The sequence below is a fragment of the Fundulus heteroclitus genome, chromosome 2, assembly GCF_011125445.2.
Source record: "Fundulus heteroclitus isolate FHET01 chromosome 2, MU-UCD_Fhet_4.1, whole genome shotgun sequence".
Lineage (NCBI taxonomy): Eukaryota > Metazoa > Chordata > Actinopteri > Cyprinodontiformes > Fundulidae > Fundulus > Fundulus heteroclitus.
In genome coordinates, this window is record NC_046362.1 from 9,672,156 (window position 1) to 9,960,513 (window position 288,358).

The following is a 288,358-nucleotide window of genomic DNA, read 5'->3' on the forward strand; positions in this document are numbered from 1 at the left end:
GAGGAAGACTTACTTGACCTGTTTTCTACAATGGGCTCACACAGTGTGCCTTTTAAAGAAAATGTACAGGCTTCTTATAGCAAAAAAAATTATTTTAAAGAACCCAAGTTTATAATAGGCTGTTTCCACTCATATTTACAATGCTGTGCCACCACTCACTACCATGGAAAGTATAATTGAACTTTACGGATCAAAGAGGGCGACATATTTTTCCCCAAATGATAAAACCATTAAGTGAAAGCCTGAATTGACAGGACCAGCCCTTGACCATCTTTTGTAATATGTTAGAAGCATTGACCAAAGATAAATAGAGACGTTTTTACACTCCTACACAGGATTTACAGTGCTATAAACTATTGAAATTACATTTACTAAATTATCTGGGCTAACCTACGGATCATACACGAAGTTCAGAGCTGATTTGGACATCATCTTGTTAGGCAGCAGGTTTACGATGGATATAATACTTTTCAGAACTTCCTGTCTCAAACTTGGAGTCTGAGAAAAAGTTTAATGATAGTGGCAGGGGAAACTGATTGACATTGATTTGTCACTTTTAAAAAAAGTATTCTTGTAAAACCACAATAATGGGACAAGGTCTCAGGATACCCAGGGGTTCTTGTAGCTCCCTGGTGATCCTGCAATCTGTTTTTTTTTACCCTTTAGTATTGGTCGTTATTTGTAAATCATTGTTACTGTCAGAATAAAGTAGTGCTTTTATCCTGTGTCGTTCTTTTATTAATCTTGTGGGTCTCTGTCAATGAAACACCTTTAAACTCGACTATAACTGAGTTCAACAGTAACATTCCTGACTGCGCGACATATAGTTGGCTCTGAAAGATTTTCTGCATTGCGTATGGCATTAAAGAGCTGCGGTTGGCATAAAAACGAAGAGCAGCCCAAAGAAACTGTTCAGAACTAAGAGTGTCCCCTCGTTGTGTTAGAAGAGCGATGTACAGGCTGAGAATATTCTCCTTTTCCGACCCTTCCTTATGCAGATCTCAGCTAAAAAGAGGGAAAAACTCAGGGTTTTCCCCAGCAACTCTGCTCGGTTGCAGGGTTGTTTCAGTAGTTTAGCATAATTTGGCTCAGGGTAAAGGCTTCTGAGCTTTCTGTTGCAGAAAAGCCAGGGTATGCAGGAATTTACCCCAGAAATTACCCAGATATCCACCAACCCAGCTTTCTGAAACAGGTCCCTTGTGTGTAAAGGTTATTTGTTTGCCTGATTGCACATTGCTTTATTGCAGTTGTGTGCTAATAGTGTGTTTATTGTGTCTAATAATTCTAAAATTTTAACATGAGTTGAAGATAAATTGAGATTTGGACTGGTATTTTTGTAGTTGGGCGGGCTTTACGTTGTGTTTGGGCTAGACTACCTGTTTCTTAATTTCGTTAGACTTGCAAGGGCATCCAATGAAAATGGATGCCCTTGGATAAATGGAAATTATTAAGATCACTCAATTCAAGCAATCTGCAAACACATGTACAACCTGATCAAAAGTAAGACATGAGCCCTGCAAGGTAACACCTAATCTCCTGTGAAAACATGTCATTTTAGATTTAACCAGGGTTTTATCATTCAGATAAACAGTAGTAGGGGAATAGGTACAACTTAGATTTTCTGCATTGCCTGTGCCTGTTCCACCAGGAACAGTGAGTATGAATATGAGCATAATATTTGTCACTGTACCCAGAGTACCAAAAGAAAAAAGGGCTGCAGGGAGACAGCAGAAAGGCCATTTCTTCTTATACTGGCACAGATTTAAGGAACAGATTGTGATCAAGCTCACAAGGTCCCACACATAAAAATACTTTGTACCTATTATAATAAAGGAAACAATACCTACAAACCATTTCAAAATGCACACTGATCTTGCATGTCTTTTTTCACAAATCACAGTGAAGATGAAATTGATTTACTCTAAATTGGTGCCTTTCATCACAGACAATGCAAAGAATGATAAACAGTTCATTTCTGACATCCATTGTTCCAATGATCAATGGCCTACTTCTCTGAGAGACTGAGCTGCTAATCACACAGATGAAAACACAAAAGATTGTTTCTTTGGTCATTTAGTCTTTTTGATGATTAAAACGTAAAGAAAAAAAAAACAATAGAGAGCCAGAGTGGTTTACTAGTACACTTGAACGTGAAATGTTTGAAGCAAATGTTTCCATAGTAAGCCATTCTGAATTCAATTTTCCTGGATTTTTAAATATAAATTGGGGTATGCATGATTGCTTTTCTTTTTCTCGGTCATAATCGATCTGCAAGCTACTGGTTTGACTTTCAGAGTTTGATGGTGACCTGGAATCATTGGGTGTCCTCTTCATACTTTACAGATCTGTTGGAGTATAAAGTTGCAAGACTTAAATATCAGCGGTGTGGAAGAGGTTTACAAAGAAATTTAATAACATTTTTAAAATGTTTTTACAACCTCAAAAAGATAATGATGTTTACTGAGAATACGACTTTTATAATATAATGTATAAAATATAATATAGCTTTATATTGTATTTGGTCATATTATCTCAAAATTATTTCAGTGACAAAATAATTTCAGTGAAAGGTTTTGGGTATCTTTCCTCATGCATAGTATATATGGAAGGCCCATTCCTTCTGACAAGACAAGTAGTAACTGATTCAGGTTTGTATGCCAACCCGCCTTTAAATCTCTCTGGGACTTAGTTTAAGGGCTTGTAATGGCCCCTTAAAAACACTAACTCTCTTGTCCTTGGGTGTGTTTGTAACTAATATGGTTGTATGATTAGGGTCCTGGAAGGTTAATTTGGACCCAATAATTTACTTCCTGAGTATAATCTTGAGATGTTGCTTCACTATTCCTACACAGTGTTCTGCCCTCACAATGCCATCTATTTTGTGAAGTGCACCAGTACTTCCTGGAGCAAAACAACCAGATTTGATGCGGAAACCCGTGCACTTCACAGTTAGGATGATGTTTTCAAGTTGCAAGCTTTTCCCTTTTTCTCCAAACGGTATGTGTACAGCTATATACTCAATTTAAAGCCAGTGCAATACATTAACCAGAGCCATATAAAGCCACAACCTCATCATTTTAAAAAAAATTTTTGCCACTAAATAATTTGCTCAGCTTTGTACTTTTTTCATGTGTCCTTTGGCATACCTAATAATGAAGCCAGTTATATACATATATGCCAAAGCTGTTTTGATATAGAAAAAATATATATTTCAATTGCATGGTTGACTTCATTACATTAAGACTACATCCAGCTTTAAAGTAGACAGACCACATTGCTTTTATATCACAGTAATTAATTTACAAATACACTACAGTGCCAAAGGTATTCGCTCCCCTGCCTTGACTCACATGAGTTTAAGTGACATCCAATTCCTAATCCATAGGGGTTCAATATGATGTCGTTCAACCCTTTGCCGCTAGATCAGCTTCAACTCTTCTAGGAAGGCTGTCTACATGGTTTAGGGGTGTGTTTATGGGATTTGTTCACCACTCTTCCAGAAGTGCCTTTGTGAGGTCACATACTGATTTTGGACAAGACGGCCTGGCTCTGAGTCTACACTCTAATTCATCCTAACGGTGTTCTATCGGGTTTGGGTCAGGACTCTGTGCAGCCCAGTCAAGTTCATCCACACCAAACTCTGCCATCCATGTCTTTATGGACCTTGCTTCCATGTTGGAAGAGGAAGGGGCCAGCTCCAAATTGTTCCCACAAAATTGGGAGCCTGGATTAATCCAAAATGTCTTGGTATGCCGAAGGATCCAGAGTTCCTTTCACTGGAACTAAGGGGCCAAGCCCAGCTCCTGAAAAAAAAAACCTACACCATAATCCCCCCTCTACCAAACTTTACACTTGGCACAATGCAGTCAGAGAAGTATTGTTCTGCTGGCAGCTGCCAAACCCAGACTTGTCCATGAGATTTCCAGATGGAGAAGTGCCATTCGTCACTCCAGAGAACGCGTCTCCACTGCTCTGGAGTCCAGTGGCGGTGTGCTCTACACCACTGGATCTGACGTTTTGCATTGCACTTGGTTATGTATGGCTTGAAGGCAGCTGCTCGACCATGGAAACCCATTCCATGAAGCTCTCTGCTCTGTTCTTGAGCTAATCTGAAGGCCACATGAAGTTTGGAGGTGTGTAGTGATTGACTCTGCAGAAAGTTGTGCTTAAGCATCCGCTGACCCTGCTCCGTCAGTTTACGTGGCCTACCACTCTGTGGCTGAGTTGCTGTCCTTTCCCAAACATTTCCATTTTCTTATGATACGGCTGACAGTTGACTGTGGAATATTTGGGCACAAGGAAATTTCACTACTGGATTTGTTGCACAGGTGGCATTCTATCACAGTTCTATGCTGGAATTGACTGAGCTCCTGAGAGCGACCTATTCTTTCACAAATGTTTGCAAAAACAGTTGTTTGATTTTATACAACTGTGCCTAAATACTATTTTGCCTTACTGTAGATGCTTACCCAGGCTTATTTTACATAACTGAGCTCTTTTATTATTATTTTGAGATTATAACTTTCAGTGTAATATGTTCAAAACCCAAAGAGGGCTTTGAACATATTACAGGAGACCATAGAGATGGCCTTAGAAAACTGCAGGATGCTGCAAGCCCTCATGGCCCGACAGACTATCACTCATTCTGTGGAAAAGGCAGACTTACTGGACGAGCTTGCCCTTCCACCCTCCACCCCAAAAGAAGTTGAAGTCCTGGACCGAAAACTGGAGTTAGGGTCTGTTTGATGTTAGTATATATATGTTTTTTTGTGGACGCATAGCCTACATAACAAAATATCTTTGCAGATACAATCTAAAGTTGTCTCTGTGTAAATGGGGCCATGGTCACTTGGTCAAATGTAATTGAAAGTGAACCTGAAAAAGGAGAATCACTTTCAGATGGTCAAGGGAAGGGGGTTCAGGGAATCTTGCTGGGACACTCAGAACTGGGTGTTCTTTAAGGAAAATCATACTGAGCACTTCCTATGCTTTGAATTACAAAAAAAGGTAGGTTCTTAATTTCAGGTACACAAATACTTGCTTGCGTATAACTTTGGATTGAACATTTTAATGTTGATAGACAATAAAATGTCTAACTTGAACATGCTTCAGCAAGTTCTTTGCACTACAATGAAACATCTGAAAACACCCATTCCTCATTGTGTTTATAATTATTATCCAGGTTGATTACAATTACTTGCTTTTGTCTCAGTGGGTAATTTTCTCTGCAGTCTAATCAAAACAAAATACTGCAGCAAACTTCATTATCTGCTTTTCCATAAATGACACAAGACTTGCCTTGAGCACTACCTCTTACTCAGTTCTAGCAGTCTAATTAATTTATGAGGAATGGACATTGTTTCTTACCAGATATGCCAAAACCTGGCTTTGCCATAAAAAATAATCAAACCTGCTCAAAGAAATGAGTTGTGTGGGCTAAAGGGAAAAGTCTGATAGCTTATTTTTGTAATAGGAATTTAATTTGAAAACTAATCTCTGTAAAGGAAATATATAAGTTCTGAACTTCAGTCCAAATAAAAAATACAATTTGTCACTATCTATAATGATCCATAAACAAGGATTTTTAAAGTAATGATGGGGCTAATCTCCACGCAATGGGAATGTAATAAAAATATATAACAATGTTCAGAAACTGATAACTGTACCCATTACTACTTCCCTGTTTCCTTTAAATAAAAAATTTTAACAGACACTATTATCCCAGTGTTAAGACCTTGACAGAGAAGGATTGTGGAAGATAAAAAAAAACCTCATACCTTAACTCATAGATTCCTAAGATTGGCCTATTGTAAAGTTAGGAACAAAAGGTCAGGTTCTCTCAATCAAAGGTCAAAAGATTACCAGGCTAAATAAATCAAGTAATTAGTTAAGATTACTAGGGATCTTAAACTTTTTATAGCATTTACTGAAGCAGTAAATACTAAAGCTTTCTTTATACCACCTGTCATGTGTTTTGGCATGTGAGACCCTTAAGCAGATAACAGCTATGGACATCAGAGACATCAGACATTCATGTGGTTTCATAACAATGAACTAATGACTATTTCTTCCAGGTTCAGGTCAGTCTAGGTTGGTACTGAGGAGGGGAGGTATGTAGCCACTTACCAGGGGAGCAATGCAAGGTAAGTTATGATGATGATGATGATGATGATGGAAAAGCTTTACTGTTGTGCAGATGATGAAAATTTCAAGTGAGTTAACAAGCAGAAGCTGAGGTTGGCAGGTTGTGGTGAGTGGTGCAGATTGGTAATGATCCTTGTGTCATGTTCCCATGGGAAGATGGAAATTACATTTGAGCATAGGAGGGTGGACAGGCAGATGAGTGATGGTGCTGGACTTAAGATGATTTCAGACAGTGGATCCTGAAATGAGTTCCCCTGTGAACCCAGGAAGAAGGAGGCAGCATGAATGAGTACAACAGTCCATGGACTGAATTCTGGTTTCCTACAAGGAGGGCAACTAGAGGTACATGATTTGCCTAAGGTTATTGAACAACATGGTGGAAAGAGACCTGTTAACACTTCACTGATAACATAAAGTGGACACCGACCCTGGTTCACTTTTCTTGAGTGCAGGTGAATGTGAATCTGTATAGGTTTGGCTCATGGTTCTAGAGAAGGTGAAGTTATGGCCTTCCTATCCAACATCACATGGGGCTCCAAATAAGCTACTATCCATTTTTTTTCTGGCTCATTTATGTAGGTAGTTGGGAGTGGGGTTGGAAAAAATTTATACATTTTTCTAAGGCCTGGAGTTCATCCCCACAAGCTAGTTCATCCTTTAGTTTATCAATAAGATAATTAAAAAGAGCACCTTTAAAGGAACAAGTAATAATGACACCTAGTGGTTAAAATCGGAACAACACATACACAATGCCTTTCACGGAGACCCACCATTTACCCAAAGGTCCTACGGCTGTGAATCGCCACAAAACTTTTACACAAAAATAATGTTGTACTCTGTTCTATTTCTGGTCCGCTTCTCTTACTGACTTTCATGTTAGCAGGCTGCAGGTCTTTTACCAAATATCAAATACTGAGCTCTGTTTTGGGAACACTGGTAACTCATGTGATTGGCTCATGAACCAAGAAGTAAACACACAGGCTACACACTGCACCAAAGTAGTTCTGAGCCGCACCTCTAGGTTGAAAGGAGAAAAACATGGTTAAGAAATTGTTGATGGAGAGGACCGATTGTTTACAGGGAACGTTACTTCCATCCCAGGTGACAAATGAGAATGATTTTGGTGGATTTTACAGTGAATATCTTACTTATAGCTCCTTAGGAGCTGGTGAATTCTATCTCGATTTTGTACTCAGTGTACAAAATCAATGGTCATCTCTGCCACTCATTTATTTTGTTGATTTAGGCACCATATTTTTTGGCAGACTGTTTCTCACTAATTCTTTGGGCGAGGTTGAAACATAAATAAAAGAAGGAATAATATTTTATTTTGCTATTGCCTCTGCCCCCTTGAGTGCTCTGTCCTGAAGGGGACCAGTGACAGGAGAATTTACTTGCATCATTTGGAAGCAAGTCACTTTAACTCGATTTGCCTGTCAGTCTCTCTTTTACAAAAATATCATGATATTTAACCGTCATAAAATCTGGTGTCAAGAATCCCTATTTTGGCAAAAGGGTGCAATTCTGCCTGCTGCACCCTGAACCTTTCCAGCACCTTCCTTATTCCGCCCAGCTCTGTCTCCACGCCACTAATCATCCACACCTGTTCAGCCTTCAATCAGCATGGACTCTTTCCACCTGCCAGCCTCTCTATAAAAGCCTCCCTCAGTCAGCTCCTCACTGCCAGTCTGTCTTCAGTCATCTTGTTGTGCTATATTACCGCCATGAAAAATAATTGATGTCAGATTTAATTCTGACCACACAGCCACACAGGAGAGAGAGGTACAAAGGACGGCCCTCTCTCTCAGCAGGGTGCTTCTGTAAACACCCCCCAGATAAAAAGGGTCAGAGTGCTTCTGACTAGTGATGGGCAAATGAAGCCTCATGAGGCAATGAAGCTTTCCAACACTTTGCTTTGGAAAAAGGTTCTTTACTCGATGCTTCATTCATCACTCACTAGTGACATTTGCTAGTGAAACTGTAACAGCCTTGTCACTTGGTTGAATCACACTTCCAAAAATTTGCAAATGCAATATTGTCACAAAGTTTTCATCAAACTCATGTTTAGTAAGAGGAGAATCAATTAAATCATATTTAATTGTCATGTTTTAATTACTAAAATGATTTGTAGCCAATCTATTCCTTTACCATCAGTGGTTGTATTGGGTTTTCTTTTATGTCATGGACTTATTTGACAATGAAGATATGTGTTACTTTAGTGTATTAGGAATTGAGTGATTGCTGGGGCAGACTCTGTATGCTTTGAGCTTGAAACTTGATTCCTAAAAAACAGAAATTGTTTAAAATCATCCCTTCCTGGGAGTTCTAGTTCTGGTTCTTAAAATTAAATTACACATAGACTTTGCCTCTTCCAATGGCGTTTAGTCTGCTGTTGATGTGTAATTCTGATGTATCTCCTGGTTAAACAAAAGAAAATTCAGAAATTTCTGGATTTTAGGTTTAATTGTTGTTAATTAGGAACAGGACTTTTTTTTCTCGTTTGAGGTTTTCGACGGTTTCTTCATCGGCAGATGAACTCACCCATGAAGCAACAGGGATCATCGTGCTTTTATTTTGAAAAATTATACGCAAAATGAAGCAAATTAAGCTTGTATTAGGCATGTGTTCCCCTTAAGGGTACACTTACATGTCAGTATTTTGACCCTCATGCTTCTTAAACATTTAGCAGTGCAAATCTTACTGCTGTGGAGCAGCTAAAAATAAATGTACTTGCTATGGCATAGATTGCATCCTAAGTGTTGCAGTTGCAATAATGTTACATTTGGCAGACTGTATCATTAAATAATTAACAGTACTATCCAAATATTCCAGCTCTATTTTTCTGGTGATGGTAAGCTCCAGGCCGCAAAAAAATTTGATCTTGAGGCCTCATTAGTAATTGCAAAAGCTGCCATTACTTCTACTTTAAAACCATAAACTGATCTTATTGGGTTTCTAAGAATTTAACAACAAACACAGCGTTAATTTCTATATATAAAGGCAATGAGAATAATAAGTTTTCAGTCTTCTCAAAGCCTGAAGAAGAGGCATTGCTGTTTTCCAGTAGTGCTGTGCTTCTGGAAGTAGTAATCTGAATCATTTTGCTGATAATGTGAGATAGTGGAAAAACGCCAGACCTGTAACAATACCTGTGTTACTATTCTGTGTCCTTCAGCTCAACTCGTTGTACGGCCATTAACCATCTTTCAATTATATTCAAGGGTATGGTTCATTGAAGCTGTAGTAGTTTTAGGTCAGTTAGGTTTACCAAAATTATTCATATTTCTTGAATGCCAGATACATGAAAGAGAGAGGTGGGTTAGAATAGTTTTCTAATTTCAAATTCAGAAGTTGCATACATTTCCTTTGCATTTGGTTTGCCTTTTAATCTGTTTTACCTCAATCAAATGATTTGGGAAACCTTACACAAACCATTCATAATAGTTTGCTGGAATTTTAGCTAATTCCTGCTAATGAAACTAGTGTAACTGAGATAGCTTTGTAGCCTGCCTTGTTCACACACATTTTCAGCTCTTTTCACAAATCTACAGGATTTAGATCAAGGTCTTGTGATAACCGCTCCAAGACATTGGCACTTTTGTCTAACCCATATATGGTAGCTCCCCCTAGTCTCCTCCTGGCCATCGTTGGATCATTTGCCAACAAACTGGAAGAGATCCATGTGAGGATCGCCTCACGTAGGACGGACAGTTGTGTAGCGATCTTAAAAATAGCTTTAACGGTGTAATGACATTTCATATAAAATCTAGTATTACTGATGTAAATGGTGTTGGAGTATTGGATGTGCCAGTAGCTTTAAAAAAAACCTTCATCTTCTTTACACAGTTTACTACATGCTGCTCTAGTGTTTTTTTTTTTTTTTTTGTTTTTTTTTTCTTACTTCAGTCTGAATCCTTCTGGTGTCAGTATTATTTAACTTATTTTATGGTGTAGAGTAGTCGGGCATCTTTGGTACCTGGGCTTCTGTATCTGTGACTCACTCACAATGGCTTCACAAACGTTATTGTCATATTAGTTCAATCTTAGCTGTGTGGCTGTGTGTTCTGTTGTAGCATTGCCAAGCTGCACTTTAACTGTTCCTTAAAGAGCCCCAAGCTCTCTGTTTGTATCTTAGCTCCAGAGATCATAGAATCTAAGTTGCTTGAGTTGCTCTTTAGTGTGTCAAGAAGGAGGACCTCATGTAAATTCACCCCAGGAGTTCTAGGTTTGAACAGTCGGATGTGTCACAGATCCTGTCAGAACAAGAAAACAGGATAGGAACAGCTTCTTCCTGCCTGACTTCCTGTATGGTTCTGGAAAGCTGATTCTGAATCCCTGCATGTTGTTGCCACTGTAGAACAGTGTTAGACACAAAGAAAGCAAGGCCAAGAACAGAACTTGGATCTGTAAAAAAATAATGCAGTACACATAGATCATATTTTAACACGACAAATAAAAATGAAATATATAAATATTAGTTATGCAAAGCAAACTGTTGAAGTTTCAAGCATATAAGAAAAATAAGTTGTACCATGGAACTTTTCTAAATCATCCCAAGACAAAAAAACAGAAATATACAAACAAATTTACACGCAAGGATTGTTGGCCAAGACATTTTTTAATCTTAAAAATGTATGACTATAATTTAGGTCATTACATCCATGAAGTGTCTAGCCATAAATTTACAACACATAAAATCTTAGTTGAAAGCTGCATTAACACAACTACCAAGTAAGAGGATGGAGAAGAACACCTCCAGTTTTTAACCCTGCTAACTTAACTAAGTTAAAAGTTACATCGGTGCTGAGATGTTTAGCATCGCTAATCGCCTTTGGCTTATTCAGAAGATTTTGGCTCTCATATTTGGCTTTTATTGCAGATGCTCAAACACTCACTCATAAAAACTTAACTGAGCAAATTCAGTTGAATAGCTGAAACTAATGAAGCCTAAAGGGGGCTCAGCAGCAGTTTAGATGTCTTTAAGTTGTATATGTAATTTGTAACAGCATGTAAACGGAGGGGAAAAGCAGTTGTCTACATTAGAGGAATACACATCTTAATAATTCACAAGTACAAGCAGTTTATTTATGTTTAGTTGAATCAATTGTAAATGCTTTTATTTCTCAGAGATGGATAATCCTCTAATTAAGTTGGACTGAATTTAATTTAATCTTTAGATTTTAATGCTAGAAAATCATAAAAAAATATTAAATAGATAAATAACAATGGGCCACAGTTTTCATATCAAATAGGCAATTTAAAAAAGATGCTTTGGAAGTAACCAGCACCAAATTATTTGCTGAATAGACCTAGAGAAGAAAATTTACCAAACAACCCTTTCTAAACAATGGGAAGGTGTGTCTAAAAGTGAAAGATGAAAACACATCCACATGTGTTTTTTCTTACATCTATATATACAGTACATGAAAGGTAATGAGGGTTACTGAAATGGAATAACCAAGCCTGACTTGTAACATTTTTGATTAGTCTAGATGAGAACTGGACCTGTGACTCAATGCTCTCAGACCTTTTGTGTTTTAAAATAAAAAGTTTTGTCACATGTTTGACAGTAGCAATTTAGAGATAGATCAATTAAGCCATTAACTCCAGCTGTTATTCAATTTATTTTTGTCTTGGATCACCATTAAATTATTTACTGATGTCAGAAATTGGTATTCTGGAAATAATGTTGCCAGCTTTTGGCTGCACACTCAACTGGCTTGTGATTGGTTCCTTCTTTTCAAGCTTTTCTTACATATTTCTAAATTTCAGAATGAAGGAATGTTACTAGATACTATTGAACGCAACTGTAAAGTAAAATTATATATGCCACTAAACATAAACTGTAACATCAGGCAACATCTTAAATATACACATGTATCTTTGGTCAGCTGTGCAGACAGTTGCAAATGGCTTCCACAATTGTCTGCATATTCCACATGAACGCCTGCAAATGAAATCCATGTCATGAGCAGTTGATTGAAAGAGAGGCCTTGAAGTAAATTTAGCTTTCTTCATATGTAGCACTCTTTTTCTTCAGATCCAAATGGTGGAAAATGTGAGATAGAAAACAGTGTTTCTTTTCCTTGAACTCTACTGAGTCAACAGAGTGGTGAGTGGCTTCTATTGTGTTTGTGCAGCTTGCAGAAAACAACCTGCTGAAGCTGCTTTTGTGTTTCTCTTGAAATCTCAGCAGTGGTTTTATTTTCTCTTGTGTAAATGCTCGCGTTGAGTACAAGAGGTTTATTTAGATAGCACTTCTTGTACCCTAGAAGAAAAGAAGTCACAATGGAGCAAGTGCTATTATTTACAAGGTGTTGTTTGAGCCTAAGTCATTACCTGTATGGATGGCTTGATGTAAATATTGTCATTTCAACTTTCCTCTAAGTAGTCGATATTTTTTAACCATATCCTTTCAGCTTACTGTGCTGAATTTGAGTACTTGTATGAGAATCAGCTTTATTCAAGTTTGTGCACACAAACAAGGTATTTGACTTTGGTTTGACTTTGCTCTCAACATTTGCTCTCGACATTTTAAATATAAATATATATTTAAAAAATAAAAAATATATATATATATATATATATATACGGTGTTTTTACAAAAGAGGAGGTTTAATTAGTGGAATTATTCGTGGTATCAATCTGGGGACTCAGGGACATGCCTAGCAACTGTCTCTGTGGTTGCTTGTTTTTGCAAATAGGGCTCTGTGGTGGCAACCTGTAGGAAAAAGTTATGTAGGCAGATATTTTAACATCATTTTCTTGACCCAAGACCTGGGTTGGAGAGAAGGCCACTCACTCCTCTCTGCAGACCTAATTGATCATTACATTTTGGACCTGTACCTGTTTTGTGGATGAGCCAAACCACACAGTGATGGACAAACAGACGACGGACTGAATAATGGCGGTGTAGAAGATGACCAGAAGCTCCTGTGGCAGGCTCTACTTCTGCGGTTGCTGCCAGGAAGTACAGTTTCTACTGAGTCTTCTTCCTTCTGTGTCTATGTGTAAGGACAATCTCAGGTTCCAAGAAAGGTTGGTTTCAAGAACCAGAATTGATCTATATCAGACACAATGTTTAAATTTTTGAAAGTTGAAACTTGAAATTTTCAAAAACTTACAACACAGCAATAGGTTTGATTCCTTCCAACTTTCATGTCAATACTCACCTCCATGCAGGTGATCACAACATCTCCCCTGTTAACCAGGCCAAAGATGATCCTACTGACTCCCCCTTGCAAAGGGGTCGACCAGTTTCAGTTTAATTTGCATGTTCTCTAAGCCAGAACAATGCCTTTTTAGGCAATAATATAAAGCTTGAAACTCCACACTACTCCAGACATTTGAATTGAGAAAGCTTTCTGGATGGGAAGCGCAACGTCTTCAAACTCCGGAAAAATGTCCTGTTGTTTTGTTTTTAACTTTTTTTAGAATGATCATGACTTGGATGAATGATTATCTTCACCAGCACAGTGTAAGGGGTATTCTAAAGGGTTTTACAGTTTTCTCCACTGTTTTGAGCAGGTTAAGCTCCAGTTTGAACTGACCGCACTAATTGTGCAGGTCTGATAGGGTGTGTCTGCGTGGGAGTGGGTGTTGGGACACCACACTCTCTTTATTACTCTGTCCGTAGCACCAAGAGCAGTATAACAAGCTACCATTACAGCTGTTGTTGCTTTAGTTTTCATTCATAAAACGTTAAATTCTGGGACATTTCCAGGGACATTTTAACCGGGGACAAATCATCCAATACAAGGACTGTCCCCGTTAATCTGGGACATGTGGTCACTCTAGGAGCATTACAGTAGGTGGGGCAAAGATAGAGGGAACGTCTGGAGTGCGTATTATTAGTTGTCAGGTTTGACATGGGCACCATCACTGATACACAAACGGGTAGAATCATGATAAACAGGGGTAAATCTGACCTGTAAACTGTAATATTATCTTTTTAAACTAAGAAATAAGATAAAAGTTTTGTCTTCTGTTTTGTTGAACAGTATTGCAGAACTTGTGCTGACAAAATGTTATGCAAAAAAATTATAACTGATCCCTCAGTTACTTATTAATTAAAAGGAAATGGTGATTCCATCAAGTTTCAGATTGTGAGGGCTGCAGCCTGCCCCCTTTGGGCTCCCAGCTCTGATCTCCGAGTCTCAGGCCACCGCCTCTCGCATGTTGCTATACCGACTCCATACAACATAACACACACCTCATAATCCAAACATTTACTATCCCACACAGAAAATACACAAGCATTGACCTGATGGACTAGGGAACTGATAACAGGTCTTGTCTCCTCCCTGAGTGCAGCTGCCCCCATTTTTTGTGGGAGATAAGTCAGAGGTAATTTTAGAACCCAAGCAGAAATGTTTCCATTCACACAAGACAACCATTTCTTTAATGATAATTGATATTGTTTTTAATAAAAGAAAAAGTTTAATAGCGGAAGTTCTCCATTAATTAAAAATTGTTTTACATTCTGGGTGTCTGGAGAGATTATGTGACAGCTACTTGTGACTTGCGTTGCATTCAGAAACACAAACATTGCTTAGAACTTCTTCTTTTTTTTTTTACTGTAGCTTCCAAACTGCCATTTGTACATGCAATTCACTCTTTTAAACTTCTGTTTCAGCACTACCCTAGGCCAAAAATTGCAGAGCAGTGGAAGCGGCAGGTCAGTGACACAGCCTCAAACTATTCATGACAGAGAGGATGATATCAAGAAGTGGCCTTATATAACATACAAAGACATTTTTAACTATTTTGTGTTGTCACTTGGTGCGGATGGCTCTGTAATGTGAATGTACAGAGGCGTACCTACACAATGGAAAAGTTGGCATGGTGTTAATAAATAGCAACATCGATGACCTGGTATTCATTAAGGCTGATGTCCACTCAAGCCAAACCAAGTCCGACGTTCACTCTGCATAGATCCTGACTACATCAGCCAACACTACTCACACTAATGAGGCGGCTGGAGTGCTCCTGTGTTGGGGGTCCAAAGGAAGTCCTTTAGTGACGCAGGGATCTTATGGAAGGTAAGCTAATGAATCGTCTGATTCAAAATCATACTAGCTGTTGCCTCATTGTGATTGGATTACTGGTCAGTTATTTTTACAAAGATAGCAGTGCTAAATGTTTGGGATTGAACTGATGTTATGATTGGATATCAAAACGTTCAAACGACCGCCTACTTCCTAATGTTTAGGCTTGAAGTTTGAAATTGTACCACTCTGATGTAGTCTCAAAGCTCTTGCTGCAAGCTTGTCACGTTAAAATGTAAGTTTGCTTTAGAATGAAGCTGTAACTTTATTTCTATTTTATTTGTTCGGGTATCAGTGTTAAAGAGCTAGGGAGTGAAGGATGTAGGGCGCCTCGCATCCACAGCTCTTGTACACAGTCAATGATTGAAATACTCCTGCTCCACGTAAACCTTTCTTTTATACCAGTTATTATGACAACCTCTAACTGTACCAACGATCTCGGTCTTCTTCGAAAGTCATAATGACAAGTGATTGTACAAAGTCTTGTTGCATTAGCCGATTTTCAGGTAGCTAGCCAGTAACAGGAAGTGACTGACCAGAAGACTTGCACAAAAAAACATCAACTCACTGTATCCATATTTCCATTGAAAATAAGGTGGATAGAAGAGCTAAATTGTGACAATACTACCCTTCCTCCTATGGACCAACGTGGATATTACACATTTTTCAGTAAGACTGGGTTGTCCACAGTCAATGCAGCCATCTAACAGGACATTCTAGCACATTTCACGCCTCCCTTTACAGACAAGCTGTGTGGAGATGCTGACTTTATTTTCTAGCAGGACTTGGCACCTGCCCACACTGCCAAAGGTACCAAAAACTGGTTCAGTGACCGTAGTGTTCCTGTTCTTGATTGGCCAGCAAACACTCCTGAACTGAACCCCATAGAAAATCTCTGGGCTGTTGTCAAAAGAAAAAGATGAGAGACACTAGACCCAACAAGGCAGATGATCTGATGGCAGCTATCAAATAAATTTGAGCTTCCATTACACCTATGCAGCACCTCAGGCTGATCGCCTCTATAAGACGATGCACTGATGCAGTAATTAATGCAACAGGAGGCCCAACCAAGTATTGAGTGCATAGAAATGGACATACTTTTCAGAAGTTGTAGAATGGTCTTTATTGATTGGTCTATGATGATCTAATTTTCAGACACTGAATTTTGGGTCTTCTTAATAATAATCAAAATTGCAAGGTATTAAAGCATACACTATTTTACTCTATGTGTAATGAATAAAATAATTGTTTCACTTTCTGAAATGACTTCAAAAATAACACACTTTTATGCATTATTAATTTTTTTTTAGATGCACCTGTAGGAGTTACACTTTGCAAATTGTGCATTCAAGGAAAACGTATTTAATGTTGTGAGATCCATGTGCATATGATAAAGCTTTTTGCTGTTTGCACACAAAACCCATGTGCTGTGAAAGCTAGTGACCCATTATTTTTGAAACAATATGTAAGTTAAGCGATATTCTTTATTGATATGGCTTTAAAAGAAATAACTATCTAGAAATCTATAGTTATGCAAAATGTTAAAGTCTAAAAATACATTTTGTAATGCCTTGCATTTTATAAGACAGCTGAGGCGTATCCAGGGCTTTCCTCTATTCTCTTTTGCTTGTGACTCTTTTTTGAATACTTGAACACTGACGAAAGCTGGGAGATTCAGTCTCACTGAAAGAGTGAAGAATCATCTGTGGGCTCCTGCAGTGAGACTATTGAAAAAGTCAAAACAGTTTAGATTTGTAATATCTCTGCAGCTATGTGCTGCTTCACCATTGTTTCATTGTTCATCCTTGAGGCTCTGTGAAAAGAAAGTCATTTCTGAGGCATTCAGCTGGTTTTCTGACATCTACTCTATTTTACTTCACAGGATTAGTGTCTTGGAGAACAGCTGGATGGATCATAGTCCTTTTTTGTTGTTAAGTCTTTCTTAACATTTCATTCTTAGAACTTTAGAATTCCAAATAAGCCTTTTAAAACTACCCTACTGCAGTTATTCCCTCTGTAGAAAATTTGTATATGTCACAAGAAACGTCTCCTCAGGATTATTTTAATAATTTTAGATGCATGCAAATGAAAAAAGTTGAGTGCACTGCTGCTCGTAATGATTACACTACTCTGATTCATTTTAGTTAATGAATGAGGGGGCTTTTTTGAGTTTTAGAAATCAATTATCAATAGAACTCATCAGTGACTGAAGCACTTTCATTTAACTTTTCAGAGATTGAATAAACTAACCTAAAATTATCTATGCATCATTTATTTTCAGTGGTAAGAGATCATTCTGAAAGAAGGTAAGACAATTCAATCAATGTCACCCGAGCTAGGTAGATCTATTACATGGGGGAGTGGTTGCCTAGTGGTTAGAGCAGCGTGCTTGAGCTCTGAGAAGGATGCAAGTACCTGGTTTGATCCCCACAGCCTGCACTCTGGGTCCCTGAGTATGACCCTTAACCCCTGATTGCTCCCCAGACACCACACAGTGGCAGCCCACTGCTCCCCAAGGGGATGGGTTCAATTATTATTATTAAATACTAGTACAGTTTTATACTCCTAATTAAAAACAAAAAAGGCTTTTAAGAAAAGTTACTCCTAAGCAAAATAATAAAAACAGTGTTTATATATGGTCTTTTCCATTGTTGGACCACAATTGTGGGATAACCTGAACCTGGACATAAGAGAGGCTCATTCACTGCCCACTTTTAAAACTCACCTTAAAACCTTCTTTGTCTTTTACCACTAGCGAGACCTAATTTTCATTTTTAATTGGTTTAATTGTTTCTTTTAAGCGTTTACATGCATTATCTTTTTATTTATTTTATATAATAAGTTAATGTATGTGTTTTAGTTAGTAGCAATGTACAGCACTTTGTTTCAGCTGTTGGCTGTTTTTAAGTGCTTTATAAAATAAAGATGGTATGGTATGGTGTATATATATATATATATATATATATATATATATATATATATATATATATATATAAACGTCCTCGGCATTTCAGACAGAGAAATGCAGAGGTTTGCTGCAGACAGAGCTCCTCTGCAGGAGCAAGCAGGTACCTGGTGATACAAAAGACTTGCTGCTTGCTGCAGAGGTGACAGGCAGGATAGCTGATGAGGCTTAGTGTGAGTCCAAGGACCAGGCTTGGGACATACATGGTAGTCCGAACAGGGTAGACATATCCAGGGGCACAGCAAAGCTTGTGGTACATACAGTCGTGGTCCAGAAATTTGAAGAAATTTGAAGCTTTGGTAGATGTCTGTAATCTGGTAAACCAGATTGAAACAAAACAGGATCGTGACATATACATCTCAATGAGAGGCTGTAGGGTGACCTGACATGAGCTGAAAATGCATAAAAAACATTCAAACATCTCCCAGCTGAAAGTAGACAAGTAAGGCACATTTTTCCCAGACTGATGCCAGAGACTGCTAGATGTCTATAAGACGAATGTCACTGAAGTTATTTTAACCAAAGAGTATAAGACTATCTATCTGGGGTTAGGGTATCAAATCTTTTTTCTGAAATTCTTTTATTTCATTAATATTGGTGAACTGAATTCTTAAATCTCCAAAAAAATTAAATAGAATAAAGAAGTCTGAAAGCAAATGCTGAATGTTTTGCATGAGAATCAATGGCTTAATTACTCATATTACATGGCCCAACATCGCTGATTGAGCTCCAACAAAATGCTATCAGTTTGGGAAATCATGATCAAACTTTACTATTACAGAGATGAAATGATAGCAGGCCTCAATGAAAACAATACTCAGGTAGACAAAAAAACATAATATCAGAAGGCAGATGGTGAAAATAATGAAAAATGAAACCCATACTCACCTGCAGATATCTTGGAACAATGCTGACAAATGGCAGCAGCAGCTCGGCTGTGCTGTTTTCATCAGATCACATCGTCTATCTCACAGCAGCACCTGTCTCAGCTACCCCATCAAATTGCAGCAGCCCGCTGTCCTTGAGGCGAGCAGGCAGCAGCCAAATTATTTTCAGACTGGTTACTTCAAGGTGAAACAGCAACTGAGGTCTCAATTATTTCTCCGTGGCATATTCAGGACTCGAGCGAGAGAATTGGAAATGGAACAGCATTATGGAACGAAATGGGGCCCTTACCTCCTCGGCTATTTAACTTGACAATAATTGCCCAGATCACCTTGGTAATACATCTGCCTAGAAACAATATGCTGTCCTATAAAGTGAGCAAAATTGATCTATTCCGGATAGACATCTGCCAGCAGGGAGTTCGTTTTAGCAGGTGGTTAAAAACAGATAGCTTTACAGGCAGACAGTTGTTTTTTTGTTTGTTTTGTTTTTTACTGGCAGCTCAAGACTCTTTCGTGGGGTCTTTAAATACATAAAAAGGCTAGATTGAGACACCTGCAGAGCTTTGCCGGTGGTGACATATGGCTCAGGTCTAAATCGGACTCAACAAATCGCCTTCTTGGACGGTGTCCTGGTACATGTTTGATAGCCAAGAGATGAGCCAAAACAATCAAACAGTAGTTAAGCGGTCAATGTGATCTGAATGAAAGGAGTGGACGGGGGATCAGGCAGTGGTTTCTTTCTTTGCAGTGGTTGGAGACGTGTTTATTAAGTATGCAGAATTCTCTACCCTTTGAGCCCCTTTGATGCTTAAGGCATAAACCCTGAAGCGAGCACCATCACAGAAACACTTACATGAATTCAAAAAGTTTTCTGAAACAAATGGCTGCAAATATATGCAAAAATACACAATGCAGGTATATAAAATCATATGATTTTATGGAGATATTTCTCTTGAATGTTTCACTTTTTGTCAGGTTACAACAACAAACAGTAGTTGCTTTTATGACAGTTTAAGTGAAGTGAGAAATGCATTTGTATTCAGCCACACTCAGTCAAAAAAGCAATTAAAACTGAAATATTTTATATATCTCTATCAGCTTTGCATTTCTTGGTCAATAAGACTGGATGGGGAAAGTAAAAAGCAATGTGTTACTGAAAATTAATTTTAAGGCAACTGTAGATTCCCAGTTAGATTTAGCTCTGGGCTTTGACTGGGCCATTCTAACACAACCTTGCTTTGATCCAAACCATTCCATTGTAGCTCTTATTGTATTGTATGCTCATGTTTTTTGTCCAATCTGGAAGATGAACCCCCATCCTATTTTCAGCCTTTTGCAGGTTTTCTTTCAGGATTGCACTTTATTTATCTACGGCAATTTTCACATTTACCCTTGCCAGTTTTCCTCCCCCCACAGCAGAAAAGCATTCCCACATCTTGATACTGCTGCCACCATGGGTGCACTATGGGGAAAGTATGTGCAGGTCATGCAAGCCAAAAAACAATATTCTGGCCTCATCTAAGCAGAACACTTCAAACCAATGTTTTAGTTTACTTTCTTCTTGCCACTCTACCATCAAGGCATGTTTTGTGGCTAGCAGAACCAATACTTTTCCTATCAATAGACTCTCCGACTTGGGTTGTGGATCTCTGCAGCCCTTACAAAGTCATTATGGGCCTTTTGGCTGCTTCTCTGATCAATACTCTTCTTGCCGGGCCTGACAGTTTAGGTGGTTAAACAGGTTTGCAGTTGTGCCATACCCTTTCCATTTTCAGAAATGGGTTGATCAGTGCTCCAACAGATGTTTAAAGTTTGGGATGTTGTTTAATAACTAAACCCTTCTTCCCAACTTTCTCTATGCTGTGTTCTTTGCTCTTCAAAATTCTGTTTGTTCGCTAATATTTCCTACCAAACCCGGGAGGCCTTCACAGATCAGCTGGATTTAAACTGAGATAAATTGCACACAGATAGCCTCCATTTATTAATCAGGCAACTTCTGCAGGTATTTGGTAGTGCTGAATTGTATCCGAGGTATTGGAGTAAAGAGGGATGAACAAAAAAAGCACAGCTCATTTTCCAGTTTTTATTTGTAAAAAAATATTTAAAAACATTGTGTCATTCCATTTCCACTGTTTTAATATTTTCTGTTGGTCATCCTGGAATAAAACTTGTTGGCAGCAAGATAAAATGGAAAGATGGGACAAGCATGTCACAAAGGACTGTTGCAGCAAGAAGTTGTTCTACAAAGTGTACTAGCTTCAAACCTGTTATAACCAGAAGTCTGTTTAGATAAAATAAGAGTTACTTTATTGTTCCGTAATGTCAAAATTTGGATGTAACAGTGGCAAGACACAGACAGTTACACACAATTATTAGCAAAAAAATAAATAAAAAATAAGACAAAAGAGCAAACTAATCTAATCTAAAAATTTGCTCTAAAGAAACACCAAGAATAGAAGATAGCTCAGGATATTTATTTATTTTTTGTTTTGTAATTGTAGATGTGTGGAACAACAGTCTTTATTCAAGCTGTGTCACATCGCTGTGTTATAAACCTGGCCCGCTGCGCTCTGCCTCATACAGTGGCCCCTTTAACCTTTTTATTCTGTTAGTGGGAGTCTGCCGCAGTATAAACTGCCATGTCCAGTTTGTGAAACAAAGCTTGAAAGAGAAATTCACTCAATAGCCCCCCAGAAACCAAATACTGCTGCTCACTCCTGAACAAGAGGACGCTTTCGCTTTGATTCTTACTTTTACAGAAACGTTAGAGGGTTCCATTTGTAAGCAAAGTGCTATATAGAATCTGAGAATCATAATCATAATCCCACTTTAAACCACAATACTGCATAATAAATATACATAATAATGATGGATTCTCATGTGTTTGTGAATGTACACATACTGCAAGAATTTAACTTACAGGCAAGGTTACCTAAAAACTATTGAGTTACCTTATTCTTAAAGGTGGCATGCAGTAGTGGAGCAACTTCTCATGCTCCCAAGGTAAACCCCCTTTTAATATATGTTATGTTGGTCCCAAGGCCAACTCTGTCTATTTTTCTTGTATGTATTTTTGTAATTTAACCTTTGTTATTCAACTTTTAATACCTTTATTGATTCTGTAATTGGGCTTGGGACAAGAATATATATATTTTTTATTCTAACACATGTCTTACCATGGGTTGAAATGGCAATAAATTGATTGAACTTGAGAGCATTGTGGATCAAGGTTGTGAATGCCTCCTGAAGCCCAATTTACTTGACAGACATTTAAGAAGGGATTGAAACACCTATCTTTAGAGAAAGTGGGAGGGGCTAAAACTTCACAGTGACACGTAGAGCTATTTTCGGCTAAACTGTAATTTAAACCATCATATTTCTCATTTTATTTCAAGGAAAGGTTATAGAGCACCTTTGCAGAGAGGCCTGAACACCCAGTGTAATTAGAGCCCTTTGAAGGTCAGTCTGAGTACATCTGACATGTTTCAATCTAGTAACTCAATACTTGACTTCTTCATCTTTTTTGCATGCCGGTGCATAAAGAAAATTGCTTGACATGACTAAAGCAGCAAAACACATTACAAAAAATTCTAACTACCTACTACTTTACAGTAAAGCCTTATTGATATATTTGTAATACACTGACTTGTGACCAAACACGGCTCAAATTGGGGAGGCAGTGAGTTGCACAGCACATCTGTTTTTTTTCCTAATAAACAAAGTGTTTTTCACCATTAACGATGAGACACACAGTGAAACATATACTGTTCCTGATGTTTGAGAGAGAGGTCTACAGAGAGCAACTGAAACACTAGCCTCAGTGTTCGCAATTAAATCTAGAGTCCAGTTAAAAAGCAGGAAATCAGGTTTTCTGTAAAGTTTGTCAGCACAACTAAAGGGAACTAAATCAAGATATGTTTCATAGAAAATTGTCAATGAGCCATGTTAAACCTTCAGTGTGCTAACTTTAGAGTAGTAATTTAGCAAACAGTTCAGCATGAAAACATCATTACCCAGAACAAAACCTTTGTTTATGGAAGAGTGTAGTGGTATGTGCCATTTCAGATAGAAAAAGACATGTCAGAACTTCATTAGCTTTTTTTTAACTTATTTGCTGTACCAAAACCTCCCTTTTTCATTACAGATAAAAAACATAGCAGCACATACACATGCATGTACATACTGCTCAACTGAAGTTTATATATTTATACATAATGTCTGTATGCTGTAAGCGGTTGAAATTTAAGTCAAATCCCAGTTTTTGCACATAATCTTAGCCATTGAAGATGATTTTGATTTTGGTGCAGCATATTGAAGCTGACCTAAAGATATTCCAGCTAGTACAAAATATCTGCAACCATGAAGAAAAATGGAGACTGCAGCATTAAGAGAGGCATTTGTCAGTGTAATACTGATGAAATGTGGGGGCTTCTTGTACTCCAATTTGAAGCTACAAACCTTTCATGCATATCCATTATATTATGGATTATTTGGATAATTAATTTAAATGAGGTTTCGGTCTGCGGGCCAGGCCTCTGCAAATGCCTGATTCCAAATGTATTGATTAAATATAGTAGTCAAAATAATCTCGATCAGGATTAAAATAACACTCATATTTGCATATTTCCCTCTGGGATTATTAAAGTATTTCTGATTCTGAACTGCTTAAATCTTAACTATTTTTTAGCTATTTAATCCTAACAATTTAATATTATTGTCATTACTTTTCATCTTGTGAAGTGTAAGATAACCTTTTATTTATAAAAGCCCTGCTATTGACTTACTCTGACATGCTGATATTGTTGATTTATTTTAATTAAGAGGCCACTGACTGGCTCTGTTTTGCTTTTATAAACAGATTTTTAGATTTTTGTTTTCCCACAGGTTAATTGTATTTATTACATTATTCATACATTTAAAATGACTTAATACAGTAATCAGGACCAAGTGACGTGGAATGAAGCTGTATATGGTAATAAGAACTGACTACTTCACCTTTATGCAAGAAAATAAACATTAACAGTACTCTAGCTATTTTTGTGTTTTTTATATAATAAATGACAGAGAAAAGATCGTAACACACATAAAACAGTTGAATATACCTTTGTACAAATGTAAGTACATCCAGTTTTTGGAACCTAAGAATAGTTAAAGAAGTTATAAGTAAGACAAGTCAACCTAAATAATTCCCGTTCGTTCCCTGTAAGCAATTGCTGCTCTCCATCAACAATGTCTTAGTCAAGATGTTCTCCTTTCAAACCTAGAGGTACGAACGACTTCAGTTCAGAGTGTAGCCCGTGTTTACTTCCTGGTTCCTCAGCCAATCATATGAGAGTTTCTAGGGTTCCCAAAACAGAGGTCAGCATTTGGTATTTTATTTTGGCAAAAGAGCAGCAGCCAGCAAACATAGAAGCCCGAAAGAGAAGCAGACCAGAAATAGAACAGAATACAATATCAAATACCTGTCCTGTGGAAGTAAAAATTCAGATTCAATGGACCGTTGAGTAAATAGTAGGTGTCCATGAAAGGTAAAGTGTAAGTGTCATTATTACTTATTGTTCCTTTAATAAAACAGAATGCATTGTTTGTACTTTTATCAAGGGTTTGAATGTGACGCGCTTCCTAGAAAACTGGGTTCCAACACTTTTTCTATTCAAGTTTGTTCAAATTTCATACTGTCCCAGACTCATCTTTGCAGAGCTCTCTTTCATTATTTTCCATTTTAAATTATAATATGAAGTCATGTCAGATATTTCTACGTTGATCAGGCTTTCAATTGCAAAACAAACTGGAAGGAATGACACAAGGATTAAAAGGAAAGTAACATAAAAGGGATGGAAGGAGGACAGGAAGGAGGGTAAAAAGAAGGGAGGATGGACAAGGATAGAAAGATATAAAAACAAAAAGATGAAAAGAGGGAAATAAGGATGACACAAGTAAAGTACAATAGGAATCAAGGTAGGACACAGGAATGGAAGCACAAAAAAACTACCTTATAGAAGGAAATAATTAAAGAAGAACAAGAAAGAAGGGAAATAATGAAAGGAGTAAGGAAAGATGGAAGGGTGCAAATAAGCCAAAATGACATGGGGACGACAAAAAGAAAGTAAAGAAGGAATTACATGAGAGAGAGAGGAAGAAAGGAACAAAAACACATGGAATGAAGGACACAAGTAAGCGTATGAGGCAGGAAGGACACAAGGAAGAACTCAAAGTAGGAAGGATGTAAGGAAGGTCTAATTTCTGGAGAAAGAAACGTTGGATGTCGCCTTTGCTGAGTGACAATTTATTGCCTCAAGCAACGCTTCTCTTCTTCTCTGCTTGTTTGTTTTCCTGTCACAAGATACACGAGCATCATGGGGAACAGCGAGACAGAAAAAGAATAAGAATGTCAAATGTTCCCATGGAGTTCTAACCAAGCTGGCCAGAAATGGGATGAATCATCGAACCCAAGTATCAGGAGGAATGTTTCATAATGCTGGGCTGTTCAGGAAGAATTTGTAATCAATTCCTATTTTTTTTTTTTTTTTTTTTTTTACAGAATAGTAAAATTTTCTTGTGTTTAGCCAAGAAATATTCCAGAAAAAAATCTTATTTAATGCAAAAAGCTAGTTTCTCTGATTTTGTTAGGTGAATTGTTAATACTTCGTAAACATATTCTAAAGATTATGATCTGTTTCTAATGGTGGGTAATTCATTTAATGAGAAAAAGCAATTGAACTGGAATTTTCCTTGAAAACATGTAATTTGGAGCTAAAACATATGTTAAAAAACCTTGCTCTTTGCATTTAATGAGGCATTCAGTCACAGAACTCAAATATCACTGGGAATTGCTTGATTCTCAGAAGCTGCACCTGGTTGTTGAATTAGGCTTTAGCTTGATTGCAAAGTTAGTATTAATTCTCTTTAAATATTTTCCACATTTTGTCATATTATGACCAGAAACTTGAATATAGTTTTGGGGCACTTTATGTATATATATATAAAAAAGTGCATAGTTGTGAAACTGAGGGACAATGAAACTTAATGGCTTTTTGTTTTTAACAACGTTCTGAAATTGCACCCCTTTATCTCTGATACCCGGGCTTCCTACACATTTGTTACTGCCCAGACTCAACATTTTGTATGGGGAGACGAAATGCTTCTTACACTTTTCAAATTCTTGTTTGTATTTCAATGCACTACTTCATGCAGATCTGTTATTTAGAATCTCAATAAAATGCAGTCAGATTTGAATTTATAATGGGACAAAATGCAAAGAAAACTTTAGCAAGGCACTATAGTCACATGTTATCCTGCTATATTTAAAAAGGATTTTAATGTAGCAAGTGGCATATTTTGAAATGAGGACTTAATTTATGCTGCTGTTCAACAAGGACCCCACATTGACCGTTTTTTTTTTTTTATATTCTTCACATAAACATTTTGGAAATCAAAACAAGAACCACATTTTTAAAAAAGTCCATAGATTGTTTAATACAACATACCATATTCTCAACAATTCAACATCAACAAAATTTTGTTAATTGAAAAAAAATCTGCATATTACCTTTATTGCACAGAACAATTTGAATGTATTTTCCATAGACTTCTTTTTTAGTATATTTTTATTTTGTAAAAAGTTGGCTCGGACTATACATGGTTGATATAGCCCAGGGTCAAAATGAAAAAGAAAGGAATAACAAAATAAAAAAATTAAATAAAAATGAAATCCCAGATCATCCGGGACTAAAAAAAAGGCTTGATACAGTAGCCACACTTTGAACAAATAGCATTCATATTCAGCAAGAGGGAGAACCGTGAGCCACATCCAGTGTTATTTTTTTTTCCTTTATGCAAAACTGATTACATCAAAGCTGCTTCAGATTGCTCCATGGGTGAAACCATCTGTGTCAGTCAAGCCATCTGCATATCCCGTCTTTACTTCCAGCCATCACTATGACATTATCTGTAATGTCATCAGCCATAGATATCCTGACACACATTTGTGAAGCCCGGCTGTCCATAGTGTAACTTAAAAAGTTAAGGCTTCAACCCTTAGATTTACTATGCAGTGCTGACTTGGGAGCACAAGATGTTCAAGTTCTTCCACTCCCTAACGATGCAGAATGCACGTTTCTGGGGAGAAGCAAACCTGTAAGTGATCCAGAAGGTAATGATTCCTTTAATGGGAGAAAAAGGGGGCACTTTCATGACTAAATCAGCAAATTATTAAAACAAAACAACAAACAAACAAACAAATAATTAGAAAAAACAAACTCCAGAGAAGTAACCAACAATGACAGAAATATTCTACAGCTTCAGGAGCACATTGTGTTCCAAAACAGGAGCACCACAAAAAAGTATTTCTTATTTCTTGGAATCATGTAAAGCACAAAAAATACTATTCTGCAGCCATAGTTGAGTGCTTTTCGTAAAAATTATCGACACAAATGGTATGCCAGCAATATCAGAATTGTTTAATTTACCCAGCTGACCTGTAATGAGGAAAACCTGGATTAGAAACACTATAAAATAAACTGGAATGCATCTCTCAAATCTCTTAGGTGACGTCACCCAGACCTTCAATAAGAGACAAGGTTCAGTCTCCAGGACCAACAATTTACGGGTCAACCAGAGCGCCTCAGGGGTAAACAAGGTCATTTTTTTGACTGCAGAATAGTTGTTGCATCCATTGTTAGATTAATTATCAATGAAAAGTTCAGTTTACTTTTTTTTACAGTTTAGTTTGGGTCTTATGATATTGAAGAAAAAGGACTGCAGAGAACTATCAAAGTTTACCATCTATGAATTAAATTAATTTCAAAAGAGAAAATTAGGTGCCCGAATTTATTCTCCTTTCCATCTGCTAACATCGCACTTCTAAAACGCAACTACTCTAAATAAGATTTAGCAGTTTTTAGTGTGCAGCACTAAAAAGAAATAGCAATACAATTACACTGTTATAAACCAAGGTGTTAATAAAAATAAAAATCCCACCGTTCATTGCAATTTCTTGGCTTCGGATTAACAACTGTCACATTTTAAATTTGTTTTTTGTTGGTTTTTTTGTTGTTTTTTTTACAGTTTTTGTTATCAAGAATTTCTTGTTTTATATTTGCAACAAAGCATTCTCCGGCATTGTGTCACAAATACAGAAAGAAGATGGAAAAAGACTGTTGGAAATCGTATTACCATTTTAAACAAACATGTACTGGAATGTAATCTGCTTGCATGTATGTAGGTATGTATGCATGAAGCACTTTTATGATCTGTTTGTATGTATGGGCTCATTAACTTAACATTCATACGACTGCACAGAAAACAAGAAATTAAATGAAAAAAAAGAAAATATCAGTGATCCAAATATGATCTGGCCCCATATTCTGGCTGTTTGGAGTGCTTCTTTCTTCTTTTATGGGTTATTAGTCCTAATTATTTTCCAGAGGAATATGATCTTTGTATAACAAATCTGACTTTCAAATAATGCCCCTTCTGGCTTTGTAGAAACCACTGTATCACTGGGTGTGGTTACATTCCCTCTTCTTTTTTTTTTTTTTTTCTCGTTTTAAGTCAGGAACAGGCCTCCTGCCAAGTCCACCAGTTAGAGAAAAAAGCATTAATCTATGTTAATGGGCCATGAGCCACAGGTTTGCAAGGGATAAAAAGAAAATGTCTTCTTTTCTATTTTGTCTTGTGCTGATGTCCAAAATTGATAAATGTCACCATTTTTAAATCATTTTCATGTTGAACTTACGAGGAGCATCTACTGTGGTGCTGCTCATGCCAGCGTCCGATTTCCGTGGCACATACTCGATCTCGATGTTGTGCTTTGTGTTGCCTTTCCCTCTGCTCCAGAGGAACAGCAGTACCAGGCAAAACAGGACAACACCAAGAAAAGAGATGAAACCCATTGTGGTTGCAATAATTAGTGTCTTTATGTCAAATGGGAACGGAACATTGGCTTTTGTACCATTAGCACCAGTCTCAGTTGGTTGGTTTGATATGAAAGCAAAAGTCTTGTTGGGTTGGTGTGGCCAGTCCGGTGAATAACTATGAATGTGTAGGTGAGCAAAAGATGAGTCATTTCCGCCCGCATTGCTGGCTATACACTCATAGGTACCGTTATCTTGAATCTGGGCATAGCGCACCTCAAGGGTGCCATCTGGCAACACGGAGAGCCTTCCAATTGTTTTGGAGGTGATAAACCTTTTCTGAGGAGAACGCCACATAATCACTGGAGCAGGATCTCCATCTGCTTGGCAAGCAAAATGGACAATGGCTCCTTCATCAACAAATTTCTGCTGGGCTTTACGATCCTTAATCCTGGACTTGCGACACGTAAAGTAGTTGGACTGCAGAACATCCGGGAAGTCTTTAAACTCTTTGCCTTGGACAAACTCGGGAGAGGCGCACGTTGGCTGCTGCTTGTTGAAGTTCAGTCTCCATCGCCTTCGAAAAACCCACAAGAGTCGGCAGTCACAGGCCAGGGGATTATCATACAAGGCCAGGGTTTCTAGGTTTCCAACTGAATGGAAAGCAGACTCCTCCAACGTAGTGAGAGAGTTTCCAGATACATTAAGTATTTTTAGGTAGTTCAGACCTCGGAAAGAGTAGGGCTCAATCATCGCGAGTCTCCCTCCAACTAGATGAAACTCCTGTAGACGCAGAAGGTCGTGCAATTTATTTCCCTCTATGGTATGGATGGGATTGTATGAAAGATTAAGAAATCGCAAATAAACCAGATGCTGCAGGGCTACATAAGGGATTGTGGTCAGGTTGGTGTTGGCAATGGTCAGAGAGGTGAGATTTAATCCATACAAACAATTGGTGGTCATGGTATCCAAGTATGGCCAATTTGCTATTTCTAGCACTTTTAGCCGATAGAGCCGTTTAAAAGAATAATCCCGTATGGAATTGATGTTGAGGTGACGCAGCCTGAGAGTGATCAAACTGTGAAGGTGGGTAAAAGCTTCTGTTGGCACAGAAGACAAGTTGCACTTCTCAAGACTCAGGTGCTCAAGGCTGTTAAGGCCATGAAAAGCACGATGAGCGATGAAGACCAGATCATTATCACCAACCTCCAAAGAGCGAAGGTTGTACAAATCCTGGAACATATAGTCCAACAGGATGACAATTTTGTTCTCACTTATGTCCAGCTCCGTGAGATTGCTTAGGCCTGTGAATACACCCAGCTGGATCAGCTTCAGCTTGTTGCTACGCAACCCCAATGTCCGCAAGCCATAAAGGTTATTGAATGCTCCAGGTTCAATTGTGGAGATAGTGTTTTCACTGAGCTCCAGGTGTTCCAGGTTAGGGAAGTTGGCAAACTCGTCTGGGTTAATCGTTCTGATGCGGTTCTTGCTGAGGTCCAGCAGTCTCGTTTCTGCAGGAATGCCCTCAGGAACTGTCATGAGCTTCTTACGATGGCACATCACTGAGCGCTCTGGAACATTACACTCACAGCGGGACGGACAACCTGTGGTGGAACCAGAAAGCACGGTGCCCAGCATCAGGATCAGAATGGGCTGCCAGCAAGCCACCAGGTAGCTGTGCCCAGTCGCTTCCCTGGCCACCATCTTATCGGTTACCTGGGTAGAAGCAGAGACATGGCAAATAGTTTGTTAGAAAATTAAACATTAATGACCTTAACTTATCAACTTGATTAGGATTGATGGTAGTTAATTCTAATAATGGAATACAACCACAGGAGTTTATACATTTTAAATTCACAATGGTTTGAACACAAGTTTGATTCATTAGTCTTAACTTTTTTAGGCATTTAGTTTATACAAAAATCATAGGAGCTAAAACAATGCCCTTCTCCTGTGACTCCAGTGCAGAGAATAGGACAGATAGTATGACATCTATTACAATATTTATGAGCAGGGGTAAGATGAATACAGGTTACAGTGAATCGACAGTTTTAGATTCTGTACCTCGCACTAGCTTCAAAAGGTATTTTTAAATGCACCTAGATGCTGTTAAAAGCAAAGTCCTCTGCAGAAGTCATGGTGACATAAAAGAGAAAGTCATGATTTTAGCAAGAGATTCAAATGTGTAACCATTCTGAGAATCTACATTCAACTTGCTGTAGTGGACTGCTCAGCGCTTCTTCCACAGATCACCTTTCAGAAACTCAATCAGTTAATACTATCCCTTTGACAGGAAGTAATAAGGCACAGCTTCAGATGGCATTAACTGCAATGTTTTGTAATCCGGATCATGCTGGGTCACAATAAAATCTGCCCAGCATTTTAGTACCTTGCTCTGGTAACATTATGTCTCTTTAACAATTATGTCCACCATATATTGTTGCTGTCAAAACACCAAGGGAAGGACCAGGACAGTCAAGAGGTCTCACTCCAAGTTTGATGGTGGCAAGTGTGATGTATGTGCCGTGGATGACACGAGCTCAAGCAGTCTTTTGGGATAAAATAAAGACCATGCACCACTAGGGAACTGGATAAAACTAAGCTTCAACGGCAATCCAAAAAGTCAGAATTAATTTTAATATATGTAATTAGTGGGAATACAGTGTCTACAACAGTTATAATCCATTATTCTTGGACAATTTGCAGACAAATTTAAATATCAGGGTTAGGCTAAGATTCGATGTTTAAGGGGTTTGGCATTAATATATGTTTACTATATGTTCCAGGATTTGCACAAGTCAAACAGGTCAAAAGCTAACTAAGGATATTGCACACTTCTGTGCTTTGAGAGATTTAGTGGACTATTATAAATGTTTCAGATAGAGATTGCAGGGGGGAAAAAATACACTTAAAAATAGCTGGCAGTTAATTACGGGCTGACATGTTAATGCCAGGCGGGTAACAACTGATAACTTTTCCCTCAGTGCATCACCAGACAGCTGGGCATCAGTATAACAAGGAAAAATGAGTGGGATGGGGCGAATGCTGTGGCTTTCAAAGCTAAATTTCATTTAAATTTGTCTGAGGTCAAAGTTCAGATGGGGGATTTAATGAAACCATCTGTAAGCAAGTGATGTCAAAACACCCAGAGGGGGTTGTCGTGCTGGGCTTCATTCAGCCCCAAGCCATATGGGATAAGTCTTATTCCTTAACTACATCTATTGAGTTAGTGCTGAGTGCAGGGAACACAGAGATAGAGAGGCGGGAGCATGTGTGTGGCATGTTAAGACACCTAAGTTGCAGTGACCACGGGTTTGGCCTTATCTGTTGACCTCTATTATGTGGCATTTACATAGTGGGCATCAGCAAATTACATAGTATTACTGCCACTTCCATTACCCATGATGCTGTAATGCAACCTGGAAAATTACCAAATCATAATCCCTTGTTGGTAAAGTTTCATAGTGTAAATTAAGCAGGCTATGTACAGCAGTCTGGCCTTTTAATATGTCCTCAAAGGGAAGTCAGATGACAAATAATTAAAAGATCCAAAAATGGATCAAGAGGTCAAAAGTAAAAGCAAAACTAGAACAAAGCCAGATTAAACAGGACTGATGCAGGTGAAAGAACACTAACGTCAACTTTGAGTTGATTTGATAGGGAATGGCAGAAAACCAAGGCCTATCGCTCAAGCAGTAAATAACTTAATACAACACAGGTGTGATGATTAGCAAATTAGGTCGAGGTGTGTGCGCAGAGTGGACAAAGACAAACAGAGACTATCCAGGAAACAGACTACGGAAACATCCAATTAAACCACAGGGACAAACAAGGCCTAGATAAAGCCAGACATAGAACCATAACTTCAAATTGATGCAAAACCAGAACATCAAAAAGCATGGACACTTTTTGTGTCTAAGGATTTCTTATTTCCTGGCAAGACTAGGTGGGAAGAAAAATATTGCTCATAGCCTCAGCAGCAAAATTTAGGAAAATATAGACAGACACATTAAGATGAAATATAATCTCCACTGGTAGACATTAGCAGCACAGTATTGTTAATGATCTGGTGTTATCATTCCCTCACAGGCATGCAGCCTGAATGCAGCTCCTCATTGCAATCAGCAAGCTCCCAGAGAATTACATTAATTGAGGTGGAGTGAGAGGAGGGCGCTTCTTGAGAGAATGAATATGTTGGAGAAATAAGACTACTGTGCTTAATAAATATGGGTCCATTGGTCCAAGACCAATAACTAGATGAAGGAATGGTGGGAGCAATGTTTTTGTGCCATCTTAAGGATGTTGCTTCATAGTGGAGACAGATGTTACCCTATGCCTCTATTACAACAGAGTGGCATTGCTACAATCATAATGAAACAGCTTCTACTCGGACAAGTGATTCCTTTAACTTTGTAGAAAATAATACTGTGAGGGATAACAGAACAGTTGTCTTTTCTGAGCTGCTACAATTGGGTATGAACTGGTATGAAGGTATATTGAGGTTTGAAAGAGTTCTGGTTTCCAGGGCACTTTAATTTTCAATTATGCCCTTTCCACGATTTAAGGTCTGTTAATGAGAAGCCAGATAAATTATTGGGAGGACCAGAGTTTTTTCTGCCTGTATAGATCACGGTAATTCAGAACTGCCACTCAGCTGACTGCACACTGCACTTTAGCTGGCTGAAAGAAGGCGAACAGTGTTATTCGCATACAGAAGAGAAAAATCGATCTATTTGGTAATATTGTCAAAGGGTTAGAGAAAAAACACACAAAAAATATTGGCACTCCACATATCAATACTATTAAGGTACTGATAATAAGCTAGAGTTGGAACAGTTTATTGGAATGGTCAGTGCTGTAGGCACTTGAATCCTTTCATTAAAATTGTATCTGTCTTAAAAATTTCAACTTAAATTTATTGATTTTTTTAATAAAAAATCTCTATTCTTGTAGCTACTAATTAAAAGGATATATTTTTAATCTATAATTTTTTATTATTTTTTTATATTTTTAATTTGTCGCTTTTCTGTTTCGGATAAAAGCAGTAAACAATGTTGTACATTTTGTTTTAAATTTCTCTGTTAATACCGTACTGTCGTAGCATTTTTTCCCCCACAAGGTAGAATCTTCACATCATTCCTAGCAGGAAATAATGAAAGATCATTGAAGAAATTTACTTGCAATGTCTTAAAATGAAAAAAAATCTTGATGTAAAATTAAAGTTTTTGAACCTAGTAACTATAGTAAAAAAAAAACTATGTCAGACCTCAAGTTACAATAACATAGGGCAGCCATGGGGGTGTGGGGACGGACGGACTACAAAACCATAAATAAACAAAAGCAGTACCTCAAGAAAAGAGAACAAACTGCAAAAGGAAGTGCATGTCTTCTAAATCATGAACCAGTTTCATTGTCTGGCACGCACCATCATCCAACATTTGAGTTGGATGATGGTGCGTGTTAAACAGACTTCATGTTTACACATATTGTATGTTGCTGACTTGTTCTTTGCTCATTTCTCTGTCTCTGTTAAATTCATCACAATAGGCATCGCGGAACACAAGCAGGGGGAAGACACATCCATCGTCCAAAGCTTTGGTTTACCTGTAACAAGACATCACTCCCAAGCCCTTTTAAATACCATTGTTAAATACCTGTAAGCTGCTGGGAAATCCATGAGATGATGCTGACGTTATCTGTAGTACAAAGTGTTAAAAGCCTTTAAAGCTTCTTCCTTGGCAAACTGCTTAGTCAGCTGCCAGGCTAATCCCCGATGGCCAAATGCAGGAGTGGATTTTTATTTACCCGGCTATATAATGCGACTTTGACGGTCTTTCCTAGAACATTGGTAGTAAATGTGCAACCTCATTCTTATACCCTCTTTAGGGAGGAAAGAAAACAATGCCGGCCATCAGTTTTCATTATTTAAAATAAACCAGTCTATATGATGATGACAAGAAGTTAGAAGCACATATTTAAATCATTAATTAAATATTGATCAGACCACTTTGGTTCGTAAAGTAAGCAGGATCCTCCAGTTACAGAAAATAAATACACAGTAGCAGCCACAATTTGTCTTAATTCATCTTAACCATTAGTCTCTGACCTTTAGCTTCCTAAATAAGATTACTTTCACGGTACTCAAGTGTTGGCTAGCTGAATTTTCAGGAGCAAGGATACCCTTCTGTCATTGAAAGAGCTAAGCTGCCTACCAGGATTGGCGGCTAGATGTGGACCTATGAAATGGCAGGGCTTAAAAGTAAGCCGGCTGCAGACAGATGGACAGAATAGCCCTAATCCAGGTAAAGAAGCTGGTTGATGCAACAAGGTGCAGAATTCCAACAGTGCACAGCTGCTGTTCTGACAAAACTCTGCTCTGAAGCCTGTTGACAAGTCCCTCCTGAACTTTACCTAACACTAGGGTCATTTATTGTTACTGTGCACGTGCTCTGGCCACTAATGTCTCATTTTACCCCACATAGATGGAAATATATTTATGCAAAAAGTGTGAAGAAAACATCTAAAACTGTAATTAAAGTTCATACTGACAACTTCTGAAGTTGTTCACTTGGAATACATTGAATTTGGAGTCCCTGACACCTTCTGATTTAAGGAAGAAAGAGGTGTTGAAGTCACACATGAGCACATTTATCTATTTATATGTTACAAATGCGTTTAATGTGAGCAAGTGAAGAGGCGGCACCACAGGTGATGTTGCATCCATTTAGGGCTGATCGAAGTCACCTTTCTGGTTGAGATGCACAGAAAAATCGTTGAGTTGAATTGGCTCAACTGCTTGAAAATTTAAAAAAAGTTGGGAATATTTTAGTGATCACGGTAACAGCATTTTTCAGTTTACACTGTGAAGAAGACTCAAAGTTATCTTCTTAAGGTATAAGTGAGGTGCTTAAAATAAAATAAAAACACAACACCTGTAAGAAGCTATACAAAAAAAGAAACTGTATTCAATTTTAGAAGTGTGTTGGTTGTTCATTTAGAACAGTGCTTGTGATTTCTCTTCCTCATCGTTTTTGTAATTTTGCATAATTGGACCATCAGAATGCATCTGTTTGTCTACAAAGAGAAGACATATGCCACATGATGTCAAAATCCCTGTATAATATTTTGGCAGATTTCTAAAAAATTAAATTCACCTGGAGACAATGTCAGCACGGCAGAGTAAGACTTAACCTATTACAGCAAAGATGCTGTGTTTTATAATTTTTAATTCATTTACTTATGGAGAATCTGCTGTATTTGGAAAAGTTGTCATTATTCTACACACAGAGACTGATGTTAACTGGTAATGTCTTAACATGTAAATGTATTAATCACGGATATTCTAAACACAGTTTAAAATGACAAATTTTAGTTCTAAATTAGTAAAACCATGTTTTACACTGACTCCTCTCTCTGACACATGATTTAACGTTGCCTTTAAATAATTAATGACCACTTAAGCCAGGAGGGCTGGGAAGAAAAATGATGCATATATATTTCTTTTTTAAAGATGAATGATAGAAAATAATTTCCTCCTAAAGCTATGCTGAACTGGCAATAACATTTTAGTTCAACAAATGTCTGTGTCCTATCCATAGCTTCATTATTTAAAAATATTATTTTAAATAATAGACACCAAACGTGCCCTGTATTGTCTACTTATTAACAATATAAGAGTTTTATTATTGTTTTTTTTTTAAACCATTGTAAATTATCGCTTGACATATTTAATAAGGATGCATGTGCTAAAAAGGTCTACCACCTACACTGTTAATTTTCCACATTTTTGCAGTTTCTACAACAAGCTCACGTAAGGCCAGAGCACACATACTATTAGGTGTAACTGAATTAATTAAAAAAACATGTTAATAACAGGTCACAGTAAAGGAAAAGGTAGCAAAATACAAGGGAAATTTTATTTAGCCGGTTTTGTGTGTGTGTATAACTGTTCTCAAGCGGCAGCACCGCAGCTGTAGCTGTAGTTGAGAATCATAATTTTTATGGATTTCCCACTGAGAAGAATGCAGCTGTCGAAGCAAATTTCTAAAAACTAAACTAGTCTTCACAACATTTATACATGTTCAAAGTGGTATAAGAAGGAGCCCAGGAGAAAAACAAACAAAAACCAAAAAAAAAAAAACACTGCAATCTTACACCTACTGAAAGAGTAGACATGTGATTTGCTCATTTTAACAGTTGCAACACATTTAGAGCCTTCAGCTGCAGATACTTTGCCGAGCTCCCCTGTAGTGAAATGCTCCTTTTTCACAGAGGCTGTGAGAACGATGCATCACAGGCCCATCACTCACACACATAAACACACGCCCGAATGCAGCGAAATATCTGCTTGGTGTGTACTCTGATGTTTCGCACCCCCACAATGAGCCCTGATCTTCGGGATTGGGGACAAGCAGCTGACTGAGCCTCTAAGGGCTGAGGTAGTTAGACATGGAGCTTGCTCTGAACACCGCAGGAAATTCCAAGCCTCGGAGCCCCAATGGCCACGAATAGAAAACTGACGCAGATCTTCGCCAGTAAACGTAGGAGAGACAGTGGCTCCTGAAGGTCAAAGGGCATGAGTGTTTTTGGTTGTGTGGGCTTTGTGTTATGTCAGAAGATTAAAAAGTTAATAGTCATAAAAATTCCAGGAGGTGCTTTTTGAAAGTCTGCAATGAGGCCAGAGAGAAGGTTTCTTTTTTTTTTTTTAAATCAGCATCTCTGGTCATGTTGCCTACTTAAATTTTCCGATCACAAACACTTTGCTGAGGATCAAAATTGCCTTACCAGTGAAATAAAGCAAGCAAATGTAATACAGTAGAGGTTTAAACTTTGTTATGAAGTCAATATGTAAAACCTGATTAGAACTGTAGGGACACGCCACTTAAATGGTCCTTAAGGTGATTATATCTAGCTATTGCCAAAAAATAAATGTATGGTAATCATGTATTACTTTTGTAGATGTTGGTCTTATCTGCAACCAGCATGGTTTTCCTTACAAAAATCAGTCATAGTGAAATTGACATTGCAATTACATGACACTTATAAAGGATCAAATCATAAAGTATAACAAAGAAGTTGCGGTATCATAAAGGGAAATGTGAAATAAGCAAAGATTTTATAACACAATGTTTCACACCTTATGACGCGTAAGGTGAATCTTAGCTTTTCTGAAATGAAATTCTTTCAGGTCCATTCATTCTTAATACAAGCCCCTCATTTTCTGGCACAAAGCTCCCAGATAGACAAAACACTAAAACACTTACTAATTCTAATCTTATTTTTTTTAAAGCAATTCAACCGTTTTTGACATCACTCCTTTGATAAGCAGACATTAAAACATATAGTTGTGTAAATATTAGTGATGCATTCCTAAATCGACTATTAGCTGGAAATCAACTGGAAGCTTTCAGTTTAACTGGTGCTGACCAGGCGACCGATCAGTTGGAAACTGCAAATCAGATATTTTTCTGGTCAGTAAAACACCAAACCTAAGCACTACCAGGTCACGCTAAACATAACCCTATTGGATGAGGAAGTTAATAAAGCAGTAAGAAGCTATTTAAAAGAAAAATCTATTTTCTGCTGAGGTTTGCTGGCTGTTCATTCAGACTGCTAAAACACACAGTTTTGGCAGATGTTGAACATTGCACTCCTTCACCATGTTCTTTTACAGTTTTGATAATTTAATCCCATCCCTTTCAGATACAACAATAAAACATCTACCGTCGGATGTCTCTTTGGATGTCTCTTGGGAACATTTAATCAAATTTGCAGCAGCGAGCTGACCCAGAGGCGACATTAGATAGCAAGAATGTGGGATGTACTAGCCCAAATATTCCTGGGCTTTGAGCTTTCAGTGAATGAACATGTGGGATTTAGAGGAGTTATCAGTCTTTTGGGAATGTTCAAGTTAATGTGAGCACAGGCATAGGGTATAAACGCAAAGACAGTTAGCAATACTAACCGTGTTGCTAATCACTAGTACTAAATGCAAAAGATTGCCCAAAACACCAGCTCCAAATAATTTTGTTTCTGTGTTGAATAGGCAAAACCCTGTTTTAGAGCAACTGCTCTCACACACACATGGTGGGCTGGTGCTGCAGCACCTGAATAATTAATACATAATTCATGATTGCTCATGACAGAGAAGGTAAGAAGAAATACCTTGAAATTCCTAAAGACAGAGCAAGAAATTTGTATCATGTCAAAGCCTTACAAAAACACAAGAAAATAATCTCTTGGTGTCAACCAATCAGAATTTTACAAAAATAATATCCGGAATATTAACAGCTTTGATGTTTTCATCCCCTCTTATATGCATCCACTTCAGAATTCTAGATTCAGTTACCAAATATATTCCAAATACCACTGTAGAATTGGTGGTACTAAAAGGTACTCTATCTTTGATTCTCCTAACAATTAAAATTTTCATTTTCAATGCTCTCCTGAGGAAGAATAATTATTGATGATAAAGTAAATTTTTGCAGGGTGAAGGCTTTCAATTATATTTCTGTACTGAGAAAAATGTTTATCTCCATAACAGAAACCACCTAGCGATTGAAGAAGAGGCAGGGCTCTAAAAGCTTGTATAAAATTCAACATAAGCACAAAATGCATGGTTGTCATATATATATATATATATATATATATATATATATATATATATATATATATATATATATATATATGGTGATGATTGGTGAATCAACAAATGGATGGATGGATGGATGGATGGATGGACATCAAGACAGAAATAACCCTTTTTAATTATTATACAGATAAATACTGTATACCAACATTTATTCACGTTTAGCTTAACTCTAAAGTCCTCAACATAATAGTTTCTCTGAATGCATGAATTGAGTGCACAGATCATTCTCCAAGCATCTGTGTGGGCTCTTTTGCTTCTGGTAGGACTGCTTTCCTGTCTTTTGGAATAAACTGTGACTCGTTCATACATGTCTGCAGGATACAGCTTTAATAGCAGTGACTACACCGCACTAGTTCCTCAATTAGGGGGAGTCAACATGGACATATGCCTGAGTTTTTGAATAAATAATTAAAGCTATATCTTATCGGCTGCTTGGACATGTGATGGGCACAGTGTGAAAAGGCTCAGGGCCATATTGACTTTAATTGTGAGTGGCATTTAAAGGCTTTCCTCCCAGTGTGGCAGAGAAAATGTCCACTTTGCTTAGCTGAGGGTCGGGCTCACAGCAAGGCCTTTTTAGAAGGAAATGAGCTGTAATTAGTTGATAAAGAGTCAACCCCGGATGCGGAGAATACCACGCCACTGCACAGGGATCAGTGACCAGAGGATACTGTTGTTAACATGCCATAAAGGAGAATAGATTTCTGGAGCAAACACACAGACCAAGGGAGCTTTGACAAAACAAAAATAGTTTGCAACGTTTATTATTGCAAGTCAGGGTTTATTTATGGGAAACATTAGAGGTATACATTTACTTTACACAACTCTTGAGTATGACATTGTAACTTTTTAATATTGGTAATTATCACAATTATAAATATAAAATGGTTTTAAGGATTTTTTTTGTATTTCTGAAGACATTTTTTTTTCCTAGGACTTTAGCAAATTTTTACTTGACCGTCTGTCTTTAAAAGAATGTCATTTGTTTGAACCCTAATCTCTGGCCTGTGAGTTATTCAGGTTTCTGAACCATGGATGGTTACCCATAATTTAGTAAAGAGCTAGTTGATTTAAAATGATCTTGAAGATCTTTAAGCCTTTTGTTCGCCATCTTTCCATCATCCTCTGTGTTTAAAAACACATTATACAATAAGCTGTGATTGTCACGTATAAAAGGTCAGCAATAATCATAGTAAACATTTTTTCAATCAAGACTCCTTTGAAAGAATAAAGAAATAATACGTGAAAAAGAAATAGAGATGCACAGAAAAACAGTCTGGGGTGGGGGACAAGGTGCAACATAATAGGATTTTCTGCTTGATCATGAAAGCTGGTTGGGAAAATAACTTTTTTTCCAATCTGAAATGTACCTAAGTATCAATTACATCACATTGAACCCTCTTCCTTGCAGGAGATTTTACTGAGAGTAGAAAACTAAAAGCTGCCTGTTTCCGTTGTCAGTGAGGTCTTCAAATGGTGAAATCAGTTCAAATCAAAGAGTAATAAGTAGAAGCACTTTGCATCCATCCATCCATCCATCCATCCATCCATCCATCCATCCATCCATCCATCCATCCATCCATCCATCCATCACTCCATCCATCCATCCATCCATCCATCCATCACTCCATCCATCACTCCATCCAACAGATGATGGATTTGGGGTATGTTAAAGGTTCATTTGCCATTTCACACACATGCAGTTTCGATCATTTCTTCGTACAGACAGTTTACAGAATGAACTTTGTAATCATCTGTCTGTGCTTTGAATATATTACTGCTTTGTTTACAATTTTTTGTTGTTTACCAAAGACGGAAGTTTTTGTTCTGTTTTTTTTGTTTGCTTGTTACTTTTGTGGGGGGGGGGGGGCATTTGATAACTGCACATGTCATAGTGGTTCTATTCTGAATAAAGCCAGGTGCATACAACCGCGGATTAATTGATTGTGTACAATCCGATTACATAATCCGAACACATTGTAATCAGATCGTGAAATTTTGTGCATGTAAACATAGCTGCTATCTGGATAAAAAAAAAACTATTTGCAAACCTGTATCTGGAACAAATATGATGATGCAATCAACTGCCACAACATTAGAAACACTGACAGATCAGGTATATGTGAGCCACTATACCTTTCTAATGACTATGTATGTCTGGTTAACAGTTGCTTCTTCTGTTAACAATGCAACCACGGTATGCCACAGAGAGCCAGGGCTGTTAACCAGTACTATACAAATACCAACCCTTATTCTAATTGGCCACTTGATGCATAAAAAGAAAGTCTGCATCCAAATAATGTATTCTTAATCAGTTGTTATATTCAATGTTATGCCATTTCACAATTAATTTGTCTGATCTGTTGGTCTCAGATGGACTCACAACTTTCAGAAATGCTATACAAAATGAAAGCTTCAAAATCCACAGGTGCTGCTAAATATAGATAATGGGCCATCGCTTATTTTGTCTCTTACACAGCAGAGTGAGGAAAGGTAAAATCTGCAGCTGGTCTGAAGGGTATCACTGAGTCACTCTCTTTTCCTGTGGGCAGGGGTTTGGCTCTTGTTTCAGTGAGTGCTGACCCAGACTTTCATCTGTTGGCTTTCAGAGCTAATGAGAGTAGGCCCCAAACATTTGCAATTCATAAAAGCTCTGCTCCTCCTTGAGCACGAGCTATCAGAGACTTAGGATCCATGTTCCCACTTAGACAAATCAGCTGATTGTTTATGCAAAGAAAATGGCGCCTGTTGAGTCATACAACGGACGGTACATGGGCGGACACTACGGTTTACTTGCCGTTAATAAGACATATCCTAATGAAATAGGCTTGAGGCATAGTAATGCAAAATAAATTAAAAATAAAAAGATTACAGTTAATTATATAGGAAGCTCTGACATGTAGGTTGCCTGTGCAACTTTAGATCCATTTCTTTTCCGATTCTGCAATGCAGCATATTGTATTAATATATTCTATGAGCCTTATATATATTATGTCAAAATTGAGAACTTTCAATTTTTACACCTCCACAATCCCCATAGTGTTAAGCGTGACTGGCTGTGGCTCCAGTGTTGAGATAGAGGCGTTTAATCCATGTCCATTGAGAGATTGCCCAGAAAGATGAAGCCTCAATTAGCGAGATAAAACCCCACATAATGACATGTACACACAGCCTAGGAAATGAGGTTTAAGCAGAAACAAAAAGGGAGGAAAACCAACAAAAACTCTCATCTTTAAGATGGGCAAGATTGTCTTGGAAGACTCTTGAAGTGAAGAATGCTAAGTGGACGGAGAAAAGAGGCAGTTCACTCCTACAGCTCCAGCAAGGCGGCATTGTCTAGCTGTCTAGCTATCTAAGCAATCCACCTGCTCCAAATTCTCTAGTAAGAAGCTTAGAGAAAAATGCTGACCTTCATATAATCAAAGATTATGCACAGGCAAACAACAACAGTTTTGGAGTGCTTAAACATCAGAACCCAGGGGAGTTCCGAGCAATTAAAGGCAAAATTACGTGTCTAAGCTGTCCTTGCATCATATCTTTTATTGCCTGCTGTGTGTGCGCGTGCCTGCGTGTTGTGTGTGTGTGTGTGTGTGTGTGTGTGTGTGTGTGTGTGTATAGTAAGAACAGATATTGAGCTATGTGCCTCTCAGATATTCAGAGTGGTACTGAAGGACAGATGACATGCTTTAAGAAAGAGAATCGAAATATTTCACATGCTAGGTGGGAATCAATGATACGGTGAAACTGCACAGCAATATCAGGTGGCTTTAAAGAATGTCTTGTGGTTCCTACAATTCTAATTTGTCTTCAGCTAACTTGGAATCTGAAAACAAACTTATTTTTGGCAGACTAAGCTAATGACTACTTAAAAAGCTTAAAAAAAATAAACAATGCTAATTTATGTAACACAAAACAACCTAAATCGCAAAAACTGCATTATCGTTTGAGCAAATACTGGAATATATTTTACAACGTTTCACTTTTGAATCATTCAGTTATAGTATAGACACCGCTAGTATGGATGGGACATTAAATATGAATTGTATTTGTTTTCCAGAAGGCTAAAAATGGCTCATTATCACGTCTTTCAGCAGGATAATGATCCAAATCCTATGACCTAATCAACAAAAAAATGACACAACCAGAAACTAAATCAACTTTACTCCCAGATATTTAATGTCTTTATTGGCATGGTATGCCCAAAACCCTAACCCTACAACAATAAGAATAAAAATCAAGGAGAGAGGAGAAAACATGTCATATCATGGTCAGGGCCTGATTTCCTTTACTTAGGAAGGAGGACTGGTCTTAATTGGTGACAACATGAATTCTGCTAGGATGTTCAGTCATCGGTTTGTGACAGTAAGATCGGGAACACTTGGTTTAGCTCATCCAAATCCAAAATGGTGGTTTTGTAGTGGCCTTTCAAACCCCAGACTTAAAATAAATGAAGACGCTTGAAAACCCTCCTGAATTAAAACAATTGTTCAAAGAAGACTTGGGCAAAATTCCTCCACGGATGTAAAACACTGCCACCTAAATAAATACAGTGTCTTTTTTCTCTGTTTTTCAGCAAATACCGGTTCTGTTGTTGATGCTTACAGAACACGACTCTTATTTTTAGAGCTGGCCTTCAGGATGAAGTAGCAGGAACAGTGGATCAACAAACAAACTCCCTCCTACCTGTGAGTGCTGAAACACTGTTGGAATTACTTAATGAGTAATGGTTACAGCTAGAAAAAAATCAAACATAAGACATTTCATGGATTCTGCTGCTGTGCTACATTCATTTGCCTGTTTAGTTTCCAATATATCTGACAATCTAATACTTTTAGAACCGTTCTATGAAAGATTACACTTATTGTCTTGTAGACTAACTGATTCTTAGACAAATAAAAGCTATACAGACTCATTCATGACTATTTCTTGCTGCACTGATTTCCTCTACACTCACAAGAATCGTGAAGTGACGGTGACATATACAGTCAAAATGCTGTTGTTATTATCCATCCACTGAGCCTAGTCTGAGGCAAATGGACAATCCGAATCAAATCAAATAAGCATCACATATTTCTTTCTTACCACATTCTTGCTCATTATCGTGAAAATGGCACAAATAAACACTAGCAAGTATAAAACAGCTGAGCTATTATTCTGTGATCTATGTACATGCCACATATTCAGGACCTGTTTGAGGGGGGGACTGTATTAACTAGAGATATTATCTTGTGTTTTCTTGCAGGGTGTAAAACCACATTTGCCAATTTAGAGACATTTTATCTAATGTCTTACACAGGGAAAAATGCAACTCGTTTTCTGTGCAGGGCCTTTTATTGTGAAGAAATGAATGTGTTTTTCATTATTTCTTTCTAACTTTGGCTCATTGTGTCACCTTTCGAACTTTTGCCCGACACCACACTTTTTAGTCCCCCGCTGACTCAGTTGTGAAGAGTTAAATTGCTTGACCCATCCTCTCACCCCTCACCGGCCTTCCACAGACCCGATCTCTTTCCCCTCCCAATTCCCACAGGCTCACAAACTACTTTGCACTTCAGTGGCCGAGCGTCACACGCCAGCACTCCACAAGGTCAAATGCCATTTCATTTCCTCATCTTTGATGGCTGCCCAGCTGTTTCATCAGCCTCACCCTCTGAGTCAACCACACGCTACCTTCGTCACTTGCCAGTTAAGCTGTCCTGACCGATCCCCCTCAGATTTAGAGGACGTGACGGAGTACACCACTGTGAATAAATATGTCTGTTCGGAGCTAACACAAAATATCAGTTTATACCTTTAAATAAAGCACTGCCCAGTGTCCCTTGATAAGCTCTAATTGGTAATTGTCAAGAAAAATCTTTTTTTTTTCTTTTTTTCCAGAATCATTAGCTACATCAAAACTAAGAATTCCCACCGTTTCCGTTCCACCGTTGCATCAAACAACATGTACTGTGATCCATCTCCTGTTTCCATTGACTAATAATCCCGGAAAGTTTAGACACATGCAGTGATCTATCATTTGATGCAGAAATGCGGATCTATAAAAGGACCTGCTGGACATCAATTTTTTAGGTGTTGTAGTCCTTAGAAGCACAACATCTGTCAAAAGTGGAATTGGCAGACTAGACCATAGAAAAGGAAACCAGAAAAAGCTGGGAAATGCCTTGTTAGTGCATCTCTAAATCTAACAAATAGTTTGTTGTGGTTATAATGTTACCTATAAAATGTATTTATTGTGATTCATAATTTTGAATGAAGGAATAACTATGAATAAAATAATCAACGGAAAAGTGTCAATGATGAATAGATAGCTTGCCAAAAAAAAAACTTCCTTTCTAGTAATCTGGCAAGATACATTAAATGGTATTACTGTAATATGGCCCTTTTAATTTTGTCTGTCAATTAAATCAATTATGAAATGGTTACTAATATGGGAGTACAGAGGTGGCGTTTCTGCTAATTTCACTCTAGGCCTAGCTCATGTTTACCTTTCATTGAAATATTGCAGCGTTTTGAAGTGTAGCAAATGAACATCGTATTAAGCCACCCAGTCTGGTCGATAACCTGTAATCTGACCTCTTGTTCCCTCCCGACATGTTCGTTTCACTCTCTCTGTTTCTCTGTCTGTCTGTCTGTCTGTCTGTCTGTCTGTCTCTCTACTATGTGTATGTGTGTGTGTGTGTGTGTGTGTGTGTGTGTGTGTGGGGGAGGGGGGGTAGCTGGAAACAAGAAAAAAAGGCTAGACAGGAGGAGATAGGGAGTTAGCTCTTAGGGAAGTTAAGCCGAGAGATGGTGGATGGAGGGATGGCACCAAAGAGATGGAGGAAGATAGCTTTTAGAGAACTAAAAGCCCCTGCCCCTTTTACCTCAACACAAGGCCCCTGTTGTCTAGAATCACATGATGAATGGGAGCTGACTTTGAATGGATGAAAAGCAACTTCTCTGATCTAACAAAAATGGAAGGGATAATGGGCCTGAAGCATGCTAAAATGTTTGAATAATTTGAGAACACGTTAATCCAAGTATCATGGTAAGTAGCCCTGCTGTTGTTTTGCCAGCATTTAAAATGTGTTGTCCGTGTTCTTACTGTATTTTAATTGGATTAGTGGCTCTTAACAGAACTTTTTAAGGGCTGTGAAAGAGCATAAGCAAGAACATTAGTTCACAAACATGCTCAGAAACCAATCAGCACAATTTATGAAAAAGATGGATTAGAATTTAGATTAACCAAAAATACTATTAGAAAAATTGGTTACACCCATAGGTGTAAACAAATCAGAGAAGTTAGGTCTGTTTCATAAAGGGTTATCATTTAGCTATCAATAAATTACTTAATCTGGTGAGGTATTCCTTGCGTACTAAATGTATTTTTAAATGTATTAAAAATACATTTTTCAGTTTTTGTCAAGATATCTATACGACATTTTAATTGTGATTAATTTTACGTGTGTTTAATACTCTTATTTTGAAGAAAGGAGGTGGTTAACCTTTAACAGCTAACAATGCTAATGTTGACATCTGCTGCATAGCTTCTTATCAGTGCTAAACACAATGGGTATTTTTTAATGACTGTGTTTCATCATCTCCAGTTCAAAATTTTAAATACTTACACTGAATAATCATGAACTAGACAATTCAGGATATTTTATTACAATTTAAGATTAAAAACGTGATCTTATTTTTACAAAAGACAAAAAGGGGATATTTTCACTGCTTTTTTGCATTACATCAATATTAGACTTAGACTATCATAAAATAATGATATATGGACTAGTCAGTTTTAGGTTAATTGATTACAATTTGATGGCAGGTTCTTTATAACATCTTTCAGGGACCTTTACTTCCAATGATGTCAAACTGTAGCACAAGTGCCACTGGTGAAATTACTCAAAACTGTGGTGCTATAAAGAGGAATATATTTATATTACAGCATATATAAAACATTATTACAAAATCTCTCACTATAAACTGAAGCAGACAACAGTCCAACAAGAACAAGTTCAAGTGGCTACTTATTTACCCTTCAATTCAAAACATGGATCCAAATCCAAAGGAGACCTGCCCAATAATATTACTTCTGAAATAGCTGTGATCAGAGACCAGCTAACAACTATTTACAATACTAACAGCTGTGCATTTTTTATGTTGTGTATTCAGCTACTAAATAAAAATGTACATTAGTTTATAGTCACAGGCTGCCACTCTGGATCCCTGAGCAAAACCCTTAAACCCAGATTGCTCCCCAGGCGCCACACATTGGCAGCCCACTGCTCCCCAGGGGGGTGAGTTAAATCCAGAGAACACATTTCATTGGAATGTATGTTTCAATGACACATTAAAATTAAAGTTATTAGACCCATGTACAAAAAAAAGAAAACTAACAGGAAAAAAACAGTAGTGGTGTAAATAAACAGTTACTAGCTGTAGCTATTGATATGTTTTAAACATGTAGTGTTTGTTTAGGATTTAAATGTTTGGATTAGTGAGAAAGTCCCGACTTTCTTAAAAGTTTGACTGAATGGGGCTCTCTGGGTTTTCAACTTGGAACCAAAAAAAAACAAAAAACGTTCTGATTAAAAACTGAATGCATAAGAAATCTCCAATGGCTATAAATAAAGTGCCAATCAAAAAGTCAAAGTCATGCTGTGTTGCTGTTTCAAAATGCCTCAGTATGATGTTACTTGGAAACGTTAATACTTACTAAAGCATATGAAATAAAGTTTGAGAAACCACTGCTTTACTGCATTTGTTAAAAAGAAAAAAAAATTCCACTCTTAGTCGTCGTCCCCAACAAATACTGCTAAAATCTCCTCTCGTGTTCATGAAGCCATATCATACATCATCTCATGCTGAACGTATTGTCACAATCAAACAGTTTCTATATGAGCCAGGAACTTATTAATACTTAATGCTTTCAGTGACTGAAACTCACCTGCAGCAGATTTGCCATAAAATACAGCTCTACCTCTAGGCAGAGCCCCTTGTTAGCGTACTAGACAGAGGAAAGGGAGCCGAAAGCACTTGCACTGCACCTAAACGCTGAACTCTGTGAATTCTGATTCTCTGTGGAGTATTTTATCCACCATTACAACGGCTGGGCGGTGCTCGAACTGAATTCTTGCTCCCACTTATGGAAAAGATCATGTGCTCCATTCGAGTGGGGGGTACGTAAGTGGAGCTGCTCCTGTCCCACAATTGTGTTTGCAATCTCTACTGAATAGCGCTGTTTGACATCATGAGTTCAGCAGAAAAGATGCAGCGTCTCGTGATTTTTGCCACACGACCCCCAGTTACTGCAGAGCAATTTATAGTCTTTTGTTAAAAATGCTTGCACAAAAATCTAATGAAGCAATAACCATCTTTATCGAAACATAGAAAATAAGTAAGGGCGCTCTAAGTGACCCAAAACATATTTAGTTAAGCCCACATACTGTACGGTATGTTCAACACATGGCTACAAGCTGTAAATGACTGAAAGTACAGAATGTGTTTTAGCCTGGCAAAGCTAACTTGGGTGACTTCCACCGAAGTGCTCTGGCTCCATCGCCCTTTCAAAGCTGCCAGTCAAATGCCTTCAACTGCCTCAGTCGATATGATTTGCAGCCCCCCTAGCAGATTAGCAGGGTGACATTAACTCAAGTCGTTTAAAAGATGGACGAGTGAGTCTTCCTGGCAACAGAAGTGCCAGAATAGGCACTCGTTAGTCCCCATGCAGTGAACACAAATGCTTTCTCCAGGAAGCTGCGAAAACCCCCTGTCAGCACAATAACATTTTGCCGACTCCTGACCCATCGGCTTGTCCTGTACCTTTTTAAAATGATGCATCCTCTAAACATCTGAAAGTGGTTGAACTAAAATTGCTCCTTCAGTTAATTCCATCCAGCTGAAAACAGGAGCTGCATGAATACTTGATAACACAACCAGAACTGTGAAAATCAGATTTTAAACATGCAGATAACCATATCTGTATGGTTTAAGGGCACCCTAGTCCTTTTTTGATTGCTGCTATGAAGAAAACATAGGGGAGGTAATAAGGGGTTCAGTATATTGACTACAGCGGACGCTTTGACATGAACTCGGTAACTTGTGGATCAAAGAAACAGCCTTCCAGCTGAAGGACGCCCACTCCATCTACTGAGCAGAAGCCATTCCACACTGCATATCTGGGGTGATAAACATGTCTCTGCAGTGGAATTAGTTAATGTCCAAGTGTGCAGGCAAGGCTCTGCTGCAATGCTGACAGGAAGAGTCTGCTTCTGTCCTAATTCACCAATCAACACGTTCCAGAGATGCTGTAGCGATTGAATTCACGTGTTGTGCATGTTTTCTCCACATAATATGTTGTCTAATCTTCTCTTTGTCAGTTATTGCGGGATCTAATGCAGAAAGTAAAAAAAATGTTTCCAGAGTGTGACTGTTAGAGGGGTTTTGGCGATGAAAAGGCAGGTGTCGTTATATTATTAGAGCTTTATTGCTATGTCTACAAGGATGCATGCATTTGCTGACTCAACAAAAATCCCTGAGATTATATATTCCTGGACATTGCTTTAGGCAGATATTTCATCCTTCCTTTTTAAAGAAAAAAGAAGAAAGAACTGCATCTAAAAGGCCTGTGGGATTTTATTAATGACAAAAAAGGTTTTGAGCATGGCTGAAGCTGTGCTAGGTTGGAGATTTACCCAAAAACAACCACAGCTCCTTTTTCTCTTTAACAGGTAGACGACTAACTGATAGTCAGGCGACACTAATCCCCCTCCCACCACTCCCTGCACAAGGAACTAGTGTTATGGTTTGCCACAGTTTTCTGCACTTAACAACATCTGCGTGCAGAACGTTTCTTGATTCTGCTTCCTGTATCACTCTTCCTCATCAATTACGACTTGTCAGTCTAATGTAGGCTCACCACATGTGGAGTAAACCTCTCGCTTTAGAGTCTGGCTGTGATCCATACAACAGCACCAAAGATGTGTTCTTGTGCTTTCTCAGGTCTTTCTCAGGTCTTGTAGTAGGAAATAATCCAGAATGTGTTAATGACATGGTTTGACACCTAGCTTCAACATTATTCTAACATATAAAACTAAGACAATGTTCAGCTCAGGAAGCAGCATCAAACTTTATGGGCTTTTTTTTTTGAGTAGAGATGGTTATCATCTGCGAATAGTGTTGTATCCCATGGATTAGAAGTTTTTCAGTTTGATCTGTTACAAAATCCTAATATATATATATATATATATATATATATATATATATATATATATATATATAGTGTTAGTTTGAGTTGTTTTGAACAACTAAAATCAGCTAAATTGGGGGGTCTGTCTGAGAAGCTGTTTGTCTTCCACCTTCAAAGGGACATACAATACAACATTTTTACTGCAGTTAAGAGAACTAATGACACTATTAACTTTACACAGCTTCGCTTCTTCAAAAGAATCCTAATTAGATAGGTCTGAACTATCCTTTTAAGGAATTCCAAGTGGAGATATGTCTTAGCTCTACCTAAAGTCCAGCTTCTGATTATATCTTGTGCTCTTTTTGTGATTTAGTATACATGTTGCAGCCGCAGTCTCAATTGGTATAAATCACTTATGTTAATGTGTTTGACATTAAAGGTTTAAGGGAAATGAAATTTTAATTACACTATTGATTTCTGATGATATATTGACAGCCACCATGATAGTACCAAAGGCCAAGTGAAGGGCAAACCAGCAGCAGGGTGGCGTTCCATCACAGCACTGCCGTTTCAATTAGACTCACTTGGCAAAAACAGATAATGCAAAAAGAACTATGACTTCTGCTTAGCATTGAACAGAAGCTTCTGGACTCAATTGGCCGTACCATTACAAGAACTGTTTTACAGAAATAATATATTTTGCATTTCAATGAATAACCCTGAAGACAATTTGGCAAAATCCAAAATATAACTATTATATATTATTTATAACATAAGTATAAAACAAGAAGTTAGGGTGATGTACTGTAATATGCAGAGCCACTTGCTTTATGAAACGAAAGAATAATGGGGTGTTTCAGGTAGCATTACGTTTAGTAGGAATAAGAGAAATGGATGTGGCTCTTTATATGCTGCCAGAGACTTGTTTGCATCTCTAAAAGGAAACGCACTGCTACAACCGCACAAATCGGCTAAAATCACAGACCTCTTTGTTGACGACAATCACAGCCGCCCTTCCTCCTTAATTCACTTGACATCCGCCAAGGACAACGGCAAACAAGACCTTCCCTGTCCCTCGCATCAAACGACCACTATGATCCCACTGCAGGGCCTCTCATGCAGATGCCGTCCAGCCTCGGGCATCGCCGAACCAAGACACTGGCATTAAGCGGAACGGCATCTGACTCCTGTTAAAAACAACATAATTGGCGTCCCGTGTGAGAACTCGCACCTCTGTGTCACCGTAACATCATGTAGGTAGAGTGGCCTCACAACTGGGAGCTAATAAACACCTTGTCGCTGCAGTAGGTGTCAGCTTTGCACCCCAGATGAGAGCGTCTCCAGGAGACATGAGAACATGTCATAAGCCGGCATTAGCCCACTCGCTAATAACACTGCTGGTCATTTTGCGTGGCAGCGAGAAAAAGAGAGCCTGTGATCAGTCACCGCGCTCTAACGTTACCGTCCACACCACCGCCACCCACTCTGTCTCGCCTGCTCCGGTCTGCTGTCAAATCTACGCTCAAGCTGATTTCTTCCATGAATTATTAATGCAGCGCGCACTCTGAGGCTGCTCCCATTGTTTTCCTTCTCTGTTCTCCCTCTATATGATTGGATTACTAATGCACTAATATCTAAGCATACCTACCCGAAACACCTTGTGAGGAGCGTGATTTTCCTGCCATAGCTGATGTTCTGTATTAAACCAGCCACTGTGTAGAGGTTTTGGGTTATTGCAAGCATTGATCAACGGGCCGTAATTCAATGTGGGATGTCGACAGCAGGGCAATGCTGTAGGATAAGACAGGCCTTTGCAATATGCCACCACCTACTGCGGGGCAAAAAGGTGAATCGTATTGATGGCACTGGATAGCCAAGGTCAGCTGCTGCACATTAATTTAATGAAGGCACCCGGAGGGCCGATCGCATCGCACACTCAAGAAATCCGAGGGAAAACTTAAAACCAGGTGACAATGAAACCACCAGCAGCAGATTAGAGAAAACAATCAGTTTGATGGGGTCACTTGAAAGTCGCTATGGGTCCTCAGTAAACACAAACATAGCACAAAACAGTCACTTTTATGGGCATCACATGGGGGGGGGGGGGGGGGGGATTGCCACACCCTTGCCCCTGTCTCCATGTGATACCTCAAAGGGTATCATCTATCTATTATATTGGATTTTGGGTTCTGATAAAGCTAGAGAGGCTGCTGCTCCTGCTCCTCTATCTGCCTGTTCACTCCCTCCAGTTATTTATAACATATAAAGCTACAGCACTTTATGAATAACCGCAGGCACAGCCTTACACAGCCTTTAATACTGAGCTGCACAGGGTTATTTGTGCATTGCATACTTTTTTTTCTCCTTTTACACATAATATACACTCAAAAGAGACAGACTGAAAAATGAGAAATTCAGGAGCCACTATATATATATATATATATATATATATATATATATATATATATATATATATATATATATATATATATATATATATATATAGTCCTGTCAACGCTGCCTTTAAAAACAAACAACAGACAGACGGGAGTGTGTGCACCATAAACGAGCAAGTTTCTTCCTGTGTCCCATATTGTCGCAGCCGAAGCTATATATAGACCCCTGCTAACTGTCATCCCGTTCAAAACAAAGAGTCCCAAGTTAATTCTGGATAGAGGGGAAAGAAGTGAAAGAAAAACCGCCGCATATCTGCAGAATCCTGTTCGCTTTTTATCTTTTTTTTTCTCAGCTGCCCATTTAACAGATCACCATCTTTTGCAGATGGATTAAAAAAAATGGTATTCACGAATGGATCACGACTTGCACACAACGTGAAATGTTATCTCAGCAGGGCCAAAAGCGCTGGCAAATAAGGGCTAGAATAAGGTAAGCTTCTGTAATTGTAACTCTCCACCTATTTCACCCACCCACAGACAAACACACACACACACTCACACACAGAGAGAGAGAGAGAGAGAGAGAGAGAGGGAGAGAGAGAGAGAGAGAGAGACAGAGAGAGTCTACATTCTGTTTCCTTTTCACACTGTCACCCAATTAACAATTAAATTGGACGAAGGCTTTAAGCCTTCATCTTACAGCCAAGGGCAGTGGGGTGGGGGGGGGGGGGGGGGGGCATATACGTAAAATATGTATTGATCATAATCATAAATCTTTAAATGGAATGAAATAAATGTGGATTAATGTTGAAACCTGCAGAGGACGCACCTAAGCAGGCTCCTTATTTTGTTACTGGTCCATTTTTCTCTGTCCTGTCCACAGGAGAGATTCTGCTCTGAGCACCACAGGCTCAGGCTAATATTTTATAGTTATGCTCTTTATTTTCATTTTATTTATTTATTTTATTTTGCCCACTGCACTGAGTTCTGACTTTTTAGAAAGCCTCTGCCTTTCGCATTTAACGATCTTTCCTTCAAAACAGATTTGGCTGCATTATGTACATCCTTGTCTTGCCATACCTATGCCTTGGCCGCGCGCCACATTACACCGCATAGACAGAAACGCAAACACATAAACGCTCACCTACGGACACATTGTAACCTAAACGAATCGGAAGACTTTGGGGGGAAAAAAAGCCTGATCGTTTATTGTTATCTTTACAGATACTCACCTGCGACAGCACTCACAGCTTCCAAGCATGCTTTCGCATCTCTCCGCGACGGCAACTCCCAGCCAACAGCACTCAAATTGAGACGCACTATCTCAAGTCCATCCCCCGCCTTTAAAAGACGGCTTTCATAAAGCAAACTGAGGGGAAGCGCAGACCGACTGATTTCCAACGAATTTCTCCACAGCGACCGCAGCTCTAATGTGTGTTTCAGCTGAAAAAAGATTCCCCCCCACCCCTCCCCAAATACAAGCCGATCCTCTCTCGGTGACGGTTGTGGCGGTGATGATGATGGGACTCCTCACTTGAGCGCCCCAAACTCGTCCGACGATGTGCTGGGAACCCAAAAAAAAAAAAAAGGCAGGAATGCTGATGGCAGGTAGACGGGTTGGCGACTCCTACGCGCGGCTCCTCTGTAAGCAGGCGGGCGCACGGCTCCTTGATGCGGTCTCTCTTCAGCCACTCCGCTCTGAGCAGCGCTGTGTTTGTGCGTGTGCGTATGTGTGTGTGTGTGTGTGTGTGTGTGTGTGTGTGTGTGTGACTGACTGTCGTCAGAGGCAGAAGCAATCCGCCTTGTTGGAAAGGAGGGTTGGAGATGATCAGCGGAACGCACTCCCGGCCCGGGATCCAACTCAAAGCGCGCGTGCCTATTCGTGCCTGCGTGCGTGAGTGGACGTGTGTGGTTCACACTGGTTGGTTCGTGTTGGTGTGTCGGAGTCTGAGGAGCCCTCCTTCATTTGCTGCTAGATTTTTTTTTTTTCAGTGCCTTGATTTATTTGTCAAGCTCTGCGGATTTGTTCAAGGTGCTATCCGCATTTTTACGCATAAAAGTAAAAGTGCAACAAAATAACACGGCTTATCTTTGAAAAATACTGAAGCAGGTTTGAACACGGTATTAAAACGAATCTTCTAACTGAGGTTGAATTAGGGTGGTAGATGTGTCGGTGAGACACTCGTAGTACCTCGTTTGAGGGCCTGATGGCGCTGTGGACTTCAGATACAGCGGCCATACAACCCTTTCCAAGAGGCGGGCCCTGCAGAGTGTTGTCTAACACATCTGATCCTTTATCTATCCCCCTGCGAGTGTAAAAAACGGGGTCTCAGGCACCGTCGGGCCAGAGATTGCAGAGGAGTGTTTAAGGAAAAGAGAGTAAATATTTCACACGGTTAAGCTCCTATTTCTGCCACCCTTCTGTAATGTGCTCTGAAGTGACAGGCGAGCACATCAGCGCTCTGTAAGTGTCATAATAGGGGACGTTCAATGTCACCGGATGGCTCTAAATCCGCAAGATGTGAATTTAAATACGCTTTAACATTGTTACGCAGACTCTGAATGCTGAATGACAGAGTTTCCTTTGTAATCTCTGCCCATGGTGCTCATTGATTAGAGGAGGTTAGTACGGGGGAAAATAATGAGTGGAGTCCTTGTGCCGATCTGTTAACACAACCCACTGCTTAACAATAAAAGTGTCCGATTCTGAAGGAAAGGGCTGCTGCTGCTGATAAAGAGTAGAAGTAATGCTCTTTGTGGAAAAGATGGACAGTAAGTAAGATTCTGTGCATGAATGCATGACAAAATAAACAAAACCTTTAACGCAAATAAATATAATAAGAAATGCACTGATTTGGGGTTTTGCTGCCAATTTCTATTGTCTGTTTTTTGTAACCTCTGTCCCGCAGAAAAAGAATGTAGCCGATAACCATTTGTTTTTTTTCACGAGGACCCAGTATTCTTGAATGTTTTTCGGGTAAACTAATGTCAGGTTCACGTGGCAGGATAATTACCCCCTTCCGACAATCTTTCGGATGCCTCGATTATCGGAGTGGCTCTTAAGACAGTCTTAGGAGCGATTCTTGCGCTGTGTGGTGTGTTAAAGCTAGTTGGTAATCCTGTTCAGAAACACTTTTTGTTATATTGTGTGAAATGGTCCTTCCATCCTGAGTGTAGTCAATACATTATGTATTCAGAAAAACGGAGGGGAAAATAGATCTCTGTGAGAGCTGCAGGCCTGTAAAACTCTGCCTGCTGTTTGGTCCGAATGGCAAAGATCTGTTAGTGGATTGGTTCTGCCCTGACCCCACTCTGTCCCTCGAGTTCCGGGGGAATCACCTTATCTATCCGTTGTCCCACACGCCAATCATTGTGACGTGCTCACATAACAGCAGTGTCATTCCTTGTTAGTTTGCCCTTGCTGGCTGCGCATGCGGACTTCTGGTGTTTTTGTATATGTTAGCTTGGCAGTTAGTTTCGGTGTTAGCCGTTCATTGTAGCTCCGCTGCTCTCAACGTATACTTTGAAAATGGTTGAGAGTCACAAGAAGCAAATCGCGTACAAGTTTATGAGAAAAAGAAGAAGAAGGTTTCAGTAGAAAGAAATTTGTGTGGATTTGGGAGATTTTTCTACGCAATTGCCCCGAGGAGTGGAAGAGCAGGATATGTCAGTCTTGCGCATGCGCAGTTATTCAAAAAGGGACATTTCCGGAAAAATCCCAGACTCTCTCTTTAAGTGTGGCTTATTTGCTCGGAAGCACTTCGGGACTGCTCTGGCCTCTTGTTGGGGATATTAAACATGTTGGATTGCCTTGTCCCGTTATCCTATCATGCGAGGTGTTACCCTTGAGGACAAACGAGAACGCCGACCAGTTGAATGTGACATGTAGCCTATCAGAAAGAGATTCCACACTAAAACAACATTGTTCAAAGGCATAGAGGCAATAGCTGATTAATAACTCTGCAAAACATTTTCTTGAACTTTCTGGTAATGCCAACTGCTTTAAAATAGGAAATATTTATTCTGAGTTAATGTCAGACAGTGTGAAAAATGGTATTGCCTCTTTTCTTACACTATATAATGTCTGGTTTCAGCTGCAGAATAAAGGCGACATGAATATCAGACAGTGTTTTGAAGGATCTCTGTTCAGTGTAGAATAAGCAAGCTCAGGTTTGATCAGTCCAAGTGTTTCAGAGTTACAACTAGAGAGGATCAAATCTAGTCAAGTCTCGCTTTGAACATTGTAAAGACCCCCTAAACAGCAGACAAAACCTTTGTAACAACAGTTGTGGTATTCATTGTTATCAAATTGTTCATCTCTTCTCTGACACTGTGTCACTATTTATCTTTCTAGTGAATACCCCAAAAGCTGCCATATAGATATTTTAAAGGTGATGGGAAGTTAAAAATAATGGTAATAAGGGTAAGTCACAACTACAAACCAACCAAGACATGGTAGTCCACCAGGGCTGACAGGCTGGGCAAAGAGTCAACGAGCATGGTAAATCTGGAGCAGCAGCAGAGATCCACAGTTCAGGTGGGAGAGTCCATATGATAGAACAACTATTGGCTGTGTACTCCTCAAATCAAGCCTTTTTTGGTATACATAAACCCATTGCTAACAGAAAGCCATAAATTAGCACCATTTGCAGTTTCCCACATGCAATAAAGGGGACAAAGGAGATGTGGAAGAAGGTCCTCTAGTCAGATGAGGCAAAAATTAGACTCACTGGCCTTTGCAAAACACCATGTATGCCTGAAACCTAACGCAGCACATCACACTGGAGATTGGACATCACAACATTGGAACCTATGGCAGTGGCATCATCATGCTGTGGGGAGGCTTTTCTTCAGCAGGGTCAGGGAAGCTGGTCAGCATTGATGGGAAGATTGATGGAGCTTAAACCAAGGCATAGCTGGAAGACGGAGGTTCAGTTTCCAGCAGGAAAACCCCAAATATACAGGCCAGAGTTCCAAATGAATGGTCCAGTCAAAGTCTAGACCTTAATTCAGTTCCCAACCCATGGCACCCATCCATACAGTCTGACTGAGCTTATGCTGTTTGGTAGATAAGAATAGGTGAGCTTGTTTCATCTCTAGATGTAAAGAGTGCAGTAAAAAGGGATTCTACAAATGAATGGCTCAGGGGACTAGAAATGAAATGCATACCACAGATTACACACGCAAATCCTTAAAAATCTTTTAAAACGATATATCCTCTTATTTTTCCACATCACATATAGCTGCTGAATTTTTAAATCAAATAAAATCAGAATAAGACACATATAAGCTTGTGATTATAGCATAAAAATTGTCAAGGGTTGTGAGTACCTTCGTAAGGCCTTCTTATTATTATTTGCATATTTTATCTACATGTTCCCTAATAACTCTCAACAAATGAGGAACATTTATTAAATGTTAGACCACAAGTGTTAAAATGTGTTTCAGTCCTCCTTGTATCCTAAAACCTTTCTCCAAAGACCCTCAGGACAACCCGAGTCATTCAGGCATCACCGCTACATGTGAATGTCATCAGCATCAGTTCACGCATGGCCAAGGCAACCTTGCACCCTTGCACCCCTGGCCGTGAAACCACTCCTTAGGGGAGAGATGAAGTGAGGGCCGAGCTGGCCGTTTTTCTTTCCAGATCAGCACACTAGAACTGACCATATCAAAACTTAGCTGCAACAAAAAAAGAAAAAACAAATAAAAACCTCAACCACTTCTTCAGGCTTCTGCTCGTGACTGCAACACTGAGAATAAATGGTTGAAAAAAACAAACAAAAAAACAACCTTTGAATTATCACGTTTGGCAACATGTTTCATCTGAGCATGCATGTCACCCAGCAGCTGCTCTATAATCCTTTTTCATCATCAGAATATTTGCAGTGCTGGTAAAAAATTTGCTTAAAGTGGTGGTAGATGAGAGCACCATTCAGAGGAGTAAGATTATAGGAGAGAAAATTAGCTTTGGCAGGATCTACTTCATGGGAGGCTGGAGAGAGGCTGGGTTCACGGTCCTTATCCCTGCCTGCCTCATTGCCATTCACTCCATCCTGCTAAAAGCTCCAAACAACATCAGAGGTAACAATGGATACCTGTGATGCCATGGGCTCTGAGAGCATCCCATCAATAATGAATTTCTTTTGTTCCTCAACTGTGCCACACATGCTCGGCCATAATCTTTTACTGTATTGGGAGTAATGGGGCTCCATCACGTGGACACTCGTGATGCTGGGAGACAAAAGTTATTTAATTAGAAAGCAAAATCACAGATTTCTTGCTAGAAATTAAAAAGAAAAATCTATTTTCTGTTGTATTCCTACTTTTAGAAAAGGTTAAGTGTACAAAACTAGAGAAATGACAGATCAAGAGAGAAGACTAGGTTGTTATAAAACATAAATAAAAACTAGATTCATAAGCGCATTCCAACCGTTTTGTGTATGATCATTACTTTTATTGGACCAGTCACTAATTTAGATTTTTGCACAGTTAGTAAAATTTTAGACTCAGATAACATCTCTAATTAGATATTCTTGTCCATGTTTAGTATACAGAACAGCCTGAAGCACATGGCAAGATATACTTGACAGATGATAATGGCAAAGAGGCTGAGAAATCTGTTCACAGAACAACTTCCATTTTCTGCTACTGACAGAAAGATGGAGAACAATTTTACAACCATACCTGCATTGGGGAGCAACAAAAGTGCAAAATTGTATACAGACTATGCCATTGAATAATTGCATAAATGTTCCACTACATAACTCAAACTGGAAAAATAAATAATATACTGTAGTATTGGGGTAATTAAATATAGAATAAATAATCAAACCTGTTATCTAAAATAAAATCTGTCAGCTTTGATCATTAAGGTTCATTAGTGTGGGCTACTGCTTACCTGCTATGCCATTCTGGAGGACCGTTCAGAATATTAGTAGTTATTATTATTATTATTATTATTATTTTTATTATTATTATTATTATTATTATTATTATTATTATTATTATTATTATTATTATTATTATCTAACTGGTGACATAATTATTATCTGATCAATCAAAAAATAAGGCCAGGTTTCCTGTCGCGTCAGTTCCTTGAAGGACCACACGAGCTAAAGTGAAACAAGATAAGTGTTGGCATAATTTACCAAAATACTAGTCACAACATTTTTTGGTCCACTTTGACATTTGCTCTGCATTTAATTCTACAAGAGAAGCACATCCGTGTGGTATAAATTGCATCTTTGAATTGTGACCCTCTTGCTGCAGGCTGCTAAAAGCTATTTAGCTGGAGTTTCGATCATTTATGCTACGGTATCAGATGTAGACAGCTTTGAAGCTTCATATGTTGTCTGAAGACAGTGTAATCCACGACCATGAGCTACAGATGTGAAGGTGAGTGCGTTAAGCTTTAAGCTATGTTTTGTCTGGATTTGAGGATTCTAAATGGCCTGTTGGGCTAACAAGCTTGACCTGAAAGGCACCCGGTTACAAAAACTATAAGGAAGCATTTTTAAGTCATTTGTGTGTGTGTGTGTGTGTGTGTGTGTGTGTGTGTGTGTGTGTGTGTGTGTGTGTGTGTCTGTGTGTGTGCGCGCATACGCTTGTGTGTGGATGCATTTTGGGTACCTGGTTGAGAAAAGACAGAAAAAAAGACATGTCTTGAAAAAGTATATTATAGTATACTTAAACTACTTATAGTAAAACAAGATGCAAATTATTTCCAAACAGTGTGAGAATACAGGATGCTCAGTAGCTTCCTAGTTGCACCAAACTAAATGGCCATTACACAGCTTTAGTCCTGCATTTTAAACTTCTGCAGTTCCAAAGCTAAAATAGTTCAATTTTGAAGTATTTTTAGTAACACTAAACAAAGAAACATAGATCCCAAAACATTGCAAAAATCTCCTGCCATCTAATTCTTGTTAGCTGAACATATTGCTACAGTCCTAATACCTTGTCGAAAAGCAAACAAAGCGTGCCTCTAAGTAAATAGATTATTGCACCAAAATACCACAGAAAGATGTTGTGGTTGAAAATGGATTTTAGAAATACAAATACTAAACTTTTAAAACTGTATCACTTTTTGACAAAAGGCTTTCATTTTTTTCTAGTGTAAAACTCCAGATGACCTAATTATATTGTATTCCACTTTAATTCCAAGGTGGAGAATCAGCAGTAGAGCTGCTTTCTATTCTGTTAATCTCAACAGACAAATATAGGCAGATGCAGATTTATGGGTGTGCAACAGGGAAACTAGATCCAGCCTTGTTGCTAGGCTATCTTTGTAGCCAGTAAAAATATTGGAGAGCAGAATTCTCTTGTGGCTGAAAAAAAAAGAATGCTTTTTCAACTTAGACTGCACTATTTTAAGGAAAATCAAACAAGGTGAGGGATTCCTCCTTGTGTTGCGAACCTCTGCTCAATAAATCTGTTCTATTTAAGAATTGTAGAAGAGAGAGGATTCAGCAGAAAGACTGCTCTTATATCCTTTGGGAGACACGACACAATAGCCAAATATTTTATTTTTTTTCACATGCTGAGGAAGCAAGTTTTGCGGATTAGTACAGTCTTTAAAATATTGCAATATATTCAAAGTCCAAAATCAAAGCAGTAATATATGCTGTTGATCCAAAAAGACAAACAAACAAACAACGGAAGCCCAGAACAAAACTGTATGCGTATCATCTTTTTCAGTACTTTAGTCACTCTGCTGAGGAGTAGTTGACAACCCATCATCCTGCAGAAGCGCTTCTGACAGCAGGTAAACCCAGTCATCCCACTCTTGTCTAAAAGAGAGGTTGTTCTAAACCCGACCTGCTTGGTCATATCAATAATATGACAGTTCTCCAGGAACCATAGGTTTCAAAAATATCCTTGCCTCAAAAATATCAAAGGCGACTGACCCTGGCACAGAAATATAAGAGTGTTGATTTTCGAAGTGCACAGACAGCCTGTCAGTAATGTATGGCATCAATGACTGCCTGCCAGCAAAACTGCTCAGTTTTGCATTAATGTGTTTATGTCACATGACCAAAGCTGTTAGGTCATCCTACATCGTCCCAAAAGAGATTGAGACGTTTGGAAGTTGCAAGTGTCACATTAAGGTCTGCTGTAAATTTATTTCTAGGTTAGATTAGCACAGAGCTTGCAAATGCATCCCCTGCTCTGGCACAGCAAAACCAATCAGTCTTTCTTTGCTCTGCCCTTTGGGATCTTCTTAGCACTCGCTCCCTAAAAGCCAGTATGCTACTATTTTTTAACCACTTTAATGTAGCATGCCTATCTTTCTGACCTTTAAACTGATTATACTTCACAGGAAAAGGTACTTCCTTCCTGTCTGAAACCAGGCAGCATACTTGGTGTTTACTTTTGCACTCTTTTTCATTCTCTGCATTTGTAGGGACATCAGTATACAAGCACTTTAAAATGTCAACAGTGTGACAGTATGTATGTATGTATGTATGTGTGTGCGTTTGCACGGATGCCTGTGTGTGTGCAAAATTTAAATCCAAAGAAAATGGAGAACGCTTAGCCAGGATTGGGAGTTGCAGTTTAGAAAAATGTTACCATTACCCGTTCTGTGCTTTAAAAAGCTTTTAAAAGGTTTTGCTTAAAACAATCTATAATTACATTTACGTTTTTTTACATAATGTTGGGATTTCTTAGTTTGGGGTTCGGTAAAGTTGATATCTTTAATACTTCCCTGAGATGTAGTAGAAATATGTCAGGAAAAAAAATATATATATGTCAGATGGTCTTGTAAATCTGTGTAATATTTGGTACATATAATTTTGTTGATCCCTGCTAAGAGCAGCTGAGATGCTCGTCGTTAAACTTTACAATGGTTAAAGCCAAGCTTTAAGATTTGTAAGCAGGAGAATAATTATTTCTGTGGGTACACATACAGTAAACCGGAACAATACCTAAATATGTTATGAAGCAGAGTAAATATGTTAGCATCAGTGTAGGGTTTCAGCTTTTCAAACTGGTCCACATGAAAACATCACCAATAGAAGCAAGATGTATTTTCTTGGCAAGATGCCAACAAAACTGGATACTGCACTGTTTAAAGCATCATTGTTGAGTGAGGTAAATGTGACACAACCACAGTACTTGTGTACTTGTAATACTGATGAAATAACTATTATAGTTTTGTAACACTACTATGTAATGGTGTCCCGATACCGATACTGGTATCGTGCCCGATACCAGCATCAAGTACTCATTCTCGTACTTGTAAAAGCAACCCGATACTCCGAACTGATACCAATTTTCCTTCTGGGCAGGGCTATGCTGCAACTCAAAGGCTAGATACCACTCTAAATCAGGTAGTGGTGCTATACACCAAGAGGAAGGAGAGAAGATAACTGAAGCTCTAACCAAATTCATCGCCTTGAATTGTAGCTCAGCCTTAGCAGACGTCTTATCAGACAATCGTATAACACCCGCTATATATGGAATGTATATACTGCACAAAATAATCATTTGTAGGTTATGTAGCTTTACCAGCTGATGATCGGCCAAATGTGGTGAAGACATCAAGTTCAGTTTGCCATGAAACAGCCCCAAACAACGATAAAATGCACACATACACTGACTCACTCATTGTCACTCACTCTCCCTCTTGCAGTCACTCATTTCTACTGGCATAGTTGCTGCTATGTGAAATGACTGCTGCAGTGGAAGTGGTAAAGCTGCAGATCTGGCAAGGCTGAAGGGAAAATGGACCTTCAATAGGCTTTGAATGGCTGGACTCCTGAATAAGCATTGTAATATGGGTTTGCAAGAAATAGCTATATGTGCAAGGAATTGGGATTGGCATAACTGACATTTGATTTCAGACACTGACAGGAGGCTAGCAGACAGACTATGAGCACAATGTTCACAGAAATCAAAACAAAAAGGATTTCAGAGTGAAGCGCTCAGAACCCAAAACGCCTAAATAGCAGCCAGCTGGACTTCCTGTTTCACCTCCCATCCAAAAGGCTTCTTAACGATCATAGCTACAACTTTTTCATCAGAACAATTATTAAAAAAAATTATATTACATCCACAGAACGTCTAGAGTGGGGCAGAATAAAAGTATTAATCATATGAAAAATAAATATGACATATATAAATAATTGTTTTATACATTTTGATGGGTCCAACATATATAAACATTTACTTCTGGTTTTGATGCCAAAGTTGACACGAAATGATTCTACACAAATAGCAATAGTGGGTTGAAGTCACATGTGACGGAGCTCAGTTGTTGTCAGATCATAGTAGGTCCGTGATACTTCTGAGAAATGGCTTCTTCTGGGTGTTACATTTCTCAGATTCAAGCAGACCAAAAAAAGAAGCAAAACGAGGGTAAACACCGGTCAACCTATTTGAGCGTTGGTGCCAAGTTGAGGAAGCAAAGGGGCTCAGAAGCCATGCTGAAATTGGCTCTCTTTTTTTGGAGAGGTAATTTAAATGTTTGCCAATGCTAACCTTCATGCTAATGCTAATGCTACTGGACCTGGCAGCTGGCTGGCAAAAGTTGAAGGTTGAAATGAGAGCAGGTGAGCTTTGCACCTACAGGCCAGGAGAAGTTAAACTTATAGCCATCTCCCTTAAGTTTTGATCATGTGTCTGGGAGTTTCTGTTTTTCAGTGATTGTATTAACATCTTTTGTCACAACACCATTGTTGAAACTTTTGTAACATTACAGCTAAAAAACATGATTGAAATTCATTAAGATTTTATCAACACAAAGTTGTGCTCAACTGTGGAAAAGATGGAAGGATATATGGTTTAAAAAAAATCGGGAAAAATATCAGAAGAATTTGCGGACTCAACACTATTTACAGTGGGTACGGAAAGTATTCAGACCCTTTTGCAATTTTCACCCTGTTTCATTGCAGCCATTTGCTGAAATAAAAAAAGTTCATTTTCTTTCTCATTTATGTACACTCACCACCCCATCTTGACAGAAAAAAAAAGAAATGTAGAAATGTTTGCAAATTTATTAAAAAAGAACAACTGAAATATCACATGGTCATAAGTATTCAGACCCTTTGCTCTGATACTCATATTTAACTCACATGCAGTCCATTTCTTCTGATCATCCTTGAGATGGTTCTATTCCTTCATTGGAGTCCAGCTGTGTTTAATTAAACTGATTGGACTTGATTTAGAAAGGCACACACTTGTCTTTATAAGACCTTACAGCTCACAGTGCATGTCAGAGCAAATGAGAATCATCAGGTTGAAGGAACTGCCCGAGGAGCTCAGAGACAGAATTGTGGCAAGGCACAGATCTGGCCATGGTTACAAAATAATTTCTTCAGCACTCACGGTTCCTAAGAGCACAGTGGCCTCCATAATCCTTAAATGGAAGAAGTTTGGGACGACCAGAACTCTTCCTAGACCTGGCCATCCAGCCAAACTGAGCAGTCATGGGAGAAGAGCCTTGGTGAGAGAGGTAAAGAAGAAGCCAAAGATCACTTTGACTGAGCTTCACAGATGCAGTAGGGAGATGGGAGAAAAGTCCACAAAGTCAACTAACACTGCAGCCCTCCACCAGTCTGGGCTTTATGGCAGAGTGGCCCGACGAAAGCCTCTTCTCAGTGCAAGACATATGAAAGCCCATATAGAGTTTGCCAAAAAACACATGAAGGACTCCCAGACTATGAGAAATAAAATTATCTGGTCTGATGAGATGAAGATTGAACTTTTTGGCATTAACTCTAAGCCTGGCATTAAACAGTGCTTATCATCTGCCCAATACAAACCCAACAGCGAAGCATGGTGGTGGCAGCATCCTGCTATGGGGGTGTTTTCAGCTGCAGGGACAGGACGACCGGTTGCAATTGAAGGAAAGATGAATGTGGCCAAGTACAGAGATATCCTGGAAGAAAACCTCGTCCAGAGTGCTCAGGACCTCAGACTGGGCCGAAGGTTCACCTTCCAACAAGACAATGACCCTAAGCACACAGCTAAAATAACAAAGGAGTGGCTTCTGAACAACTTTGTGACCATTCTTGGCTGGCCCAGCAAGAGCCCTGACCTAAACCCAAATGAGCATCTCTGGAGAGACCTTAAAATGGCTGTCCCCAACATTCTCCATCCAACCTTATGGAACTGGAGAGGATCTGCAAGGAAGAATGACAGAGGATCCTCAAATCCCCAGGTGTCCCCAGGTGTGAAAAACTTGTTGCATTATTCCCAAGAAGACTCGTGGCTGTACTAGCTCAAAAAGGTGCTTCTACTCAACATTGAGCAGAGGGTTTGAATACGTATGACCATATGTGATATTTCAGTTTTTCGTGTTGAGTGTACATTAATGAGAAATAAAATGAATACATTTTTTAATTCAGCAAATGGCTACAATGAAACAAAGAGTGAAAAATTTAAAGGGGTCTAAATATTATTCTTATCCACTGTATGACCATCTTACCACATATGACTGCAGCAAGAATTTTGAGGAAATTGTGTTCCAGTTTGGTCTAAACAAAATCTTTGCAATTCTTCTTTGCCAAATCTGTTAAAAGATTTAAATAGTATAGTGAGCTTGTGAACATATGCTTGCCACAGATGAAATAGGGTTCCTGGATTTTGATTGTGCCTTTCTAACATATAATCAAGCTTAGCTCTAAACCCTTTCATTGTTGCTCTGGCTGTATGTTTAGGTTTGTTGTCAGGCTGGAAGCGCTATCTCAGTCTCATGTTTTTCCAGCCTTTGACAGACTTTATTCCAGGATTGCTCTGTATTCATCAGCTTCCATTACCCCATCTGACCAGCTTCCCTGTCTCTGCTGAAGAAATGGATCCGTAGAGCCTATTGCCACCACCGGCATGTTTCCCCATGAGGATGGGGTGTCCAAGATGATATGCAGTGTTAGCTTTCTTCTCAACAGTGATCACAGTGCATTAGGTTTTATTTAGGAGTGTTGGAGTAATGGGGGTAATTATGCCCTTCAAATTTATTTATAAACAATTTCAAAAACTTTATAATTTTGTTTCCAATACAACACTACACAATTCTTTGCTTGGTCTATGACAAAAATCCCAATAAAATACATTTCAGCTTGTGAATGTCATGTAAATAAAACTTCAGTGGGTGTGAATACTGTTGAAAGGCCATGCTCTTTCAAGGTCTACATAACTTTTTTTTCCCCTACAGCTGAGAGGATGATTGCAAAACCATCCTCTTATTATGCCTAAATTACTTTATTTTAAAAGTGGAGTGGTTTAGTATGCTCATCTAGAAGCTACAATGTTCTTTTGTCTTTAGTTCATTTGAATATAGTAGGATATCTTATCCATCACTGCTGTGGTTCTAATTTTTATTCAACCTCTCCTTTAACCCCTGTCGCTACACAAGGCACAGCCTGAATGCCGTGGAAGCATAAAAGCCTTTAAGTGAAGGTCTTAAATGTGGAGGTGTTTGCGCAGAGCAGAACTCTTCCCCACTGCTTCTGCGCTTCAGTCATTTTAATTTTTTCCCCACTAAAGTTAAACTCAGACAGAAAAATTACATGAATGTGGGTAAGAATGACAAAACGATCGGTCAATGCGTCCTTTATCAGAGTTCACATGTTTAATTTGTATAATTTATAAACGTTTTGACCAGGAATGAACCAACCTTTAGCCAGTTCTCCTGTATGTTTATAACAGTAGTTACCAGATTTCTGTAGCCTTGGACAAGCAAACACTTCTGATGAAACAATCTGATGTCACAATCAAAATCAAAATAATTTAATTTGAAGCAAGCTTATTATAATATAAAAAAATGAAAACATTGCTAAACTTTAGATTTGGAGAGGCCTTATTGGGACCAAGTCCATCAAACTTGACTTACTTTTCTTTTACCAAGTGGTTGTAGAAACCACAAATTGGCTTTAGTGGTTAAATAATAATAATAATAAACTATTTGCTCTGCAGTTCTCTCTCTCTCTCTTTCATTTAACCTCAGCTCAGTGCAAGGAAGATTGCAAAGAAAAATGATGCTCCTATGCCACTGGCACACCCTGCTTTGGGCAGACTATCATTCCCATTAAACTAATAAGAGTTAGCTTCTTATCTCACAATGTCTTGGCAAAGTCACTTCCACCCTTGAACAAAACACAAGTCTTTTAATACTGGGGCTTAATCTATCACCAAGGCCCAAATGAGACTGAATAATCCTCTCCAATTTGCCTTCTTGTATTCGACATTATGCTTGATTTTCCCCTACAAATTTTTGTTTTGTTTTTTTCTCTTTGAAGACAATGACGCTGTCCTTCAGTTTGACAAGCAAGCAGGATGAAAAGGTTTTGTGCCTTGTCACATAAAACAGCTTACAGTGTAGCAAACCACTACCAAAACATTTTTTACTCTAATCTCTCCTAGATTGCCCTCTATTTAGCTCCATTTATCTTCCTATCAACTCTGAACAGCTTCATTGTCCCTAGTAAAGAACTGTGTATCCACAGCTTGTGGCAATTGTGTAAAATAAATTTTCGCCATACGTTCTCTTCGGATCAGAGTACCTCTTTCCACATGTATAGTGAGTATCCTAAGTGGCTTGTTGTAAATCTAAAGGACATATCTTATAGCTTTCTTCCAACAATGTCTTTCTTCTTGCCAGTCCTCTACTAAGGTCAGATGAGGGAGGCTCACAGCAAATAGTTATCCTGTCAAGTGATTATCCCACCTGAGCAGTGTTTTTCGGCAGCTCCTCAAGATTTACCAATGTCTTCTCAGTATCTTCTCTGAAGAAAGCTCTGGTTTGTCAGATTAGGTGGAGGGCCACCTTTCGGTAGGTTTCTTAATGGGCATTCCATTGTTGTAAACACTGAACAATGCTCTGTGAAATGTTCATCCATCCATCCATTTTGTGACTCGCTTATCACTCATGGGGTCACGAGGGGTTGCTTGTGCCTATCTCCAGCATTCAATGGGCGAGAGGCAGGGTACACCCAGGACAGGTCGCTTGTCTGTTGCAGGGCGTGAGATGTTCAAAACTTGTGAAATTGTATCAAAACCAAACCCTGCTTTAACCTTGATTAATCTTTTAATCAAGTATGGATTAAAATATATATAAAAAATATATTGTGTTTTGCTGCCAAAGGGATTTTAAAATAAATAGGTAGGTGAGTAGTCAACACTTTTGCCTTGCAGCAAGTAGAGTAGCCAGACATTTGAGTCATGAAAGAGTAGCCATACTTCTTAATAATATAACTTAAATAAAGGTAAAACATACAGTGCAGAAAAAAACACTCCTAAAAGTAAATGTTGTTGAAAAAGTTGCTCAAGTAAATTTTATTGAGTAAACATAAACTACCCACCTCTGATTGCAGGGAAAGTGGAGACACACAGGCCAAGCAACAATGCGCACAACCTCACTTCCAAAGGAAATTCAGAATGATTAATAACATAACATTCATTTATTTGGACTGTGGGAGGAAGCTGGATAAATGGTAAATGGCTTGTACTTGTATAGCGCTTTATCTAGTCCCATTCATGCACACATTCACACCATGACGGTGGTGAGCCTTGTCAGTAGCCACAGCTGCTGACAGAGGCGAGGCTGCCACACATCGATGCCACCAGGCCCTCTGACCACTGCCAGTGGGCAGTTCAGCTGAAGTGTCTTGTCTAGACTGAGACAGTCGAACCGGCAACCCTACAATTCCGAGACAAAATCCCTAACCTCTGCACCACTGCCACCAAGGAGATGTCATACATGCATGGATGTCATGGTGCCGCTTTGCCTGCTGCACCATGGACATATTCAGGGCACTTTTCACCCTCCATACACCCCCATCTCCTCAGTAATCATCTACACCTGTCAGCCACTAATCAAGCCAGTACTCAGCACACCTGTCATCCTTCCTATTTAAGCTCCCTTCATTCAGCTCTTTCTTGTTGGTTTGTCTGCTCATTCTGCTCCTTACTTCTCACCTCACCTTTTCCTTGTCCAGCCTGAGTTCCCTTCGTCTCTGCCTGCCTGCTGTTGCTCTGGTCTCCAAGTATTCACTCTGCCGTGCTGCTGGTCCTGCTACCTCCGTGCTCCGGCTCCGTCCTGCTTGCCAGTTCCTGCCATCAACATCCTCTGGCTCCAGGCCGGTTCAGTCTCTCTGGTCTCCTGCTTCCACTGCTCATCATCATCAAATAAACTTTTAAAAACATATCTCTGTCTGTGGTTGTGTTCGGGTTCACCTTCGAATCATGACAACGGGTGAACATGCAAACTCAATGCAGAAAGACTCCAGGCTGGGATCTAAACCCAGGGCCTCCTTGCTGTGAGTAACTTCACTGAATAATGAACAGACTTGTTGTGCACCCAAGAGACACACATCTACACTTTGTGTTTAACTGCGACTTCCTATTTTGTTGTTGTCAGTTTTGTTGTTTTAATGTCATTTTTTTGCTGCTGAGCTCATTGAGCCTTTTGGAGCTCAACTGAACATACAGTAAACAATAGATATCATCATTGGAAGCACTTTGCACTGTCACTGTTCTAACACACTATATTGTGAGAGGTATTAGGGCACAACACCAAATCAACAGATTTGGATTCACTCTAACACCCTCACCTCCAAACAAAAACACAAAACAACAAACAAATAACAACAACAAAACACGGATGAAGATGTTTACAGAATAGATCAAGTTGCTTTTGCTGAATGAGGGTATGAGTCAATAAATCTGACCCTGCAGATTAAAAACAGGATGTCATGACAAAATAGCTTTGGTAATACAGTGTAGATACATTAATTGCTGTGAGTATTGGTTTTATGTAAAAAATATTTTACTAAAAAGTGTCTCTTCTGGCAAAGTCTGTGATTCTGTTTGTTTGTTTGTTTGTTTTTTTGTATATTGTTTGTTGATGTTTCAGAATATTATAATTTGTTCATAATTTAAAAACATTTTCGTCTGGTTATATAATTTTTAAATATCAAATCAGATGTTATGATTAGTTACTCAGTACTTTAGTAGCCAACTTATTGAATACCTTTTTCCTCAAGTAATTTCTTGGTTGGCTACTTTTTGCTTTCACTTAAGTAAAATATGTTTAAGTTGTGCTACTCCTAGTTGAATACAACTTTGTACTGTTCTACCCACCTCTGTGTGTGATTGACTGAAAATGTGTCCAGGTTGTACCCCGCCTTTTGCTCAATGACCGCAGGAGATGAGCACCAGCCCTTTATTTTATTAATTAATAACAATAAGGAAAACAAATCTGTGACTGAGTATTTAATATCAGCAATAAATCAATTCCAATAGTCTGTTTTATATAAATGTACCTTATTTCTTATGATTCAGAAAAAATAATCATGTTCATGCCTTTCTTGGGAATATCTAAAACACACATACATTTAGTGATCATCCACTGCAGAGGCTCCTTTATTCTGTTGAAAGAGCCATTTGGGATTTCATTTTGCCAACAAGACAAATGTTTTCCCCTGTAGACAGGTTATTATGAGTAGCGCTTTGGCCTCACACTCCTGCAGATATTCCGCTCAAGGCCTCTGTAACAATGGTCCCATTTTTATTTATTTTTTTCAAATACGGGGTACCATCCATTGCCAGCGCTTCTCGCCTGTCATCTTGGTGCACAGACAATGGCTTCCTGACAACAGAGCTTCTTGTAAAAGATGTCGCCTCCGCGCTGCCTCTGCGCAACACACAAGTACACGGGAACGTCCCAACAAACGTGTGGACCCCATGAACACAGAAACACACACGCACACAAATCTAATCTGAACCTGAATCAAATCCCATCCCTTTGTTTTTCAGACCGCAGTGGAGGAAAATGGTATTGGGAGTAATGTACACTGGTAATCATTTCTTCACTGCAATTTTGGGGTAACTCCCTCCCTCCCTCCCACTCCTCACTGGCATCACACCATCAAAAGGAGAGCAAGATTTCAATCACTTTATAGCTGCCACCACGGCTTTGGCAAATTGTTGACAGCTAAATCCATGTTGATCCTTTGAGTGATTGCACACCGCAAAAAGCCTAATCTCATTTTCTCCTCAGCTCCCGAGTGCCTGCAAATGAACAGACATTGAAGTGTAGGTCTTCGATGTACTTCTGGCTATTTGAAAGAAGATTGCATTTTAAAGCTGAGGTGTTTTTTGAGTTACAGCCAATTTTAATTTGGAAAAAAAAAGCACTTGGGATGAGAATGTTATCTTATAAAATATATAATATTAGAATTGCTGTTTCTGTACAGAAGGCTGAAACAGATGTCAATTGTGTAAAATCGATTACGGTTGATATTTAGAGAAAAAAGGTGGTTCATGCTACTTTGAATATACTGTATATGGCTAAATTAATATGCTGAAATAATTTACTTAACTAAAAATGCCAAACTCTCCCTCCAAAAATTAAAAGCTTTCTGGTTAATTTAAACAGGCTGTCACCCCACCAGGGCCTTTTAATGGCAACGTTTCACCCAGATGAATTTTTGTTTTGTTAATGATGAAAAAGCAGTGGAAATGTTGGGGCAACACTGTAGAAAAATGGCCCCTGAAAGAAGTGTGGACCATATAAAAAGGGTTCAATCTCAAAAACTCACAGAGAAAGAAATAGCAATTAGAAGGATTTTATTGACACAATATTTTAAGTCTTTGGCGCTCAGACCTCGGCAGGAACATTAATGCTGAATTATACTTTAATATGCATAAGTAGATGTATGAGAACAGGGATGTTCCCCCCCCAGGTCTGAAACTGCTGGTGGAGTGGAGATAAAAGAAGTTTGTTCAGTCCATATGATGATCTGTTTAAGATAGATGTCCAACTTGATAAACACAGGTTTGCATGAACTGTCCATGATGAGCAAGCTTGAAGCGACTGTGGAGAGGAAAAACTCCCCTTTGGGAAGAAACCTCTGGCAGAACCGGGCCCAACATGGTGGTCTTCTGCCGGACCAATAACAGGCGATAGGGAGTGATGAAGACTGAAGGGAGAAAACACTCTGATGGGTTGAGGATGGAGGAACGTCTTGGAAGCTAGATGAACTCAGCTACGATGGTGGAGAAGGGGTTGGGGGTGGGTTGAATTGGACATCTGATTCGAAATCTGACATGCAATCCGTTTGCGCTTGCTGGTTAGCAGGCTGAGACGTGGATTTGAAGTTGCTTTTAAAATGAGCGCGGGATGCTGATTGGCTTCATGGGTGTGTGGTTCGTAGCTGATTTGCTCACATCAGAGGCGGATCGGACTCTGAATGGAGGCAGGCGATGAGTTTCTTCGATGGAACTTGCGCTTCAGCTTCATTTCCAAGAAGAAGTTGAAGAATCAACTTCAACGCCCCATCCAGACCTGTCATCACCTTTTGGTGCTTTCATATAATTTAGGAGAGCATTTTAGAGCCATGGGCTACTTAATCAAATGTACCTTGTTTATTGATAATCAGCACATGTGGCCACCTCAACAAAAGTTTAAATTTTGGTAGTTTATTTTAATACACTATGCAGCACCAAGTCAGAAATAAATAAGCAATGATCTCAAAGAAGGATTTGCTGTTTCCCATCAGCCTCATTGAAAGCCATGTCCTAACAATTTGAGGTTCATCATTCCACAAAGAGAAGGATTATTCACAAAAGGAGCACATCTAACAATTTTTGCAAGAGAGGGCATCCCAGAGAGTTAACCTCAAACAACACATCCATGTCTCAATTAACATGTTCATGGCACTGGAATTTTAAAAAGGTTCTACAAAAAAGGATTGCTTGCAAACATTGCTAGAAGAAATCCTCCTCTCCTTAAAAAATAAGGGAGCAAGGTCCTCTGAATGAACCTCAAGACCTTCAGAAAAACTTGTTTTGGACCGATAGCGCAAAGGTAGAAATGTTTGGACATAATGCACATTGCTACCTTTGGTGGAAACAAAACCTGGGACACTATATTAGTACAAACACATCATACCACCTGTTAAGCACAGGGGCAGAGGGGTGATGATTTATTTATGTTTTTCTGTAGGCACAGGAACTGGGTATTTGCAGCCATTAAGTACTCTGTATACCAAAGCAAACTACAGTCAAGTGTGAGGCCATCGGACAAAAGAAGTTTGTTGAATACTGGCTCTTAAGCAGAACAATGATCTCCAATATAGCAATAAATCCACAACAGAATGGGAAAACCTTCATGAATTGAGGCAATGTTGTAAAGAAAAGTAAATAAAAATTCTTCTCCAACACTATGTGATCGTGACTGCTGTTTAAAATTGCTTCTACGAGCTAATGAAGCTCAGGTTGTACTTGGAGTAAAGAGGTCATAAAAAGTCACAAATATCCTGATCAGTTTAGTCATTTAGCCTAAAGGATAAAATATGATAGCAACACCAATGCCTAAATTGATTTATGAATTAGCAGAGCTCAGTGTCAGCACAAAGATTTTAACCTAGAAATCAGGTTAAAATGCCTGCTATTTCTCTGAACAACTTTCAGTTTTTACATGAACAGTGGGCAAATGTCAGCAAAGAACTTATTGTTGAATTTTTCATATTGCTCTTTTGTAATTGTAGGAACATTAAAAAAACGTACAACATCAAAATTCCAGAATCAATTTAATTTTAATATTCCCAAAGCTTGATGTTGTCCAAAATATGAACCTTAATTTAACAGTGTTGTTAATGGAGAGATACAAAGGCTACATCCACATTAAGCCAAATACTGTATCTACACAGAAAGGTTTGAGAATAAAGATAAAACCATACCAAGCCTGATTAACTGTCATCATAGGCGTTTTAATACCTATGCCACGGCAGTGAGTGGCGTGGTAATGCTGAGACAGCAGTAAAAAACAAAGAAGGAAGAAGAGCATGGGAAAAACAACAAGAAGAGAGAAAAGAGGCATTTGTGGGGCCCAATGGCAAGATGGTCCCTCACAAACACAACAGATGAGCAAAATTGAACAGAGTCCATGTTGTTGTTGTTTGTGTAACGCATGAATTTTAAGGGAGAGATGAGGTCTACGTTGGCTCGCAAGCGCAAACACGGCAGTTTGTAGCCAGTTATGCAAAAAGGGTGTCCAGACAAAGCCACCGCAGGGAGCAGCTTCAGACTTTCCAACTCTTGGAGATGCTTTCAAATGTTGTCGGTTTTCGCAGCTGCTTCGTCTGGACAGGACCCCAATCAGACAAAAAAAAAAAATTGTTGAATACGTTTTAACCTGTCTTTGTGTGGACAGGGTCAAGTTTGCTTCCCCATTTGCACTTAAGTCGGGTCAGCAGGTTGTGGTGCTGATTGCCCCAGGGTTGTTTCCGTTTAGACCGTTAAGCACATTTTGAGAAGCCTGTCCCAAGCTCTGAAAATGGTCTTGGCAAAGCCAACTTTAATCTGCCAATAGTATACATACCCATATTTGGGGAAATTCAAATGTCATCAGATAAACAACAATTCATATTAGAGCCAGGTCTTAGTGTGGGTGGAAGCATCAGATTGTTTAGTAAAATAAAAATGTACTCATCATAGCTACCTTTAGTCGGAGTACTCAATAAGCAAAGATCATTTCGTTCAGCAATGCCTGTAGATGAAGTGCAGTTTCCAGAGGAATATTAGAAAACTGTTACCTAAGTGTTGTCACTTTGGTTAATGTCAATATTGTTAAATGTACAGTCATATTCATTTAATAATAATAAGCATTCTGATGAGGCTTATTTGTCAGATTAAACTTACCTCTTGAAAATAACAACCTTTAAGGTGCTATTTAACTTACTTTTTGTTAAGCCCACATTTCTGTAAAAAAACAAACAAACAACAACAAAAAAGGACATGTGTTTTTTATTGGGCTGAATTGATATTTTAATGTGAAATGTGTTTTCATTAGCTGTCAGAGGAAAATAGTTATAATTAATAGAAATAAAGGCCTGCAAACAATTATTTTCACTTAATGAATTGAGAAATAAATTGATTGATGTAGTCTTCAATAGGTTCTAAAATATTTTACATTTGAACTCACTTAGCTTTTGTGAAAACAAGCGCAGAGTGGGTGAAACTTTAAATACCCAAAATACATATAAAACTTCATATGTTGTCTAAGCGCTATCTAGTGTATACAATAAGTTAAAATCAATTTAGTTTGCTGATATCAGACAAATGTAAATTCCTAGAGAAACCCAGCGCCCCAGGCCTTTTTTCCTCCCAGTGCTGGCCTTAATGCTGCTCATGCATTTAATGGTGTCACCAAAATACATGAGTCATGAAAAAGGATATTAGCTGATGCACGTAAGCTGCAAAGCTTAAAAAATGCACATAAAAAGTTTTTTTTTTTTCACAGAAAGACCAAGCTGCAAAGCTACATCTTCGATAAACATTTTATGGTATTCCGCACCATGATAACATTTCTTTCAAGCAACCCCTGTTTGACGTGTCACTTAAATAGTATCAAAGCATCAACAGCCCTGTTAAAACAGTCATAGACATCCAACTAGAGACAATTTTGAATTACTTTTGAATAAGTAAGATATTTTCCCTAAATTATACTGCAGCTGCAAAAAAATAAATAAACTATTTAGCTAGATTACATTGGTACTCCTGTGTGACTCTGTGAAGTGTGTTACACACATTTCCTAAACCCATTTATCAGTCAAATGTATCATCTCACTACCTTGTATGCTCTAAAAAGATTGTGGATGTACTAATGTATAAATATCATAGTTTATTTCTACATAACTGCATAACTGAAACAGAAGGGCCTGTCACATTTGGTATTGTACCAAATAAAGGCTTCACAGCCCACCCCCCATTGACAAACTATCTACAACACACTAAGAATTTTTTTTCATCTGTTGTACATTAGAGCTCCACCGAGGCATCAAAAACCCATTACATTTTAGAGCATCATCTGTTTTCTTTGCCCAATATTTTCATGCTAAATAAATGACAGATAGTCTTGTTCTTCAATGCAGCTTAAAGTCCAAATGCCAAAGCTCGCTCAAATCTAATTTCTCGTATTTGATATCTCCTTTGAAAAAATGGGCCAAAAATAAGGACACATTCCAGACGAGAACCATTAACCCTAATGCGATGACTTGTCCCATGTCCCACCGCTTCCCACAAGCGTCATACTTCCCATAAGGAAATATGATCCTGCCTTAAAAGATAAAGAACATTACATTTTAGATACATAAAATGTAAAAATATTTGAAATATAAAATATAATTAAATCATTATTGGCCTTTCCTTTTTTAATGCTGGTAAGTAATTTTAAAAGCAGCATATGACAACAAAAACGTTTGTAGCCTCAGATCTCTTGAAAACAGGAAGTGAGTACCTTGTTCAGTATGCAAAATAATCTGTTTAAACATTGGTCATATCATTAGATAATCATGAAAAAGTATTTAGTTTTTCAGTAATTCCATTAAAAAAGGGAAACTTGTGTATTATATTCATTCATTACACACAGACTGATATATTTAAAATCTTTATTTATTTTAATTTTGATGATTATAATTGACAACTAATGAAAATCCCAAATTCAGTATCTCGGAAAATGTGAATATTACTTAAATCCAATACAAAACTTAGATGGGGCTCCTTTTCCCTGGATTTCTGCAGCAATGCGACGTGGCATGGAGTCAATCAGTCTATGGCACTGCTCAGATGTTATGAGAGCCCAGGTTGCTCTGATAGTGGCCTTTGGTAAATTTACGAATGTTCTCTCAAAGTGAGTACATTTAACTATAATAATTATCTTAAGCTGTAAAGTTTTATTCTCCTCCATGTCCGAGCTAAATGAATGATCACTTGATGGCAGCAATACTTTGATTGTTTACATCTATTTTGTCTTCCTTTCCATCTCAACTCGAATAGCAACAGACTGAAGATACTTTTTTGGGCAAAACAACATGATTTTATGAGAGAACTGACAGCAGGCAGATTCATAGAGTTATGTAAAAGAGAGAATAATGTTTTGACAACCACATTACTGCAGTGTAAAAAAAGTCTGCTGCAAATCAAATATGTGGACATCGCTGCATGGCTCACTAATGTAAGGTAGGGGTATTCTTTTGACTCATATTGTTGGTGGGAACCTGCTGACGCATGCCTGTGCATTTCAAAGTAAAAATGCAGAAATGACAAGTGCACAAATGGTTCCAGAACTGTAGGTTTTTGGAGTCGAAATTTTGTCATAAGGAGTCAGCTCTTATTGTGAATTATAGGCAGACCAGTCTTAAAACAGAGCATTTTTTACATCTCTCAGAAGGGGGCCAGTCTTGTTATGTTTCCAAACTACTTTTTTCAGGCAACAGTTCTCTTGACTCTTATGTGTTAATGTTTTTCCCGGTGCGTGAGACAAATCATTAACATATTCACTTTACAATCTCATATTGGAGCCGGAGACTGTGGTATCACTATTTTTGTGTTTAGTTTTCATTGTCTAATGCATCTATATCAGCATTACACACGTGATGTAATACTTTTTTGGCAAATTTCATGTACTTTCTTGGCTGGCTTGTTCCCGTTTTTTCAATTCATGCTCTTTTACATATTTCTTGATTTCCGTCATGGGAATGAATGTAACTATCAGGTGACAGAAGTTAAAACAATAATCAGTGAAGAGGTCTTGTAAAAATAATGATATATGCCCATTCATTTCTTCAATTATACATGAGCTACAATATCTGGGCTGTGTTTTCATCACTATTTGCTGGGTAGTTCTTCAAAATCTCGACTGTTTCATCTGACCTTGCTAGACTTGCACCAGCTGCTATCTGAGTTTTGCACTGTGCCACATGGCGTGTGACTTATTAATCACAAAGTTTTAAATGAAAAACAAAATCCACAGCTCTGTCTTGTTTGATTTACAACAACGCTCATTCCAGCATAGGCAACCTACTGCGACTGAAAGCCTGTCTGAGAAGCACACAAACAAAGCTGCTTCTGTCAACATTTGCTGGAAATGTTTCAGATGTGAGGCGGATTGGATTTTTAGCACTTGGAGAAAAATGGTTGTTTTATTGATTGCCCTCAGGGAATTATTTGTTTACTCTTTTGTTGTTTTGAATAACTTGAGATCTTCAAAGGCACCCTGATTGGAATTTGGAATCCCACCACTTATAGACAAATATGTCTGCACCCCTGTTTAGATGTGTAAAATGTCTTAAATCAAATAAACTAGGATCCGCTTACACTGAAAAAGGTAGAAAACAACTTTAGTATAAGTACACTAGTTTGGTGGGGAACAAATTGTTGTTATTTTTAACAAAATCACATTTAGCAAAATTATTGGACCCATTAGCAGTCAATACTGTACAACCCCTCTTGTCTCTATGATCATACAGAAGTATTAGCAGAAATATTTCTCTACAGAGAGATGCATTACTATTAGACCTTTCTAATAATTCCAAATTAAAACGTTTTTGACGTAATTCAGTTACATGGATTTAACTTTGTCTTTGCAACTGCAATACAATATTTATTTTAAGGCATTTTACTTTGACAGGGGAGCCAACACATTTCTTCTCATTCTTGTGTTCTTCATCTGAATGCATGTCCAAATGTAGACCAGAGGGGATGATGTACAACAGAATAAATCATCACCAGGAGACCCAATACACTTTCAAGGCTTTCTCATTTCTTCCCATTTGTAAACCAGAACTGGAAACTACTTATATTCGTTAAATGCATTTTTCTCACTTTGCTATTTCATTTAGATTTTCTTTTCTGGCATCTGCTACTAGTTCACATCATTGATGATGTCTACAATTAATATTCCGTTGACCTCAAATTCACAAATGTATCCTTTTAAATTCCCAGGAATAAAACAGCCACATTAAGAAGTAATTACATCTTCAGAGTGGAAAATAAAAATAAGCACTGGACAAAACATATGAACAAGGGATAATTATAAACACTTCAAGCCTGTTTGCAAAGCATGTCAGTCTGTAGAGTCAAGAGTGTGAGGAGGACAGTGAAGGGTGAGATGGTCTTTTAGGTAAGATGGCGCATTACCGTGCAGACAGTGAGTGAGCAGGGAGATTTTGTAGGTGATCCGGGCCAGTGAAGTGTACAGAGACTGAGGGTGATGTGCTTGTGTTTATGGACTCTCATCAGGATCCTGGCAGTGCTTTTCAGAACATACTGTAATTTTTGTGTACTCTTGCCAGGGATACCATTGAGAAGTGTGTTGTCCATTCTGGATGAGACAAAGGAATGGATTAGCTTTTTTGGAGGTGAAACAATGACATTTTACAGAAATCAAAAATATAAAAAATAACAGTAGCGGTGACTGTACAGGAAAGAGAAATGTTCTGACCATAAAAAGCAATACTGTGTATTTTTTGTAGTCGAATTTGGTGTGCAGTACCAATTTGAATTACTTCAGTTTTTGAGCTGTTTATATGATGGAGATCATGTTGCCTTTATCTCCTCCAAAGTGGTTACAAGCATGGGAAAAGAGAAGAATGGAAAAAGTGGGGAGATTGAGGATAGTGAAGATCGAGCGGATGGGGTCTCAAATGCATTGAAGGGGTCTCAGAACTTATCTTTGGGGAAAATAATCATGAATATGACTCTTAAGATGAAATACTACCAGTTTTATGTTTATATTTTTCAGATTTTGAAAAGAAATCTACCGCTTAAGCATGATCGCACAGTCCAGAAAAAAGAAGCTCCATTGAAATAACTGTGCTCAGAGACTCCCATGACATATGCAGGGATATGCTACAAATGCCGGGATGTGTCAGGTATCTGGTTTGGTGCAGCACCTAACGACACATGGCCGCTGCAGTTGGTATGTGTTACTAGGTGAGCAGGAATGTGTAGTTATGTGATGTTATAAAGGTCCATCACATGAAGTATGAACCAAAATGACAACAAAGTCATTAGGCTACATGGTCACTTATAATAAAACAACACAAATTCAAAGCAGTTCAGCACCACGGATAGCGACCGCATCGTCTTGACACCCACGTTAACTTTCAACTCAGAGCTTATATCTGAAGCTATAAAGTTTAGTAAAACTGGCACAGTGGCCCACATGATCACAAACATAATTTCAATATGCAGTCTGTGCCATCAGTTGCAAGGCATCTACAGGGTTACTCACCACTATTTGAAGCCTTGTGCTCCTCAAACTCTTCCACATTTGCTCTCCCATTCTCTATGGACAACATGGCAAGTTCACTCAGTTTCCAGTCCCACTGTGCTGCTCAAGTGTTTTTAAATGAGTTTCAACTTGGAGAATGACTGCTCAGCGGTTGCAACGGTGATGGGAAGAGTCAAAAATAAAAGAAGGACCTCAACGAAGTTACTGCTAGGTGGTTGACAAGGAGCATTTTTGACAGATCCGCAACAGACTTTTGCTTTGTTATCTGGTCCCTGAAAGAGGTTCTAAAACAAAGCAGCTTGCCAGGGAAGCTAGGAGCGATGTCCCAACGCTAGAGCTCACTAAGCCGCTGGGCAACTTGATGTAACTCCTCATCTCTGCTTGCAGCAGTGTGCTGGGTTGAATTGCTTCAAACATATCCACAGTTCTATTTAAGCTGGTGAATCTTTGGGACAGCTGCTAGATGATAATATCAAGAAATGCAATAAAAACATTCACCCAAAAGTTGCTCTTAGCCTCAGTGAGGCAGCTGTCTCCCATCAGGGCCCCTTAGGATCAGACCCCTCGGGATGCCGGGCCGACGGCGTGCTGACCTCCCAGCCCACCCTAAATCCCCACCCCTGCTCAAAGGACAGCTCAGGCAAAGTCACAGGAGAAAGGTCCAAATTATCCTTTAAAATGACAGCTGGCTGCTGCCACTACCAGAGCTCCATGCTCTCTGGAGGTATTAGTATCCAGTTGGAAAGGCTTTATTGAGAACAAAAACTGTTTGGCAGATGCAAGTTCTCTGTAAGGTACATATTGTCCAGATCCTTATCCTGGATATGCATTGTCTGGAACAAATTTCCGTCCAAAAGTCTCCTGTTGGCAGTACTACTCCATGTTTGAGTGCACTGCATCCATCAGCCATGTAAGACTCCAATTAAAGGTGGACTATGTCTGACCAACAGTTATAATTTAAATAAATTTAGTTCAGTTTATTTATATAGCTCCAATTCACAACATGTGCCATCCTGAAGCTTTACAAAACAAACAGACCCAGTTGATATACAGAAATATGGAAGCAGGACATACAATCCATATCTCCATTATATGATAATAGAGGCTAATTGAGTTTAGAATGCCAAATGCTAAAATGCTTTATTTCTAAGGAAGTTCAGCCAGTTGCATCATCTCATCATTTTACAGCTGGTCCTCATTCTGGTCATGCATATGACGACAGTAAAAAGAATGTAAAAAGTAAAAAGAATGCCATCAAAACTTCCTCCTATATTAAATGGGGCTTCTTTTAAAAAAAATACAAACACAAAAGTCTTTTAAAGTATGGTTGAACCCTAAGTTAGCTGCCAATAAACAGGCAGTGTGGAAGATCTGTAAGCACAAATACCATGCGCGATTAGCGGCTGAGGATACAATACCCGGTGGACTACTGATGAGCTGACATTAAAGACAGCACTCTTTGAAGTTGAACACTTAGTCGGTCTCCTTTGTTTCCCACTGAGTAAATGATTGAGGAGACATTTTGATTCCTTTTTGGTAGGTAGAAGCTGTGCATACATTTGTTCATGTACAGCCTTTGTGGCAATGGAGCTGATCGTATCCATTTTATTTAATTACAATTTAATCTCATGTAATTATTCAGTGAATGTGTAAATATATAAAATCTAAATCAGACAAACTAATAAATAGTACATATAATTAATAAATACAAGTCAGCTGTAAGTTGCATAAAATTTGAATATTACAGGATGACAATAGGTTTTGTTTTCTTTGGAGATGTACTTATGACTAAATGGTGGTGTATCTCTATGGCGTGTTACTCAATTTTGTCACATGATATTTGACATTCTGAAATTTCAGCGTTAGGGTTGTATTTACTTTGTATTTCTAAATAGATAAATGCTAAGGGCTTTATAATTTTCACTTTATTCATGCTGGGGGTGGCACCTCATAAAAATAATTGTATAGTACAAATCCTTATTTCACATTTCACTTGTTGGTACTAGATAAATGTGAAGGTTTACTTAAACAAAAAGCTAAAGTAAAATACAATTATTTTTGCCTGGAAAATTGTTCTTAAAAAATATTTGATTAATCATAAAACTAGTAAACAGATTATTCAGCAAAAATATTTGAGTGTGGCTGTGCTTGTTTGTTCAATACCTTGGGGAAAAAAATGCAAGGTTTCCCTTAATGATCTACTCTCGTTATTAGCATCCTGTTCGCTTAATAATAGTCAAAAGTCCTAAGCAGAAGAATGAACATCAGGTGTCACAAATGCTACTTTTTTGTTCAAGCTGTCTTTCAGAGCACAGATACAGCCATATTACAAAAGCAATTTCACAGAAGCATGGATATCAGCAAAGCAAACAGGAAACAGCCAATAGCAAATAAATCCATTTAACCTCTCTGACCCATCTACCATGTAGAAGCAAGTTCCAAATTCATAAATGTTTGGATGTATACACAAAGCTAAGCAAGCAAACTGAGACTAGGCTGAATATGAAATGTGTTACATTCAGGCGGCAGCATTGTGCCAACTGAACTGCATTGTTTCCATTCTGCATGGAGGCATTTATCAGGTAGGGAAATGTTCACGTTCTATAGAGTGCCATTATTTGTTTTGGTGTGACGGACGTTTCTTGGTGTGTGGCTCAGGGTAACATGCCAGTCCTGTTGTACTGCTTGTCTGTGTTTACAGTGCTTGTGTGCATGAGTGAATAGGGATGGTTGATTGCATTGAGTTCATTATTAGCAGCTTGATTTTGTTTGTTGTTTTTTTTTTTTTTTTCCTTTTTTTGGTGGGGGGTACTAAAATGACTGCCAAGTCTGTAAGAAACAACAAGGTCTGATGGCAGAAAGAAACAACCTTTTTACTTACTTGCGCTAATTGAGTAGTAATTAATCAACTCCGCAGCCACTTGATTAGCCAGAAGCGATACAGGAAACTTCCCAATGATCCCCATTCTTGCTGTTTAGAGGGCCACATTTGGTTCAATACCAGAGAAGAGGAGAATTATACCTGGTAATGCAAACTAGTGGGGATAAGAGTATCACTAACCACTTAATGATGTGCTGGAAAAACAAATTTCTAGTGAGCAAACCCTCTCAAGTTACTCATTAGAGTAGCCTGTAATTAAATGCATCAGCATTAAGAGCAAGTGCACACTCTGCTGGGCTGATTCACCTTCTTACACCTGGTTCCATCTCCAATTGATCTGATTTGCAAATATATATATATATATATATATATATATATATAGATATATAGATATATATAGATATAGATATATATATATATATATATATATAGATATATAGATATATACATATACATACATATATATACACACACACACACATACATCTATATATATATATACATATATAGATAGATAGATAGATAGATAGATAGATAGATAGATAGATAGATAGATAGATAGATAGATAGATAGATAGATAGATAGATAGATAGATAGATATACAAAACCTCTCCTGCTTGTGCTCTCTTGTCTGTATGCCGCTTAAGTCTCCTAGAGCCTTTTTCTGCGAATCATCCAAATCAAAAACAGTGGATCTGGTCAGCTGGTCGCTCAACACAATTGATAAAACTTTCTCAAAGAGAAGACTAGGCGCATGGGAGCCCAGCTGTCCACATGCACCAGGATACACCCTGGATTCCTGGGGAAGTTGGAAGATGGTGCGTCTGTCTATTTTGTCCATGGAGGACGTGGAAGGCAAGGCAAGGCAAGGCAAATTTCTCTGTACAGCACATTTCAGTACAAGGACAATGCAAAGTTCTTTATATGATTAAAACATCGGAAAACAAAAACAGAATAAAAGCAATGAAACAGAATAAAAGATGTGTACATAATGGGATGTATAATAATAGGATTTCTGCTTATTGGAGCTGGTGGTTACTTGTATATACTTTCTGCCCTTGGTGAGGCTGCTGAGATTGTGTGATGGATTAACCCAAGCTGTGATCACCCAGACTCAAATGCCTTGTGAGCAAAACCACAAGCTGGATGTGATCCTTGCACAGCATTGCATATCTTAGGGAAGTTCTCGCTCGTTTTACGGTGGAAATACCAACAAATTCGGCTGTTTAGGACTTGCCACTGAGATGTACCTGCAAAGATTTTGAAGGCTGACAGAAATGTCACAGTCAGCCTGACACAAAACAATCTCCTTGTTATTGAATTTGGCTCCCCAAGCTGGGCCTGGAGGCTGGCTTTATCTCACAATCTCCTGGATGTTATGCAAGCAAGATGCTCTATCCCCCGTCCACACCCGTTCATGACACCTGTGACCTGCAACAAGTGCTCCACTGAACTGCTGATAACATACCATCTAGAAGTCTGGCTGGAGGGGGCTACTGGGCAATCATGGCCCTACACTGATGCACACGTACACATGAAACATGCCAATAGTCACCCTCCTCTGACTCCGCTGTGTGCGTCTTGCCTATGATGTTGCGTGTATGTTGCTGTTTTGTACTGAGGTTTCTGTATCTGCATCCTCCTACTGTCCCCACTAAGTAGGGTGTGAGAAATGCAGCCCCTTGAAAAAAGACAGCAAGGCCTTAGTGACCTTTCTCCTATGTATGTCTTTCTCTTGATGGGTTGTACTGAAAGATTGTTTTCCCCATGGGGGAGAATCAAGCAATTCAATTAAATTCAATACATACATACATACATACATACATACATACATACATACATACATATGCATACATGCGCTGGTCATATACTTAGAATATCACTAGATTATCCTTAGAATATCATAAAAAAGTTATTTTTTTAGTAATTATATATATGTAATTATATATATATATATATATATATATATATATATATATATATATATATATATATATATATATATATATATATATATATATTCATTCATTACACACAGGCTGATTTATTTCAATTGTTTAAAGCAAATTAGAAAACTTGAATATTGGGTAAAGGTCCCATACTGAAGACACCTGGTGCCACACTCTAATTAGCTAATTAACTCAAAACACCTGTAGAGGCCTTTAAATGGTCTCTCAGTCTAGTTCTATAGGCGACACAATCATGGGGAAATACTGCTGAATGGGCAGTTGTCCAAAAGACGACCATTGACACTTTGCACAAGGATGGCAAAATACAAAAGGTCTATGCTAAAGAGGCTGGCTGTTCACAGAGCTCTGTGACCAAGCACATTGATAGAGAGGCGAAGGGAAGGAAAGGATGTGGTAGAGAAAACTGTACAAGCAACAGGGATGACCGCACCCAGGAGAGGATTATGAAACAAAACTCATTCAAAAATGTGGGGATATTCACAAATAGTAGACTGCAGCTGGAATCAGTGCTTCAAGAACCACCACGCACATACGTATGCAAGACATGGGTTTCAGCTGTCGCATTCCTTGTATCAAGCCACTCTTGAACAAGAGACACTGTCAGAAGCCTCTCGCCTGTGCTAAAGACATAAAGGACTGGATTGTTGCTGTGTAGTCCAAAGTTATGTTCTCAGATGAAAGTAAATTTTGCAATTCCTTTGGAAATCAAGGTCCCAGAGTCTGGAGGAAGAGATGAGAGGCACAGAATCCATGTTGCTTCAGGTCCAGTGTAAAGTTTCCACAGTCAGTGATGGTTTGGGGTGCTGCGTCCTCTGCTGGTGTTGGTCCACTGTATTTTTGGAGGTCCATGTTCAATGCAGCCATCTACCAGCTCCATGTTTTAGAGCACTTCATGCTCCCTGCTGCTGACCAACTTTATGGAGAGGCAGATTTCAGTTTCCAACAGTACTTTGCACCTGCACACAGTGCCAAAGCTACCAGTACCTGGTTTAAGGACCATAGTATCCCTGTTTTTAATTGGCCAGCAAACCTGCCCCTTACCTTAACCCCTAGAAAATCTATTGGTTATTGTGAAGGGGAAGATGCGATACGCCAGACCTAACAATTCAGAAGAGCTGAAAGCCACACCTATATAACACCTGAGCAGTGCCATGGACTGGTCGCAGCATTGCTGCAGTAATCCAGGGACAAGGAGCCCCAACTAATTATTCAGTGCTGTACATGCTCACTTTTCATGTTCATACTTTTCAGTAGGCCAACATTTCTGCAAATCCTTTTTTTATTGGTCTTAAGTAATATTAAGTAATACATTTAGCGATTTTTAAGTAATCAAATTTTGTGAGATACTGAATTTGGGTTTTTATTGGTTGTCAGTTATAATCATGAAAATAAAAAGCAATAAATATATATGAAACACGGAAACACATTCTTCATGTTTTGATATAATTGAATATTATGCATTTAAACACGGGCTAAATGAATGCTGATTCAAGAAATTACTGAATGTATAGTGGCTTGCAAAAGTATTGAAATGCCCTGAACATTTCCATATTTGATCTGGTGGTCTGATGGTGTGGAAATGCTTATCTTCAGTAGGGATGGTGAAGTTGGTTGGTCTTGATAGGAGGATGAATGGAGCTCATTTCAAAAAAAGCCCTGGAAGAAAACCTGTCAGAGGTTACAAATGTTTGTGACTGGGGTAAAGGTTCAATTTCCTGGAAGGACAGCCATCTTAAACTTACAGTCAGATTTACAACAGAACGGCTTAGATCCACAGATATTCATGTTTTAGAAAGGTCCAATTCAGACAAAAATTAAATTGAGAGTCTATAGAATGTCTTGAAAACTGATCTCCACAGTCCTGTCAATCTGAGTGGGGTCAAGGTAAGATTTTAATGTTTAGATGATCAAAGATTGTGGAAATGTACTTGTAGCTGCAGTCACCAAATTAGCTGTAAACAATTATGAAAACCATGCATTCTTTTCCTTTCACTTCACAAAAGCTGTGTTTCCATCCAATTCTCACGCAAATTTTGAGTGAACTTTTAAAATTTCACAAAAAAGAAAATACAAATCAGTCGTGTTTCCATCTACTGGTTTGTAGCGTATTAACCAGGTGATACAAAGTGTGAGGTTAAAATATTTGTGTTATACTGAGGTTACACTGTACTATGGCAGAACCATTTTGACAAATTTGTTTCCATCCCTTTTTTAGTACATTTACACTTTTTTGAAAAAGTAAAAAAAGAAACAACAAGTGAGCGTAAAAGGTTTCTTGGCAATATTTAGTAAGTCAATTCAAATTTTGCCATTTCCAGGTGTGGGGGAGAAGGAAAGAGAACAACTAATGGAAATTATAGGGGACACACTGAGTAAATAACACAAGAATACAGTGTCTGAAGCAAAAGGATTGTAACATATAAACACAGGCAAACACCATAGGCAATGATGGCAATAACCCGTATGTGCCAATTGTTTGACTTTTTTCAGTGTTGAAATATTCTAAAGGCTTAACTCCAGATGCTTTCAAACATGAAAGTGTTTTTACCATGAGAGCACCTTCCCCATATTAACCATGTATTGCCTCAGAAGAGCTATTATTAAAGTAGCAGGGGTTTTCTCCTGAATGGGAACATCCCTGTGGTGCTACGTTTCCATTACAAAATTATGACTGACCATCATAAATGAGATGATGATACAGGATTAATCAAAGAATAGAAAAAAGGAACCATGTCACCACAGAATTCTTTTTACTTCAACAACTTGGCCTGTGGTACTGGGTATAAATCCAAAATTGTTCCTCTATGCTATTACACATTCACTGGTGAGCTTTTCATTCTATGTGAAAATAGAAAAATAAATGGATGCATGGCTCTGTTAAATAAGAAAGGCAGGCCTTCACTGCCAAAATAACATCCAAATCTCTTGCTTTAATGCTGACCCACTTCTCTAAAGACAAGCAGTGCGTCTCGCATGCCAGGCAGAAAAACATGTTAGACTCTTACATCTTCTGATATGTATTTAAAGTTTAAAAGCATGACTACAGTATGTGTACTGTCAAGTTTTACCAGGAAAGTAAAGGACTTTCATTCCTAATAGGCTGTCATTCAAACACTTTGGAGAAATGCTGACATCTTGCCACAATGCATTTATTAAGGCTAGGGACATTTCTCATTTTGTCATTCATAAAAGAGTAAGTCTGTGAGAGTTTGTACTATCAGTCTTAAATATGTAAAAAAAAAAAAAAAAATGAATAATTTTAGAAGTTAGATCTTTACCTTTTCCCGTTTACAGTAAAGAATATACAACAGTAAAGCTGATCAATTGTTTAAATTTCTGTTTCTCACATTAAAGCAACTGTTCCATTGAAGAAGGAACTTGTCACAACACCGATGAGAATCATAACATTAAAGGCAGGACAGACCACTAGCCTACTGATACCAAAGCCAATAAACACCTGCTGCTCTCAGCTGGAGACAAGCCATTGCCACAGGGAAGTTGCAGAATTAAAAGGTCTCCTGAACGATTGATAGGGGAAAGATGGGCTCAGCATAGTGTGTGCAATTACACTCACCGTGTGTCTCTGTATTAGGAAAGGTGTAAAATATTTATTTTAGCTGAAATTGTTTTGTGTTTTTTTACTCTGTGAATCTATTACATCTTCAGGATAGAGGGGGTAAAGCAGAAGACCACAGTGTATGTGAAATCCTATTCCCAGATCAACAGATTTTGTGTACCTTTAAAGAAACCAATTTGGATTAACAATAAGGATTTCAAACAATAGTGTATCTGGTTTATAAAATTGCAAATGTGAATTATTTTGTTAGTTAAAAAAATTGTTAAGAAGAATCCATCCATCCATTTTCTATGGCCACTTTTCTGTGCAGAGCCATAGTGCCTATCTCTAGTGGTCACTAGTCAAGAGCTGGGGTACACCCTGGTTGCCAGTCTGTCACTGGGCAACAGAGAGACAAACAACCATGTGCACAGACGCTCACATCTAAGGAGAACTTACAGTAACCACTTAACCTAACAGTCATCTTTTTGGATGGTGGGGGGAAGCTGGAATACCTGGAGAGAACCTACACATGCACATGGAGATCATGCAAACTTAATGCAGAAAAAACTGGGGTATAAACCCAGGACCTTCTTGCTGCAAGGCAACAGTGCTACCAACAGTGCAGCCGTGCAGCTGCTATCTGTTATTTTGTGTCTGTTAAAGCTCCAGTGTGTAAGTTTTACACACTGGCGCACAATCTAGTGGTGCACTAAATGAGTTACAAAGGACCTCGCTATTAAGCGTATAATAACTACTACAGAAGCTGAGGACAATAAAAAATGTCAACATGTCCTCCGTGCATTTGGTACCAAGCTACTGCTAATAGCTAATAGCTACGGACATTGTGTGAAATAGTTTTTGGCAATGTTGCCAGGTTCGCTTGTGTTTTTCTAAAGTTGCGTATAAATTCCCTAAGTTGCGGTTTTCAGGGCTTGTTTCTGAATGTGAAATCGCTTATTTCGACTGTAAAATTAGCGACTATTAACATAAGTAGAGGCAAGCGGGACACTGTGAACTGGCTATCACTACAACCCTCTGCGTACAGGCATACTCCCTAAGAGGGAGAAAAAACAAACAAACTAGTCCTCTCTTTGGGAGGACAGAGTAGTTGCTGGACTACATTGCCCTGTTTCTAACATAACAGCAAAATAAACTTCACTTTTATATTGAATTAACTTACCTGCTGTCCAGCAGAAAGCCTGCAACCACCTCAGCCGTTTTGAATCCCCACTCCCTAATGAATTATCTCCATCTGGTAATAGCTGTGCTGATATAGACTCTCGTTTTTCCTAGTTATTACTACTTTTTCTTTTCTTAGTTACTTTCTCTTCCCTCTCGCTGTACAAAGAGTTTGGATGGTTCTCCATTTCAACAGAAAACAGCAAAAAGAATAATATACGGTCATCTTTGCTTGTTAATACTCCTCCTCCACTGATAGCACATCTTCATATAGAAGACAGATAGGGAAAACATGTATGGCTGACAAGTTCGTCCCTTTCGGCTGCTGAAATCAGAAATAGCAGGGCAACACTGCGTCTCCCAGTGGGTGCACCACCACCTATGTATTTATAAACTACTAAATTCTAAGCTATGAGAACACTGTCATTTTCTGATGTGATGTTATTAGACTTTGCCAGAATATGCATTTATAAAAGCAATACTTGATTTTTGCTAATTAAAAGCCAAATTAGTTACACACTACCCCTTTAAGAAATTGATACAAATGATATTATCACCTTGGTGATCTGTACTAGTTTTATAACTCAAAAAGTGAAGCAAAATGTTGCTTGGCTGACTAGGCAAATTATGAATTTTACAACGCATATATAATGTTATAGTTCATACATAAAAGACAAAAGGTAGTTGCTTCTGAAGGCAATTGGTTGCACTGGTTTTTATTTAGTAGAATTGGAGTATAGGGAGCTCAGTATAAATACATGCTTTTTCAGATTCGTTGTTAGAAAATTATGAAAAAGATGTATTCTTCTCCTTCCCTTAAATAATCATGCTTTATTTTTGTTTCTGTATCACTGTATACCATACATACAAATACTGATACTTGTGATTATGTGATAAAATGTAAAAAAAAAAAATCAAGAGCTTTGCAAAGTTTTTACCATTCACTGTATGTGTATTTTTGTTATCAACATACTTGCGTTTATATTTGCAAGCCTGCATGGATTTGCTGCTCCTGGAGGAGAACTGTGGTCATTATTAAAATCACAATTGGACATTCCCATAGGTGCTGTTTCTTATTTAGAACTGCACACTTAATTTCCCTCGATAGTAAATTTTCTTTCTTTCCTGCTGGGAAATCTCAAGCCATGAAAATGTATTCTTGTGGAAATAATAAAGTATCTGGAAAAGAGTTGTACCATCAGCTTTTTAAATTTTCAGGGAAAATTGTTGGGAAGGAGTCCTTTCCAGGTGGACGTGGTCAAGCAGTCCTTACAAAGGACTACTTGACCATGTTTAAAAAAAGATCCCGATTCATTATCCGATATTACAATGGCTGTTACTCACCACCGATTTGCTTATGATGTTGTGACCAAATAGCATTCAATCAGGGGTTTTAAGTAAATGGCATTGAACTTTTTCATTTTTGAAGTAGTTTGTTTGTGCAGTATGCTCTCTGCACACAGCGGGATGAAACGTGGCCTGCTTATAAAAAGAATAGGTGGGTGGATTTATTCATAATAACAATGGTTTGAAATTGATAGGCAGACATAAACACTTGTTGAACTGATTGAAGAAAACTCTCTGCTGTGCATGCCAGTGACATTAGAGTTGAAACTGGAAGCTTTTAAAAGCCTGACCATGTAATCTATCCTGATGGTCACCCATTGTGTAATGCAGATGTTTACGCCAGAGGTGCCCGGCTGCATACTGTTCCCCCACTAAAGCCTATAAAATCTGTGCCAATCTCAAAAAGTCACCCTGTAATTACTCTCAGTTTGCCAGACGAAGTAAACTAGCTTTTGCATCGGAGGCAGGCCTACATGCGACCTTGCAGCGGCAGTTGGCATGGCCCCTCGGGTCCTACTTAGTGTTTCCCCTTTTAAGGTTATTGACACAATGCTTTGGTGTGACAGAGCTTTGAGACAAACAGATTGCATAATTGGCTTTGCAAGGAACCCTTTTTGAAGTCCCAAGGGTTCTAATGTAATTCCCATGATAGTACCATTATCTATCATTGCTTTCACCTTCTTACTGTGATATGTTGAAAGCTGCAAATAATCTTGGGCAGAGGGGGAGAGATTAGGAGCTATCCCCAAAGCGTTTGGTCTATGATCCCTTTGATGGGTGCTCTTTTGCAAATGATTCAATGCCCTTGTACTCTGGAAAGATTCCCTGACCAGATTATGAAGACACCTTTGGCTCACACTTGGGTGGGGGGGAAAAAGATGCATCAGCTGCCACAGCCCTTCTGCACCCTGTGACCTGGGTTTCCAGTATCGAGAAACCATTCTTCACGTTGTAAGAAAACAACACCAAACAAATTGGTTCTCAGTAGAGAGTAAATGACTCTGTTGCAATCAATGTTTTTTCCTCACATGCTACACATTAGTTACAGCTGGTTCACGCTTTTTAGCAAGGCTGCATTTCAAGACAGCTTTGTGTTAAAGAAACACCACCTATCCCCCCCATCCCCCCCCCCCCACACACACACACACACACACTCTGAAGAAACATTTCAACATTAAAATAACCTTGATGTGATGTGTACATTGAGGAACTCTTGAAGCTTAGACATTACATTGCAAAATAAAGTTTTTTTTTTAACAAACAGACTTAAATAAGTTTCCAATGTGAGACATTCATATGTAGTTAGCTCCCTTTACTCTGATTCTCTTAAATTCAATGCAGTGCAACTAAAGTTTATTAGAGGGCTGTCTGCACTAGTTTTATACTACTTTCGACTGAAATGTTTGCAATTTTCGTTGTTAAACAGCTTAACCGTGGTCAGAATGGATGAAGAGAATCTGCAAAGGTCAGTTTTCAAGTCGTGACATGGATTCTCAATTGCATTCGGGTTTAAAGTTTGCCATTCCATTGTAGGTCTGGTTGTGTGTTTAGTGTTGCTGTCATGCCGGAAGGCACTTCTTGATGTTCTACTATCAAAGTAGAAATTGTGGATTCTTACCAAACAGATGTGATAGCTGCACCTACACATGCATCCTCGTGCGCTGCCGTATTTGTGTTGGTTCGGCTATGGGCTCAGCTGCTCTTGCTTTTGTCGCATTGGTATGTCTCACCTTAAACCCCAATACTGCAATGTGATTGGCCCAAACCGTTTTTAGTTTGGACACAAACGGTTGAAGCTGGAGCTTATTGTGTGTTTGTGAACACACAAATACCACGAGAATTAATTTTAACGGCAATGTTAAAGGTGAACCTGTGCCTCAGTTTTAAGTATTTTGCAGCCTCTAACAAATTCCCTTTCCTGGGTAAAACGGCATTTTGCTCGATCCATGTATCAGCTGCTGAACCTTTCCCTGCTGAAGTAAAGCATCCACAAAGCATGATGCTGTCAGGATCACAGATTTGTGTGGTTGTGCTTGTTTTTCTTCTCTTGCTACCTGCAGGGTGCGACTGGCAGGCTGCAGCCACAGGCGCGCCACATCTGCACTAATAAAGAGAAGCATAAAATAGCAGGAGTCAGTGGGAAGACGTCAGTGTTTGCTCACCGAGAGTGGTAACCTGACCTGGGGTCTCATTTGTAAAGCTTGTGTATGCACAAAACAGGACCTAAAATATGTGTCTTCACTTTTCTCACAAAAGTTGTGATCTATTGAAAAAAAAAAAAAAAAACTGTCCGGTCCTCATGGCAACTTTTACCCAGGCGCACGCTCACTTTGGAAACGGGGAAATTGGCGACACGGATTTGAAAGTCCCTCCATATCAGATTTGTATGATAGATCATCTTGATCATCAGCATTCGAAATTGCATTGATTCTTGAGCAGGTGATGCTTAAGTATGTGTATGGGACATTTCAAATAAATAAAAAAATGCCCATAAGCCATCTTAAATTTTAAATAAAAGTCTGCACCACATTTTCTCAGGGTTTTCTACCATCACATTCCAGAGTGACGTGTTCCACAGATTAGCAGATTATTGTGACGAGGTGTGCAGCAATCACTGTTGTAAACGGTCAAATATAATTGTGTGTTACCAATACTCGCTAGATGCATTGGAACTGCTGGAATTGAGGAAACACAGTTTCAGGGATTAAATATTTCCTGGCCAATAATAAGGACTGGCCGATATCCCCCTTTAGACTCTGAGCATTGCATTCTACTATAAGATAAAGGGTGGAGTGGCTACACCTTCACCCATGTGCTGAAAGGTAGCTCTACACCCCAGGAGCACAAAAGAGGTGCAGTCACCGCTCTGACTGTTGTTCTGAACACATAGCCACAGGGGAATTTCAACACAACTTAACAATTTATTTTAACAACTTATTAATAACTTATTTTAATCTGGGCATCATATGTGCTTTTACCTCTGATTTTTTCACATTTTATCAACTTCTCTCTGAATTTTTCTCTCCCATTTTTAAAACACTTTGACATTCAGGAGGTGATATTCATTGACCATTTATGGTTGAGCAAGAGCCCTGATGAAAATTAACAACTACATTTCTCCTATTTTAGCTTCCCTTCATTAACCTCCTGTTAAATCAAGAATATAATTTAACATTCTCCTTCTCAGATACAAAGCCCTTAATAATCAAGGTTCATCATATATCAGAGCTCTGATTACCCCGTATGTTCCTAACAGAGCACTTCGCTCTCAGACTGCAGGTCTGCTGCTGGTTCCTAGAGTCTCTAAAAGTAGAATGGGAGGCAGATCCTTTAGCTATCAGGCTCCTCTCCTGTGGAACCAACTCCCAGTTTTGGTCCATGAGGCAGACACCCTGTCTACTTTTAAGACTAATCTTAAAACTTTCCTTTTTGACAAAGCTTATAGTTAGAGTGACTTAGCCTACCCTGAGTTATCTAAATTGTTATTCCACTGTAGGTTTGCCTTCTGGAAGACATTGGGGTCTATTTTCTCACTCTGCTGAGTTCTCGTATTGTTTGTTGTTATTTGAACTTTTAACTTCTTGTTCTCTGTAATTTTTTTCTTGATAGAAGGTACACCTGGTCCACTGTTCTGTTAGCTGCAAAATCATCCAGAGGAGGCAGATCATCTGCCATTACCATATAACATAGAAAGGATTCCTGGATCAATGTGTGCTTCTGTGCTTTTTGATTTCTCTGCTCTGCCTTCTCTAACCCCCAGTTGGTTGAGGCAGATGACTGTTCACACTGAGTCTGGTCCTGCTGCAGGTTTTCCTCCATGTTAAAGGAAATTTTCATCTCTATTGTCGCTGCATGCATGCTCGGTATGAGGGATTGCTGCAAAGCCATGGACAATGCAGACGACTGTCCACTGTGGCTCTACGCTGTTTCCGGAGGAGTGAATGCTGCTTGTCAAGACTTGATGCAATCTGCTGGGTTTCCTTAGATAGGAAACTTTTTGACCAATCTGTCTGCATGATCTGAGTGAATTTGACTTTGTAAAGTGCCTTGAGAGGAAAATTGCGTGCGCATGGTTTTAAAAATTACATTTTTTTTGCGTACGCCATCTTCTTTTTCTTGCCGTACATACACTTTCAGTTAGGATACTGTGCAAAGTTTTATAAATAAGACCCCAGAACCCTAAGACTTGTTCCTTCTGCCTTTCTGTGACTCATGTATGTTCTTTCCTTACAGACTCCAAACATCTGGCTGGAAAATCTTCATCTCGCTCCAGTTCAGTGTCTGTGGAAAGCTTCAAGTAAGCCTTCCAACCTGTTAACCTCAGAACCTCCTGACCCATTCCAGTGCTTGTGAGAAGATCCACAAAGACCCTTCAAGCCTTGGCCTTCCTGGTACTCCTGCCTACTTTCGCTCCAGTCCTGGAAGAGATCTACCACGGTGCCTTACTGAAAGTCTGCCTGCCTGTCCATCCTCCTCTGTTCCACACCTCCAAGAACCATTTAAGAGACATCGCACAAGCTGCCACCCAGACTGTAATCCTTAGCTCTCTGTCTTCAGACTCATCACCCTCCTGGACAAGACCACTAACTCACACAGGCTTCTAAAATCTGTTGTCTAGTCCAATGTGAGCTGTTGGGTGTTAACTGTTTTGTTTTCAGTCCGTAACCATTGCCCTCCCAGTAACCCCGGTTTCCACCATTCATATAATTTAATAAACCTTTTAAAACATCTTTCTACTTCCGTGTTTGCTACCCTGATCAGAGTCAGTTGACAAAAAAAAAACATACCACCAGCGTGTTTCACTGTGCTGATGATGGGCTCAGGGTTCTGTCACAAATAGCACATTTGCCTGTATGCCAGAAAAAAAATATTTTGACTCAAACAAGACTTGTAACAAACTACAAAATTGACTTCTAGCTTTCTTATAGTATCTGCTCAAACAGACCTTATTTGTAGAGTGAATTGTTAACAGTGGTACCATCAGCAGATTAATTCACCTCAGCTATGGATCTCTTTAGCTCCTCCAGATTTACTATGGGAATATTAGCTGCTTCTCTGATTAATTCGCCCAGCCTGACAATTTAGGTGGACAGCCATGTCTTTAAAGGTCAACAGTTATCCCACACTCATTATAATTTAGCTAATTGATCTAAGAGGATGCTGTGAGGTGTTCAAAGCTTGGAATACCTTGTGGAAACCGCCTTACAGCGTCATACATGACCTATCTGCATCAAACGTTTTATTCACCAATGTTGTGTAACAAACTTTTGAGGTCTCCGGGAACTAACTGAATTAATTTACACTCAGGTGGATTCTACTTGCTACAAATGTGAAAAGAAAAATCCTTCACATTTTTAATCATCCACTACTTTGTGTTGGTCTATCACATAAAATCTATCAAAATCCATCAAAGTCTGTGGTTTTAACATGACATATTTGCGAGTCACTGTCGAGAACTTAAAAATGTTTGCTGTGGAAACAGCAAACCTTTCTACCTGATCTGTACGAATAGGAGCTCTAGTAGCTTACACTCACATTCCCAGCTTGCAAGACCCTATCTATGGCTTTAATGGGATATTATTTCATCTGTGTCTTGTATCATTTCAAGCTGCTTTCTCTTCGTCAAACTCCCTAGAACTGTGGCGCTAGGACACCTTTTCTAATTAAACCAATGTGCTGCTCACTGTACATTGCCACGCTTTGTTGCAGGCAGAATAATTGGCGGTATCAATTAGGGTCTAGTCATTGTCTCGCTGTCACACTGGCACACTTCACCACTCTCCAGGGCTGTAAGAACAAAAGATGGGTAGCTTTACCTGAGTAAAAAGATTCAGGCAGTAATTTTCGTACAAATTAAGCTCCTCATTAACAGACACTCAAGTTGTTTGATTCGTTTGATTTTGTTGTGAAAGTTCTTCAGGTTATCAGGGGGCTTCTCCTTGAAATATGGAATGAGTAAAAAGTTCTGATTTCAATTTTGTTGAGTTATCCTTTTGATTGCAATTATTAGAAGTAAACAAATGTAAGGAATACATTACATAGATTTTGTTTACAAAATATTTGCCGACAGGGTTAAAAAAAGCAATTTCCTGATTGCTGTGTCTTCCCTATACATGTACTCTTGACCTTGAGGAGGAATACTGCTGTGATCGTTGTCTCTTTTATTTCCGCCCGTCTAGCATTCTGTGAGAAAATGGGCTGCTGCTCTAAGAGGCAATAAGCAACGCTTGCTGGGCTGAATATTAGCTGTTATTTGTTTGACCCTCTCTGAGTGCGTAAGTGAGTGAGGCACACAGGAAGAAGTGTCTTTTTTTTTTTTGCTCTGTGCATCAAGTTAAAATATTTCTGTCTTTAACTGTGAACATTTTAAAAGTGCAAAAAGTAATCATCCTTTTTTATATACAAGAAAAGGGGCCTGGTCCTACGTAGTCTGCAATTTTGATTCGGTAATTTCCAGGTCTATATAGGTAAAGAAAAAGAAAATGTTTTGTTTTATTTAATTATCCAATTTTCCATTATTTGTCCTTCCTTGTTTGTGTCCTTTCTTAATTTCTTCCATCTTACCCTCCTTCCTTTCAGGAATACCTTTTTCTGTCTTTCCCACTTTCTGTCATTTTTTCCCTTGTTCCCTTCTTCCATTTTTCACATCTCTTATTTCCTTCCTTTCTTTCTTGTGTATTTCCTATCTTATAACCTTTGTCAACATTTTATTCAAACTTCTTTCCCACCTTGTGTCTCCTTCCTTGCGTTTGTCCATCCATCCTGTTGTTACTAAATTTAATAGATTAACTGGGGTACAGCTTTTTTTCCTTGCTGGAAACACAGCTGTAACTTCATGAACTGCTCTATATTTCAGAGCCCCTACCATGGTACATCATATTCTGATTGTTATACTGGAATATGAGCCTGTCTAGACGCTTTGTAGCTGAATGTATAGTAACTAATCTAATCACATCTGTCCGCATGCACCTCACTTCTGGTAACATTACTCAGACATGTTCAAAAAAGTGGAATAAAAGGTAAAGGCTCTCTTCAAATTCAGTTTACTATATTGAAGCAACTTCCACCAAAAGTCATTTCAAGGCACATTGATAAAACACTGGCACAGAGCTGAATTAGATTAAGCCCATGTTATTCCAGTCAACCCCCTTACTTTACCACCTCAATCTGAAATGGATTGTCAACGTGGGCAATAATACTACATTACAAATTATGGTCAGTCAATACCATACTATCCAACAGCTATGACCTGTGTGCTTGCATTAATGGTGCCCTTGGCAAATTAATTTTTTTTCTGACACACCAACCTCCCTGTGAAAAAAAAGCAAACACAAAAAAAACCTTTTAATCATGTGGGGAGAAAGTAGCGCAGGAGTTAGGGAGTTTGTCCTGCAGTTGGCAGGTGGCCGGTTTGATCCCCCACTACAACTGTTTCAGTCGTTGTGTCCTTGGGCAAGACACTTCACCCAATTGCCTACTGATAGGGGTCAGATGTATGGCAGCCCCACTTCTGTCAGTCTGCCCCAGGGCAGCTTGGGCTACTAACATAGCTCACCACTGTTCAGGTGTGAATAATGTGTGAGTGAATGACTGATTGTAGTGCAAAGCGTTTTGGGGCCGTCGAACTAGTTAAAGCACTGTACAAGTACAAGCCATTTACCATGTAACTTATCTGAAATATTGAGAAGTGAAAGATACAAGGTAGGTAGGTGATTTGCAACGTGCATAACACAGAAGGCCCTCAATCCCCATTGACTGCACATGAAAGAAGTTTTTAATTTATTTATTTGCTTATTTATGTTTTTGCCCCGTGGCCATATCAACCACATCAAAAACCTCCACTGATTTGCTTTTATTGAAAATGATACAGGCTGAAAAAAGTAATACATTGCTAAGATATGTGTATTTTATGATATATGATTAAGTTAACCTTTCCTAAACCATCATTTGCTTCTTTTAGGACATAATTTGTTACTTTTTTTTCAGATTAAGATGACAATTAGGCTCCCCTCTATGGACATTTAAAAAATAGCAAATGTCTTGTTATGGTTGAGACGTTCAATGGCCAGTTACAGCCCACTGATCTAGCTAACCAAGTAAGGATGTAAAAAATGTGTTTGGATACTGAGGCTGAACTTTACTGTATCTAGCCAGCCACTTCTTAGAGGTAACCAGAATAAAACTACTTGAATAGAAGTTTTTGTTCTGCTAATTTCCATCCCTGGGACTGCTGGTTGGTTATTTACATCTGCAAGAATGCATGCATCATGTACGACTGCTATGTTTTTTTGTTTTTGACCTGCTCAATGGTGACATCTCTGCATCTAACTGGGAATTCTAGCGTTGCTGGGCTCTTCCACTCTACTGTTCAACAATCAGGTAGAGTTTTGAATTTTGAGGTTGGTGATGAATATCTGTAACAAAAATCTGCATAAGTCCCTGGCAGTAATGTAAGGAGTACAGCCTGATGCCACCTTTCTGCTGGTACAACAATTAGGTACAATGGAGACTAGATGGAGGCTGATGGAGAGCAAATGGTGAACAGGCATTCACACTGATTTCCACAGCTTTGGAGTCAAAGATAGGTGACAGGTGCTGCTTTCTTCCCCAAGTGCTCTTTGATCTATTACATCAGAAGTAGGCTACTATTGAATTGCTATCCTCCCTACAAGACACATTTTCTTTTCTTTATTTCTTTAATTTACAATTTAAAATGGTTATTATCACTTGTGAGTTGTGAATGCCTTTAAAAGCTGTGTCTCAGTCGGTTTCTTTTTCACTCATTTTTTTTTTATGAGAAATTGCCTTAATAAATAATGTAGTTTATTCCACATCTCCCACTTGACAAAAATATACAGAATCTTATTTTCTTACTTCCTAAGCCTTGTTTTGTGAATTTCACATAAAGGTAAATGATATAGTAAAATGCATCAGCCCTAAGTAACAGCAAATCTGCTTATTGACAGATGTTCTTTTGACTGTATTTTTTCCACTCCATGGGTCACTTCTGAAACATTAGATGCACTTTCCCTCCTGATTATAGTTATGCAGCAAACACAGGCAGCTCAAATTCCATCAGTCACACAAATGAATGTCCTTTCAGAATAACAAACGTTTTGTTGAGAGAGCAAATGTGCACTACAGAGCAGCAGTAGCTACGGTGAATATATAAAAGGCAACTAATGCTATTTTCAACAACACACTTAGAAGTGTCAGCATCAGAACGACCTAAATGCACAATTAGAACTAGCGGTGATCAAATATGATCAGGAAATGACGGGCATTTTCTCTTTCAGGCAGAGACATTTTCTACAAGCTGTGGTTAGTCCTTGCCACACTCGCCCACATAGAAACAAACCACGCTCGATTACATGAAGTACAATGTCACCCATGTGTATATATATATATATATATATATATATATATATATATATATATATATATATATATATATATATATATATATATATATATATATATATAGCATGTGACCGGTTTAACACCTAACCACTTACTTTCTGAAAGCAAAATAGAGTGGTGCTTGATTGATTCCAATTTTTAGTGCTGTATATAAAATATCAGAGTTGTACAGATTGCTTAGCAGTATCTCAAGCAAATTTTTTTCTGTATGTGATGAAGACAGTGTTTATTTCCAAACTATGGTTAGAGTAAAACAGAGTTTATACGGATGGATTTGGAAAGGTAAGAAACTGTCAGAAAGATGCAAAAGAGCACTTGGTACTGGTATTCAAAGGTAGGTCTGTGTGGTGAATGTCTTCAAACAGCATCTTTTATTCCATAGTTGCAGTCAAATCTGCCTCACAGATGAAGCCACAGTAACATAGAAACATAGCTGACAAAAACGAAATAAACACAGCCTTAACAAGTATGTACAAAAAATAGTGCAAACTAATGGATAAAGTTATTATTGAGGCTTAAACAATTGCTCAAGAGACTCAGTTAACTCCATTGCAAAGAAAACTGTTAAATCTTTTGTTTATTTCCCCTGACTGCCTACCTTGGAGTTTTCAAGATCAATTCTCAACTTTGGCAACTTTCACACCTATGTTGTACTGTACATCTCCATGTCCTACATTCTTGGTCCCATTTTGTACCCTTAAACAAACCTTTTCCTTCCAATGCATTTAAATCCACTTATTTTACTCCTTAGTCCAGGGTAGAATAGACAATCTTTTTCAGGTTCAGGGGTTGGATCACCTTATCTATTGGTTTTCCCACATGCAGAACATTGTGACATGCTCAAGTAACACCAATGTGTGTGCTCATTTCTTGTTAGTTTTGGCTTGCTGGCTGTGCACTTTTAGTGTTTGTGTATCCAATTAGCTTCAGTGTCAGCCGTTCATTGTAGCTCCACTGCTCTCACCTTATACTTTGAAAATGGCTGAGAGTCACAAGAAGCAAACTGTCTTTCAAGATTATGAGAAGAAGAGGAAGGCCTCAGAAGAAAGAAATAAGACCAGAGAGTATTTGGAAGATTTTTTCACGTGATCTCCCTGAGGTGCGTGTCTTGCACAGTTATTCAAAAAGGGACTTGGGCGTTTCTTACCTATATTTTCGGAAAAATCGTCCACTATACTCCTAAGGTATTTTGATGAGAGAGTGCTTATATGTGCTTATATGTTAAATTTGATTGTATTCAATTATGAATTAATTTATGAAAGTTTTGTATTAAACATTATTTTTATTAATTTTGGTTCTTATCACCTGTTTGAGCCACTCAAATACTTATCAAACATGATTGATCATATCCCTTGGTTAAACCACGGTAAGATACCTCCTGCTAATAGATATGTGTATTAGAATCAAATTACTTAATTTCCTTCCAGTAGACTAGGAGGTGATTATCAAAATAAAATTACTTTATATACTCAATTGTTAAAAGAATGATGAAAATGCCCCCAAGGTATGAATTGTTGATCCCAAATGTTGGCTTCATTTCCTAAACCAAAAATGTCAAGTTCAAAATCATCCAAATTGCACAATGAAGTGAAATGTAGCATACAGCTAAATAGGCAAGTGTTACATTATCTTTGAAACGTGGATCAGTTTGAAGGCAGAACACAGAAAAGAGAGCAAAACATTTCAGAGAGTTATGAATTATGAAGTTATGACTGTAAAAAAAAGAAAACCTCTACAGCAAGGCTGTTGTAAACACAAATCAATCACAATGTTGCTGTTCCCAGGACAGAAGGTAGAGACCCAAAAAGTTTGTTCAATACTTTATCTTAAATATTGCCCTAAACATAGTACGTTGTGGAGGAGTGGTAAAAGACGACAAAAAGGAGGTAGGTTCACACACTTCTTTACTCTACTCCAACAAAGATCAACTGCCAGAAAAACACACACACACACACATATATATATATATATATATATATATATATATATATATATATATATATATATATATATATATATATATATATACCACCGAACAAACATATTTTCAAATTGTTACATCCTCTACACTGAGTGAGCGTGGAGCCCCCTAGTGCTCTGCCACAACGTGACATATTATTTAGTTCCAAATGCCTAACAGCACAAAATGACTCCCGTAGAGAGTCTATGTGGAGGATTCGGTAGTGTCAATAGGTTACCTAATTAGCAGATGAAGCATAATTATTTATGTAAAGGGACTACAAAATAAAATTAATATGCAACTTAGTGTTTTAAAAACTCATCACATCACAAATATGACGAAGTCAGTGATTCAGTTAATCAACAAGAAGCATAATTACAAATTTATGGTCTGTTTTTGTTAAAGTTACAAGTAATGTATATTTAGGTCTTTTAGAATAAAACTGTAGTAATACAAGCTTGCTTTAAATAAACATTGTGTCTGGAAAGCTTGTGGCATTAATCAGGATTACAGAAGAGACAAGACCAAATGAGTTGAGGGCTAAAGGCTCCGACAGAACTGCACCCAGCCAATGCATAGTCAAAACAGCAGATGAATGAAAAACATTAGCATTTAACTCAAATCACTATGAATTCAGCTGCTGTTTGCTGTTTGCTACTCATAAAGGACGTGCATTTGCAATAGTGATGCAAAAATGTCTTCCTAAAATAAATGTGAATGTATTGCTGTAAGGTGTTTATGCTAGTGCTGGAAAAAACAGCTTCTGAGTTACACAATATGAATATGCAAATACGTAAATGACCACCATTAATTTGTAGAAATACTCACAAATTAAAATACTACATATTTAAAATAAATTTATGAAAGACCAAAGTGTGTGAGTGAGGAAGCAACATTATGTGTTTTGAAGAGTAGCATTGTTTTCTATTGACACTGCAAGGTTTGTGGGTTGGTCGGGAGAACCTGCTCAATTTAACAGGCTTAAATCTAAGGCAACCGGACCGTCGTTCAGTTCTTTCTGAAAATGTTTTGACACCTATCCAGGGGTCTTTGTCTATTCTGGCGGCATGCACTTGAGCAACCAGCTGTAGTTGGTTAACAGTGAAAGTAAGATCATTTCCACATGCACAATGTGAAGGAAACTCGAGAAATTTGGACTGAACAGCTTTGTAACCTTTAAAAACCCACTAATCAGTCAGGCTAATCGGGAAAAAAAGGCTTCAATTTGCTAGGGAGCATAAAGATTGGACTCTGGAGCAATGGAAGGAGGTCACATGGTCAGATGAGAGCAGATTTACCCTGTTCCAGAGTGATGGGCACATCAGGGTAAGAACATCATGCCTAGTGCCTACTATAAAACCATGTTGAGCAATGATATGATCTGGGGTTTCAGCAGGTGGTCAGGTCTAGGTTCAGCAGCAGCATGAGCTCAAAAAATGAATATACCTGAATATACTGAATAACTAGGTTATTCCATCAATGGATGTTTTCTTCCCTGATGGCGCAGGCATATTCCAAGATGACAATGCCTGGAATCATCGGGTTCAAATTGTGAAAGAGTGATTCAGGGAGCATGAGACACAATTTTCACACATGGATTGGCCACAACAGAGTCCAGACCTTAACCCCATTGATAATCTTTGACTCTACCATCATCAATGCAAGATCTTTGTGAAAAATCAGTTCAACGCCGGGTGGAAATAAAGGTTGTGATGTTGCAGAAGCTTATTGAAATAATGCCACAGTGAATGTCTGCAGTAATCAAAACTAAAGGCGGTCCAATGAAATATCACAGTGTGAACTCTTTTTTTTTTTTTTTTTTGGCCAGACAGTGTATTTTGCTCTTCCACCACTTCAACGAAAGCCACACATCTTCACCCATATCCAAGTTACATCTGGCTTGAAGCATCCTTTAAAGCATTCTGGTAGACTTTCCTTGATCGACTTTGCAGCTTTATTCTCTGATACAGACACCAAATGTTCCCCTCCACCATTTTAACAACCAAGACCACAATCCCAACAGGCCATTCCGAAGGTGCTCTGTCAACCACAACATCCAGAGCCTTTAAAATCTTAATGTAGCACCCAAGGTGACAGACACAACTTCCCTACTGAATAGGGAGGCTAGATTCAGAAGATCCATCAAGCATTCAACCATATGCTAAATCTGGACCTAGATTTAGCTTTTACGTGAAAGGCCTTCAGAAGATTTTACTTACCTTATAATACTTGTGCAATCAAGATGACTGATATCGTGGAAAAATAATGCTATTCAAAGCACAGTTAAGGTAACAGTGCTTTGAATGATGCTTTTATGAATATTAGGATAAAAAACACAGAGATAGTGACCCATAATCACATGTTAATACGCTTCATCAAACCGACAGCAGACCATGTGTCTATCTATTGCTACTCACAGTGCAAGTATCAGACACCTTGAACAAGGTGCTAAAATCCAACACTGTTTGTTTTGGTATCAAGTCTGATAAAGACACCCGGCAGATTCTGAAAACAAATGGAATTAAATGAAAAGAAAAAAAAAGATTTCAGTACGGGGTTACAAACGATGCTTAATGAAAAGAACTCCTATGCAGACTTGAAATGAGTTGTGAAGTCAAAGGCTTGAGAAATTCAATCCATTAAGGAGATATGGCAGTAGAGTTTTCCACACAATATACCTCTACATTGCGCTCTTTTATACTGTTATTTTATACATATGAAATATAAAAATAATGGTTTTTACTTATGTGCGTCTGGTTCCTTTCAGTAATTTTATAGCTCTTTTATGGGGACTGACACTTTCTATATTGTGCTCCATCCTCTTATTTCTTATCCCTTTAAACCATCAATCTTTGACACGGAATCAGCTCAAATACCATTAAAGCCAACCTTGGATTCTGGTAATATAATCTTTGATAGTGTAGTGCACCAAGTACTGTTGGAAGAGATGACCTTCACATACTGATCCCTTGCAATCAGTGTAAAAGCAGAGTCTCACCAGCATAAACAAGATAAGACTAAAACATCCATGGCAGGAAAATATTGGCAACCATTGAAAAAATAATTCTCTTCAGGCAACCCTACTTCTAAAATCAAATCAAATTAAAATTAGAGATAGACCAATAAATAGGAAATGGAAAACTATCAAAAAAAGTTTTCTGCTGACTTAACAAACATACTGGGCACTGCCAGTTTGCATTGACCACCAACCTCTTGGTTTTCACAGATTTCTTTTTTATTATTAGTAAATACTTCCTGAGGTTTGACCAGCCAGCCCCCCCAATAAAGCCTAACATGCTGCAAACACCCTCCCTTGTCTATTCTTCCACCCAGAACAGCATATATTTCAGCTGTCATCCACCCCCTTCACTTCAGATGACTCCACTTATGAGCCCCTTGTGACCCCTTGTCCTTCTCAGAATCAGAATCAGAAAAACTTAAATAATCCCAGAGGGAAATTATTTAACACTCAATGCTCCAAGAGAGGAACATTCTGCAGAAGACCAAACCGAGGAAGGCTGCAGGTCCAGATGGCATCAACTCCAGGCTTCTGAGGTGCTGTGTGGATGAGCTGTGTGGCATCATGGGGGACATCTTTAACATCAGCCTGAAGCAGAGGAAAGTACCACAGCTGTGGAAAGCCTTCTGTGTCATGCCATTACCCAAAAACTAACATCACTGCTGATGAAGACCCTCCTCGCCCCCTGGTGAGGTCTTCATTGGATCCCCTGGAGTTTTGGAGTTTTTCAACCAGCCTGATGGTGCCATCATCTACTTGCTGCGCCAAGTTCTGGTCCAAGGATTAGTGCATTAAAATTATTTGTTCAAAAGATCCTTTCACTGAATCATAGTTCGTTCGTGCTCTTCCAGCACAAGCAGCATACTGCACGAATGAGGACTTTATCCACTCACACTTCAGCACGGTACAGTACTAGTTAGCAAATCACTGGCTGCCAGTTCTGTGTCACCCACTCTCTCTCTCTAAGCTAACGGCTAATGTTTTCAAGCCACATAAAAACAAACCCGCGCGCCCCTGTCCCCATTATCTTAACAGTGTGTTGCAGTATGAAAAGGTTCACGTCTTGGTTCATTCCGTGCACGGCTCCCTTATGTAGTGTGCTGTGTCACAGCGTGAACTGATCACGTCCTGATTCGCTGTGTCTCTCACTGAGTGAAGTTTCTTCGTACATTCTGTGAGTTATAGCATTTGGAAGTTCCACCTGACCAACATGCTTGCGCTGACCTCAACTGAACTGAGAAATGAACAAATCGGTGATGAAGTTATGTGATTCAGTACATACACAATCGGAATCAGCTTTATCTGCCAGATATGTGTACACATACAAGGAATTTGACTTTGGATTGCAAAATGGTCACAATGTGCTTACTTATACAGCAATAAAAATCTTCAGTATAGAAAACACATATGAACACACCATAACAAGCCGACAATTACTTAAAATCATTCAACACAATACTTTTGTTTTGTGATATTCATTTTTTTTCTTTTTTATAGATGATAAATGAAAAATATGTTTAATGCTGTTCCTCTGTCTTAATAAATCATTGTTCTTAAAGAGAAATCAAAATCATCTGAAATTGAAATTGCTAGGTAAACATTTATAAAAAGTGGAGATAAACATTGGCCACAAAATTATACTTGGTGCAATTCTATTTACTTATTTTTTTAAGTGTCCTGTCTGGCAATGCGGCAATGAGAATTGCTGTCAATTGCCAATAAGAGCCCAACAGATTTTACTTTCTTACTGCTTAGCCTTACTGCTTTCGCTCCACTTCATTTGTATATGCAAGAAGCTTTATTATAATTTATGCAGGGAATATTTCATGTTAAATGGACACTGAAACAAGAAGGGAGAAGAGGAAAAAAAGGAGAAAAGGTGAAAGAGAAAGAGGAGAGAAAATTCTCAGTCTGCTTCTTCACCTGCAAAGAGAGATATAAAAAGAACAGCACAACCTGTCGATAAAGTAGTTCAGGTTCAAACAAGCAACGCCTTCATACCATCACTGAAGAACACACCGCACCATCTAATACAGAATGTATAAAGTGACAGCTGAAGATAATAATTGGGGTTTTCTTTATAGAAGTGAATTCGCAAGCACCCGGATCCAAGCACCTGCAGGTGTTTGTGAGAGTGTACTTGTGTATGTAAGGTTTATCCATGAGAAAAATGCTCAAAAGTGGTCGTGAAGAGCCAAAGACCCGCCCCCCAGAGCACTGAGGCAGACGCCAGGGGAACCAAAACCCCAGATGCCCAGAGGGACCCTCAGAGCAAAGGTGCCCAAGAGGAACCAACACAGGGAATGTGCCTCCCCCATCCAAGGGAAGAGGAGAGACGGCCCGAGGAAACCCCCCAACAGCCACAATGCCGAAGCCCCCGGGAGTCATGGGATGAGCCCGTGGGCTCCACCGGCAGCCAGCTACGCTGGAGCAGACCAGCCATGGGCCTAAAAAACCTGAGGACCCAGGGGCGCCCTGCCCCCCTGCGGGGGCCTCAACCAAGCAACGTGGGGCCAGGCCCCGCGAAGCAGCCGTCAGGAGTGAGCCAGTGCCCGCCTGAGCACCCAGCCCTGGACACCAAGGACCACCAATGCACCAGGGGCCAAGGCGCCAGCCAACGGAGGGAAGCAAGAGGGAGGGGGGATGGGCTCCACACTTAGTGGAGACCTGAGATGTCCCGAGAGAGGGGGCAGTACAAACCTAATCTGACAAATAAACAAACAGAAAACTATGTACACATTCACATTCACTCATTCCCACCCTAGTGCACCCACATGCAAACACTCCTACAAAAAAAATAGAAAAAAGGGGGACGCAGTACACACACTCGCACTCACCACACACATCCTTTATTCCCAGGTCCAGACACTGGTACCCCCAGAGGGGTATCCAGCCCCCATACCCGGAAAGTGAACCCTAAAATCAAGATCTAAATTCTAGTGAGAGCTTGCAGTATTTTTCTCTTTTAGTCCAAGCTGCATGCTTCCTGGCTAACAAAAATGAGCTGAAACAATCATAATAAACCACAGACTGAATAAATGTAGAAATTATGAAAAAATGTAAAAAGGTGAAAATTGGCATCCCATTAATTAAGCAAAACACATCGATGTTCTGTTGTCGGTTCTCTGGAATGAGGTCAATGTAGAAATAATTACAACAGCCATTCTATATTTAAGATTAATGGCAATTGATTTCCCATTTATGGGACTATTAATGCATACATCACAAGCATTAGAAATTAATTCCCTCAGGAAGCCTTCAAATCATCCCCAATAATGCAGCATATATATTACCCGTGCACAAATAGAATAAAAAGTTGTTTTGAAATGATGCATTTAAAGATGAATGCCACTAAGTGCTCAAATAGCTGCTATGCTAATGTCACAGAAGAGCTTATTTGTATTTCCATATGCACGCATTCAACAAAACAGTACAAAAGTACATGACCTGTTTCCATGGTAACTGCCCTTGAAAAAAACCAAGGGTAAAAAAAAATGTTTAGACAAACACATTAAAATAAGGGATTCAGAAACGAAGGTACCTGGGCATTCAGTGCAATCAGTGTTTACCCGACCACCATTGCTTGATTCACTATTTTATGTGGGATGTTGCATACTTAGAACATTTTAGTGGGACACAGCTAGAATACTTGTCAATAATATATAAGTAAACAAAAAATAATGTTTTATTTGCATACTACTAGGACCACCTTTCCCCAAACAAGGAAGAATTAAACAAATTACATTTCTCACTTGCACATGTGCATGCATATGTGTTTTTTCCAGGAGCTACTAGAGTGACAGTCACAGAATCTTTACCACAGAGCTGCATCTTGTAAATGCCTTGCATCACTTCTGTATCCCTATGAAAGCTGACCTTGGATACTTGCTTTGCACTTCTCAAGAAAAGATTAGAGGAAATCTTACACAAACAGACATTTTGCTCTAAGAGATCTGGGTCTACTTTGCCTCGGCATATGAAAAGTAAATTTCCTACCTGCAATATTGACAGAAAAGGAAAAAATACTATGCAAAGGGGAGGGGTGGGGGTAGATGGGTGGGTAGGTGGGAGGGTGTTTTTCAATCTTTTCCTCAGTATCAAAAGTAGGTCAGAATGAGAGGAAAATAAAATTACAAATGTTCAGCTCTGGGGGAAGAAAACAGCCTCTAAAATCAAACTAAACTCTTGGCTCGTGTGACCTTTCGCTAATTACTCCAACTGATTTAATGGAGCCAAAAGGAGCCTTAAATTACTGGACTGTTTTTGGGTTGCTAAATAAATAACACCCCACATTGGCTGGTGTTTAGAATTCTAAAACCACATTTTTTTAGTATTCTAAGGCAGATCTTGGTCTTTAAGAGAAGTGAAAGACACATTTAATATATATCAGTCTCATTTGGATATAACTAACATACTGGAGTATTTTAAAATGTTAACCTGCATCAGTCCATGGACAATATTTGGATAAAACTGAGTAAATGATTGGGAAACAATACATTGACTTTTTTCAAAATTTCATAAACTTTCATCTTTGTTGAAAGGCACTGGGGCCAAACATGATACAAAAATGAAAATGTTCATACTGATTTAAAGTTAAACCAAGCCAGCAATTCACCAGGTTTCATCTTGGTTATGATAGTAAGAGCCACAAGCCTCAAGAGCAAACTACAAGTTGATAAACGAAGGCAACCTGAAATGTAATCACAAAACCTGCAGCATACTTTAGCCAATGTTGATCTGAAAATGCATTCCTGTAAAGAAAAGACTGCAGAAGATTACCGTCCATGGAAAGTGTGCAAAGGAGTCTCATAATGGCTGTCAACCACAAAGCTGTAAGTGTCATGGTTTGGGAATGATTTGATACAGCAGAACATGATCAACTCATCAAAAAATCGACTATGATTTCTACCGTGTATAAGAGGGTGCTTGAAGAAAATATGAGACCATCTGTAAAAAAATAAATAAAATAAAACAAGTGAATCCAGCAAGGATTGCAAAAGAATTAAGATAAAGGAAATTCATTGCCTATGTCTTTCTCTGTTTGAGTTGCTGCACATAAAAAAAGCCCAGAATACTGAGAGTGATAAGTTGAGCAAACGTCTCTAAGGCTGCGTTCACACTGCAGGTCTTGATGCTCAATTCCGATTTTTTGCTTTAATCGAATTGTTTTGACTTGGCCGTTCATACTACTATTAAATGGAGCACTATCAGACTTCTGTCACACAGCAGCGGGCTGTTTATAAAAGTAATGGTGAATGTAATTGTTTCTACAAGTGTTCAATAAAGTTTTGTTAAAACTAAATCGGAAAAAAAAAACAGATACGGCCGGCATCTCTCCTTGTTATTATTAGAAAGCTGTTGCGCAATGGGTGCTGACAATATTAGCAAGACCAAATAATGTAAGAAGAAAACAGGACAGCTATTAAAATTGGTCCTTTATTGAGCACTAGCTGCTATTACTGTGTGTGAATGTGTAGTAAGAGACAGCAGAGTGACGTGATGATGGATAAAATGTGACATGACCGTTCAGACAGCGGACACTTTGAAAAATATCGAATATGGAACCAAATTAGTACCACATATGGAAGTGGCACGCAATGGGTTTTTTGGGGGTGAAAAGATCGGAATTGGGCCGTTCACGCTGCCATGGAAAAGACGGATAAGTGTCCCATATGGGCAAAAAGCCCATATGGGATCGGATTTGGGTCGCATATACCTGCAGTTTTACCATAGCCAAAGTCTCTCATCAAGGCTTCCCTAAAAAAAATCCTCTGCTTAATGCTGATATCAATAAAAAGGGTATAACACTGGCCTTTAGGGAGTAGGAAGCAAGCATACTCTTATTCTGCTAATTTTAAGAAGAATGAAGAAACAAGAACATTTTATTTGTTATTTGTCACTATTTGTTACCACGGCAAAATTTCTCTTTGGCTACTCTGGTTGACATTACAGTTCACATTACACATAATGAAGGCAAAAAAGAAATAAGCAATGAACAAGGGTTACATTTATTTATGTTCGGGAGAGCCACAGATTAGCACTGAACAATCTTTTGAAATTATCCATAATTAACCCAGGACCAGTTCTAACCTTAAAATATGAGATAAACGTATGAAAATTTGAAGTGATTCTTGCTTTTTTCTTTCTTTCTTACATGGGGGTAACCTTGAACATGAAGTGCTCAGAAAAAAGTATTTTGCACATATATTTGGCATAAAGAATAAAACAATGTTATTTTTTTCTTGTTTAGCTGCAACAAAATGCCTTTATTTCCAGAAATAAGTAAAACAAAATTAAACATGGCTCTTTGAACAGTTTCTAATAATGAACTGAATATTTGACTCAGTATTTTTTTTATATTTTACATATACATGACTCACTCACACAGAAGTTTGTGTGTGTGTGTGTGTGTGTGTGTGTGTGTGTGTGTGTGATGCCCTTGTAATTTCTAAAATTGATTTTTTAAAGTTGTGCGTTCAGTATTACTGAGCCAGAATTCACACTGAAAACATTGCATTGTTCAGCTTATTTCAAGTCATATGTAAAAAGTTTCAGTAAACTTAAGATGATCACATTTAGAAAGCGTAAGCAGCACACCAGGTAGGTATGGACATTTAAACAACACATTTTTGACTGAATATTTAAAAGGAATTTCAACAATTTGTCTCTGAGAAGAATTATACGTTGATTCTATAATTCTTGGTATGAAAATAATACATTTTTTAAAAGGAAAAAAGAAAATAAAGAATAAGAACAAACTGTCATTATAGAGAGTCATGATGTAAGGCAGTTGCAATGGGCAGGGATGACCTTCTGTACTAGTCCACACTTCAGCGGAGCTGAAGAACAGCTATATTAATCTCCTGCTTTGTCTGCTAGCTAAGTCTAGGTGAAGAGGCATTGAAAAGTGTTTCTGCATCCGTGCTTAAATGAAAACAAACAAGCAAATACTGGATTCCCAATATTCTTGCTTTGTCCTTGTCAGCACTCCAAACTATTTCTATTTTATTTACCAGTAATATCGTGCTCCAAAATGTTGATCAAAGAAATTAAAAAAAATCTGTAATTCCTGGCTTTCTTTCTCTCTCTCACCAGTCCTATGCTTGACTCTTCCACTGCAACTTATCTGGCATTTGGGGCTTTACTTTAGGCTTTGGAAAGTGAACTCAACTGCTTCGGCACGTAAACACCTAAAACTTTGGAATGGTTGTTCGTCATAACCAATTAAAAAAATAGAAGCCATAGTTTGCCGAGAGAAATATATCTAGAAGAACAATTTCTAAACCAGCATGGTGGAATCTGTAAAATGAAATATGCTTCAAATATGTAATGTTTCAACATAAGACATGTCAGAAGAAGATTTAAGAATATATACCTTGAGCTACCACAGTAAGCTATTAGCTATTCTGCAATCAATTTAAGACAAAACCTTCTGTTCAAACAGAGCGTCTGGTTTCTGCTGTATAAGACAAGGGCACCACAGATAGTATGCACTGAATGAAAGTTTAGCCTGAATACTGGGATGGAGATGAAGAATGGTGGCCTGCTATATTCAATGCCAAAGGCAAAGTCATGAATGAAAAGATAAAGATGTTTTTTTTCTTACCAAAACATTTCTTACAAAGACAAATATATAAGACTATAGAAATATAGAACTTTTCCTTGGTATGTTTAAGGGCAGGGACATGTTGCCCTGCTAACATTATAAAATATTTTGTTTATACGAGGTTACAACCACAAACAGCAATGCATACCTTTTTACTACATTTATTTACTTTCACCGAGGCATTTGTAAAAATCTTTCAACATGTCTTTAAATTGAGCTCAAATAATTTGTATTGTAATATATCCAACATTTGTGACCATAAACTCTTCTGATCAAGAAACTTTTTATACAAAATCCAATCTATAGCTAGCATACTCTTATTCTGCTAATTTCAAGAAGAATGAAGAAACAAGAATATTTTATTTGTTATTTGTTACTGTGTGTTACCACAGTGAAATTTCTCTTTGGCTACTCTGGTTGACATTACAGTTCACATTGCACATAATGAAGGCAAAAAAGAAATAAGCAATGAACAAGGGTTGCATTTTTTTTAATGTTCGGGAGAGTCACAGATTAGCACTGAACAATCTTTTGAAATTATCCATAATTAACCCATGACCAGTTCTAACCTTAAAATAAGAGATAAACTTATGAAGATTTGAAGTGATTCCTTTCTTACATGGGGGTAACCTTGAACATGAAGTGTGAGACATTCACTGAGGAGTTTACTTCTATCAGTTATCGTACTATTCCTCTATTACCAGCTTTAAATTCAGCACATTTGAGCTGGGTAGTTCTGACAAACTGTTATATGCTGTGATCTATCACCCACCCAAGTACAATGAGGATTTAAAAAAATATTTTTCTGATTTATTTTTTGCTCACAATAGGCCCAAAAAATACTGTGCTCTTGTTTCCATGGGGTTTTGTAACATTCATGTGTGTTACCCTGATCAGCCAACGGCAAAAGGCTTTTTAAACCTTATTGACTCTTTTAATCTTACTCAGTCTTTGTCTGGTCCTACAAGTGTGTCTACTTCAACAAAAAAAGCAGACATACTCTCGATCTGGTTTTATCCTTTGGTTTCTCTGTTTATAACTTAGAGATTTGTGATGTTGTATTTCCAAACCATCTGCCTTTATTATTTGAAGTTGCTCTTTCCCCTAAAACCATTAAACCCAGTGCTGCTCAGCGATCTTGTGTTTTGAACTTCTCCTCTGTTGCTCAGTTTTCTGCTGTTCTTTATCCAGAGTTGTGCTCTTCCAGAGTCTTTGTGTGACAAGACTGAGGAGCTTAACTTGTGGTTTCACTCAACCTTTCAAACTGCTTTGGACTCTGTGGCTCCAATGAAGAGGTAGCCTAAAACTAAATCCGAGTCCTGGTCAAGTGACTCAACTCAAAAGCTATCAGGTGTGAGTGCCGTTGAGCTGAACAGAAGTGGACACCGCAGGTGTCATTTCAGATGTTAGAGGACTGTTGGCATCGGTATCAAACAATGAAAAATGGCAAAAGAAAGCACTACACTGAAATCATTCAGCCTACCTGTTACAATCCTCATATTTTATTTAAAACTATTGAATCTGTTCTTAATTATCCACAAGCTAATTGTATTGCACCCTCTCCTGCTGCTTGTGAAAACTTTATTCAATTTTTTTACCAATAAGGTTGCATCACCTAGGGCATTTATCTGACATCCTGTTTGTGACCCACTCTGCTGTTCGAAACTAGTTTGAGTCTTTACTGGAAATCGTTGGTCCTTCAAAGCCTATAGGTTCCCTCGATGTTGTATCTTCACAACTTCTTGAATGAGTTTTTTTTTTTTTTTCATTTTAGGGCCTTTTGTTAAAAACATTGCTAATAGCAGTCTGTCATCAGGTGCTGTCCTTGCAAATTTCAAACATGAAGTTGGCCAACCTATAATAATAAAAAAAACGTCTGTCGATCTTGCAGTTTTGGTACATTATGCGGCAATGTCTAAAGTTCCTTTCGTTTCTAAAATCCTTGAGAAGGTTCTTTATTTGCAATTAATTGCCTTTCTGTAGGAGCCAGATATTTTAGAGGTTTTCCAATCTGTTTTCAAAGCTTTACACAGCACTGAATAAGCACTTTTAAACATTTTCAATTATGTATCTCTAGCTACCGACCCTGGTGATTGCGCTGGTCTTCTGGATTTAGGTTCAACAGTTGCATTTGATACGGTGGATCATAACATTTTAATTTCTCATTTGGAGAAAGAACTAGCACTGAACTGGTTCAGATATTTTCAAGGCAGATCAAGCATTATGTGTTAGCCTTGGGTACCATATATTTCCCTCTGCTTCTCTGCTGTGTGGCGTCCGACAGGACTCAGTTTCAGGGACCCCTTCCTTCTCTCTTTATTTGCTGCCACGTGGGTCCATACTAAGAAAACATGAAATATATTTCCACTGTTACGCAGTCAACACTCATGTAATTTATGTCCCACTAACAAAGACACATGTATTGTGTACTACTTCACTGATACAGTGTCCTAAGGATATATATGCCTGGATGGCTCTCAAAATTCTTAAAACTCAACGATAGTAAAACTGAAGTAAGGTTTTTGGTAGCACAGCGGAAACCCTTGCTGTTGGTTGATTACACTAAGACTACCATCACTAATCCTGGGGTTAAAGTCGACAAGGATGCTCTGATCAGGGTGGTTGCCAGCTCAAGTTTTTTATCATTTAAAGCAATTGGTTAAAATAAAACTAGTTCTCAAAAGCACTTTGAAATTTTAAATAAAGCATTTTTCCCCACTGGCCCTGATTACGGCAGTGCACTTTCTGCTTATATTTCTTCGCTCCAAAGGCTGCAAAACACAGCAGCACATCTGTAAACTCACACAAGTAAATATGAGCAAATTAACCCCAATTTAGCTTCTCCAAAAAAATTCATTTTAAAATTATTTTATTTGTTTTTAAAGCCCTCCGTGGTCTTGCCCCATCCTACCTTTCTGAATTTCTCCATACTTATACACCATCCTCTCCTCTCAGTTCAGCAGATCAGCTGCTCCTCAAACCTCTGAAAACCAAGTGTGAGCTTAGGTAGGACCGTGTCTTTTCAGATACAGCTCCTAAGACTTGGAATAACCTACCAATGCAAATTTGATAGGGCTTCCCAGGCTAACAACGTGGACACCCAAGCATCACAAGGCAGGATGGGAACAGCATTTTTATCTTATCTGATGGTCTGTACTCTGCCTCCACAGACTAATAACCCAGACTCTTGGTCCCGACAAACCACCAGTCTGTTTGTGGTAGTGCATGGAAAAATCACACTCTTTTAAGTGGTAAGAAATACATCTCTCAAAGCATCTTCTCGTTCTCTTACTGTGATAACTCCTGCTAACCGGACAGCCTCCCACTTTGGATCAACCGCAGCTGGGTTTCCACTGATGGACCTTTTCCTTGCTCTCCACATCCAGGCATCTACCTTGATCAGGTGTGTCAGACTACTGAAGTGCTTGACATCCACAAGATCATGTAGCAATGCAGGTGGTCTCCGCTTCTCTGAACCTTGTTTTGGCATTGTGCTAGCTCCCGCTTCAGTTCTTGCCCTTTTGCCCCGGCCCTTGTCACTGCAGCAACAAATGCCTTCTTCTGCAATTTGTTCATGTTTTCTTTTGCTACAGCTGCGAGTTCTTTGGCTGATTTAATTGTCCATTCTCCTACGGGAGATCTTAAAAAAAGAGGGCCATCTTGCCATTCATAACCAGTATCAAGATCTTGGGGACTGCCTCCTCTGGTGATTACATCAACAATGTTCTGGTGACCAGAAATCCACCACCAGTTAGGGATCCTTGTATTGCTTTGTATCTCTCCAAATCTGTTGCCGAAAAAAGTCTGAAAGCCATAATTCTCCCGCTGACTTGCACCAAGGACCGTCTGGCTGTCAGTTAAATGATACCACTGCTCTACAGGAATTTGGCTGTGTTGTTCGAAATACTTTGTTAGCCGTGATGCAAACACTGCTCCACACATTTCCGCCTTGACAGAGTCACCTTTCTGGTCCAAAGGAGTTAGCTTGGCCTTGGATTCCACCAGCCAGATGATTGAGCCTTAGTCTCACTCCCATCTCAGATATAGCACTGCTCCACAAGCATGTTTGCTGCCATCCGAAAATGTTAAAGCGAAGGGACCACTATGACTGATGCAGGGTGGAGTCAGTGCTCTGGTGAACTTTATTTTGCCAAATTGAATATACTCTTCAAAGAACTTAATAGCATCCTCTGTGTGCCGCGTTTTATGGTCAAGCCGCATCCGGCAACCAGTTCCGGTTAGCTATAATAATCTGTGGTTTCCTCTTTATCTATTTTGCCCAGTTTTAACTTCACAGTGGTTTAGAAATAAAGCTGGATTGAATTTGTCCTCATACCAAAAAACATTCAAAAGTTTCCCTTTTTGTATTTTCAAAAATAAAATAATAGTTTCAGGAACCCCAAACTCCATTTTAAAGCAAATATATTCGGAGTTGAATGAAAGTGCAAATCAGGTCTGATCAGGCTAAATATTTTTTACTTTGATTAGAGATGATTAAATACAGTCCAGAAAAAGAAGTTTAGCACTGACTGGAAGCTTTGAACAAGACATCTGACTATGGTTAGCTACTAAAAGTTAGCCCAGATGTAGTATTTTCACAAAGAGTCTGTATCTTATTTGTTACTTATTTGTCACCCCTTTTGCTGGGCAAGAACCCATAATTATCTCGCAGTGAAGGGAATGGTTAAATAGGTTAAAAAATTCCTAACCGTTAAACAGTTCCTGAACAAAGTGGAATCTTTAGGACATGTATACCATCTGTTTGCCAACCAGTTGGGTGGGAAAAAACTGTACAGTGTGTCAAAAAAGAACCTTGAGATTCTATCATCACAAACATGAATATAAGGTTCTCTAATGTATACTGGAACTCTGCTTTGGTCTGATGAGACTAAGATAGAACTTCTCAACAACAAAACTCCAACAGGAGTGGGCATGAAACGAGGGTAGAAAATGTGAAAAGGCATCTTATGCTCACTGATATGTGTGGTGAAGGACCTGCGATGCTGTTGGTCTGTTTCTTCTCCACAGCCCTTGGAAAACCTGTCACAAGGCTTGGCAGAGTGAACTCTTTGAAACAACAGGAGTTGTTGTTGGGGGTTTGCAACTAAACTGAAAAAAATTTAATCGTTGGTTCTACAGCATGATAATGATCTAAACGTATGGTCAGATTAAGACAGAAATGATAACCAGACACAAATTCAACCTTCTTCCATGGCAATCCCAGTCAACAAAGACTAAATTCTGAGTTGCTTGAGGGAAGCAAGCATAGGATAGGATCCAGAAGCTTGTATGATTCATAGAAATTGTGCTTGAAGAAATGGTCAACTCCCTCCTCTCTGTATCCATCAATCTAGTGAATTTTTACTGGAGAAGATTAAATGATGTATTAGCAAAAGAGGATTGTTAAAAGTATTGACAGCAGGGGTACCAATGCTGGGATTTTTCTATACTTTTCAATTTCAACCTCTGCTGCTAGAATAAAATTTTGAATAATTGTAAGGCTGGAACACATCAGCAGGGAAAGTCAGTGAATTTTCATTCAGATTACAGTACAGTACATTTAATATCAACATCAGTTTTATCTGTCATCAGGGAACAGCACGTCGAATACTGTTGTACTTTCAGGTAGGAGAGGAAATCCCATTCTGCTGCTCAGGCTAGCTTCTATGTACCACATCAAAAAGCAATTCATCATTTGCATAAGAACAATGAAAGGACACCTCTCTCCGAGCACTAATGAGAAATGTTCCTGTTCGATCTTGCACTCCATCATGCATACAAAAGCCCCCACAACTTGACCTTTGAATTATGAATACCCTCAGCTCCAAAAGGAAACTGCATCCATGTCAAAAAGATGGGGCTGGAATATGAAGTAAAATGCCCAGGGATACACTAACATCCTATTTGGTTGATGTATGGAAGTCATTGTGAATGCATTCTACTGTTGCAAACAGCAAACGTAACACTCGCTAGCTTTTGTACAAGTTCTTGTGATAAGGTCGTCGTCACCCAGCTCACAGGAAAATACCTACATCATTTCTCCCCACAGCATGTTTGTAACATTGAGAGTGTTTATGCAGGGGTTCACAGTGGTTGCAGTTAAACAGGTGGCCCTATCAAATTTCAGTGTTCTTGGTAGAGACCATCATTCTATATAAGCCTGTTGTGGAATTTATGATTTGCTGAGTAAAGCAATTCATTTTGTTATTTTGGAACATCTAAAATCACTGATTTGTCAAGCCTTAAGTTGTGCTGTCATTCTTTGTCTCATCAGAGAATTTCATCTACTATTGTATTTTCTATTTATTTCACCACAGACACCATCCTCTGTTAGTTTTCAATTACTGGAGATTCCATTAGGGTTCAGGGCAAAAGTTCTCAAGATGTGAAAAGACCATGATAATAGATGTCAAACTGACATCTTTCTTGTAAAGCTGTAGCTAGTTGTTGACATATGACAGTGTGATGTGCTTTAAGTTTGACACCCTTCGTCTATGTTCAAGATTCTTGTTTTGAAGTATAAAAATAAGCAGTTCTTGATCTGCTGCCCTATTGAGTTGACAGAAAACACTTGGTTGTCTACTGTAAGTTCTGAAGAACACCTTGGCCCTTTTTAAATTATTGTTTGTTTTGCAGCATTTTTGGGTGCTCAGTAAGCTTAGTGGACAGTGGTCGATAGTAATGAGCCTGTAGTTAAATCATATTTATACTTTAGGGAAACAGGATGTCATAGATTACTAGTTAGAAGTTCAAAGAAGCCTTGATCAACTAGAAAAGTAAAGAATAAATTAAATAGTTCAGTTACCTTACTTATATTTATTTGTATTTGATTAACTTTTAAAATGTTTTTATTTATCCCCAAATTAAATGTATATAAATTAAAACACACATTTTTCTAACATTTCAGATTAACATTATGTCAAGGGAATAAGAGATTTAAAAGCTTTTAAAAGTCTGTAGTCGGTATGCCAGTAAATGTAGCACACATTGAACAAAGTCAAACAGTAAGATTATGTTCATTACCATTTCTTTTAAATGCTCACCAAAATTCTAAACCCATTATATTTCTCCCAGATCATTTACTGGAATTGTCATCTAAGGCAATCAGATATGACACACATTGAAATCTTATTCTATATCAATTAATCTGCACTACAGTTGAGATCTTGATCTTGCAATAATTCCACCTTAAACCACATTCCTGTCTCCAGTGACAACAAATATCTGCAAACACATAAAGAACAAAAACAGAAATATTGGCCAAGTTAAGCTAAACACTGAATCAGTAAATGCACAGCACTTTATTCAGTAGTGAGCAGGGTAAGCAATGCTATTTTTCCTCCTGGCACCTTATGACAACGCTGAAAATACAATAAAAAAGAGCCTCACTGCCTTGCCTGCGTGTCTCATACATCTTCAGTCATGCGGAAGGCCGTCCGTCAGTTTTACTGCACATTGGCTTCCTCTAAACGCAGCATCGATGACTGATGACCCTAAGTGCAACTAGATAACTACAGCAGGGGATGATAAAAATGTGGGAACACACATCCTAGACAGGAAATTGGCCATTTTTGAGCAATTGGCACAGAGGAGCTGAAGCGATGGCACTTCTTTTAGTGCTCGCTCCCTTAAAGAGCTGGAGAGGTCTGGTTGTCCACTGGGAGATAGTTACAGTCCACTGAACATATTACCAATGTACACAAACCCTGTAGATCTCAATTCTTTCTTCTTAGCCCTCACTTTTATTTGTGTCTGTGACAGGGGCAAACAAAGGACGGGATAAAACTATCAGAAAACATTTCTCAGTCAATATCAGGAGCTAAAACAATGTAACAAGCAGGTGAAAGCAAACCCAATATTCTGTAAAGACATCAGAATTAGTTGTATTAAATCAATGGCCTGGTGAAAGTAGGGTAATGAGGAAAAGTGACTGCCTATAATAAGGGATCACTGAAGATTAATGCTGAGTGGAACATCAAAAGCGACAGACAAGAGTATGGAATTAAGAGGTGACTCACCTGTATTTCACAGTCTGCTGAATTGCCAAGTGGCAGTTTTATTGCATTTCATATCTCTTCTGTTTTTCATCTAATCTATTAATCTTTTTTCCCTTCAATGATTCGTAATTGATGATGATGACAATCTGGAAAACTGTCACTCTCAATGAATGACTTAGTCCCGAGTTTCACAGCTTCATGTGTGGTGACCAGATATCAAGATGACAGACTAAGGGAAAAAAAAGCATCTGAATGAATTATGCATAAAATATAAAAAGCTAGATTCTGATCTGACAATATGTGCTGGTTTGAGTTCATATTATGGCACAGTGTTTCATACGGATGTTGACTTGGTATTTAAGATGCGGGACCTTGTGAATACCTTTGCAGGGGACCTGTAATAATTCTTGAAAGAGTTGTCCTAAAGGGTGCTGAAAAAAACTTACCACAGTTCACAGATGTCTTAATTTAGTGAAAAATGTTTGAAAGATATGTATCACTTTCTCTTCACCTCAAAATTACACACTACTTTGTGATAGTCTATATCACATAAAATGACGAGGTTCAAGGGGAATTAATGCTTTTGCTCCAATGGCTCGCCAACAAAAAAATGGCAACTTCCATGGGTGAGAAATATAACAAAGAATATAAAATTTTTGAATTAATTGTGAGTTTTTAACATATCACAAACAACTTTTTTTCAAGTTAATAGGAAAATTACAACATATTAGGTCAACATGTTCAATTAATCATGGATCCAGGGGAGGTTCTCAGAGTCCAAAGTGAGGGTCCATGTGGTGGAAAGCGTCTGACGTGTTTGAGTGTTGGAGTACTGACAGGTTAAGCTGGAAATCAGAGAAGGTAGAGCCTTGGGGTCGCTGCTTGGAACTGATTGCATCAAAGAGACATTGATATTGGGACGTTTGGGCTCATGAATCCAGTAGCCATCAAAGGTAGTGTGCACTTATAGAAGCTCAAAAGGTAACCTAGAAAGGAGATCGAAAGTAATGGGAAACTCAGGAGCATAGGAAAGCAACAAAGAATCTCATGAAGGCTAGCAGTACCATAGGTTGACACTCAGGCATTGAATAATCAGCATCTACCTCCTCTCATGCTCCAGCTGACGAACTAGATGAAATGGAGGTGTGCTGAAGCACACCTTCTAGCTCTGTCTTCGAGGTAAACCTGCAACTCCAAGGCAGACAGGAAATCGCTCAAATACAACACCCCCAGATCCCTGACACTGGGGAGTTGTTGACATAGGTGAATGGTCTGGATTGATTTAATAAGCATGAAAGGAGGAATGAATACGGAGACTATCAGGGAAGCGGAAATGGACAGCAGTGGGACTCATGATGGATTTGATTTCACATGGACCTATGTATCTGGGAGAGAGTTTTCAGGATATATATTTAGGTGGAACATCACAGGATGAAAGTCAAAGCGTCTGACCTGGAGAGTATTGGGGGGAGGTGTTTTTTAGGGTTAGGGTTCAAAGGTTGATGTGATAAGAGGAAGTAAATATTTATTATTCACAGATATTTAGCCACAAAGCCATCCTTCTTTGAAACAAAGAAAAACCCTTCTGCCAGGGGTGAAGAAGAGTGTTTCTTTCCATGAATTATCTTTCAGGTTTTGTCAGGTTGTAAAGTCAACTGGTGAGGAAGGGAACTTCAGGGAGAAGATCAATGGCAGAGTCGTAAGGTCATAGGGCCTCAATGAGTGGGTTTTATGTTTACTGGAAACCTGTTTCAAGTAGCGGTATTCCTTCAGAACATGAGAAACATCAGGAGGTTTGGCCTCATCTTTTTTCACTAATGGGAGGAGGGGAAGAATGGCCAACTGCAGACAAGAGGAGAGACAATGGTGATCTGGGATTACGCCCTAGCTTCAGACCAGTTTATGTGAATCGTGCAGTTGTAACCAGCTAAAATCAAAGACTAATGGGGCGTTTCAAATGGGGAAAAGAAAGAATGAGATTTGTTCACGATCAAGAAATTGTATGACTAAATAAATTCTTGTTCACATCATAAATCCACCGGAATTAGACACATTTGTGTTCATATTGAGAGTAGAAGGGATAGTCAGCCTGGGTTTTAACCTGAGATTAGTTGGTCTGTCAGTCCCCCCAAGATTACTGAAAGATCTTTCTCTTGGCCATACAAGGCAGGGGGCTTTGTGAAACTGCACAGTTTTGGGGTGCAGATGGTTTCCAGAGAGAGAGAGAGAGAGACAGAGAGAGAGAGAGAGTGAGAGAGAGAGAGAGAGAGAGAGAGAGAGAATAGCAAAACAAACCAAAGAAAATCTGGAGAGAACTTAAACTGAGAAATAAAACTGGGGTAAGGGGGGTACAGAAGAGTGAGTAACTTATCTTAGTCCTCTTCCTATCTTTTTCCCCTCACACAGTTGTCAAATCTGAAAGCCAAAGCAATATGCCCTTTGAAAGAGCTTAGCTCATCTCTTGGAGGTCAATGCATCCTTAATTTTTCTTTCAGGGCATGCAAAAGTTTTCCATTAAGAGCATTGGGTATACCTCTGGAGGTTGCTCCCAATGTGTGAAATTGAATAGAAAATTTAGAAACACATTGCTGACCCTCCTTGGAAGGAGAAGAACAATACATGTTCATGTCTTGATGCGTTGAAGTGAGTTTTTCTAAACACTGATTAGTAGTATTTTGTTGTTCAATCAGAGACAACCTTGTGAGTGTTGATTAAGATAGGTTAGTTAAGGCTCTCTTGGGATCTCCTGCTGCATCAGAGTGGCCTGAATACTCTACCATGCTTTGAGGTGAGCTTCTGAAAGTTTATTGTAATACAGGAATCTGTGAATGTCTAATCTGGAAGGGGATCCTTCAAAGCCTTGGGGGAAATCACTGTGAGAGAGGAGGAGACTGAATACTTCAATTGATTTTTGAGTAAATATTACTGTGGGCAATTTGTTCTGGTCTTGTAGATGAAACTGAAGCTAGGGGAGATTATTAGATTCCTCTGTGAGGATATGTTAGGTGGAGACCTTTCAAATGCTATTTGAATGTTGGAGAATGAACAGGGTACACTGGAAATCTGGAAAGCTTGGGGTTGCGGCTGGGGAAGGTTTACAACAAAGATGCTTCGGTACGAAAAGATTCTTGGCTTTTGAGTCCAGTAGGATTTAAAGGCATAGAGTCCAGGTAGGAGCTAATGTAGCTGATGAAATGCAAATGTGCTGAACCACACTGCTTAGCTCCGCATTCCAGGGAAACCTAAAGCTTCAAGGAAGTGAGGAAACTACAGAAGAACAACAAAACCAGATTCCTGTCACAAACTCTGTAGTTAAAGCTGTCCTTAGGAATCCACATCCTCTACAAACAGTTTTTCTGTTTTCAGTTGTTGAATACAGGCAGATTCTAGCCATTGAAATCTGTTAACCACTGTTTAGCCACTGTTTAACTTAAATGTCATGTAAATGTAGTGAGTTTGGATGGCCTCAGTTTAGGGTATAAAAGTGAAAGGGTAATTCCTTAAGTTGGACTTCTGTGGAGTTTGGTATAAAAACATATTTCCAAGGCATTTTGCCACCATAGGCATTCAGAATACTGAGACAAGGGAATCCTTAGCTGCACAGATGGTGCATCTGCATAAAGTAGCATGAGATCAAGCAATGTTATTATCAGATCATTGCTACCAGATTTGCTTAGCATGTAGCAAAGTTTGTGGTAGTGAGGGTAAAAATGGTAAATGCCTATAGTTGTATAACACTTTTTATCAAGTCTTAGAACTCCAAAGCGATTCACACTACATTCATCTTGATGACCATTCATCCATGTATACGGACATTCACGCGATGACCGTTATAAGATACATTGTAGCCACAGGTGTCCTGGGGCAGACTAACAGAAGCGATGCTGCCATACAATTGATGCCACTGGACTCTGTGATCGTTATGTCCTTCTTGCCCAAGGACATAACGACTGAGATAGACCCAGCAGGGTTTTGAATCAACAAGTTACAGCACAAACACCTACCTCCCGAGCAAGCCACTGCTGCCCCTATGTGCCTATGTGTGGTTGATTTCGTGTTTGATTTTTACTTCCTTGAATCGTGACATAAATGCCACAGGATTTCTGATGCATCCAAAAAATCAGCTGTAGTCTGCCTAAAGTGGAATATACAAGATGCATTTCTAGACTTTTTTTTTACGTAAGGCCATATACAATTGTATGCTATCTAAATGCAAGGCAGGTATAGCATTACTGTTATCTTACACACAGCAACTTTCATGGATGTTAGTAAAGAGTTATCCTATTATTTTTACGCCACAGAAATTAATGATATGCATGAATCTGACCTGCTATTCTGCACCTCTATTTCTACCTCTAAAATGAGATCCCTGTTTTTGCAAGCCCATGTTTCCTGCAGGAGTTAGCAGGTAAGTCAACCCCTCACATCATGTGTGAGCATTTCTTTCAATATGGTAAGACTAATTATACTACCAAAAGAGGGCAATGCTTGCAGCAAATAGCATTTCTTTGAAAGGATTGGTCAGCAACAATACTTGTGACACAAAGTGACACCAACTTGAATGGCAGGATCCCAGCGTCCCCTGTTTAACATTGCCCCAAGCATCACAATGCCCCTTCCAATTTCACTTCTCAGCATCTTTTGTGTGATCCATGAGTGTTGAACCAGTCCAATGGCTCACACGCCTTTTGTTTGCATTTTTGCTGGGGAAGACAGGTCAACGTGAGCATCCTTCCCTTCTTTTAACTCCATACAAAATAAACTGTGAAAGACAGATTTTTTTATCACAGTCAGAATTTCTCTGTTACTTATCTACACAATTGTTCTCTAGAGCCTTGAAAACTACTTGACCAGTATTCTCTTTTTAATATTCTTTTAATTTTAAGGGATTTCTGATTATAGCAGCCTATATACGTCCATGGCAGTTGTTGAAGAAGTGAATTGATGGTTAAGGCTGAACATTGCAAAGAAAACAAAAACACAACTATTCCGAGATTACCTTTAGCCCAGAAATGCTTTAGCCACACTTTGGACCTTGATAACTAGCTTTCCAAAACAGATGGTTCAGTCGTTTTGTACCTTGCAAATTATTAGCACCACAATTTATTTTTAGTACTACTAAAGGCAGCCCCAGTACACTAGCGGTTCCTGTACAGTTTAAAATATGGGGTATAAGATATCCCAGATTCTATCTGTGATGTTTGCAAGTCACATTCCTACACTTGGTATTTTTTTCTGACAACAAATAATTATTGTTAAACCTTAACATTTTCATTTCATCTCTCAGTAGTCATAAATATATGACTAATATGGAGTACGATGTCAACAAACATGTTGCATTTCAGTGAGTTCTGAGATCATTTCAGTATGCTTGTTCTTAAAAACAAAGTCTCATAGTTACCTTAAGAATACGCCCAGGTAGTAATTGGTGGCCTGCTGGCTCCAAAGATGTGCTGGATCTGCTTACTGTGTGGGAAGGGGAAGGCAGAAGGTGTAAGCTTGGTATGTCATATACCTAATCCACATATGCTCGCAGCATTCCCTCTTCAGATGATCACCCACCTGCAAGAACCAACAGGGGACACCTTACTTGCATGTATTACTGCACAAAATAACCACCTAATTCATTTTATTATTAGCTTTTGTGTCTTGTTAGATGCAAGTATTCAATATTACCTGACTATCATTCATTCTTGGGAAAAAGTAAGTCCAAATATTACTTATAAATGTTCATACGTGGATAAATGCTAACAAATACGGATCGATTGTGTCTTGTAACTAAATAAATTTTGTTAACACAAGATGATGAATGAGTCAGTGGATAAAAAGTATAATTTTTTTTACTGTTTTCAAATAATCTTTAATATATCTTTGAAATAATCTTTAATCTGATAGACACACGTTTCACAACTGTGAGAGGAACAGTACATTTTACCATTCTCTCCTACGTACAGGAAGCTGGAAAGTACTCCTCTGAATCAGTTTTGCATAATGCAGCTAAAGAAGGAATTAATAACTTTGGAGGATTTCAGAATGTGATTATATTCTGTTTTTTTAATCTGCAGCTACAACATCATAGTGAGTAGAAAAGCTTTGTAAATAGTTGATTTCAAAACACACATTCCAAAAAGCAACGTGTTGTAATGCGCTGTGCACAGAAAACATGAGAGACTTTCACAACACACCTTTAGTGTTGCAACTGTCAATGTTTGTTAAAAATTAATCAAAGATTGCTGTCCAGTATCTGAGTTTATGTCAGCTCCTTTCTGCTTTCCACCACTTTCTCAGGGAAACAGTGATTTAGCTACATCTTCAATACATCAATGTTTTATCTCCTACTATAAGTTCTGGAATACCTGTGAGAGGGCTTTTGGTTATAACAAATCAATGCCACAAGTTCTTGTTCACAAATGACAAAATCCTTAATAGAAAATACCTTAATACAGCATGTTTTATTGTTACCTTCCACTTAGTCTATGGCACTATTTTTTATTAATATAAATTGCAGTGGTGGGCCATTAGAGCCTGCTGGCTTTAGAAATGTCTGAATCTTGTCCACAAATACTTAAATAACTGCAAATGGCCTTTCCACTTCCTTTAGCTTTTTTCTCTGGTTGTAGCGTTTATATGTGTATTTTCATATTAAAACACTTGACCACTTACATTTTGGGGTCAACAAAATCTGTCTGGATGTCTTCACAATTATTTCTACGAGCTCTGCAGAATAAAGTAAGTGTTGATCAAGCTGTTGCTTCAACCAATCAGACTTTGAGTTTGTGACATCAAGGCCTTCTAGCAAGCGTAGAGTAGCATGACTGTATTCACACCCTTTGCTCGTAAACAACATCTGTAGCAAGCTGAATGAGTGAAAATAAAGTTGCATGGAGTTTGTAGCTGTTTTGTCCACCCACAATGGCTGAAGTAGGAAAATAAATGTATTTGTTAGAAGACTTATTGCCAAAAGCCATTTCCAGGATGGACCTTTCAAGAAAAGCTGAACATAATTAAGTAAGGTCAGGCAACTCTAAAGCTAGTGAGCTGGTCACAACCAGGAAAATTATTTGTCCCTCACTTTCAGTCCACTAACTACGAGCAGTAGCCCTGACTCATGAGCTCCAAGGAACATTGCAAATTGTATTGCTGGGAGTGCTTGTTATTCACCAATGATTGACATGATGTTTGGAGCCACACTGGGCCTGTAAATATGACAAGGCGGCAACGAGACACCAAGCAACAGGGTTTTTTGAAAAATTTGGGGAAACCAGATTGGATCTACTGCAGAGTGAGCAGGTGCACAGTGAAATAGAGCGCCACAACGTAAAGGTGAAAAAAATAGGGAAATCTTACAAAGATTGATGTACTATGTAATTTCTATGGGCAAGCAGAAACTTTCATTTCAGGGACACCATGAAAGGGCTGCATCGAAAAGCAAAGGAAATTATTCTGAGCTTCTTTCTCACATTGCTGAGAGCAATACAGATTTACATTAATACCCGTCCACTAATAAAGTGTTTAGTGGGAAGCCGGGCAAAATTTAAAACCACCTGATCACTGCTGTACCTGAAATGATTAGAGAAGAGATCAGATGGGAAGTTAATAAAACACCATTTGTGTATTATGGTGGATAAAACAACAGACGTGGATAGCTCAAATCTTGCACTGGTCTTGCCTTACAAAATGGGCATGGGTGTAAACAAGGAATATGACAGGGCAGGCAAGACTTTCAGCTTCTATAGTGATAGAAAAGGAGTTCTTGATGGAATTTCAACAGAGTAATTGAACCTTTCTTGTGGAATGACAGGAGAGCAGATTTTGTCTACTAATATTCAGGATTTTTATTGAGTAAAATGCTGATATTCTCCTTGTAGTATGATAATATTATAGTTCTATGGGTTTATTATCAATGTTTTTTTTTGTTTTGTTTTTTACAAGTGTCACAGGTGTAGCTGCAGTAGAAGGAGACTTGTGGACCTCAGATTTGCTTATTTAGTAAAGACATTGAACACTTTTATTTTGAAGGATATTTTATGGCATCAGGATGTTTTGATTCCAAATTTGAAAAGTGCTTGAAAATAAAAAATAAAAATATTTTTGTACATGCATGTTTTTTACTAGTGTCATTTATTGCACAATTGCATATTAAAATGCCCAACTAGGCTTTTACACTTTCATAAATAAATAGATAAAACATGCGATTAATTTGCGATTAATCTCGAGTTAACTACTCAATTTATGTGATTAATCGTGATTAAAATTTTTTAGCGTTTGACAGCACTAATATATATATATATATATATATATATATATATATATATATATATATATATATATATACAAATAAACACACAACACATGACACATCTCAAGGTACTTTAGGAAGTTGATTCAATCAAATTATACAGACAGATTGGTTACAAAGTTTTCTATCCAAAGAAACCCAACAGATTACCTAAATAACAAATAATTAAACTCTGGTTAGAGTCCATCAAGAGTTCTATTTCTAATATTTTCAGCTAAACAGTATGAAATTAAGTAATTAAAACGCATGCATAGGCATGTAGTAAGCAGGAACAAAAAGTAGTATGACATCTCTCAGTCAGCTTCTAGCTGTTAACTGGCTTTGATGAAGATGTTGAAAAAATGGTTAGAGGTTGGTTGATTTAGTGTTATTGGAATTTGTGTAATAAACCATAACTGTCAGGGAAGTAAACACATTTGATCATGGCTGAACTGTGTAAATCACTTGATAATTGAGTTATAATCTGTCAAACATATAACATTGAATAAACTAGGCGAACAGTTTTAAAGAAAGTAACATACATTTTTTAGTATACAAATAATATTAATGTTCCAAAATGTACCTTTTAGTAACATTTTAAAAATCTACAATGGAGTTCAGTGAGCTCCGAAAAGACACCTAATCTTTCACAAATATTTGCAGAAGTAGTTTGCATAGCTAGGTATTAGATTGTATACACCTCTGGCCATGGAAGTGATTGAAACACCTGAATCCAGTGATTTTGATGGATGATCCAATACTTTTAGCAATATAATGTACAGTTGTGTTCGAAATAATAGCAGTGCCTCAACAGCAGCAAGAAAATCACTGGTGTTATTAACATTTCAAACTCTATACCCCAGATAAGTTTCTGGGGGGTAAAATAAAGGTATAGAAAACCAACAAACCCAACAGGACAGCCATGCATACTGTGGATTCTGTGAAATTGAATGATTAACTGAAAAGGGTGTGTTCAAAAAAATAGCAGTGGTGAGTTCAATTAGAGAGGGCATCAATTAGGGAGGGTATTCTGGGAAAAAAGGGTGTTAACAGGTGATCCGTATTTAAGGATCAAGACAACTGGCATGCTGGCTGTGCATTTGTCCTGAAAAAACAAGGAAAATGGGTCGTTCAAAACACTGTTCTGAAGATGAGCGTTTCCTAATAAAAAAATTGATTAAAGAAGGGAAAACATACAAAGAGGTGCAGAAAATCATTGGCTGTTCAGCTAAAATGATCTCAAATGCCCTGAAATGGGAGCAAAAAACTGAAAAACGAGGAAGAAAAAGAAAGACAACCCCTCGAATGGACAGAAGAATAGCCAAACTGGCGAAGACTCAGCCAATGATGGGATCCAAGAGGATCAAGGAAGACCTTCAGTTGACAGTGAGTACTGTGACAATCAGAAGACGTCTTACTGAGGTTAACCTTCCAGCAAGAAGCCCCCGCAAAGTCCCACTGCTGAGAAAAAGACATGTGCAGAAGCGTTTACAATTTGCCAAAGAGCACATTGACTGGCCTGAAAAGAAATGGCATAATATCTTGTGGACAGATGAAAGCAAGATTGTTCTTTTTGGGTCTAAGGGTCACAGGCAGTATGTCAGACGCCCTGCAAACACAGAATTCAAGCCACAGTACTCACTGAAGACCATTAAGCATGGTGGTGCAAGCATCATGATATGGGGATGTTTTTCATACTATGGTGTTGGTCCGATTCACCGCATACAAGGGATCATGGATCAGTTCCAGTACATCAGGATCCTGGAAGAGGTCATGCTGCCATATGCTGAGGAGGAAATGCCTTTGAGGTGGACCTTTCAACAGGATAATGACCCCAAACACACCAGCAAGCGAGCAAAAGCATGGTTCCAGATGAACAAGATTCAACTGATGGAGTGGCCAGCACAATCCCCGGACCTTAATCCCATTGAAAACTTGTGGGCTGACATAAAAAGTGCAGTGCATGAGGCAAAACCAAGAAACGCTGAGGAATTGTGGAATACAGTGCAATTATCCTGGGCTGCAATACCTGTGGAACGATGCCAGAAGTTGGTTGACTCCATGCACCACAGATGTGAAGCAGTCATCAGAAACCGTGGTTTTGCAACAAAATATTAGTTTAGGATACTCAGTTAGGTTCACTTATCAAGAATTTCTTTGTTTGTACAGTACATTTTTGAGTTTCCAAGGAAAGATGGCAACACTGCTATTCTTTTGAACATGCCATTTCTTACTTTATTTGAAATATTATTATTATTATTTAAGTTTTGATGACTTTGCGCAATTGTTTTGCTTTGGAATAGAATGTACTGTGTCCCCAATGTATCTGTGTTCATTAAAGTACTATTTCTTTGAAGAATTTTGACATTTACTCATTTTTCTAAAGGCACTGCTATTATTTCGAACACAACTGTATGTAGATATCAGGGAAACTGTGTTTAGTCTTTTATTACACAAAGGGATAGTGGGGATATTTTGGAGAAAACCCAGGACTGATTTTTAATCCTAGTCTGTCTTACTTAGCGATATCTGCATAATATATTTTTTTATCCTCTTTACAACTTGATTACTCTTATTGGTTTTGCTTCTAAATCAACAACAATTTTGAACAACACTGAAGTCTAAGTTGCAAGCATTGCATTCATACACTGCAAAGTGTCCCAAACAATAAGATGAAGGAGACAATAATACAATGTTGGAGAATCAAAATACGATCCGTACACCTGCGGATAGACAGGATAAAATAACATGATAAATCTGTTTGGCATTAAGAAAGCAATTCTTAGTGCTACACAGCCAGACAGGACACGTTAAAAAAATAAAAACAATAAAAATAAGATCTATACACCTGTGAAAAGACAGGATAACATAAGATGATACGATGATTCTTCATACTCAGTTCAGGATGAGAGGAGACAAGACTTTAGGATGTCTGAAAATACATGTTGAGGTTCTTTAATATCATTAGAGTGGGTCCTTTGACATCTCACAACACCCCTACCTACAGTAGTGCTTCAATGATTTTGAATTGAATTGACATATACTTTATTGTTCGCGAGGCACAATTCGAGAAAGATCTGCATGTCCTCTTTTACGGTATCTTAGACATCATCAGAAACCAAAAGACACACTAACCTATTGCTGTTTCATGGGTTGGCATAAATCGCTGTCAAGTGCAAAACTGCATGTGGTAATACAAAGTACATGGATAAGATTAAAGTAGTTATTGCATTTTGGTAGTTGAATTATATCTGCACTTCCTGCTGCTTGCACCACTAGAGACCAAAAACATCCAGGCCCACACCTGCTTGACCCCCAGTCTTAATGAAGAAGATAAAGGTCTACTCTATTACAGAACACCACAATGATAAACGTTTCCTTGTGTGTGTGTGTGTGTGCGTGCGTGCGTGCGTGCGTGCCTGCCTGCCTGCCCTAAGCAGTCAATGCTGCTCATAAAACTCCCGAGCCTGCAACCATTTCAGTCTCACGCCGAAAGTACAGACACGAATATTGGAACCCTCATCCTTGTACATAAAATGCTCCAAAGAATATTTAGTACTATTTTTCAGTAGTCCTAAATTGCTGGAAGTTGCTATGCTGCTCTTTTAAGAAATGTTTACTGACAAGACAAGCCTTGAGCTGCTCAGATTAGTTCAAGAGGTAACGCTAGGATTTCAGGTCACAAAACTAACACAATAAAAATCAAAAATGCTCCATGGCAACGAATACTGCAAAGTTAGGTAACTTTTTTTTTTACATCTTCCAAATGGAAAAAACTCCTTGCAGTAGATTACAACAGTATTTCAGTCTTCTGGATTTCACATACTTACTTGCTGCCTGTAATAACCACAGGCTTCATTTTCTTCTCTGCTGGGAAGGGATGATCTGCCTTCAGAATTGCAAGAGAACTCTCTGGAGGCTGGGGATGCTGAAGTTAATTTGTTCCTTCATTACATGAAATAAATCCCTAAATAGATGCTGGCGATATTAATAATCTTCGAATTTCCAATAACTTTTTTTCTGTTGCAATATTTTACATTTCACGCTCATAGAACTACCTGATGACACAGTTGATTCATAATTATTGATGCATTACATAAAAATGTAAAATTTATTGCATAAACTTATCATGAAAACTAAGCTCGGAATATCAACAAAGAGTCCAACAGAGCAAATCTAGGAACAGCCAAATGAGTTGGCTTTTATTTATTGTGCATTCTGACAGACACATGGAACTGGATGACACATTTAAATCAGAGGAGGCGCGACTTCCCTTTGATTTCCTGGCTGGAAGAAGTCAGACCTTGGATCCAAGGCAAAGTGTTTGAACATCTGTGCTGTTGTAATTCATCTGCAATGTTATTGGCTGTAAAAGAGATATCTCAGTTTTCCTCGTGATTTGATTGTCTTAGCTCACTTTTAAGGCATCGTATTTGCTTTCAAAGAAAACAGAATTAAAAGGTTATTGAGCATAGTGCATTGAAAAAGTAATTATACCTCTTAAAATGTTTCCCATTTTGGACAGATTACAACCACTGACATCCTTTTATTTTATGTAGAATTTATGTGTTAGACAAAGACCGACTAGCGTATAACTGATAATTCAAGGATTGGTTATACTGACTGTTATAAAGGAAATACAATATTGAGATTTAATGATCCATACAACTTGCCAGGGGTACTATTTTCCAATATAAGCAGAGGATTTAATCACATTTTATGAGTGCTACTTTTAAAGCTCCCGGCGGAATTTGCACAGATGCTCCAAACTTCAAGATGAGCACGAATGTACAACTGGTAATATGAAACAAAAAAAGCAACAACAAAAAGAAACAAACACAAATTAATTGAGGAGTGCTGGATGAAATCTACCAGTTATGTTGAAAAAAAAAATACCATGATTGAAGGAAATTAAAGTTCTGTACTTTGGTTGGCATGAACCTTTTCATGCCGTTATGAAAAGTCAGAAATATATAATTAAGCTGCCATCAAACTGTCTTATCTTACCGTGTCTGATGGCATATTTACCAAATATATGTCAAGTGAGTCAAATTAAAAAGAAATTATGTGAATTTCTGTGGAACATCTAGACCTGTAACATCTCTGAAGTATGGGTGTCACATATGATGTGCTCTTGTTTAGTACAGGGTGTAAGATTCAGTTTTCTCTTGTGCTAGAATCTATTTACAACTATGTTCAAAATAATTTGTGTTTTTGCTGTTGAAATAAAGTGATTCATTTTCAATGTAGCACATACTGTACAATAGGAGAGCTACAAAGTGGCACAGTCGGCAGGACTGTTGTTTCGCTGCAAGAAGGTTCAGGGTTTGAACTCTGGTCTGGGGTCTTTCTGCATGCCGTTTGCATATTCTACCTCTGCATGCGTTGGTTCTCTCCTTATTCTCTGGCTTCCTTCCACAGTCCAAAAACATCACTCTTAGGTTAGGACTGGATCATGTTTGTCGCAGCTGAAAAGTCACTATATAAAGCATTTAGTAAGTTAGTGGGGAATATCTGCACATAACAGATATCAAATGTAAAAATCTTGCCTGGATGTTTTCAGCATTTTGAGTTCATTAAAAACTGTTTTGCCACTGTATGTGTGCGTGTGTGTGTGTGTGTGTGTGTGTGTGTGTGTGTGTGTGTGTGTGTACACACGCGGAGCAGGATTGCTTTCTGTGGCAGAGAAAGAGAAGAGGAAACCTACTCAGTGTGTATAGCCCTTAACCTACATAAAATAATTTAGCTGTGATCAAAGATTTGCAATATTGTACTTAAAAACTGGCCCCGTTAAACTCACAGTAACGGGACAAATTATACTCATAAAGCCTTTAAGATCAGTCTCGTCTCCCCATCCTGGGGCTTTTAATGGAAAAGGGGCTATAATCTAAAAGGGATTAATTTTGTTGAGAAATCGCTGTAATTTCTTTTTTTCTATTTTTAAGGAGCACTTTACCATTTTTTGGAATGAAGGGTAAGTGCTCTATACACAGACTATGAGCACCCCAAAATGGTCAAGTAATTATTAGCAAGGTAGGTTCATCTTTATTATTGCAGACACAATGCTGCAGCAATAGAGTACTACTTTTCCAAAGTCGAAAGCAGCGGCATAAACTTTATGCTACATATGCTCATGTGTCACTTTATTGGGTTCATCTTGTAGTAGTATGGACCTTTTTAGATTTCAGAATTTATTTAATTCACTGTTGGAAAGATTCAACAAGGTCTGAAAAAAATCCTTGCATATTTAGGTCCCAACTGACATGATAGCATCTCACAGTGATGACAGATTTGTTAGGTTCATGTCAAGAATGCAATTCTCCTATTCCACAACATCTCAAAGATGCTCTATTGAACAAAGATATTTAGGCTATGAAGGTAAAGTACAGTGAACTTAATGCCTTATTCAAGAACTGGAGATTATGTGAGCTTTTTGACATATGGCATTATCCTGGTGTAAGTAGTCGTCAGAAGATGGGTTTACTGTTGTCAGATAGGGACGGACATGCTGAGTAACAATCTCCAGACAGGCAATTGAATTTGAATGACACTCTATTGATGTGGCCCAAACTGTTTCAAGAAAACATGGCTTACACTGTTCTACTGCATTTCTTGATATAAATAAGGTTTTATCTCTGCACTCATGTTCATGATGCTGAATATGACCGTACATCTCAATGTCATAACTAACATCAAGGTTTAGCAGGCCAATAAAAAACAGTGTTACTTTGTCCAATTTTGGTGAGTCTTTCCTGCCACTAGCAGCAGATCAGCAGTTTCTGAAATATTCAGACCAGCCCGTCTTACATCAACAACCAACAACCTTTATGTCTCATTCTGACTTTTCTACCATGTCTGGACGCATAAATGCATAAAGTTGCTACAATGTGATTACCTAATTCATAGTCAGTTTTAACCGCCCATTTAACAGGTGTACCTAAAAAGTAGTTGTTGAATGTAAATTACTTTTTTTTTTAGAAAAAGAGTGTAATTTTCAGTCAGGCTAGCTTGTGATCAAATGGAGCATGGTACAGCTTCACATGTGTTGAAAGGCGATGCATTAGCAGAATTTACCTAAGGCAATTTGTCTTCCTACAACAGTAAAAAAGCAAGGCAGATATGCCATAGTGTGAAGGTGAGTCTTTTCTTTGTTGCATTTTGGTTTTGTTGTCAAAATCCACAACTGACATTTTAAAGGTCTATAACTTGATATTATTTCCTGTATTGTGATTTCCTTTTCAAAATGCACACAGAGCTCTTGAAGTGAAACCCGGCCCTGTCCACTCATATTCAAACCTTCTAGCTTTTTTAAGTTTCGGGCAATCCAGCCCTATTGTTTTCCCTCACTTTGAAATCCTTCACAGTGGGCTTCACAAAAAGGATCCTCACCACTTTGTCACACATACAGGACCTCTGGGAATATCGCTCTTCACACCAATGCTTTCCACCGCAGCATGCAGAAGTAGACACCACATGTTATCTGTGAAGTATAGTTGAGACTCAAAAGGCCTCAAGGACACTTGAGTGACATAATTGTGAAGTCAGGGGGGCAAACGCAGGTATTACATTGTAACTTGAAAATCAGCAAGCTCTCCTTGAACAACCTTGGGATAATCACAGCTTAAAGCAGAGGCCCATTTTTTATGCCTCGCAGGAAAATGAATCTAAGAAAACAGCCTTCAGGGGAGATAGAAGAGTCATTGATAAACAGCATCTTGAAATAGCAAAAAAAAATAAAAAGTAAAAAAAGATGAAACTAGCACATGATAGAATATGGGATGGTTATGTAAGACTCCAAGTAGTAAGCTTGACAGAAAAGTATTTTTTGGGGTGAAGATGGGATATAATAAAGGAGATCCAGTTCAGCAAATGTATGCGTAGGTGAATTATGTATCAACAGCAGAAAAAGCTTGTGAGGAAGAAAAAAAAGTAGCAAATTTCGGTGGTGTGCCAGCCTGATTTCACAAATCATCTCCGTGAGCAGAAGTATTTGCTACTGATAGGTGGGGACTTTCATTTTTACCCCCTGTGTTTGTGACAAGATTAGGCTATCTCTCCCTGCGCACATGGATGACTGACTCCTTGGGGTTGCTTGCATTGCTCTTGTAGGCCCTCCCACCATCCCAAGGCAGGAAACATTTCTATTTTCAATGCGATTAGCTCTCACCACAAGCCATCTGACAGGCAAAAGCATCACCCACATGAAACCCCACCACCACTACCCGCACCCCCTGGGCATCTTGCAGAACAGATCATAGCTGCGGTGACTAACAGGGGATCCCAGGGAGTGTACTTTATAGTGGCATTCACACTGGAGACCTCTGCTTCCGCCTCTATGTTATTGTTCCATCATCTTTGTGTGAAAGATTTTTCACAATTTGACTTGATTTGTTTGTCGTCTTGTTGCAGTTCATCTTTTTACTCTCAAACATTGTATGTTCGGTGTTTTTTGTTTTCTACCAATAAATTGTCACCCTGATGACTTTTTCTAAACATTGAAGGGGTATGAAAAATGACACTTTTCTCATAAGCTGGAAGACTGTTTAATATCCCACCAGCGTTGACAAGATACTCGCTGCCCCACATTTGCATTGCCATTTGAGAAATTCTGGTTGAGAGAGGAGGTTTTCTTCCTCCCTGAGCTTGCACAATGGTTTCAAGGTACCTCTTAGCAAGCCACTTAGCTTTAACTGCACTGCTGGGACTAACTATGCAGTATTACTAGTATTGTAGATTTGCAAAGATAGGAAATGTTCACACTAAATATGGCAAGGGGTTATAGGGAAAACAGGGATGAATTAAACATGAGGAAACATACTTGCATCCCACGTTTGCATACTGCAGTTCCATGAATAGAAGATTTAGCATTAACAGTGCTTAACTCCCTCAATCTGTGAAGAGGCTATGCACCTATACTTCCAAAAACAGAAAATCAGGAGTGCGCCATGCTTTAATGTTGGGTCACCGTCCTGCCTGAAACGCAGACCAGCTGGCCCTCAGTTTCCCACAGGTCTTCAACAGATCGCTCGTGCTGTGGGAAGTTCCCTCTTGTTTCAAATGTCATACAATCATCCTGTTCCCCAGGAAAACATTTAATCCCTGGACTATATGATTCCAGACCTGTTACCCTTACATTTGTAGCTATGAAAGTGTTTTAAAAGACTTGTGTTGGCTAATCTGAAGGATATCACAGTACCCTTGTTGGACCCCCTGCAATTGGCCTACAGGGCTAACAGGTCAGTGGATGATGCAGTCAACTTGGGACTGCAGCACGTCCACCAACACCTCGATGCTCCAGGGACACACATGGCCAACAGAAAAAAAAATCATGAAGGAATGCATAGGAAAGCAATGCTGGGATGCTAGTTTTGTGTGCAAGTCAGACAGGCAAATGTGATGTCATTATTGTCATTACCCTGTGAACTTTGGCTTTCTAATTAGAATATTTTGTGGTTTTGGTTTTTGTCACTTATGGCATCCTGTACATTGTTCATTCTTTAGTTTGGTATTACTAGTAATACCCCCAGCTACACCGTTCTATGTTTTTAATGTTTTATGTTTGTACATTTGTTTTACAGACTGTAGTTTTTGCATTTTCAATCATACTACTTTCTTGTGGTCATTTGTCTTAATCTTTCTTTATTGCTCCAGTTTATTTGTTTCTTTATCACCCTGCATTTGAAAGCTCATTGTGTTGGTTTTTATTCTGGTTTTTAATCTTTGATTTATTTCATGTCAATATGTCACAATTATTTAACAATTCAATATGAACCTGTGTGGTTTGGTTCTTTGTGGTTACAGGTATATTATTACCTCCCAACATGGATCAGGGGTGCAGAATTGGTCATCTTCAACCCTTTATTCAATATTAGGACCTTTAGGTTGATCAAGATGGATAGACCATGTTGGTTTTAAAGTTTGCAGTGTGTATTATTATAGAATGTAACCACTTTCAAATATTTTTCTGCTCACAGCAATTTTTGTAGATTGCACCATTTGTTTGTTTAAGAGTGAAAGGTGTTTATCCCATGAAAAAGTTGAAGTGGTCTCTCTCTGGAATTAGAGCTCTTCATTTAGTTCTTATCCCTAAATGTTTAATCAGCAGGATGATATCGGGACAGACCACTCCCTCTGACAAATGTTCTGTTGCTCTTTCTTCGCAAAGCACACCCAATCAGAAAGATTCTGAAATGTTCTAAGTAGCTGTTAAGATGGTTGATTGCTTGATATTCAATAATATTGAAAGAAATTGCAACCTAACAAAAAATGCAGGAAAAGTTTATCTTATAAAGCTCAATTGTACTGAAATGTATCCTAATCTGATGAAAAGGCAGCAGGAAACAAACTGGTATGTATGTGAATCTTTGTTTCAAATCTTTGTTCACTGTATTTTCCTGTCTCAGCCCAGTGTTAATCTATTCCAATAGATAACACACTGCTATGTATTATATTTATATACATCTGAAGTTTGTATACAAACCAAACAGAAAATGTAAATAAACAGTATGACAGTTTAAATGAGTGCTTTCTTGCAAAGTGAAAGTCAAGGGTTGAATCAGAAAAGATTGTTTGGGAAAAGCTTTCCTGTTCAGAAAGAGTTTCCATCCATTGACTGGATGCAGCCTTTTTCTACAGACACAAAGAGAATCCGTCACTGAATGGGGGCTATAATTACTGTCTCTCTTCTCACATTACATCCGCCCATTGCTGCGATTGAACTGCCAGTAAACAATGGCTGCATTCTGATGAAATATGGATATCTGGACCAAACTTTGAGTTAAAGATGTTTCACCGGTCCATCAGTTAGAAATACACTGAATAGTTCCAACACAGAGTTACTCAAGTACTTCTGTCTCTGTATGTTTTATGACTGAACCTTGGAGGCAAAGAGGGGGTGGGTTGAGGTTTTTCACAGTGTTACATGTGTGAATAGTTTTTCTCACTATGATCGTTGTGCTACCATACAATCATATCAGGAGATACAGACTTCTTGATTTATTTTTAGTAAAGCTTCAGTGAATGATTTAAACACATGGTTCTCAAATTGTGGTACAATTACCATGTTCTGCCTTCAGGGGTGCTCAAAATATATTTTGGAATCAATTAGTTCCAAAGTTGAATGCAAATGACTTGACTGTGATGTAGAGCTCTTAAGCACCAACATTGGTCAGGTTGATCCCATTAAGTAACCAAAGTCAATACGTGTATTTGTCTAGATTATGTACATTATACATTCATATGTAGCAACATGGTCACTAAATGAGATGAACATCATCAAAAGTGTACAACATTTTTTTGAGTTCTGAGGCTTGTCTGTGGATTTTTCCAACTGAAAGCCAAAAGATTTTAACTTATGAGTTACAATGGCACAAACAATCAAGAAATGCCAGTGGATGAGTTTATTTTTCTGGTCCTTAAATGTATTGCATAATACACAAAACACCCCCATGTGAGTGTGTGTTTACACCAAGCTAACAAAACTCTTTGTCACGGTATGTTTGTATAAAATAGTAAAATAAATAAATACATCTACCACTTTATGTATTCATTTTGGTTCTCTGTTTACATGGCACTTCTCAGTAATGGTGTATAATGCTTAGCTTGTGGGGAGGGGGGTAGGTTTGAAAAGAGCTTTAGGTAAGTGTTAACTTTCTTTTACCATTGTCCTTCAGTCCACATCCCTGTTTTACTTGAAAGGTATTTTAGCACAACACTTTGCTTTAAATCGGTGTGGTAAAGAGTGTTTAAGTAAAGTCAGCCTTTTGTAAACAATACGTTTATGAAAGTGTTTTATTGGAATCTTTAAAAAAAACAAAAACAACTGCTTGACATGTGTCCTTTCATTTTCCAAAGAAGGTCCCACACATTGTGAATAACAAAGCACTTATAAACAAGATTACATAACACCAATAACAAATATAAAAGACAGAGAATGGATAGATTTCCACCCACACTTTAATACAACAGAATAACTGCATCAATTAGTTTTCCGAATTCCAATATTATTTAATGAAATATAATCATAAAAGTAGTTTTGAGAAAAAGGTGACTTCAAAAAATTAAACTTATTCTATATTCTAGGATTTTTAAATTAAAATGTGTACACATAATACAGCTGGAAAAACAACTGACTAATCTATCAATATTATTTATCAATTAATATATTCCTCATAAAACTAGTGACATGAAATTTACACAAATAACAACCCAGGGAATCCACACAAAAACATACGTAAAACAAATTACTTTCCAAATTAAATTGTGACAAATGACTTAAAATTAAATTGGACATAGTTTGAGTATTAAACACTCTTACTGGAGTACTTAGTAGAAATACTTGTTTTAATGATAACATTAAAGAAATCTTATGTCTTTTACTACTGGAATGTTTAGAGTTTGCTCTTAAAAAAATTAGAACTTTATTAATAACAGTGAAATAAATCCTTTTCACAATAAAGTTCTGGGAAACTTGCTTTGTTGTCTTTTTAATTGTTCCGGCCAGAGCAGGCCCTGAACCGCTTACTCGAAGCTATTAGGGCTACATGAAATTTGAGAAAGTTGATGAGTGTTATAAGGGTCACTTATTCCTGCAAAGTAGCATGTAGCCAGGGCTCATACACACATTAGTATCTGTATTAGCGATGCTTAAAGTTTTCTAGGACTTACAGGAATTGCCAAAAAGTTCTGCAGTTGCTGTTTTCTTTGCTGTTAAGTGAGCCACCAATACCAGATGTGACATCACCGCGATGAACATATCTCCGTCTGTTATTGTTCGCTAACTACGGTTCGATACACGTTTTTCACTGCTATCATGGTTGTCCATAACTCCACTTAATCTATCACTATGATGGCTAGTTAGCACAACATTAAGAATCAAATGTCCAAAATGTGATGGATTTCTAATCAGGCAAATAGTTTAGAAACATTAGTTGATTAAAATATTGTTTTATTTTCCCTTTTGCTCTGGATTGTGAACTGGTTGTGTGAACACAAACCAGTTGTTCTTAGTTGTCTGCTACTTCAACGTAGAAAGACTCGCACAGACAAAAGAGGCAATTATAGAGAAGCAAACAATGAGCCTAACGACTCCATTGTGAGGGTGATCAGTTCCAGGTGAATTTACATGTGAATCTAAGCTCTAATGAGGCCCCGCCAGCAAGTCTATAAAGCTTGGAACTCCACACTACTCTAGACATTTTTAGTTGAGAAAGCTTCCTGGATGGGAAGCGAAAGGTCTTCAGCTTGCTTCAGCTTCAGCTTCAGCTTGCTTCAGCAAGTCCAGTTGTTTTATTTTATAACCTTTTTTTTTAGGAGAGATATTTATTGACATAAATCAGAAACTTTCTTTGGTGCTCGGCCCCGGGCAGAACACATGAAAACTATGAATGTCTATGAGCTTGGATGATCATTTAAGGATTAGGATTAGTGAAGTCTCTCTCCCTCCATAACAGTGAAGTTTATTTTGACGTTACGTTAGAAACAGGGCAGTGTAGTCCGACAACTACTCTGTCCTCCGGGCAGAGACGGCTAGTTTGTTCGTCTTCGTCTCCCTCTCCTTCTCAAGGAATATGTGTGCACACGGAGGGATATTTCAGCCAGTCTGAAGCGCCGCAGCACTAGCGGGTCTCTTTATAACTTGTGTTCGCAAAATCTTCAACTTTTTTGTTCAATTAAAAACTTGATCTGCTAATACCAGGTCTTTCAAGCTCTATGTGAATGATCCTTTGCTTTTGGAGAAGTTTTCTGCTCAATATTGTTTTTCTTTTTTATCAAAAATATTGTAAGGAGCACCTTGGTATACCATGGTTTGTTGCAGAAAAAAAATTAATGGTCTGTAAAACTTATTCAATGAGCCATTTTGTTACATTTATGAAAGAATCTGCTTGTTTTCTTTGTATGTGTAAATTGGGGTGTTAACAATATCTGGTATAAATTTTGTCAATAATCCCATTGAAAAATATTCACTGGTTCATGAATTAGATTAAAAGACAACTAAATAAGTAAGCTGTGTTTGAACATTATGTCAGAAAAAAGCTATTTGCACTACAAGAATAGGGCAGCATTATTTAAGTTCACAAAGTTGTATCTGAGATTACAACGATCTTTTTAGAACACAACCCTTCACCCAGATAAGCTTAATGTAGAGAAACTTTGGCATATTACACAGAACCATGGCATGACAAAACACAATAAAATTATTAGTATGGTAATGGGCTTGTTGTGCAGTCACCAGACCTTGGTACTCTGCAGTTCTTTAGCTGACTACAAACTCCTCTGTACATAAAAGTATTCTAGAATCAAATGTAAAGCCATCTATCAGACACCTAAATCTTGGCTCTGAAATTTGGTTTTCAACAGCATCACAAAAAACTAAGTATTTAGTTGTTGCAATGGTTGAGTCAAGTAAAGACCTCAATCTGAATACAAAGCTGTGGCGGGAGCTAGTGAGCTATGTATACACAGGAGCCTGCAAATCTAAATGAACTGAAGTAAATTTGGAAAATAAATGGGGCAAAAGTACTCAACAGCAATATGGGAGACTGATAAGTCATAAATAAAGCAGGTACTTGAAGTATTTTGGGCTAAATGTTTTTTTTTCTTAACACAACAGAATCATGAGGTATATTTAGTTTCTCCCATGACTGTATTGATCTTCATGGAAACTGTCATTCTAGAATCCGTTTCTGTGAAACCCTTTATCAGCTGGTCAGGTTTTAGGGCTGTAGTCTATGGAGAAATACAGTTTATGTTGAAAGCTTGGCAAGTAAAGCACACTTCCAAGTCCTTTAGTTAAGCTATTAAAAACAAGGTTTCACGACACAATAACTATCACATTCTGCGAGGCTAAACTATTATTAGCGCTATGTTTACATTTTATGTTTAGATTTTACTCCCACTCATACACATATACACAACCCACCCTGACAATACAGTTGATGTACAAAAAGGTTTTATGTGAAAAGTAATGTGAGTTTTATACTAAAATGCTGCCCTGTATAAAGTCCCAAAGGCTGTATTACAAAATGTTACCCTGTTTTCCATCATTAAAGGAACGCTTGGATATTGCCCATTAGCGAAATGATTGTTTGTGCATTTGGACTTGAATCACAATAAGTGCATGCCTATTTTAATCCACTAAGAGCTTAGATAACTATAACAAAATTCAACACCTTATTCAAATTAAATATTCCTCATTTCATCATCAACTTCCTGGACTCCATTATAATTAGTTGTGGAGCTTTAAATAACACTTATGCGCTAAGCGCAAATTCACAGGCCAAATAGACTAACCAAAGTTAACCTCCCATGAGACGACTTAAAGAAACTTTTGACCTGCAAAAGTAATTATGTTCTCCCCGAGTCCTTGTTTTCATGGTTCACAACTTCTGCCCTTACTAGCCTCAAGAAGAATCCTGAACCAATTTTCAGGACTTAATTTGAAAGTAAAATACAATCAGGGTAATTAGAGGAACATACAAAACATACAGTGACTGTCAGACTTAAATAGTCATTGGGGAGAAAGATGCAAAAAACATTGGCTGGCCTGTTTGTGTCTTAATAAACAATAAACATCACTTTTGCTAGAGCTTATATGAGAGGCCTACCAGGACAATTTTCATTAGTGAAAAAAATAATCAGTTACTCATTTGTGTGGCACAGTTAGAGATATATTCTTATTTTGGCCTTTTGTTTCATTTTATATATATTTTTTAAATTGGGATTTGTCAACACATATAGTTGTAGTACCTTAATAAAATCAGCGGTTAATAAACGTAATGCTATTAGATTTAAATCACTGCATTTTCATTATGTACCATCATGATACCATCTTTGCCTTCGTTTATAGGTAATCCATCAGATAATATGCCACACAACCAAATTAAGCCTCAGTGATTTCATGCATAATTCCAGCTCAGGTGACAAACATGGCTAATGAAAAGTTCAGATACAAATATTTTGATACATGATACGTTAACTGATTATTTTACCAGATTAATTTTTTTGTTCCAAATAAATAGTATTCTAGTCATCGTGAGCATTATATATTTTCTATTTTAAAACAATGTATTCAGTACACTATTTACAGCAACTGCATTTTTCAGCATAATTTACTGATTTCTATTTTGTATATTATTAATTACAACGGAAAATTCTTGATTGTTTACTGATTTCATCTAAATCCAAGTGAAATGAGTGAAACATAAATGTATTCCATCTTAGTTGCTGGCAGAATACAATGTACAGTCGTTGATTAAATGACTTATTAAGGATACAGGGTTACAGAATAAAATTGATAATTTCACAACCAAAGAGGTGCTGATTTCCAGGGTTCATGACATGAGCTTGCATATCCAAGAAGAATATAAAACACGCTTTTAAAGTATATAAATAAAAGTAAATGGAAACCAATTGATGAATTTAAATGTGTTATGAACTGGATCATGGCACAGTTATGTTCTTGTAAATTGGTTGTCTAAGGTCATGCTGCAAACCTAAAGGGGAAAAGAGGACCCATACACCACCATTACATGTACGCCATTACATTTCAGAGTAGTGGTCACAAATGTCTGCAGTAAGAATAGTGGGCTAGCAACAAATTAGATTTTCACAGCAATAGACCACAAGGCCACAAATAGAGATGCAATGAAAAAATTGACCCAAATTGGATCATCTTTAGCTCTGCCTAACAGCTTAAAACACAAATATCTAACCTATACTGATCAGTGAACATGCCATATGTAAACACTAGAGATCGACCGATACAGATTATTGACATCAGTCTAATGATTTTCGATACAGGCTGCTGATTTTTGGGGACCAATTTTTGTTCTAATATTGTTTTTTCTTCCTCCATTTATATGATAAAAATGACACAATGATATAAAAATGTTGCATATGTCTCAAGATATGTTTAAACCAGCTAATATTAACAATCAGCTTCAGACTGCAGTTTGAAAAGTACACAGAAAAAACACATCACGACTCTTATGGCAGCGCTTTGCTCACACTTAATGAACGGGTCACAGCAAGAAAAGAAGGAGGAGAAAAAACACTGACCACAGCTGCAATGTATGGACATTATTTTATCTAAAGTCAGATACTGTACGTGTAGGGAAACATGATAGACCGGACATGTTGGTACATGATTCTTCATGGGAACGAACATACGCACAGTAGTGGCAGCTCGCCAGCTGGAGATCAGATGTGGGTTTTTATACAGAGTAACAGACACACACAATATTGGCCAGCCATTGTATCGGTCGACCCCTTAGTAAGTGCTACTAGGTTGCACTTACAACAACACTAAGGTGTGGATGTTGTTACTGCCAGAAGAAGACTCAAAGTTAGCTAATGAGCTTGTTAAAACTGGTCAGAGGAAACACAAAGGGACAAAAGAAATGAGCATAATGAGCATGTTGGTTTTGGGAATGTCATAATTAACAATAAGATTAAAAAACAATTAAATAAAATATTTGCTTTACAGGCCCACAGAGGGGAGTTTGTCTCTGCTTTTTACCCATATCTTTGGGAGCATTGTGCTGCCAACACTGAGTGGAAAACAGGGAGCAATCTGCAATCTTGCCCAGGGAACCTTGACCCTCAGAGTGACAGACTAAGTTTCAAACCACCAACCTTTGGGGCCTCTCCAGGCCATAGACACCCAACTCTCTAATCACTAGGTCAGGGATTCAAACCCCAGTCTCGTTTCAGGGTGACACTGCTGGTGTATTTGTTCTCAGCACACAGACAACAGTCCAACCCAGCCCAAAGAAAGGTAGGTTGCATCACATTATCCTCCTATGTTTACTTTGGTGATATATTCATACAGAAAATAATAGTACATTTTCTTCTTTGTTTTCTTTCTTTCCCTCCATCAGATGTCCCAGTGGTACCAGCACTGCCTGTTACAGCTTCTCCATGGGCTGCTCGCACAGGTCCTGTGAAGGCAGGTGGTCCGTTCAATGTCCTGGACCACTCCATGTGGACACAGTCAATGAGGGATACCATTGACAAACTCATGGAAAAGCATCTTGGGCAAAAAGACTCCCTCACCAAAGTTGATGCAGAGTATGCTGCTGTTGCTCAAGCTGCAACAAGGGGTCTGAACAGCCTCCTGCACCCCAACAATAAACAACACATCTGTCACTATGTGAAGCACCTAGCTAAGATGAAAAACACCACTCCAGAGAAGCTTTTGGAGATCCAACAGCTGTGGCATCATCTCACAGAAGAAAGTGAGACTATAGCTGTTACAGTGGTAACTATCTCACTTGTCACTGTTAAACCGCCCAGCGTAAAACCACTGGATGATGCTCTTTTGACAAAAACAGAAATTGAGAAAATTGTCAAAGACATTGTCCAAAAGCAACAGGACCAGCAACAACCACCGGCAAAAAAAGAACAAGGAACTGTCCAGGTTGTGGCTAACCAAAGCCACGGTTCCGGTGGAATGGATCCGGTGTTAATTTTCTTAATTTTTTTATCAGTCAAAGGTGAATTACTTTTTTTTACTGCTCCAATAAAGTCTACCAGACCCATGCAGCATTGGGCCTGACCGATCCACGAATGTCATTTGCTTGATTTTGCCCGCACACCATTTTTTATGAAGGAGCTGGAAGCTGCTAAGCAGCACTCCAGATCGTCAAAGCAGGTTAGGGAGGAACGGGAAAAATAAATGCTAAAAAGGAACATCCACTAGTTGGCTGTGCAGGTTCTGCCACAGGCCTCTTAAGCAAGGCCCAAACAGTCCACAGGTCCACACCGGGTACCCGGGTTTGGCAGGAAAATATATCTATTGTCCTGCCACGAAATTTATTGTCCAGAGAAATTATATTCTGTCAGTCCTCTTTTTATGATCTTGAGAAGAGGAGATGGGCAGCGGAAAAAGACAGTGATTGCTGGCTGATCAGACAGCGATGGCTTTATGTTCAATGTAGATACTGTAAGCATTCTCTTTTAAAAAACACTGTTCTTCTCATGTTTCACTTTTTTCTGTATTGCTATATGGTAAATTCTTACCTTTTTACCATAAAACTATATATTTTGTGATTTGGAATTATTGTTGTGGCCTTTCAATCAACACTATTGAACTAAAATCAGACTATTTTCTTATAGATGCTATCTCAATGTTTCATATTTGTATATGATTCTTAAAATAGTTAATTCTAAATATACAGAATGTTAAAATGTATTTAGTTTATTTATTTAGCACTACTTCACAGCAAAAAGATGTATATTACCAAAGGAGATTGTCTTTTTGATCCCCACTCCAAATTCAATTCACATTAATTCAACAATTCCAATTCAACACAATGCAATAAAAGAGATAAAATAAAACAATCAGATTTTATTTCAATTACATATTCAAAACTCTGAATCAAACAATAAGTATTTTTTCATTCTGATGTCCTTGAAGTTTCCATCTAAGCATGTTAATATTTCTCCTTTAGCTTGATTAGAATATGATCCATGGCATTGTCTTACATGAACATGAAAAACAAGCCAGCTTTTTTAAAAAGTTCTAACAGGATCGAACCCACGCCGGGCAGCAGGTACCGTTTGGCCGGCTGTCGGCGCTCTACAGTTATTTTCGGCCGGCCCCCGCTCAACAGGCAGGGATAGTCACCTCTATACTAACAAGGGTAACCCAGCAAGGATGACATCAGGGTCTACATAAAGATTTTCATAGTTAGTGATGTATACCATGCTATGTTAATCACTCAGGAAATGCAGTTTAAACTGTTCAAACTGTCAATCCTGTATAATTTTGTCTTTGTTTGAAAAGGGGGAAAAAGGGAAAATCCCTGCATCAGTGCTTAATGCAACTAAAAAGTGACTGCTCACAAAAAAATCATCATCACTATATTTGTCAGCTTCTAAATGTTAGAAAATGAGTTATGTTTTGCAATGCATACCATTACTTTTAATATGGGATTTTGTCTGGTGCAGTATGTGTATGGTATTTGTAGGAGCCTCAGACACTGCATAAAGGTGAATGCTTTGAACGTGAGACCCTGTATATATTTGTGAGATTTTTCTTTTAAAGGAGTAGTGGAAGTAGTTCTTAAATCACTTTGTTATGATAGCAGGTTCCTTTAAGGAAGACTTCCTTTAGAGTTGGCTGATAAGATACAGTTGAATAAAAAATAACAGACCAACTGCTTTTATTTTCCTAGTGTGGCAGTATTTTGGATACCTGGTAGGCAAAAAAGGAATAGTGACAATGACAGACAAGCTATGAATGATTTGTTTATGCTTTCTTATACTTACTAATTATCTGCCACTATTGGCACTAAAACCAGGATTTGTTTCATTGTTGGGCTACACACTATGAGAAAAGCATGCAATTGTGATACTATTGCTGAATAGGGCTATTACAATATAATTTATCATTTTCAGTAAGCATCAACATCTCCACCACTAAAAAGATCAAATCTGTTGTAGACATCAAGGTGAGTTAGACCCTCCAACTCCCCAAATATACAGTTAACATTTAGATTTTCAATGCAAGGTACTTGACACATAACATGCCATGACAAATGTAATCAGTCCATTGCAATTGCAATTTTACAAACACTGTTACCACTACAACAATGGCAATTTGATATATTGTGCAGCACTAATCCGTGGCATCCCTTTGGTACTAAAGTATGAATTTGTTTTTGGTTAGTTTTGGATGTATTTGATCAGCTCTGGTTTTACTACCTTAGCAGTTCATATTAAGTTGTTTATTATTAAGAGGTTTATTCTGAATGAAAAAAAGAACAAATTCTTGTGCACAATATTCATCATCAAAAGAAAAAAAGATATAATTGTAGTGCATATGTCCATGGATAGGGTTATGCAGGACAATCAAGCTGGGCAATATGGACAAAAAAAGATAGCAAAATTTGTATTCAGTATTGAACGATTTTGATCATTCACAAAATAGTTTCAGATTAACAATGCTGTTAAACAATTTGTTGTGATTCAAGCTGATAGAACAAACATATTATTAACTAAGGCCTTTTTTTAAATGACTATAGCTAAACGTATAACTGTTCTACGCATTGTGGGGCATTATGGATGACAAGCAAATTGGGAAAAAAAATTATACTTTCTCAAGTAGCAATATATTGGTGGACAAAACCAATCTGCAATATTATTTATGAGTCTGAATCCCATATTCTTCAGTACAAGCTTGAAATAATATAAATCACTATGGGTTGCAATCTGTTTTCAATATCGCAAAAGTGCTTAAATAATCTGGGCCCCCTGTACTACCTCATAGCCCATAAGTAATATCTATGTCTAATTGGATTTTCAACCCCACCTTCAGCATAGTTATCACTTTTTATTCCACGATAAAATATTTGAGAACCACTTCATTGTTTGAGAACCATTGCATTAGATAAAGTCTTAATATACAAGAGAGCCTATCTCTGTCTTTGGGTGGAATCAGTCAATAAGAGTTCTGTGGAAATGCAGAAAATGTGCCTTGGGAGAGTTTATATCTAGGATAAACTTTATACCTTTTTAATTCATTTAAGCTCATCAATCCCTAAAGCAGAGATGCATGTGCTCAAAATGTTTTGGTCTGCTGGGTGACTTGACGGGGAAACTATGCACAATTCATGCTGACCTGTGGACCTACAGCTCAGTCATGAATATTTACGACCATACCAGGATACCAGGGAGATTCATTATAACACCAGGCCATTATTTCAGTTCTTCCAATGCTTGAACATTGTAATCACTCATGCTCTTAAATTGGAAAACTAATGGAATAGTAATCTTGGGATAAAATGATAATCATACAGTGAGTTTAACCAATTTTGGAAGTAGAAAAGTAAAGAAAAAACACAAAACAGAAAAAAAGACCAAAGACCTTTCAATAACTGTTTATTTGGTTTATTGATTTATTTGTCCTTGTCTCAAATGGGAAAACTCTAAAGGAAAGTTGAAATATTAAGACTGAGTGTTTTGATATTATGAATATGGTGTAACAATTTTGTTTGGAATAAAGGGTTCCTCATTTAAAACAAAAAAACATTACATAAACTCCTTTAATTTAAGCATGCATCTTAGTTGCAGAGCGGGGCACTTGCATGCTGAAGAGGCTGCAAGGTTCTGTGTTCAAATCTGGGTCCCTGAGCAAGACCCTTAGCCCCAGAATGCTCCCCTTGAAAAGATTGTCAAGCAAAACTCATTCATGAGGTTGTGAGAGGTTCACAAGATGTGTGGACTGCAGCTAGAGTTGGTGCCTTGGGAGCCATTACACCATGACATGTCCAAGATGTGGGCTACAGCTGTGCCTTCCCCTTTTTAAAACCTCTTCTGAACCAAAGATCACTTCAGAAGTTTCTTAGCACAGCTAAGGAAAAAAAAAAGAACTGTGCTGTTGCTCATTGGTTAAAGTTCACTTCTGGGGAGCATTTAAATCTTGCATCGTATTATGAGTGGAGAAGCAAGCAATCCAAGTGTTTCTACGTGAACTTTTCGCTTAGGGATGATTTAGGGAGGAATGACATCTGCCAGTGATGGTTCACTGTGTTTTAGGAAGTCCAGAGACAACACAGCCATCTACCATGCAGTCTCAGAGCACTTCAAGTTTCCATCTCCTGATGAGCTTATGGAGATCCTGATATTAGTTGTTTGCTAATATATGATGCTATTGTGAATGTTTTTTTTTATCTAATCATTTGAATACAAATGAAAACTGAACAAATTTAAAAATGGACATGTTTTAATTCTAATCCAAATTTGTTCTCTCCAATAATCCGTTGTACACTTTACCTTTGTCAGCGCACTATTTGATAGCCCACCACAACCTCATAAGGACAGGATGGATAATGGATGGATGGATATTTAGTAGCCCTAACATGCAACATTTGTCACTTTAACCCCTCTTTTGGATTAAAAATCTAACCCAGTATACTGAATCATACCTACAATCATCCTCAATCTATATTTGCCAGAGGACTGGGTAAGCAAAATGGACCCCTTTTAACCCAACACTTTTGAGAGTGCAATAAAACAGAGATACGTTTAAACTTGCATTTTAATATATCATTTTAAAGAGAAAGTTATAAATACATAAAGTTATAAATACATAAATACCCATATATCATGGTGCATTTATTTATTGTTCTGCCCCTTTAATACAATATAACAGCTCATTGTCTGCACCTGAGGGGAAAATTATGTGCAGGTTTTAAGTGAACTAAATGGTAACAGGAGTGGCCAAAGGACAGGAGAGAGAAAAATAGAACAACAGAAATGAGAACAGCAGATGCATCGAAAGGACTTAAGATTTTGTGAAAATGCTGCCAAGAAAAGTTGTGCCTTTATGTGTTTGGGAAAATGAGATAAAGAAAAATGGAGTTGCATTTTAGGGTCTTAAGATTAATGGCAAATGCAAATTTGTGGTTCTGTAAGGCGTCCAGCTACATCTAGCTGGCAAAGACTCAGAAATATAGAGTGTATAATTTTGAAAAGAAAAGATTAAATTGTGCTGACACGTTTTGATGCAGTTTCTTCTAAAAGTTGAAAGACAGATTAAAGATTTTTTTGGTCTGGTCTTTTGACACAGCAGGAGAAAACCACATGAATAGAAAAAAAATGTCTCATGCTTGAACGCAGTTTTGAGGCATGGGGACCCTGACTTGCCGTTAGTCAGATGTAGCTTTAATACTGAACAAAAAAAAAGGCTTCTGCTTTAGAACTGCATGTTCCAAATACTCCTACTGTAATGTTTTGATCTATTAATAACCAAAAAGAATGAATTAAAGTTTTGTTTTGGACCACATTTGATTTTGACTGTACCATTTATTAACTATAACATCGTTTTGCTGTATTATTTTTCCCAAGTTTAATTACTGATCATGCAAGAGTTGGACCCTATTACGAAAATCCCTTCTTAACCAAACCCAAAAGATTAAAAATTATTAAAAAAAAAAAAACATAGGATCCGTGGTGGCAAATTTTTTAAGGATCTAATAAATATTTTTTAAACAACTATCTTGCATTCAAAGTAAAGAAGGTAATTCACTAAGTATGGTTGAGTAAGAAGATTTTGCATTTGTAGATATTTTGATGCATGACATGTATCTAAAAGTGTCATACTCTTTTTGTTCCACATGATCCATTATAATTAATAAAAGAAAAATAGATTTTGGCCTGTTATCGTGAAAAGAGGGAATAGTTATGTTGAATATCTTGTATGTCAGTGCTGTAATGATACATTCAGTTCACAAGATGCATGATGATGTAGCTAATTTTTGGAGAAAGCAAAAATTGTTTTATTTATTTTTTGTGTACACAGGGTGAAGATTTCAAAGGGCTTTTTGTCACATTGAGATTACCTTTCCAAAAAAAAAAAATCTATTAATTCCACATAATAATTTTAGTATTTTCTAATCTTGTTTTCACGCCTGAATAAATCTTTGGCAGTTCTAATGGAAAACTAATAAAAAATACTACTTTGTGTTTTTAATACATATATTGGAATTTTTTTTAATTGAAAACTGTGTTTTAAAGAATACATGTTTCATTGGTGAAACAACTCTTTAGTATAGCTTCAACAGGAAGGCTAGCGGCAGCCACCAGCTCGTTTCCAGTAGCAGCTGACTTTTAGCCCGTCTCGGTATTCCTACAGTGTTTGCAAACGGTGTGTTTATTGTTGGCGACCATTGATTTTAGGTGGCAAAGAGCTGCCTCTTCGGATTATTTATAATTTGGGGAAAGTTCTTTGGTTAGTTCATAACCAGCTAGCCTAACAAGCAGTTTTTACTAACTGACTTGACAAAACAACACATCATCTTGAGAAGTACTTCCTTCCTTCCTTCAAAATAAATTTCTTACCATATATATACTTTATATATGTTATATATCATATATATAAAGATGGACTTCACTTTGACAAAAAATACCCTAGGATTTTGACTTTGGGAGATCTTGTAGGAAAAGGTCTTGTTACAACCTTAACCTGAATATAGTGTGCTTGTGAGGGACATCCTTCTTGCTTTTTGAGTTACCAACACAGATAGCAGGTGGAATAAAACTAACCAAACCACATATAGGACAATCTCCAAAAGTTAATGTAAAATTGAAAACTATGTACAAATTTTTAATTAACCAACCATTGATACAGTAATCAAAATCAGCCTTTTTTCCCTTGACCCACAATGAACAAAATTTTGCAGTTTAAACAAAGTAAAACTGGACTTTTTTCTACCCATCAAATGCATAAATTCTGTAAATATTTTATGTTTAGGGCTTCTAAGGTTTCATTGTTGGTTAAGTTAAAAAAAAAATTCTGAAAATATTTAGATTTATGTAATTGTATTATATAGGCATTAGAATAACATTTTTTATGCAACATTATATTTCTTTAAGGTTTAATATTTTCTTCAAAAATGTCAGATGCGTGTGTTTTTCACACACATATAGGAACAGAATAAAACCCAGGAAATTAAGACAGCAAAATGACTGTGGTGGGATTTAGGACCTCTGTACTTGCATTGCTTTCAGAGACTAACCCTACACTCCCCTCCAGCGCTGCCTTTAGTTAGGGTTACACTCCGAAGCCAAAACTCCTTGCTAAAATAAAGACGTTAGTAGGAAGAGGTAAATCCCAGGCTGAAGAGCCCAAGTTGGGACCAAACAGATACTTTGTGTGAGCTCATTGGTTTCGGCCGCTATGTGGAGTTAACAGTTATAAAGTGGTCAGCTGGGACCTAGATATGGAGTCATGGCATTTCTGGATTTTTTCATATATTTTTTTTTTTTTTTTTTTGCATGTTCTGATTCAACTGCTTGTAGTTTTTACTTTGTTTGTAGTGGTTTTTAAGAGCATTTAGCTAAGATTCCGCCATTTCTGTGGGTACATATGTTTGTTTCACTTTGGGAACTTACAGTAATTGAAGAAGATAAAACAAAATGTTAAATCCCTCCCCTGGTAAAAGGAGTTGGTAACTGTAGAGATGATTGAACTTCAGAGGTGTGTTGAACGGAGGTGATGGAAGTTGATATTTTTCAAAAGAAAATATTTTTCAAAATAAAAATCTCTACTAACTGCAGTTAAAATGGGAGCATTTGCAGTTAACATGAGAATAGACCAGTAAAATTGCTGTGAGCCGTGAGTGACGCAGAGAAAAGCAACTAGGCTGATAAGCCACACTTCAGTCACTCCTCACCTAGCCGATTTCTCCTCCCCATATATCAAATGCTTCTGACGCCACTGCAGGGATATTAAGAAAGGACAGAAATCACATATTCTGAGCAGCTTCTTGTTCATCAGTTGCTTGAATGGGATTAAAGGAGCTGGACAACATGGCAGCACTACTGTCCACAGAACTGCTGCCATACCATTGCTCAAATGAACTTCAATTTTTATAGGTAATTTTCCAGTTGGTGGCAGAAATTAAAATGTATCAAGATAACTGATCATCAAATTTATCAGAACCTTTATGTCAATATAGTAATATTACAGTAATACAATTTCAATTTAGATTGCCATGGTCAATGACAGTATTTTTTGCATTTGAGATGTTCTTACTGTAGAAGATGTAGTCTGAGTCTGTGAAACTTCCATGACCTTTTCCAATGGCCGAACTAGAAAAATCTGGTTGAAATACGTGAATATAATCTTATCACATCTCAGGTGAGGTGTACACAAAGGTCTTAAGTTCTAAGCACAGTTGTCTACACAAGCAGCTGCCCCTCTGAGATCCCCCCTGACCCCCAGCCCTCCATCTCAATAGCCTTATCTGGGATGTGCAACTGATGAACTCCTTGAAGACTGTGAGTTTTGCCTGTGTGGATGAACTGCCGGAGGGACAGGGGGCTTGGTCCATTTCTCTCACACTGGTAGATAAGCACTGTCTGTCAGCTTGATTGACGTTTCAAAGAGGGACTATACTTCCAGGTACTCTCTCAGCTCTTCTCAGGACTGTTTCAAATGCAAACCACACTGACCACAATAAATAACACCACTGCTCTGTTTACTAAAACTGTTTATTAAGAAAGATAGGAATATTAACACAATTAGGCTGTAAAGGCAGAGGGATGACACAGAAATGCTGATATTTCATGCATAACTTGATTGCAGGTATATAACTTTCTGGAAGCTTTGTCAATTGTGTTTTTATCGATTCTGGTTCTCATTCTCCAGTTGACTCTTTTGAAAGCTGCTATAGAAAATTATTCTAATGGGTAAAAAATAACCTAATTAGTTCCAGGAATCACTGAAAACCTAACTGAATAAATTTAATTACCAAATACCCAAAGGGAAATAAAACAAATTTGGATTTTCTTTTTCTTAATTTTTTAACTAAATTATGCTCTTCCTTTTCTGCCATTGTGGTGTTTAAAGTGATTGTATAACTAGCTGATAAACGGTGAGATTTTAACAGTCATCCTAGCTGTTAGCAGCCAACCAATAGACGGCACACAGCTTAATCACTGATGATGGATTTTGACACCCTGATGAGGATCTGGCACTTGGCAAAATGAAATTCTGATGGTACAATATTCTTGATTGGAAATACGTATCATGGTATTTCCCAACATTTTACCTCTTGTGACTAAGAGGTAGACTAAGTTATCTTTGTGGGTAAAAACATACAACTATTTATTTAGCTATCTTACCATCAGTTGGGGACAGGAAGCATTGTACTATTTTGTAGAACCATTGAGGCACTTGCTCTGGCACTTCACCACACTGATTTTATTGTATGTGAGGGATTGATGGAAACCTTTGCATACATTGATACTGTTAAATGAACCATGCCTTTCTGGTGCATAACAGTTGGAGAACAAGCTGAGGCCGTTCCATCAATAACATTATATGATTCAGTCAAAAAGCCCTGATCCAGTATGATTTAAATTCAAAAGAATGACTGAATGGAATATAAAAAGACAAATCATAATAAAGACACAGTGCCACTGGCTTAGAGTAATTATTTTCTGATTTTAATAAATAAAAATATCTTTCACAAACAGACACTCTCTCATACTCCCAGCGCCTGTTTCATAACACCTGGCTTGCGAGTAATGAATCCAACCAGGAATCAGCTCTACAGTGCAATATTAAAAATCTGCCATGCAGCAGATGTGCTTATCACTCTTCTAATAGGGCAGCAAAAATGAGAACCAAAATATATTTTCCATTTCTCAAACAATAAAAAAGTCATCCTTTCACCCAGATGTCTTTACATTGCCTTAGAAATAGAAAAAAAAAATCAAACTGACATTGACATGCTGCAGTAAATAATAACTTGTTACATGTCATGATAATGACAACTAGGACAGTAAAATAGCTAAGAATTTAAAAACAGACAGACTAAAATGAACAAAAAGTAATGGTGGAACACTTTGTGGTAAATAGTAATAGTAAATATAAATACTACATTGGTCATATTAGCAACGTATTCAGCCCACACTTCCTATATCAATGATTTTGTTTCAGCGCATAAGTTGGTCAAAATAGTGAGAGAATTGCAAACTTTGTTAATCTTCTCCCGATACACAATAGGTGTTGTAACCATAAGATTAATACAACTTGAAAGTGGGAGTGACAGCCAAAAAAGTCAAACAGGAGCTAATGTAACTGTGTAAGATACCAACTTTTCTACTTAACATAAGGGACGTTGTGTAGAACCTGCCATGGGAAGTCAGAACTTGCCATGGGATGCTATATTTCTCTCTCTCTCTCTACCAAACTCATGGGGCTTATTGTGGTCTATATGCACACTATATACATAATTTCCCTGAACAAAGTCCAGGGAACATCCCCATGTCAGACATCCAACAAAGACTCTCAGGTATGAAGAACAGGACAGCATCAGGCCCGGATATGATCCCTGCCTACTGGCTGAAGAAGCTGACTTCTATACATGAATGTCTAGCGGCATAAATGAACCAACTGCTGACGAATGGGATCCACCCTGAATGGCTGCCAGAGGGCAGAACAGTCCTGATAATGAAAGACCCCCAGAAGCAACCGGCTCCTACTAACTATTGGCCAATTATCTATTTCTCCACAACATGGAAGCTCCTGTCAGGCATCATAGCGGCTAAGATAAGTGGACACATGGATCAACACATGACAGAGGCCAAGAAAGACATAGGTAAAACACCAGAGGAGCCAAGCACCAGCTGCTGGTTGACAGAACAGTCACCCTGGACTGCAAAAGCAGACAAACAAACCTGTGCACTGCCTGGATTGATTACAAGAAACCATATAATTCAATGCCACACACATGGATCCTGGAATGCCTGAAGCTATACAAGGCCAAGAGCACTTCTGAGAGCCTTCATTGCCTATGTGGTGTTCTGCATAGGCCTGAACCCCCTCAGCCAAATAATCGACAAGTCTGGCTATGGATACTGATGGAGAAATAAGGGGCCACAATCAGCCACCTCCTGTACATGGATGACATAAACCTGTACACTAAGAGTGAGTTAGACATTGAGTCGCTGATCCACACCACCAGCATCTACAGCAGGAACATCGGAATGTCATTTTCAAAAAATCTCTTCCATCTATGTAAACAAACTGTTTTCTATTACTCACAGGATTTTATCCATTTTACAACATCAACAAATTATTTGAAAGCTCGACAATATGGACCTCATTTAGTGTCTTGTTTGAAATATTTTAGGGGCTTTTATGTAAATGTAAATGGACAAAAAAATAATCAGAATATCTTCAGTGAAAACTAAATGCTAGACCGAAGTTGATCAAAGTAATGAAAATTACCTTGCACTTGTGCTCTAGAAAAACAATACAAATAGCATTGCTTTAAATGAAAGTGTTTTACTAGAGTCTGCTCTGAAAAGGTTCAGTGGCTAGCAGGCAACCACACATTGTACTGGTCATTTCCTAGCTAAGAGTGCCTTTGTGTGCAGCACTGCCTGTTCTCAGAACAGCTCCCCTGGGCCATTGCTGTAAACAAGAATATGCTCTTAGGCATGTTGGCAGAAGGATTTAGATGAAGGAAAAGGATGAAAGAAGGAAATGCTACATGGGAGTCAGCTAAAGTTTTGCTGTCCTGTTGTTTACTGTGACACATTTGCACATTAATAATGAGTGGGGTCAACTAAGGGAGAGATGCAGGTGGGGTCCCTTTGCTTTTAGCTCTGAAACATAGTTCAAAATCAAAGAAGCAAACTGAATAGAGTAATTTAGTGGGACCATTTGGAAATAACATAATGGTATTTGGTTTCTGGGAAACACTTTTATTTTATTTTGTAGCATAGCAAATACATTGAAAAGAGTGGTGATGGCTAGCCTGGACATTTAATGTTAACATTTAATCTTGAACTTTTTTTATAATTTTGCATGTTGCAACCATAAACTATTTATTTATTGGGATTTCATGTGATAGACCAACACAAATTGTTTATCAGGGTCACAGTAGTAGATAATCTTAAAGCAGGGTTTAGTTATAAATTTCTATTAAAGGCATTTGACATATAGAGCACTATTCAGTCCATCTTCTTAAACTGGAAGGACAATGATACATCAGTAAACCTGCATGACATGCTTGTCAGCCTGTAACTTACACGAAGGAAACGGTCCACTTCAATAAGAGAATCAGCCAAGAATCCCATGGACTTGAAAAGTGCTGTCAAGAGAGAATGTTCATCCATTCTGAAGGAGTTTTAACTATTTTACAAAGGGAAATGGGCAACAATTACAGACATACTAAAAGACTTGTAGTGTGACATAATGTGAGAAAGTGTAGAGGATGTGAATACTTTTTACAAGGCAATGGAGATGGTTTATGACTGCATTTTCAAAACCATCCTTTTCAACGCTCTGCTTTGTGGTGAGTTGGCAGAATAAAAACTGCTGATGCTGGAAGACTAATTATGCTTCTTTAGAATGCAGACCCTTTGGTGGTGGAGGTGCCTGGAGAGAATATGTCACAGGAACTGTTCAGTGATATGAACAAAAGCAATCACCCCTTGTGTTTCACACTCAAGACAGAATCAGAGTACCCTCAGGACAGATTCAGAGGACTAGAATTCAGGTCAGGACTAATAAACATTGGCTGATCTACAAACTCCTGGATTAACAGTAGAGTCAGCTTCAGTTATTAAATGTAATATTACCATTTTCTATATTTGTGATTAATCACATCATATGCATTATGGGTATTTGTTTTTACTAAGCAAAATAAAAATTAAAAAAAACTGAAAATATTAATAACCATCTCCCTGATAAACTGCAGATATTGTGGGACAAAAATAGTCACAGCTGTGATTACAAACAGACCATCAACAGATTCTCGGGGGTCCACTCTGTCATCACAAGAATAGGCAGTCAGCCCTTCTCTGGCATTTTATGCACACTGTTTGAAAAAGCTGACGCAATTCCCCCTCTGCTGTGATGTCACTGATGCTAACAATCTGGCTTTCATCTTTTTCAGCTTCACTGCCTAAGCAGTTACAGCTGGATGGCTGCTTCATTCTCCCCTTCTCTCTCTAAGCCTGCCTCATTTTGTTCGGCAAGGCAATGTGCCGATTTTTACATATCCTCCGGGCCTGTATAAAAGAAACCTAATTTGACGAAACAATGTCAAATTCTCCAGTGACATGTACCAACCATGAACCTGCTAGATCTGATCAATTATGAAACGAGTAACATCAGTCATTGACTCCCAATACCCGCTTGTCCAAGCAAATTTTCCCAGCTGTCTGTCTAAGTCCTTCCAAATCAAAGCCTTCTTCTATAATCCTTGACACAATCCGTCTTTGCCTCACAAAGGGAAACGGTCTACTCTGACTTTTTTTAACAGATGCAACAGTTTCTCTACAATATAAGGTTTAATTTTACTTCTTACGTGACATTAAGGCCATTTATCATATCATAAAATAATGTATCAATAATACAAATGTGTCTTAACTCGTACAACAGTTCACAAACAAAATAAAATATGCTGGTGTAGGAATGCATCAGATATGACACATGCACAAACATTTGGTACTATATATTTAATTACTCTATTTCTGTCTCTATTTCTGTGTCTTGGATCACACATCACTGGTAAGGATGTAAGGTTGTTATTCAGAATTTTTCACTACAGGGGAGAGAAGCTCTTTATCCTCCCTACTTATCAAAACATATAAAATGAACATGCATAATATTATGACCACCTAACAAATAGAACATAGTAGAATAGAATAATTATTTATTAGTCTGTCAGTGGGGAAATTCAAATGTCTCAGTGGACAAACGGAAAACATAGACTCATTTAGACAAAGTCTATAAAGTAATTTCAATATAAAAGGTATGACAGCTATAGGTTGATATATATTTATGCAAAAACAGACTGCAAAAACATGGAAATGTGTAAAGAATAGCAGAAATGTAGACATTGTATTGTGTTTGTTGGAAGCAGTTATTCTTATTAAGTGTAACAACGGTTGACTTGCAATAATAGAGTCTTGGTCCCCCTTTTGTTGACAAAACAGCCCTGGCCTGTCGAGGCATGAACTTTACCAGACCCCAGAGAGTGTGTTGTGGTATCTGGCAGCAAGATCTGTGTCGCCAACAAATCTAGTGTCTCTCTGGTGTCCTGGGGACTCTGACATGAAAGCATTGTTGGGCCCAGCCATGGGAGGAACTAAAAGGAATGCACTGCACACAAACACCCTAAAAGACAGTTAAAAACTCGGAATCCCAGAATGCAACTATATCAACCCATTTTCATGCACAGCTCCCAGGAAGGAGCAGTCACAGTTGTGATGTCATAGAGCAACCTAACTGTGTCCTTGAATAATCTTTGCTACTTTCTGACCAAAATGGACCAAGAAAGACCCACAAAAGCAGCAGTTTTGGAGATTATCTTAGTTGCTTAGCCATGTTTAAAGAGGTTTTAAAGATGTCAAATGTTTGAGTTGTCCTAATGTATAAAGGCTGTTTATTTTGCAATCTAGGAGCAGTTATCTCAAGGGATCTGGGAAAAACACGAAGCAGTTGCTCAGTAGACTTCATCCATCTAGTAAGAGTGTGTGAAGCTGTGCAAGTGCAAGCCAATATAAAGATTAAAAAGCAAGAAACTGTATTTTAAAATACACAGCCAGCAGGTGTAAAGAAGCAAGCATGGAAGTACTGTAATATGGTGTTGCTTTCAACATTTAAAAGTTGAGCTGCAACATTTTGAAACCAGCTGCAGTAAATAACATCTCACTGCTAACATAAAGACTAGACAATGTGGGTCATTTTCATTCTTTTTATATAAAAAATAGTTTTAAATGAAGCATTTGTCTTTTTATTGAAGTTTGAAATGTTCAGAATTACTTCAGTGGTTCTGATGAAGGCCCTAATAAAGTCTTGAAGTTTGGAAGTTCCAAAATACAACATTTCTGTTATGTCTTTAAATGTTAGAATGTTTCGTGGCTTCCATGCCTTAATCTCTGCTAGACATGCACAATGGACCTCCAAAGCAGTCCTAGAGTCACACTTTGTTGGTATGTAAGTACAAGTGTCATCTACATAGGAATGGAATGCAATGTCATGTTTTTTTAAGAAATAAATTACCCAGCAGGAGTACACATGGAACAAAAAGAACAGGCCTGAGAACTGATCCCAGAGAACACCACAAGTAAAATGAGCAGCTTTATAGTCTGAGCGTAAAAAGGTTGTGGCATAAATGAGATATAAAACATATTTTGTAACTTTTCCTCATTTTAAATTGTCATGCAGTTCTAGTGAGTCAGTAAATAGCACAGCATTATAGTGTCATATTTGAACTTAAGATGATGATTTTCAAAACAGTTATCACTTTGACTGCATGTAAACATTGCTTCTCTTTCTGACAGTGTTACACATCAACTGACCAATATAAGGTGGTCTGAGGTATGCTAGAATGTGTTGTTTGTGGTTAATATCACTTTTATAATTTTGAGTATTTGCAAAAAATTACAGATGAACAAATGTTTAAATGTCCACTTTTCATATAAATATCATACCTGTGTTTTCAGATTAACAAACTATATGTTTTATGCCATATTTATGGCAGATTGACATTGTAAAGTGCCTTGAGATGACATGAGTTGTGAATTGTGGCTAAATGTAAAATTGAATTGATTTGAATATTTCAGACAATACAGTCAGCAGTTACCAAACACAGATAAATCAGTGTAATCAGAATTAATTGGAAATATACCCTACTGTAATGTTGTGGGTCAAATCTACCCATTTTAAAGTAAAAGTAAATTTTAAAAAATCTTTAAAAATAACAAAACATTTGTTTAATGCATTTTTTTCTATGTGAAACTTCTTATAGAATACTTGCCTTAATAATTAACATAAAATTTACAAAATGTGCTATACAAAGAAGACAGTTGGACACTCACGGGGCTGTGTACAGGTAGATCTGTCTCTCACCTTTCTATGGAGGATTGAGATTGGTAGGTGTGGATCTTCAGCTGCAGCTTGTTGGAGCTAATCAGCTGGGGCATAAAAAGAGCTGGAACCAGAGGAAGATGCCAGTTCCACTTTGCTTTGTAGCGCAGTAAGAGGCTTGACTATTTGCTATTGCAAATAACTTCATGTACCTAAACTAATAGGTTCTGTCTTCATATATCCAGATTCCAGTCCTGCAAGGCTCCTAGGTTCTCTTGCTCCTGTTCTGGTGTTCTTCTGCTCCTTGCTCCTCGTCCTGACTCACTCCTTCATTGGCGGTTTTACTGCGATCACTACCCCACTGCCAATCCACCCTTTCCCACCAACGGCCTCCCTCATCTTCTCCTGGGGTGCTAAAGGAGACACAACAGCTTCCATCAGCCATCTGCCAGTCTCAGCCTCTGTGAGTGTGCCCACCCATCCAGGATCGCTCGTCAGTCTTCCACTTTAGGGCTGTGTCTCGCCAATTCATCGTACCCTACCTTCTTACCCCCACTAACAACAATCTCCCCTCATTAGTGTCTGAACACAAAAAACGAGACCCAAAAGACTCGCCAGGCTCCTTTAATTTGTTAAATAAAACTCTCTAAGATCTATCTTGTTGTGTCTGTAATTGTCCTCTGCACTAGAGTCACCAGTAAAATCACGACAACAGGACACACCAAGGACCCTGCTACTGCAGCCAGAAGGATTGAGAGTCAGAAGAGGACTACAACCAATACATCAATGCTTGAGGTAAGTAAAGCCCTAGACACACTGCTTGTGTTCAAACATCAACACTCCAAACAGATTTTTTTTTTCCTGACATACTTGCTGTGTAGCAGGTCCCTCTATGGACACCCAGACTTATAAAGATCGAGTAGTCATGCGAGAGTATGTAAACCGCAAATTCCGCCTGCTCGAACAAGCGCAAAGAAGTTTGCTGTTTTTTTTTTTTTGTTATCTTCTATACTTCTAAGCTCCTACCATGGGCATGGTACCACATACCCATGTTTCATTGACTATTTGTTGAGCTGTGAGTTTCCAAGACAAACCTATATGGCGACGAACCTGGCTGGAAATTCTGCACAGTTTACCTTGCAGCTCAGTTAATTTCTTTTGCATTTTCCCAAAACCAGATGTGTTTTACTTTGCCAATGTGTCCCTCTTCTACTCAGGATAGGGCATCCACTCTTCCTGACATGTGGCCCAGGCCCAAATCAGTGATTTAGGTTGATTTTACTGTAAATATCTTACTTATTGCTCCTTTAAAGGGTAACTTTAACTTAGTTTTAGGTTGGACATTGGACACTTGCGCTCCGTGGCTTCAACAGCCAGCCAGCCAGCAGACAGAGAGCAGCAGCCCCAGATCAGCCTCCCTGTACTGGCTCAAACAGGAGGCAGACGCAGCTGAAGCTGCAGAGCATGAATGTCCACTGTCCAACCTAGGGACTTCCCTCTCTGCCTTCCCTCGCATTGAAAGAAGATCAGCCCTGCTTCTTGTCCATATTACAAGTTAATCATGATGAGCAAAGCTGCCGGTGATCCCGCCTAGATTACAAAGTGGGAAAAATATATAATTGGACCGATCTTGTCCTCCACTGCCTTGGCATGGCAGGTTTTTGGGCTTCACTGAGTCAGCAGCTCAAACTGATAAGGCTCTGGCCTGCTGGCCTCCCTCAATCTCCGGGGACGAGGGGGTGACAATCATCCACCATAAAAGACAGAACCATGGCGTAACTACCAGCATAACTCTCCTCAGTCTGCATGATTCAATTTGGAAAATCGAGTTTGCGGCTGCTCCAATAACCCCCCCCCACCCCACCCCACCACACCCCCCACCACCGACCCACCACCACCACCACCAGCATTCTGAACACAAGCCTCTCCCTTTCCAGTCCTGCATATCCCTGCCCACTTTGAAAGAGTTTTTTAAATTTGTCTGGGGGTGGAAATATGCTTTTACACGGGGGTGAGTTGCACTTTAACTTTTTATTGCATAATCTATAGTGGGTATTTTTCTTGACTGGTCTACCGTGATATCAGGCATCATAACTGTTGAGCCAGATATTGGTGTTTGAGGAGCACTGTTTTATGTAGCTGGCAGATAGGGACTTGTGGAGTGTATTTGTCTTAAACTTTATACTCTCAGTTATGTGTCTTCTTGTGGTCGTGTATAGCAGGGCCTCTCACTCCTTGATAACTCCAAGTTAGATTCAGTTTGTGTTGCTTTCTGAAACGAGTAGTCAACAGCATGCAAACAAAGTTTTGGTTTCCTTGAAATTTTTAGCATTGTATAAGGTTCCTTTCAAAGCACAGCAATAAACTGATTATTCTTTCTGGCCAGTTAGGATCTTTTATAAATTATTGTTTAAGCTTCAGGTACTAAAATAACCCAAAGAAAAGTGTTAAAGTGTGCAACACAATGGCAGTTTTTTTTAATGATCAGTTAGCCTTTAAATATGACTAACCTGGCTTACTAATTAAATCAAGTTAGATCCCAATGTATGGCTGTTGCTGACTATAAGCACGCATGGAAGAAAAAAAAAAGTTTACTCTTGAAAAGGATACATTGCTTGTAAACTGCAGAAAAAAATGATTTCCTGAAAAACAAGAACATTTGTTGGTGTTCTCAAACTTTCATTTATTTTTTTGGCTTTAAGTGTAAATAGGGTTACAAAGGGGATCTGGTATGTCTTGTGTACTGCTCAGTGTATTGTAAAAAAATAATTAAATAGCCAAGACTCCCAGGCTGCTCCACACCAAGTATGTGCACCTTTGTTGATTAAATTTTAATTAGTTCTAGACCCTCTTTACTTGTACACATGCTGACAGAGGGTTCATTATATTCCTATTACAACGCTCTAATTCAATGTCTGAGTTGAGTTATTGATGTCGGTGATTCAAACCGACACAGCATGCAAACACACTGTGACTTCAATAACGAAACTAAATTCATACAAGCGATATAATTATTAGTAACATAAACTAGTTTTTGATGGTCTTTGGCAATTTGTGTCATGTTTTTTTTTCCATTCTCTATCCTTTTTGCAGAAGGCTTTATTCTCTGAGTGTATTAAATTTCCTACTTTCAATGGTATTTAATCATTGCTTCATTTTGCTTTTATGTAATGTGCCCTTCTTTGCCAGTTAATTCCCAAGGTATACACACCATTGTAAAATTGGGGTTTGAAGCAACCTTTATTTCACCAACATGGTTCTTCTGATCTCAACAGGTTGGAGTGCCTAGCAAGAGTCTTAATTTTTTTTGATACAGAAAATGTGGAGGGAACTAAAGACCAAAGAGGCCTTTATTTAAAGGAGGCCTTCAAACCTCAAACATCATCAAAAATTATCAAAATACCATCAGAACCATACAAAAAGCTGTTCAGCAATGATGAGAAGGGTTTGATTATTGATTTTCCTCTGATTATTGAGAGGGGTATTAAAAAAAGGTGAAACCTAAATCAAAACTTTTTTTTTCTCTTATTGTCTGCTAATATTCTTTTAAGATATTCTGTATCATTTAAAAAGGAGACCGCAGTTTTTGGTTGATTCAAAATAAATTTCAATCTGAATCTGCCAGAGGTGTAAACAATTCTGTACTTAACCTTCTTAAAAAGAAATTCCAGTTGGTTTATGTTCTTTAACTGTGTAGTAAATAATAAAGTCTTCCACTTCTACCTGCCTGTCCTCACGGTCCCTTTCCTTTTTAAGGTTTTTTTTCTATTCCACTTTGCAAACCAATGAATATAGCAGCTATAGAAAAACTCTTGCTTTCCTGGATGATATTGACATTTTATTGATTCCTATTTAAAATATAGCGTTTTGAATTCTTCAACAAAAGAATGTGGTCTGTGAGTACAAAGAGCAGTGCTGAGATCAATCCATCAATTCTACAGGAAAGCATAATGTGCTTTTAAAAAAAAGTGCAAAAATTGGATTGATCACTTGGTTTTGGTGACAGGATGATTGATGCAGCTCCATGACATAAGTGAGTAACATGCATGTACAGCCTTAAAAGATCCACAAAAAAGATAACCTGCTGGAGGTGTGTGTGTGTGTGTGTGTGTGTGTGTGTGTGTGTGTGTGTATAAACTGGTTTTCTCATGGACATCATTCTAATGACCGTATCTATGTATAAGGTTAGCCGTCACTAGTCTGTGTAAATCCTTAGGAATTTAAAACAAGTATATCAAGAACAATCACTAATGACCTTCCTTGAAAAGTATTAAACTTTGGGTACCTAACATTTACCATCATAAAGGATCCTGTCGATTTCCTCAAATTTCTCCTTTCCTGTTGTTAAAGGCTAAAATCCAAACTGATGTGTACAACTAATTAACTCCAGGATTAAAAAGGACTCATCTTTGCTGGGACTCGTGCTACTGTTCTCTGAAGGAGAAATGCTGCACTTTCTAGTGGTACCTTTGAGAATGCTCTTTTAAGTTTTTTTTCTTCTTTTTTTTGGCCACAGTAAACTTCAAGGGTTTAGCTTTTCAGGTGCCGTGGCTCTTTATACATGCAAGATTCTTTCAGATGTGCTTTCATCAGTAGTTCCTGAGAAATTACTAAAACCTGTAAGAGGCTTCAGTGGTTATAATTTTGGTGTCCTTAAGCACTAAAAGCGCGATATGCAGCATAACAAAGGTCCTTAAAAGTCTCCCATAGATTAATAGACGTATAAAGTGCCTATATGAGAGTATAATTTAAAAGCTGAAACTCATGATTGTATGAAATTAAAAGAGAACGGGTAAGAAAGGAGAATCATGGAAGCATTCAAGTAGCTTTATGTAAAGACATAAGGAAAGGAGAGGTTGAAAAACCTTTTCAGAGGAAAGGAAGTGTGAGAAAAGATGGAAGGAGGGAGACAGGAGGAACTGCCTGTGCAGTACAGAAAAGACGGAAAGGAAGAGAAGAAATGGAAGGATGGTGAATGTGATGGCACAGAATCTTAAATAAGATGCAATACTCTGCCCCCCACCCCCCCCTTCTTCTCATTATCACTTTGTTCTTGCTATTTTCTCTTCCACAGAATGTGTCAAGTTCGAGACAGGGTGTAGCTGTTGTCAAGCTTATTTGTGTATTTAAGGAATGGTGAAAGGGATGCAGGTATTTTCAGTTGTGTTGGATACACACATATCATAAACATCTATCAGCCAGTCTAATAGAAAAGGTAGAAAGCAAACCGGTAGAAGAAACCCAGCCCAGAGACACCTAATGGAAAAATTGGTTCACTGGTTCTCAGAATTGTATTAATAAAAATGTGCAAAATGAATTTAAGGTTGTTTTACGTGGTGATAGCATTTGTCAACACAAGCTCCTTGGTGAATTAAAATATCACAGTATCACATGTGGTGGATAGAAGAATGCAGCCCTATTCTATGCCATATATAGCAATAGAAAATCTTGGCTGGGTACCTTGTTTAATGGACATTCAGAATATTGTTGTTGAAACTAACCTTTTTTAAACCTTGTGGTACATTGATACTAGTAACTGAACAATTCTTTGTATGAATAAATATGTCAGAAAAGAGTAAGGTAGTAATTTTGTTGTTACAAGGATTATTTAATTTAAAGTGACGGTTCAGATTTTTTCAGTAGACTTCTATTAATGAGTTATGAGGAGTCAATATCCTACCTACAGCAGGTATCTTTAGCATCCTTAGTTTGACAAAACAGATACATTTTCGAGCAAATAGAAAAAAAATAAGATTCTGATTCTGATATGAGTGACATTTTAAAATTTGTTAGAGCACCAACTCATTCAAACAATATAATTATTTGCATTTCAAGGGTAAATAACCCCCAAGTCAACTGTTTTTTGCCAATAAACTGTTAACATGGTCGTCTTATAGTACTGTCTACATAGCCTGCTCATTATTTTTGTTGAAATGCAGCTTTTGTGTCTAAAATCGTCCGTGTGGCGCTCTGAGGGTTAAATGGTGCTCCTGCATTGAATTTCAAATCTGTATTCCTATTGGTCCAAAGGTTTTTGTGATGTAATTTGGAGGAACTGATGTCAATATCTCTGCCGATGTACCTGTAAGACTAACCATTTTAACATTTAGTGAGTAGGTTTAACTATCTGGAATTACCAATATAGATATCTATAACATCATTTTGACTAGTCGTAATGTCACTGTTAGTGACACACCTCAAAAGACTGTGGTGTAATACCAGCGTAACTCTGCTTACTCTCAATGATTCACTATGGAAAATCAAGCGAGCTGCTGCTTTCCCCTGATCTTGAACACAGCCCTGCTACCCCCATCCCCGCTTATCCCTGCCCACTTTGATAAGATTTTTCAAATGTATCTGTGGGTAGCAATATGCTTTAAGTCAATATAAATATACAATGAAGACAGCAATGTCATTTGGTTGGTAACAATGGCCTCCCCATGTGAAACAAATGTACCACTTTGGAACATAAGCATTATTTAATGTTTTGCCTGAGTATGCAATATTTTTTACTTTTTTTTTTTTTTTTTTACTGATAGCTCTTAAGCAACACGGAATGAGCCTAACTTTAGATTGGATTAGCTGTTTTTTTTTTTTTTTTCCATTACTAAAAAATGTGTGCAACTCTGTCTTAGGCACTGTCACACCCAAATTTTCCCACTGTGGGACAATAAAGAAATTTCCTATCTTCTTTTTTGTCTTATTACTGGTCAAAAAAATTAAGGCAGTAGAAAAAAAAAAACTGAAATTATTTTCCTTTAAAATACTATATTTTTTTGTTTGTTTTTACACCAGACTGATTTTGTAGTTTATACGAAAAATGTGTGAACATGAGGAACTACACTCTAAAGAAAACAAAACCTAATTGAATTGCTTCATTTGGAAACAAGTAAATGATTTGAATTTGAATTTTATTTAGTTTATAAGTTGTCAAGTTAAACCATGGTAAATAAATCAAGTTAGGTAAACTTAATAAAAGTGTTTGTTACCAGTTGAAGCAATTAATTTAAGTTGTTTCAACATTCTCTTTTTTAAGTGTATGACATTTTTGAGACCAGTGTGGCTGACTGTCCGTGAGTTCTAAATTTAATCTGAAGACACTAACAGATTTTTATAATATAGGAAAGATGTGGACTGCTGAAAATTTCATCACACAGGTGATGTGGACCAGTAATCACCAGAATGGGCAGAGCGCGCAGCATGAGCTAACGGGGAAACAGGCAGATTTGTGCTGCATGCAGACTGAGGCTACTTTAATCAGAGACTGGAACAGAAGAGTCCAGCTGGCTGAGCACATAGGAACTGGTAGAGTTACACCACATCACACGAGACAAGAAAACATGAGACATTCTGGCAGTGAGTGGATGACTTAGGTAGGTATATGTAAACAGGTTAACAGGTGAGCCGAGTTGACTGTAATTAGTGGCAACAGGTGGAGCTGATGTAGAGCAGAGCGGTGGCTAAGGAGTGGACAGAGCTGATTGGATGATGGCTTTGAGGCGAAGGCTGATACAAGAAAAGTCCAGGAATGTCTAAAATAAAAAAAACAAACTAAAACCTACATCATGACACAAATAGGATTCAGATATTTTGATGTCTGTCTTCCAGTGTATTACCTGTACTTTTGCTAAATCTTTTAACATTTTGATTCCTCTAGGTTTGGCTGCTTGTCCTTGCTCCCCTTCTCACTAATACTTCAATAGTTGATTTCCTATGAGCCGTTCCCTGTCAGTAACACTGAGTTTTATATACTGTCTATAGCCTTGTTGTGTTTGTGTGTGTGTGTGTGTGTGTGTGTGTGTGTGTGTGTGAGAAGAGGGTTATGGGCGGTTAGACAGAGGCATGAAAAGAGCAATATTTTTATACATTGTGTAATTTTGCAGCAATACTGATGTGGATTTGTAAGATTCATGCTGATTCCATGAATTCCTGTGCAACCAGAATGAGAGAAACTCCATCACTTTTAATTAGGAGAGCAGTAGTGTGTATGAGGCCATATGGGGATAGTGCATCTGTTCACTTAGCATAGTGCATATGACATGAGAGCATAATTTCAACTGACATCTTTAATCTCACCCAAGTTTACGAATATTAATACGCAGTGCAAAATGATGAGTTTTGCAGTTATTAGATTTGAAAAATTTGTTCAATACATTAAAATGGATAAACACTTTTTCATACCCAGATTTATTTCTAGGTACATCAAATTAAAGATATGTGCAGAGCTAGTTTTGACTTCTTTTTTTTTCTCCCAGATGCTGTTTGAATTTAGAAATCTTCTCAGTCAAGAAATCTGGTGATTTCTTTATATCCTTTCCTCGTGTTACTGTCACCGTGCTCAATAGCGTCAGAATGATCAACCTCAGTAATAATCCAAAAAAGTAATCCCAAGGGTGATAGAAAAAGGACCACCCATTAAAACAAAAATTGATGTATCAAAACTTGAATGTATTGCATGCATATATTCCGAATAAAGGTTTCAAAAAATTACAAACAAAAATAAAAATAAACATTTCAAGTGGTACTGTATGTGTTAAAGGTTTAGTTTAAAGGTGCCATAACATCACTGTATAAACTATTCCATGTAGTTGATATTGATACAATATGTAACTTTTAAAAAAGAATAAGGTCAGCTTGTTTTTTTATCAGGCCAAATGTCCCTCCACAGTAAAAGTCCTTGACTTTAGTGGAGGGTTCAGAAAACAGCAAATAAGGTTAGGTAAGTTTATTTATATAGCACTTTGAGTAACAAGGCATTCAAAGAGTTGTACATGAACATAAAAACATTACAGACATACATAAGAAAAAAGGAATAAACTAAATAAATCCTTGACTAGAATTTTTTCATACATTAACAAACATACAGAAAGACTTAATTATCTCAATTAATAATAATACATAAGTTAAGTGTATTCTTGGGGATTTCTGATCTAAGTAAATGTTGTCCAACCTTTCCAAAGCTACAAATAAAGCAATTTCTTTTGTGTCATTGTTGTACTGGAACAAGCTAAAAATTCCTAGCTTAGTTTTTTCTATTCATACATTGCTCAACGCTACAACTTAAGGTCTCTGACCTGACCTTTCTAAACCACAGCTAAAATGGGGGAAGTGTTTCTATTCAGGATAAAGTTTCACTGGAAAGAGCTTCATCACTAAAAAATCTATGACTGCTAAAGCTAGAGGTCTCTGATCTGACCTTTCTGACACTACAGCTAAAACTACAGCTAAAACAAAGCAGCATTTAGGATTGCCTTCGACTGTTCTAGTTAAGTTGTTTTACCGAAACATCATTAGTTGAACTTTGTAGTACTGTCTAATATTAATTGTTTTTAGTATTTTTTTTAGTTTCTATTTTCCTATGTTTTATTTTGTTTCTACATTTTATTCCAACTTTCTTTTATAGCATTTTAATCATGTAAAGCACTTTCCATTGTATTTGTACAGAAATGTACTATACAAATAAATGTGCCTTGCTTTGCACAATAAGGGAAGAAGAGGTGGTGTGTGTATGCCTGTGTGTTTTAGTGTAATCATCAGTGTGTGTGTGTGCCCATGTGTGTGTGTGTGTGTGTGTGTGTGTGAACTATCCCAAATAGCAGCCATTAGTCTTTGATAGTGATGGAACATTATCAGACAGTGCTGTAGCTCTGTTCTAGGTCACAGATGTCACAGAGCGTCTTGTCTACATACCATCCAGGGGAAATAAGGATTGCAGGGGAGCCAGTTTGGATAAGAGTGTTTGTTTTGGGCAGGCAGACTCTTGTTTTTCTGTGTGCCTTTTCTGTCGGGTATATCTCAATGGAGCTTCCAAAACAGCCAAAAATGTGGTCTTTCTTCCAGGTTCCAGCATTCTCCAAGAGCGTTCCCATCCTGTCAGCAAGTTCAGAAACCACAGCAGGCCTGCATTTCTGCTTACACAGCATTTCAGTCTGAGTGCTGGTAGAGGACATATCCCTCACATATTTCAGGCAGCCTTGACATGGGCTGAAACAGCTACCGAAGTTTTCACAATTTCTCAATACTCGGGGTAACCACAAGTTACAAAAAGCAGAAGCCCTGTTATCGTAAATCCAATTTTGAACACATTTTCAACATCCTCAATAGAAAAAATGGACACACACACAATTCTCCTCCCACTGTGTGTCCAGCTGCACATGTCCCGCCGGGCACAGGGGGGGGTCTCCTTCGCCCAGTTTTGTCCTTTGATCAATTGCGTTGAGAGTCCAGCTGACCAGATCCATAACAGGGGAGAAGGATAAATGAGAGGAAGAGATTATTCCTGCTTCACCGCGAAGCAGGAATAATTTTTTTTTATTAATATCACATTTTTTCATAAGATTACGGTAGTGTGATTTAAAGCGGTGACGTGTAACTTTTGACAAATTAGAAGCGCTATACCTGGAACTTCCAGGTTTAGTGCCCCTGAAGGCAATGGGCAACACTGCATTGTTGCAAAATAAAACAGTCTCCCTCCATGTTTTGGAATCTGATAGCAGACCACTGTAGCCCAGCACGCTGGGAAGTCATCAAGTTACTTGAAAAGACAAGGTCACATTCACCCCTCTAAATTAAATCCTACATCAGAGAATGAAAAATATGTCTGATCAAGTAAGTATAATTGCTGTTTTGTTTTGTTTTGTTGTTATGGCGGTCTGAGCCCAGACAGGTTATGTGACCTAAAGCAGCTGACATGCCGCAGGGAATACAACCGTCTCATTACATAAGCAAGTTGTTGAGAATGCCCGCATGGTGCGTCAGTATGCACCTAGTGCTGTATATTGACCTGAAAAATCAGTTAATCTATCTCAAATGAAGCTATTACTTGGGTCAAAACGTACACAGTGCAGCTTTAATGCCTGAAATATATTTTTTGTCTCTTTATATGGTGTAAAATGCAAATATTTGCATTCATATTTCTGCTGTAGTTATGACTTGCAAAACCCTGGCTTTGTGCTGAAGTCATTGATGGGATTAACTTCAGCAAAAAAACAAGTGGTTTGAAAGAAAAGGAAATATTAATAAACTTTGAATTTTTGAATTGATTGATAGCATCCTATTTTTGAAGAAGACACTTCATACAATTAAAGTCAACAATTGATTAAATCCCATTAATCTAATACTTTGCAGCATTAATTATTTCCATATATCTGGTGCTATTTAACACATCATAATTCCTCTTAAAGATAGTAAATCCATAGATAATTATACAGCTAATTCATTGCCAAATATATGTGAGAAGATTTTTTTTCATCAAAATAACTGTAAGCTTCAATCAAGTCAACTGAGAGTCTCTTCAAACTGATTTTCAATTAGGCTGATAGTGAAGAAAATGAAAGAAACCATTAAAACTCAATTGAGAGTCTGCTTCAAATGCAAGATTACATCTCACTCCCTTTTTTCCCAGTGATGGCAGAGAACAATTTGATTAACAATTAATTTGTTTTCAAAGCAGAAAATGGCTCTTACAATGCTTGAGTGAAAATTTCAAGGAAGTGATTTGCTCATTCAATATCAGAAGTTATTGTTTAAGTGGAGGACCTATCTCAATTACCAAACCATTCCTGAACCCCAAGATCTGATTTACTCAGACCTCTGTGATGACTGCATTATTAATGTATTTTTTTTTTGTGTTCTCTTACTTGTTGAAATTTCATATTATACATTATCGGACTTAACGTTTAAAGCGCACAGTGGTAGCCTGCATGTATTATATCTAGTATAACCTGTCTAAATACGGAAGTGTTTAATAATTTGTAGATATAAACTGCAAGTGAGTTTTTGTGTATAAAATCATTAGAGAAGACCCATCACTGCTCTGTTTCTTTCTAAACTTTACACTGGGCTGAAACCTTCTCATGAGCCTAATTATCTTCCCTCATAGAACAAAATTGCTGTACTAAATCTTGCATGCCCTTTAGCTTTGGGTGCTGCTGTGTGTTAACAAAATTATGTATAGGGATGGCACCCAACCTGCTCCCTTATAAGGCTGATGATTGCCGGCTCTTATTACTTGACTTCATATTGATTTCACAGCATGTCAGCATGTGGCCATGATTCATGAGAGCTCCAAGTGCTGAATCACCATTTCACTACCTATCCTACTCAATAGGACTTGCTGGTGTCCTTGGACAAGGTTTGTAACAGTAACTGAAGTTTACAGCTGTCATTATCCCTGGCTGATGACAGAAAATGTCAATTATAGATGTATAGAAGACATATAAACAACTGGGATGAGTATTAGTTACATGTGCTCAATTGATTTCAGATGCTTTCACTGATTTCTATCCTGCAGCAAGGTCAAACATCTATCTAAAAGTTACTTTAAAACTATCCTAATGTGAAGTGATTATAGCCTCAAGCCAGGACTCTAATGTGTTCCTAGCAATTGTCATAACAGGTTCCTTGACATATTTACACAACTGGAAGTCATGCCAACTGGAAGTGATGCAAACATTCTTTGCTATGCTTTCCTATTGTATTTTCTTGAATTTTAAGGAAAATACTTTTTAGATAATCCTCTCATGTGGAATTTCTTAATAGAGTGGCTGTAACAAGATATCATGGCAGAGGATGCTGTTATAATTAAATGGCACAAAACTTCTCTTTAAATTGTACTCTGTCTCTCAAAATGCCATCTAGTTGCTGTTCGTATGAGGTATTGCTATGAAACCCAGTTTGTTATACTTGGCACAATACATTTATGCTTGAGATTCTTACTTTAATTTCAGAAATAGAGACATAAACTGCTCTGGTTCTTGAGTTGATGCTTTTTTTACATTGATGGAGTCGACTCACAAAGATGACTTGTTGGACTGGACTTGGTAATAAGTTATTTAATTTTTCTGTGGTCCTCCAGACAGGTGATTGAGAATATTATAAAATTATGAAACAAACACCTCTGTAACCTAAATTATCAAATGGGAACATGAGATATTTTAACTTTTAAAATGGTTATGGCACACATTGGCATTGGTAGACTAGAAAGAAAGGATAAACTGGGATTGTGTGGTTTATTCTTATTTTCACTCCTTATTTCTTTGGGAAGTTTTTGCTTTTTTGACTACATGCTGATTTAATACTAGTTTTTAAAGTTTACAGCAAGGTTTATTTAGGAAATAGCCCTTGGGATGCTGTTGCTGTAGATGTAGGGAAACAGTATTGCAACAGATACAGACTGCATTACACCGGCCGGCGTGTGTTTGCTTGTTCTTGTTACAGGCTTGTACATCTCATCAGCCTGGAGTAACAGAATTTTGCAAGGCTTTGCAAATGTTTCTCCTGCATTTTATCTGATTTACAATGAGAGAAATGACTGAAGCACTGTTACAATACTTAAAAAGATGATTCAGAATTAGTTTCCTTCCTTTTCACTCCATAGTTGTGTACGGTCTGAAGAGACCTCCATTAGAGGATGCATGTCAGGGTGAGTTGGATTGAACCAACACAGAGGTGAAGGAGGGTGGAACAAATATTGAAATGTATTTTTTTTTCCATTTAATTTCAATTTAAAAAGTAGATGAAAATTAGAAGATATTTACAAATCTGTTTGACTGTTAGGAGTGATCTGAGTTTTTTGAGGGAGCTGAAAAATAAATGTCCTCCCCCACTTTTAAAGCATTTGCTCTACTTGCTTTATTGTTTTGGCATATATGGTCATGTAAATAAATTTTGCCCTATGACTAATTCCTATGCTCAACGAGACAATGAATATATGGTGAATGTAATGAACAGTTTTCGGCTGCTCTGCTGGAGTAATGTTGTCTTTGTCCTGCCATCCATAGTAAAACACCAAAATGTGTTGCAGCGATGAGATTTCAGAATGTTCCTATTACTGTTAGAGTGTGTTTGGACTCACACTCATAAGAGTAAATGTCTTTATTGAGACACCTCAAAAAATGCAAACTGAAGTTTTGTTCGGTTTTTATACCAACAAGCATTCTTGGTCTATATATAAGTGTCATATTTTATGCCTATGCAGCACTTTAGATGCACACTTTCATTTTTCACAGTCATCATTACTGTCCTTAGTAAGTCAAAGCCAAATAAAGTCAGCCCATAAGAAATTTATTTTCTTTGATATAAAAAACAAAGTGACCTTGACTATTCTGGCTCCATGGTTTTCATGAACATCCATCCATCCATCCATCCATTTTCAGACCCGCTTAATCCCTCATGGGGACGTGGGGGTTGCTGGTGCCTATCTCTGGCGTTCACTGGGCGAGAGGTGGGGTACACCCTGGACAGGTCGCCAGTCTGTCGCAGGGCGTTTTCATGAACATCTAAAGCAGAATTTTTCTCTTCTCGTTTTGAGTGCAGCTGCATTATTTTTGGACTCTGTGGACAATCACATCTGACGTTGTCAGCATAGTGAGTATTCACAAATAATTGTTGTGTCAACTAATGTGTTATGTTAGTGTCAAAAATAACAAATAAGAAATAGTGTTGTCTATTAAACTACTGCAGCTGTAAATCTAAATACCTTTACTAACTTATTAAATGCATGTTTGTATGGATACATCAATGAAATTATGTCCTAAAATATGTGATGTACTTTAACTGTTTTGTTGATGCAATAGTCTTAGTAGAAAATAAAATAGTCCATCTCATACTTCTTAACATTTCCTCACGCTACAATCACTGGCTTCAATGTATTATAATGGTATTTCATGTGAAGCACTGCTGCCAAATAGTGCTTAATTGTGCAGGGATATAGAATGATTTTTGATTTTCAAATGTTTTGGACAAATCTGAAAATGTGGTATGTATTCAGCCCCTCTCAGTCAATACTTGCTAGAATCACCTTTCTCTGCAATTATAGCTGAAGATACTTAGGGGTATGTATCATCTTTGCAAATTTAGAGACAAAAAAATATGCAGATTCTTCTTTGCAAATTAACTCAAGCTCAGTCAAATTGGATGGAGGACACACACATTTTAATTGGATTAAGATCTAAATCTTAACTGGGCATTTCTAACATATGACAATGCTAAATGAACTCAAAGTAGCTCTGGTTGCATGTTTAGTGTCATTATTTTACTAGAGGTTGAACCTCTTGCACATTCTCCATTCTTACTAATCTGTAACAGGTTTCGTTGGCCTGCATATAGCTCAATACGTTTTTCAATGCATCCTAACCCTAGAGTTGGACAAAGCAACCGCACAGCACAGTTCTGCTGCCACAAGATTTTACTGTTTGGGATAGTTCATTCAGGGAGATGTGCAAAATGATTTTTGTGCTACACATAGGGTTTTGCATGTCAGACAAAAATGTCAATTTTACTTCATCTGACCAAAGCGCCATTTGCAAGACGTGTGTTCTGTCTCCTATATTGTTGATAGCAAACTGTAAACTGGACTTCTAATGGCCTTCTTTGAAAAATTGACGTTTGCCTTGCCATCATTGCATAAAGCTCAGTATGTGTCCTTGAACCGAGGATCTTTGTAACTCGTCCAGAATCATTATGGACAACTTGGCTGCTTTCTTTTGTAATACTTTATTTGAAGCAGCACAGTGTGAGTTTTGACCAAAGTATTAGCTTAATTTGAGATATGTTAAATGCACTCCTCAAAAACCCGACTATGTAACTTGAGAGGGTTGGTTCCCTTGCTAAATGGGTCATGTGACCTAGAGCTCTAAGGCTACGTTCACACTGCAGGTCTTAATGCTCAATTCAGATTATTTGTGAAATCTGATTTTTTTGCCTGGTCGTTCACATTTCAAATATATGCGACTTGTATGTGATCTCCTGTGTGAACTGAATGCCTTCAACCTAAGTGTCCTGCATGCGCACTCGAGGACGCAATGACGTCACACTTAGCAAGCGTCCTCAGTGTTTGCGGAAGTAAACAAGGATTATAATGCATTTTGCGGTCATTAATTGATTTTCTAACCGGAGTTTTCCCTCCACTGAATGCTCTTCTCATTGTAGTCCGCTATGGGTGTCGTCTTTCTTCCCGCTTCTACATAGCAGGACGCAGAATAGTGACGTTTGTCGAGTATCGGTGACGTACAGGTCGGATAAATGCGACCCGGCCGTACAGACACAGGTCACATTTGAAAAGATCAGATACGTATTGGATTCAGGACCACATATCCAAGTGGCCTGGGTCGCATTTGAAAAAATCCGATCTGTGTTGTTTAGACTGTCATAAAAAGATCAGATACAGGTCGCATATGGGCAAAAAAATCGGAATTGGGTCACTTCAGGCTGCAGTGTGAACGTAGCCTAAGTCACAGGACTCATTCCAGATACTGCCATAACAACAAAACAAAACAGATATGACACTTACCTGATCAGAAATACTATTGGTTCTCTGATGTAGGATTTACTCTAGAAGTGTAAATGTGACCTTGTCTGTACAACTAACCCCATGAATTCCCAATCTGCTGGTCCAAAGTGGCCTGCTGTCAGATTCCAAAATATGGAGGGAGACTGTTTAATTTTGCGACTGTGCAGAGTTGCCAGTGCCCTTCAGGGGCATTAAACTTCACCACCACCTGCATACCTGCCCCTTTGTCTTCATGATGTTGTTTACTCACTAATGATCTTGAAGAAACATCTGATGCCTTCAAAGAACTGCATTGAAACTAAATTAAAGTACACACAAGTGGACTCTAATTACTCATTAGGACACTTGTCACACTCCTAGATTTTTATCAGAAAGTAAATTTAAAAACCATGTTTTTTTTTCCACTTCACCATTATGTACTACTTCATGTGTTTTTTATTACATAAAATACATAAAAATGTGTGACAAAATGTAAAGGACTATGCCTTGAATGTTTTATTACTGTTTTACAGCACTGTTTGATTATTTTTGGTGCGTGCAGCCATCACAAATACATTAGCCTTTCAGACAGTAGATACTTATTAGGCTATATCCTGATTTTAATCATAAAATGAACCATTGAATACATCTTAGATCTGCGAAAATAATTCAACAATTCTGCTGTGCCAATAGATGTACAACGAGAGGGGTCGAGTACTTCCTGGGGTGTTTTCATTAGAGCCAGCACCCTGTCCTTCATTCCCAGTCATGTTGCCATGGAAACAGAACAAAGGAAATATTTTTTTTATTTTCATGCAATGCAAGGACTTGTCAAGTTCTCAGGCTGAGTGCTATAATTTACAAAAATAAAGGAAAGAACAACCCACACATAAAGCACAGGAAGTAATCAAGGAAATAGACATCTACATGATGTTCCTGTTAGTTAAGGTCAGAACTGATCAGAGATTGAATCTATTTGGTTGTCACAGTAGTTAAAGGAAGAATGTCAAAAAAGCAAATATTCATATATAGTTTTGTTCAACTTGATTACTTAAACCTTTCATTAAAAGCATATCTTGCATATCTACAGCCTTTTAAGTGAGATTTAAGGAAATGTTAACGAGAGAAATGCATTAGGGCACAAAATTATGTGGCTTCTATATTGTTAGGATTTAGATAGCTAAGAATCCTCAGTTTTTTTCTGATGGTATGTAAAGAGGAGTAATAAACATTTCAAAGGACAAGATACCGTCTGGGAAGAATCTTTAAAGATCAGTACTTGCAGTAGTGCTCCTGCGAGGTTTTAAACCAGGAAGTTAGTTGTTCTGATGCATAGTAATAAAAGATTGAGAACTGCTAACAGCACCATAGGGCGACATGTTTTAGCCAAAGGCAATACTTGGTATAAGATTTTCAATGGCTTGCCGTAATCTCAAGTTAAAATTTGTTTATGCTGTGTCTGGGGCAAGCATGTGCATTTTATTTTTGCATATTGTTGAAAAACAATACAATTGAAAAGGACTCTCAATAATTCAATCTTCCTTTGTGTTAAATTAGAAACCAAGTTTTTTTTTATTTAAATCAGAAACTAATTAAACATAAGTTCTTTCTTTTTTTAGTTTGCCTATCAAATAAGGTGCATATTGTTATCTTCTCGCGTGCCGAGTCATATGTTTCAATGCCCCTTCCAGCTAGATGAAAATATTGGGCATTATCAAAGACCAGAGCACTTCATGTTACATAGTTTAAAAATACAAACACTCTGCCAAAACATGGATAAAATTCGGTGAGGGGATTTACAACGGAAATGTGCCAGGAATGTCACAGATCGTTCAATTTATCCTCTCTTTTAGTGAGGTCACCCTGATAGTTTTTTAACTATTAAAATATATTATTTTAATCTAATAACGTTGATATATTATGTTTTATTCATGTTTTCACTATCTTTAAGTTCAGAATTCACGTTATGATTGGACAATTTCAACCTGCTTTACATGCAGTAGTTAAATAACAGAACTACAACAGAATAATAGATGATACCACAGTAAATTAACCTTACAAAGATGGGATGAGAAGAATTACAAGTTAGTATATGCTGTGTGGAGTACATATGAGTTTATAATATGACATTTTTTTTCTTTTGAATCACTTAAAGCGATGCATTATTATCCTCTCTCTCACCATCTTCAGCATCACTTATTTATCCAAAAACTTTAATATTCTGGAATAAATTCTCTTCTTAGATATTATTTTTTAAGTTTTCAGGAACTCCTTCAAAGGTTGGGAAGTTGAAATAACTGTTATGCGATATAACAATCAATCTTTTTGATCACTTAACTGTATTGGTTGTGTTTGTGGCTGCAGCGAGGACAAATAGGATGCGGCACAGTTGCCAGTATCAGAAGCTGCCAGTTACTGTGATTGTCATTGTAAAGAGTGAAAAACACTTAACACTGATAAACCCAATTTATTAGATGAACTAAATATTTTGCACAGTCTACATATTGCAAAAGAAGCATGAATGTAGTTTTTAATCTGATTGGGCAAAATGCAGCTGGGGTTGGTGCTGACAGAAGATTAAAGCAACAGGTATTGGCAATTGCAGGTAGTCGGGAACTGTGACGCTGATCATTTAAAATGGCCAATAATTGGGAAAACATTGGAACTTCTGTTGTGAAATCATCCAACAACAAAATAACGTAAGATCAGACTCTAAGGCTGATCTAAATGTAAGGGACTGTTGCAGTTACCCCTCCCAAATGACTGTTCTCACAGCAGAGGGAAGACTGTATAAAGCTCCATGGCCACAGGGAAATGCTTTCTTTTTGCCTTTCTGCTCTAAGCAACAAAGGGGAGACTCTCATCTTCCATTGTGGAAGATTCGACTGGAATTTGGACACCCTCAAACATTTGCAGTGCGGGCCAAGCTAACATTTGCAGGAGAAAAGCTGATCCTAAGTCGTCCGCTGGAACCTGTGCACAGCTTTGCAGGAAGCCTAAGTAAGCACTACTGGCGTGCAGGGATCCCCACGTAGGACAGGCCGGATACAGACCAATGGAGACCTGTGGAAGCTTCATCCAAGGCCTGGGTTCACAAACGAGGACAATTCCGTCCTGAGCCAGCCGGATCCTCGCCCTTGGCCGAAGAATCAGTTTCACCCTGGAGTTATTCACTGTAACTGGATGCCCCGTTGCAACGACCAGAAAAAAGTAGAGGTTTGGCAGTGAAATAAACAGGAAAGGTCTGGAATGGTTCACTCTTATTGTGTTTTACTGCTTTGTTTTGAGGTCAAGCTAAAGTAAACAGACCTTGAGTTTACGAGCTCAGCTACACGCTAGCATTCTTAAAACAAAGCTTTGCTGATGTAGATTGAGTGCGTTTTCACGGTTATAACAAACTTTATTTCCACAAGGGTTTTATACACCGATGGGGTACTATTGTTTGTGCTGTCTGGTCCACTCATTATGACCAAATAGAACTGAAAAGTCTTTTTAAATCAGCACCAAATATACGCTAGCATAGCACTATTAGCTTCCCGGATAACTAGTGATACCACCTAGTAAACGCAATTATGGTTTGTTTTAAACACAATGTTTGGCTTGTTTAGCTCCGTCATTAATCGATAGTGCTATGAGCGTTATTAAAGCATTATTGGAGATTAAGGTCGATTTAGTGGTGTTTGTGTAACTTTAGGATTAACTCCTCAAACTGATATCAACACGACCAGGACGCACTCCACTATCCACACACTATGAATTTGGGAGTTAATTATTTCATGAAGAAACAATTACATACATACAATCAGGTGTCCTAAAGGTTATTGATTTTTACTGAGCAAATCATTCTTTAAAATGTTATTTCCTCAAATAATGTTTTATCTAACTCAGATTTGCATTATGAATGGGTTGAAATGCCAAACACCAAATGTTGTTTTAAATTAGTTAAGCTAATTTGATCTCATTCCACATTCTTTAAGATGATCTTTGGTTGTCCTACTTGGATCTGCAGAGAACCAGGATTCACTGAATCATTCTGATGATAGTTTTCAATTATCTTTATTTGTCCTTTTGTTCTTTTGTGTGAACATAGTTCCCTAGGTTATTTTTATCTGAATTTTGCCCGGTAGTTCAATTAAGTTTCACAAGCCTAGTAGAGAGGATTTGTTGTTTGAAATGTAGTGTTAATTCAGATAAACAACATTGTACAGTCGTTTTCTCTGGATGGTAATTTTATTTCTGTTAATAAATTGTTGAACTTTAAGAGAAGTTTTCACTCCTGTATTCTATATGCGTGCAGTGTTTGATGTTAAAAGAATGTCAGTCCTTGAATCACCCTTTCAACTATTGTCCTGATATCAGCTGTTTGGGCTCATATTCACCGGATAATACCGAAGAGGCCAAGAGTTTATTTATTAAACCTTAAATAATTTAAAACCGTTCGTAATGTCACAACACTTCTGTAGTTTGAATGTTCAAGAAAACGGCATGGACAAGACTGTCATCTCCATAATAAGGCCTAACCCTCTAAAAAAAGACTTTAATCAATAATTGATTTTTGTATTTCTCTGTCTAGATTTTTTTTGGAAGTGTTAAAATAAATCAGAACAAATTAACACCAAAGCATTTATAAATGTGACCTTATTTAGAGATATTTTTCTCATTAATAAGCACTATATCCGTCTAACAGCCATCATTGTCCTACACAAACTGACAGTGACCTTAGTATTTATAACCAGACTCAGGCTCTTTCTCGTACGTGACTTTGTGCTGTCTTGCTGGTCTCAATTTAACCACCTTTGTTTTGCACTGTTGTTAGGCAACGATGAGAGTCAATGACCTTTCTGCTGCTTCGAGAGAACCACCATTCACCCTGTTGTATTTGCATATGTATCCTTACGTGAATATAATTAGTCAAATAACCTTGAGTCAGCCAGATGAATGAGGTGTGACTAATTATCTGCCTATTGTGTGGAGATTTGTAGGCTGAGCCAGCAGAATGCTAAGAACACAGAAATACATCTTTAGATTTTAGACTTATGAAATACTTCATTTGGTGCCTACACCGTTACAACAGCATATACAATGTTAAAGCCAATGGCGACTTTGGCATCTGTGTTTTAGTAGACGTGGGGGTGAAAAGTCCTCGCCATTACTCAAAAAAGATGTAAGTCATCTTTTATTGCCATATAACATTTATCTTACGTGCATATACTGTGCCAGTGAGAAGTTTTCATAGAAGTGCCATAAACATGAACACATTAATTTTGGACTTTCAAACAGGCATTTGAACCTTTTTCTCAGAAAAGATTATACACAAATGATTTTAAGGAAAATGCAGATGCATAAGTTTGACTTCACTGTGATGTTTTTCTCTCCACACAGTGTCAGAGTTTTACATGCCAGGTCAAAAATCTACATACTCCCACATTTGATCTTGCTCTGCTTGTTGCTACGTGTGTGACTGTTTTTTACATTACATGAGTGTTGGAATCGGAAGTCAAATTTCTTGTTTGTTTGATTCTGATTGTGAAATCTGCTATAACCACTACCATGAATGAAATCAAGTCATATCCAGAGAATGGTTGGTGCTGATTTGCATCATGGGGCTGTATTTCTTAAAGCAAATATGCGAGGAAAGTGACTGAAAGATCATACAATTGAAATTTTGGCACAACCGCCAGGAGATGAAGGAAGAAGTAATACAGCAAGAATTACCCATCATCAGTCAGGGTTTGGACCAGAACATAGTACCCCTCATGCCAGTTGCCGGGGCTGTTGTTCTTTCCTTTACATGGTGACTAAAGGTAAGCAACCCAGGTGTAAATCTTTACCACCTAATGAATTCATACAAAAACATTTGATAAAGTGATACATTTACACTTCTGAAAAAAAGAGAGCAAAATGTAAAAGTGATCACAAATAACAGAGTGGATTTAGAACCCTGGGGATTGCAGGGGTGGGGCAGGGATGGGGCAAGGTTGTGTGGTTTAGGACGACCCTTAGATTTGAGAGTATTATCCTGCCTCCTTTAAATAAACGTCATCACTAAGAGTGAACAACATAAAAATTCTAAAAGAAGTTTCCAATAATGTAAAAATAAAAATGATCCCAGGACCAACGGCAGGTTCTTGCTACTGCACTGGTTTAATTTATATGGGATGTGTACAAGCAGGAATCCATTGCATAAAGGTCAGACTGAAGTTTCCCTTTAAATAGACAATGATCGGGAAATGTTTGGCATAGAAAAGTACAGCCACTCCAGACAAGAAAAAAAAAAAAAATCATACCAGCTGTTTAGCTTAGAGCTGGGAGTGTGATGGTTAAGGGATATTTTGCTACAGCAGGAAATTGTAGGTTCATGATCACAAAATCTACCATGTATTGTAGTATGTAACAAGGATACTTAAGGAAAATATAACATCCATCCATCCATCCATCCATCCATCCATTTTCTAACACGTCTATGCCTTGTGGGGTGCTGGGTGCCTATCTCCAGCTGTCAATGGGCGAGAGTCGAGGTACCCCCTCGACAGGTCGCCAGTCTATCTCAGGGCGGAAAATTTAACATCTATCTGAAAAAAAATTAAAAAAAACATAAAATAAATCTGGAAACTGAACTGGATCCTGTAACATGACAATGACACAAAACATAACTGTGAATTCAACAAAGAAATGCCTGAGGATTAAGGAAAGGAAAGTACTGGGCTGATCCAAAGTCCAGTGACTGTGGATTAACTTGAACTGTGCTGTACAAACAAGAAACCCATCAAACATCTCACAGCTGAGGAGAGAAGAACTTTTTTTTTTTTCAAAATCAGAGTCTTGTAGATGATAGCAAGAAGCACATAATTCAAGTTATTTCAATTTAAAGAAGGTAGGACGAGCTATTTTGGGGCTGGGTTTACAAACTTTTTCCTTGACTAGAATGCAGCTCTGTTATGTTTTCTTTGATGACTGAATTTGTTTTTATTTTTTCATGTTTGATATTTGAACATTTTTAACAAAAAACTGGATATTTAATGGGTTTATATTTTTTTCCGCTTGAGTATATGTAACCTTCTCACAGTTACCATAACACAGTATAATGCATATGACAACTTATCACAAAACTTACAGAAAACACAAACTTATAGGCAATTCATTTTAAGGAGGTGCAGGAAATTTAAAAACAAGTCAAGTAAATCTATTTTAGCTTTCACATATATGGATGTAATTAAAACAATAAATACAAATTTAAAAGTTATCCAATATTAAGGTATTCTTTACAAGGGGAAAGTTCCAGGTGATGAAAAATGTCCTTTTTCTCTCCTAGATTATTTTTCTTTTGAATGCATCAAAATGATTGAAATGAAGGAAACCTGCAGCATGAAAAGATTTTGGAAATAAATGACAGAAATTACTGCATGTCATGGCTTATTCAAGGAGTTCTGCCAACTCTTTGTGGCAGGATACCAATTAAGCTCAAGCCCAAATTAAAAGTGGCAACAAATGGCAAAATTTTAAAAGATAAACTAGGAAATGTGTGCATATTGCTTTTTTATTTTATTTTCACCCCCAGGCATCCATGTGATTAGGGTTTTTTAGTCAGGTTTCCATGCAATTAATAATTCTCTCCTTGAACCTATAGAAAATATCGGCTATGCCCTGGCTCCTGCTTAGAGCTTTTTTCCTTATAGATTTAAACAGTGGGAAACAAAGCAAAAAAAAAAAAAAAACTATATGAAAGACCTTATAAACCTTGGTATTTGATTAATTAATAACAATCGAGTCAGCATATTTTTAAGGTCAAGGTATAAATCAAAGGTTTTTGATATCGGCACTGTTTTTAATCTCTTGCTTTGCAGTCAGCAAAGCACCCAAGGCCTTTGAGGTGCACTTCAACAAACATATGAAACAACTAGGAATTCTAATAAGATTTTTTTTGATGACATATTCTCTTACATATTTTTTCTTTTTTAAATATGAAATCATGTCATGCACTAAATAAGTAAATCAAGGAAGAATAATTTGGTGGAATTGGCACTCTTGCAACAAATTAATACCTCGGATTTGAGGGTGAGGGTGACTGATACGCTTTTACTGCAAAGAAAATGTTTAATTTGTCTGGGGTAGGTGGAGAATTACTTTATCACTACCTAAACAAAATTATCACTACTATTACTACATATATAGATATACTACTATCACTACATCTTGCAAGATGGCTGATGTATAGTGGGATATGAAGTCGTACATGAATAAACAACCAGAGCTCACTATGAAGCCAACCACAAGTGCAGGCTGAGTGAAACCAAAGCAGGCAGAGACTGACTGTTTTCATTGCAGTGGTCACAGTGGCATCTATCATCTCACACATAGCCACACACACACACACACACACACACTAATGTGCAGGAGCAGTGGCAAGTGATGGTGTTTTCCACTCAATAAAGTCTGCATCCCATTAGAACAAGTCACCATTCCTTCTTATTACCTATTTAAGTGATAACACTAAATTAAGACATTGACAAAGCAATTATTCATTTTGAATAAAAGTAAAATTTACATACTGTTGGTCTCTTCTATCTGTAAGATATTTTTTCTCAAGAATTGTCAATGCTTTTCACTAGATTACAGTTCTAGTTACACATTTGGTCAATTTGGTCAGTCATATAATCATACATTGTGTTAAAAGCACTTTCACTGCTGGCTGTACTATCATACTGAATGTGTAAAGTGGAAATATGTGTATGCATACATACACACTATACACACAAACACACACACAAATACATATATATATATATACATATACATATACATACATATACATACATATATATATATATATATATATATATATATATATACATACATATATACATACATATATATATATATATATATATATATATATATATATATATATATATATATATATATATATATATATATGTCCAACCATCACAGAGACCAATGAGCTGATATACAGTACAGCACTAGTGATCCTTGAGATGCTTGGCGTAGGTAATGTTAAGAGCGGGCATAATGTACATTGTCCGCCATGGAAGAGAAGGTTGGAAGCCAACATCAAGGCAACACAGAAAAAAGTGAGCCAATTGTCAGAACTCCAGAAGGGTGCATCTAGAAAGGGAATTCCCCAGAAATACAAAGAGATGCCCATACCTAAGGCCCTGCAAACCGCCAAACAAAGACTCCAAGCCTTGGCTGCCAGACTGAAGAGATACACAAAGGAGATAGAAGCCAGAAGAATAATCAGGATGTTCTCCACTGAACCAGCTAAAGTCTACTCTCAGTGGCAGGGTAATAACACACAAGCCAACCCACCAAGCAAGAGACTGAGCAATACTGGAAAGGCATATGGGAGAAAGAAACATCACATAACAATGATGCACAGGGGCAAATAGATTTAAGAGCAGACAACAATAATCTCCCTGAACAAAGTCCAGTAAACAACACAATAGCAGACATCCAACTAAGATGTTGTTGGATGTTTGTCATGTATGAAGAACTGGACAACACCAGGCCTGGATATGATCCATGCCTACTGGCTGAACGCCTAGCGGCACAAGTGAACAAACTGCTGATGAAAGGGACCCACCCTGAATGGTTAACAGCGGGCAGAATACTCCTGATAATGAAAGACCCCCAGAAGGGAACAGCCCCTACCAACTATTGGCCAGTAACCTGTCTCTCCACAACATGGAAGCTCCTGTCAGGCATCAAAGCAGCTAAGATAAGTGGACACAATATTAGTAAATATTAGAGTGTCCTACTTTATTCTCTGCTATAACACAGTTGTTAGCACTATTTTGTTTGGCTAATTAGTAACTATAATTTGCCCTTAGAGACGAGTATGTATGTCCATGGTTTTTGACTTGTGTTTTGGACTGGTCACCGGCAACCCTGTAAGGATAAGACTAATACAGAGTGGTGCAAAACTACAACATTTGATCAAATTTTGATGTAATAATTAAATATGGCAAGATGAGGTATAATTTGTTAACATTACTCCTGGACCTTGCTTGGTTCCTATTGGTCACTATTCGTAAAGGCAGCTATTGGAGAAAAAAAGAATTCAGTATAGCAAGTCATGTTAATTCATAAATACAATTACTGCAGTGCCTTTGGCCATTTTGAAACCCACATTAATGATATCTGAGCAATATTATTGGCCGGAGAAGTAGAACTTGAATCTAATTTCTAAAAATATTTTCCCTTTAAGTTAAGGATTTAGTATCTATCCAAACTCTTTACCACAGCACCATCACTGTAAACCTAAATTTGATAAAGATATAGCCTTTTCCATGAACAAATTCCGCTTTTAGTAGGAGCATGGGAGTTTCCTATTCTTTCAACTCTTTAATTCACTTTAAAATGACCCAGTTCTACAGTGATTCGAATGCACCTGTGCAAAGGCCATAAAATCAGCTTCATAAGGGTTTTAAGCAGCTGTTAACAACTATTGCAAAACTAGGACAGCAGGTATATGGATATCATAAACCATTTCCAGATCAAAAGCAGATTGGGTTGCAGGGAGACGGTGGTGCTGCATCAACTGACACAATATAATCAGTATATTTGTGAAGATGTTCATCCTTTCTTTGTTGTTGAACCTGAAGGAATAACACAGAAGTTATCTTCCATACTCAAACGGTAATAAAAGACCATCTTGCTGGAGAGATAAAGCTACAAAATGTGTTGAAAATCTGAGTTGCACGAGGTTCTGAAATCACCAAACACAATTTCACATAGAAAAAAAGGCTTCAAGAGAAGCCTATCAAGAAATAACACCTTAAGGTCATTGGAAGTTTTGTCTACTGCCAAAGCTCTTATTGGTCCATCATGTCTCCCAGGTAGCAGATTGTTTTGAGCCACTTCAAACTGTGAGTAATGCAGGACACAGCAGCAAGTTTAATTTCCATGTTATGCTGGAACATTAATATGAAAAAATGCACATAAATCTAAACAACAATGCATTTAGAGAACATCTTGAACTGAACATTTCAGGGCAAAGAAAATAAGCTGTGTTATTTCCGTTATCAGTTAAGATTGTGCAGCTGACGCAAATGAATTTTAAATGTCAAGCAGAGAAAGTTTTAAGGAACCTGTTTTGACAAATGCCACAGAAATGTGACATTGCTGCAAATGCTAAAGTGGTGACAGTGGAGCTACAAATGACAAGCTGATAATCCAAACCCATTTGCAGTCCTGACTCCAATTTAACTAAATGCGTGTCATTAACTTGATTATTGTAGTGCAGTGTGGTCCTCACTAACATTTTTATTTCACATTCTTTCAGCAACAAGCAAAACCACTCTGGGTGTTTACATGCTAACACAAATGTTTATGATTTGTTCAAGAACTATCTCATACACCTGCTGGTGAAGGTTTTCATTCAGGGTTCTGGACATGATAATTGGGGAATCCTTTAGTTCAGATTGAATAGCAGAAAAACTCCAAAGCACGATGCTGCCAATACCATAAGTTTGTTTTCTGCCTTGCAAATCATTTTGCATGCAGGCCAAAGGTCTCATCTGACCAAAGAACATTTGTGTTCCTCCGACATGATTTTGAGGCAAACTTTAAATGGGACTTTTAAATAAAGTCTGGTTTTATGCAGTGCAAAGTTCTCTAAAAATACCTTAGGCCTAAAGTGAATCTGGTTTAAACTTTAACACAGAATTTATACACCAAATGTCACTGGCAACTACGCTGGATGCCAGTAAGGTTCTCCTTAACCAAATGGAAAATATGCCTTTTCCTTCAATGTAACATTAATCATAATCTAACATTAACTTGCACACCGATCTATTGAATTTAATACTTCTGTGCTTTTGGGCTGCAATTGGTTGCACTGGATTTTATTTAGGGGTGTCAGATTAACAGTGGCTGAATACAAGTACACATTACGGGTTTCGTATTTTTATTTCTGAAACATATAATATTGTATCAGTCTTCTTTCATATCACAATTTAGCTTGTCTTTGTGTTGCACTGGATCGCCGTGTCTCAGTACGTTTAAAGCTGTGCCATACATTTTTGCTTTACACTGGATGTTATTTAGGGGTATCACCACAAAGGGGGCTCAACACATATGTGGGCAAAAGTTTTTAGGCTTTGTTCTGTAAAACAAATGTTCTAAAATCATGCATCAACGTGCTTCCACTTTGTAATTATGCTCTACTGTGTGTGGGCCTATTAGATTTATAAAATAAAAAAGTGCACTGAAGTTTTATTAAAAAATGGAAATACATGGATATGTTGGAAAGTAAATGACAAAAATGAGTGTTCTTCTCTTGAGACCAGGCGTAATTGGCACTCTCTTCTATGGTGCAGAGATACCAGTACAATAATTTGCCATGGAGGTTCAGTAACTTTTCTTATTATAGTTGGCCTGTGTTAGAAATTTGACAACTCCCTCTGGTTCATTGGCACACAGCAGATCTGGAGGGACCTTAGAAAAAATTCCAAGCAGGGTAAAAAAGAGATTTGAACGTGAAGTTTAATGTTTGAAATGTGAATTGAAGTTTGTTTGAAATGTTTCACTATGACAAAAAAGCTAATACATTAAATTTTTAGATCAGCATCTTCACTGGCTCGTGGTAGAGGTCAATGCAGTCAGGCCAATCTTCCCGAATATCACAGCGGTGCTTTGAAGGACTTCACTTTAGTCTTGCACTATAAATTGCATATGACAAAACCTCTATTTCTTTAACTGTACATGAGGTTTATGTCATTTTACAAGCTGTGACAAGCTCCCCTGCAATTGTTTTAATCAGAGACGATAAGGATTAAATCAGAGCTATGCCAAAGTCCTCGAATTCCTCATTCTACTGCAAAAAATATGCTAGAGTTTTGTTTTGATCTCTTCATGTCGTTGAAATGACACTTCATAGGTAATTATGTTTTTGTGTCATTTTAAACACTAAAAAATAAGTGGAAAATAAAGACTGAACAGGAGCCTCTGATGACTAAACATATATACTGCAGTGACAAAGGAAAACAACAAGAGCCATAGGCTCAACTGAAGTACAGTAATTCATCATAACTGAAGTGACTTACAGAATGAAAAGGTCAGATGTCTTTTTAAGCACCTTGTAAAAGCTTGTAAGAACTCAGCCTGGGTGACATTACATTGCTGTGGGAGGAAACGTTGCAATGCCAGCAGAGTGAAGAAAGTTTGGATTCCATCATGATATTATGACTATTTTAATCATTGTTGTGAAAAACCTCTCAAGAAATCCCAGTAATAACTGCATTAACAATATCATGCTCTTAAAAAGAGGAGACTGAACAAGCTCAGGTTGTCTCTGTGTCACATTGCAGATGGTTCCCCTTAACATTTGATCTAAGTGCATGACATCAGATGTTAAGTTGTGAAACATGCTTTTGTGTCATCAAGATGTCAGGGAAACACTGCCAATGTTTTCAGTTGGTGTCTAAACATTTTATTAGTGCCTAAACTAAACTAAACTAAAGATATCTAGTTCTATCTGAAAGAAAAGTCCTAATTTAGCACATAATTTGGAATGGATCATTTTGATCCCAATCAACCTCCAACACCTTCAATAAGTGGCCATTTCACACATAATCAGAAGAAAATTACAGCAGCTGCCATCTCCTAGCATTGACGCCAAAGGACAGCTTCTGCACACGTGTGTCCCACTTGGTTGACAAAACACATGCACCCTGTGATAAAACAGATTGTGAATTAGCGCACTGTCAATCAGCACAAATATCTCCAAATCATTACAAACCTCAGCCATTTAGTCATCCATTACAAGTTAAAACCTGTTCACTAACCTGATTGAATTTGACTTTGGAAAGTGCCTTGAGATGACATGTTTCATGAATTTACACTATATAAATAAAATTGAATTGAATTAACCTCTTACTGTATGTGATTATATTGTAAAGCAGTCATTGTAGTGTTTGCTATTTTGAAAAGTATTTTATAATTAACAGGAGCTTTTAGTTCAGCTCCAACAGGAAGGTTGTCCACATGGCATAGAATGCCTTTTTTTTTTGTGAATTTCCGACCATTCCAGGACATCATTTTATTTGTGAGGCCAAGCCCTGATGTTGGTCAAAAAAACTAGTCTTACAAGCTCTGCTCTAATTTGTCCTATCTCAAACCAGCTGGTCCAAGCTGGTGCAACAAAACAAAAGCAGCATAATAATAAGGCTAATGCCGGGCATACACTGTACGATATTTTCAATCGTGGTACTCATACACAGCTCCAACTGTACGACGAAACCGCAGGGTTTAAAAATTCACCGCTCACGATATCCGTTCTTACACTGTGCGACTCGACGCTCTGATGTGACCTGACTGCTCACACAGTGCGTTCAAAAACCACACGTCGGACTCAGCCACGTAGAGAGATGGCGCTACTCGGACTCGTCTACCCGGAAGGCAAATGTCAACAGTAGAAGAAAAAAAAGACAGAAGTGTCGATGCTCACTGTTAAATATGACGCTTACTAGAACAAAATGTGCTGCTTTGGAAATTCTAAGAGTTACTCCTCCGTAGTTTGACTCCATGTCACACGTACGGCCGTCATACTCGTTTGCGCGTGCACAGTGCACAAGGTAAGGGGAAATCAGCCCGTAGACAGTCGTTACTCCGCTTCAACAGCAGGATGCGCTCACGATCTCTCACGATCACTCATGAGGGCCGACTGAATTTCAAAGATGTTTGATTTTCAACCGACCGTCCGATTCCTGATCGGGAGGTGGTCGTGAGAGGCAAATCTCCCCACATTACCCTCTGTATACTACACGACGTTTCAAAAGGGCAAAAACTCGTACAGTGCATGCCCGGCTTAAGACAACGATCAATAAAAGTTACAATGAACAAGCCACGAACAGAGAGTATGAACTTTTGAACAAATGGATTCTGAGTTTAGACTTGAACTGGCAGAGGGTGTTGGTATTGCGGATATCTGGAGGTAAATTATTCCAGAGTTTCGGAGCAGAGCCGGAGTTAGCTCTGCTCCCTATGGTGCTATAACAGGAAGGATGTACAGGGGAGTGATTGGAAGAGGGTGATCTAAGGGTACGGGATAGATTAGAAATGTGATGGATATCAGAAAGGTAGAGGGGTGTGAGGTGGTGGATGACCTCATCTGCAGACATCATGTGTACAGGAGAATTTTGAATTGAATTCTGAATCTAACAGGGAGCCAGTGGAGCTACTGTAGGACTTGCGTGATGTGATGAAATGAGGGGATTTTGGTAGTATTGTGAACAGCTGAAATCTGAACCACTTGTGGGGATTTCTGAGGAAGGTCCAGAGAGAAGAGTGTTACAGTAGTCAATGCGGGAGGTGACAAGGCTATGGACTAGAACTGATGCACAGTGAGGGGAAAGGGAGGGACGAAGTCAATTGGTATTGCGTAGATGAAAATAGAACGGGCAATGTTATTGATGTTAGAGCTAAAGGAATAGTGCTATTGAACAAGAGAGCAAACATAAATGTTATATCTGTTAAAATAGAACCATAAGCTATAACGAAACAGCACATGTTAAGCTGCTATTAGGCAGTGTGCTAGTTCTCTCCTACACTTACTCAAAAAAAGTGAACCAGAGAAGCTGTCCACCTCATGCTAATATTTTATTTCTGCTTAACACATAAGTAAGGTGTTTTATGTGGTAAAAGCAAACATGTATGTTAAATTTAAATGAAATGCTAACATAAAGTGGACAACTACCCTGGTTCACTTCTTTGAGTTGGCAGCATCAGTGCTTTTGGAGGTTATTATGGCCAGTTAGAGTTATTGTTTAATAATTCTAAACATGCATGTGTGTAAAGAAAGTATTTACCGCTCGTGGGCTTACAAGAGCATTTAAAATAAACAACAATTTTACTGGACATATTTAGAAGACATGAAAAAAACTCATTTGGAATTAATTCCAAGTTAACTATAGACACCTATGTGATTAACTGTGACTTAATAATGCTCCTACCAGTCAGACCAGTCGACAATCAAAGCTGAAACACACTAAACCATCCAATCTGACAAAAAGATTGCATCGTTGCAATTAGATGTGGTCGAAGAGAATGGGGCTGGCTTGTGTTTTTTTGCAGCTCTACTGTGCAGCTCCGACTAAGGTAGATCCCTGCTCTTTGGTGGTCAGAGCTATGCAGCAATTTGATGGGAAATCCATGAGTCAGACAGGAAGCGAGACACTTTGGCAAAAGTAAAACACATCTGCTTTGGAAAAATACAAGATAAAATCTACAAACCGCAAAGTAAATGGTATGCAATTTCCAGCCAGGTTCGTCCCAATATAGCTTCCTCCTGGAAAGTACACAGCTCAATAAATAATCATTAAAAACATTTCAATAAACTGTGTACTTACCCCTGGTAGGAGCTCAGAGGTATACCAAAAATATGAAAAAGTGAAACAGCAATCTGTGAGCTTGTTCAAGCAGCAACTGCAGCTTTACAATTACTACCCAGCTTGTTTGTGTTGACAGAATTTGCAGAACATACTCTTGCATGAATACATGATCTCATGAGTCCAGTTGTCCACAGAGGGAGCCTCTACGCAGCCAGTAGGTGAGTAAAAAAATCTGCACGGATCTGTCCAACAGATTGGATGGTTTGGTGGGTTTCAACCTTCACTTTAATGAGATATTTGTTTCTACTAGCACACGAAGGCAATATGCAGTAGAGACAGTGAGAGCATTTGATTTGTCAACAACCATTTGGAATTGTTTCATGATCTGTCTGAAGAAATAACCAAAGATGATAGAAATAGCCCTCATTCTATAACTCAGCAAAAAAATCTCCCCTTTTCAGCAACAAATGTACACAGTAAAGGCAAAACACTAGCGGCGTGAAACTAGCTCCCCATGGTGGAAGACAGTCCATCTGTTTGCGGCACCAGTGAGATGAAATGCAACTTTGATGACTTTTTCCAGGAAATTGGGCCACTGCAGAAAGACACTTTAGAATCAAATCTAGTGTAAATAAAAAGACACTAAGGTATGCTTGGTAACACTCAGAACACACCTTCTCTAATATTAAGGCCCCAGTTCCATATGTTCATAGAGCATTTACCATTGCAAACTGTTAAGGTGACATGAGAAAGCATATGTGAATTCTATCCATGGAATGGCACAAACGCTTATACAGCACACATTTACACAAAGCTGCAAAATATAAAGAAATGGTGTGTGCGTGTGTGTGTGTGTGTGTGTGTGTGTGTGTGTGTGTGTGTGTGTGTTTTACTAACGCTCCCTCTTATCAGAAAACCCCAGATGGAAGAACAATATGTGCTGGAAAATGACAGTATGTAGCTACAGCATGCCTGCAGATTATTGTCTTTCATCTATACTACAGTGATGTTCAGGATGAAGTTATCAATGCAGGTTGGTATAGTACATACAGATCAAAAGATTTTAAGGGTGTATGTTTGTGTTATGTGCAGCTCAACATGGTAAATCTGTGCTTTTGTTCTGCTTTTGTTGAGCATTGCTTTTACATACAGAGCCTTATACATGCATTTATACCTGTAGAACATTTTGCATTGCGTCAGAATGCAATTAAAAGCAGAAATGTATTTTGGGGGATTTGAGCTAATTGACCTTAGTAGGGTTTTACCTTTATATTTTTTTGATTGTAAAGAAAAATAAGGTGATACATTGTTTTTACTTTTTTTTTTTTTTCAATGAACATTTTTAAAAGTGTGACATGCATTTGTATTCAGTCTCCTTTACTCTAAATAAAAACAATTGGGAGCAGTTGCCTCCAGAAGACTCTAATGGGGGATCTCACTTGTCCTTTCCTTTTCTGCCCATTTCCTGTCTGAAAGTCGATAAAGGCCAAAAATTCTTTAAAAAAGGCAGCTATTTAGTAAATTAAATCCACGTGTGAATTGTAATCTCCGTTCAAATGTATAAAGGTCTGAAAAAGTTTAGAGTTCTGTTATAAAAAAAATATCACAAGCAATAAACGTCTCACAGTGCTGTTCAATTCATAATCCTAAAAAGGACAGATCATGGCACAACTGCAAGTATACCATGACATGGACATCCACCTTAGCTTTACTGGAAACCAATTTAAAAACAACTTAAAACATGGCTTGGGGAATAGGAACATAGAACATGGACAGAGCAACAGACTGAAATGGGTTGACAAACCGAATACAGAGCAGAAACAACAGAAAGATCCAGCGGCAAACAATGAGAACTGATGAGCATAGATACTGAGATGTGATGAGCTGCACGGTCCCCAGGTGAGTACAATCAACAGAATGCACAGCAGGTGGGTGAGAATCTAAGCAGGAAAGTGAAGGAAAGTGACTAACTGAAGTGATACTGGCACTTGGAGGCTCATCAGTAACTGACCAATAAGCAATCGCAATCTGTCCCAAAGTGAAATGCTCCTTACCCGCAGGAGCTAACAGGTCATTTACTTCTGAAAACATTGACAGGATGTCACATTACAAATGCATTATGGTCAGAAGGACTTCATTGAAAGCATGGCTAAATGTTGTCAGTGAGGAAAGTACAATTCAGACACAAATTATCCCAAACATTTAGAGGATTAAATACAGTTTATTAATTTCCTTAAACCTAAAAGGAATTTAGAAAAATCTAAAAGATGGACGAAGGCATGGGGCCAACCTCTTGAGCAGCTGAACACAACAGTGATCATTGGGGAAACCACCACATGTTTGTCTGTATGAAGGTATCTGAAAGCAACTGTTAATAACGTGTGCTTAGTGGCTAAATTAAAGAGCAATGCTTGACAGTACACTGTAATAAAATTTGAAGTCTCTTCAACGTAGAAACGAAAGTTCAAAAGCTGCCTGAAACCTGCATTTAAAGTCAACTTTCAGATTTGCATATTCATTACTTGAGAAAAATTGGGACAATTTACAACCATAAATTAAAGATTGGAAAACACATGAACTTAAGTTCAGTGTCAAAAACTCATTATCATAAGTTGCGTTTACAGGATAAAATAAGAGCACTGAACTTAAGGGAGCTGTGAGGTTTTATAGTTCTTCTGTGTTTTATGTGTTCTGGATATGTTGCAACTTCTGGTTGCATAAGTTGAGACTTTAATCAGTTAACTGGATTTGGATTTTACACAGAGTGTTTTATAGGCAAAGTAAATTAATATTTGCAGCCGTAATACATAATTTCACTGCAAATTATTGCCATGGATAGCTTGGTGGCAGCATGAAAAATATCTGCTCCAGTCTGCAGTAAGTATTTTAGGTTGGGTATTTTAACTTGGGCTTCATTGTAAATTTTTCCATGATTACCTTGAAATAACTTGACTGGCGCAGTGTAGGACTCGTTTGAACAATTTTTTTCCTTATCTTCTTTGCCTTAATGTTGGTACATTTAAGGCAAAAATTGCTCTGTTAACGCAGTGACCTTCACACTTACTGCCATTATAACGTCTTTGTTCTCACGGGGTTAGATCAGCCTGGGGTATACTTCCGCATGGGTGGAGAGTTCCTACTATTGGCATTATGTCAGTTACCATGAATAGGGGTGAACTGAGATACACAGAAAGTATCAAACATAAGAGAAAAAATAAAAAAACAGAGATTTAACGTAAATAATTCAATATGTACAAAGAACTGAACACAAAAAATAAACTAAGAGACCAAACATAAAGAAAGGGGCAAATATGGAAACATAAAACAAACAATAATGAACACAGAGAAATTGACCAAAGTCCAGAAAACATTTGGAAGGACATGGCCTGGTTAGATGAGAACTAATTACAGTTTTGAGTATTACACTCAGAGACTATGGGAGTCAGAAATCTAAACCCAAACATTATCCTAAACACCCCATTCCAACAAAGAAACGTGCTGTTTGCAGCCTCATGCTGTGGGCTGCTTTTCTCCCCCATTGACTGGCATATTGGCACTGTATCGAATTGAATTGTAAATCTTTCCAATCTAAATGTGTTTATGTTATGTTAAAAAATAACAATGGGCAAAGATTCAGTCTCCAGATGTTTAAGGCTAGTAGTGACACAACCCAAAACCCATAGAGCTGGAACTGCAATGAGTGGTTGCTCTACAAAGTACTGACTGAGGCTGGCTGAATACAAATACAGGCCACACTTTTCAGATTTTTTGTTGTATAAAACTTAAATATGTAACCACAATAAAAATGGGATTCAGTAAACAAAAAATCATTTTAACAGAATTAAAGCATTACTAATTGAGAGATTTTTTCATTTGTGTAATCTATTGTGGCCTAATAGGCTTTGTAGTAAACTGTGTCATGTATAGTACATAGACTATGGTGTATGAAGACACAAAATATGGTATATTATGCTAATTTTACAGGGTTCCTTGTCATGTAAAGTTTACCTCTAGTTATAGACAATGCATCTGACTCTGCTGGGGGATCTAATTTCCAGGTGTAGGAGTCTGCTGACATACTTCCCGTTATGGTCTTATTTGAGCTCTTGCTTATTGAGCATCTGTCCGCCCTTTTCTCTTGGGCAGGCCAGGTGTTTTGCAGCCTGGTGTAAAGCCTTCAGTTAATCCAATTTTTCAGAAATCAGGTTTTCCAGCTGGCTCTACTCTCTGTTGTTGCCAGGACTTTGGTCATCATTGCCGGCATCTTGCCTAGCCCCTGGAGGTCTGTTTCACCAGTCCCCTGCCCAGCTACTGGAGAGGTGCCTGTTTGCTTGCATCAACTGCCTGCTGTTGTGCTCCCAGAGGGAGCACTCCCACCCCTTTGTTGGACAGAATTCATCGTCATAGCCGGTCGTGTCAGTTTTGGCTTGGCTTCACAACCACCTTCCAGAACTGTCACATCTGCATGTCCAGGCCTCACATAGATCTCATATTTAGTCACCACTGCCTATTCTGTGCAATATCTCAGCATTTCCAGGTTGCCCTGCTATTATGCCAACCCCTCAAGTTTTACCCTGCTCCAGTTTTCCATCATTTTGAAAAACTCTCAAGAGTCTATAAAGTGATAAGTGATGCAAATTGTGAGCCAAGGATGATTATTTGTGGAAGACTTGAGATTCCATAAACCAAAAGGAAGAGTATTTTGCATAAGTTACTGGAAGGAATACTTAACGACCTTTCTGAAATACCACAGCTTGAAAATTTTAAGTGGTGAAAAGGAAGTTCATTCCCTCACTTTTCTCTTACAAAACTGTTGGTGTGATCAATCAACAATTTCTTCCCAGTTTCCTCTGCAACATAATTTTGTTTGAGCTGAAAACACTTGAAATACCAAGACAAGGGCCATGTGAGCCTTAAGCTGGCTTTCAAAGCTCAGATTCCCTGTATCACCTTATTTAAAGTATTCACTTACATAGCTATTGCACACTTTGAATAAGAGGGACGAAAACATATTAAAATGATATCCATGTTTTACGACAGTTACTAAATTAGAAAGGGTTGGACTACACATCTTCTTTGTTGCACGAATGCACACACACACACACACACTCACACATACCAGTCAATCTCATTTCATTTCATATAGCTGATGTCAGAGTAGGAGCAAAGTGAGGCCACTTTTATTAGCAACCATAAAATGACCAACTTCACATAAACTTCACCTCATTTACGTTACAAATGAAACGTCGACTTTGATTTTAAGTAGTGAAAAAGTAGTTTCAAAGACAGAATATGCTCTTGCTATTGTTCACGTACATTTTTCAACCCTAAAGGGTTGTTTTAACAACTGAGCAAACCAGTTTCTCAGTCTTAAAGTAACACAATGTTTGATCTTTGCAAAGGGTGTACAAACCAATTAATTGATTTAAATTTTACTTATTTTAATTAAATAGTTTTCTTTTTTAGCCATTGGCCAGAGTGTAAGAAGATGTCATGCCATAAAAACACGCTATATTATATGCCACAATAATTCTGATCATTCACAAAATGCTCTACAATCAATCTCAGTATATGACTGTCTGATGTAAACCAAAGTCATGTAAATGTCAGCCATTATTACGGGGCCCTGTTGCAACAGTGTTTGATGATCTTGTTTGGGTGCAATGAAAGCTCTATAAAAGGTTTCCCCGATGTCTTTGTCGGCGCTCCTTTCACAAGTGGACCATTATTGCATTTGCTATAATGCTCCGTTTATATATATATATATATATATATATATATATATATATATATGGTAACACTGTTGCCATGCAGCAAGAAGGTCCAAGTCCTACCCTTGAGGGTTCAAGTCCTACCCTTGCCCTGGGTCTTTCTGCATGGAGTTTGCATGTTCTCCCTGTGCGTGTGTGGGTTCTCTCCAGGTACTCCGGCGTCCTCCCACAGTCCAAAAAACATGACTGTTAGGTTAATTGGCCTCTCTAAATTCTCCTTAGGTGTGTGTGTGCGAGAATTGTTCTTTGTCTCTGTATTTCCCTGCAATAGACTGGCGACCCCTGTCCAGGGTTTACCCAGCCTCTCGCCTATTAACAGCTGGAGATAGACACCAGCACGCCTCGCAACACCACAAAGGATAGACGTGTCAGAAAATGGATGGATGGATGGATAGATGGAGATATATATATATATATATATATATATATATATATATATATATATATATATATATATATATATATAAACTAGATACACGTTTGGAGTTCTATATGTAGATTTAAGGTGGTTTGGGTTGATCTAATGACATATCCAAGCCCAATCTAGTGAATCATCTGGTTGTTTGTCTGGATAATTTATGAATAACTACAAAACCTAGGAAGTATAGGGCCATACAATGTTCAATGATGCTGTACAACTGATACAAAATCCTGCCTTGTTCTCCATTCTTGGAAGGCCAAGGCAGCACCGATGAGTGACAGTTGATCGGGCAGACTTATATTGTTGTTGAATTTTTGTTACATAATTTATATACAGCCGGCAGGCTAAACAAACACAACATAATAGACTTTGGTGCTGGACGACAGAGCTCCAAATATATTTGACTGGCAGACCAGTAGTCACAAACAATGCTAAACTTGCAAGCTTCTGCTGCACTTGATCATCTTCAGTTTGTAAATTCAAATACTAAGATTCCTGAAACATAAACTGAATAATTCTACACTGAGCAGAGAATCCTTAAAACACAATATATAATTCATGAAGCATGTATGTAAATAGATAAGAAGTAAAACAAAAAAAACAAAACAAAAAAAACACCATTTTCAGTTGTATTTTGGCAATCGGGCCATCGGCGCAGCGAATGAAAAGTGGTGGAATTGGGGGATTTGGGGTGGGAGCTAATCTGTAAGATGATTGACACGTTATCTTTCCTAAACCCTCAAAGACATGTCTCTACCAACTCACCAGTACTACTGGAATGCTTCTCGTATATAGCTTGAATATAGAACCTTACCTGAGCCTGGCTCAACTCAGGTCATTAAAGCTGAAAACTGCAAACGCAAAGAGCTTTCCACTCTATGAAACCTTCTGCATCTAAATCTTCTTCCAGTGCCTCCTGACAGCCTTTGCTCCCTGCTGAACCAGTTAAGGAGTGGGAGTGCAGCAATAACATCATGCCATGAAGATCGCTTTTCCCAGGTGGTGATGACACTCATTTACAAACACGTGGAGCTACCATGTGCCACAAGGCGTGACATGCTCGCACATGCTTTAAGAGCGTGCAGAGCCAGATACAAATCTTGCACTTGACAAAGCTGTGTAAACTGTCTGTGACACACACACACACATATGTACACACATACATACACGCACACATATATGCATACATACATACATATATATATATATATATATATATATATATATATATATATATATATATATATATATATACCTCTGTTGATGACATCGGCTACTTTTAGTTGCTGCTCAGCACCTACAAACTGCATACATATGCACCCTAATTTCAGGCAACAGACTACCAGCTACAAACTCCATGAACTATTAAGCAAATATCTCCAGAGTGTACTCCACAGGAAAGAAACTCTATAGTGAAATTATTGCTGAAGTGAATGTGACAGTCTCATGTAGACTATTTAAAATGTCTCTTGTCTCCTCTTTGGGATATGTGGCACGACAATGTTGTTAAAGAAAAAAGATAGATCTTTTTTTTTTTTTTCATTTACTGCTGAATGGCCTCAAAGGTAAAAGGAACATAGACGCAGACATACAGTCAAAATGACTGAAAAATATGAAAAAGGAATCCTGGTATTAAGACGTCTTGACTGAGTGCAATTCATTCAGCTTCAGTGCTGGGGAAAATAGGACACGGATGTTGTTATTTTGCAACAGATACTTAGCCCTCTAAGAAGAAATGTGTTGTGGCATTATCATAAAAGGTGTTAAAAAAATGCTGTTCTTGCACATTACAAATTAAAGTTACAAATGAATATGAATTAGTTTTAGCTTACATTCTACACAGATTATTAAAATGGATAGATCAATGTTTTGTTGTCAACAATTCTTTGCCATACATACCATATTTTGATGATTCAATATATACCAGGGACGTGAAAACAGATTTGCCCCCTTATACTTTTACTCAGTTTTGCTTTTTCACAAGAATCATCATCCAAATTGTAATGTTAAACAAAGATAACCTGAGTAAATGCAACCACATTGAGATTTATTAAGGTGAAAAAGATATTCAAACTAACCTAGCCCCTTTGTGAAAATATAATTGCTCCCCATTTTAAATCATGGTTTTGGGTTTAGTTTCTCTAATAACACAGAGATCTAATTCCTGCCACACCAGAAGAATCAAGAAATCTCTCAACTAGAACTACTTTAGCATATTATGCCCTGAATTGAAATTTATAAGACTTTGGGACTGCAGCGAGCATAATTAGCCATTTTCCAGAAATTGAGAAGAGCTTGATGAACTATGCCCAACAAAATATACAGGTGTTGTGAGATGAAAACTGTAATGCAAAAACTAGTACTGCCCAGAAAGGCCAAACTTGATGATCCTGAAGATTTTAAATATTTAAATGACTGACAAGAGAATGTGGAACTTTTTGGAAAAACTAACACAGTAAAAAAATCCTACTGACACACAGGAAGTTTTTCAGTTGCCCAGTCAAAGCCCATACTTACCGGTAATTTCAACTGAGATGGTGTGGTATGGTTTTAAACAAAGAACAGTGGGATAAGTTCTTCTAAAGTAATTTAATGATTTATTTCCACAGGGCCAGATTAGTTTTATCCCCCCCCCCCTAAATTAAATTAGATAATCAATAACTGTTAACCATAACTGTTTTTTGTATTAAATCAGGACATTGTTGTCTCAGCATGAAATCATTTTGACAAATTATTTTGACAAATATTCTGAATTCAACATTTAACTCTGTAAGGGATTTATATAGACATATTTCCGTTAGAATTGCTCACATGTGTACTCCAACATTAATATATCAATTTTATAGCCTTAAAGAAGATGGAACGAATAGAACTTAAACAACAAAAGTCAATACAAGGTAATCTTTCACAAGAAAAGAGTATGTATTATGCTCAACCTTGGCTGAGCATAGAAAGGATCAGCAGCATTAGCAACAGAGAAAGAACTGTACACATAAATGGCTGTTCATGCTGCCTCTGTCCTATTATAGCATACCTGCCATGGGTTTTAGTGGTAGGAAGGTATCACCTTTCCAAACTGAAAATTGATGCAGTTTCGAGAGGTTTATAATAAAAATCAATTAACTGATGCAATAGCAGGCTAATCATTTTACATCTTTCATCCCAATGCATATGCATCATGCCAAGCTGGGAGGTATCATAAGGGGCAGACTATTTTGAGTTACGTGACAGGACTAGTCATTCACAAAACATGCTTTATTTCCTCACCTTTGGAGTAATGCAAAACATGTTTTTTTTACAATGCTGCACACATGGTGATATAAGAAAGAGTGACAGCAAGTTTAGCTATGAGAAGACTCCCATGATGCATTGCATTTGCTGTAAATAATGCAGACAATGACTCATTGCTAGAGTTCCTTTTGTTGTCTAAGCATCACCGTAGCGAGCTCAGCTGCTAAAAAAGGAAAAAACTGCATATCAAAGAAACAACTTCAGGTTTATCTACTCCTACGCCATTACACTTGCCCGCAGGGTCCGAGCATTACTATGTTACCCCTCCTACTGCATATTGACACCGTTGGTAGATGGTTTTAAACCCCCCCAACCCACCCCAAGGAGACAACCAATCTCCAAAGTGGAGAAGAACGAGTGTAATAAGCATTCAGACCAATCAGATGTAAACAACTGCTCCTGATTTGCTTGTGAAATGATTTCTTGAGTGTGAGTGGTACAAGTGAAAAGGCATGTAAAATGTTAGGTGCATTAGCAGCAAAAAGATGTACAGTCACATGAAAAAATAGCGCAGCCCGTTAATGTTCTACTCTCAACCAAAAATTGTTCTTATATTAAAGCTTAATCTTATTTGTTATTCATCTCTGGAAGGGAAACTGATTTAATTACACCAAGATAACAAAAACAAAACGTGGTTTCACCCATTAAACAAACAATGTTAACAAATATGTATTTTCTAGCTGAAGACAATGTAAGGACACCCTACCCTCATTTACCTTCACTGAGAGACTTCTTGTAGTATCTACCAGTGTCTGACATCAGTATGGGGAAAGTTTGCCTCATTCATTACATTCAAAAGTGAGATGCTGCAGTGATGTTTTGCATTTACAGCCTGTTTTCTGTCAACTTACAGTATCTTGATGCTGAACCATCATCACCGGGAAAGGCAGACTATGCCTCTCACCATTCATTGTGGCTCTGATGCCACAGACAGAGGTTATATAAGGACACAAGTCCACTTGGTTTGACCCTGCTCTTAAGCAGTGCCGGAGAAACCCGCGCTGGCCCTGAAACAAAACTGTTGCTGAAATGCTCGCAAAGTGGGCAGAGTGGAGTAGAGTGCGCCAAACCAAGGTGGCAGAAACGGGGCAAAAAATCAATATTCCAGAAGACCCGGTTTTGGTCAGTATGGTATCTCTGTCAAACTTTACACTGGTCTTCCTGTTGTTCACATTGAGAGCAAAGTTTGCTTGTTTTTTTCCTTGTACACCTCCCATGAAAGTTGAACTTGTGTTGTCCTTTTGATTGTACATATTTGGACTTTTATATCAGCATTAGCAAGAAACATTTCTAAACTGTTTACAAGGTTCATAAGTTGCCACAATCTTGTTTCTGAAAGCCTCAAACAGCTCTGTCACGAGCTTGCATGTCTTTTCCAAGGACTTTGAGGTTGAGCTTCCTCCTGACGCGCTAATCCAAAAATAGAACTTCGGGTGTATCATCTGCAATAATTGGAGATACTGGCAGCTTGCTTGAGCCTGTGTTTTCACTCATATCTGACGTTAATAATAGTGGAGACTTCATCACAACAGTCAGGACTGGGAAAGGATCCAGGAGTGATGCTCTTGGAGAAAGGCACCTCTTCTCACAGCTTTGCTGAAGCAGTAATCTAGCTCCTTTGAGCCTGAAATTTATCAAAAACAAATAAATACAGTTTCAATGGTTTAATCACATCCTTTCTGGTATGTTTCCAAGCAAGCTGCGAGTGTCGCTGCTTCTGAGCTATTAGTCATGGAGCACAATTTCTAAGGAGTGTTTCCAGAGCATTAGAATCACACTCATTGCTAGAGGGATGAGGTACACTTCTTAATTAGATTTCTTTTTCGCCCCGACTATCAGTCCTTGTGGACTGGAAAGAAGCAATTTTACCAAAACATGGGTCAATAGGAAATATAATTTTAATAATAACTATGTGAGCAGGGATGGTTTTTTTTAATGGCCATATTATATGGCCAGTTGCCCAGGGTGTCATCTGAAGGGCAGCAAATCTGTGTCAGATAAACAAAACATATAATTTATCTGTCAGTTGCACCCTGAACAGCTTTTCTGTTACTTTCATTCGTATGGAGTCAATAGGGAGAATGTACCCTCATGTGCTGAATAACCATCCTCTGCTTGATGCTGAGAATAAGGAGACCAGGATTCATCTCTTCTGCAGATCTCAACTGCATTATGTACAGTGTGTAGACCAAAGATCACCAACCTTTTTGAAACTGAGAGCTACTTCATTGGCACTATTTCATACAAAGGGCTTACCTGACTCTTTGAACTAAAGAGTCAGAGCTCACCTTAGCTTCATACAATATAAACATGTTGTAATTCTTTTAAATCTATGTAAATAAAAGTGTGATTAAAAGGGAAGATAAACTGAATAAAATAGCCTTTTAAATGCATCTCACTGGAGGGTTTTGTTATTTTTTGAACAGGCTTGAGGGCACTGCATATGGTCCTGGGGGCTACCTATGGGCACCATGTTGGAGACCCCTAGTATACACTGGAAAAAGGAACTAAAAGTAAGTACATTTATCATGAAGTGAGTATTTATCTTTGATTTGAGCCGGTGAATAAGATGATCTGCCAATGAAATAAGATTTTTGCACTTCAAATAGGAATAAGTCATCTCCGTTGTTTTATTTCAAGTGCAATATATCTAATTATCTTATTTTAGGGGTAAAAATACTCTTTCCATTGGCAGATCATGTTATGCACCGGCTCAAATCAAGAATAAATACTCATTTATTGATAAATTTACTTGCTTTTAGTTCCTTTTTCCAGTGTATACCAGGGGTCTCCAACATGGTGCCCGTAGGTAGCCCCCAGGACCATATGCAGTGCCCTCAAGGACAAATACACACATTTCAAGAAAATTAAGCCTACTTTTGTTCCCTTTTTGCAGTGTAGACAGTAATATAAATACTGTATATAAACAGCAATATGAAGATCTGTGTATTTAATGCATGTGCGTATTTTAAAAGATGCATACTTATAAAATTGGCATGTTTTCTTCTGGTATATCAAATTTTAATGCACACATATCCATTTTTAAACACCATTCTTTGCATGGGGCAACCTGACTCGGTTGTGGTTTTCCCATCAAAAACTGTATGACATAAAACAAACAAAGTTGAAACTTGCATCCTGAGCACAAGCAACGTTGGCTTGTATGTCTCCATTTTCAAAATGTATATAAAGCACATGAAGCATAAATAAATGTTATTCAGGTGCACCAGAGCCCTGTTTCAAGAGACAGTTGTGATCATCAAATGTAGCAGTGTTGTATTCCAGTAATTACTATGTACACGGTGTTTTTTAAATGGAGGCCAGACTTCATTAAGGAGAACAAATTACATTATCCATAACAGCATTAAACCTGATTATCATGTCATAGTTGCAAATATGTTTGTCCATGTTGTTCATAAGTTATGCCTTGTTTTATTCTGAACAGTGATGAGCTCTTTGCTGTCCCTGTGGTTTAAAGGGATCAGGGTAGGGATTGTGTGAATATGTGCAGTCAATCATAAATATACAGAAGACAGTAATCAGAATTCTCTAAAGCTTGAGGGAGCAGGAAAAATTCCTAACAAGGCAGACAAACTAATGGCTACTATAACTAGAGCAAATTCAAGATCATTTTTTAACAAGTCAAAAGGGACATTTTCATTTCAGAAACTTTTTCCAGGAACCAGGATATTTTCATTGGCTGTTTTTCAACCACTTTTTCTTTTTTTAAAAGAGTTTGTATCGGTACACTTTTTGAGTGATTTTTGGAATGATGTTAATTTCAGTTTAGAGTGTAACTGCTGTATCAATAGGCAGACGTTGTTGCTGTAGAAGAACAGAGTATAATCTTGAGTGAAACACCTCATTCAAATTGCCTCTGCTACTAATGTTGTGAAGGTGGAAACATGAAATACATTTAAAATGTGTTGAGTACACCTTTGCAAAGACCCTTCATAAGAAACTGTTGTGATTGAATCATCAGCTATTTTCTTATCTAAAATCATAACTTTTTATTGTTGCAAGGCAGTCTTAAAAATAAGGGGGAGTGGTGGCCTAGTGCTTAGAGCAGCGTGCTTGCACTCCGAGAAGGTTTCAAGTACCCAGTTCAATCCCTGCAGACTGCCACTGTGGGTCCCTGAGCAAGACCATTAGCCCCAGATTGCTCCCCGAGCGCTGTGATAGCCGCCCACTGCTCCCTAAGGGATGGGTTAAATGCAGAAGACAAATTTCATTGGAATGTACAATTGCAATGACAAAGATTTCTTCTTTGTCATTGTCCAGGGGAGATTGAGCGTTCAGGTTTTTTGAAATCTCAGGAGCAAATGTTCTGAGTTTATATAATGGAAACATGACAGAAGATAAAACATCTCACTTCAGTAGAAAATGTCACGCAGAAACATTTAAAACTGTTGTATTTTTTCTGCAAGTTAGTAATAAAGTTATTTGCTGAGATATCTGTTTATTTCTCAAGCAGTGAAAAGTAAGTTTTTACCTGATTTTGGCACCTGATAATCAGAAATGGCATTCTTCTTCTTTAAATAACAAATCTTGTGCCTGACTTTAAAATGTAACTATATTTAAAATTATTTTACAAATTATTTCAGGTAAACGTTATTGTGTTAATTGGGTAATTTAGAACTAAAATTACAAATTCTACTTTAACCTAAAATATTGCCCTTCCGCCATAATGTTTCCCTCACAGAAGAGACTTTAATAAATGTTCACAGTCCGTTCAAATACTCATGCTCCTCTGAGGAGGAGGAGATATAATGTAGATGTAGAATAAATGTTGGTATTTTATTTCAAGTAAAGCTCATAACCTTGAGAATCTCCCAAAGTTTGCTTGTTTCAACATTTTAAAATCAAACATGCTGCCCATGGCTAAACCTTGGGGTAATTTTGGTGTGTCCTTGTTAACAATGACTTTATTTTGAAATTGTAAAACTTTCTTTTGTACTTGTTTTTCTTGGATACCCTTTGAAGGTTTTCTGCTGCACTGTTAGATATGGTGGCTTACTTTATCTCTGCAAACTCATTCCTGCTTTTATTCCTGAAAATACCTGTGTACAATTTCAACATGACTAGTCTCTCTGCAGAAACATCAACTGGGTTCTGCTGGATGTCAGATGCTGTTTATAATGTTTTTCCACGCTTCGTGGTTCGAGGCGTTGGCTTTTTGTTGGATTGAAGTAGAAATATCCGTGCATCACGTTGGACTCTCTGGTGCTCAGATCACTGGTGGCCCAGCATATGGTGTAGCAGTAGATCAGCACTTATTCTACAGAAATGAATAAACTACTGCAGCCTGCCTTCCCCAGAATAGAAAAGAATGGAATGAAAATACCCTTCTTTGTCTCTTAGTGAGGAAATTCAGTTGTACCAGCAGCAAAATGAAAGGCAAATGGAGCACACATATACATGGAGTCGGAGACATTGTCCAACATTATTGTTATTATTGTTCGAGTTCTTCTCTCTCACCATCTGCACTGGGTTGAGGGTGCATCCACGGGAGTTGTGGTCTAGTGGTTAGAGCTGAATACTTGGTCCGGGGAAGGCTGCAAGTTCCCCAGTTTAAATACCACAGACTGCCACTTTGGGTCCCTGAGCAAGACCCTTAGCCTCAAAATGTTCTCTGGGTACCACACAGTGGCAGCAGACTGCTCCCTAAGGGATGGGTTACATGCAGATGACAAATTTTATTACACTGTACAAAGTTGCAATGCCAAATAAAGACGGTTATTAAGATGCTCATCAGGACAGAGGACAGAGCTGGCCTTCTTGAGTTGATTTAAACACTTCCTCTCATCTGTAGATTAACTGCTTCTCCAACAAACAACATTAAGATGGAAGATGTATAATGCCACCACAGTGTCAAAAAAGGTCCTCAGCAATGCCCCTGGCAAGAAAAGACCTTACTTTCCTCAGCTGGTTGAGTCTGCTCTCGCCTCTCCTGTAAAGACCATCAGTGTTGTGACTTCAGTCCAGTTTAATGTCTCTACTTATTTTTCAATGGTTGGTTGCTGCTCGCATAGCTTTTTGGATGAATCTGTTGGCAAGTATGTTGTTTAGCAAGAGTCCAAGAAACTTACATTTGTTCATGACTTGGTAAAGAAAATGTTCAAGAGAATGATATGGGTCTCAGATCTGTATAGCATAAGGTTGTGGAAGAGGCACATCCTGTGCTTCCCTTGTGAATATTTTGTCAAGATCTCATCTGTTTAGACTTAGACTTAGACTTAAACAGCTTTATCTGTCATTTTGTATGCACAGAGTGCGTACAGAACGAAATTTCGTTTGCATACAGCTTGAAAATTACAGTGAATTGCAGTAGATTACAGGGTAAAGTAAATTACAGGATAAAATAACAGGATAAATAAATTTAATCAATCTCCCTATCTGTTACCATTGAGCCAACGTATAGAAATTAACACTGAATTATGTCCTAATTAAATAAATGAAATATAACAAACATTTCAGGTAAAGATGTACATCTTGTAACTGTAGTATGGTATTGGTTCTAAATTGTAATTCAAAAGAAACTATTTAATCCAGGGGTGTCAAACTTCATTCCTCAAAGGGCTGGTGTCCTGCACTTTAAACTGTCTCTGGCCCTACACACCTGAATCAAATCCCTGAATTGTCTCAGCATCCAGTGAAGTCCTTCAGAGTACTGCAAATTACCCAATCTTACCAAAGGGTGTTAAATCAGATATACCTCTAAAAATTGCAGGACACCGGGCCTTGAGGACTGGGGTTTGACACGTTTGAATGTTTCATGTGACATCAGAGTTATTTCACATGCCACAATGATGAGCATAAAACCGCAAAGCAATACTGCACGTGTTTAAATAGATGCAGTAAATTTCTTAAGATTAACAGTTATTTGCTTATGTCATTAAGTGTAAGAACAAAACTGCCTCAGTGAAAAATGTTATTCTGTTGAGGTAGAGTGTACCAAATGAAAACTAGGGCAACTCAGAAAGCACATTCATATGATTTTGTCAAACAACAAAGGGTCACAGAAGAGTCATTCCTTCCCTGACAATGCAGCACATGTGTTTCACTACAGTGCTGGCCTGGTAGTGCATCCAAATTCACAAGATAAAAGCAGTTCCTGTATTATTTATATAAAAAACTATTTATAGCATTTAAATTTACTTAGCCAGTCATAAGAAACAAAAAATGATAAAGGAAGGAAACACATATAGCAATCTGGAGGGTTAATGTCTCTAACCTAGTTCTAGCAGACTACATCTGTAAATCTTGCCTGTGCAAATTCTCAGTTATCCGGGTCATCGCAACAGCAAACAGGCTTAAATAGGGGCAACCGAACATCCGAACAGTTCTTTCTGAACAGTTCTTTCTGAAAACGTTTTGACACACCTATTCAAGAGTCTTTGTCAATTCTGGAGGTTCAAACTTGAATAGTAGTGCAGTTGGTGCACTACTATTTAAAGGAAATGAAGGCCCATCCTCCTAGGCGCATTCTATGTCAGATGCAAATCAGTGACCCACCCATCACTGTCCTGGGTCATTAGACGCTATTGCTTGGTGTGAGTGGAGTACTTGGTCACCTGAATCATGACGACACTGCTGATGTAATCTCTTTGGATGATTCAGGTGACCAAGTACTCCACTCACACCAAGCTATAGCTTCCAAAGATTTCTAGGGCTTCACCTCAAACAACATAGAAAAAAAATAGAGAGAGTATCAGTGTGATTACTAATTAAGTGGGTGATAAAGTTATCATATAGAAAAAAAAACAGAACAAGTTAAGACCTGTATCTGTTATGTGCAAGTGACAGAGCGCATGAAAACACAGGCTCGGGAAGCAGCCAGAAGGATGTACTACGAAGTAGGATTAACAGCTTAGCAAGCTCTGTTGGGCTAAAAGTGAATGTTTCAGTGCCCTGAAGTTGGCTCCATTTAAACCCGGTAACATAAGCTGAACTCATCACCTGCTCTAGAGAAGTTTATGTGCTGAGTATCAGATTACATAAAATGTAAGAAGAGCGAGAGTTTCTGATATCCCAGGCATAAACATCTAACAGTCTTTATTAGTTTGTCTAACTGAACTGAACTCATTTTAAGGTGTTTTTTGCACTTCAATGAAACATTTTCAATCAGTGAAGCTATCCAGATTGGATAATGTATCAATTGTAACTTAAAAACAGAGTTCTATAGTCTTGAATAATATTAATGTATCACATTCTTAGTGTCTCTCAAGTTTGAATTAAAATGGAAAAAATTTTGTCATTATTGTAGTTATTTTGTAGTATTTTTTAGTATCTAAGAAATCATAACATGTTGACAGCTTTTGGCTATACAATATCAATCCTATAGGGTTTATCACTTTATCCAGATGCACACTCATACAGTGGATCTCAAAAGTGCCCGCATCCCTTTTAATTTGGTAGGTTTCATTAGACAGGAAGAGTTAATTTTTTTTTTTTTTCAAATCACTCAAATCTGATATGATATGAATGTGCTTTCTGAGTTGCCCTAGTTTTCATTTGGTACACTCTACCTCATGTGCAGTTAAACTGAAAAACACAAATCTATTTAGGGGGATATTACTTATTTGCATAAATGTGCAGAACATAATAAAATACTTTGTATTTTTCACTTTATGAACCCACTTTAACATGTTCTTCCTGGATTTAGAATTGACAATAACTGTGGTAAATCTCTGAAACCTAAAATCCACTTAAGCTATATCATAAGGTAAAAAAAGCATTACAAAATCAATATGTGTTTTTAAGATAGACTTGGTTCTCAAAAAAAATAAACATGTTAAAAGTGACCTATTATTAAAAAAATCCCTTTTTGAAAGTATTTTTATTTAAATTTCCTCTTCCACAACTTTTAGAAACAATCCAAGAACTAAAACAATCCCAGCAGTTTTTGGCAAAAAGTAAATATTTTCTTGGTGTCTGGAAAACAAGGCATTTCAAAAACCTCCTGATTACCTCCACAACTTTTGTACACTGCCCCACACCTAGAAACCCCACTCAAGCCAAGACCAGCCCTTCGCCTTACAATGAAGTTATAATTATTGTTGAAATAAATACTGTAAGGGTTAAAAACGATATGTAAGGGTTAAAGGAGTTTTCAGTATGTTTTGGGTTCCCACAGCAGAGGTAATATAAGGACATCTGGACTTTAGTTGAACTTGGCTAATAAAACCTTGGCCCTGTATTTCGAAACAATAGAGACATTCCTGATGATTGTGATTAATGTTTGGTTTATTCCTGTTTTTCACAGTATGAATTTTTAGATAAATAGGTTCCTAGAAATGGAAGAACACAGCTGTGGGATATGTGACTCAAGGATCTTTCCAAAACACACACACACCTACCGTTTCACACACACACACAGATCAAGGCCTTTAAAGAGGGAGTCAGATATACGAGAGGCAGGACTGGTGCTGACAGAAGCTCTGAATGTATGTGAATAAAGTCCTCCTGGCATCATATAGAAGCCGCTTCGTCTCGTCTCATCCTTTGTCCTGAGTCTTCTTTTTAAAGAGTTAAATCCTCTCCCACATCATACCGTACACATCTTAACAATGGAATTAATAGATGCTGAAGAAAGGTGCATAAAATTCTCCTACACTTTACAGCTGAAAATACATTCTAGCGTTTTTAGCATCTTATTTTTTCTCAAATTCTTCCAACCTAAGAGAGCCAAAATCCCTCCTAAGTATCCTAAAGAAACCAACACTTTATAAAAACAAAAATTACAGACATGTTTCTAGGCAGTTGAGAAGATATAACGGGATAGTTGTAGCGAATTAAATTGTTTGTGCAAACAATTTAATATTCATGTTTTATATACCCAATAGATCTATCCTTAATCTTTAAAGGAAGCTTTAAAGATTTTTCATTCAAAGTGTATGTTCCTTATGTTATAGATGGATATTGACAATGTTAGCCGTAGCAAACAGGCTTAAATTGGTGGCAACCGTACTTTCACTCAGTTCTTTCTGAAAACGTTTCGACACCTACAGTATACAGGAGTCTTTGCGAATTCTGGTGGCTCACACTTAGGAAATAGAGGCCCTTGCTCCTAGGCGCATTCTAAGTCAAATGCAAATCAATGACCCACCTGTCACTGTTCTGGGTCATTAGAAGCTACAGCTTGGTGTGAGTGGAGTACTTGGTCACCTGAATCATTGCTGATGCAATTTTCTTAGGAATGTGTTGGAGGAAAGAGCTGAAAACACTGGGGATTTGGAAGTGCACTCCTCGTTTGCAATGACACTGATAACTGAGAATTTCCACATGCATAATGTTAACCTCTACCATATACTTATCATAAGAGACATGATTGTAAACTCTGTATTTCTTTAGGATGTAGGAAGAATTGCTGTTGCCTTATTTGGAATGAGTTTCTGTTTTTACCATGTATGCATGTAGCTGCAGGCCATATCCTTTGAGGAAACCAGTTAAAAACCAGATACTAAGCTGTGTCCGGATAAACAGATAAGGTTGACACGTAAAATGAAACGTCCTGACAGGATGAAGCTTAGGGTTAAAAAAGAGATGGAGTCTGATGTTCATTGCCACACTCTTTGCCAGCTTTCCTAAAGACAGCTTAGCTACGGTCCAGCGCTGAGGGTAAACTGATTCTGTATTATTCACATTGTGTACTTATTTTGTTGCCATTATTTTGACCTGTTGTAAAATAAATATTATTAACCTTAACCTTCCTTCATTTGCATTATTTGTAGAGCTGATTCCTCTCGAACAAGAAAACCTGGGCAATAATATGGTGCCTTGACCCGGATTTGAGGAACGGGAAGTGGATTTGAAGAGGGCAACTGCGATTAGGGTGAATTTGGGGTTGGTCTTCATAGGGATCAACGTGCAATTTCAAGGTAAGCAGAGACCTTTTTCTAAAATTTCTGCTGATGCCTGATTATAGTTCAGGAGTCAAATTCCTGCCAAGTTAACTCTAAATGGCATGATCTGTGAGTTTATTTAATGGTATAAATACAGAAAAACAGTTGCCTTAGTTTTTAAGATTTTCTTAAGAGCCAGATCGATAGTCTGCGCATGTTGTAAGGAAAAGATTGGGGCAAAAGTCGGGCAAACAATCCTGTTGTGTGAACCAGCCTTAAGACGGCTATGTTAGAGGATTGTTTTAATATGCCAGCACATTTTCCAGTGCCATTGAAATGAGATACACAACAGTGTGATTGGAGTTATAGCAATTTCTAAATTGCTCAAAAAACATTTTGCTTCCAAACCATCATCAGTTTGTTGTTGTTGCAGTTTAAATCTGCAACTTGGCTTGTGGTAAATTGGAAGTTGGTCTTATGGCTTCTTTCAACATACCCTTACTTTTTGCCACTCTTCCATGAAGGTCAGTTTATAGATTTGCAAAGTACATGGAATTGCTGGTAGTGTTCACATATTCTCCCACCTGAGCTGTGGGTCTCCAGCTCCTCCAGAGTTACCTGGGGTGTTAGCTGCTTCTTGAAATAATACTCTCTTTTGGTTGTTTAGGACTGGACAACAAATTCCAGAAGACTTTTTAAATATGTTTTTTTTCTCAAATTTGAGAGTTTTGATGGCCTGCAAACTTCAGGAGTTTTACAGACAAGTCTGGTGAAGAGCTGTCATTTGTGTAAAGAAAGCAGAGGAATGGGGAAAGAACACACCCTTTGGGAGAGCCAGAGCTGATGGTTCTTGTGTGGGAGAAGTTGCTGTCTAAACTATTCAGGAGTTTTCCAGGAGGAAAAGGGTGATACACTGACAGATGGAGGCTGGTACTGTGAGCTTGGTGAGCTTCTGGTGGATGTTGTCTGGGTTCGTGGTGTTGAAGGCCAAGCTGAAGTCCACAGACAGAATCCCAGCTTACATTGTTGTGTGATCAAGGTGGAGCAGGATGATGTGTGTAGTCCTAGGTTGACTGCATCCAGCAGTAGGCCTGTGATGTCTTTCATATGATCTATCTATATCCACACACACACACACACACACACGTGTGTGTGTGTGTGTGTGTGTGTGTGTGTGTGTGTGTGTGTGTAAATAAATAAATATGCTTTTTTCAATCTAATATTTTTTCAAGCTTATCTGCGTTGGATTTTTGTAAATATAAAAATCAAGATTTAAATACTGATTATATCCTATAGTACATTATCAGTAAAGTTAATTATTTGTGAATCAATAGAAAGTGGAACATAATATAAGAACTAAACACTGTTTACTCAAAAAAGCTGAGGCATAAAAATAGCAGGATTTTAGAGACATTATAAGCTTATCTTTAGTCTGAGTCTGAGGTATTTTTATATCCTTTTGTCATCGTAAAATGTATTAAGGATTAGGTGTTGTGAAATACATTTGAAACCCTGCTTCTTTGCTGCTTGCTCAATAAAGGATGACTGGCACATAAATTCTCTGAAAACAAGCTTTGATCAAGGCTCTTTTGTTTTTGAATTCCTGTGTGTCCAATTGTGTCCAGCAAAAATACACTTGGATAAGAGGCCTAAATCCCCAGAACTTTTCAACACTCGCATGCCACCATGGACACCATTAGCTGTCAATTGCTGTAACTAATTTGCCAACTTCATTTCATGCATCATGCTAAATTATGAAGCCACATCGGTAATAACCATTATTCTCTGTAATGACCATGAGAATAGCTGCTGTGGAAGTTGAGGGAAAAAAATGAGTTGGTAATTTCTCATTTGGCGATGGGTGGTATCAGTGCTTCTACACTATGGGAGGAGAGGCAACCATGGGCGGTGTGAGTCGCTATTGAATTCAAGTCACCTATTGCAAGGCCATCTTTTTGCTGCAGTCAAGGAGGAAAAAAAGGACTTTTGTCATGGCCATGTGGTTTCTGTGAGTACCTTTGTGAATGGGGAAAAAGGATTCATTTTAAAATAAAGCTAAAATATAATATTCAGCTGTAGGAATGGGGCATGGTTATTGTGTCAAATATTATATATATATTTTTCTATTTTACTCTTTATAGAGTGGCACAAGTATAACATTTAGTTAAGTAGTCAGACTGCCCGTTTGGTTAGCTATGTAGACATGTTGTAGCTTGCCAAATTAACTTTTAAGACAGTGGTACGTTTAAGGTAGTATACATCACTGTATATATTTCTTTAACAAATGCACACTGATATTAAGAAACAGCTGAATTATATATTATGGATTACCACAGCAGGTTTTGACAAAATACAAAGTGTTTAAAAAAGAAGTTTGAAAAACACATTCAGCTTCGTAAGTATTTGGGTCAATGACCTTATAAGATGCTCAAGAATCTAGCAGATCAGCTTGAGTAAATACTAAGGTTGGAGAAGCTACTTTTGAAAGCTTTCAACAGATTATGAAGAATTTGAGTTCCATTCCAGTCTGCCATGATCCTCACAAACAGCTTTTCTTTATGTCATTGATCCCAACTATTCGTGAGGCATTGCTCTCACAAATCTTTCAAACATTTTACAGCTTCCTCAAAGACTGATAAATGGACTTCATTTATATAGTGCTTTTGAAGTAACACAAACCCCTAGAAGCACTTTACACAAGGGCCACATTCGTCCATTCTCTCACCAATACACATATTGTTTGGGAACTTGGGGTTAAGTACCATGCCCAGGGGCATAACAACATGTAACAGGCGGACATTGGAGTAAAACTCACAAATTTCAGATTGCAAGATGACTACTCTTCCAGATGACTACTTTCTGGACTGTGCCCCAGAATATGAGTAAACATGTTTAAGAGATTAATTTAATTTAAGACATACGAATAGTTCAACTTATATGGTTATTATTAGTTCTTAGTTCAGCTGTTTGGGGTTTGATTCCCAACCTTTAGAGATTTGAAGCATGTCTTCTATCTTTCTCTCCTTCCTCATCTCCTATATGTTTACTATGATGAAAGGACATAACTTACAAGTAAAGGGGAAAAAAATGACAAGAAAAACTACAATGGTTATAAACAAAAGAAGCCAGATCACTTGCGTTATGCCTTATATGATATGTCACCAGAGGCATGTGCATAAACAGGCTTGTTTGCACATTAATTTTTAATTTAAAAAAAAACCCAGTTACAACAAAAGCTAAACAAAAAACAGACAATGCCATGTTCTTCTATAGCTCAAAAATTGTAAAGTGGGACTTTTAGCTCCAAAAAAGTGCCAATTGGTGTGATTTTTAGTTCACGTACAATAACAGTCTGTGTACTTGCAACTGGAAATATTGCCAAATAGCTAAATTTGTGTGGTAAGCTTACTTCAGCTACATCTACTTCAGTTAGGAGTAGTCAACCTCAAGATGGGATCAAATCACACATGCCGTGCTGCATGTCTTCCCTGTGTACGCATGGAGTCTTTCCAGGTACTCCAGCTTACTCCCACAGTCCAAAAAACAAAAACAAAACATATTTTAGGTTAATTTGTCTCTACATTGCTCCTAGGAGTGAGTGTGTGTGCATGATTGTATGTCCTGTGTGCCTCTATTTTTCTTTTTAATGATCTTACGACCTGTCAAGGTTGTACCCTGCCTCTTGCCCAATGACTACAGGTGAAAGGCAACCAGCATCCCTCCGAGCATTGGATCAGCCAGTCTAAAGAAAATCAGCGAAATGATTAGTCTAACTACACTAATAATAAAAGTTTAAGTGAAAAAAGCTCCATGTTCTTTTTTCAAAATCCATAAATTCATATTATTGTTCTTATATTTCAGAGGCCATGGTTTAGGATTTTATAAACAAACAAAAAAATCCTAGTGGCTATATGAGACACAGTATGTTGATCAGAGAAAAAAAAGTCTGCTTTTTTTACTTCCAATTATCATTGCAAATTCCAGCTCCTCACAGTGAGGACACCATCTCTGTACTGCACCTGTATTTTAATATGCAGTTGGATCAAGCAAAAATTGACTAAGTGCTTGGAAGGAATTGTAAATGAAACAGCAGCAGAAGGTCCACCGGAGGTGGGGTAATTTGATTTATCTTTTATTATTTTCCCATCTCCTGGTGTTACCGTGGTTTTCTCTTTTGAAATGGAAAATGTGATAAATATTGATGTCCATTGCAGGAAACGCAGCCATCTAGGTGTGAGATGCATGTCCTGGGCAATCTATAGCACTTTCCTCCTCCCCTCTGAGGGAACCTGAACGTGTGTGTTTGTAAACTGACCCCCCACCTGCCAAGAGCCTGGGCATCAGATAAGGTTTGGTTATCTAAAAAGCTCTTCCTGAGCTGTATTATAACGAAACACACGCGCACGTGCATAAACACACACACTTCCTCCCACCCACTCCCCTTCTCTTATCTCATGTCAATCTGTCTTTCCAAAATTATTGATCCTTTCGTTCTCTTGCTTCCATTACTACTTTTAGAAAGTATGATTTCTCTCTTTTCTTCTGACAATCCAGCTCATAAAAAACAGAGGGGAAGATAAACATAGACAAAGACAGCTGCAAAGATAAAAACATAAATGATCCAAGTCAAATTGGGTCTATCAACTTTACCTAGCTAGTAAAATGTAAATAAAAGGTCTGCAAATGTTCTGTATTGCATTCAAAAGTAAGTTTAACTTAAAAAAAGAAATGTCAAAAAATCATGAAACAGATGCTTTGTGATGGATTTGGAAGTTGAAGCTGCTCTCTAAGGAATCGGTCAGAGATATGGATTCTGCTTCCCAACTCTATGCAACATTGCCTCTCCAAAAATGTCTGCCAGAAAGAGTTAGTCCAACTTTGTTGCATCAAACACAAACATTGTGCAGAAATAAACTCTCCACGGTTTCATACAGATGGAAATAGCACCCACTCCTTGCTGCATTTAGCTCTGCACGCCCACCTATCTGAAGCTATGTACTCATTAAAATAAAGCAGCTCCCCCGCCTGCGCCCACAAAGCTATAACTGTTCCAAGTCACAGAGGTAGAGCATTGCAAAGTTGTCCGGAATGGGATCTGAAAACACCAAAAGATCAATATGCAAAGCATTGAGCCTCTGGCAGCATAAGCAATACTGTCCCTATTGGAGGACAGTTATGTCTCCCTGCTCTTTTCCTGACTCTTCTCTCTGGCCAAAGCAAGCCCAGGTGCACAGTTCTCCCCTTGATCCGTGTCCCACTTGAAATGCCCAGCTTAGCTCGGTTTGATTGCTCCCCAGCCATATAAAGTGTGTGCTGCATTCACCTGTCAATTTGTTATGACAAGTGAATTGGGTGGGAGGTGCAAGAGAAGCAGGCAGACAAGGGATAGAGATAGCCTTACCCAAAGCTGTAATGAAGGAAATCCAGAGATTGCTTGTTTCCATTCACAGTGGCTGCTCATTAAATCCAATATGCTGGAGGAAGGATTGAAGATGCCATCTAGATACTGCCCCAAGAGGAGGAAAATGAGAATCTCTAATGGAACGATGTTGCAGTGGTGTTAAGAAAAGTGGTAAGTATGCATAAGGATGGGGATCTGATATCCAGTCCACAGTCGTTTCCCGTCAGTGGTGAAGCCACACATGTACACACTCTTGACACATGCGATCCGTGCAGAAAACATGCAGGGAGGGTGTATCCAGGCTGAAAGACTAAGGGGGAGAAGGAAAAGAGGGATGAAGACCGGCAGGGAAAAAAGAGACACAGAGGAGAAGGCAGCTGATCCGGAGAAGAGCTAGGTGGAGGGAGGAGGAGGAGGAGGAGGAGCTGCAGCGTGTGATGAGAGATTGGGAGAAGGGAGGGAGAGTCTCTCTTTTCCATCTTGTTTTTAGTCCATCTTACTGGAAGTGTGGAAAACTAACAGGAGAGCTGACTTAAATATTTTGTCCTATCTCTAAGTGGAGGTACTGTGATGAAAAATCTAAATATGAGGGCTAAAGGGAAATCATTACCCCAGGATGATGTTCAGGGTATATACATTTATCATAGCATAAAGCTGGATGGATGGATCAAGATGTCTGAAACAAAAGGCTGGGGATATCCAATCAACGAGAAACATTTAGCATCCTACAGCTACTTGCTAAATCTTTCTTGACCCTTGACTAAAGATGGAACTAGAACTACAAGTTCCATCTTTAGTTAAGGGTCCATGCAAAAAAAAAAAAAAATCCTACCTTCCTAACAGATTAACCTTTTAATTTGGCCCTGTTTTCTGTCATGGGAATGTAGGGGGGAAGAAAACTACCCTCATTCCTGAAATGGTTCCTTGGGTGAAAATGCAAAACTGATTCTAAGTAAACACCCAGGTGACACATTAGTTGGTCTGGTCGAAACCCTGCAAAGGAACAGACTATTAGGTTAATCTGGAAAGATAGCCAGGTTAAAATCTAAGTGCTTTAAATATAATAACTAATCTGATGAATCCATTTAATCTTTCATAGACTCTGATACAAAATGTAATGTTTTCTAGCGCTTGTCTTCTCTAAATGTATTTTTTTTTAAATACTGTATATATTTCACTCTTGACTCCAACAATGATACATTTTCCAAGTTTTTCCAAACTACCATATGCATTGCAGATAATTTACGCCAACACATCCTTTGAAAAGTGCAACTTGTATTTATTTGCTGAAATGACTCATCCATATAAATCCAATGATGATTCATGCTCCTAACCAGTATTTGATTTTAGGCAACTTTTAAAAGTATGGGTGGCATAAGCGCCCAGGACACCCCACTGTGAAGAGTTTACAGACAGGATTAAGAATCTGCGGTAGTTCGATGGGCGGCTGGTGGGTAGGACTCTCAGGATATCTTTCTCCTCACTGAAGCCATGCTTGTCAGTCAGAGAGATTCAGTGGTTGAGGCCTATGGTTGACCTAACAGGATGAATGCAACTGTCTTTTTATGCCAGAACATGTCAGAAGCTGATTAACACACCATGCAAAGATTTATTCTACCAGCCAAGAAAAAATGCCCAGGTTGAGGGATGTGATCGTGGCAGTCTGTTTGTCTGTGACAAGCAGATTTTATGAAAATATGGAGAGAGAAGAACATACGAAGAAGCTTTTTTCATGCAGCTGAGATAAGATTTGGTGCATGTGGGTGTGATCCAATTAAAGTTGGACTCACTATTGCATCAGTTGAATCTTGTTTTATTTCCCCAGTAAACACACATAATTACTGCTATAACAATAAATTCAGCTTTCAAGATGAGAAAAAATTCACCTAAGAATCCATTTTCAGTAATTTCCCTCTGGGATTATTAAAGTATTTCTGATTCTGATTTTCTTTGTTTTAACTAATGTAGTACAGATTTCACAGATTACATGCTGAGCTTTAGGGATACTAAAAGACCAGTGAAGGTCTGACTGATCTAAAGCCCTATTCGCATGGGATTAGTTTTACCTTGTATGTAATAAATAAATTACCCCTCTACTTCAGGTTTTTATATGTGGCGCATTCGCACAGGATAATCAAAGCCTGAGATTTGCAGAAATTTACGGACATCTCTGCTGCTTATTGCACATGTGAGCAGCTGTGTAATAGCAGCAGTGCAGCCCTCTACCTGTCTATTGCACTGTGCAATAAGAGCTAGACCTTGCACGGTTGTTGCATTTTTACAGACAACGAGAGCTAGTTAACATCTGTCCCCCCCCGACAGTTTTACAAACTGGAAAAGTTGTGGTGGGTAGAAATTCAACACTAAATGCAAGCATTTATACAGTATAGAAATAGGCTCTGTATTACTGTGTGGCGGGTTGCTTACCAGCCTTATTTTCTGAAATGGTTTTGCTGGCTCAGGACCCAGGATTTTCTCAACACTCCAATGCAGTCTCCATTCTTCACCAAACGCAAATAAAAATTTGGCCAGGAAACAAAAAAACTGCCTATTCATGTATCGGATCCCGCCTATTTCTGTCCAAATCACAGAGATACATATTTGCATTGGATTAGTATTATCACAGGACCTCAGAGAGCAAAATAATTGTAGGTAATTTGCAGGGAAATTTTTACTTTACAAATTACTGACATGGCACATTCATACTGGATTAAAAATACAGACAATCTCCATATTTACTACAAATCACATGTGGTCCCTAGGTAAAACTAGTTCCATGTGAATAGGGCTTAAGACTCAAATTTAGGAAATTTAGGAAATGTGACAAGGACAATAAAGCCAGTTCACAAGGATCATCACACCAATTATAAAGTCTCTGCATTGGCTATGTGATGTACAATATATGTTTAATAACAAAATAAATGAAAAACTAGGTGATTTACTGGTTTTGTGAAGGTTTGAATGGTTTTAGTCCAACTTTAACCTGTTCAGGTCTCCTGAGAAACGCCTCTAGTTAATACTTTAAGTAGAAACTTCTGGTAATGGGTGTTAATCTATTACCCCACTTATCTTTAACGACCCTGGGAACTATGCTGTCAGGGGCTTCATGTCCCTAGTAGGGTCACCCAAGGCAGAAAGGTCCAAAGTGAGGGACCAGACAAAGATAGCCCAAACATCCCTTATGATAAGTGAAACAAATGGATGCAGTATTCCCACTCTGGAGCCAGGCCTGGAGGTCGGGCACGCTGGTGAGTGCCTGGTTGCTGGGCTTTTACCCAATGAGCCCGGCCTGGCACAGCCCGTAAAGGGGACATGGGTCCCCATTACAATGGGAGCTGACTCTTGGGACGTGGAATGTCACCTCTTTGGTGGCGAAGGAGCCTGAGCTGGTGTACAAGGTTGAGAGGTTCCGCCTAGAGATAGACAGACTTACCTCAACGCATAGCTCTGGCTCTGGAACCAGTCTCCTTGAGAGGGGTTGGACATTCTTCCACTCTGGAGTTGCCCCTGGTGAGAGGCGCCAGGCAGAAGTGGGCATACTGGTTGCCCCTCATCTCGGTGCTTGTACGTTCGGGTTTACCCCGATGAACAAGAGGGTGGCCTCCCTCCACTACGTGTGGGGGGACGGGATCTGACTGTTGTTTGTGCTTATGCGCCAAGCAACAGTTCAGATTACCCACCCTTTTGGAGTCCTTGGATGGGGTACTGGAGAGTGCCCCTCCCAGGGACTCCCTTGTTCTGCTGGGGGACTTCAACGCTCACTTGGGCAATGACAGTGAGAGCTGGAGGGGTGTGGTTGGGAGGAACGGCCCGCCTGATCTGAACCCGAGCAGTGTTCTGTTGTTGGACCTCTGTGCTCATCATGGATTGTCTATAACGAACATCATGTTTAAGCATAAAGCTGGGCATACACTGTACGAGATTTTCAATTATTTTACTCATATACAGCTCAAACTGTACGACGAAACCGCAGAGTTTAAAAGTTCCCAGCTCACAATATATGTTTGTACACTGTCAACAGTAGAAGAAGAAAAAGGTGGAAGGGGTAATGCTCACTGTTAAATATGAGACTCACAAGATGCTCATAGACGCTCCTAGCTCTGCTTCAACTGCAGGACGTGCTCACGATCGCTCATGACCACTCACGAGGGACGACTGAATTTGAAATATGTTTGATTTTCATCCGACCATCCAATTCGTGATCAGGAGGTTGTCATGAGAGGCTAATCACCCCTCACTACCCCCTGTATACTACACAACACAGGACACATGATCAAGCTGAAACTCGGCCCAATCCAAAAAATTCTTGCACGACTGAAGAATCGCCCCGAAAATGCAAAAACTCGTACAGTGTATGCCCGGCTTAAGGGTGGCCATATTATGTGTGCTCTTGGCGCCAGGACACCCTAGACCGTAGTTCAATGATCAACGTTGTTGTTTCATCTGACCTACGGTCGCATGTCTTGGACACTCGGGTGAAGAGAGGGTCGGAGCTCTCCACTGACCACTACCTGGTGGTGAGCTGGCTCAGATGGTGGGTGTAGGCCCAAACGTATTGTGAGGGTTTGCTGGGAACATCTGGCAGAGTCCCCCGTGAGATGGAGCTTTAACTCCCACCTCTGGGAAACTTTGAACACATTCCGAAGAAGGTGGGGGCCGCAAGGCTGTTGGTGCATGTGGCGGTGGCAACCCCCAAACGTGCTGGTGGACACCAGTGGTGAGGGAAGCTGTCAGGCTGAAGAAGGAGTCCTATCAGGCTTTCTTGGCCTGTGGGACTCTGGAAGCAGCAGGTACCGGCAGTCCAAGCGGCAGGCGGCTCAGCTGGTCGCTGAGGCAAAAACTCTGGCATGGGAAAAGTTTGGAGAGACTATGGAGAAAAACTTCTGTATGGCTTTGAGGCAATTCGGGTCGGCCAAACCCGCATCTGAGGAGGGGGAAGCAGTGCAGTACCAACATTGTTTATAGTGGAGGTGGTGTGCTGCTGACCTCGACTCAGGACATCATGTGTCATGGGCAGAATACTTCGAAGACCTCCTCAATCCCACCGACATGTCTTCCACTGAGGAAGCAGAGCCTGGGGAATTTGGGGTCGGGTTCTCCCATCTCTGGTGCTAAGGTCACCAAGGTGATTAAAATACTCCTTGGTGGCAAGGCCGTGGGGGTGGATGTAATAATAGTAATGTAATAGTAATTTAATCTTTATTGTCATTGAAACATACATTGAAACATACATTACAACGGCATTTGTTCTCTGCTTTTAACCCATCACCCTTGGGGAGCAGTGGGCTGCCATGTGAGGTGCCCGGGGAGCAATCGCGGGTTGAGGGTCTTGCTCAGGGACCCAGAGTGCAGGCAGTTGGGATCAAACCGGGTACTTGCATCCTTCTCAGAGCGCGAGCGCGCTGCTCTAACCAGTATGCCACCACTCCCCCTTCATGATGAGATTTGCCCTGGGTACCTTAAAGCTCTGGATGTTGTGGGGCTGTGTTGGATAACGAGACTGCAATATTATGTCGACATCGGGAGCAGTTCCCCTGGATTGACGGAGTGGGGTGGTGGTCCCCCTATTTAAAAAGGGGGACCGGAGGGTGTGTTCCAACTACGGAGGAATCACTCTCTTAAGCCTCCCTGGTAAGGTCTATTCTGGGCTTCTGGAGGGGAGGGTCCATAGGATAGTCGAACGTCGGATTCAGGAAGATCAGTGTGGTTTTCGTCCTGGTCGTGGAACACTGGATCAGCTCTACACCCTCAGCAGGATCCTGGATGGTTTGCCCAACCAATCTGCATGTGCTTTTGGATCTGGAGAAGGCATTTGAACATGTCCCTCTGGGATCCTGTGGGGGTACTCTGGGAGTATGGAGTTCTGGGTCCTTTAATAAGGGCTGTTAGGTCCCTGTTTGACCGGTGTCAGAGCTTGATCCGCATTACCGACAGTAAGTTGGACTTGTTTCCGGTTAAAGTTGGACTCCAACCAAGGTTGCCCGTTGTCACCGATTCTGTTCATAAACTTTATGGACAGAATTTCTAGGTGCAGCCAAGGTGCTGAGGGGATTCATTTTGGTGGCCTTAGGATTGCGTCTCTGCTATCCGCGGATGACGTGGTCCTGTTGGCTTCTTCAGGTCATGATCTACAGCTCTCACCGGAGTGGTTCGCAGCTGAGTGAGAAGCGGCCAGGATGAGGATCAGTGCCTCCAAATACGAGACTGTGGTCTTGAGTCGGAAAAGGGTAGGCTGCAGCATTTGGCCTTGCAATCAGCAAACAGTGGATCTTATACACAGACATCAGGTCTCCAGGCCTCCTCTGTCCGAGTGGTGTGAGGCCATAGTGACTTCAGAATAATAATTCTTATAACAGTACCTTATCTGGATTGGGGAGGATGTGCTACCCCTAGTGGAGGAGTTTAAGTAACTTGGGGTCTTGGTTCTGCATCTGCAGTGAAGCAGGCACTGTACTGATCCGTTGTGGTGAAGAGAGAGCTGAGTCAAAAGGCAAAGTTCTCGATTTACTGGTCGATCTACGTTCCTACCCTCATCTATATGGTCATAAGGTTTGGGTCATGACTGAAAGAACGAGATCCCAGATACAACCGGCTGAAATGAGTTCTCTCCCCAGTGTGTCTGGGCTCTCTCTTAGAGATAGGGTGAGGAGCTCAGTCATCTGGGGAGGAGTCAGAGTAGAGCTGCTGCTCCTCCATGTCGAGAGGGGCCAGTTGAGGTGGCTCGGGAATCTGGTTAGGGTGCTTACTAGACGCCTCCCTAGTGAGGTGTTCCGGGCACGTCCCACCAGGAGAAGACCCAGAGGAAGATGCATGACACGCTGGAGGGACTATGTTTCTCTGCTGACCTGTGAACACCTTGGGATTCCCCCGGAGGAGCTGGCCCAAGTGGCTGGGGAAAGGGAAGTCTGGGCCTCCCTACTGAAGCTGTTACCCCCGCAACCTGACCTAGGATAAGCAGAAGAAGATGGACGGATGGATCTTTTGAATTATTACTTTTTGATTTAATTAAATTTATATATGAAATGCACTTTACAACAAATGCCATCTCAAAGGACTTAACAAAGTAAACAGTTATTTTTTTTTTATTAATACATAGTCACTTTAATCCAAGCATACAGTATAGACAGATTCAAAGTCAATTCCATACTCTCCAATTGAATCCTAGGTATATAACAATGCAATTGAGTTCAACTTATTATGCCAATTGGTAAAAAAAAGCTATCTATTTCTAGAAACCCAGGCTATTGCATGCAGTTACTGACTTTGCAGCAATCCAAAAAATTTAAGCATGCACAAGTTTATAGTCAAAAAAAATTATCAGTGGCCATCTGCTGCAAATAACAGGAATATTTTCTAAAAGAAAGAAAAACATAGAATAAAGAATAATTATAATTAAAGATATGTGGGCAAGTGAAAGTGTTATTTTTAAAAGTGATACTGAAACATATTATTAGCCTGGATTTTACTATATTAGCAGTGTCATGGTTGGTTTGACGTGTTTGACCCACATGCAGGGAACACTGGAACACAGGAAGCAGTTTTAGGTATTTATTGTGAAAAACTGCAGAAAAGATATTCAGTGAAGTAATCACGGGAACGATCACGGGGCGAGAGGTTTGAGAGGAGGTTATTCGGCGGGGACACGAACGATCTAGAAGGACAAGGAAGATAACAGTGTAATGAGTCTAGGTTCGGGTCTAATGGCAAAAATGAGAGGCGCCTGCTTACCACAAGGGATCGGAGCCGGACCTGACAAGCAGCAACTCTATTTTTTTATATTTTCTACCATTTTTTATGTGAGTTTATCTGTGTTTTTGTTATTTTGCTTTATTATTGTGTTCTTAATGCCTATAATGAAATTGTGTCTATCATGTTTTCAGCATGTTTTTAAAATTTCTAATTAAAGTCATAATTTAAAAAAAAAAAATTCCATTGAGGGCATGGCTAGTTCCATTTACCTTCTTCTGGGTGGTGGTGTTTCTGAGAAGGTTTTTCTGAGGTTTTTATGCAGTTCAAGGTTGAGAAGAATATGTCAGCTTCAGCTGTGATCATGGGTGTGGTGATGATGATCTTTAAAAGAGTGACAGTTTTTGAAAAGGCCTCCTCTAGATTGTACCCAGTGAAAAACTGGAATAAGTCCAAAGCACCACAACAGGTTCTGGACTCTTATTTGCTGTATATGACACCAAGTTATGTCTTCAGCTTGCTACTATTTAGGATTGAGTAGGCTCTCAAACCGCTGTGCTTTGCATCTTCATGAAATGACCTGTGATGTTTGTCAAACCTGTCACCTTGCAACAAGATTGCACAGCCAAGATGGTATATGAAGGAGAAATAATCCCTGGGTTATCCCAAAATGTTGTTTCCTTCCAAGGACAAACCTCAATCTCAATCTCTAGATTTCCCTAACAGCTGTTTCTTGCCACAAAAAAAAAAAAAAAAAAACAATGCCATATGCAAGCATCATCATAGTCTATGGAGTCAAAGCTCATCTGTCCATCACTCTAACATACTTCTCTGCCACTCCAGCCTTCCTCATACAATACCACAGCTCCTGTTTCGGCACCATGTTATATGCTTTCCCTAGATCTACAAAAACACAATAGAACTTCCATACTTCTTCATCAATATTATTTAAAGTAAATACTCATTATACAGGGATTTTACATGGAATTAAACCACACTGCTGCCCATAGTTACCTTCACAAAACCTTAAATGTTATGACTCAGCAATATTTTTCATCTCTAGTTGCCACAATTTAGCACATTGTCTTTAAAAGTTGGTACATACATACTTTTCCTCCATTCCTCAGGGACTATCTTGCTAAGATCACATTGAATAGCCAAGTTAAAAACCCTACCGCTGTCTGTCCTAAACACTTATACCTCCACGGGTATATCATCAGGACCAACTGCCTTTCCACATTTTATCCTTGTTAGTGCATTGTAGTCCTTAATGGTCTTTCTTCTGCTTTGTTCTCTCTCATTTTCCCTATTCATCAACTTTTCAAAGTACTCCTTCCATCTTCCTGTCACACTTATTGCCCTTGTCAATACATTTTCATCTCGATCCTTAATCACCCTAACTTGCTGAAAGTCCTTTCTAGTATTGTCTCTCTGCCATGCCAACCTGTATCAATCTTTATCTCCCTCCTTACTATCCAACCTATCATACAAACCACTTAATGCTGTTTGTTTGGTCTCAACTACCTCTACCTTCATGTTACACTGCATCTTTCTGTACTCATGGCAACTCTCTTCAGTTCTCACAGTGAACCCCTTATTAGCTGATCCCTTTCTCTGAACACATTCATGTACATACACTTTTCTTTCAAAAGACATACCAAGTACTCTCCTATCTGCCTCCCTGATGACGTTAGCTGTAATTGTCCAGTCATGTGAAAGCAACTCCTGGCCACCCAGAGCCTGTCTCAACTTCTTCCTAAAATCTACACAACTTTTTTCCATTGTTCAGCTTCCACCACTTTTTTCTTATTTGTGCTCTGCTTTTTTCCTTTTCATCTTGCTCACAGTCAGAGTCATTCTAAACACCATCATCTTGTGCTGTCGGGCAGCACTCTCACCAACCACTACCTTGCAGTCAGTAAATTCCTTCAGGTTACACCATCTACATAAGTTCCTGCTCCTACCTCCTCTTTTGTAAGTCCCACTGTGCTGCTGCCTCTTCTGGAAGAAAGTATTCATGACAGCCATTTTCATCTTCTTTGCAAAGTCTATTACAATCTGTCTTTCCACATTTCTGTTCTGGATTCCAAACCTGCCCATCACTTCCTCATCACCTCTGTTCCCAGCTCAAACAGGTCAGTTGAAATCTGCACCAATCTGGATATATTCTGCATCACTTCATCTAATTCGCCTTAGGATTTCTCCTTCTCCTCTAACTCACATCATGTAGTCCTTAGCTAATAACTACATTGAACATCACTCTGTCAGTTTCTAGTTTCAGACAAATCACCTTATGTGACACTCTTTACCGTCAAAACATTCCTGACAAACTCCTACTTCAAGACATTTCCTATACTATTTATCTTCTACTATAGTATTTCCCTATACTATGGTAGAAAAGCTTAAACCCTGCTCTTAAGATTCTAGCATTGCTACCTTTCCACTTAGAAAACTGTCATATTTGGCCTTTATTTTTGGACTTTTCATTCATTCCCCACTCCATATTCCACCCTATCCTGTCACTATCCACTCTGCTCAGTCACATCCCAGCCAAGTGCAAGTTCACTCCTGGTGGCTGCCCAGAGCTCTATCGGGACCACACCAGGGAGCCCATGACTGGATCCACTCCGGCATAGCTGGCTGCCAGCGGAGACCGCAGGTTCATCGCCGCAGCTCCCGGGGGCTTCGGCACTGTGGCTGTTGGGGGGGTTTCCTGGGGCTCCTCTCTGCTCTCCCCTGGGATGGGAGAGGCAGCTATCCCTGTGTTGGTCCCTCTTGCGCACCTTTGCTCTGGGGGTCCTTTCGGGCATCTAGGGTTCTGGTTTCACCGTTGTTTGTCTCTGCACTAACAGGAGCTGGTCTTTGGCTCCCACTACTGATAATTTTTTCTTATGGATAAACCTTACATACACAAGCACACGCTCACAAACACCTACAGGTGCTTGGATTCATGTGCTTGCAAATTCACTTCTATTCAGAAAAACCCCTATCAACAGCTTTAGCTATCACTATACATCCCATATTAAATAATACTATGTATTCTTCAGTAATGGCATCAAGGCATTGGATGCTTGCACCTGTAATAATTTATTGGTTTGTTTTGCTATTCTCTCTCTCTCTCTCTCTCTCTCTCTCTCTCTCTCTCTCTCTCTCTCTCTATGTATGTATATATATGTATATATATATATATATATATATATATATATATATATATATATATATATATATATATATATATATATATATATATAGCTTTGCAGGTGTAGAAGCAGACTTGTGATCTTGCTCTCTCCTTTTCCTCTGCTCTATTTTTCATCTTTTCTCCCTTTTAACATATTGTCTAATCTTTTTCTTTTTTATTTCTTCTACCTACCCGTATTTGTGTCCATTGAATAAAAGAATAAAATCTAAGCTTTTTGCATATATAAATCAAGGGGAGCTATGGCGAAAGCAGTAATGCTTCACTTGTGAAAGTAAAATCTGTTGGGTTCTCTTTGGCATTAACACAGCAATTCTTAGCAATGTTTACGTTAGCATCCTCCCACCAGTGACGGAAATCTAGGAGGAGCACCAAAATCTCGTTTCGTGGAGAAAGCACTCTTGTGGGTTTTTATGGTCTGTACAAAGAGCCCACAAAAAAAAGTCACTTTCACTCTCATTTTCTGGAAGGTTTTAACTGAGGCCCAACACCAATACACAGGTTTTAACATGAAAAAGTCAAAACTCCAGGTGACAAATCCTTTACTTACTTGTAAAGGACTCTTCTGGATTCTTCGATCCTTGCTCTGTCTCACTGGGAACTCATCTGCCGCTTCAGGTCAAGTCTGCTTCAGCATACAGGTCCTGCTCAAGTCTGGTTCGGCCTGCAGCTCCTGTTTAAGTCTGGTTCTGCTGCCATTCCTACCTGCCTGCCTTCCATGTCATCTTCTCTCTTTCAAAATAAACATTTTAAAGCAACCTCATCGAGAGAGTGTAGGTAAGTGGCAGTAGTGTTAGTATATATAATATCTGCATAGTCCAGTATAGGTAACAGCAACTGGGAGACTCTTTTTTTCCTAACCTGAAAATTAAAGCAGTCTATCGATTGATATAATGTTTATTTAATTTCTTTACAGAAATTAGAGTCGCTCTCAGCAACTATCTGAATTGCTCTTGAGATAAGAATCCTAGGTAGGAATTTTAGGCTAAGATTGGAGCTCTGGGATTCTCAGATAAGAATCTGAGAATCCCAGGTTGAGGTTCTCCTCTTCCTTTGGTCAGCCATGTCATTGGATTTATTGAATCACTATTGCACAGCAGTGTATAGATGTATTTTTTAAAATAACATTAATAAAATAAATTTGATTAATAAGCACAAAGAAAATATTTGTAAGTCTGGTTTGTTTACAGTACAAACTTATAAATAATAGTACAAACTGAAAGCCAACCAAAGGGAGTCAATTTTTATAGATTGTCCTAAACTTAAATATGGAAATACTCTCAGCTCAGCATACACAACTCACCACATGCATTTCTTTTCTTTCTTTTTTCTTTTGCCTTGACTGAAATGTATGTAAATATCAACATTGCAAAAATATTCCACCGGAACTTTCTCAATTAGAGGTAAACACACTCTTCTGCAGGGTGATGGAAAAAGGTTGTTCTTGTATCCAATCAAATGTGGTCATGAATTAATAAACAGTACCTCTAGCACAGCCTGGACTTTTTGCTTCATTCACACGAGACAGTCCTAGCTTTTACTGCGACCAAGGCATTTGCTCGTGTCCTTGTTTAGCATTTGCAGTTTTATCCCCAGGGTAATGTGGGCATAAAATTGTAGTTCGGTGCATGACAGTTTTCCCCTCCCTTCTAGAAACCATTCTGACTCACCAGAAATGTTCTGTCACTGAATTCCCAGAAGATAGCCAATCCCAAAAACTGTAGAACTTGGTGTGTGTGTGTGTGTGTGTGTGTGTGTGTGTGTGTGTGTGCCGGGGGAGGGGGGGGGGGCACAGCAAATGCTTTAATAGTACAACAATAAGTCAAATCCTTGCAGTTTTGCTGGTGTTGATAACCAAAGTAACAATATTAGGAGCTAGTATTAACACATGTAGACTGAAGTTGCTTTCATGTAAAATTAGGCTCAGTGGGTTCTAAACTATACATCAGTTCCATATTTATTTAGTTATATACCAGTTTTTTAGCCTCATGCAGTCTTAAAAACTTTTTTTTTTCCAAGTGTTCTGTCTAGCAATGTGGCATTAAGAATTGATGTCTTAATGCCAAATAGAGCTCGACAGATTTTGCTTTCACAAGTGGAGCAAACAGCTTTCGCCATAATGCTCCGCTTGATTTGTGCATGTAAATAGCTTTATTGTGATCCCTGCAGGGAGAATTTCAAATTATATGGACACTACAATGGGAAAGTAGGAGAGTAAAGGAAGAACAAGAAGAGAAAAAAAAGAAAGAGAAGAGGTGAAAGAAAGAAGAGATAAAAGGGAGAGAATGATAAAATGTCCTCTGTCTGCTCCATCACCTGGAAAGAGATGCAAAAAGAACAGCACAACCAACAGACATAAAGCAACAGATACAATCGAGTAACACCTTGATACCATTGCTAAATCATATGTATTATTATTTAAGCTGACATGTGTAATGTGATACCTGAAAAAAGAAAGTAAAAGAAAATAAATAAATAAATTATAGGCTTTCTGTATATAAGTGAACATTTAATACTTGGGACGCAGCACCTGTGGGAGTTTGTGAGAGTGCACTAGTTTAGGTGAAAATTATCCAGAAGGAATTAGCTCGATAGTGGTTGTGGAGAACCAAAGACCTGCCTTCCCCGAGCACAGAGGCAGGGGTCAGGGGACCCAAAGGGGCCCCCAAAGCAGTGCGCCCGAGAGGGGCCATCACAGGAAATCTGCAACCCCCCCTCCCCGAGGAAAGAGGAGAGACGACCCCGAGGAAATCCCCCAGCCACCGCAATGCCGACGCCCCCAAGAGCCGCGGCGACGAGCCCGTGGGCTCCGCCGGCAGCCAGCCGCGCTGAAGTGGTCCTGGCCATGGGCCCCGGGGGCCAGAGGCCCCGCGAAGCTGCCGCCGGGAATGGGCCAGAGGGCCAAGGCGCCTGCCAATGCAGCGGAGGAGGGCAGGATGCGGGGGGATGGGCTCCGCACCTATCGGACACTTGAGATGTTCTTGGGAGAGGGAGCGGACCGGACCTGAACCAGGAAAAAAAAAAAAAACTTTGAAAAAAAAACTTTTCATTCACACAATCCCTCCCTAGTGCCCCACTCACCACACACAGACACAAAAAAAGGACGCTGTACACACATTCCCACATAACATTCACATCCAAAAATCCCAAGTGTGGGGGGGGGGGTCACCACAATTCAACTATACGACTGCCTGTGCCCGACCCCCGGCCCCACCCCCGGACCAGACGCCCCTTGTGTTGCCCCCCCCAAAGAGGGGGGGCCAACACGAACCGTACGGGCCACCCGACCAGAACCCCCCCTCACCCACTATATACCTAATAAACCCCCTCCCACCCCGACCTTACCCTAGCCACCCCTGCCCCCCACCCCTTTCTGGGGAGAGCAGAGTTGTCAGCCCCAGACCCGGCAAGCCGCTGGCTACCCACAGCAGCCCCCCGCCAAGACCCCGGACCCAGTGGCCCGCACCTCCTCCAGGCCCCAGACTCCGTGCCGCGATCGGAGATCGGGGGTGTGCAAAAGACCCCCGATCCTCCCTACGCCCGCTCAGATGTTGTGTTGTTGCATGTTGATCTCAAGTGTGTTTAAAACTGGGAGCATAGGAAATCTAGTAGAGTTGTAATGGTACACGTGGGTGTATTTAATCGTTTTGGTACGGCATATTTGATGCTGGCCATGTGCGTACTGTTTAGTAGTAGTAGAATGAGTGGTAGAATAAGCCAGAGCTTAAAGACCCTTCCATCTGGTTACATCTCAATATGGTTTTGTTCCCAAACAGGCAACACATCAGAGCTCACCATGAGCTATTATAGCCCCATTTACACTACCCTAGTTAAACCGATCTGTGCCGAGACCAGTCCGAGCTTGGATCAGTTAACCAAGCCGAGCCGACCGTTTACACACCAAGCTTATCTCGGTTCCTTGGTTTCCTCGCCTCCTAGTGACGATCTGCGGTACTGCTGCTCTCTGGGATTGAAGGCGGAACCAAGCAAAACAAAACGGCGGCGCCCGTAACATTCAGGATGTTATGCTTGATATTGTGATATTTCGGTGTTTGCGGAGAGTCAGGGGAAGAAGGCAACCATTGGTAAATTTACTTGAGAGAGTCAGCTTTTGGGACATGGATGAGACAAACGAACATCTAATAAGGATTTACAGACACCGGAAACAACGACAGAAGCTGAGCTTCATCACGCTGCTAAGCAGAATAATTACTGGAAATCATGTGGCAAGGAAAGGAAGATAGTATTATTATAAATGTCTGAAATTTGTCTGAATGGAGTGTGAATCGGGACGTGCAGCCAGACACGCCGGAAAAAACGCGGACAGCTGACTGGGATGACGCGGTCTGCTCACGCGCTCTTCATTAACCGGGATAAAAAAAAAAAAACAGTCCGAGACCTCCCCAGGAACTGGTCTGCATTTTTGTTTAAATGCTTTGGCCTGATCAGATAAAGATAAAGATCAGATCAGATAAATAAGCATAAATAATTTATACTAACAATTTGGCATTTTATTTCATTTATTGTAAAGAGTGCAGTAAACTAAGATATCACCTAAATAGGTATTTTAGTTTTTTTTATAGAAAAATTGCACCTTTTCAAATTAAACATCTTTTAAGTTTTAATTTTTGACCTTTATGTACCACAAATTAATCAAACCACACCCTCCTTGAAACTGAACCAAAACATGATTTTAATGTACCATTACACCCCTAAAATGTAGCCTTTAAAACTATCCTAGATTCAATTGGTTTTGCTCAAAATGTGCATAAACTGACGCATTCTTGGCTCCATACTTTAGACCTTGTGCTGACATATGGCATTGATTGTGATGAATTAACAGTATTTCCTCACAACCCTGCTCTATCTGATTATTTTTTAATCATATTGTAGTTTAATCTAACTCAGTTCTCCACCCCCAAAGGAGTGTTCCTTTATAGTAGATCTTTATCGGACAATGCTGCATCAAACTTTAAATAGTCTGTCCCCCTTTGAATATCGTCAGTATTGCAGAAATACTGCAAACTACACACCAAGAGGTATCCTACCTAATCTGGAGGGACAGTCTATTGTTGTATAAAAAGACCCTTCGCAGAGTTAGAGCAGCATATTTTTCATCATTACATGAGGAGAACAAAAATAATCCCAGATTTCTCTTCAGTACAGTTGCCAAACTTACTCAGAGTCACAGCTCCGTTGATCCATCCATTCCCTTAGCTCTTAGCAGTAATGACTTTATGGGATTCTTCATAAATAAAATTGATTCCATTAAAAATAAAATAATTGGCATCCTCCCAAACATGATAACCTCGTCCTCAGTAAGTGAGCCAGCGTTGGAGGAATCTTTAGAACCTGCACGCTGTTTTAACTGTTTAGAAGCAGTAGAGCTTTCTGAGCTATCTAAAATTTTAGCTTCATCTAAACCTTCTACCTGTATGTTAGACCCAATCCCAACCAAGTTGTTTAAAGATGTCAGGGTTCTCTGTGTCTTGCTGCTCTAACTCTACTCCTCAGGTGTGTCTAGTTGGCTGAGGAGGCGTGGCCCACACCTGCAGCTCGTTGCAGGCGGCTTCCTCTGGCTTCTTAAGCAGAGCGCTGACAGATGGAAGACGCCAGAGCCTTAACCAGTCGTGATTTTGGTGCTTGGATGCACTCACCTGTCTTGACGTCTCGTCCGAAGAAACAGACCAGCAGAACCTGTCTGCTCAGATTTTGCTCTGGCGCTCCCCTCATACTTCCTGGATGTTACCCAGCGAGGCCTGAGATCCCCTCTCCCGGATTCTGCTGGTTCTGTGTTCACTCTGGTCAATCCATCTGTCAACCGTTGCCGATGAGGCTCGCTCAGGATCCCTCGCCAGTTACATCTGCCGTCCTCAGCCACTAGCCACCTATCTCCAGCAGAGTAGAGTCATAGAGTTCTCCCGACGCTACTTCTCCCCGGTTAGGTCCGCCCAGCCCAATGGTAAGCAGCGCCACTTCTAGCAATTCTCCGGGTTCTCCTTTCAGAGTTACTCACTCCCTCTCTCTTGCAGACTCTCCAGCCGTGACGTTCTGACCCAGCCGAATCGCCTGTAGTTCCGTCCGTAGATCTGCCTGTTTCCAAAATAAACATCTTAAAGACTGTGCATTGCCTCCCGATCGTATCTGCATGTGGACTCGTCACCTGAAAACCATGACAAAAGAGATATTCCCTTTGATCAGTGGCACTATTTTAGACATGATTAATCTATCCTTAGTAAATGGATATGTACCACAGCCTTTTAAAGTAGCTGTAATTAACCTTTACTTAAGAAACCATCTCTTGATCAAGATGAGTTAGTAAATTACAGACCTATCTAATCTTCTTTTCTTATCTAAAATTCTAGAGAAAGTAGTTGCTAATCAACTTTGTGAACATTTACAAAGTAACAACCTACTTGAGGAGATCCAGTCAGGCTTCAGAGCTCATCATAGCACTGAAACAGCTCTGGTGAAGGTCAACAATGATATTCTCATGGCCTCAAATAATGGACTTATGTCTGTACTTGTCCTGTTAGATCTCAGTGCTGCATTTGATACAGTTACTCACAAAATTCTCCTACAAAGACTTGAGCATACTGTAGGGATTAAGGGGAATGCATTAGGCTGGTTTAAATCTTACCTATCTGGCAGATTCCAGTTTGTTCATGTTATTAATAAATCTTCTTCAAACTCTAGGGTCAGTTGTGGAGTACCACAGGGTTCAGTCCTTGGACCAATTATCTTTACTATATATATGCTTCCAATTGGCAAAATTATCAGACAGCAAGGGATTAATTTCCACTGTTATGCTGCTGACACTCAGCTATATTTATCCATAAATCTGGATGAATCCAATCAATTACTTTGACTGCAGTCATGTCTTGATGACATCAAAAGCTGGATGACTTTGAATCTCCTGCATTTAAATTCTGACAAGACAGAAGTTGTAATCTTTGGACCAGATTCCTCAAAAAATAAACTTCTTAATCAATCACTTAATCTGGATGGCATTAACTTGGCCTCTGGTATTAAAGTAAAAAATCTTGGTGTTATTTTTGACCAAGACATTTAAATCCCATATAAAACATGTTTCCAGAGTTTCCTTTTTTCACCTCAGGAATATCGCCAAAATTAGAAACATTCTGTCCAGGAGCGATGCTGAAAAACTAGTCCATGCATTTGTTACTTCAAAGCTAGACTATTGTAATTCTTTACAATCAGGAAGTCCACAAAATGCAGTTCAAAGTCTTCAGCTGATCCAAAATGCTGCAGCAAGAGTTCTGATGAAAATCGACAACAGGGATCATATTTCTCCAATTTTATCTTCCCTTCATTTGCTTCCTGTTAAATCAAGAATAGAATTTAAAATTCTCCTTCTAACGTATAAAGCCCTTAATAATCAAGCTCCATCATATATCAGAGATCTGATTACCCCGTATGTTCCTAACAGAGCACTTCGCTCTCAGGCTGCAGGTCTGCTGGTGGTTCCTAGAGTCTGAGAGACTGAGAGGCAGATCCTTTAGCTATCAGGCTCCTCTCCTGTGGAACCAACTCCCAGTTTTGGTCCGTGAGGCAGACACCCTGTCTATTTTTAAGACTAATCTTTAAACTTTCCTCTTTGACAAAGCTTATAGTTAGAGAGGCTCATGTTACCCTGAGCTACCTCTATAGTTATGCTGCTATAGGCTTAGGCTACTGGAGGACATCAGAGCCTATTTTTCTCACTCTACTTATTTATACTGTTCTCCAGTCTACTGTTCTCCAGTTTTGCATACATTGCCTTGAAATTACTGTTGTAGTCAACTTTTAACTTTTTGTTCTCTCTCTTTTTTCTTCATAGTAGGTACACCTGTTCTGGCATTATGTTAGCTGTGACATCATCCAGGGAAGACAGATCACCCGTTATTACCATCTAATGTAGAACAGATTACTGGATCAATGTGTGCTTCTGTGCTTTTTTGTCTGTCTTGTTGTGTCTCTGCTCTGTCTTCTGTAACCCCCAGTCGGTCGAGGCAGATGACCGTTCATACTGAGCCCAGTTCTGCAAGAGGTTTTTCTTCCCATTAATGGGGAGTTTTTCTTTCTGCTGTCGCTTCATGCTTGCTCAGTATCAGGGATTGCTGCAAAGCCATGGAGAATGCAGATGACTCTCCCTGAGGCTCTACGCTTCTCAAGGAGTGAATTCTGCTTGTCGGGACTTTAATTAAATCAACTGGTTCCTTCATATAGGAAATGTTTGATCAATCTGTATAATCTGACCCAATCTCTATAATATGATTGAATTTGACTTTGTAAAGTGCCTTGAGATGACATTTTTCATGAATTGGCGCTATATAAATAAAATTGAATTGAATTTAATTGAATTGAACTGAATTGAATTAAAATAACAACTGAGAACTTCACAGAGTTCTTTGTTATTTAGGTTCATTTTAAATTATAGAACACTAAAGTTTTCTCATTTATGTAAAATATGTCTACAGTGGGTTGAGATATATATATATGGAACCTGGACCAAACTGAAAAAAAAATTAAAGAGATTTATGTAGGACATAAAAAAGGACCGAAAGAAGCAATGGAAAGAAGAAAGGAGGGATGAAACAAGGAATTGATATCAGAGGATAGTGTAATAGAGGTAGAAAACAAAGAGACATGGGATCTAGAGAAAGTAAGAAATTAAAAACGAAATACACAAAGGAAGAAAAGGAAAAAAACAAACAAGAAAAATAGGACACATGGAAGGAGAGATTGAAAGAAAGAAGAAAAGACAGATGTTGGAAAAAGGAAAGAAGTGTGATACGGGGGATAAGAGAAGGAAGGAAAAATAAATGAACAGAAGGGAGAGTAGAACAAAGAGACAAGAAAAATATAAAGGAGTATGAATAAAAACTAAGAAAGGAATGACAAAAGGAAGAGGGGAAAAGGGATAGAGATAGAGAAGAAAGGAACTACACAAATTATCTGCATCTAATCTTAGGGAGCTTTAACAATTTTGCAACAAGGGATTGGAAAAAACTTCAGTCTCTGGAGTTGTAAAGCTGGTACATCAACAAAATTGCATGGCTCTTGGATTCTTTTTTGAAAATATTTTATAATCCTTCTACTTCACAAGTATACACTACTAGTTGTTGCTCTTTCACAAACATATATATCAAGGTTTTGGTGCTAAAGTGACAAAATGTAATTCTATTTCAAACTTATTTATTGAAATTAATCAATATAATATAATTCCTCTTTACTGCATGTTCACATGATGTAAGCATACATAAATTGCTAGGTGACATGAAAACAAGCCATGTTTCTGACATCTGACCCACCTTAGTCTTTTGTCAGTGGACATAGCTCTCCCTGCAGCCCTGTCTCATTAGCCTGACCTCTAACCTTAAAGTTTTAATAATCCACAATATTATTACCTCTTGTGACCTATGCATATTTATAAAGTCCTCATTATGCCATCAGTCAAAGTAATCATTATCCTGGGGCCCATTAGAGGGTGAATTCTGGCCCTTTTCACCACAGGGCTGTTTTCTGTCAGACACAGCCTGTATGAGCTTGGCAGGCATTGAGGCTTTGGGGGATTGTAGGGATCATGGGTGGCACTTAGGACTGCCTGCATACATTCATAAACAAGCAACATATTTTGTTGAATATGCAGCCAAAAGAGTATAACACAAGGAATTGTGAATCTTCCTCAGATTACTCATAACATAAGGAAGGGTTTTGGTGGTAAACACATGGGACCCGTGGTCAATTTTACTTGTTTATCCAAGAAAGCAGCTTCTACACCAACTTGCATTTCATTTCAATACCTGCAGCCTTTATACTTGCGCTATTTGTTTTAACCTGTGTTTTGTGTGCTTCTATTTTAGCTGTCTGAAAGTCAAACATAGTATGGAAGCAAAAAAGGAAAGAAGCAAAAGACAAAATTGTGGGTTGTTCTAGAAAGGTTAGGGTTAACAAGTTCAAAGAACAGTATTGGCTCTTCGGTATTCAATATCATAGCTATGACAAGCCAGAAGGTGTATATTTCAAAGCTGATATCCACAGTGGCTTTTAAACATATTCATACTGCTTAATGGAGCAATAGGGAAAACTTCACCAGTAGGTTGGGTGTTGAGCACTGTCTGTAGACCAAAACAAGATGCGTGGCAAGACATGCCATGCTCTACCTCCAACATCTAAGTACCAGTTATCTGATTCAGTTTTACGTTTTTTGTCAAAAAAGAATTCCCCGAATGTACCCAAAGGTCACTGTGCTGCATTAAACAATGTTAGCTATGTTAGCTGAGCTACCAGCTACTCGGCTCACATAATTGTAAAGCCTGGCCCATTGCTGGTCAAACTCCAACAATTAAACCACATGCCACAGTTGAAGAACTCCATTGAATCGAGTCAACATAGCAACACAATTCTAACAAGATTGTAACACCAACAAAAACAAATATTTGACTCATCCTGTTACTCACCTGTCCAGGAGCAGAAAAGCTAGCTCTGAGTAAAACTGGAGCTACTTCTGCTCTCAAAATGCTTTCCACCTTGGAAACGAGCCGGTAAACAGGACTGGTTGTTCTAGACTGGGGAGCAACCAAGATAGTGTGCGATGTGTATGTTCCATCTAAAAAGATACCTTTAGTTCTTCAAAAAACACATTTTTAGATCTATCTTAAATAATAAAATTGCTCTTATTGCTCTTTTAAACGTATGTTCCCATTTTGTCACATTACAACCTCAAATTCCATAGCTTTTTTAGTGGAGTTATTTATTTACCTATTTATTTTTTGAAAGGTGAACACCAATCAGAGCATAATTTTTGAATTGGAAGTAAAATTATGTTTAAAATGTTTTTCCTGAATGAAAATATTCTAGAAATATAATTATAATTTTTATTTTGCCCCCTAAAGTAAATACTTTAAGGAACTACCTTTCACTGCAGCAACAGTCTTGAAATATATCGCTACATACTTTGCACATCTAGAGACCGATCATTTTCCTGATTCTTTTTTCCAAAATAGCACAAGTTCAGTCAGGCTTGATTGAGAGTGAATGTAAAGAGAAATTTCCTAATTTTTTTTTTATTTAACCAGATAAAAAACAACTGAGATCAAGACCTCTTTCACAAGAGTGCCCTGGCCAAGAAAGGCAGCAGCACGTGATGTTGAAGATAAAAATAAACAAACATTAAAAAACATAAAATGTCAACAATTTGCAAGAGTTATAATTACAGAAACAGCATACAAATGTAATCATTTCCATTATCTAACAAAAAGCTTTCTGTGAAATATAAGCTTTGACCGTTTCATTTCAGATTGGTGGGCCCCACTGGCCCCAAATGCAGAGATGCCACAGGTAGTTGGTAATCCTGTTCAGAAACAATTTTTACTATAGTGGATGCCATGGTTCTTCCATCCTGAGAGTAGTCAATGCATTGTGTATTCAGGAAAATAAACAAAAATATGAGCCCTTTGTGAGAGCTGTCCAGATAGTCCAAACAACTTGAATAACCTCTGTCTCATTTCTGATCTACCTTTTATCTCCAAAATACCAGAAAAAAATGTTGTCTATCAACTTGACTCCCATTTAACCCATAATGACCTACATGAACAGTTCCATAGACCTGGTCTCCATCCCCACCATATCACTGAAACTGTTCTCATAAAAATCACTAATGACCTCGTGATGGCAGCTGATTCTGGTTTACTTTCTGTTCTCATTCATCTGGATCTGTGTGCAGCCTTTGATACAATGCCTTACTCCATCCTTCTCTAGAGATTATCTTCAATTGGTATCATTGACACCCACCTTGACTGGCTTCATTTTTACCTCTCATGCCACACTTTGTTCATTCAACTAAAGTCCTGTAGTTCCCACCCATGGCCTGTCACAACTGGCATGCCCCAAGGCTATGACCTGAATCCTCACTTCTCATTATTTACTTTCTTCTCCTTGGCAATATCTTCCAGAAATTTCTGTGAAAATTTATTTTCACTACACGGATGACACCCAGCTCTATTTATCAAGCCAAATCCTACACTCCCATTCTCCTTCCTCATCTCCTGCCTATCCAGAAATAAAATATTGGTTCAGCACTAGCTTCTTAAAACTAAATAGTGACAAAACTGAGGCCCTCCTCATAGGAACCAAATCTATATTGTCCAAAGTTTAGTTTATCTTTCTCAGTTGATGCCTCCATAGTCTCCCATTTACCTTAGGTTAAGAGTCTGGTTGTTATCGTCAATAGCACTCTATCATTCACCTCTCATATCAATAATATAAACTGGTCTGCATACTTTCATTTACAGAACATTAATCATCTTCATCCTTCTATTTTCCTACACTCTGCATCAGTTCTTGTCTATAGCCTTGTCACCCCATGTCTCCTATGGAGTGGTCTCCCTCACTCTATAAGTTTTAAGTGGTTCAGGAAAACAGCTGCTTGCATTATTTCCAAAAAACCCTCACTTCACCACATTATATAAATATAATGTAATATAATATCTAAAACATCCTGTCCACATTCAAGGCCATCTACAACCTACCACTCTTTCTAATCTCACCTACCTTATCTCCTCAGTGCCTGATCAGAGCTCTTCTAGTAGTCTTGACACCCATCCAGACTGCATTCTACAATAAAATCATTTAAACTATCATTCTGCCTGTGTAATTGTTGCCCTGTTCAGAGTCAGTAAAACTACAAATTTATCCTATACATTTAAAAAACCTGCTCAGAACTTACTTGCTTAGCTGTGTTTCTCTCCCAGATAACCAATAACTTGTGTTATATTTGTCTTTAACATAGAAACTACAACTGGATCAGTGCTTCACACCAGTGGCGACTGGCCCATAGGGGGCGCTCGGGCGCTGCCCTCCCTAGATGTGGAGGGTAAAAGTCAAAAGAATATATAGATTTTAAAAGTATTATTAATGTCAGTTTTTACTTAATAGTACGTTGCTACATGTAATAAGAAACATTAAAACACTTCTACTAATTGACTCTACCAATTGACTCTCATTTAACAGTGCATTTCCACCGACAGAACGTATCATTTCTCTTGTGGGGCTGTCACTCAAAACGCCCCACAAGTGTAGCGACATAACCAATCGTATACTGTTGCTAGGGAAAGTTTTTAAATATTTGGCCAATCACCATCGCCAAAATGAATGGCTTTGGGGCTCCTGGAATCGTTGCCCCTGCTACACAGTGATAGGTGTATAGACCAGTTCACGCGTGACGTCACAAGCTAAATCCGCGCTACATCCGGGTCACGGTGGTAGGCGAAAACAGTACTGTTTTCGCTTACCACTGTGACAAAACGGGTGAATAATTCATTTTTGGAATCTAAACAATGCCTACGACTTGTTGTGCTCCTGGTTGCACACAGAGGCATTGCAAATCGCTGGATGTACGTTTCTTTCGTTTACCGAAGTACAAAGAAAGAAGAAAGAAGAAATAAATGGATAATTTCAATGAAAAGGATGCAGGCAGACAATCCCAATCGACTGTGGGAGCCGTCATACCACGACAGAATTTGCAGTACACTTCATCTCCGGTACAACTTAATTTTGCACTAGTCATTGTTCTACTTAAATAATTATATAGATAAAAAATTTGGATATATATTTAACTCAAGACGTAAACGTTCGTTTCGTAATAATATACCTACATCTACAATGTATGTAAACCCTGTAAAAAGGATTAATAAGACAAAAACACCGAAATAATCCTTTGTGAACAATGTTTTTTTAATTAATTAAATGCTTTTTGTGGAATCGTAGTAATTTTCCAACTTTTAATTTGAATGCATGTACTGGGTTAGGCAGGGAAATCTATTGGCCAGCCACACCAAGATTTTTTTTCACCAGCCGCCACTGCTTCACACACATCTAAAAGTTGCAGGACTCCAGCCCTCAAAGATTTGAGTTTGAGACCACTGTGTTAAAGGGAAACTATGGTTTCCACTCTTGCTACAGTCATGCTCAGTATGAGGAATTGCTGAGAAGTCAACAAGACAATATTATGGCAACTGTCCACTGTTGCTACATTCTCATCCAAGAGGAGTGAATGCTGCAAGTCAATAGCTTGATGGAAAGTAAGGGATTTCCTTAAATAGAAAACTTATTTAACCAATTTAAATCAAAACTTGACTGCATTGTTTGACAGCTAGGATCCATTCAAAATGTATGTACAATACTTAGAATCTCTTTATATGATGTGATTGAATGAACTTTCTTAAAGCGCTTTCACAGAACATGTGAATCATCACAATATAAATAAAATGAATTCAGTTGAATTGGGTGACCTAGTCCATGTGAGGTGTTTTACCACAGAAAGAAAAATATGGTTCAGTGCTATTGCAGTGTAAATGCATATATGCATGTATATTTGTGCTGCTTGTCAGCTTTTGTTGACAGTGGTATTTACTGTAAAAAAAACATTCTAACAATAAAAATGTGTTGCATAAACATCAGACCATTCACAATGAACAATATTTTAAACAGGGCTGCCAAACCATTTGCACTACTTGTAGAAAACATGAGAACAGCATAAAGTGCACCGAGTTAGCGGTGTGTGCACCAAAGAAAGTACCTTCAGAACAGGGTTTGAATTTGTCATTAATTTGCTCAGAAATATGAAGGTTTTGTCAGAAAAGCTCTCAAGGGTAATTTTGCCTTCACAATAGAAAGTCTGATTAAATGAAAAGTGGAGGTGTCACACACAAAAGGTACACTGTGCATTCAGTGACACAGTGGTGGTATTATGGCTATTTTAGAGCTATAACCTTCATTTTAATACCAAGGTTGTACTCTCCATCTACTACAGTGAAGAGGAGCTAAGTTGGGCCAGTCTCTAAATTTTAATTTGCATGGATTGTCAAAAGAAATAAAGAAGAGTAATGCTGCCTTGATAGATTTATAATGTTGTGTTTGCTTCCCCTTTGTCTATGGATTCATTATTGAGCAAGAAAAAACCCACTCTAAGTTTATTGACACATCAGGTAAAGTTGCATAACAAAAAAATCTTTAAAATATATTAATCTTTCAATGATGTGCAATTCTGCTCAGATTTTAACAGAACAACACAGTTTAGGTTAAATTGAAATTTAAGTTTTGATTTGCTGTGTTCAATAATACTGAGCGTTTGACAACAAAAACATTACAGGATGGTTGGGGACAAAACCAAGGATACATGAATCTGGAAAAGGACCACATGCCTACTGTTAGGTGTGATCAGGGATCTGTGACACACAATTACTCTTCCAAAGGCCCTGAAAACCTTGCTAGATTATGTTTTTAAACCTCTTACAAATGCAGGGAGATCTTGGCGTGCTCTACTCCGCTCCGGAATAAATGAAGAGCAACAACATTAATTTTAAGGACGACTGTGAATGGAAACCAAAATATAATTTTACTATTTACAAACCATTCATCTTTCTATACACAGATGTTCTGTATTCAATACACAGATTTACTGCGGCTTTCTCTCATTTTACACACTCTGAAAGCTGTTAAGTTTCGTCTCTGAAGTTGTTTGATCCAAAAATGTGTTCACAGTCCCTGATCCATCCACCGTGTGCGGTAAAAGGCAGAGTTGCTGTCTGCAGTCACCTCCCAGCCATCTGTCACCACCCAATCAGCTCAGTACACTCCTCAGTCACCAGTTAATCAGTTAGATCAAATCCTGCACCTGTTCACATGCCTACTTATACCTGCCTCAGTCATCCACTCTCTGCCAGAACATCTTGTGTCCATGCACTGCCGCTTTGACGCACCCAGTTCCTGTTTGCGCAGCCTGTTGGGCTCAGTTTTTTCTACCTATGATCAGCTCTCACGGAGAAGGTTTTCCAGTGTCTACGTGCTGCTCATATCTGCCCTGTTTTACTGTTGGTTCTGTCATCCATCCCAGCTTATTCCACTGGTCTCCTGCTTATTATTGCCTGCCTGCCTGATCTGCCATTATTCACTTCTTGCAATAAACTTTTTAAAACAAAGCTCTGTGTCTGGCTGAATAGCGGGTTCTCCAGCAATAAGCGTTACACCTTTTACTGGACCTGGACCTGTAAAGGTCATGAATTGGTGGAAGATTAGTCTGGATGATTCTCTCTGCAGTTCTGGTTGTTCATTGCAGTTTGCAGGTGTCAAGTTTTGTGAATGATCTATACCACACAGAGATGGATGAGCAAAATAAAGACTCAATGATGGCAGTGTAGAAGGTGGTCACTATCTCCTATCTCCTGCGGAAGATTGTACTTCTTAAGGTGCCTCAGGAAGTCTTTGTTGGACCTTCTTATGGGGGGTGTCACTGTGTGAGGACCATTTCAGGTCCTGAGAGAGGGTGGTTTCTAGGAACAGGAAGTGGTCCACAGTAGATTCAGTGTTAAGGAAAGTGAGGTGGGTAGCATGTGGTTTTTGTTCCTAAAGTCCATCAACATCTCCACTGTCTTTAGCGCATTTAGCTCCAAGTGGTTCTAGGTGCACCACTGGACAAGCTGCTAGTATGGAGACTCATCACCATCCTGGATCAGACCAATGACAGTGGTCTCATCTGCAAACTTCAGGAGTTTCACAGATGGGTCTGCACATGTGCAGTCATAAGTGTCATCTCTGTGGGGCACCAGTTTTGAGTGTTCTTGAGCAAGAAAAGATGTCAGTCACAAAGATGGTTATCCACTGACAGGTGGAGGTCGGCACTGTGAGCTGGGTGAGCTTCTGGTGGAGGATGTCAGGGTTGATCATGTTGAAGGCCGAGCTGAAGTCTACAAACAGAATCCTGGTGTTGGTCCTATGTTCATTGCAGCATGTGGAGGAGGGGACCTGTAGTTGGTAAGGGTTTTCAATAGTGTTGCGCCGATGCCATTTTTTTGGCCCCGATACCTATACCTGGCTGTGCAGTATTGGCCGATACCGATACCATGCCGATACCATCTGTTTGAAATTGATGTGTGTGTGTGTGTGTGTGTGTGTGTGTGTGTGTGTGTGTGTGTGTGTGTGTGTGTGTGTGTGTGTGTGTGTGTGTGTGTGTATATATATGAAGACATGCATACTAGTTGGATGTAAAATAATTGCCATCATGGCTTTGTCAAACTGCTGGCTACCTTTGTGAAGCAGGAAAAAGACTAATACAAAGTGAATCCAGTAAAACTTTTTATTGCCTACCTGGAATGGATGACAATAGTTGAATAAACTTTTGGCTCTCAAAGGCTAAAATAGTGCAACATTCATGAAGTTATAACATGTATAATACTAGTGCAACAGTAAGACAGTAAAATTACATTCATAAATGAATAATCTCTTAAAATCCCTGGGTTTTGGCTCCCAAATGCCATAATAGTGCAACTTTCATAAGATTGTAACATGTATAATTCTAGTGCAACAGTAAGAACGTAAAATTATATTAATATACATAACAAATAGGATTAATCCGAATTGACATAAGAAATAATTTCTTCCTGTAAATTAGGTTTAGGCTGATGTCCATTACTCTTAGTGCAGCAAGAATTTGATCAAATAAATAAAAGACCATTTTAAATGCTAGCATCCCCACAACAAGTTCCAGCTGCAAAATACACACTGAACAAACTAAAACAAGCAACGGAAAAACCTAAATTTCACATTAGTGACAGATCTGTCACACAACACCTAGTAGTGTGTACTCAGTCCTCTTGAGGATTCAAGTCTTTGTGGTTCAAGCTCAGGTACATTGGCAGATTTTTCTTGAGGAAGATCAGTGTTTCTACATAATCTCTTGACATCCTATTTCTCTTCTCATCAAGTATGTGATGCAGCTGTAGTAACCAGGGAGGGGAACCGTTCTTTATTCTTTCCCCAGTACTCAAATGGGCTCTCTGTGCGGTGGATTGTTTTCTCAACCAGATATGTCTCTATCTGTACCTGTGTAACTGTGCTGCTGGCCCCACCTTGTTCAGCAGTATGCTCTTGCAGGAATTCTTCATACAGCCCCTTAAAGCAGCTGCTTGTTTTGGGCTCTGCTGTCATCCGTGGGGTCTTACTGGCTGGGTCTGCTGCCTCAGTAGTGGTTGCCTGCAGTGATGACTCCTCATTTTTCTCCACCTTTTGGGTCAGTGTACTTCTTGCAAGCTTGCTGTTTTCTGCACTTGTGAAGTATCTGCAGTAACAAAGTAAACAGAATGGCATAATATAGCTCTTAGCTCATATATGCTGTTATTTAGCACTGCATTTAATTACACACTGACACAAGATGTTTAAACTTTACACTATACAGCTCACAATTAAACTAACATACCTGTCTTTGTAACGTGGGTCTAATATGGTTGCAACAGAGTACAAGGGCTCCGCCTCAACGGTCTGGAATCTTGTGCCCATAGCTGCTAGAAGTGTCGTCTTCATTGTTTTTATCCTGCTGTCCTCTGTGGTCTGTTTGGCCAACAGACACTTCAGGACGACAACTGAGGGGATGACATCTGAGGTGGTAGAGGTGGCGAAGCTGATCTGTTTTGTGATCTCTTCAAATGGAGCCAGAAGAGTGTTGATTTTCTCCAGCAAGGTCCAGTCACTTGCTATCAGTGTTGCTGGGAGCTGGTGATGTGCAGCATAGAGTGAGTTGGCTCTATTTTGCTCCAGCAGGCTCCCAGTCATGTAAAAGGTGCTGTTCCACCGGTAGGGAACATCTTGGATCAGACGTTAGACTGGCATTCCCAGTCCCGTCTGGACATTTTCAAGTCTTCATGTGGCCAATGGGGAAAATTTGAAGTGCCCAATTATTTTTCTCCCACTGGCCAGCACGTCGCTCACACTTCGCTGGGACAGCAGTCCATTGTGCACCACGAGTTGAATCATGTGCGAGAAACATCCCAGGCTGGAGACTCCCAGGTCCCTCATTGCCTTCTTCATATTGCTTGCATTGCCCCAAAGAATGGCATGGACCTTTAATAATAATAATAATAATAATAATAATAATAATAAATAAAAAATTAACCACAGCATCCTGTCTGTGTATCAGCCTCCCTATCTCTGTGCACCAGCAGCAATATCACTCAACTCCATCGTTATAGCAACACACAAGTAAAAGTAGCTCTCTCTCTCTCTCACACACACGCACACAGTTGCCACCCGTCCCTTGAAATACGGAATCGTCCCGTATTTGGCAGTTAAATCATGCGTCGCGTATTCAACGGTTAAGGGTCGCAATTTATTCCGTATTTTCATGAATGACTACAAATAGATAAGTCGCGCGGATATCAACTTTAAATGTTGTGGGTGCGACACAGTTTAGTGTCCAGCTTCTCTCCCTCCCACTAACAAAACACAGGGTAGCAGCATCCCCTATTTTCATTTCTAAAAGGGGGCAACCCTAACGCGCGCGCACACACACACACACACACACACACCTTTACTTCTATGGCTCAAATTATCGCCGCAAATTACTGCGACATTCCTTTCAAAGTCTAGACTAGAAAACGTACATTACCTTTGACTTCGGGATGCTCCAGTTGAGCAGCATGCTCTCTATTGCTCTTGCAATAGCTTCGCCCATTTGTGATCCCTTGAATTCATTCGCATGAAGAATGACGCTTTCCGGTGTGAATGTTTCCAAGTCTACCCATTGGAAAGTGGGGACACTTGGCTGCTCCAGAGGTCGGTTGAAAAGCTTATGGCTCCTGCCTCCCCTAGTTTTCCAAAAACATGCTCCATTACTTTATTTTTCAGTGCAGGGATAGTCGTCCTTGTGATGTATTTGCGACTTGAGACTTTATACTTAGGTATGCGTGAACCATAAAAAGCCGGAAGCCCACACTTTCAATGAAGGAGAGGGGCAGGTTACAGAGAACAGTCATCTTGGTTATTTTCTCAGACATCTGTCTTGCTGCTTCACTCTTCTCGTCCCACTGCTCTTTCCCACAAAGTGAACTGACCAGGGTTTGTTGCTGCGGTCCTTCCCGGTTTCTCTTGGCAGTCTCGAACTCTTTGTGTTCGTTCACATGTTTCGACTTCAAATGTTTGATCAGGTTCGAGGTATTGAAACTGCCCGGTTTAACTCCACCTCTCGAAATTTTTAGGTCGCAAATCTTGCATTTAGCCAATCTACTCACCGGTGTTTCTATAACGAAATACTTCCACACCGCAGACATTTTCTTCTCCTGGTTTGTTTTTCCACCGCATGAAAAAGCTGCCCTGGCATTGGTTAAGAGCGGCTATTGGCCCCCTCTCATTGGTCTGGAGCAGGCCAATAGCTATAGTTAACACTACTGAGTGTCGGGAGAGAGAAGGCTGCGTTCAAGTGACATACAAACATCAAAATGGTATCGTGCCCTATTTGTTGGTATTCGCCGATGCCGATACGACCATTTTAGTGCTGGATCGAGGCCCCGCCCGATACTGGTATTGTATCGGTGCAACACTAGTTTTCAATCTCCTCCACACGGAAGCAGTGCCGTTTGTGGAAAATCTATTTTTATTTTCTTAATTAAATGTATTTTTGCTAGCCTCATCTCCTTTTTGTTTCTTTTCTTCTAGTCTCCTTATTCTGGGCCATGTCTCCACTGTTGAAAGCTTCTTCTTTGAAGTGAGAAACACCCTGTTTTATTGTTGTTGAAACCACAGACAGTCTTACTCTGCATGTAAATGTCCTCACAGTAGCTGATGTATGGCATCACTACATAGTTTAGGTCAGACGCCGAAGCTTCAAAAACATTCAAATCAGTGCAGCCCAGGCAGCCATGCAGCATCAGCTTTGACTCAACAGTACATTTTTTTCTCAGTCTGAACCACAGACTTAGAGGTTTTCAGCTTCTTATTATAGGTTGGAATGAGGTGGAGCAGATGATGGTTAGAGAGTCAAAGCCCTGCGCAAGGGACAGTACTGTATGCATCCTTTAAAACAGTGCAACAGTGGTCCAGTTTGTATATTCCTTTGGTCGATAAATCAGGTCAACATGCCGTCTGTAACTGGGTAGCTCATTGGAAAGGTTTGCGCTGTTAAAATCACCCAGAATAATCATGAAAGAGTGAGAGTGTTGTTTTTTCTATATGTCTATTATTTACACACTTTTTAACTTCTCAGGGGGTGTTGTGGAATGTTAAAGGAAAAGACTCTGTCCTGGTGGCAAATATTGGTTATTCAATGTATTATACGAGAGGTACTTAATGTGATTGTATTAAAAGCAGGCATGTTTGTTACATACTTAAGAGACCAAAATACCTATCAAATCGATACTTTGCAGCCAAGCCTTCAATTACTTGCGACTATCTAAACTGTCAGATTTCCCATTAGGTGCAGAGCTTAATTTTACAAGCGGGTACACAATGTCATTATAAACTGCTCGGTGAGAAGAAGTTTCCAAGACAGCTACGACGTGCAAGCTCCTGCAGATTCTTTGCACCACTGACTGACAGGTGTGCAGTGGATGCCTGCAGTGGGAAATGTAGGAATTTGTCTCACGAAATAGCCAGTAAGTGCGCTCAACTATGAAGTTTAAAATGTCCGCGGAGAGTCAGCGCAGTCCACAGTACAAAGAGTGCAGGCTCCTGTTTTTCCTAAGCTAGTCGTCACTCTTTTACGGTAAGTCACCAGGGTTTGCATTCAGGTAATCTCACACTCCCACCAGGAGAGAGAGCGTTCAGAGTCACAACTTATTTGTACCTGCCTTGGTAAATGTTTCTGCACATTGTAAACCCAGTTTCTGAGGATGGCTGTATTAAAAACTCCCATGAAGTCAGGAGTACTGAGTGTCTGCTGGCCGTGAAGACATCGGTTGAGTCTGTTCTGATGGGGGAACATGGGGCGGTCATTAAAGAGAAACGCTTACAAAATACCAGTTAGTTATCCCCGCCAGAACTTGTATCACTTGCATCGGGACTGCGGGATCCAATGGGATAAATTTGTCTTTTGTCAGTATTTTTCTGCTGTGTTACAACTGTTTATTTCATGTGATACCCTGATTACTTCAATATACTGAGAACATTTGCCTGTTACAAATATAAAGATAATCGCATCTGTTTAAACTAAACTATTATAAACATCAACGCTCAATACAAAACCTTTTCAACAAGTAAACGGCTCTATCGTCAGTTTCAGCTCTCCTACAAAAATACCATTTACTTTGATTGTCGCAAATCACCAAAAGTCTGTCTGTTCACCTTCCTGCGTCCATCTACAAAATAAGATGGCTGCTTTATACTTGGAAAACATATTTGTGTTGCTAGATAGACCCTATGAATGGATCAGAAGCAGATCCCAAATGTAATAAAACTAAAATATAATAAAGTTACACAAAAAAACACAATTTTTTAGGTTGTCCGATTTCCCTTGCCCCTCAATGGCTATTGTATATGAAAATGGAGCAAATTTTGAGGAGGTTGTCAAAACGTTTTTCAAAGTATGTTCATTAAAACATTCAGAGCTCCTGTTGATTCATATTTTTTATCGCGCTTATATGGAACAAAGATTAAATGTGCATTTTGTAAACCAATGCTTTTTAAAAGGCTATGCATTCAATTTCAAATAAAACCCAGTAAAAGCCAACGGATCTGAGATGGAACCAACAGTATGAAAATTAGCATTCCCTGTTGAGCATCAGTACAGAATTAAATCATTGATACATTCAAAGAGTTTCCATGCATGAAACTCTAAGCTGTTCTGAAGTTGATTAGAGTTGCTTTTTATTAGAGTTGATAGGAAAGTATGAATATTTATGATAAGTCATATAAATAAATCTATAATCTTTGAAACAAAATTGTTATGATAAACAAACAACAAAAAAGTGACAATACATCATCGACTTCTGCTTCCACTTTACCAAATGGTTCAACACTTCATCCTGCACCACCTTTACCGTCCAGAGACATGCGCCAGGATCCTGTTTGTACACTTTAGCTTGGCGTTCAACACAACCAACCAAAGCTCCTCAGGGGTGTGTTCTCTCTCACTATATAGGGCTTTTTTTCTGCAAAAGGGACAAGATGGCTGATCATTGTTGAGGGAAATTAGGAGTGCATTTCTCGCACTTTCTCATAGGTGGTCAGTAGGAGAATGGAGGTATAAAAAAAAACCAACCTCAGCACAAAATAGCAACATACACAAAAGCATAACGTACACAGCGAAGGCAGTGAGCCATAGGAGGGTGTATTATCTCCATGTTCATGTGTATGTGTGCCTCAATCTGTGTAGGCCTTTGTCTCACCTGTATTGCCTTCCAGCCATAGTCTCAGATGGTATGTTATCAGCGGTTCAACAGAGCACTAGTTGCAGGTCACAAGTGGGACGGGGGGGTAGAGCGTCTTGTTTGCATAACATCCAGGTGAATTTTAGATAAAACCAGCCTTTAAGGCCAGGACTAGCAGCCAAATTCAATAACAATGAAATTTTTTTTGTCTCAGGCTGACTGTGAAATTTCTATCAGCCTTCACGTTGTCGCTGGTCCTCTTCATGGCACTCACAAACAGCCACATTTGTTGAACTTTTGGCGTAAAATGAGCTAGAACTTGCCTAATGTCTTTTTCATTTCACCATTGAGTTCAGACCATAGCCGCCATGTGATGCTGTGCCAGGATTGCATCCAGCTTGTGGTTTTGCTCACAAAGCATTTTAGTCTGGGTGATCACAGCTCAATTTAAACCCTGCACACTCCCGGTAGCCTTACCAAGGCCAGAACTTCCACCAAGATCTTCCGAATGTGCCAATATATCAGGTAACTGCTAGCTGCAATAAGCAGAAATACTGTTATCAAATCCAATTATGTACACATCTTCCACATCCTCCATGGACAAAAATATCAGACACACCATCTTCCGACTTCCCCAGGAATGCAGGGTATATCCGGCTGCATGTGTCCCTCCAGTACAACTTGGCTCCCTTTCGCCTGGTCTTCTCACTGAAAAGATTTGATCAGTTCTGTTGAGCAACCAGCTGACCAGATCCATAGTTTTTGATTCAGATGATTTGCAGAAAAAGGCTCTGAGAGAGTTAAGCAGCATAAAGACAAGAGAGTACCAGTAGGAGAGGTTCCCTCTGCTCCCTATTGCCTTGAGTATTTCTTATTGTTTTCTCATTAATTTACTCTGTATATAGGTTCTGTTAATTTCTTCCTTGTGTTTCCCCCTGTCTGCTACTGTTGATTACCCCTCATTCACACAGACCTCATCGCCCATGTTTACTATATTCCTCACAAAATAAATGTCATTTTAGTCATTGAGGTATTTCCCACAGGCTCTGTGGTGCTGCGGCATGAAGGGGAACCCTTCATCATCTGTCAGAAATACAGATCATGTTTATTTTTACAGATGCTGAAGCAAAATGCGTCAATTTTGAAAAAAAGAGATGAGCCAGAACGGAAGTCAGACTCAGAAAGGGTAAAACAATTCTTGTGTATTTCAAAATAAAGGGGGATGTCTGGATGCATGAATAGAATGTACACAGATCCTGCATGGATCGCAGCAAAGCACATTTTGTAATGACCGGGGTCCGAGCCCGAATTCAAACCACACACAGAGCCGGATATTTAGGAGCTTTATTGCCACAAAGAAGGTAGGATATCAGGACCGAGCTGAAGAAGACTGGAGATGGTGGAGATTAAGCAGGCAGACGGGTACGGTGGTCCTCAGAGCCACCGCAGACGGGACGCAGGAGCACCGACAGAACGAGCCTGATGAGCTCTGGAGCTGGGTCCAAAACGTGCTGACGAAGTGGGACAGGTGATGCGTCGGTACAGGGACCAGGATGTGAAGGAGGACTGTGGCTGCGGTGCGTCAGGGTGAAAGCCAGGACGTGCTGGTGGATCGAGACAGGAGGGAAGACTGGGATGGCGTGAGGTAGCAGACTGGCTGGCGAGGAGTGCACAGGCTGGCGAGCAGAAGGGAAGCTGGACATCTGGTGATTGAGGGAGTGCAGAGTCTTGGAGATCAGACAAACCAGCAAAGACAAACTGAAAGAGGAGTGCTTATATAGGGATGGGCTGACAGGAGTAATTAGAGCAGGGAATTAGTTGCAGGTGACAGTGATCAGTGGGGAGGAGGTGATCAGGCGAAAAACTGAGGTAGAATCATTACACATTTTGCATGGATGACGAGGCGTACATGGCATAGTCAGTTGATGCTGGCTTTATTCTCCCTTAGCCAAAACCAACAGTTAATTGGTAAATCCCATTCACCAGTGTCTCCTCGTTTAGCCTATAGACTGTACCTTTTCTCTCCTCTGTCTAAGCCCTAAGTTTGTTTTGTCACTGAGTTCTTTTGTTGATGAATTGTCTCCATGCCTTGTTTGGCTCATCTGGCTCTGTAAGTTGGCTGTTCTCATTAAAGCTTTCAAGTTTCAAAGTTTGAAGTAGTGAGATAGTCTTTGCATTTTCAGATCATTGATTGAACAACAATTAGGGCAGTGCTTTAAACTTGGGATACTGTTTTATCATTAAGCCCTTCATCCTGTCTATTGAACATTAAGCCCAGCAAAAGAGCGTTACAAAAAAGGCTAAAAAAATTAAGAAACCATCTAGAAGATAACAGAGTGTTACATCATTGGGAGCTATGATTATTATTGAAACCTTTTTGTACATCCTATGACAGTCTGGTCTTTGACAGCTTTGTCTATATGAGGCACATTTGGTCTCATTACCGCTTCCCCAATGTGACTTCTGTGTGGATTATACAGACTAATAAACACATTATATAAAAAAAAAACTGTCAGCCTTTTGTGTTTTTCTTTGTGATGACATTAGCAGCAAAAAATGAAAGTCTATTTGGTTCCTTTTATATGCATATTTGTGTCAAATAAATCCAAAAATAGGCCTGAGGAGGAAAAGAGTCAGGGGAGCAAGCCTTTGATTTCAGTTTGAAGTCCAGTTATGTTTACATTTTATAAAGTGCTGAGGCTAGACTTGACTCAGTGCTTGTCTAAAGTAGAATCATCACATTGAGTGCAGCTGAACATCTGATAGAACTGGATTTTATATTTTACTGGAGGATGAAGGTCACACAGAGGGCTTTGCCAAGGGGGTTGTTCTAAATGGTACCAATGTTCATTGTGCCATATCAACCTTTAGGGCAAAGTGTGTGTGTGTGTGTGTGTGTGTGTGTGTGTGTGTGTGTGTGTGTGTGTGTGTGTGTGTGTGTGTGTGTGTGTGTGAGAGAGAGAGAGAGAGATACATACCATATAATCCTGAAATTATTTTCCATATGTTTCCATGTGTAAGTAATACACTGTTCCAGGAGAGGTCCTGGGGGTCTTTGTTGGTTGTAAAATGAAAATAAAGTAAAAATAAAAAACAATAATATGCACATTGTGTACTCAACCTCCTATGTTTCAAAAGGTTACTTGACCTAAGAGATTACTTCCCTCCAGTCAGCAGGTCTGCTTATCCAACTTAAAATTTGAACAGATTGTGCATTTTCTTTGGGTACCAACTGACTTGGTTTGGTTACAGCTCTCTTTTTGGTTATTATAAAGAAACAACCAAACAAAGTTGAGCTTTTTTCTCTTGAAAAAAGCTAGACCTTTAAATAAAGGTGCCATGAATGAAAAGTAAAGAGATTTAACTTAAACACTCAAGGAATGAACAGGCATATTTGCATTATGTGAGCATGTCAGAATGATTGGCATCTGGGAAAACCGATAGATAAGGCGATACCCCTAGAACTCAAGGGACAGCGGGAGGGAGGGATTGGGGATAAAGTCTGACCAATCCCTCCCTGATGGGGTTGGTCAGAGTTTTTACAGTCCTGCAGCTCTCACAGAGGTCAAACTTTTTAACCTCCTTAAAAACATAATGTATTGACTACTGTCACAAATCATGGAAGGACCATTTCACCCAGCACCACAAAGTTTCTGAACTGGATTACCAACTATAGCTTTAATAGGTGGTCCAACTCCTTTGTATTTAGGGATACTGCTTTTGTAAGTGGTCCAACTCCTTTGTATTTAGGGATACTGCTTTTGTAACATATTAAAGCTCTAAATGTCATGGGCCAAACCCTCCTTAGCAGTTCATGCTCTAGGGTAGTATCTTCATTTAATCTCCAGCCATAAATCCTGATTTGAGGTGCAGTGGTGAGGACGCACTAGGCAGGAATGTCAATCCAGAACAGATTATGTAAGAACCCAGTCATTCAGCCTCCGAACATTACCTATGGTCTAATTCTAACTTCCACTCACAAAAACATGCAATTGGTCCCTCACAGAAACTGACAAGTTTATTAGCGCCATTAGAACAGAGAAGAAAGAGTTCCAACTGTATAATGTAGGAGACTGTGGGTTGGAGAGCAGACCAAATGTAGGTTATAACTGCAGCTTAAGGCATGGTCGAGGTGAAAGCAGAGTCACTGTTTTTTTATATCAATGTGATGCAGCTTCTGCTTGACCCAGAGCAGGGGGACAGATTGATGCTCATTTCCCTATCTCTGTTTGTAGAACACCTAGCATAAGCCCATTTTCCATGGCAAGTCTCAGGATTTAAATCCTCAGGCTTTGGTTTCCTGTGGTAAACCAAAGCCTTGGGCTTTTAGGTTTGACACGTTCCCATGTGCTAGGGCCTGTTTATGTAAATCAGCCCCATGATTTGTCCAAAGTTTGCCTCATGGTGTTGCAATTTAGAGCTTTATGACTATGTTTTTGCTTGAGCCATGGTAAGAATCACAAGGAGGATTTTTAAGTACAATACTGAAGACTTTTGATTGCAGAAATTTTTTTTTATGGTAAATATGATATTCGCGCTGCGCTGATTCAGCTCCTTCTCCACTTTCTCTACTCGGAAGCGGAAGGAACGCTCTCTTCCACAGCAGGACACACACACACACAGTTGTTCAATCAGCGGCCGGTGCTCTCTTGAGAGACAAATCTTTCAATGTGTGTAAAATGAGAGAAACCCTTGCTAAATTTGTGAATTAAATACAGCACCCCTTTTTGCATCTAGAAAGCTGGGGTGTCCTTTATCTTTTTTCCTCCGGCATGGTTCATGGTTTGTAAATAGGAAGAGTTCACAGTCCGCCAACTTAGGTTTACATGAAAAGACAGTGTTAGCAAAATGTTTTTACGTTTGATATCTAGTACTTGCAGATATTCCCCAGACACAGTAAATGCTTTATATACACTTTTTAGCCACAACAAACAAATCAAGTCTGTGGGAAATAACACTGTCTGGCCAACTAAATGCTGCACCACCAGGGTTCCCCATTGCACCTCCCCGGCAAAACCAGCATGTCAGCGGAGCTCTGCCGCTTCCGACAAGTCTGAAAATTGGCTCTTAACCTTTAACTGATTTCACAGTGAAATCCTCTCTATGAAAATGCATGCTGGGCTTTCGAAAACCCCAGGCTTTTCAGGTCTAATAGAAAAGGGCCTATTGTATACTTTACTGGAGTGGCTTAATGAACTCAAAGTCAAAATAGGTGTCAGTGGTAAAACCATGTTAGTGTTTGGGATGTGTGGGTTCTTGGCCTATCTTGCAAAAATAGTTAAGAAAAAAATCTTTAAATTAAATATTAGGCCTACAATTTCCTCACAAATATGCCTCATTAAATAAATCTTGACCATAAATTGATGCTGGAGGGCTCACTTGTGAGCCCCCTTCTATAATGGGCTTGGGACAATATACTTGATCCCCCCCCCCCCCGTCAGATTTACACAGCTGCCTCCAATGCATCACTGTACATTGCACTTCATGATGTTAGAAAGGCCACATGAAGTTTAGAGGTCTGTAGCAATTTACAGACCTGTTTTGTCTGTTCTGTCTCGGTCTGTTCTGTTCGGTCGATCGTTTTTTCTTCAGTTCTCCAGAGCTCCTTATCTGCTATTACCCTGCCCCCTCTCTCCTACTATTTGCTTCGTTTTGTGTCTTTTGTGCCATTTCTTCATAGCAACCGAAAGCTCTAAGGAAATTATGGATCTCGTCAGCTGGTCTCTCAACGCTATTGATCAAATTTTTTCAACTGGAAAGCAAAGGACCGGGGAGCGTGCCTGTCCCGACGGAACTTTTTTTGCAGGATACATCTTGGACCCGTGGGAGAAATAGTCCACAGTGTGCCTCTCAATTCTTTCTGTTGAGGACGTCGAAGATGTCTACTTATTCGGAATTATGATACTTGGATTAATTTTTTTGGTCTAGGAGGATATCTAATGTATCAACACCTTCAGAAGCTGCTGGCGGTCAACATGGCCTTGATCAGACTGCTGGCGGTAGTCGACGTGATTACTAAGGCGATAAATTATCAGAACTGTAGGCTGGGTAAGCTGACTGTGGTTGTGGTACACAGAAGTGAGATGGGATAAAACCTGGAAGTGTGAACATTAACTAGCCCATCGATTGGAATATTGGATCCTGGAGCCAGCGACAAAAAGACTTTAAAAGCTGAAGAAAAAGTTGGTTTCAGCTTGTTCTCACAACAAATTCTGTTTTTAATCAGACTTCCCGCTATTTAAATTCCCCCTTGAGTTGGTATGGCGACATCGCACATAACGGCTGCGCTGAAACAGCAGCGGCCGACTTGCTGCGTTCCTTGGCAACGCAAGGCTTCAGTCAAGTGTTTGTGATGGACGGTTGTACTGGAACTGAATTTTCGATTGCAATGCAAATTGTAGTTGACAATAAAATTGATTGATTGATTGATTGATTGATTACTCTAGAGAAGGTTGGTGATCTATGTGCACTAGGCACACATCAACCACATACCCTACACTAATTTTGCATGGTATACCTCTTTGTAGCTGAGTTACTGTTGTTCCTGGTCTCTTCCACTTTGTTATGGTACTACCAACAGTCGACTGTGGAATAACTAGTGGTGAGGAAATTTCACAAGTGGACTTTTTGCACAAGTAGCATGCTATCACTGCACCATGCAGGAATTCACTAAGCTTCCTAGAGCATCCCTTTCTTTCACAAGAAGCAGTCTGCATGCTTACGTGCTAGATTTTATGCACCTGTGGCCTTAAAAATAATTGAAACACTGAAATTTTTAGGGGGTATTTTCACAGCATGGTATTGCTTTTAGCCCAAATATACCAGGCAGCTTCATCAAAAGTAAGTTCCACTGAGGCAGAGGCTAAAATTCCAAATAACTCAATAAAGTTAGCCTTATATATATATATATATATATATATATATATATATATATATATATATATATATATATATATATATATGTGTGTGTGTGTGTGTGTTATTTATTTTTTTTGAGATTTTTCACAGCTCTAGTGGCTTGCCTTTTAACACAGTAGGCTGACAGGAGGGGGAGAGACCTGCGGCAAAGGACCACAGGTTGGAGTCAAACCCAGGTCAACCATCTCCAGGACTAAGGCCTCTGTACATGGGTCGTGCTACCTGCTGCGCCACCAGCTCGCCAATAAATTTAAGCCTGGACAAACATTTTATTGTAGTTAGTTGACAGTGTTACTCTTAATTTTATTCAAGTGGACTCATTAAACGAAGTTCTCTGTGAATCTTGTCAAGGGATGATTCAGATATGAATTTACTGTTACTGTCTGACCTTACAGCATTGAAGAAAATTGTTCAAATAACAGTTTAATCGTATCTTTAAAATATACTGCATTTGTGTGCATGTCTGTCTAAAGCCAAATAAAAAAATACTGTATGTCCAAAGAGGGGCCGTGATACTTCTTACAAAGTTACTAGAACCATGAGTGAAATAATCCCTGGCAGTATTTGTGTTCTGCATAAATACCAGTGTTATTGGAGTCATTGAAAGGATAGTGTTTTTGAAAGATTATCCTAACTAAATGCTCCTAACTTTGTCAAATGGTAAGGCCTTCAAGAATTGCTTATAAATTGTAATCAATCTTGAGTGCATATGAAGATAAGAACCATAAAATAATTGACACACTCAACCTTTCTTGCCAAGTTTGCCTTTTTGAAAGTATGAGCTTCGTACAGGGACACAGTACAAAGAATCCACACTGAATTCTCTCTTTTTGTGTGTTCAAGCTGCAGTGGCTTGCAATTAAGTTGCACATTTGAGATATATTTCCTTTCGAGGCATAAAGACACAATTTCATAGATGACACCTGCTGCAGGTGAATCCTCCCGGATATCTGAATGCTACATTATTCCGTATCGCTAAGCACAGTCAAAGGGACTTGTCAGCATGGGGATAAAGTCAGCTTAATCTTAAAGGCATCCTTTTCTTTAATGCTTACAGTGATAACTGAAGGTTACTTGCTGAATTGAGCTGCCATGATAATTGACATTTAGTGATGAAATGCCTCACACAATGAAACCTAAAGGGATAACTAATTACCGCCTATCCAAGTGTCAATAGCGTCATCTGCTCTCTTCTAAATGTCAGTTTTACATTGAAATGCTGAAGGCAAGGCTGCCAAGCAGTAATGGCTAGTTATTGGCAGTGAGGGCTTTAGAGCCCACTCCCAGGTAGGATGAATGGTGGCTCTTTCACTCAAAATGCTTCTTGCACCTAAAGCTCCAACAACTTAAGTGTTTTCTTTTTTAAATAAAATTTCATAATGAGAAGGTGACCTGGTGACTTTGCATTAGCCTTTATGTAATGACTCTAATAAGAGTCTACAACTTCAATGAATGTAAATACTTTATTCTCTCAGGTGAGGCCACTTGCCCCAACATAGATTTCGAATTATGCAATACATATCATTTTATCACTCTGTGGGATGGGTAAGCAGAGTGTCAGTGGGGTTAGAAACAGACCATGTGGCTTAATCAGCAGCACAGTAGTGAATGTGTGAAACGCTTCAATGGCATGGGCTCTATGCAGCCCTCTACAACAATCATCCTGGCATGGTTCCACTGCAATCCATTACACTTAATTCTTATGATCATTCAGTAGCGCACTGTAACAGCAGGATCCTCGTGGGGATTCTTAAGACTAAAGTTGTAATGTTTGAAAGCAAGTGTTGATAGAGTGGTAAACTGGACCTCAAGCAAACTATAGCAAAAATGTTATAGTTATAAAAATGGCTTGTCGGCATGAATGAAAAGAAGTAAGTATAACTTTAAGGTTGTGAAAATAAAATGGAAGGCAAACCCTTATCACAGCACACCAGCTGCATTTATATTTTTAAGGTGCAGTTCCTTTAAAAAATATTAATATCCCCAGAGATATTTCAAATAGTGTCACTTTACAACAACAAACATAACTGCACTCTATTGTGATTTTATGCAATGGACCAACATGTATGGCCCATAACTGTGATTTCCTTAAGAACATAAAACATGTGACATGTCCACATATACAACCCCTTTTATTTGCATTCATTTAGAAAAAAATCAATTACGTAAAAATCAAAAGAGTTTGGCAAACCCTCCAAAATATCATACCATCTATGTAAACAGACAGGCAGGGGAATGAGGGCATTAATCAGACAAGAAGCCAATAAGCCCATGGGTACACTGCAGGAGCTGTAGCAATCCACAGAATCTGCTAATGAGACAACTATTAGGACTGCACCCAACAAATCTTCCCTTTATGGAAGAGCAAAAGGATTAAAGTCATTATTTAAAGAATGACTAAAAAAGGTAAATGGGCTGAATTTTATAGCACTTTTCTAGTCATACTGACCACTCATAGCACTTCACTATAGTCACATGTATCCAATCACACAGAAATGCAGAACGGTAAGCAACCTTAATCTTAATATTGTCTTCCATATAACTTTTTTGTACATTTAAAATTTCTTTTTTTGTTTGCTGCTACATTCCTGACAAATGACAATTACTTAGATTTTTAAAATGTCCCTTTTGTTTTATGTTTGTACTCAGAGCCTTGCAACAAAATTTCACCTAAATGTACATTTTGAATGTGCATTTGAATGACAATAAAGTGTCTAAGTAAAAACTTGGGGTTAAATGCCGTTCTCAGCAACGCTTCATGATGTGACTGGAATAGAACATACAACCTTTGCTTCAGTGGGGACAAAAAAGTTGATCATAGTTGATGGGAAGATGGATGAAGCCAAAAACAAAGCAATCTTGGAGAATGCAAAAAAATTTAGACTGGCCTGAGGTTCGCCTTCTGGCACTACAATGACCTTAAACATACACCTAAAGCTATTTGAATTGTCAAAATAAAAAGCATATCTATGTTAGAAACACCCAGTCCATGTGAAGATTAGGTAATTGATCCAGTTTTTTTATGATTTCATGAAGCTTGTGTCTTTTCACTTCCACAATTCACAATTTGGGATGGAATGTCACATGAAATCCCAGAACAATAAGATTGAAGTTTGGAGTTGCAAGGCAGGCATATAAATGCATTTTGCTTGACACTTGAATTCCTCCACCCTGTGAAATGATTTGATGAATTAAAATAATAGACATTGAGAAACACAACCGTACTCTGGAATACGGAACCATTAAAGCCAGGTAGTTAACCACTTGCAGTCAAGGTGAAAGTCAGTTAGGGGTAAAGAAGACAATCTGAAGAATAATTCAGAAAACTATACAGCCTCATATCACGTTCAATGTAAAGGCTAAATTAAGCCTTACAAAGGACATAATCCACGTTCAGGATTGTGTTCCCCAAGGCTAGTTATCATCTTCTTTTTGAATTAACAGCAAGTACTACCTAGTGTTTAACCTAGTTAGTGAGCTCTTCTTACCTGCGCATTAAAATGAAGATTCTTCCTGTGCTTGTTTGTCTGAGTGGTTTATTTGGCATTAATCTCGCCCATAAACTACACGGTCACAGTTGAGGTTCTTCTTCTCATTACCAGTTGCTACATGAGGTCAGAACCACTCTGGTCCTGAAGATGGAAGGTCAGGACTAATTACAGTAATGCAGCTATGCTAGTTGAGGGAGCGTTAAATGTCAGAGCTCATTATGCCAGAGAGGAGACGGAAGGCATGTAAGCAGTCAGTGTACCTTACCTTGGTCTCTCTGAGGGAGGTTAAAGCAGAGTTCATCATGCCAAGCACTTGTTTAACCTCATCAACACAGAATGGAAAAGGTGCATGTAATATTAAGCATTAGAGAGGACCCAAGGACTAAAAAGAATATTATTAAAACATAATGTGTTGTGGAGACATAAGTTTGGGATTGTTGAATTTGTGTTTGTTTCTTCTGATGATAACCCTCAGTTTTTATAAAGGATCTAATAGAGTTGTAAACCATCTTCACAATAAAGTTGAGATTTTTTTTTCACACATCGGTTTTCCCACAATTCTTATTAATTAAATCATGTTCAGTTCCAGTCAGAAGTTTACATACACTCATCATCAGCACATCATATATGAAGTTAATTTGACGCCTATAATGAATAAACTGTTTTTAAAGTATTTGAAAAGCAAGAATTGGGTGCACAACTTTTTTTAGAAAGGAATTACTGTAGATTTTCTCTAATCAAAACAAGTTCAGAAATAAACATGTAGAGTGAAATATACAAAAGCACCCAAAATAACTCTTGTTAAAGGTCACTCAGCAATTATATTGTTATGTTTTTGCCCCAAATGATCACCAAAATCATAATTATCAATGTGTATATATTTTGTTTTAATTTTATGGCAATTTACACTGCAAGTGTGCTCTTATTTTGAAATATCTCGTGACTGAAGTGCATTTCCATTATTTTCAAAGATTTAATCAATGTGTGTTGTGCTGTCATGCTCTGGAAAACCAGTTTCACTAAACATGGCAGAAAGATGATAGCAAGGCTACCTAAACATTTCCCTGCTGGCTAAAAACTGACACATGGTCCGCTAAATATGTCTCGCAGTAGACAGCTCCATTGCCTACCAGGAAATAAACAATTGTGATGTGGGAAAATGAGGTGAATTAGGATTTGCGACTGTGCTCTTTTTCTGCATCTTTTGGTGACACAAAATCAATTTACCCAACTAAAATTAAAACCTTGAATGATCCATCCATTCATTCCATCCATTTTCCGAACCGCTTTATCCCTCATGGGGTCGCGGGGGGTGCTGGTGCCTATCTCCAGCATTCACTGGGCGAGAGGCGGGGTACACCCTGGACAGGTCGCCAGTCTGTCGCAGAACCTTGAATGATCCATTAGCAACAAATACAGAAAGTGACAGGAATGCATCTTGGGACAAATGCATTTTGGGTGAAAACATTTAAACATAAGTTGGGAAGCTTTTTGTACCTTCATTAAAATTTAAGCAACTGTGCTTGGTCAGAATAATTTGTTCATATGTAAAGGTGCCATGACATCACTGTACAAACCCCTTCATGTAGTTGACATCGCTGCCTATGTGTAACTTCTCCAAAGAATTTCATTTAAAAAAAATATTTCAACCTGTTTTGTCAGGCAAAATATCCATATTTGACATTCACATGGCCTCATCAGTGCACAACAGAATTATATTATACCCCCAAAAACCTCAGAAAAAGGAAATTTGTTGTCATGGCCCCTTTAATATTGATTCTGGCACCTATGCAGTTTTTTTTATTTGACTATTATATACAAAGCATTCACTCTGCAGTGGTTTTGATGTTTTTTTTTTTTTATTTTCAAGTACACTATAGTCCCAGTTCCACCGACCCTACTTGGTTTGGCCCACCTACCTCGCCTCCTCCCCACTTGGTTTAACTTTGCACAGTTGGTTGGTGAAGATTCTCAGTCATCCAGGCCATGATTAATTCAAAAAAGGTTTAAACAATAAAACAACTGGACTTCTTAAGCTGAAGACGTTTCGCTTCCCATCCAGGAAGCTTTCTCAATTCAAAATGTCTGAAGTAGTGTGGAGTTCCAAGCTTTATAGACCTGCTGACGAGGCCTCTTTAGAGCTTAGATTTGCATGTAGATTCACCTGGAACTGATCGCCCCTCTCAATGGAGAGTGATTAGGCTCATCATTTTCCTGGCTCACAGGAGAACATTTTAGGACAACATTTCGAAACATCTACAGCTTCACAACAGAAGTCCAGTAGTTTTTTATTTTTTAAACCTTTTTTGGTGCAGTTTTGGCTGGCCTAGAATGCCAGGAAATGCCTCCTGGGGGTGGCTTTACCACACTCCCAATGATTTTTATAGGTTGGGTTTTACATACCCGGCCGGGCTGCTTCACAGCAGACAGCTCTGTGAAAGCAGCTGCGCTGCTCCCATTGGTGACACCAGAGAGTGTGTGGTGGTGGTGTGTGTGGGGGTTGGGAGTGGATTTTACACAGAAAACCTCTTTACCAGAGTGGAAAATATAACATAGAACATCATCCTGGACCCTCATCTTTTCTCTTATCAGTAATATTTCAGTTACTAATACTGTACAAATAAAATGGTGTTTGTGCTTTTTAAATTAAACTCTTTTAATTTGGTAATATAATATTACACATCGTGTTCAGAAAAATAAAGGAATTTATTCATCTGATTATTGTTTTTTGGCATTTGTGATCAATTGCTAGGGTTTGTTTCTTTTTATTACTACACCTTTAAAACAACCCAGCCCTGTGTGTTTTTGTCATGGTTTTGTAATGAGAATCAGAAGGAGGGCAACCACGGAGACAGGTATACGGTTTAGAAAGTTTATTGTAAGGACAGGGTGTTGGCTTGGGAATGGTTCTGACTGGTCTGTCTGTCGGGGTTCCACTGAAGAGAGAGTGAAAAGACTGGTGAACATACCCAGGAGCAGATATGTCCGAAAGTCAGAGGAGAACTCACTGAGTTCCAGTCCGGGGAGGGTGATGTCCTGGATCCGGGAGGAGGTGCGCGTCTGGTGAACTCTCTCAGGGTTCTGCGGTGTTGGAGGGTGGACAGGCAGGTGAGCACAGCAGGAGGACCAAGGCAGGAGCAGCGCCTGAGACCTTGTCGTAGGTTCACGGAGAGCTGACTCGGAAAGTCCTGGGTTCTGGATAGCTGCAAGGGGGTAAAACAGAGTTAGACTAGACTTGGATGAAACACTCGGAAAAGGTTCTAGGTTGGTCATGTACCACGCTGGAAGCGAGTAAGAACTGACGCCCTCCTGCTGGAACGCTGCTCCTTATGAAGAGCAGCAATCAGTGGTGGATGGGAAACACCTGTCTGTCACGCCCTGCAGAGGAAGAGAGAGAGAGCCCAGCCCGCACCCGGCCTACAGAGTGTGACAGTTTTGAATCAGTACAGGAAATGCGATAGAGAAGAGGGAGGCTCATATTTGAACTTACTTTGTAGATGTGTAATATTTTCATAGTTTATTGGGCAAAACCTTTTTTCTGTCAACAGAAAATTGGACTTGCTGCAGGAATGAAAAGTAGTAGGGTGATCTAAATGACCTTTTAATGTTTTTAGCTGCTCCAGGAATAAATGTTTGGTGTTCGCCCAGACATTTGATTCCTGTCTGCTACCGTCCTGCAAACTGACTATGCGAAGTGGATCAGTCAGTCAGTGATCCGAATCACCCAGACGGATCCTCTGGATCACTCTCTCACATCAAGTGTCACCTCACGGAGTTTAGTATCTTAATTTCCTACACTCCACTGAGTTTCTCACAGACACTAACCTTTTATTCTCTGTTGCAGTTGTTCCTGAGTGTGCTCCAGCCTGTTTCCAGCTTTTCAACACATTTGGCTGAAATAATCTTTTTAAACCCACTCCTGTGTTTCGCCTGAGTTATCAGGTCTTCTACTTGAACTATTACAAGTTGTAGCCTGTGTAAAGCATCCAAATTTGTTAATGTTATTTTATTAATTCAATTCAATTCAATTCAATTTTATTTATATAGCGCCAAATCATGAAACATGTCATCTCAAGGCACTTTACAAAGTCAAGTTCAATCATATTATACAGATTGGGTCAGATTATACAGATTGGTCAAAAATGTCCTATATAAGGAAACCAGTTGATTGCATCAAAGTCCCGACAAGCAGCAGTCACTCCTGGGGAACCGTAGAGCCACAGGGAGAGTCATCTGCATTGTACATGGCTTTGCTGCAATCCCTCATACTGAGCAAGCATGAAGCGACAGTGGGAAGAAAAACCACCCATTAACGGGAAGGAAAAACCTCCGGCAGAACCGGGCTCAGTATGAACGGTCATCTGCCTCGACCGACTGGGGTTACAGAAGACAGAACAGAGACACAACAAGACAGACAAACAAGCACAGAAGCACACATTGATCTAGTAATCTGTTCTACATTAGATGGTAGTAGCGGGTGAGCCGTCTTCTCTGGATGATGTCACAGTTAACAGAACGCCAGACCAGGTGTACCTACTATGAAGAAAAAGAGAGAGAGCAAAAAGTTAAAAGCTGAAATGACGACAGTCATTTCAATGTAATACAATGCAAAACTGGAGAACAGTAGACTGAAGAACAGTAGAAATCAGTAGAGTGAGAAAATTAGACCCTGATGTCCTCCAGCAGCCTAGGCCTATCACAGCACAACTATAGAGATAGCTCAGGGTATGAGCCACTCTAACTATAAGCTTTGTCAAAAAGGAAAGTTTTAACATTAGTCTTAAAAATAGATAGGGTGTCTGCCTCACGGACCAAAACTGGGAGTTGGTTCCACAGGAGAGGAGCCTGATAGCTAAAGGATCTGCCTCCCATTCTACTTTTAGAGACTCTAGGAACCACCAGCAGACCTGCAGTCTGAGAGCGAAGTGCTCTGTTAGGAACATACGGGGTAATCAGAGCTCTGATATATGATGGAGCTTGATTATTAAGGGCTTTATACGTTAGAAGGAGAATTTTAAATTCTATTCTTGATTTAACAGGAAGCCAATGAAGGGAAGCTAAAATTGGAGAAATATGATCCCTCTTGTTGATTTTCATCAGAACTCTTGCCGCAGCATTTTGAATCAGCTGAAGACTTCGAACTGCATTTTGTGGACTTCCTGATAGTAAAGAATTACAATAGTCCAGCCTTGAAGTAACAAATGCATGGACTAGTTTTTCAGCATCACTCCTGGACAGAATGTTTCTAATTTTGGCGATATTCCGGAGGTGAAAAAAGGAAACTCTGGAAACCTGTTTAATATGGGATTTAAATGACATGTCTTGGTCGAAAACAACACCAAGATTTTTAACTTTATTACCAGAGGCCAAGTTAATGCCATCCAGATTAAGGGATTGATTAAGAACTTTATTTTTTGAAGACTCTGGCCCAAAGATTACAACTTCTGTCTTGTCAGAATTTAAATGCAGGAAATTTAAAGTCATCCAGCTTTTGATGTCATCAAGACATGACTGCAGTCGAAGTAACTGATTGGATTCATCAGGATTTATGGATAAATATAGCTGAGTGTCATCAGCATAACAGTGGAAATTAATCCCATGCTGTCTGATAATTTTGCCAATCGGAAGCATATATATAGTAAATAGAATTGGTCCAAGGACTGAACCCTGTGGTACTCCACAAGTGACCCTAGAGTTTGAGGAAGATTTATTATTAACATGAACAAACTGGAATCTGTCCGACAGATAAGATTTAAACCAGCCTAATGCTTTTCCCTTAATCCCTACAGTATGCTCAAGTCTTTGTAGGAGAATATTGTGATCAACTGTATCAAACGCAGCACTGAGATCTAACAGGACAAGTATAGACACAAGTCCATTATCTGAGGCCATGAGAATATCATTAGTGACCTTCACCAGAGCTGTTTCAGTGCTATGATGAGCTCTGAAGCCTGACTGAAACTCCTCAAGTAGGTCATTACTTTGTAAATGTTCACATAGTTGATTAGCAACTACTCTCTCAAGAATTTTAGATAAGAAAAGAAGATTAGATATAGGTCTGTAATTTACTAACTCATCTTGATCAAGAGATGGTTTCTTAAGTAAAGGTTTAATAACAGCTACTTTAAAAGCCTGTGGTACATATCCATTTACCAAGGATACATTAATCATGTCTAAAATAGGACCACTGATCAGAGGGAATACCTCCTTAAACAACTTGGTTGGGATTGGGTCTAACATACAGGTAGAAGGTTTAGATGAAGCTAAAATTTTAGATAGCTCAGAAAGCTCTACTGCTTTTAAACAGTTCAGACACTGCGCAGGTTCTAAGGATTCCTCCAATGCTGCCTCACTTACTGAGGATGAGGTAATCATGTTTGGGAGGATGCCAATTATTTTATTTTTAATGGAATCAATTTTATTTATGAAGAATCCCATAAAATCATTACTGCTAAGAGCTAAGGGAATGGATGGATCAACAGAGCTGTGGCTCTGGGTAAGTTTGGCAACTGTACTGAAGAGAAATCTAGGATTATTCTTATTCTCCTCAATTAATGATGAAAAATATGCTGCTCTAACTCTGCGAAGGGTCTTGTTATACAACAATAGACTGTTCTTCCAGATTAAGTAGGATTCCTCTTGGTGTGTAGAGCGCCATTTTCTCTCCAATTTCCTAACATTGTGCTTCAAGGAACGCAGCTCTGAATTAAACCAAGGAGCCAGCTTCCTGTGAATAATCACCTTCTTTTTCAAGGGAGCTACATTGTCTAATGCAGAACGCAATGACGAAGTCATACCGTTTACAAAGACATCTATTTGTGAATTGGAAGAAACAACATTGCTGCCATCTACAGGGCATTTCTGCAATACGGAGGATATTAAAAAGGGGACAGACTCTTTAAGTTTTGATACAGCATTATCCGATAAAGATCTACTATAATGGAACCCTCTTTTGGGGGTGGAGAACTCAGTTAGATTAAACTCAAATGTTATTAAAAAATGATCAGATAGGACAGGGTTGTGAGGAAATACTGTTAATTCTTCACAATCAATGCCATATGTCAGAACAAGGTCTAAAGTATGGAGCCGAGAGTGCGTCGGTTCATGCACATTTTGAGCAAAACCAATTGAATCTAGGATAGTTTTAAAGGCTACACTAAGGTTATCACATTCTGTGTCAACATGGATGTTAAAATCACCCACTATAATAGCCTTATCAGTATTTAACACCAAATCAGATAAGAAATCTGACAACTCATCCAAAAACTCAGTGTAAGGGCCTGGTGGACGATACAAAACAACAAACAGAAGAGGTTTTATTGCTTTGCAGCTTGGATGAGGGAAACTGAGGGTTAAATGTTCAAAAGAACTGTAGTTATTAATTGGCCTGGGACTAATTAATAAATCAGACTGAAAGATAGTTGCCAGTCCTCCTCCTCTTCCCACAGATCTGGGAATGTGGAAATTTGAATAATTGGAGGGAGTTGACTCATTTATACTAACGTAGTCCTCTTGTAGCCAGGTTTCTGTGAGACAAAACAAATCAATCTGTTTATCAGAAATCAATTCGTTAACTAACAAAGTCTTTGGAGGGAGAGACCTTATATTTAATAGACCACATTTAATTGTTTTATTTTTAGGTTCAAGGTGAACCGTATTGATTTTTATTAGGTTTTTATGATTTGTTCCTTTTAGATAAGTTTTTGATCTGTTAAGTTTTGGCCGTGGGAAAGACACCGTCTCAATAGGATAATGGATGGGTAACAGTACAGAAGCTGCAGAGAGGTGTGTTAAACTACGGCTCTGCTTCCTGGTCTGGACCCTGGGTTGTCAGCATTTAGGAGGACTAATAAATCCGGCCAGATTTCTAGAAAGAAGAGCTGCACCATCCAAAGTAGGATGGATGCCGTCTCTCCGGATCAGACCAGGTTTTCCCCAGAAAGTTCTCCAGTTATCAATGTAGCCCACGTCGTTTTCAGGACACCACCTAGAAAAGGTGGAAACATAATAATGATATCTAATAATAATAATAATAATAATATGTACATAAATATATTACAATCGATAGGTGTCTTGACTCGACTGACTTGTCCCACCACATAAACTAAAATGGTATAGATTAGTATAGTACAGATTAGATTAGTTTCAGATATTTATTTCAATAAATAATTCTGTATTTTACATTTGATAGATTAACTCAGTAGTAAAGTGACATTTTAGATGGTACAAAAACTAACTGCATTGTTACTTTGCCTAGTGACTAGTTACACTTACAGGGCAGTAATTGAGTTACTAACTTAGCTACGTTTTGGGAGATATAACAATTAACAGTTACTTTTTGAGTAACTTGCCCAACACTGGACAGGACAAAGTGCACCTGCTGCTTATTCATGTTTTCATGAGTGTTTCAGAAATGGTCACTGAAGCAAATGCCTTTGCTATGTTATCTCTGACTGTTCTGTGGTTTTAAGATGTTTCAATGTATATATTGGTCAATATTACATTCACCATAATTCAGTTACAAAATGGGTAAGAATGTTTTTACAATCACATATATTCAAACACATTGAATATATATATATATATATAACACATTTGGAAGATCAATTATATTATATCATCAGCAACAACCCTGAGGATTCCAAATGTAGGCATAGCCTCACTTTAAGAGGGAAATGTAAGCAGCGACATATCCAAAGGTTATTGTAAGATTTATCTGAAAGTGGAGCTTTTAGGCAGTAAGGTTGTGGTTCACATGTCACTTGAAAATGTTGAAATATTAACTTTTTCTTAAGATATGACACATGAATGTTGGTAATAAAATATGGATGGTAGTAATATATTAATATATATTTTTTTACATGGCCCAATCTAAAAAAACAGCTACCAATACAGAAAAATGTCCCAAAAGTATAATTTGTCTTCATTTGTTTGATTATTTACAGGGTTTGCAAAAAATACAGTGCCCAATATCACATCTGCCAAAAACACCTTGTTTATCCATAAAGGTTTTGGTGAACTGATGAGATAAAAGTGGAACATTTAAGAAGTGGAACATTGTTTTTAGATGAACCTAAACATTTTTGCATTTTGGTTTTGCTTAATTTACTTTTACGTAGTAATCCAGGCACTGATACTCACAAATCCTTATAAAATCCCACCAGGATTATCTTTCTTATGATCCTAGATATATTTAAATAGACCATGTGATTGCAATTATTTATGTATGCAATTTTCAAGCCTGGGCCTAAAAACAGGCTTAGGCCTCAAACAAGCGGAAAATGTTCCTAAAACTTATAACTGAAACTGATTTATTTCACAGAATTTTTCAAGTAGTTCTGTATTAAAATTATTAAAAACCATATGTTTGTAGTAATGGTCTTTAAGGGAATAATTGTAATGAGGTTGTAAGTGGCAGATTCTGCTTCTTGCGAGGTAATTTTTGCACTCAACTGTCGAGAGCTACTGATGATCTAACTGCTCTCAGGACTAAATGTGCACCTCCTCTACTGTGTGAGACACAAACATCTGGTCGAAAATGAGTTTGATAACGCTTTTAAATTTAGGCCTTGTGTACACAATTCGGCATCTGCGCCTTGTGCTAATTACTGTCATCATCACAAATCTAACAGTAATTTCAAGATATGACAGCTGTAAAATTAGTGTTATGTCACATCAGTGTCATGTAGAGTAAGAGGTACAAGGCATGGTTTAGGATGTTGGATTTATGGTCTCCAAAGAAACTCGGGTGATGTACAATTTTCTGCCTGAACTTTGATTTCCAACATTTCTGCCTAAATAAAAATTTAAATCTTGCATTTATGGAAGATGATTTTTAGCATAAGAAAAATTATCTAAAGTGTCTGCTGTGGGGTTCTGTTGAAAGGTATTGAGCAGTTACTAATTTTAGTAGATGATTCTCTTCATATCTTCAGTTTGAGTAATTTGTTTCCTGTAGCCTGAAGCTAACAGCTTGTTGAGGTGGTGGTGGGTGAAGATGGGACGGGAAGGGGAGTAATTGGTTTACATTAAGCAGCTTTGCAGACATCCACACGTGTTTGCAGTGGCAAAACATGCATCCCACCTTTGTCCCCTCTTTACGTCGTCTTTCTTCTCTCCCACATACAGCATGGGTTGCAAGTTATAACTGAAGATGTTTTAACCCCCTCTTCACTTTGCTAAGGTATCCAGTCAAAGCCAACCTACAGACCTATTCTGAAGGCTTCCAGTATGATTACACCCAAATACACAACCTAAGAGCTTCTTTTATTTAAACTTGGAGGGAACCCACTAAAAGATCCAAGAGATTTAAAATGCAAGATATGTACATTTGTTGGTTTGTTAATCCAACCATCACATTCAAATTGTCTATCAAAAAAAAAAAAAAATCAAAAACCAAACCAAAAAAAAAAAAAAAAAAAACAACTTCAGAAACTAGCAACCAGACTCTTTGGAAGAGACAAATATTAATGTTTCTATTGTGAATTCCAACATGTGGACATTTAAAAGAAGCAGCTCATATCAGCTTTCTGCTGGAAATTTCAATCCTGAAACGCAAGATTCACCTGAGATGCACCGGATGCTTCTGTGGAGGGGAGGCACAGAGTCAGAGGTCAGGCTCATTCCCAGGTAAACTTGAACTTTCTGCAACCTGTGTCCAAGAATAAGGAGGAAGACAGAGGAGAGTGAAAAGGAAGTCCATATATGGCTTGCAGTACAACAAGACACCAGCCACTCGTTCCTCACCTTAGAGACTCTGCTTCTTTTATTCAGCGTAATTTGTGTATTACAGTTTTTTTTCAGTCACTAACAAGCGTTTGTCTAATTAGTTGTCACATTTTCAAAACTCTAAACACAGTTAGCACAGCATCGGTCTTTCATGGCCATACCATTCACACATTTCACACAATATGCAGTCAATGAACACATTTCCACAGTGCTTAGATTTTCTTAACAGACAAGCTATACCTCCCAACAAAATTATGGATTGTTTTTGGAGTATTTACAAATGTTTACACACACCATCCCACAATAGTAAAAACAATATTTCAAACCTTAGATACAGTATAAAAACCTCTGTTTCTGCAATGATATCAGTTCAAAAACAATATATCTCGGCTTATAATAAACAAACATTTAAATAATTGACACACAGCTGATTTATGTTGGGTAAATTGGGCCAACCACAGCTGATTCCAGTCTGGCTTAGACTTGGAGTGGCAGGTTTTTTTTCTTCTATTACATTGACACTTATATATAAAAGGAGGACTTTGAGGAGTGATGTTTTTGGAAAAAGAAACATAAAAAGACAAACACTGTAATGGCTGGACGAGGAAGAGTAAGAGCAAGGGGCCCAGGGAGAATAGCAGGCCCAAGGAGAGGGCAAGGTAGAGGTGTAAGAATGCTTGGTGGTGGCACTCCAAGGGCTCCAAGAACAGTAGTCAGAGATGAAATTCATGCCACTATCATTGACCATGTAATCAACCATAGTCTTTCACTAAGAGAGGCTGGTGAAGGAGTGCAGCCCAACTTGAGGCGGTCAGCGGTTGCTTCCATTATACGCATCTTTCAACAAACCAACAGGTAAGTATTGCATTTTACATGGACTGTTTCTATTCTCACTTGACATGTCAATAAGGTCATACTGTACTGCATATGTTTATTTTTTTGTCCATCTAAAGAATGCAACGTCTTCCACTCTCTGTGGGAAGAGGAAAGCTCCTCAATAATGATCAAGAGCTGGCCATTGTAGAAATAGTTGTTGCAAACAATGCAATTAAACTGTGTGGAATTCAAACTGGGATTGTGGAGGACCATGAGATATTTGATAACATCGATGACATCAGCCTCCCAACCATTACGTGGACATTGTCCAAACACAGAGTGCGGATGAAGCTGCTCTACTCTGTTCCCTTTGAGAGGAACAGTGAGAGAGTCAAGGAGCTACGACGACAATATATCCAGGTATAGTGTATATTCAATTCAATGTCCTGTTCCATAAGCTTTGCACTTTGCAAGTAGGTAACCTACACAGTAATAGGTTACAGTACAGTATGGATTGTAGTAATGACATGATTTACATAAACTTTGTTTAAGAGAGTTTTGGAATTGGAGGCCAACCAGGCCCCTCATGAATTCATATACACAGATGAGGCAGGATTCAATCTGGCCAAAAGCCGTCGACGTGGACGAAATGTAATTGGAAAAAGGGCCACAGTTGATGTGCCAGGACGGAGAGGGGCAAACATTACCATGTGTGCAGCAATTGCAAATGCAGGATTACTCCTTCACAGATGTCAGGTTGGACCCATAATACTGAGCGCATCCTTGCCTTTCTCAATGATCTCCACCAGTGCCTGTTTCCAGAGCAGGATTGGGAGGGTGAAAACATGAGGACCTTTGTAATTACCTGGGACAATGTGGCTTTCCATCATTTGCAAGAAATAACATGGTTTGAAGCTCACCCAAGACTGGTAAGTCTCTTCCTTCCACCATTTTCACCTTTGCTCAACCCCATAGAGGAGTTCTTTTCAGCATGGAGGTGGAAGGTTTATGACCATCAGCCACATGACCAGATGTCCCTCCTTGAAGCCATGGATGCTCGCTGCAGGGACATCACAGTTCAGGATTGTCAAGGGTGGATGTGACATATCAAGCGGTTTTATCCCAGGTGCATCGCCTTGGATAATATAAGATGTGATGTTGACGAAAACATGTGGCCTAACCCTGAAGATCACAGAGCTTAGATACAGCAATGTTGTGCTTTTTATTTTTTTAGTTCCCCCAATATTTATCTGGACTTGTTGCTGTTTTTTTTTTTTTTTTTTTTTCAGAATGGCCTTGTGATATTTTGTTCGCTGTAAGAAATACTGTAAAACTTTTTTTACAGTATTACGTTTTTGTAATGTCAACAGTAGCCAGTATTTTGAAACCTGGTGTACTTTGATTGACTGCATGTACTTTGTGAAGTGAAAACAAGTGTAATTCTTTGACAGAATAATTTCATTTTCAGTCAGATTTCCAGTGTTTTGGTAAAGATAGTGTATGCAGAGAAAAATGTGTTCTATTTTGAAATGAAGAGTTAGTATATATTTAACAAAATGTGTTTTTGAGAATAAAATTATCCATTTGGTCAATTGTGTATTGTAGGTGTGAGTCTGTATTAAGAGTTTAGAAAAAAGTATCTGAAGAATGGGTAAGCGCTTGTTAGCGATTGAAAAAAACTGTAAATCCCTCCTGATATGTTAATCATGTTGTTACACACACACACATATATATATATATATATATATATATATATATATATATATATATATATATATATGCTTAGAGTACTGTTAGAAGAGAGGTTTTTGTTTGCTTTTGGGTTTTTCTGAGCTTTTTGAGAGTTGTCTGGGGGGCGAGAAGCTTCAATCTGCAGAGCGAGACTGAAGTGTTCTTAGCCCGTCTTCATCTCTGCTTTTTAGAAGCGCTTGAAGAATTAGCCTTTTTTTATCTTTGTCATTTTTTAGCCTTCTGATGTTTTTATCTGTTCTTTTTAATCTTTAATAAATTATGTCAATTTTTTATCACATTTTTATTTACTCAAAAACCTTCTCTCTTAGAGTTTTTCTTTTAGTGAGTGTCTTCCCATCCTTAACTTGGGACTAAAATAAAGGCATGTGCAGAGGTTTTAGGGTGAATTAGTCTTAGCTCCCTCCCGGAGTCAAACCATAGGTCCCGGTAGGGTACAAAGAGGGTTTCTTCTGTAAAGAAATACAGAACTTAAAGGGAGACGGACCGGAAACTGCGGGAAAAACTGCTCTTCCTAAAGAGAAAAAGACATAGAAGCCCCTCTTGCTGGAGTGAGAGTGATTCTGGCTCTGTTCTCAACTGGTTTCCCCCATCACCTACACTCATCAAAAAAACTCTTCTTATTTCTAGAGCAGCCATGTAAGTGTTATATTTTATCTAATTCCTGGTTATTTTGTTTGTTTTATTATCATTATTATTTTTATTATTTTAAATTCCATCCACTCTAGTAAGCATGTTTGTTACATTTATTCTCAGCTAGCATATGTAAAATCTCTAGAGTAGGATAAGTGGGTGTCAGTTTTACTGGGGCCTTTCAGATTTATCTAATTGACTATCACATGTATTGGCTCAATTTGATTACAAGGGCAAGCCTTGGGTCAAATAGGGTCAGGTACGGCAGGTTGATTCAAGAGTTTATTACGAAGATCTCTCAAATCAAAACAAGATTCTGGTATGAAAGCCAGTCAGTTAAGGGTATTTAGATCTAACATATTCAATTTACTAGAAATTTTGAGAGTTGTGAAAACATATTGATGAACTCCAACATAGTGGTACAAGGAACAGAATAAACTTGGCACAGCGACCACATTACTCCCTATTTAAAGACAGATCATACTGACGATCAGCCAATGACAACAGTTGTCTTGTTTTTCTGTCCATAAAAAATGTTGTCGGGTAAATTCATTCCTGCACCACAAATGTCTCCTTTAGCCTCTTAGTTGTCATGCTTGCTTGCTACCTTTCTCGGTCTCAGACTATAGCCTCAGACTAAAGCTGTGTTTCTATCGACATTTTTATGCACAACTTTACTTCCTCAGTTTTGAAAAAAAGGGTTTATGCTCATTTGAGAGTTTTTTTGGGTAAGTTGTGATGTAGCAAACATTTGCCTCAGATGATTGATCTGATGTATCTGCTGTCTGCTTCTTCCTTGTTGCCGGCCCGTACTTCTGTAGAAAGACTCAGAGCACCCGGGGGGAGCAGTGGGATGCTTTCGCAGAGATGCCCGACTGAAAGTAGCTTGAGCACGGCAAAGCCTCACGCTCCCTCCGCTGACAGAGCACCCCACAGCCTGGGAGTATGCACGGAATCAAACCAATAAAAATAACATCACTGCAGTTAAAAATCTTTTAAGCTATTAATGTGTTTTCCTTGCTCCCACCATAGCTGAGGCAATAGATCTAATATAAAGCTATACATTGTATCTGACTGTCTGAAATCCCCTGGACAAGGCAGCAATTTTCTTTGGCACCGTTGGCCATTCTAGGGAAGCTCGAGCTGGGAGAGGTCTAACCCTTGGTCCCCTGGGACAGGTGTCAGTGCGAAACAAAACTGATAAAAATTATTTCACTACAATTTCCCTCTCTTCCAGGTCTTTCTAGGCTGGTCAATCACAAACTGAACAAAGGTAAACAGAGTAGGGAGGAGCCAAGTCAGGCGGGGCCAGTGAAACTGCACCTTAAGAGGCGTGTCAACCATGATAGTCCTACAATTTGATTGAATTAAATTCCTTTATTGTCACTGTCAACATTGTCACCGACATTTACTGTGAAAATTTGTTTAGCGACTCCATGTGGCAGTAAGGAATTTTAAAACAACTATTATATATATATATATATATATATATATATATATATATATATATATATATATATATATATATATATATATATATGTATTAGACCTGTCCAGGGTGTACCCAGTGAACACTGGAGATAGGCACCAGCAACCCCTGCGACCCCATGAGGGATTAAGCGGGTCAGAAAAAATATATATATAAATACAATTCTGTCTACCAAAAGGCAGTTAGCAATAGAGTGCCCAGATATGTAATGTTACATGAGAACTATGTATACTGTGGTTTTGTGGAACACTGTCGTTGGTCCACACAAACCCCTGTTTTCTCTCTCTGCGTTCATTGTTTTCATCCTGCTCTTCTTCCTTTTTTACTTCAGTGGCAATGTAACCAAGATACTCACTAGAGTGGCATTGGTATTACGCCTGTGACAGCTACTCCGGCTTCATGCGGAGGACTCAAACCTTTCTGTGTGGATACAGTTTTCATGCAGCCTTAGTCTTCCAATTTATGGTTTGGATTTTCAAAACAGTACTCTGTTAATTTCCCCTTATCGTCAAGACAATGTCAGGACAATTCCCCCTGCCATTGTCTTTACTATGATCTTTATTTGACTGTTTGTCACTACCAAGGTAATGTTGTGATGCAGCTGGTTGTACAAAGCAAAAAAATAAAATAAGACCTTTACAATGATTATACCAAATTGGAATACCTCAAAGCACACATGGTTCAACAAGGCTGTACTGAAAATGCATAGTAATGCAGAGTTGGAAAAATATCACAGGTACATTTTCTTTCCTGACTCACATTGGAAGCCTAACAATGCTTGTAAACTGTGACTCCTTTCTGCCTTCTTAAAAGTAATGAGCTTGCCACTGGAATTATAGGCCATGGAGTTAGCTCCCACTTTGCTTTTAATGAAGTGCTAGATCAGCAGCAGATTGCTCATCACTGCCTCTTCAATTTTCACAGGTTTAATTATTGAAACCTTGTTTACCCAGTGAACTCTGCTCTTCCAAAACATCTAAATTTATAGACAGTGCATTTGAGAAATAGTTTTGTAATGCCCACTTTAAACAATGTTCTGATGATTTAACAGTATCTGAATTTAAATAGTTATGCATTTAATTTGATAAGAGAGTAAGGGTCAGTGCAGTTAGAAGAGATCAATCTTTGGTTAACATTCTGGGAGGTTTACTCCTTAAACCAAATGCACTACCTGGCCAAAAAAAATAAAGTCACCACCTGGATTTAACAAAGCAAGTAGGTATGAGCCATTGGATAGTTAATGCATGGGTGATTATATTTCAGCTTGCAATAAGTTATTTAACCCAAACTGGTGCAATGAGTTGTTTCTCATTCCTTAATCAACCATTTCGAACGACACATCGCGTGGTCATGGAAAATATGCCAGTCTGTTTCAGAATGGTCAAATCATTACCATGCATCAAGCACAGAAAGCATCTAAGGAAATTGCAGAAATTACCAAAATTGGGTTAAAAACTGTCCAACGCGTTATTAAAAACTGGAAGGTTTACCCTGCTCCAGAGTGATGTGCGCATCAGAGTGAGAAGAGGCAGGTGAAGTGATGCACCCATCATGCCTAGTACCTACTGTACAAGCCTGTGGGGGCAGTGCTATGATCTGGGGTTGCTGCAGTTGGTCAGGTCTAGGTTCAGCAACAGTATGAGTTCAAATAATGAGGTCAGCTGACTACCTGAATATACTGAAGGACCAGGTTATTCCATCATTGGACGTTTTCTTCACTGATGGCACAGGCATTTTCCAAGATGATAATGCCTGGATTCATCAGGCTCGAATTATGAAATATTGGTTCAGGTAGCATGAGACATAAGTTTCACACATGGATTGGCAACCACAGAGTCCAGACCTTGACCCCATTAAGAATCTTTGGGATGTGTTGGAAAAGGCTTTGCACAGTGGGCAGACTCTACCATCATCCATGCAAGATCTTGGTGAAAAATTAATGCAACACTGGGTGGAAATAAATGTTGTGATGTTGCAGAAGCTTATCGAAACAATGCCACAGTTAATGCCATATTCAAAGCTAAAGGCGGGCCAATGAAATATTAGATTAGGTGATCTTTTTTTAGGTGGCTATTTTTTTTTATTTTTTTTTGTCAGGCAGTATGTGAATAAAGGGGGTATTTTTGTGGGCCAAAGATAACAGTCAATTATGTGACTTTAAAGAATGATGTCTCGTGAAGGACTTGCAATAAGAGCTACTCAGGGCAGGGCACATTTAAGATACATTTTTATATATATATATATATATATATATATATATATATATATATATATATATATATATATATATATATAATAGTTGATCACTTTACCATGAGACAGATATATTGACACACTTTGTTGGTCTTTTATGTAAAAGTCAGTCTGCCAAGGTTGCTGAATATATCCTGCTGTGAAGCAGATTTTAATAATACTACAAATAATACATTTTATTTTAAAAAGTGTGTTTCAAAACACTCAAGGACACTGTACAGAACAATAACGGTCCCCAAATCATTGGCTCAGGAACAAGGAAGTAAACACAAGCTACACAGTGCACTGAAGTATTTCCGCACAGTACCTCTAATTTTGAAGGGAGAAAAACTTGACTAAGACATTGTTGATGGAGAGGACTGATTATTTACAAGGACATTTACTTCCACCGTGGATGGCAAATGAGAATGATTTTGTTTAATTTTACAGTAAATGTTTTACTATTTGCTCCTTTAATGCATAGAAGAATGTGGATTACTTCTTCTGGTCCGTTGATTGGCGCAAAATTTTAAAAACTAGGTTAATTTGGTGTGGCCCACCCCAACAGTCACAGTTACTGTCCTGGCTCTTTGGGGAAATGAATTGCCCACCCACGGGGAAATGTTTGGCCATATTGAATACTCATAGTATCAATGGAATGCTGAACAGCTGTAGGAGTGTACTTAGCAGGGGAACTGAGAGAAGGAGGCTAATCAACACAAAGAGGGAGCACGTCTAAAGAGAAACTTAATGCATAAGCAACAAACTAGAAGTAAATAAAAGGCCATACACAGGGAATGAAGTAATATGACAAGACCTAAATAAAGAATACATAGGAATTAACTAATCTACAACCCCCCAAATAAAAAGAACAATAATGATAAACAAGACAAGTACAAAGGCATTGTTGGGAGAAACTTTTCCTGGCAGTTTGTTGACTCCACCATGTCACATATGTCCAAAATCCAAAAGGTTTCTATGATCACCTGTGAGTTTACACCGGGCTGCTGTACAGCTATTTGTCTTACCACAAGAATGAGAACAGAGCCGCAAGACTGCCACTGGGTCGTGCCATAGAAAGTTGCAAGTGTGGCTTTCCAGCCTGATACAGTAGAGAGAGATGAAAGCCCCCTCTATCTTCTCATAAACACATAGATTACCATTACAGGGACTTAAAAGAATATATATTAAAAATAAAATTGTTACTTAGTGCTGCTTTAGGTTTATTGCTTTACTTTACCTGTCTGCCTGCCATATGTGAGCCAGTATTTGCACCCTCTGGATTGAGATACTGTTACAGCAGTGCACAAATACTGAAAATAAAAAAAAAATAAAAACACAAAAACGTTTGCACACCTCAGATAGTCTTACGGTTTCACAGTATATGTTTTTCTCTTAAAATGTATCCGTTTTTTCATACAGATTTTATCTAATTTGTTGACACTGTAAACATCTCAGTTTTTATTTTTCTTGGAAGTGAAAGAAGCCGATCTGAAGTCAACATCTCACTGGTTGATTAGAACCTAATAAATGTCTGTCAAGATTGCTTACCTGTAATACCAGCTCTTTCTCATCCATGCGGCTTTGTACATCAGACTGCCATATGTTTGATTGTCCTTCATGGCAGATATTATGAATGTATGAAACCATGCTTTCTATGGTAGCTTTCCCCTCATTTCTCTGTTGCACTTTTAAAGGTAAAATATTTCTAGGTAATTTAGAGAGTGAAACATAACAAGTTTGCTACAAAGACTATGTGGCAGATTGGCTGCACAGCAATGTCCGACTATTCTATTTTTGACCAATTTAGAAGATAATTATGCCCTAGCAATCTCTTCACATTTTAGTGATAGTATTCAATTGTTATTTGTATTTCTATTTCAACCAGCAGTGCAGAGAGAAAAAAAACTTCAATCTGAATGAAAGAACACATTTATGCTTACAATTTGCATAAGAATCCCTGGCCTTTCTCTGACATTTAATATATCGCATGAATTATAATCAGCTCCAATAATGAGATGAAAAATACCAAGTGTGTCAGTAAAAGGTTTGTCTCAAATAAATAGCTAAGTCCCCTCCAGATAACTGTGTTTTATGTTTTCTGCTGAAGGAAAATAACCAATCCATCCTGAAATACACATTTAACTAAAAGGCAGGGTCCATTTTGCTGACTTAAGTCTTTTAGGTACTTCATTTAAGGTGATGTTTGACCTGGTTTCAAAGTTTAGAAAGGAAAAAAGAAGTTCAATTTAAAACAGGAAATTACTTTTTTAAAACCAAAGCTTCCTGGCCTTGGCTATTTTTTTCTTTAAACAGTCCTCTCAAAATTGATTTTTTTTTAATTTAGATTTTAATATCAAGTCAGTTAGACTTCAGGAATATTGGTCAAGTCAATTCAATAATAGGGGGAGTTCTTCATTTGTTAATCAATTAATGTTACAGCCCCAAAAACAGGCATGGTTTTGCATGTGGAGGTCACAGACATTTTTTCCTCCTCATTATGTTTACACTGCTTTTTAGCAGTTTTGCATTTGACCAGGCTCAGTGTCACTACTGGTGGCATAAGGCAATACCTGGACTTTATAGAGATTTGCACATGCAGTCCAATTTCAACAAGATGCCACATTAATATATGCCTGTGCAAGAAGGTTTGCTGTTTCCTCAAGGAGTCTCAAGAGCTTGGAAAAGAATCCGGGAGACAGGCAGGTATTCAAGGAGAGCTGGACAGGGCTGTCGGAAATCTTTAACCCATCAGCAGGACCGGTATCTGCTCCTTTGCGCCACGAGGAACATGATGAGTACTAAAAAGTGACCTCCAGTAGGTAACTGGTATGAATGCCTCTGACATAATCATTAGAAACAGACTTTATGAGGCTAGCTTGAGGTCCTAATGTCTGCTAGTAGGCCCCGTTTCAACTGCCGTGACGAAGAGAAGCTCTACAAATCAAGAAGGCTGATGGCTGACTCGCTATTTTGCTATTATTTTGCGTATTTTTATAGTTTTCTATTGTTTCCTGCTTCCACACTGCCACCATTTTTACCAGAGAGCAACTCCTAAACACCAGGGACTCCATAGGTGTTTATGTCCCTCCATTCTGCACAGCTGAGGGGTAAAGAGACCTCGCTGACCTGATAAACATGGGGAAAAAAACAACAACAGCCTGACTCTCTCAGGATTATTCTGGGTGATTTTAACAGCAAAAACCACTCCAATGAGCTACCCAGATACAGACAGCAGGTTAAT

General features: G+C 38.6%; 1 protein-coding gene across 2 annotated transcripts; it reads right to left on the minus strand.

Moving 5' to 3' along the window:
* Positions 1 to 26,492: 26,492 nt before the first annotated feature.
* On the minus strand, positions 26,493 to 223,419 carry lingo1a (leucine rich repeat and Ig domain containing 1a). Of its 2 annotated transcripts, XM_036147314.1 has the most exons (3): positions 223,039 to 223,419; positions 127,476 to 127,636; positions 26,493 to 30,613 (listed from the first exon to the last, which is right to left on the minus strand). In XM_036147314.1, the coding sequence occupies exon 3, from the start codon at positions 30,599 to 30,601 to the stop codon at positions 28,754 to 28,756; it is 1,848 nt and encodes a 615-aa protein (XP_036003207.1). In that variant the 5' UTR covers positions 30,602 to 30,613; positions 127,476 to 127,636; positions 223,039 to 223,419; the 3' UTR covers positions 26,493 to 28,753. The 2 variants fall into 2 exon arrangements, with proteins under 2 accessions (XP_036003207.1, XP_012724404.2); XM_012868950.3 differs by lacking the exons at positions 127,476 to 127,636; positions 223,039 to 223,419 and adding an exon at positions 54,347 to 55,013.
* Between the last annotated feature and the right edge of the window lie 64,939 nt (positions 223,420 to 288,358).

Excerpts from the sequence above, each read along its gene's own strand:
- lingo1a (XM_036147314.1), bottom strand. The coding sequence starts at position 30,601 with ATGGTGGCCAGGGAAGCGACTGGGCACAGCTACCTGGTGGCTTGCTGG.